Consider the following 288,358-nt stretch of genomic DNA (forward strand, 5'->3'; position numbering starts at 1 on the left):
GCAGCACTCCATGGACCTTCGAAACAGTGTCCAAAAGATTATTGACTGCCTCCCGCCCGCCATATAAGGAAATGACGGGCGCAAGGCGGTTCTCTCGTTCTGGGAGGACGTCATATGACGTCCTTGCACTCTAATGGCGCGCAGCACGGTGAATAGTGATGCGCTGTGTCCCTGGGATACAGCGGATCACCGATCACCGGAAAAAGCCGAAGACGTCGGCTCTGTCATGTGATTAGTGCCGCCTATCAGTGCTGCCAATCAGTGCTGCCTATCAGTGCCCGTCAGTGCTGCCTATCAGTGCTGCCTATCAGTGCCCGTCAGTGCCGCCTATCAGTGCTGCCTAACGGTGCCAGTCAGTGCCACCTAACAGTGCCAGTCAGTGCCGCCTATCAGTGCCAGTCAGTGCCGTCTATCAGTACAATATATATATAAGTGCTGCCTTTCAGTGCCCACCAGTGATGCCTGTCAATGCCCATCAGTGCCATCTATCAGTGCCCATCACTGCAGCCTCATTAGCGCACATCAGTGAAGGAGAAAAATCACTTATTTATAAAATTTTATAACAGAAACTAAGAAAAAACTTTTTTTTTCAAAATTTTCAGTTGTTTTTGGTTTGTTTAGCAAAAAATAAAAACTCAGAGGTGATTAAATACCACTAAAAGAAAGCTCTATCTGTCTCAAAAAAATCATAAAAATTAATTTGAGTAAAATGTTGCATGACTGCACAATTGTCATTCAAAGTGCGACAGCGCAGAAAGCTGAAAATGGCCTGCGCAGGAAGGGGGTATAAGTGCCCTGTAGGCAAGGGGTTAAAGTGATCATATCACAGAGGATTGCGACGTTTTGGGGGCCCTGCAACATCTCACCTTTTAAAGAGTATTACATGAAGGAACAAGATGGACAACTGGCAGATAAGGAAACCTATCAGAAATTAAATAAATATCCTACATTAAAATATAAAAAAAGAGTTGGAGAATCTAATCAAAAAAGGAGTAGATAAAAAAATATTGACCAAAAAGGAATCAAGGTACCTAGTACCAGATACGTGCCGGATACCAGTAATTTACACGGTACCATAAAGACAAAATGAATCCACCAGGACGGCCCATAGTCAATGGGATACAATCAGTTGGAGCAAGGTTGGGACAGTACATCGATTATTTTTTACAACCATTAGTACAGAGAACAACATCATACCTCAGAGATACGAAACACTTGATCCAATTATTGGACAAAGTGGAAATGAGGATTTCTGAGGATATTTTTAGCAAGTGCAGATGTGTCATCCCTATATACCATAATAAGCCATAAAGATGCTATAGAAGCCACTGGTTGGGCCCTGAGAGAATTAGAGAATTTAGAATGGACACAAAGGAAATTCCTATTAGATTGTCTTGAATTTGGATTACATCATAATTATTTTTGGCATAAAGGGGAATTTTACAGTCAAGATAGAGGAGTGGCTATGGGGGCTAGGTTTTCTCCAAGCGTAGCCAACCTGTTTATGGCTTTCTGGGTATAGGAAGCAATATATAGGGATTCCCCAAAAGGACTCAAACTCTATAAAAGATATATTGATGATGTTTTTATTGTATGGGAAGGAGAAAAAATGGACCTTATCAGTTTTTTAAATAAATTGAACTGTAATGATAAAAATATAAAATTTTCGTGGGAACACAATAAAACCACCATAAACTTTTTAGATCTTAATATTTCATTGGAAAAGGGAAAAATTGTCACTAAAACCTATTTTAAAGATGTGGATAGAAATGGGTATATCCCAGCAGACAGTTGCCACTATCCCCTGTGGTTACTTAATATACCTAAGGGACAGTTTGTGCACCTAAGGAGGAATTGTACCCATAGGCAAGATTTCCTAGACCAAGTTGAATTAATAGGGAACCGGTTTATAGATAAAGGGTATCCCCAAAAGAAAATTGAAGGCATAACAAATGAAGTAGCTAATATGGAACGGAGTTTACTGATTAAAGATATAACAAAAAAAGAAGATTATAGGGATCAACTACCGATTATCCTTGATTATAATGTCCATTATAAGAAGGTTGAAAATATTTTATAGAAGACATTGGGCCTTATTAAAAGTGGATAGAACATTACAGATTACCAGAAAATCCTAGATTTGTATATAGAAGGGCTCCATCTCTTAAACATAAGTTAGCAAAAAATGTTTTGGAACCTCCAAAGAGGAATAAACAAATTACCTTCCTGGACAGTAAAGGTTTTTCCCATGTAAGAGGTGTCATACGTGTAAAGTAACAAAAGGTCTATATAAGAAAAAATGAATGTTTGCTTCTAGTAGTAATAGTAGTAATGGAACTACATTCACAATCAAGGACTTTATAACATGTAGGACAGAGGGGGTTGTATATGGCCTCCAATGTAGCTGCGGGTTACAATACATAGGAAGAACAAAGAGACCTCTATGGAAGAGACTTCGGGAACACGTCCAAAACATAAAGAAAGGATATCCAAAACACAGTGTTATACGACATTTTTTGTCACATCATAATAAAGATCCATGAACATTATTATTCTGAGGGATTGAAAAGTATAAGACACATTGGAGAGGGAGTAACACAATTATATCCCCGAGTCAGGCTGAATCTAGATGGATTTTTGACATGCAAACACAAGTTCCCAAAGGTTTAAATGTAGAACTTGACATTAACTGTTTTGGTAGTGACTGTTGAAGATCTGTATGTAAAGAGAAGGGAAAATAATATATATATATATATATATATATATATATATATATATATATATATATATATAAAATGTAAAAAAGAAAGGTACAGTTTCAATGAATATTTTTGGAATGGGAGGGATATATGTAAGAAGGAAAGGTTTTCCACGGAATAATGTTATTGATGGTTGTTCAAAAATAACTGTTTGTAAACTGTTTATACTTCCATGGATGTTGTGGAGGTTGGCCGCCTATTTATATATTTTTTATATATTTTTTTGTGATTTTTATAGATAGGAACGGCCCGTTTTTGGGCCAGGATTTTTTCGCTTGCGTGTTTTCCAACCAGATAGCAGTCAGGAAAAAGGGAAAGACTTATAATGTAGAAGGCAAATGGAAGTATGCCTAGATTTATATTGAATACATATCAAATAAGGTGGGATAATATTAAGACCTTGGATCACCCAGGTTTTAGGTCTATAGTTTTTATTAATTTATATATGCCAATTACCGTCTAGTTTGGTTTGGAAGTAAGGCGTTTGCAAGGGTGGGGTTATTACATTTTAACATACATTATGGATTCAATATTAATACATTTTTTAGAAAGGATTGTTATATCTTATTTTAAAAGATTAATGTAGTTTTAAATAAAATATGAAAAGGCGGCGGCTTGATTTTGCACCCCCAGGGAGATGTGGGACTTAGCAGAATATTTTAAAAGTCCCCTAGTAGTATTAAAATATGGATTGGATGAATATATATATATTTTTTTTTTCTTTTTTATCAAGGGGGTATATATATAAATATATATATATTTTTAATAATGAATTATTAATAGATTTAGTCATGTGGTATTGAGGGTTTTATAATATTATTATTATGGAGTTTTAGAGTGCATATAAGGAGGGGTTAGTGCACAGCCCATTGATAATGTGGCTTTTTAACAATAAGAGAGTTTTCTTAAAAAGAAATAATACGAGTATTTAATAGTGCTGATTAAATACCCCCTTAAGTTAAAAGGAGCTCTGGGAATGATCATGGATGGCTGGTTAGCAAGGTAATTCTGAGCAAATCCTTGCATCCTGATCGATCCTGGACATTTTGGGGACTATGGTCTCTTTAAAAATGGCCACGGGTCTCCAGGAAAATGGCTGCCAGCACAGTAATAGGGAGGACTCTTGAAAAAAATGGCCGCTGGTCTTTGGGAAAATGGCCGATGGCAGGGATTTTTCCATTAGATTAATATGAGGACAGTATAAATAGCACGGTTTGTCACCACGGCCGTTATTCCTGATGAAGTCATGCGATTAGTGACACAACTAGTCGGACGAGAGATGGAGACGTGGTGACATCACTTTCGGCGGAAGGGCCATCTTGATACACCCATTGGAGTACACCCAGGAGTTCCTATGAGGATCTCTGAGCATTTTTTTCTCATAACATGTGAGTGAGCATTTATAGTATTCTTTTATATCAATAAATGAAACAATATCACACGATGGAAGAATTATTCTTCTTGTTTTATAAACATCGATGAGGAAGCTGAGGTACAATTAGATCGTTAGCCTGGGGTAAGTGAGCCCTGCTCTATGACTGACCTGTCCCCATCTTCCTCCCCTCCCTGTTCTAGAAGGTTTCACAAACTTTCAGAGTTGATTTCATGTCCAGGGACATCTGAAGTACTATTGAGGATGGCTGATCAACTACTAGTTTAATAAACTGATAGATTTTTAACTCACAGGTTTGTCATGATTCTTTTTAACACATTCCTGCCCAGAATCCCTTTAAGAGCTCCTTCACACTAGCTTTGATCTCTGAAGAGAAATCTGTGTTCAGATCACTCTTCACAGAGCATTTGGCAGGCAGCAAGGAGGTGTTGTATCGCCTCCTCACCGCCTGCTTTAACCACTTGCCCTCCTGAGGATTTACCCCACTTCCTGATCAGACTATTTTTTTGAGTTACGGCACTGCGTTTCTGTAACTGACAATTGACCGATCATGTAACGCTGCACCCAAATAAAATTTAGGTCTTTTTCCCACGAATAGAGATTTCTTTCGGTGGTATTTGATCGTCTGTGCATTTTTTAATTGTGCTATAAAGAAAAACAGACCGACAGTTTTGAGAGAAAAAAACAATATTTTTGACTTTTTGCTATTAAACATGTCCAATAAAAAAATTTAAAAAATCAAATTTCGTCATAAATTTAGGCCAAAATGTATTCTGCAACATGTCTTTGCTAAAAAAATTTTTTACTAGTAATGGCGGCGATCAGTGACTTTTAGCGGGACTGTGGCAGGCATTCTGACACTGGGGGGAAACTGACTAACTGCCACTGACATCCCCAGTGACACCAATACAGTGATTAGTGCTAATAAACAGCACTGACACTGTACTAATGGCACTGGGTAGGAAGGGGTTAACAGGTGGGGCGATCAAAGGGTTAACTGTGTGCTGTTTTACTATGTGTGCTGTGTATGTGTTTCACTATAAGCACACTGCTATGCAGAGCCATACAAAGCAGTGTGCAGGAGCTGACCGGGAGAGATCTGTATTGTTTACTTACAGTTCTCTCCCTTTGTTGGTAATTCTTCTTGATCACCGGGTGTCAGCGAGTAATCGCCGTTCAGGACCTAGTGATTGACAGCTGAGGCCGCGAACAGCGGTGCGGGTAGGTTGCATGAGCCCCCTACCTGGAAATGCAAAATCACGTATATATATACGTGATTTTGCGCACCCGTGCTGTCCTGTAGGAGTATCACTGCTATAGGAAGGACAGGAAGCGGTTAACCCCTGGAACGTCACATTAGCACACTGCAACCGTATACATTGCATGCAGTTGTGAGGTGCTTGCAGAGCAGCCCCATTCACTTGACTAGAATACGGTTATCAGGCACTATGCCCACATAAAGCAACAGAGGGGATCATTTTTGTCATGGCCACAAAACAAACAGAGAATCACAATGGCTGTGTGTTGTCAACCGTCTGTAAATTTACAGATGGTTTGTAAAAAAACAGGCACTTTTCTCCTGTCCATAAATGCCGACAGGAGAAAGGAGCCCTAAAAAAACCCCTTGTCATCAGCTCTGACCTGCACATGCTCAGTTATGGAGCCATCCTATTAGAGGATTGCCGGGCTTGGCTTCAGATCAGGCAGCAGGGCAGGTCCGGGCGTGGGCGGGTCCGGGTGTGCCCCTGTACAGTGACATCATGGCACTTATAAGGTATGTCTTATATTCACTCACTCCACCGCATGAGTATCGACCGAACCTGGCAGTTCACTAATTGGCTGGCTCTGGTGCTGTGCATTCGCTGGTAAGATCCAGCAACAAGGGGATTTTTTTGAAAGCCTTTTCATGCCAGCCACCTGTCAGTGGTGAAAGGGGCACTCTGTTGGCCTCTGATATAAGGAGCGGTACTCTGCTGTAAGGTGGGACTCTGTGTACTCTGATGTAAGGGGCGGTACTCTGCTGTAAGGTGGAACTCTGTGTACTCTGATGTAAGGGGCGGTACTCTGCTGTAAGGTGGGACTCTGTGGGCTCTGCTGTAAGGGGCGGTACTCTGCTGTAAGGTGGGACTCTGTGGGCTCTGCTGTAAGGGGCGGTACTCTGCTGTAAGGTGGGACTCTGTGGGCTCTTATGTAAGGAGTGGTACTCTTCTGTAAGGTGGAACTCTGTGTACTCTGATGTAAGGTGGGACTCTGTGGACTCTAATGTAAGGAGCGGTACTCTGCTGTAAGGTGGGACTCTGTGTACTCTGATGTAAGGGGCGGTACTCTGCTGTAAGGTGGGACTCTGTGGACTCTGATATAAGGAGCGGTACTCTGCTGTAAGGTGGGACTCTGTGGACTCTGCTGTAAGGGGCGGTACTCTGCTGTAAGGTGGGACTCTGTGGGCTCTGCTGTAAGGGGCAGTACTCTGCTGTAAGGTGGGACTCTGTGGGCTCTGCTGTAAGGGGCGGTACTCTGCTGTAAGGTGGGACTCTGTGGGCTCTTATGTAAGGAGTGGTACTCTTCTGTAAGGTGGAACTCTGTGTACTCTGATGTAAGGTGGGACTCTGTGGACTCTAATGTAAGGAGCGGTACTCTGCTGAAAGGTGGAACTCTGCGGACTCTGATGTAAGGGGCTGTACTCTGCTGTAAGGTGGGACTCTGCTGGGCTCTGATATAAGGGGCTGTACTCTGCTGTAAGGTGGGACTCTGCTGGACTCTGATATAAGGGGCTGTACTCTGCTGTAAGGTGGGACTTTGCGGACTGTGATATAAGGGGCAATACTCTGCTGTAAGGTGGAACTCTGTGGACTCTGATGTAAGGGGCGGTACTCTGCTGTAAGGTGGGATTCTGCGGACTCTGATGTATGGTGAAGCTTTGAAGACACAGATTTAAGGGGGACTCTAATGTGTAGGGGGAATACTGTTGATTATGATATAAGGGAGAACTCTGATGTGAATATGGCACTCATCCTGACTGCTACATTCTATATATTTTTCTTTTTTTACTTACTCCTGACCCATGTACTCTATACAGTACACTGTACATAGACCTGACCAAGGTGTTCATTGTCTCAACTGTTGGTTTTAAGTTCTTTAAGGTGTAAATTCGCCTTGATAGAAAATCTGTAAGATCACCTAACATTGGACCCCTATCCAGGGGCGGACTGACAACTCATAGGGCCCCCGGGCAATAGGGGATCATGGGGCCCGTTTCCTTGCCCAAACTCAAGAAAGCCTATGAAAAAGGTACCAGGGGCATCTCATGGGGCCCCCTACTACCCCGGGCCCTCAGGCAGTGCCCGAGTTTCCAAATGGTCAGTCCGCCCCTGCCCCTATCCATGCCCCCCCAGTCCCACTGTACTTACCTCCCACAATCCTGCGCTGTAAGGCTTCTGCATGCGGCTCCACTAATCGGGATGTGAAATTCCCGTGGTTTTCTCTCCTCTCCTTGCAGTGCTGACAGGAAGTGCCATTCATGTGACCGTGCTGACCAATTAGAATCCGTCTGGTCCGTATTGGCTGCACAGTACAGAGAGGAGATTAAGCCACATGGCATGTGGGAAGCGGACAGCGCAGGATCATGCCAGGTAAGTACAGCGGCGCTGGGAAGGATGCAGTATTATGTCACCTTGCAGATTTTTTATAAAGGTGAACTTACACTTTAAAATAGGCTCAGTAGGGCAGCCCATACATCAGTCATTTTTTTTGTTCAACCAGCGGGTTGAACAAAAAAATAATTCAATTCCCACATCGATACATTTGACACTGCCCTGCTAACCAACTGTACTCTGCTCTACTGATTTCTGTTTCTGTACACTGTCCTGCTGACCTCCCATCCCCTGTCCCCCTGACCTTTTTTACTGCACCCCCACATCAGACCAGCTACATCTGACCCTGGTCCATAGGCAGCCAAGCGCCAGAATTGCCAATGCAGCAGGAAGGGGAATGAGTCCCATGCTTCCTATATCTGGGAGTACAACGTATCTGTTTGCTCTTGGTGGCCGTACAGTGCGGCAAAACACAGATTCAATGCAAGTGCATGCCCTGGCAAAACAAATCCTGTACATCTCTGCAATACATGAACCTTTACCCATGTCTTGTCTCCTAACTTCCCATTGTGAGCTGATAATGCTGCCTGTGCAGTGCTGAATCTCATATACTGGACTACAAAAACCACCCCCTATATCAGGGATATTGAATTACAATTCATAGAGGTCCAGTTAGTTCTTCCAGCAGAGGTTCGAATGGCATGTTTGTGCGATGACACAGATCCTTCACATCACAGCCCTCCTCTCATCTTAGGCTGGGTTCACATCTCTGTGGTTGGGGAACATGCACAACATCGCATGCGTTCTGACCCACAGAGAAATGCACTGCACTTTACCAGATGTGTCGGGGGGGCATTCAGTCTTAATTAATGGCATTACAATCCTCAGACCCCCCCCCATTACTGTCCTCAGACCCCCCCCCCATTACTGTCCTCAGACCCCCATTACAGTTCTCAGACTCTTCACCCAAATTACTGTCCAGCACCCCCCCCCCCCCAACTACTGTCTCCAGCACCCCCCAATTACTGTCCCCAGCACCACCATTACTTTCTTCAGCCCCCCCCCCCAATTACTGTCTCCAGCACCCCCCATTATTATCCCCAAAATCCCCCATTACTGTCCTCAGGACCACCCCCATTACTGTTCTCAGCACCCCCTCCTTTGCTGTCCTCAGCATCCCATTAATGTTCTCAGTTCAGGAAAGTGGGAGGCACAGCTGTTCCGGACAGAGGGCTGGAGCTGCAAGCTGGTGATTGGTTGCTAGCAACCAATCAGCTGCTTGTTAACTCGGGTAGCCTTCGCCCTCCATCCAGAGTTGTCATGCCTCCTACTGTCAGCTCTGAGAGAATGACAACGGCAGCGGTGATAGCTGCTGGGCAGAACAGCTCCTAAATGGTGGGACAGCGGCGATCCAGATGGGACATTGATGTGGTCCATATTTGGACTGCGGTCCTCCATTTAGTGATGCCTGCCCTATATTATAGCAATAAGGAGAGGGGGAGGTGTGCATAAGCCCTGAAATGTATCTTTTTAAATGCAAACAGTATAAGTACCTGAATGAGACCGCATATCAGCCCTTTGTAATCCCTGTACAACAGAGGTCAGACTGGGAGAGAAAAGAAAAAAGCGGTATAAGGAGCCTGTGCTGAATGCAAGAAACTGCTGATAGGAGGAGAGAGCAGAGTGACAAACAGATGACCTCCTTCTCCTTTTGTGCCTATTTCACGTCAACATTCCTCATTTTCTCCTCCGTTTTGATGTTGCCACTTTAAAAGAGAAGTATGGGGGGGGGGGTTTCCACCATTATGTTTACCTAGGTAGATGCAGAATCTGTCCCCCGTTGGCTCTAAGTGTAAGGACACAGAGATCACATGAGCGATCACCGAGTTCTCACAGCCACTCTGAGCAGAGTGGGACTGTCACTCACCGCTGTCTGCTCTGGAAACCCACGCAAAAATATGCGTTTCTGCTATGCTCAAAAAATGCAAAAAACACACATTTTGGTGTCATTCCTTCTCTTAAAAGTTGGGTTATTTTGCGTGAAAAATGCTCAAAAACACGCCAAGATCAGCTTTAGGCCCTGTTCACACCTGTGCATAGCTGAAATGCAACAAAATGTGGAACGTGCGTTTGGGTGCCATTAACCACTTCCCGTAGGCCCTATAGATATACAGATATATTGCTACAGGGCGGCATGGGTGCGCAAAACCACGTATATATACGTGATTTTGCATTTCCGGGTAGGGGGCGCACGCGCCCTATCCGCACAATTAGTGGCTGTGGATGTTAATCACTGAGTCTCGGCCAGTGATTACTCGCCAGCGCCCAGTGATTGCCAAGGATCTCTGAAGGGGGGGGGGAAGAACTGTATGTATACAATACTGTTCTCCTTCCTGTCAGCTCCTGCACACAAAGCAGTGTGATTACAGTAAAGAACATACCCCCCACCCCTAGTAAAACACACCCAGCACACAGTTAGCCCTTTGATCTCCCCAGTTAACCCCTTCCTGCGCAGTGCCATTAGTACGGTGTCAGTGCTTTTTATTAGCACTAATCACTGTATTGGTGTCACTGGGGATGTCAGTGGCAGTCAGTTCCCTTCAGTGTCAGAATGCCCGCCGCAGTCACACTATAAGTCGCTGATCGCCGCCATTACTAGTAAAAATTTAAACAAAATTAAAAATCCCAGTATATATACCGCCATTTGTAAACGTATAACTTTCACGTAAACCAATTAATTTGAACGTATTGGGATATTTTTAGCAAAAACATGGAGCAGAATACATTTTGGCTTAAATTTATGATGCAAATTTGAATTTTTTTCTGAACATGTTTAATAGCAAAAAGTCAACAATATTGTTTTTTTTTTCAAAATTGTCGGTCTTTTTTTAATAGTGCAAAAAAAAATGCACAGGCAATCAAACACCACCAAAAGAAAGCTTTATTTGTGGGGGGAAAAAAGACGTAAATTTCATTTGGGTGCAGCGTTGCATGACCGCGCAATTGTCAGTTAAAATAATGCAGCGCCATAATGCAAAAAATGGTCTGTTCAAGAAGGGGGGTAAATCCTCTGGAGAGCAAGTGGTTAATTTTTAATGCCACACCAAACGCGCTTAAAAAAGGCATTTTATCATGTGACAACTCGCCATCATCTTCAGGCACTCTTCACCCCTGAGTGTAGCAGAAACACATCTCTGCTACACTCAAAAAAAAGTGACAAAACGTGTAACACGCAGTTTGGTGTCATTCGTTCTTAATGGCACCCCAAACCTGCTAAAAACATAATTGGGCCAAAGTCAGAGTTAGCCCCCCCCCCCCCCCCAAGTGTAGCAGAAACGCGCAATTCTGCTACGCTCAAAAAAAGTGAAAAAACGTGGAACACATTTTTGGGTGCCATTCGCCCCAAATATGCTACAATACAGGGCTGTTCAAAATGCACCAAAGTCAGCTTCAGGTCTGAGTGCTGGGAAATCGCGCGTTTCTCCTAAGCTCAAAATGGCACCCCAGATGCGCTAAAATAATGACCATTTTGTCATGCAAAAAAGGTGCAGAAACCTGCCGTTCTAAAGAAGGGGCCAAAGCCGGCTCCAAAAAGGGTTACAGGAGCTACCTAGGTGCGTTTTTCACTCATAGGGCAGCTCACTGATAAAAAAGCGCAGAAAAAAACGCGAAGGGAAACGCGAAGTATAAATGCCGCCTTATATGTATATCATCTGTGGAATTCACATTCTGCCTGCGTTCAGCTGGAAGGTCACATAAGACCCCATATGGGGCTCATTCACTCGGCTAACACACAGATTGAAGGAAAAAATCCGTTATTTTGATGAGTTATTTTTAGCTCATTCAATCCTTCAGCCAAAGCTGTGATATACATCTATAATCTCCAGGCTATTTTATATTGATTAGTGTGATTAATCCTAGATCAATATCTATTAATTAGGAGACAGAAATATGGAAATGAAGATAAATATATACGACGTTATTTCCTGTGATAATAAAAGCCGTGTGCCATTCCTTATACTGTATAATGAGATGTGTGTGCGGTCATGCAGCCTCTTTCTGGGAGCATTTTTAAACCAGCCAATCAGGCTGCAGCACACAGCTGGTGGGCGGAGCTTACAGGAGCAGGGGGAGTGGGCGGAGCTTATAGGAGCAGGCTGAGGGAAAGTGGGTGGGGCTTATGACATCACAGTGTGCAGTGGGCGGGGCTTGTGATCACAGTGTGCACTGGGCGGAGCTTACTCTAGCTGCCCCCAGAACATCTGTAGGCGTGAGAGGGTGAAGGTGTTCAGTGGCTTTGCTCCACATTCAAGATGACTTGCTACGTGAAAATTACGATTTTCTTTTTAGCTACGTTGATATTTCTCCAGCCTTCCTACGGGAGACCAAGTAAGTTTTTTTTACAATTAGAATTTTATTAGTAAATTGTATTTCCAACATTATAATTACGTTTATCAATCTTCATAATGCCCTTCTACGGCACATAATGTCATATAGATTTTATGGAGATGTTACGGTTTCTATAAAATTGATATGAAACGCCACAGAAAAGCATCATGAAGCATTATTACACAGAATTATAATGTTGGTATAAGATTTCTTTAGTCGGGTTAGATTGGTAGAATCGGGAATATAAATTCAGATCTCAGAGCTAAAATCCCATGATAAAGATCTTTAAATTAAAAAAAAAAAGAATGAGCCCCAACCAACCTTATGGCAGCAATGAAGTCCAATCCATTTCCTGCCAATCCACCTCCTTCAAGGGAAAGCTGGGGCTCTGACAGGGTCACCAACCCCCCCCCCCCCCCCCATTGCCAATGGACCCCCAGAGCTCTCCTTTGACATACGCTCCTCTCCTGCTTGACCTTTCAATATGTTACCAACTGCCAACTGTTTACTCCTCTCTGCCCACTCCTGTTGCTAGTTTCCCAACTGCCAGCTGCTATGGCTGCCTGTGAACCTGTGTTGGTGAATGGCAGGCGTTGCTTACATTCCCATGCAAGTCTATAGGAAAGCAAAACCCCCCTTTACCACCTCATTACCCGCCTTTTACACCCCCTGTCCTGTCAGAGACATTTTCCAGGGCCGTGATAGGTTGACTGACAATGATTCTGTCATGCAGCACTGTACACAAAATAATTGATTTGAGACCAACAGAGCTTTCTTCTGGTGGTATTTGCTATATTCTGGGTTTTTTCATTTTCAAGGAAAAATGGCCAAATGTAGAAAGATTGCATTAATTTCTGTCATAATACCAGAACAGTACAGTGTCGTCGTCCCCCAAAAAAATGACCCTTTTTTGGAAAGAGGACACCCCTGGGTGATCTTGTTTTTAAACTCTGATTCAAAGGGTAAAAATTAAACATAAAAAACATAACAAACATGTCATACTTGCCCGGTCCGTGGAATAATTTTGCATAGGGGGCAGCCCCCATCCTCCTTGAGTCCCCTGCTACCACTCCTGGCCTCTCCAGAGTCATTCCCTGCGTTTATATCCATTTAGAATTGTCAGATTTGACAGTGGCAGAGTGAATGAGGCCTAAGTCACCCACTGAAGCCAAGTGCAATTCTTCCATTGATAGCAGAGAATAACAGGTCCTGGATGCAAACCGTTTGCGTACCAAGCCGCTCATGTGTCCCTAGCTGCATGTAATTGCTTCTTCAGCATGCCATTGATTTGTATTGGTTGATCTGCCACAGCTTAACATAAATGCATGGCTGTACCCACTGTAGGAATACGCTGATCTGGATGGTGTAGGGTCATAAACAGTCAAGTGAATGAGCCCTTAAAATTTTAATGAATGAAAAAGTAAGAATTGAATGCATGGTAGCAAAATGTACTGTAGGAATTTGTTGCTAACAATATTTTTTTTTTCTATTTAGTTCTTGGTGTACCAATGGAAGACCTGAATTATGATGACTTTGGAAAATCCGAGGAAGTCTATGGCTTGGGTGTTACATCCCAAGAAAAGCCAAGACCAACTCCGGAAGACCTCTATACTTCTTGGGGTGTTACACCCCAAGAAGTGCTACAACCGACTGACAAAGCAGATGTCTTCTACATAGATGGTAAGAATGTTGTTTCTCTTTCTTCTATTTTCCATTTCTTTAAAGTTCTCCTCAAAACTCAAGAAGCCATGCCTATAAAGCTGGCCAGAGACAGATCCAAATTCATCCGGTTCAGCAGGAACCCTGGGTCAGGGTGGTTGTACCAAAGTTGATCGATTTTCGTTCCATTACTGTTGATGGCTATAGCTGTGCTCATTGTATCCTGACAGCTGGGAAACCTCCCGATGTCAGAATATAAAAGCACCATGGGAGGGATTCCCCCGTCTACACTATGTAGATGGGGGAATTGAATGATTTTCTTTCCCGCAACCCATGGTTGCAGGGAAGAAAAACGCTTAATGCAGAAGTCCCCAACCCCCAGGCCATGGACTGGTGCAGTCCATGACCTGTTGGGGGGTGGACTACGTGGCGGGTAAGTGAGCCAGGCTTGATTTGTATTTGCAGCACACTATCCCCACCTTCTCCATGCACTGCCTCAGACTGATGCCCTTTGCTAACCGTGAAACGGTACTGCAGACCGCAGAACTGACATTTAAACATACTGTGTTTCCCATTGGACTGTTTGTACTGCAGCACCCAGTGTGTTCTGTATGAAGGGGGAAGAACACAGCAATAGAAATTATGTCCAACTATGTAAGTACATGTCATCTTGGCCTGTTTGCTTCTGCAGCTGGGGGGGGGGGGGTAGTACTACATACTGATGCTCTGCACTGTTGGGGTTACATATATGGCATTCCCTGTATGACAGGGTACATAGCTGAATAAACTCCTCCGGGAAGATTACCATGCTTTGGCAGTATACAGGGTTGAGCAGGCTCCTCCAGGAGGACGACCTATGGTAAAGCTGTCCAGGGTAGAATTTCAAATGAAAAATTCTTAGGAAAAGAAAGTTCTAAGAAAGTTAGTCGGGTCAAATCGATGTTCGTTTTCAACTGCAGTGATGAGAAATTTCAAAGGAGCAGGATGGCAAATTTTTCTTGGATTTCTAAGTGTATGTGGATTTCATTCCATAAAGTCCATTCGTTCCAAAATCAAATGTTAAAGCAAATGACATTGAAATGTTGTGACAATTTTTGTACAAATTTTCCTAAGACTTTTCCCAAGATTTTATTTAAAATTCTATCTGTCTATGGCCAGCTTTAGGAAGAAAGTGTGAACTGTCTGGTGTATAGGGGGTCAATGCAATGTCTTCATCCCTTTCCTCTCCTAATACCATCACTTAGGGCAGGCAGCTCAGTGCTGAAATAGGCCACTTTCACTGAGGCCGGATCTGTTTTGCTCAGTAGGGGATCTATCCATTGATCCCCTGCTGAGCTGAGCAGAGCGGGCAGATGACAGGCCTGTGTCTGCTACACAGACACAGCCCACTCTGCTCTATGAGCAGTCAGATGTAAACGGACATAAACTGTCTGTTTATGTCCGTCTGCCTTCTGATCCCATTAGGCCAAAGGGGGACGGATCCCCTTCTGTTTGTTTTTGCAGGATCGGATCAAAGGTAGGCGAGTGTCAATGGACACTAGTCTGTTTACGTCCACCACTCCATAGAGGAGAATGGAAGGTCTGATCAGGTCCACCCAAAAAATGGACAGGCAGACCTGACTGGACTGCTCATATGAAAGGGGCCATAAAGACACACTGGGGGCTATTTACTAACACTGCATGGTGCAAAATCTGGTGCAGCTCTGCATAGAACCCAATCAGCTTCCAGGTTTTATTGCCAAAGCTTAACTGAGCAAGCTGAAGTTAGAAGCTGATTGGCTGCCATGCACAGCTGCACCAGATTCTGCGTGCTCCAGTTTTAGTAAATCTCCCTCTGGCTCACAGTTAATAATGAATGCTGACAATTCAAATGTAATTCATTTACATGATCTAGAGTCTAATCTTGTTTTCTTTTCTTTTATAGAACCAACAACACCTGACGTTCTGAGACCTGATGACCGGAAGGCACGTTCAAAAAGTAAGTTTAAAATTCTAAATTTAATTCAAAATGCCTTTGATTGAATATTTCATTGCATATCTGGTTGTTGATGCCACAAAAGAGATATCTTAAGCCAGCCATAGATGGTTCGAATCTCAACCAGTTCAGCAGGGACCATCCGAAATTCAATCTATGTATGGGCAGGCTGATTTTACCCAAGTCAATCCATCGATCGACTTTAGTACAACCAGCATATCATTTTTGGGGGGGTGATTATTGCTAGTGGCAATAATCACTAGCAATAATCACCGTGCCCCCCCCCCCTCCCCGCTGGGAGCACACAATGGCTCCACAGGAGGGATTCCCCCATCAACACTGACTGCATTGAAGGGGGAATCGAGTGATTTTCTTTCCTGCAACCCGTGGATGGATTCCACATTCAATCATGCCTTCAAAATTAGGGGGCGGAGTTGAGTCAGTATCCCTTTTTTTAGCTTTTTGAGAGTATTCTATAATTTGTGGAAGGGCTCCTCCGCCTATGTCTAGGGGACAGGAAAAGCAGTTTTACTTACCCATTTCTCCGCTACCCTGGTAGGCAGCGCTCTACTATGCTCTGGCAGTCGACTATCCCTCGCCATCTTCACGTCCAGTGCAGGGCTATGGGCCGTGCTTCGGTCTTGATGATGTCCGAGGGCATCTGAATGCTGGAATATAGGGAAGAAGCTGCTGTGGGGACCGGTCTTGCAGTGCGGGAGCTGAGGATCGGGTAAGTAAAAGTGCTTTTGTTCCCCTAGACCTCAAAAAGCATTCAACACTTGCAGAGCTGAGGCAGACCCACTGAAAGTGGTCTTTTTTTTGTACTTTTGCTCACATGCTCACATTGCTGTGTGATTTAAGTGCAGTGCTTTCTCAGCCCGTTCATTTGCAAAAGTAATGCATGCACTAATTTAAAAAACGCTCTGCAACTGGATTACATGGCACCTCTGTACTGTGCAATCCGGAGCAGGTAAATGCACAGTGTTTGGGGTGTCGTAAGCACTGCTTTGAAACCCGCTGCAGATCATAAAGACAGTGCATTTTAAATGTAGTGCGGGAAACACACAATGTAGTACCTTGCAATCTGGTTGCAGTGCACCTTTTAAATTCGATCATGCACTACTTTTGGTGCGGTGTAGTGCAATTTCAGCCCATTCAAATGAACGGGTTGAAAACACACTGCACTCTAACCACACAGCAATCACACAAACGCGAGTGCATTCCTGTGCGATTCCTGGTGTGAAGCGGCCTGAAAGCAGGAAATAGGGTGACGTCAAATTCACATTAAACTGAATTTTGCCCTCTTACAAAGCAGTTTTCTAACTTTTTTTTTTCTTTTACAGAAGCAAGATTTATCTCCAAAATCAAGAAGTTCTTTTCTGAGGACTTTGAAGAAACAGAAGAAACAGAACCCATTAGGCCGTCATTTTCAAATATAGCGCCTGGTAAGAATCATACAATTGGATAAATATAAATGTATTTGTATTTACTATGTACATCTGTTCGTACATATTGTATCTCATGGAAAGATTGTATTCATTGTATTTATTTCATTGTTCCACAGTGCGACCAAAACAGAAGCCCTCACTAACAGATGCGCTCAAGAGTGATATTGGTTCGAAGGAAGAAAACGTTGCCAAAAACATCAGATCCTACCTTAATAATGCACTTCTGCTATCAGGATCGCTTTACGTGATCTTCAATGTCTTTCTACTGTTTACCCTCTTATACTTCGTAAGTATTAATTTCTACCATCATGTTGTCTGTTTCTAAAAACATTTGGGGGCTATTATTTCAAGCATTTGCCCAACCATCAAGAATTGTGACCATATTTTGCCTACTATGCTGATTTTCATAGTCTCATCTAGTGGTAATGCAGTATTTTCCAGATTTAAGGTATTTGAAAAATAAAAGCATTATAGCCACTAAATGAAGCTGATGATCAAAGGACATCAAAATGTGGTCAGAATGCTTGACGGCTGGGTGAATGCTTGTGACGTTCAACCAATTTTTTTTTGTGTGCAGAAATAGACCTTTATATGTGAACTACTTATTTCTTTAAAAAAACAGATTTTAATTTTGTGTCTATTTTTTCATTTTATCAGAGACAACGGCTGAAACGTATGAAATCAGAGCCTGACCTGGAAAGTGGAGAATGGAGTGATCCAGAAGAACAAGAAGGGACTTATCCAGAACAGTCTAATGTGGAATATGAAGAAGAGGGCTATTCGGGAGAACCTGGCAGGACATGTCCGGAACAGCCTGGTGTGGAACATGCAGTAGGGAACTGTTTGGAAGAACCTGGCTGGACTTGTCCGGAACAGCCTGGTGTGGAACATGCAGTAGGGAACTGTTTGGAAGAACCTGGCTGGACTTGTCCGGAACAGCCTGGTGTGGAACATGCAGTAGGGAACTGTTTGGAAGAACCTGGCTGGACTTGTCCGGAACAGCCTGGTGTGGAACATGCAGTAGGGAACCGTTTGGGAGGAGCAGAAATGACCCATCCAAAAAAGCCTGCTGCAAATTACCACAATGCAAGCCAGTCCGAGAAAAGCCAGTCCATGGTTGCTGGTCAAGGAGCACCCGCTGGTGTTCTTAACCAGTGAATAGCTGATTGGTAAAGTGGAACTTAAGTTAAAAAAAAAAATGCGCAGACAGGCAGGATTTTTAATGCAGAGGCATTAAAGCTACCTACGTGCCTGTCCACCTCCGTAAAGTGAGCCGCAGCTCACTGTACCAATTCGGCAGTGCCGAATTAGACGGAACTCCAAAGCATGTGCGGGAGTGACATCATCCCCGCCCAGCCAATGACTCGGCCGCTAGCCGCCCAAAGATGTCAGCGGCCAAGCAGGGAGTTCTGGGACAGCACATTGCATGATCGGAGCTGAGTATGGTTCCACTTTAAGAACATGGCCGGATCTAGGGGGGTGTTGGGGTGGGCTGAGCCCCCCAGATATCTGTTGTGCCCCCCCTGGCTGACGGCCGAGTACCTTCCCCCACTCGGGGCCAGCCCGGGATGTGATTGCACAGCCTAGTGCAGCGATCTGTGTTCAGGAGAGGGGCTGTGCTGTGCCCTCTCTCTACACACATCACACACAGGATCGCTAGCTAGGACTGCATATAGTTTAATTACCTGCACACATTTCCTTCTTCCAGGACTTGGAGGAGGCAGGGTGCAGGTAACGTGTGTGTGTGTGTGTGTGTGTAAATAATTTGAGATTAGGAGGATGTAGTTCATGAGGGACTACATTGCTGGAAGATGTAGTTGACGAGCATCTACATTACTGTAGATATAATTGACGAGGATCTACATTGCTAAAAGATGTAGGTGATGAGGGTCTACATTGCTGGAAGATATAATTGACGAGGATCTACATTACTGGAAGATATAATTGACGAGCGTCTACATTGCTGGAAGATATAATTGACGAGGGTCTACATTGCTGGAAGATATAATTGATGAGGATCTACATTGCTGGAAGATGTAGTTGACGAGCGTCTACATTACTGGAAGATATAATTGATGAGGATCTACATCGCTGGACGATGTGATTGCCAATATGTTTGGCTGTACAGCAGCGCAATGTGCTGTGCTTCTGTACAATGCACTGCAATCACATTTGCAGCACCACTCTGGGCTGCGTTGCAGTGTGAATGGGACACAATTGTTTTCTGTGTGCCCTTGTGGCGACAGGTGTTTTAGAATGCAGTAAAACATCTATTGGGGCAGCACAGTTGGTAAATGATTAGCACTTCCACCTGACAGTATTAGGGTCATAGGTAACCACAAGAAAAATGGCAAAACACCTTGTCCCTCCGGGTGGACGCCATATGGCGTACTTCCAGGCATGCGCAGTTTGCACACCTGCAGAGCCGCGCAGAAGCGCGATCTGTCACCAGCCGTGTAATTCGGACATGGCCGATGACAGATCTGTGTATCGGTCCCGTTGCCAGTACCATGTGACCTACTGTGACCAATTACAGCAGGTCACATGACAGTTGTATACAATGGATAGGTTCCTTTCATGCCATCCATTGTATACAAGAGTGTCTAGCTGTGAATGGTCACAGTGATCACATGCACAAGCTGGGCCAATCACAGCCCAGCCGTGTCATGTGATTAGCTGTGGTCAAATCACAGCTAATCACAAAAAAAAAAACAAACCTGAATGAATCGATGTCATTCAGATAAATGCTTGCTTATAGCAAAGTAACATCAGAAATGGAAAAAGCGGAGAACAAGAGATCATGATGAGTCCAGGAAGGAAGATACAGATAACATGGGCATTTGACAAAATGAAAGAAAACAAAGAGGTGAAAAAGGAAGAAATGAAAGAGGAAAGAGAGGAGAGGGCAAGAGAAGACATGGAGCAAGAAAAGCAGACAAAAGAAGACAGGGAGAGGGAGAGAGAAAGGAGGGCAAGAGCAGAGGAGAAGGCGAGGGAGGGGAGGGTGAGAGCAAAGAGGGCAAGAGAAGAGCAAAGATTACTGCAACCAAATGTATATAAGATCCATGAATATGGAATATGGAAGAGAGTAGAAAAGTAGACTATAGGAAAATATAGTTTTTCAGTCAGGGTTTTGCAGCTGTGTGCTAGGAGGGAGGATGTGGAGGGGATTGAGATGGGGGTTGTGTTAGAAGGGGAATTTGGAGATTCGTGCAGGGAGGGGATTTGGGGGAGAGAATTTACAACTAGACATGTGCATGCCCTGCGTCCTTAACAACCGAGGACTCATTAGCTGTCAGTGGAGAAACCACTGAATGTAAAAAAAAAAAAAAAAAAAATTGCCGGAGTACCCTTCCGGTCTGGCATGGATTTTAAAGAGAGGAGAGAGTTTAGAGAGTAGTGTAGAGTGTTTTGTAGAGTGCAGCGTGTGTTTTGTAGAGTGCAGAGTGTGTTTTGTAGAGTGCAGAGTGTGTTTTGTAGAGTGTGTTTTGTAGAGTGCAGAGTGTGTTTTGTAGAGTGCAGAGTGTGTTTTGTAGAGTGTTTTGTAGAGTGCAGAGTGTGTTTTGTAGAGTGTTTTGTAGAGTGCAGAGTGTGTTTTGTAGAGTGCAAAGTGTGTTTTGTAGAGTGCAAAGTGTGTTTTGTAGAGTGCAGAGTGTGTTTTGTAGAGTGTTTTGTAGAGTGCAGAGTGTGTTTTGTAGAGTGCAGAGTGTGTTTTGTAGAGTGCAGAGTGTGTTTTGTAGAGTGTTTTGTAGAGTGCAGAGTGTGTTTTGTAGAGTGCAGAGTGTGTTTTGTAGAGTGCAGAGTGTGTTTTGTAGAGTGTTTTGTAGAGTGCAGAGTGTGTTTTGTAGAGTGTTTTGTAGAGTGCAGAGTGTGTTTTGTAGAGTGTTTTGTAGAGTGCAGAGTGTGTTTTGTAGAGTGCAGAGTGTGTTTTGTAGAGTGCAGAGTGTGTTTTGTAGAGTGCAGAGTGTGTTTTGTAGAGTGCAGAGTGTGTTTTGTAGAGTGTTTTGTAGAGTGCAGAGTGTGTTTTGTAGAGTGTTTTGTAGAGTGCAGAGTGTGTTTTGTAGGGTGTTTTGTAGAGTGCAGAGTGTGTTTTGTAGGGTGTTTTGTAGAGTGCAGAGTGTGTTTTGTAGAGTGCAGAGTGTGTTTTGTAGAGTGCAGCGTGTGTTTTGTAGAGTGCAGAGTGTGTTTTGTAGAGTGCAAAGTGTGTTTTGCAGAGTGCAGTGTGTGTTTTGTAGAGTGCAGAGTGTGTTTTGTAGAGTGCAGAGTGTGTTTTGTAGAGTGCAGAGTGTGTTTTGTAGAGTGTTTTGTAGAGTGCAGAGTGTGTTTTGTAGAGTGTTTTGTAGAGTGCAGAGTGTGTTTTGTAGAGTGCAAAGTGTGTTTTGTAGAGTGCAAAGTGTGTTTTGTAGAGTGCAGAGTGTGTTTTGTAGAGTGTTTTGTAGAGTGCAGAGTGTGTTTTGTAGAGTGCAGAGTGTGTTTTGTAGAGTGCAGAGTGTGTTTTGTAGAGTGTTTTGTAGAGTGCAGAGTGTGTTTTGTAGAGTGCAGAGTGTGTTTTGTAGAGTGCAGAGTGTGTTTTGTAGAGTGTTTTGTAGAGTGCAGAGTGTGTTTTGTAGAGTGTTTTGTAGAGTGCAGAGTGTGTTTTGTAGAGTGTTTTGTAGAGTGCAGAGTGTGTTTTGTAGAGTGCAGAGTGTGTTTTGTAGAGTGCAGAGTGTGTTTTGTAGAGTGCAGAGTGTGTTTTGTAGAGTGCAGAGTGTGTTTTGTAGAGTGTTTTGTAGAGTGCAGAGTGTGTTTTGTAGAGTGTTTTGTAGAGTGCAGAGTGTGTTTTGTAGGGTGTTTTGTAGAGTGCAGAGTGTGTTTTGTAGGGTGTTTTGTAGAGTGCAGAGTGTGTTTTGTAGAGTGCAGAGTGTGTTTTGTAGAGTGTTTTGTAGAGTGCAGAGTGTGTTTTGGAGAGTGTTTTGTAGAGTGCAGAGTGTGTTTTGTAGAGTGCAGAGTGTGTTTTGGAGAGTGTTTTGTAGAGTGCAGAGTGTGTTTTGTAGAGTGTAGAGTGTTTTGTAGAGTGTTTTGTAGAGTGCAGCGTGTGTTTTGTAGAGTGCAGCGTGTGTTTTGTAGAGTGCAGCGTGTGTTTTGTAGAGTGCAGAGTGTGTTTTGTAGAGTGTGTTTTGTAGAGTGCAGAGTGTGTTTTGTAGAGTGTTTTGTAGAGTGCAGAGTGTGTTTTGTAGAGTGCAGAGTGTGTTTTGTAGAGTGTTTTGTAGAGTGAAGAGTGTGTTTTGTAGAGTGCAGAGTGTGTTTTGTAGAGTGTTTTGTAGAGTGCAGAGTGTGTTTTGTAGAGTGCAAAGTGTGTTTTGTAGAGTGCAGAGTGTGTTTTGTAGAGTGCAGAGTGTGTTTTGTAGAGTGTTTTGTAGAGTGCAGAGTGTGTTTTGGAGAGTGTTTTGTAGAGTGCAGAGTGTGTTTTGTAGAGTGCAGAGTGTGTTTTGGAGAGTGTTTTGTAGAGTGCAGAGTGTGTTTTGTAGAGTGCAGAGTGTGTTTTGTAGAGTGCAGAGTGTGTTTTGTAGAGTGTTTTGTAGAGTGCAGAGTGTGTTTTGGAGAGTGTTTTGTAGAGTGCAGAGTGTGTTTTGTAGAGTGCAGAGTGTGTTTTGGAGAGTGTTTTGTAGAGTGCAGAGTGTGTTTTGTAGAGTGCAGCGTGTGTTTTGTAGAGTGCAGCGTGTGTTTTGTAGAGTGCAGCGTGTGTTTTGTAGAGTGCAGAGTGTGTTTTGTAGAGTGTGTTTTGTAGAGTGCAGAGTGTGTTTTGTAGAGTGTTTTGTAGAGTGCAGAGTGTGTTTTGTAGAGTGCAGAGTGTGTTTTGTAGAGTGTTTTGTAGAGTGAAGAGTGTGTTTTGTAGAGTGCAGAGTGTGTTTTGTAGAGTGTTTTGTAGAGTGCAGAGTGTGTTTTGTAGAGTGCAAAGTGTGTTTTGTAGAGTGCAGAGTGTGTTTTTTAGAGTGTTTTGTAGAGTGCAGAGTGTGTTTTGTAGAGTGCAGAGTGTGTTTTGTAGAGTGTTTTGTAGAGTGCAGAGTGTGTTTTGTAGAGTGCAGAGTGTGTTTTGTAGAGTGCAGAGTGTGTTTTGTAGAGTGCAGAGTGTGTTTTGTAGAGTGTTTTGTAGAATGCAGAGTGTGTTTTGTAGAGTGCAGAGTGTGTTTTGTAGAGTGCAGAGTGTGTTTTGTAGAGTGCAGAGTGTGTTTTGTAGAGTGCAGAGTGTGTTTTGTAGAGTGTTTTGTAGAGTGCAGAGTGTGTTTTGTAGAGTGTTTTGTAGAGTGCAGAGTGTGTTTTGTAGAGTGCAGAGTGTGTTTTGTAGAGTGCAGAGTGTGTTTTGTAGAGTGCAGAGTGTGTTTTGTAGAGTGTTTTGTAGAGTGCAGAGTGTGTTTTGTAGAGTGTTTTGTAGAGTGCAGAGTGTGTTTTGTAGAGTGCAGAGTGTGTTTTGTAGAGTGCAGAGTGTGTTTTGTAGAGTGCAGAGTGTGTTTTGTAGAGTGTTTTGTAGAGTGCAGAGTGTGTTTTGTAGAGTGTTTTGTAGAGTGCAGAGTGTGTTTTGTAGAGTGCAGAGTGTGTTTTGTAGAGTGTTTTGTAGAGTGCAGAGTGTGTTTTGTAGGGTGTTTTGTAGAGTGCAGAGTGTGTTTTGTAGAGTGCAGAGTGTGTTTTGTAGAGTGCAGAGTGTGTTTTGTAGAGTGTTTTGTAGAGTGCAGAGTGTGTTTTGTAGAGTGCAGAGTGTGTTTTGTAGAGTGTTTTGTAGAGTGCAGAGTGTGTTTTGTAGAGTGTTTTGTAGAGTGCAGAGTGTGTTTTGTAGGGTGTTTTGTAGAGTGCAGAGTGTGTTTTGTAGGGTGTTTTGTAGAGTGCAGAGTGTGTTTTGTAGGGTGTTTTGTAGAGTGCAGAGTGTGTTTTGTAGGGTGTTTTGTAGAGTGCAGAGTGTGTTTTGTAGAGTGCAGTGTGTGTTTTGTAGAGTGTTTTGTAGAGTGCAGAGTGTGTTTTGTAGAGTGCAGAGTGTGTTTTGCAGAGTGTGTTTTGTAGAGTGCAGAGCGTGTTTTGTAGAGTGCAGAGTGTGTTTTGTAGAGTGTTTTGTAGAGTGCAGAGTGTGTTTTGTAGAGTGCAGAGTGTGTTTTGTAGTGTGTTTTGTAGAGTGCAGTGTGTGTTTTGGAGAGTGTTTTGTAGAGTGCAGAGTGTGTTTTGTAGAGTGCAGAGTGTTTTGGAGAGTGTTTTGTAGAGTGCAGAGTGTGTTTTGGAGAGTGTGTTTTAGAGAGTGTAGAGTGTAGAGCAGCACAGTGGCTAAATGGTTAGTACTTCCACCTGGCAGTACTGGGGTTGTTGGTTCAAATCCTGACCACATCACCACCTGCCTGGAGTTTGCATGTTCTCCCTGTGCCTGCGTGGGTTTCCTCCGGGTACTCCGGTTTCCTCCCACAATCCAAAGACATGCTGGTACGTTAATTGGATTAGGGCTGATGTCCATGTACAATATATATGTAAAGCGCTGTGTAAATTGATGGCGCTATATAAGTACCTGAAATAAATAAATAAGCAAATTGCGTAAAAAAAAAAAATACTGATCACTTCCCCAAAGTAGTACAATGTTACTATGGTAACATTATACTACTTTGGTCATAGTGGAATATGAAAAAAAAATCTTAAAAAAAAGAAAAAATGTAATAAAAAAATTATCAATTTTTTTTTCGTACTGTCACCAGTCAGTGTCCCTGATCACCACCATGCCAGTTATATGATGACGCTGTACTGCACTGGTGACAGTGTAAAAAAAAAAATAGTGAAAATATTTTTTTTTTTATTACTTCATTTCCAAAAATTTATGACAAAAAAATGACAACTTCAAAAAACTTGCCATTCCTCTTATGAAGTACGTCGCAAAAAGTGGTCATTTGGGGGATCTCTGTACTGTTCTGACATTCTTGGACCTCAAGAAATTAGATTGGCCGTCAGTACTTCAGGATTGATCAATAATCAGATCTATACCATAGTTTGTGATCTCTATAACTTTCCTACAGACTAAATAATCCTAATTTGGGTTATTTTCACCAAAGACATGTAGCAGAATACATCTCGGCCTAAATTTATGAAGAACAATTATTTATTTGCAAACTTTTATAACAGAAACAAAGAAACATTTTGGTCTTTTTTTGTTAATTTAGCAAAAAATAAAAACCCCAGCGGTGATTAAATACCACCAAAAGAAAGCTCTAGTTGTGTGAAGGAAATATTAACATTTTAGTTTGGGTACAATGTTGTATGACCGCGCAATTGTCATTCAAAATGTGAGAGCGCTGAAACCTGAAAATTGGCCTGGCCTGGAAGGGGGTAAAATTGCCCGGTAATGAAGTGGTTAATGTATGTATACTGAACATAAAATAAAATTAAACCTCCAAAATCATCAATTTATCATGACACTGGTGATGTAACAATAATGGTGATATAATACACCCTTCCAATGTGTATATATAATGAAAAATTCTAATGTTTTTCCTATGTATAAACAGCATTGTATATATTGTAAAACAACAGAAACTGGTGGAATGTTGCCATCACAGGGATGTGCAATTCCTATCACCTGGGACATGTAGTTTTTTTCTACCTTTTATCCCTACTGTGGGCAAGCAGCAGGGCTCATCTGTCAGGTGGAAGCATTTGGCCGACAGCCCTGCCGCCTGATTGCTTCCACACAGCCCACAGTGCCAGCCTCTCCTCCGCCCCGCCTTATGTCCTGGGCTCCACTTGCCCATCTGTGGGCCCGGGACTGGTTCAGTTGGTGCCGCGGGGATGCGGTGGAGGGGAGGGAGGAGAGCGGACACATCTGCTCCTTGGTCTTGTCCTGACCCGGAAGTGATGTGACGTCACTTCCCGCGTCCCCGTGTGACAGATTCCAGGTCATTGAGGCCGGGAAAGAATGTAATGTGGTGCAATGTGCACCGCATTACATTCAGTGGAGCATAGAGAACCTGTCACCAAAAAATCATCACATAGGGGACTCTTTGTTCCCTATGTCATAAAAAAAAAAAAAAGTTAAACTTTTTTTTTTAAAATGGAAGTTACACCCAAGCATATAACACCCCCAAAATTTTTCATTCAAGGCCCCCCCACCCCCATATATGTACGCATGCAGAGACATAAAAGCACGCGCTGGGGTGCCTTCACATGAAAACGTCAATTGCGATACACATGTTACATATTGCCACACAGGCCAGAATGAGAGCAATAATTCTAGTACCAGACCTCCTCCGGAACACTGAAATGATGAACCTATAAGGGGCTTTAAAAGTGCCACCTGTAGAAAATATAGGGTACTAAAGTTTGTTGCCCAAATTTAAGGTCTGACATGTTGGATATCTATTTACTCGATGCAACCTCGTCTTTTATAGTCTACTATATTTTACATATTTTTATAATTGGATAATTTATTGTTTCTTGTGCCCTAAAATTAAGTGTATTTTTTACAGAAACTTTGGGTTTCCTAGACCTTTGTGATAATATTGTGTGAAATAAAAAATTGGAACTACCGCTATTTTATTCTCTAGGATCTCTGATTTCAGAAAATATATAATGTTGGGGGGGGGGGGGGGTTGTGTCATCTTCAGGCCTTAAATTATTTTTTAAACGTGTGCAAAAAAAAAAAAACAAAAACAGCTCTGGCAGCAAAATGAGTAAAGGATAAGCCCGACACTCCCCTTTCCTGAGGAGCACCCAATCAGTGTTCATTACACTGCAAGGTGTCTCTCCTCCTTGCTGGAGATAGGCAGGGAGGGGAGGAGGAGATAATGGTGAAATATTAAACGTTTAAGTCGCCATAAAGCCGCTTTTGTTTTTAAAAGCCCCAAACATGACTTAAAGCAGATTTAAATACAGTTTTGGTTAAAATTTATATATGACACCCCAAAAATTTTCAAGGCCCCCCCACCCCCATATATGTACGCATGCAGAGACATAAAAGCACGCGCTGGGGTGCCTTCACATGAAAACGTCAATTGCGATACACATGTTACATATTGCCGCACAGACCAGAATGAAAGAAATAATTCTAGTACCAGACCTCCTCCGGAACACTGAAATGATGAACCTATAAGGGGCTTTAAAAGTGCCACCTGTAGAAAATATAGGGTACTAAAGTTTGTTGCCCAAATTTAAGGTCTGACATGTTGGATATCTATTTACTCGATGCAACCTCGTCTTTTATAGTTTACTATATTTTACGTATTTTTAGAATTGGATAATTTATTGATTTTTGTGCCCTAACCTTTGTAATAATATCGTGTGAAATAAAAAATTGGAACTACCGCTATTTTATTCTCTAGGATCTCTGATTTCAGAAAATATATAATGTTGAGGGGGGGGGGGGTTTGTGTCATCTTCAGGCCTTAAATTATTTTTTAAACGTGTGCAAAAAAAACACAAAAACAGCTCTGGCAGCAAAATGAGTAAAGGAAAAGCCCGACACTCCCCTTTCCTGAGGAGCACCCAATCAGTGCTCATTACACTGCAAGGTGTCTCCCCTCCTTGCTAGTCCCCGGGAGCGGTGCCAGACACAGGCAGGGAGGGGAGGAGGAGATAAACGGCACAATGGTGAAATATTAAACGTTTAAGTTGCCATAAAGCCGCTTTTGTTTTTAAAAGCCCCAAACATGACTTAAAGCAGATTTAAATACAGTTTTGGTTAAAATTTATATTTTTTTATCAGGACAAGTAGATGGTCATGAGGGACAAGTAGAATGGGACACCGCTTTAGTCCCTGGACAAGTAGTTTTTTAAAAAATTTCCACACCCTTGCATCACTAATATGCACTCACCGGCCTCTTTATTAGGTCCACCTGTTCAATTGTTTGGTAACACCTATTGCTAATTAGCCAATCACAGGGCAGCAACTCAATGCATTTAGGCTGGCCATACACTATACAATTTTCTGTCCAATTTCTGCCCAATTTCCTTTAGATTTACCTTCAACTATGTAGTGCAAGGGCCTGCCTAATTGGATACAATTGAAAATATATTAGTTTTGACCTCCTATTATATGGTTTTTGGTAAATCAAAACCAAACATTTCAAGAAAATTGTATAATGTATGGCCAGCCTTAGGCATGTACACATGGTGAAGACGGCTTGCTGAAGTTCAAAATTGGCATCAGAATGGGGAAGAAAGATTGAAGTGACTTTGAACGTGGCATGGCTGTTGGTGCCAAATGGGATGTTCTGAGTATTTCAAACACTGCTGATCTCCTGGGATGTTCACGCACAACCAGCTCTAGGGTTTACAGAGAACGGTCCAAAAAAGAGAAAATGTCCAGTGAGCGGCAGTTGTGTGGATGAAAATGCCTTGCTGATGTCGGAGGTCAGAGAATGGACAGACTGGTTCAAGATGATAGGCGACAGTAACATGTCAATATGGACCAAAATCTCTTAGGAATGTTTCCAACACCTTGTTGAATCTATGCCACTAAGAATGAAGGCAGTTCTGAAGGCAAAAGGGGATCCAACCCGGGACTAGCAAGGTGGGCCTAATAAAGTGGCCGGTGAGTGTACTGCTGTTATTTGGTAGTCAGTTTTTGTTTTTTGTTTTTTTTCTTAACCCCTCGCCTACCGGGCACTTATACCCCCTTCCTGCCCAGGCCAATTTCCAGCTTTCAGCGCTGTCACACTTTAAATGACAATTGCGTGGTCATGCAACACTGTACCCATATGAAATTTTTATCATTTTTTTGTGACAGACAGAGCTTTATTTTGGTGGTATTTAATCACCTCGGGGTTTTTTATTTTTTTCTTAAACAAACCAAAAACCACTGAAAATTTTGAAAACAAAAAAAAACGTTTTTTCTTAGTTTTTGTTATAAAATTTGTAAAGTGATTTTTCTCCTTCACTGATGTGCGCTAATGAGGGTGCACTGATAGGCTGCACTGATGGACACTGATAGGTGGCACTGATGAAGAGGCACTGGTAGGTGGCACTGATGGGCATTGACAGGCTTCACTGATGGGCACTGAAAGGCAGCACTCATATATGGCACTGATGCACACTGACAGGCGGCAATGACTGGCACTGATAGGTGGCACTGAGTGGTAGCACTGATAGATGGCACTGAGTGGTAGCATTGATAGGTGGCACTGACTGGCACTGATGGGTGACACTAAATGGCAGCTCAGATGGGCACTGATATGTGGCATTGATGTGGCACTGAAATGTGGCATGGATGAGCACTGAGAGCTGGCACTGATGGACACTGATAGGTGGCAATGCTGGGGCTACACAGATCATCAGGGCACACTGATCATCAGTGCTCTGATGATCTGTGTAGATGTCTCCTCTGAGGAATGCCGATTACCGGCTCTCCTCTCCTCTGTCAGCGTGACCGCTCGTGGGGAGAGAAATGCAGATAACCGGCATTTCCCTGTTTACATGTGATCAGCTGTGATTGGACACAGCTGATCACATGACTGAGCCGACATCTTCAGCTCTTTCCGTGGATCGGTGATCCGCTGTGTCCAAGGGACACAGCGCACCACCGATCGCACCGCTGAGCGCTCCGGGAGCCGCGCATGTGCGGTTAGAATGGGAGGACGTCATATGACGTCGTCCAGAATGAGAGAACCACCTTGCGTCCCTCATATTACTATATGGCAGGCGGGAGGGGGTTACTATATACATCGGAAGGGTGTATTACATTTGTCCCCTGAGGGGGTATCACCATTATTGTTACATCACACGTGTCTACTGTGTCCCCACATAATGTGCCCTATTTTCCCCCTGCATGTGGATAATGTGATTGACGTGGTTTATATCATGGGACATTTTGGGTTTTTTTGTGAATGAGTAGGGGCACTATGTACCCCTCAATAATTATGGTAAGGGGAGGGGGCTCTGGCAGGCCCCTTAATTTTAAATGGAGGCTTCCAGATACCAATAAGCCCCCCCCATTCACAGACCCCCACAACAACTTGGCCAGAGTGGGGAGAAGAGGCCCTTTACATCATCAGCCTAGTGACAAGGTGCTGTGCTGGGGGGGACCCCCTGGAAAGGCCTTTTCCCATTTTGAGAGCGTGTTGCCTGGTATGGATCAGAAGGCAGGGATGGAATGAGGGGGTGCTGCATGCTCCTCTCCCCTTTTCCTGGCTAACCAGGTTGCATACACGAATAAGGGTCTGGCGTGGATTTTTGGGGGGGACCAAACACTTTTTTCTAGTTTTTTTTTGTGTTTGGGTTCCCTCATTAAATCCATACTAAATCTGAAGGGTTGCTTATTTTTGTCATTTTGCACATCAGTCACCATCCCCACCCCTTTGTTTACCTTTTGTTGGCAGACGGAAAATCTCTGGCAGCTGAATTGGCTGGGCCGGAATATGCCAAAGGTGGCTAGGAAGCTGGTAGTCGCTGGCTCTCTTACAAGCAGGATAAGCTCCTAGGAGGCTGCTGCTGCTAAATGTTTCACTTCCTGGTTCTGGTGGAGATTTGGCTGTCGAACAACCCATTACGTTTGTTTGGCCTAAAACATTAACATTGGACCAAACATGGCTCCATTCCATCGTCGAGGGAGAATGTCACCAGAATGCTGGTGACATTCTCCTTTGCTGATTCTGTTCAGTTCCAGCCGACTGTCGCTGCAGCACCAATTTATACACAATTTAATTTTTAACGCAGGAACGTGTGCGTTTGGATTGTACACTTGCGTGTAATAGTCGTGTAATAGTCGAAGCTCATCCCTAATCAGAACATTTACATCGTCCGGAGATTACTCATTGCTTAGTTTCCTTTTCACTGAATACATAGTGTTCTGTGAACAGATTAGGGGACAGGAGAGGTGGGTGAATGATGGGATCTTTCTGGGTGTACACCAACTGCCACAGTTGTAGTCGGGAAGTCAGTCGGTTGAATGAAAAAAAAACTTGATCCAATTCCCCCATCCTCGCATTTGAGGTGGATAGGGGAAATTTTCTGCTGTGTCATTGTATTCTGACAGCAGGGAGGATTCCCTGCACCAGAATACACTGATCAGAGCTGCAGGCTGTAGCCTGCAGCACTGATTGAGAGGAGATTTTCCAGCAGGACGGTTGTATAGAAGTTGATTGGTTGACAATATCAGTGCCTGTGATAGACCCAAATGGGACAGAGTCTTTTGGAGGAGACTGCAGGCTAGCGTCTTGCCTACTGACTATGAGCCCTGGCATTTGAGGGGGATCTACTCTTTGGGAGGTGTGTGATAATGTCATCTAGTCTTGGGTGCGATGCCCAGCTACAATACTTTGTTCCTGTGTCCCAGCAGTGAGAAAGCAGTTCTCTGGCAGAATGACCCAATTGGGGCGACAGGCGGTCCCTCACAGTGCTCATACATGGATCGAATTCAGCTGGTCTCTGGCAAACCAGATGAATTTCGATCCATCTTTAGTAGCCAGATGTTTAGTCTAAACACAACTGGAATATAGTTCGAAAAGACAAACGTTTACATGTAAAGCATATCTAAAAAAAAAAACCCCAAAAAACTTTAAAAACATAAAATATTGATTTGATCTTGTTTAAGTCTGCATTATTTCTACAAATCAAAGACAAACAGAACTTTAATGTGTGACTGCAACAGATATTGGCTTTATGCACCTTTCCTCATTCCATCAAATCTGAAAAAAGGTTAGAACTAAAGTCTATTATAGGTTTGTATGGATGCAAACAAGCTTTCCTCCCAGCCTCTTAGGCCCCTTTCATATGGGCAGACTCTGCAAGTGGATCCACCTGCTCATCGGGGGATCTGTCCGCTGAGCAGGCGGGTGACCGGTCCGTGTCTGCTCCGCTTATGCAGAGTGGACACAGACACAGCCTGCTTTCCTCTATAGGCGGTCGTATGTAAACGGATGCAGGCGGGTACAAACGGACACGTCTCCATAGAGGGCACTCGTTGGTCAGATCAGGTCTGCCTGAAAAACAGACAGGCGGACCCAATGGGGTTTATGAGACCCAAGGAACTCAAGTTAAAAATATTGTTTGCAAGAGGACTTTAGATACATACGGGTCCTTTCAGACTGGTGGACCCATTGAGGTTTATTTACTAAAGCTGGAGAGTCCAAAATCAGACTCCCTTCTGCATAGAAACCAATCAGCTTCTAACCTCAGCTTGTTCAATGAAGCTTTGGCAATGAAACCTGGAAGCTGATTGGTTTCTATGCAGAAGGGAGTCTGATTTTGGACTCTCCAGCTTTAGTAAACAAACCCCAATGGGTCCACCAGTCTGAAAGGACCCGTATGTATCTAAAGTCCTCTTGCAAACAATATTTTTAACTTGAGTTCCTTGGGTCTCTTACCTATTAGATCATTATGGTGCAGTCTAGCCCTAGTGAAAGTGGATATCCAGCCAAAACACTTTTTTTTGTTATGCATCAATTGGGGAAGTATTAGAACCTCTGCGGGGTTTTTACTGCTATTCAGGACTCCATTACAGAGATCTCCCCTCAGTTTCTATTCTGGTAATAACTGTTTCTTCATAGAGGAAGTGTAGGAAGATCTGAAAAGGCTTTTTTTTTTATAATAGTGAAAAGTCTAGAATCCTTAACAGCATTTTATTGCTATTTGAGTTTTTGTCTCAGACGTTCCCTCAATACCTGTGTGAAACTGTTGTCACTGGGACAATGAGTGAGGGGAAAATTCTTTCAGGAGGTCAATAAAGCAGAAAAGGTTCTACTCCTTAGTACCTCCATCTGAAAGCAAAAGGTTTGCTGATAAGATCTGGACCCCTTCAAAGAATTATCCACTGTACTGTGTACACCAAAAGTAGAAAGACCAGTTTTACGTTGGTTTGCCTGTTAACCTTCTGACATGTAAATGGAACTGGCGTTAAGTAAATTCATCTTTATTAAACTGCTTCTTGACACAAAGTTTTTGGTCTCTCACACACGGGTACCAGAGCATGCTAAACGTAAATCTCAGTGTCTCTCCTCCATCCAGAAAGCCCAGGTACAGTATACAGCCTCTAGTAGACATAAATGGAGCTCACTATATGCCGGTGCTATCATAAACATGACTATATCCTATGTGTCCTAAAATGTTATTTTTTTTGCATACACCTGTATGCTATACCCAAATACAGCCATGCATCCATTTCTATGGGAGGCTGTACGCAAAACCTGGGCTTTCTGGGCAGGAAAAATACACAGAAATGTATGTTGAACAGACTCGGGCACCTATGAGCCCTTAAGCCACAAATTACAGTACAAAAAACAGTTACATCCAGAAAGCCAACACAACCCAAAATAGATTGTTTTCTACGGCTATATAAATACGTAACAATAGGAAGGTTATAAAATCCTCAAGAAACCCTAAGAAATGTGGAGTTCACACTGCCAAATCATCTGAGCGGGCTTTGCTGCTAGTGCGGCTTGTCTTGCTCAAACGCCGACCGCTCTGGCAGTAACCGTTAGGCAGGTGGTGTGGCGCGGAGTGGTTGGTCACCGGAGCGTTTTGTGAATAGTTGATGTGGATGAACTGTCCTTGTCCGATGTCATCTTCAGTTTGGACCCTCTCGGTGGCAAAGTTGACCGTGTTTTGTTGAGATGCAAGTGTGTTGTTGAAGGGGGTGCCAAACTTGCCTTTGCCGGTGCTTAGACATTGGTTAAAATCTGGCGGAGGTGTACAGCTCTGGGAGCGGTGCTCCGGCTCTATGGTGGCCACCCTTAAGGCATTTTGGCCACTTGGTGGTGGCCTAGTTATTTTCTGTTTAAGAGCCTTCCATGACAAATAGTAGAGTTCAACTAGGCTCAGCAGAAGTGAGAGTATGGCCACTGCTAACATGAAAACGATAAATACGTTCTTCTCAGTTGGCCTGGATACGTAGCAGTTCACAGGATGGGGACAGGGTTTCCTCTTACAAATATAGAGAGTCTCCAAAAAGATTCCATACAGCATGTATTGTCCAACGATAAAAGCTACCTCCATCACAGTGCGGATGAGAATGCTACACACGTACGTGTTTAACAAGCTTCCCTGAAGCCTGATTTTTCCGCTGATCTCATCCTTATAGGGAAGTTCTATTTTTTCAGTTGGGTACACTTGCTGGTGGTAGCTTGAGTCTCTGTTCATGTCCTGTTTGGATTTCATTTCCTCTTCCCTGAATTTTTTCTTTTCCTCCATCCTGATTGTGTGCATGGCATGCCCCATATAGAGTAAGGATGGAGTGGACACAAAAATGATCTGGAGGACCCAAAATCTGATGTGGGAGATGGGGAATGCTTTGTCGTAGCAAACGTTTTCACAACCGGGTTGGGTGGTGTCACACATGAAGTCCGATTTTTCGTCTCCCCAGGAAGATTCCGCAGCAGTGCCAAGGACCAACATTCTGAAGATGAACAGTATGGTCAGCCATACTTTCCCCACCACTGTGGAATGTTTCTGTACTTCCTCTAAGAATTCCCCGAGGAAGGTCCAGTCACCCATGGCTCCTTGTCTTGGTTAGGCACTCTGTGAAAGTAAGAAACATCTTGAATATAACATTACTTTACTAAAGCCAAACTCCGGGAAATATAAAAATGATCCCTTACAGTGGGGCTGCACCCACAAGGGTTAATTGTTTAGGTTTAGGGGACATAGAAAAGAAGATCTACATACACAGTCCTCCACTCCTCTAAGCTGCTAGACTGGTCCTAGCAGCATCTCCTCCCTTATGTTCCAGAGGCCTAAAGTCCTGATGTCATGAAGACCAATGCAGGGTCTACACCCAGCAATGGACGTGATGACAACAAGGGACAGTCACCTGCAAGAACATGGGGGAGCACCATATGCCACAGAAATGGAGGATCAGGAAAGTTCTTCTCCTCTCCCCTGGACTAAATGAACAGTTATTACACTGCGCCAGCACTGCAAGAGATCTTTTTAAGTTTCCTGGAGCTGGGTTTTAATGAAACATTATATAATTCAAAAGAAAAATCCTTTAATTTCTAGTAGATATCAAGGTCATGATATAGCTAGTAATAATTAGTTATATTAAACTGAACCTCTTCTGTAATGTCACATGTTCAATTTAAGAAAACATTTAGGATGAATGGTGAATCTTCAACTTTACTGAACAAGCAAGCTGAACTAACGTACTTGCATACTAATTCTGTTACATGCTAACTCCCTGGCTGCCAGAGGTGCTGCAAACATCCAATGTATTCCATATAGCTGGATTACCTGTGGTTAGGGACAGATTATCTCCTCCAGGGGCAAACATCTGCGCCTAACTCCAGGTAATTAGTTCATGTGCAATTACATGTGGACACTGGAGGACAGCTGAAGGCACCGTCAGCCTATCATTGCTTTTTGCAAGCAGAGCCAATTCAACTATTCCCATCTACCTGTGAATCCAGCTACAGCCATACACTGGATTCTTGCAGCACTTCACACATAAATCCCATGTGAATGAGGCCTTAAATACATTGCTGAATATTAAATAACAAAGACAGAGTCTCATTAAATGATACGTTCATCCTTGTAACATGATACACCTGTATATAGGGTGAAACATGTAACATGTTACAGTACAGCACCTATCTGCACTCCCCGATCACCTGCCCCCCACGACCTCCCCCACCCAACACCCCCGACAAGACAGTAGCGAAGGATCCTCTCCCTGCACCCGCTTTCACAATTTGAAAACAGCCCACACAGCTGCGTGAATGACTAAACTACAAGTACCATCAGCCGCCTCAGCCGATGCCTTATGTAGTACTTAATGAACTACGAGGACACTGATAAGCACTCTGGTAGTTCATTGATTCTTGCTGCAATTCAGTAACTGTCTGCCCATACGGGAGGTATGGGAAGACAGCTGACTGAGAGTCTTCAGGAGCCTGGCATTGCACCCATAATCTGCTGATCGCAGGTGCAATGCTTTACAGGCTATAGTTTAAAAGAAATTAAAAATGCATGTTTTTTATCTCCAAAAAGATGTGCATTTATTTATTTATATAAAAAGGTGAACTTATCCTTTAAACCGTCCCTCTCTAGAACACTCTTTTTTTTTCATTTTTTGCACACAAAAAGTGATACTGAGGGGTTTTTTTGGTTGTAAAGCTTCAGGTTTTTTTTTTAAAATTAAAATAACAAATATGTCATAGTTACCTGCTCTGTGTAATGGTTTTGTACAGAGCAGCCCCGATCCTCCTCTTCTCAGGTCCCACGCCAGCGCTCCTGGCTCCTCCCCAATGCCAAGTGCCCCCCTTGGGGGGGTGCTCGTGTGAACTTGCTCCCAAGCCAGCCCTGTATGTCCATATGTCATATAGAGCACAGCTCAGCCCCGCCCCCTCCTCTCTGGCTGTGACTGACAGCAGCAGGAGCCAATGGCCCTTGCCTCTGTGTCTCAGCCAGTGAAAAGGAAGAGATCTGGAAGAGCCAAGGCTCTCAGGCATAGCACTGGATCGTGATCACACTCAGATAAGTATTACGGGCTGATGGGAAGGCTGCACACTGAAGGTTTTTTACCTTCATGCATAGAATGCATAAAGTTAAAAAACCTTCAGTCTTTAGAACCACTTTAAAAAAAAAAAAAAAGATATTATACTTACCTACTCAAAGTTGTTTATCTCCTCTTCTGGCAGTTCTCCACCGGCGCTGTTTACTGTTTCTTCCTCCAAAGTGCCTCCTTAAAAAGCTGAGCGCTATGGAGGCACCCGTGCATGTACGCTCCTGAGCCATGCTGTGTGTGTTCATAGACCCACACAAAGTCTGTGAGCATTGCCCCTTCTCCCTCTTAACAGGCACTTGAGTGACTGCAGCCTATGGCTCCTGCTGCTCTCAGTGTCTCCTGTGAGACCAGGAAGTGAAGGGAGTGGTGATGCAGCCGAAACAGCATTGGAGCGGTAACATGGCTGCTCACAAGCACCGACCCCCCTCCCATCCTGCCAACTTGAGACAAAGGAATGTTTTTCTTTCTATAGATAAGACCTGGAAGAAGATCACACCTATACCATGATGGAGATTGTTTTCGTGTGGAAATGACCAATCAAAGACTAGTATAATGCTTATGCTGTTCTCACATGACTCTTGCATCATTTTGCATATATAAGCTCACTTTCTCATTATAATAGAACTAGAAGTGTTCATAGACTGAACATGTGTGTCAGCGTGAGTCTCTTCCAGTGTGCGCACATTCCAAAGCTAGAATGATTAATTTGGACAGGAGCAGATAAGCACTGGACAATTTAGTCCTCAACTAAATCACTAACAAGCCCCCTATGTAACAGCCTCGGGCAGGAGACAGGTCATCCTTATGGGGTCATCAGGGGTATATTAGACACCCATGTCTCCTTTGTCCTCTATTGCAGCTAATCAAGCACATATTGCATTTTGTTGGCCGTTTCCCTGTCCACAGCAGCCAGGGAATGACAGCTCTGCAACCGGAGCTCAGAGAGGATTGCTTCCAGCTTCATAGACAGCAGTGGAGATTGGGAAATGGATATTCCCCAACCTCCTCCCTTTCACCATCCAGAGCATATTAGGTGTGGCTTTGGGCTCCTAGATGAGCAGGAGAGCCTGGGAACCATGGAGTTGGGGTGGGCAGAGGGGTAAGATGCCACACCACAAGCACTGTGAAGTAATTTTGTACCCATACAGAATCAATTTTACATTACAACTGGCTAAAGGAAAAAAATACAATCTCTTTGCTGCTACTGCCATGAGCTTCTTGTAAACCCCTCTCACTCTGAATGTGCATAATATGTCCAATGAGGCAAGGTGGTTATGTAAAACTCAAGTTCAAGAATGGGCTGCAAAGGCAGTCGCAGTGTCATTCACAGGACGCGCTGACAGATGTAAATGTAAATAATGCAGATGAAATCTTTTACCAAACATAATTTAAATTTCAAAGCGTTGCACTGAATAAACTTGCTCACTGCCCACCACCTTCTTCAGCTTACATTCCCGGCCCACCACCTTTAGACTGCTACCTACCCAGCCCTCCCTTCACACTAGTGAGATGGATGACAAGACCATGCTTGGGCAGCTTCCCTCTGTCATATGTGCAAAGGCTCGCTCTAGTTAGCTCCACTAGCACAAGGGCCATGCTGAGTATTGTACCTGCCCACTACTTGTTACTCACTGCCTGGAGCCTCAGCTGCTATTATTGTGCCTGCCGTCACTTCACTCTCAGTTGAGGCCAGGGGCGGACTGACAACTCATGGGGCCCCCCGGGCAATAGAGGATCATGGGGCCCCTGTGTCCTTTCCCAAACTCAAAAAAGCCTATGAAAAAGGTACTAGGGGCATCTCATGGGGCCCCCTACTGACCCCGGGCCCTCGGGCAGTGCCCGAGTTTCCAAATGGTCAGTCCGCCCCTGGTTGAGGCCATGCCTCCTGTCTGCCCACCACCACCTAGAGTCTTCTCCCTGCAGACCAACCTTCGTCAAGCAGAGGAGACATTTAGCAGGCCGCAGGGAAGGTGATGCATGTTTGACATGCCTTTATAAAAGAAGGCAGATGGCAGTTGTCAGAATGATGATCCCATGCAAGAACTGGTGTGCCAAGTGCAACTGCAATAGGGGGGCATTTATTAAAAAATTCAGTTATTCGTCCTGTGAAACTGCATGTACATTTCTTCTGTGTGACTGGCGGCAAACTTGAATTAAGCTACTTTCTCACTAGGTTAAATGTTATTTATTGACAAAAAGAGTTGTTTGAAAAAATACTGCACTATGGCCACCAGATGGAACTGACAATCAGAGTAAATAAGTATTTATTTCCTATAATCAGATCCATCTAGTGGTGATAATACAGTCGCTTCCCAAGTTATTCTATTCTGTATAAATAGCTTTTGTCTAACTGAAAAAAAAAGCCTAATACCATTCGGTTTTGCCCCCATTTGCACAGAACAAATGTACATGCAGCTTCACAGGATGAAATCTTTTATAAATACACCGCTTTGTTTCACTGACTAATAAAATATTCCTTTCCCTAAATCATATGATTACTAATATTTACCACTTGTGGCCAGTAACTGGCAAACTTTAAACAAGAAATTCGTTCTGTAGGCAGATTTACAGCTGTGTTAATAGTTCTGTGCCGGACGAGGGTGCGTATCCCTACGCACCATCAGGCCAATGGATGAATCTAAAATATAACCTTTATTCAGATATATACAAAATGTATGCTCAGCTGTAATGAATGCCTATTGGAATGGAATGTACTGGGCACAACAAAATGACTGAATACCATTGCAATTATTTACCTTACATCCAAATGGTTAATAACACCAGACCAAATCAAATACTATACCGTTTTAGATGAAGGGACGGCATAAGAGGAGACACTGTAGTTTGATCATAAACCTATCAACTTGAATATATAATCTCTAATAAGGAAATGGAGTTACCCCCATGGACAAAACTAATTAGATAGTATATTCGGTCTAGCTACAGATATGTAATACGGGTACACTCATCCATGGGCCTAAATGTCACCCTCTCATGGACAAGCCTCATACATCACCATATCCAATCAAAAATACCTCACTGTCTTGAGGAATGCAAATGATGCAGTGTAAAGCGCAGTACAGACCTCTCCAAAAAAAAAGGGGGGGGGCAGTAAATATTATGTGCATTCAAAAAATGCTCCCAAAGAAAGCCCCAGAAGAAAAAAGAGAAACTCTACATGTTTCGCTCCAAAAAACAGAGCTTCGTCAGGAGTATAAAGCATTAAAAAAGGTCATATAGTGGCTGGAAGTTGTGCTTAGCTTCACATGGTGGCAAAATGGCACCTATCGTTTGTTTCACCGCTATACATAGAGATGGTAGCCATCAAAATGGCCCCTGCACATGCTCAGTTCCTCATCTTGTGGACAAAACCTGCACATGCTCAGTTCCTCAACAGACCCTATCTTGTGGACAAAACCTGCACATGATCAGTACCTCAACAGACGCCATCTTGTGGACAAAAAAACAACACCACAGCAGCACATCAATCGACAACACAATAGACACTGCTGGTGCTCTCAAACACTGGTAATGCCCCACTAGTTAAGGACCAAAATTCATACCATTATATAGCATTTATGGAGCAAAATCAAACAAAAAACACAGAATTCCTAATCACACACAAAAGGAAGGAAGGTAAATCCTTCATTTAAACCATAAGGTGCCCTTGAGCCTAAACGGAAAATCCATTTTGCTTCAAGTTTCAAAAGACATTTATCTAGGTCTCCTTTTCTAGGACCCAGGATATATATGTCTCAATCTAAAAGTTTAAGAGGTCAGCCTTACCATCACGTTTTTGTATCGCATGTCTTGCTACTGGTCTATCCTTGTTTCAAGCAAGGCTGTTAGTACATAGTCACCTAGAAAAAAACCTCTATGAAACACACTTGGCTACATAAGAAACCAAAAGGTAGTTTCAGGTGTGGTCACTGTACTAATATATGTAGGAAAAACAATTTGCCCCTTTAGGAGACGAGTTCTTGAACATGTGAATGATATTACTCGAAACAAGGATAGACCAGTAGCAAGACGTATGATACAAAAACATGATGGTAAGGCTGACCTCTTAAACTTTTGGATTATTGACAAATATAATATGGGTCCTATAAAAGGAGACCTAGATAAATGTCTTTTGAAACTTGAAGCAAAGTGGATTTTCAGTTTAGGCTCAAGGGCACCTTATGGTTCAAATGAAGGATTTACCTTCCTTCCTTTTGTGTGTGATTAGGGATTCTGTGTTTTTTGTTTGATTTTGCTCCATAAATGCTATATACCATCTCTATATATAGAGGTGAAACAAACGATAGGTGCCATTTTGCCACCATGTGAAGCTAAGCACAACTTCCAACCACTATGTGACCCTTTTTAATTCTTTATACTCCTGACGAAGCTCTGTTTTTTAGAGCGAAACATGTAGAGCTTTTTCGTTTTTTCTTCAGGTCTTTCTTTGGGAGCACTTTTTGAATGCACATGGTATTCACTCCCCCCCCCCTTTTTTTTTTGAGAGGTCTGTACTGTGCTTTACAGTAGATCATTTGCATTCCTCAAGACAGTGAGGTATTTTTGATTGAATATGGTGATGTATGGGGCTTGTCCATGAGAGGCTCTCAACCAATTTTACAAACAGTTGGATGCTGCTCCCTGAGGGAAGGGCGGGGTATAGTTATTCCTTGGTTTGAATGTGGAAAAAGGTCCCCGTATTTCAGCATCCCCACTGTTCTCAGCTTGTAATGATTCCAATATACTTATGGCTTCCATAGATGTCAAACCCATCGGAGTATTAGATGGTTTGTCCTTATATTCCTTCTGCAAAGCCAGTTTCCTGGCAAACAAATTTATATCTCTAACCCATTCAAATAGGTTAAAATCCTATGTAGGTACAAAGGACAATCCTCTCCTCAATACTGTTAGATGGTCAATTGTTAATGACATCTTAGATAGATTGAATACTTGCAAATCACTTTCTTGGGTCGTGTTCGCGTTAGCCGGGCCTGTTATTTCTTCCCTCTCTTGATATCTGTGTATGCCCACTCCTAATTTCTCAATTGCTGGGTGGGATAACCTAAAAAAGCCCCACGGTTTCCTCTAGGTGGTCTTGAAAAACCTCTTCTACCTCGTCCCCTCTTAGGGGTATAGCTGTATTCAGTTCTACTGTCACTTGAGTCAGCTGCGTCTCTCACTCACGGCACTAACAGGAAGGCAGACAGGCCGCATGGGTGTATCCACATGCAGGCAGTCCCATACATGTCAATTGGGATGCAGCAGCTGCACAGACACCATTTGACAACCGTGCGAGTGCACTGCTGTGACGGTGTATATTTTTTCTGGGCCTGGTAGCCACATAGCTGACAAATTTTGAGCAGCAGCTGCAAACAGGCATGAATAGGCTGCCTGCATGCGGATGCACAGAACACCTGTGCATCCCCATGTGGGCAAACACGGCCATCACACGGGTGTACGTTATAGTATGCCAGTGTGAACAAGGCCAAATTTAGACAAAAAACAGTTCACTATTAATTTTAAACCTATAAAATAATTGGAGAACTGGAGTAATTTAACATAGCAGCTCGAATGCATTTGTTCCTAATAAAACTTGTGGGAAAATGTGATTTTCTTTCCCATTATATACATTAAATCATTTTCATAAATCTAACTTTAGCAGCACAAAGATCCCATTTTTGTATCCGGTTGGTGACTTTCCCTCTGGGCTGTCTGCTCAGATTATATTTTATACATCGGACAGCAGCTTGTTACATTTAAAGCAAGATATTATAAGAATGATTGCGTTTCCTCCACGCTTGTCTCGTGATCTCGTCAGCTGATTACGATGACGCTTACCACAAATTAATCATTGTTCTCCTCTACGCTCATGTCTCCGGGCCCTGAACCTTGCATGGATTTCCTTCGGGAGCAACGGCCTTGCCTGATGAGGAGAAAAGAAAGAAAATTGGTCAGATCTTTTTTTAAACAATGAAAACTGACTTGCTGCTCAATATAAAGAAAAAAATAAATAAAATTGTCAACTAGCTCTTTATATGCTCTACAGATGGAGTGCAGGCAGTGACTAGGGATACGCGGGAGGATTTTGCAGACTTCGTTAAAAAAGAAACTTAATTTTACTCGCTGAGCTGCTTGCGGCTGTATTCACACTGCTGCAACCCCACTGTCGTGAGATTTCCAGTGCAATTTGATTGCGACTTGAGGAGTCTATGACACTCAAGTTGTATCAAAGTAGTGCAAGAACCTTTTTAAAAGTCGCTGTGACTTGAGTACCCACTGAAAGGGTTAAATGCTCATTTATTCTAGGGGTGCAAGGATTAAAGGTGTATTCCTCAAAGTGGTTGCAAACCCTTCCATATACCCAGCGAAGTGACTGCTCTCAGGTGATACACAGAGATGAAACCAATCCTCATACATAAGTTGTACCTTTTTATCTGCAGTTTTCTCCTCTCTACATCCATTGAAAGTTCTGAATTTATAAAGCAGAGGGCAGAGAGCTGAAGTTAAGCTTAGTAAGAAGAGCCCCCTCCTTCACTTAGTGTCAGGAAAACTTGTCAGAAGTAACTCATGAAGATAACAGAGGAACAAGGCAACAGACAGTGGCAGCACAGTGGCTAAATGGCTAGCACTGGCAGTACTAGAGTCGTTGGTTCGAATCCCAACCACGGCACCACCTGTCTGGAGTTTGCATGTTCTCCATGTGCCTTCGTGGGTTTCCTCCGGGGCACTCCAAAGACATGCTGGTAGGTTAATTGGCTCCGGTCTAAATTGCCCCTAGTATGTGTATGTATGAATGTGAGTTAGGGACCTTAGATTGTACACCCCTTGAGGGTTAGGGACTGATGTGAATGTATAACATATATGTAAAGCGCTGCGTAAAATTGACGACGCTATACAAGTACCTGAAATAAATAATAATAAGTAAACAGATAGAAATGACACTTTGTGCTGAACTGAAGTACACACCATAGAGGGAAATGCTTTATTCATATTTCATCTCTGAGGCTTACAACAGATTTAACTTCCTCCAGCCATGCAACTGGTCCAGCGCTGTTACCTCAGCCATGGTTGCATACTTGCCTCCTCCGTGGACAATGCAGGGTTTATAGTCCTGCATTGTACCTGATGACAAAGCCCAGGGCTTCAGGTAAAAGAGAACAGCGCTGGTGCTCACTGGCCTGAGAGATAGGGATAAGTAATACACCTTCAAGGTTTCATGGTTGTTTAGTTTCTTTTACTAGGTGTGCTTTATACATGTGACTCCAATGTGTTTCACTAATAATGGCAACATTTTACAGGATTTTTCTTTAATTTTGCTAAAATTTTGAGAGAAATGAGAACCTCTTATATCCACTTTAGTATGGACAGAATGTATTGTTGTTCTGGGAGTCTCTGCACAGTCAATCTGAGTGTCAGACAAACATTTCACATATATAAGCCCTTTACACTCACAGGCCACTTTAAGTACACCCGTTCAATTGCTTGGTAACACAAATTGCTAATCAGCCAATCACATGGTAGCAACTCAATACATTTAGGCATCTAGACGTGGTGAAGATGACTTGCTAAAGTTCAAACCGAGCGTCAGATTGGGGAGGAAAGGGGATTTAAGTCACTTTGAATGTGGCATGGTTGTTGGTGCCAGACGGGCTAGTCTGAGTATTTCAAAAACTGTTGATCTACTGGGATCGTCATGCACAACCATGCACGACCAGCTCTACAGAGAATGGTCCGAAAAAGAGAAAATATTGAGGGGCGTGGCCAGCGCGCTGCGGATGGACGCCTAACACAGGAGCTCCGGTGCAGAAGGAGAAATTTTGGCGACTTGGGAACTGATTTAGCGACTTCTACCCACCGATCACCTGGGCTTTACATTCTCCCTCACCCGGAGATGTTGCAGAAGCGCAAGGAGGAGCGGAAGCCACAAAAACTTACAGAATTCTTCCTCCGGCCTTCTAGCGGCAGCGGTAAAGATAGCACCAGATCCCCGGCCCCTGCCTCCACTCCCAGCTACAGCGGTCACTACACTGACCTTCCAGATGCAACAACACAGGCCAATGGTGAACATGGGGACTCATCACCCCACTCTCTATCTCCTACTGCAAGCCCTCCATGTGCAAGCCCTGCCAAAACCAGGATGAGGTTGGATGCTGGAACACCAGATACAGTGGTGAGTCTTGGGGAATCCCCATAAAGTACAAATACTACTACACATGTGTCTATTGCCTCCTTCCATACCTCCAATCAACCTGTAATAGACACCCTGTTGAAGGACATGCTTATCCCCTCCAACAAAGTAGGAAGTAGCTAATCTGGGAGACAGAGTCCATGCGGTTGAAAATGCTATAACTGATATTACTACCACGGTTAACGATCTGGTAGACACTAATGAGGCCAGAAAAGATGAGAGAAATTGGTTAAAAGCAAAAATAGCGGACCTTGAAGATCGCTCAAGGCGTAATCATTTAGAATTAGGAAGGGTACCTGAAACAGTTCAATCTCCCCAGCTCTAAGAATATGACAAAGATATGTTTCTTACCCTGCTCCCAGATCTCTCACCTATGGATCTCACCACAGACCTCATACATCGAATACCAAAACCATTGTTCCTTCCCGACTCGGTCACAGAGATATTCTCATGCAAATTAATTTTTTCTCAACGAAAGAACAAATAGTGAAAAAATCAAGATCCCTGGGCAAACTCCCAGAACCCTATGATAACATTCAAATTTTCACAGATCTTTCAAAACTCACTATGGATCTAACGAGGCAACTCAATGCCATAGCAAAAACTCTTCGTAACATCAGTTACAAATGGGGCCACCCTACTAAACTCTCCATAGAACGTAATGGAAACACATACATCACCACATCTCTAGAGGCTGGATTGTCCCTACTCACAGATTGGGACATAATCCCAGATCAATCTCCTCCAAGCGGCTCGCACAAACCACATGGGAAGATATCTCCTATCTGGTATAAAGCCAATCTGAAGACCAGACCCAGGAATCGTTGATCCCCATCTATAGAATATTCTATGGTAACCAGCTACATTCCCTTCTCTCACTGCGGATGCAGCAATTGTGCCATTGAACTCTTTCCCCCACTCCAGGAGATGCAGCATCACATTTACTTATGTGGCTGCCTGTTACTCTATGTTTCTTTAACAGATTTATTATACCTTTTTTTTCTTTGCTCTTCTCGCACCGCAACGTATGTCTCATATTGGAACATCATTACTCTGCCTTCTAAGGGGCCCTGGAACCCACGGGGAGAACCTCCCTTCCTGACCGCTTTGTCTACAAACTATGGAATCGCAAAAATTAATCTGACCGTAAGTGCTACTAACAGTCAGCACTGCACCACGTCACCATGGCTATCAAAATTCTATCATTGAATGCCGAAGGATTGAATCACCCAGCGAAACGCACTTCACTATGAATATCCGCTCAAAAATCAAAGTACGACATCTTATGTATTCAAGAGAATCTGCCACATCCACTTGTAAACATAAAGACTTTCCATATATACAAATGGCAAGAGGCCCAGAAAAAAAAAAGGGAATGTTAGTGGCGATCCGGCACAATATATAATTTCAACTACATGAAAAGTTTGCTGACCCCAATGGTGATTTCATCATTCTGATCTGCACCCTAAATGGTTTCAAATGTACCCAAGCCTGTATATATGCTCCAAACACTCGACAAATCCACTTCCTTAACAAGCTTATGAGGAAAATCCATTAGCTACAGAAGGGGTCATTGATTCTCTACGGCGTCTTCTATGTTGCCCCGGTTCACAACATGGACACATCCGACTCTACAACTAAACACACTACTTCAATGCAAAAGTTCCTAGTGGCCAAGGATCTTTACGATGTGTGGAGATGCCACCATCCAAGCGAAAGAGAGTACACCTTTTTCTCCTCATCACACAACTCATATTCTAGAATTTACTATTTTTTGGTCGACAAGTGGCTTTTACAACAAATATCTGCTTCTTCCATAGAGCCTATTATGTGGTCCGACCACGCACCAACTACCATCACCATCGCCACATCTAAACCCACTAACTCCACCAAATTATGGCAAGCCAACACCTTTATTTTGCAATCTTCCCCCTACGCAGAATTAATCCAACAGCTTTCGGAATTCTTTCCATATAATACTGGATCAGTGGGCAATCCCGCTACTTTATGGACAGTCCATAAGGCATTCATCCGAGGGGTTTTGATAAGTATAAGCTCTCTTGATAAAAAGAGGAGGACGCAGTGCTTAGATAAGATCATTAGCACAATTAAAAACACAGAGTCACACAACAAAACTGTCCCCAGCCATGATCTTAAAATAAAATTGTTAGCTCTGAGACAAGAGCTTAGAACCTTACCTCGACTCCTTTGAGAAAACTCACCGTAATCTTAAAGCTACTTCCTATTCCACTAGCAGCAAAGCAGGGAAAGCTATGGCTCAACGCCTCAGAGGGCAACGAGTGAAAGCTAAATTTCCATATATCCTACATCCCTTTACCAAAGAAAAAAATCATGAACCCCCAAGATATGGCTAATGCCTTTAGTTCATATTGTGAATCCCTATATAATCTTCAAATTGATCATTCCACAATCCAACCCACTCAAGACCATATTCAATAGTTCCTAGCTAACATTCAACTCCCCTCCCGTACAACAGACCAACTTCAAAGCCTCGAATTACCCTTTACCACTCAAGAAATTATCCAAATTATAGAAATTCTGCCATCTCACAAAGTCCCAGGTCCTGATGGACTCCCAGGGGAATATTACCATCAATTTAAATCTTTACTAGCTCCCAATCTATGTGACCTCTTCAACGCAGCTGCCTCCTCCTCTTCCTTTCCTAAGGAAATGTTGTCTGCTTTAGTGGTTGCCCTTCTTAAACTAACTAAACCGGGGAAAGAACCCAACACTCCACAAAACTTTAGGCCCATCTCGCTCCTCAACATGGACATAAAAATGTACGCTAAATTGTGGGTAAACAGATTAACCCACATAATGCCTTCCTTGATCAACAAAGACCAAACATGCTTTATTACAGGACGCCAATCCTCAGATGCCACTAGGAGATTAATAAATGTAATCCATGGGGCAGGGGGTTCTGGAACACCTTCTCTGCTCCTATCTTTGGATGCGGAGAAGGCGTTTGACAGCTTTCACTGGGCCTACTTGAGAGCAGTACTTACTAAATATGGGTTCAACCTTAAATTACTTTCTGCCATTGTGGCATTATATTCCGACCCATCAGCTCAAGTATATGTGGCTGAAATTATCTCGACTCCATTTCAGATAACAAACAGAACACGCCAGGGCTGCCCTTTGTCACCCCTCATTAACCTAGCTATAGAACCCTTAGCTGAGCACATTAGGTTATCTTTACTAGATACAGGATTCTGCATAGCCGTAACCTCCGCAACCTTAACCCTGCCCCCCTCCACTCTGCAGCTGATCAACTCCACGACCGCATCCTCCCCCTGTCCTGCCCCGACTTGGCTATGACTGCCTACAACAAAGCGTTGTCAACAGCCCTTGACTCACTAGCACCTTTAACCACACGCAACATCAGACTCCGACCGCTCCAGCCCTGGCAGACTGATCACACCAAAACCCTCGAACGACGCAGTCGTGCCCTGGAGCGACTATGGCGCAAAACAAAATCCCAACAAGCTTTCACCTGCTACAAATCTGCCTTCCGCACCTACACCTCCTCCCTCCACGCAGCCAAACAAGCCTACTTCCTGACCCTCATCAAGGCCCTCTCCTCCAATCCTCGCCGACTCTTCTCCACCTTCAACTCTCTACTCTCTCCACCCCCACCTCCACCCAGCACCTCACTCACCGCCCTTGAGATTGCCAATCACTTCAAAAACAAGATTGACACAATTCGCAAGGACATTGCCGCAACTCACACGCCCTCTCAACCCGTCCCCTCTCGCACAGCTACCCCATCATCCCCCCTCCCCCTCGACATTACCCGCAGGGACTTCGACGCTGCTCAAACTCCCTCCAACCCCCTTCCCCCTCACTTAGCTACCCCCTCTTCACCCCTCTCCCACGGCCTCACCACTGCTCTGACCTCCTCTCCCACCCCACCCTACATTCCTCATACTGAAGCTCCCCCAACACTCCGCACCTTTGACCTTACTACCATCGAGGAAGTCTCCAAGATCCTCTCTGATGCCCGCCTCACCACCTGCCCCCTCGACCCTATCCCCTCACAATTCCTACGACCTCCCTCCCCCTCCATCCTACGCTCCCTCACCCACATCTTTAATCTCTCCCTCTCCTCCGGCACTTTCCCCTCCCCACTGAAGCATGCACACATCACCCCCATACTTAAAAAGCCCTCCCTGGACCCCAATGACCCGAACAACCTCAGACCCATCTCCCTGCTCCCACTTACATCTAAACTCCTCGAGCGCCTCGTCTACACCCGCCTATGCTCTCACCTCAACGACAACAACCTCCTCGATCCCCTACAGTCTGGCTTCCGCCCCCTACACTCCACCGAAACCGCCTTACTCAAACTCTCCAACGACCTTCTAACCGCCAAAGCTAATGGCCACTATTCAGTGCTCCTACTCCTTGACCTCTCTGCGGCCTTCGACACAGTTGACCACCCCCTCCTCCTCAAAATACTACACTCCCTCGGCCTCAGAGATTCTCCTCTCTCCTGGCTCTCATCCTACCTGTCACAACGCTCTTTCAGCGTTACCTATAATGCTACCACCTCCCCCTCACTCCCCCTCTCTGTTGGGGTCCCTCAAGGCTCTGTCCTTGGGCCCCTTCTCTTCTCCATCTACACCTCCTCCCTTGGCCAACTCATACACTCTCACGGCTTCAACTACCACCTCTATGCCGACGACACACAAATCTATCTCTCAACCCCCCACCTCACCCCCTCGGTCTCTGCCCAAATCACACACCTACTGAGCGACATATCAGATTGGATGTCGCTCCACTTCCTTAAACTGAATCTCTCCAAAACCGAGCTCCTTGTCTTCCCCCCAGCCCGAACCCCACCCCCCATTGACTTCTACATCACATCCAACAACGCCAATATCAAACCCGCTCTGCAGGCCAGAGTACTTGGTGTCATTCTGGACTCCAACCTATCCTTCCAGCCCCAAGTCCAATCTTTAACAAACTCGTGCAGACTCCACTTCCGCAACATCGCCAAAATCCGCACGTTCCTAACCCCAGAAACCACTAAACAGCTCATCCACTCCCTCATCATATCACGACTCGACTACTGCAACTCCCTCCTCACTGGCCTGCCTCGCCGCTGGCTATCCCCGCTTCAGTCGATCCTGAATACGGCTGCCAGACTCATTCACCTTTCCAACCGCTCCGTCTCCGCCACCCCCCTCTGCCAATCCCTCCACTGGCTTCCGATTGCGCAACGGATCAAATTTAAAATCCTAACACTGACGTACAAAGCTGTCCACCATACTGCCCCGAACTACATCACTGACCTAATATCCAAGTACCGCCCAGCACGCACACTCCGCTCCTCACAAGACCTCCTTCTCTCTAGTTCCCTGGTCTCCTCCTCCCATGCCCGCCTCCAGGACTTCTCCAGGGTGTCACCCATCCTCTGGAACTCCCTGCCCCAACCCATCAGATTATCACCTACTCTCCTCTCCTTTAGGCGCACCCTGAAAACCCATCTCTTCAGGGAAGCCTACCTCACCCCCTGCTAACTTGCTGACCTCCTCCACTCTTCCTACCACTCCATCCCCCACAGCTATCTCCTCCTGTACCACTATCCCATCCCTTCTAGATTGTAAGCTCGAAAGAGCAGGGCCCTCGATCCCCTCATGTTTTGCATTGTATTGGTATTGTTCTGTCACATGTTCTGTCCCCCTTTGTAATGTACAGCGCTGAGTGAACTATTGGCGCTTTATAAATACTGTATAATAATAATAATACTGAACACAATTTTAATGCTCACAAACCCTCATTCATCTCTGGCAGCAGTACAATCTATTTTACAGAGATTAAGTGAAGTTTCATATTACAAAGTAAACGCTACTAAATCCCAAATTCTTGATTTAGGAATTGATGGCACCACGCGAAACCTTTTATCCATGCAATTTCCATTTCAGTGGGCTGACTCAGGCATTCCTTACTTGGGTATCAACTTAACGAGATCCACCAAAAGCTTATTAAAAGAAAATTATTACCCTTACAAACAAAAATGTATTCAATCCCTGTGCCAATTATCCTCACATGAATTCTCATGGGCTGGTAGATTAGCTGCTTTCAAAACGACAACCCTTCCCCAACTGATGTACATCTTTCGTACTCTACCCATACCCGTCCCTATTTACTACCTTAAATCTCTTCAAGCGGAACTCAGCAAATACATATGGGCTGGTAATGGCATTGGCTCTATAGCCTTAACGCCATTATTAAGATCCCTAAACATCTCTCTCCCACAAGAATCACAGCAGCGGAAACCTGCCATAAATTTTTAGCTTCCTCATGGCATGAAACTCCAGTAACTAACATCAGGCTCGCACTCTATCCTGTCTCTACTAATTCCAAACTTAAACATTCAGGCATGCCTCAAATTCAGTGATCTACTCATAGAAGATTTATTTTCACAAAACTAACTCAAACCTTTCCCACAACTAAGATCAGATCTGGGAATATCATCTGAATTGTATTATCAATATATTCAAATCGCACATTGTCTTAAACATGATCCCCAGCTACGTACATCTATTCCTAAAGTCATTACCTCATTCTACTCGCCTAATTCAAAGGGCACAAAAGGTGTCAATCTTTTATAGTTACGTTTTACAAGAAAACAAATGCCTTTCACCTCTCCATCTCTTTTCAACATTGGGAACGCGACCTGGGTCATCAATTTACCGAACTTCAATGGAAAGTCGCTCTTAGGTCTATATACAAGGCCACTAAATGCACTTCATATGGGAATTAACTCAAAACTTAGATTGTAAGCTCCCAGGATCAGGGCCTCCTAACCCTCTTGTATTGAACTGTATTGTTGCTGTATGGTCTCCCTTTATATCGTAAAGCGCTGAGCAAACTGTTGGCGCTATATAAATCCTGTATAATAATAATAATAATAAAAAATCTGATTTTTTTATTTTTATCAAATTTATTTTAATAAAATGCTTTTGAGTAAAAATCTATCTGAAGATAGTTTTCTATTTAAGATACATTAATAATTTACTTTATTCAGCATGAAATGGAGCTTAGCTATGCAGCATAAGGCTGTACATTCTGCAATATTTACATTTTTGGTAAACTCATTCAATGAATCCAAGCTCTACAAGCTGAGATAACTCATCACTGCATTGATACATTCACACAATTTCACAGTAACCATGAGATAAAACATGAAATAAAAGAATTTGAGTTGTTCTCCAACTATGTGTGATTAACTTATTAACCTAAAATCGGTTCTGATATCGCTGTTTTACTAACCTGACAGCTTATTATTCTAAAAAGGAAACCTTCATTTGGTTTGCAAATATTAAAGACTCTAAATACCAGCAAGAATGAGTTGGATTCCTTACATTTAAAGAGCACCTGTCATTTTTGATCCATCATGGCAGCGCTTGTTAGCAGGCATCCACTCACCTGCTGCCACCACGTTCCTCACCTTGTTGTGTCCCTGCCACATCACCAGTTGTCCCATTAAAGTGAATGGGACTGTCGTGAGTCAACAGAGGGTCAGAGGAGGAGACGCTGGCTGCGGGACAGAGATGACAGTTGCTCTTTAACCGCTTCCTGACCACGCTATTTATTTATTTCAGGTACTTATATAGTGCTGTCAATTTACGCAGTGCTTTACATATATATTGAACATTCACATCAGTCCCTAACCCTCAAGGGGGGTACAATCTAAGGTCCCTAACTCACATTCATACATACACATACTAGGGCCCATTTAGACAGGATCCAATTAACCTACCAGCATGTCTTTGGAGTGTAGGAGGAAACCCACGCAAGCACAGGGAGAACATGCAAACTCCATGCAGGAGGCGCTGTGGTCGGGAATCGAACCCATGACCCATTTACTGCAAGGCAGACGTGCTAACCACTAAGCCACTGTGCCGCCCCAGAAATACTGCTATAGGGCTGCACATGTGCGCACACAGTTAACCCTTTAATCGCACCAGATGTTAACCCAGCAATGGGCAAACTACGGCCCGCGGGCCGTATACGGCCCGGCGGACCTTTTAATCCGACCCACGGAGCTAGGCTCCCGCTAGGCTCCCGCTAGGCTCCTCTCACAGTCCGCCCTGAAGACCGGTGTAGCATGAAAATCTGTCTCCTATGAGGATCTGTCCCCCTCGACGTATCTGCGCATGTGCCGGAGATCGCCGATCGGCTGCTAATGCCTGAAACTGGCACATGCGCAGATACGTCGAGGGGGACAGATCCTCATAGGAGACAGATTTTCATGCTACACCGGAACGGCGCGGGAACACGGCGAGAGGAACGCGCAGAGCAAAGGTAAGTGAATTGACACAGGGGGGACTTGGGGACTTAATATGGGGGATGAATTACTATGGGGAATGAATTACTATATGGGGGATGAATTACTATGGGGGATGAATTACTATATGGGGGATGAATTACTATATGGGGGATGAATTACTATGGGGGATGAATTACTATGGGGGATGAATTACTATATGGGGGATGAATTACTATGCTTACTATGGGGGAATATTACTATACTTACTATGGATGACACATACACATCATTCATCTACTCTTGGTCCGGCCCCCGGGTCCAATATATGAACCCATTGCGGCCCTCAAGTCAAAAAGTTTGCCCACCGCTGTGTTAACCCCTTCCTGCCCATTGCCATTAGTATAGTGTCAGTGCTTCTTTTTAGCTCTGAGCACTGTATTGATTCACTGGGGATGTCAGTGACACCACATAAGCTCCTCCCAGTGTCAGAATGCCCACCGCAGTCCCACTGTAAGTTGCTGATCGCCGCCATTACTAGTAAATATAAAAGAAAAAAAAAATCCCACTATATATACCGCCATTTGTAAACGCTATAACTTTCACATAAACCAGAATACATTTTTGCCTAAATTTATGCCGAAATTTGATTCTTTTAATTTTTTTTTACTGGATATGTGTAATAGCAAAAAGTCAAAAATATTGGGTTTTTTTATAGCGCAATAAAAAAAAAAACACAGAGGCGATCAAATATCACCAAAAGAAAGCTCAATTTGTGGGGAAAAAAATGACATAAATTTCATTTGGGTGCAACGTTGAATGACCGCACAATTGTCAGTTAAAGTAACACAGCGCCGTAATGAAAAAAATGGCCTGGTCAGGAAGGGGGGTAAATCCTCAGGAGGGCAAGTAGGAAAATAATGATTTAAATCACTAGTAAAAAGATTTAAATCATAATTTTTAAGTCATGATTTAAATCAAATCCACCCTGTAACAGAAACGAAGAAAAACTTTTTTCCCCAAAAATTTCAGACTTTTTTCGTTTGTTAAGCAAAAAACTAAAAAACCCAGGGGTGATTAAATACCACCAAAAGAAAGCTCTATCTGTCTCAAAAATAAAGTTTGATCTGGGTGTGCATGACCGTGCAATTGACATTCCAAGTGCGACAGCGCTGAAAGCGAAAAAATTGGGCAGGAAGGGGGTGAGAGTGCCCAGTATTGAAATAGTTAAAAAAAAAAAAAAAACCAGACCGGACCCGCAATGGATCAGTGTGAAGCGTTTCATAGGAATACATGGTCACACGTTTTTCTTCTGCTTTTTTCAACACAAAAACGGAAGAGAAACAGATCAGTGTGAAAGCAGCTGAAGGCCTCTTTCACACGAGCGGCTGTTCTCCCGCTTGTAAATGCAGGTTTTTGTTTTGTTTTTTTTATTCCAACACTCCTGGCACAGAGATCACCTGCGTTTGTACATTGCGTTTATCTGCATTTACGTGCGGCTGCGTTTAGCTGCGGTAGTAAATTCTTGTCATTTCAAATGCAACTGTTTACTTATTTTTTCTTTGTACTTTGATGAACTGCATCTATGTACAGATAACTGCGGTACAATGCTCCTGGACGCAGTCGACTTTATTTTTCCTAAACACATAAAAACGTATGTTATGAAAACATTGCTAAACGCAGTGTGTGAATGGAGCCATAGGGATACATTGTCTGCATTTAGCTGCTGTAAGTTCCTCTATCCGCAGCTAAAAGCTGAAATCTAACCGCCCATGTGAAAGGGGCTGAAAGTCGTTGGAATCCCCCTTTCCAAAATTCTTCATGTGCCCCTATTCTACAATCTTCAGTCCTAGAAGTCTGCAGGAAATGTTAAAGCTCTACTCCGACCAGCTCTATCACTAAAAGAAAGAAGATAAATCTCCTTTATGGGGATACAGACTGCCTTTAAAACTCAATATAACCTTCAATCCTTCCCTCCTCTCTATCTAAGAGCTGAAGGAAAGTTCTATACTAAATTGTGCCAAGTATAAGACTGTCGGTTGTGTATAGGATAGGTACCCCAAAAAAAGTATACTAAAGAGGGAGTAGAGAAGAAGGGTGGGACTCTGTACCTACCAAACAATACCATTAAGATAAAAAAGTACACATTTTTTATTAACCACTTGCCATCCACCCAATAGCAGAAGTACTGCTACAGGGCAGCATGGCTGTGCAAAATCATGTATATATAGGCTATTGGCAGCTGGGGATGTCAATCACCGGGTCCTGACCAGGTCCTGGCTGGAGATTCCCAGCCGGCACTCGGTGATCGTCAGCAAAGATGACAGGGGAGAGATCTGTGTGTAAACAAGATGGGTCTCTCTCCTATCAGCATGGACATGCTGCTTTGTATCTCTCTGCACAGCATGTCTCTTAAATAAAAACACACCCAGCACTCAGTTAACCCTTTGATTGCCCCAGAAGTTAACCCCTTCCTGCCCAGTGCCATTAGTACAGTGCCAGTGCTTTTTATTAGCACTGATCACTGTATTAGTGTCACTGAGGATGTCAGCGACAGTTAGTTAGTTCCCGCCCAGTGTCAGAATGCCCACCGCAGTCCCACTATAAGTCGCTGATTGCCGCCATTACTAGTATAAAAGAAAATTTAAATAAAAATTCCAGTATATATACAGCTATTTGTAGACGCTATGACTTTCACGTAAACCAAATAATATACAGTTATCAGGATTTTTTTTTTAGCAAAGACATGGAGCTGAACACATTTTGACCTAACTTTATGAAGAAATTAAATTTTTTAAATATATTTATTGGATATGTTTTATAGCAAAAAGTCAAAAATATATATATTTTTTTCAAACTTGTTGCTCTTTTTTGTTTATAGTGCAAAAAATAAAAAACAAAAAAATGACATACATTTCATTTATGTACAGTGCTGCATGACCACGCAACTGTCAGTTAAAGTAACACCGCCGTATTGCAAAAAATGGTCTGGTCAGGAAGGGGGGTAAATCCTCTGGAGTGCAAGTGGTTACACAATGTTTTTAAAAATTATAAAAAAAATAATTTTTTTTTTGTTTTTAGTAAATTTTTTTTACTTTTTTATCTTAATGGTGTTGTGGCTTGGTACCTACAGAGTCCCACCCTTCTTCTCTACTCCCTCTTTGGTGAGGGAAAGTTCTGGCTGGGTTTGGGAGTACAAGTCAGTCAATGCTCAGACAAGGAAACTAGTATTGTCTTTTAGAATTCCCAATAGTGAAGCTAAATACAATAGCCACTGATGAAAGCCGTATCAAACCCCAAACCAAAAATGTAATATATTGTATCTTACCAATCAATAGATGTGGTGGCTGCATTCGTTTTCTTTTTTAAGGCTTTTCCCCTCTGTTTTCACCTGGTGATCTGGCCAGTAACACTCCCCCTGTAATAGTGAGACACAACTTTGGATGAAAGAACACAGCAGGCACAGCAGCGATGTCATTCTGAGGGGAGGGGAGTGTTAAATACTAGCAAATTTAACTACACTAACAAATTGAAGCCAAACTCTAGCCAACACTTTATAAGCAGTTACAGCAGTTTTTTTTATATTGGTTATAAACGTTTTACATTATTTATTTATTTCAGGTACTTATATAGCGCCGTCAATTTACACAGCACTTTACATATATATTGTACATTCACATCAGTCCCTAACCCTCAAGGGGTGTACAATCTAAGGTCCCTAACTCACATTCATACATACACATACTAGGGACAATTTAGACAGGATCCAATTCACCTACCAGCATGTCTTTGGAGTGTGGGAGGAAACCGGAGTACCCGGAGGAAACCCACGCAGGCACAGGGAGAACATGCAAACTCCAGGCAGGTGGTGCAGTGGCTGGGATTCAAACCAACGACCCGAGTACTGTCAGGCGGAAGTGCTAACCATTTTTCTAGATAAGTCTTCTTTGAATGAATATTTTGCAGTACTTTAAATCTAAACTCCAGACAAACAGCTAAATACACAGACAGACTACATATATGACAGCCGTATTAACTGCCGAGGGATTTGTATTTCTCTCCATCCAGTTCTGAGATTTACACAGCTGCCCATAAAAGCTGATCACTGTAAGCACCCCTGCCAGTGGTAAATGGTTTGTCTCATCCTAACCTCTCTAGGAAAGCTAGTTTTGTAGAAAAACAAACTTACTGGCCAAAATATAGAAAAGAAAGCCTTAAAAGGAAAACTAATGCAGCCATCACATCTAAGAATTGGTAAACTGCAATATAATAAATGTTTGCTTCTGGGTTTAATAATGCTTTAAAGGTGGAAAAAGGAGAAGATATAATGCAGACAGAAACCTGATATATCACCCTTTCTAATGTAATCTGATCCTATATGAACTCCCATTCGGAGAATTCCTGCTTGCTGTGTGACAGATTGTTATTATTATTATTCAGGATTTATATAGCGCCAACAGTTTGTGCAACGCTTTACACAATGATCATCCTGGGTTTGTTATACTTTTAGAGCACTCAGTGACAGGAAACACACCATCCACAACTTCATGTCAAAACACACTGTTCCTACCGAATCATCTGTCCGTCCGTCCGTCCGTCCATCAGAATGAAAAACCAAACTAAATATAAAAGTGGTTGTAAACCCTTACATATACCCCGTGAAGTGGCTGACCTCACAGATGAAACAAATCCCCCTACATACGTTGTACCTGTTTATCTGCAGCTCTCTCTCCTCTACAGCATTCAAAGTCCAGAATTTATACAGTTTGTCTGAGCTGTCAGAAAAAGGGGACGGAGAGCTGAAATTATACACTGCAGAGCTCAGTGAGGAGAGCTCTGAGAGCGGATTGGAGGGAAGGAACACATCCCTTCCACACAGCTCACAAGAACAGAGGCTGTCAATCTGCTGGAGGTCCCTCCCGTCACCATTTTTCTCTTGGTGTCTGGAAAACTTGTCAGAAGGGATAGCAGAAGAATGAGGCAGCAGACAGAAATGACACTTAGTGCTCTTAATTGAGACAAGTACACACTATAGAGGGTTATGCTTTGTTCAGATTTCATATCTGAGGTTTACAAGTACTTTAAATTGCTCTGTGTATTACAAAGAATTGACATCTTCAATCTATGGTTCAATAAATTACAGTTTTTCAGGTTTTTTTAATCCCTTGTTACATCTCAGTGCTGCTGATCTCCTGCATCCGCTTTGCAGGCACTTCCCGTTTACAGGAACTCCAGCAATGGCTACATGGCATTTCTTAGGACAGATATCCTAATGATGAAAACAGTGGGTTGTGCCTGTATAATGTGTGTTAAAGCGATACTAAAAGGTTCAGTTTTTTTTCTTTTTCAAATAACAAACATGTTATACTTACCTGCTCTGTGTGGTGGTTTGCCCCGATCCTCCTCTTCTCGGGTCCCCAGCTGGCGGTCTCCTCATTCCTGTCAGGTGCCCCCATAGCAAGCAGCACACGGAGCCGCGGCTCATTCCCCGCCAACCCCCCCATCTCCTCATTGGCTCACTGGCTGTGATTGATGCTCTGTTCCCGCCTCCCATTTGTCCCCCTACGTTGTCACCCTTTCACATAGGATTCCATGGAGACCTCAAGTGGCTGTTTTAAAGTGGTTGTAAAGGCTCAAGGTTTTTTCTATGCATGGAAGTAAAAATCCTTCTGTGTGCAGCAACCCCCCTCAATACTTAGCTGAGCCCCATCACGATCCAGCAATGTGCATGAGAATCTCGGCAGCGACTGGATACACTGCGGTCTCAGCCAATGAGGAGGAAGAGGCTCAGGACAGCCAAGGATCTCGTGCACATCGCTGGATCACCATGGGGCTCAGGTAAGCATTACAGGGGGCGGGGGTGGGCACTACTGCACACAGAAGGTTTTTTTACCTTCATGCATAGAATGCATAAAGGTAAACAACCTTGAGCCTTTACAGCCATTTGAAGTCTCCATTGGAATCCTGTGTGAAAGGGTGACAACGCAGGGGCACAAATGGGAGGCAGGGACAGAGCGTTGTCACCCTATAACAGGAAGTGCCTAAACAATAACCTTGACAGAAGGATCACCATGTATTATTTTAATGTAAGCTGCAGAATTAAAAGTATTTAAAAATGACTGTTGTTTTCTGAGTCTTGTAAATAACAAAGTTACAAAACAAAAAAAGACCTTTGAAATGACATATAACCGTGTTAAAGCATATACTGTATGAGATACAGTGATTTTAATGATAGTGACTTAAATCTACTTTATAATAAATGTGCACATTGCAAACCGCAAGAACGCCTAGGAGCCGATCAGTAGCCATCTTTGTTGCTCTAAACCAGGGGTCTCCAAACTTTTCAAACAAAGGGCCAGTTTACTGTCCCTCAGCCTTTAGGAGGGCCAACTTGAGGGCAGTAGGAGTAGAAAATGTCCCGGGCCCAGCATGAGGGAAAATAAACATGGCCTCAGGATTGGTGGTCAGTAGGAGGAGGAGTAGTGCCCTACCATTGGTATTATTGGGAGGAAGAGTGCCCCATCTTTGGTATTAGTGGAAGGAATAGTGCTTCATGTCATTGAGAGAAATAGAGATTTCTCTTCACTTCCTGTCTCATAGCCAAACAGGGAGTGATAGGAAATTCCTGCAAATTAACCGCTTCCCGTCCGCCCTATACCAGAAATACTACAGGGCGGCACGGGTGTGCAAAATCACGTATATATACGTAATCTTGCAGTGCCGGGTAGGCGGTGCACGCGCCCTACCTGCGCCGGGTGGGGGGTGCGAGAGAGGCGCAGGCCGCCGTACACGGCCTCGGCTGTCAATCACCGGGTTCCAGCCGAGGATTAGTCGTCGGCACCTGGTGATCACCGAGTATTACCAATAAGGGGAGAGACCTATATGTAAACAATACAGTTCTCTCCCTTTTCAGCCATACAAAGCAGTGTGCTTACAGTGGAAAGCACACACACAACATACTGTGAAACAGCACACAGTTAACCCTTTGATTGTCCCAGATGTTAGCCCCTTCCTGCCCAGTGCCATTAGTACAGTATCAGTGCTTTTTATTAGCACTGATCACTGACACCAAGTCAGTTCCCCCAGTGTAAGAATGCCCGCCGCAGTCCCGCTATAAGTCACTGATCGCCGCCATTACTAGTAAAAAAAAAAACAAAATTCCAGTATCTATACCACCATTTGTAAACGCTATAAATTTCACATAAACTCATTAATTTACACGTATTGGGATTGTTTTTTAGCAAAGACATGGAGCAGAATACATTTTGGCCGAAATTTATGATGAAACGTGATTTTTAAATTTTTTTTATTGGACATGTTTAACCACTTACCTACTGGGTACTTATTTTGAATGACAATTGCACGGTTATGCAACATTGTACCCATATGAAATTTTCATCATTTTTTTCACACAAATAGAGCTTTCTTTTGGTGATATTTAATCACCGCTGGGGGTTTTATTTTTTGTGCTATAAACAAAAAAGTGCAAAATAATTTGAAAAAAAAAAGTTTTTCTATTATAAAATTTTACAAACAGGTAATTTTTCTCCTTCACTGATGTGCGTTGATGGGGCAACAGTAATGGGCACTAATAGGTGACACTGATGAGGTGGCACGGATAGGCAGCACTGATGGGCACTAATAGGCGGCACTGATATGCAACAATGATGGGCACTGATAGGTGGCACTGATGGGCAGCAATGATGGCACTGCTTGGCACAAGTGGGTGGCACTACTAGGCACTGCTGGGCACAGGTGGGGGGCACTGCTGGGCACAGGTGGGGGGCACTGGTGGGTGGCACTGGTGGGCACTGATCATCAGTGCCCTGATGATCGGTGCCGATCTGTCCTTTGACAATTGCCGGTTATCGGCAGTACTTTCCTCACGCTGAAAGTGCAGCCAATAACTGACAACTGCATTTACCGGTGATCTGCTGTGTCATTGGACACGGCGGATCACGTGGTAAAAGTCCGCTGTGATTGGCCTTTTACCACATCACGTGATCAGCTGTGTCCATTCGACACAGTGATCACGGAGATCTCCAGGGGCGTGCGGGAGGGCGCGTTCTGGGAGGATGTCATATGACGCCCTCCCAGAACTGGACAATCGTGCTGTAGCAGTCATTCAGCTGTAGCGCGGTTGGCAAGTGGTTAATAGCAAAAAGTCCAAAAATAGTTTTTTTTTTTCTCAAAATTGTCGGTCTATTTTTGTTTATAGCACAAAAACTAAAAACCGCTCAGGCCATCAAATTACTCTATCACTTTTCTGAGGAACAACCCAAAATTTGGGATTTTCTTTTACAGTGTCTTGAAAAAGTATTTATATCCCTTGAAAGTTTCCACATGTTGTCATGTTACAACCAAAAACGTAAAAACGTATTTTATTGGGATTTGATGTGACAGACCAACACAAAGTGGCACATAATTGTGAACTGGAAGCAGAATGATAAATGGTTTTCACAGATTCATTTGTAAAAGATTTTGAAAAGTGTGGCGGCATTTGTATTCAGCCACCCGGAGTCAGTACTTTGTAGATGGATGAAGGAGCAAGGGTGGTACCTTTTGGACACCAGCATTGTTAGCCTGGGGGGAGAGGAGTGTTAGATGGACTAGCAGATACATTAGATACACTGACAAATGGAAGCCAAACTAATGCAACCATCATATCTAAGAATTGGTAAGCTGCAATATAAGAAATGCTTGCTTCTGGGTCTAGGGTTCCATTCACAGTTGTGTGACTTCAAAATGGAGCAGCTTTCATTGCGACTTTGATACGACTTTGGCTTTGCCCAAGGATAATTGCTTCTACTGTACAAAGTCGCACACAAGTCGCATGTACAAAATTCAGGTGAAACTTTGGAGGGTTTACATTGAAGTCTATGGCCCTTCAATGAAAGTCGGACCAAAGCAGTGCAGCAACTACTTTGAAGTCGATGCAACTTGAAGTCGCACAGATATGAATGGTACATATTGGGAAACATGGGGGGGACTTGTCATGCGACTTTGGACCCCAAAGTGTGAATGGAGCCTAATACCGCTTTAACCACTTGCAATAAAATGCGGGTAGGCGACTCATACAGGCACAATCACCTACCTGTACGTCTGCAGTGGCTTCTGGGTGCGCACACTCCCCCCTCCCCCCCGGGCCAACTCTTGCTGTGACTGGACACAGCAGAGTTTTGTCAGAAGGTCTTCATGGCTTAGACCTACTAATCAACTGTGTCCAATCACAGCCCAGAGCGCTGTGTGGGCAAACAACACAGTTCTGTACAGAGGGAATGGTCTCTTTGTTTCTTCTCCCTGCAGGGAGAAGGAACAAACAGATAGTAAGAAGCAGCACACATTACACATTTTAAGGCGCAGTTAACCCTTTGATCACTCCTAGATGTTAACCCCTTCCCAGCCAGTGTCAGTACAGTCACAGTGTATAGTATTATACCTGACCACTGTATTAGTGTCATTATTGATGGCAGTGTCAGATAGTCAATTAGTGTACCTCCCAGCCAGTGTCAGCTAGCAACCAGATTGCCTGCCACACTATCACAGTCCCACTATAAGTCGTTCATCACCGCCATTACCAGTATAGTCTATAGCTGTGTAAATTCTAGTCCACACATTACACCTTGTTAAAAACACAGTTAACCCTTTGATCGCTCCTAGATGTTAACCCCTTCCCATCCCAGTGTCATTAGTACAGTGTATAGCATTATCACTGATCACTGTATTAGTGTCACTTTGTACTACCTATTGGTCACAGCATCCACATAAAACACAGCGCGGATATAATTTCTTATTTTAATTAGTGTCACTGGTGATGTCAGTGGAAGTTAGTGCACCTCCCAGCCAGTGTTAGTTAGCGTCAGATTGCCCTTCGCATTATCACAGTCCCACTATAAGTCTCTGATCACCGCCATTACAAGTATAAAACAAACAAATAAATAAAAATTCAAGTGTATATGCCAGGGGTGGACAACTGTGGCCCTCTAGCTGTTGGTGAACTACAAGTCCTATCATGCCTCTGCCTTTGGGAGTCATGCTTGTAACTGTCAGTTTTGCAATGCCTCATGGGACTTGTAGTTCTACAACAGCTGGATGGCCACAGAGACCCACCCCTGATATATGCCATTGTTTTTCAATACTTATTGGCCTAAATTTATGAAGAAATTTGTTTTTTTAATGGATACGTTTTATAGCAGTAAGTAAACATAATTCAATTATCTGTCTTTTTTCGTTTCTATAATAAAAAATGAAAAAAAACTCAGTGGTGAACAAACACCACCAAAAGAAAGCTCTGTGTAAAAATAATTATATAAATTTAATTTGGGTACAGTGTTGCATGACTAAGCAATTACCAGCTAAAGTGGCGCAGTGCCAAATAGCAGAAAATGGCCTGGTTATGAAGGGGGAAAAAGAGCTCAAGTGGTTAATGTAATATGAACAGCTGTTTTTAGTCTTCTAAAATCTGCAGCTTTCATTAAAAGAGTACCTGTCATGAAGGTCCTTATTCAGGTACTTCCTGTCTAGGGTGATAACTGTCTCCCAAATGTGCTCCTGCGTTGTCACCCTGTCACATGCGCTCCTAGTGGAGACTAAAACAAAGGCAATTGTTTATGATATGTTGTGATTTGGCAAACTGAATGTGCTCTAGTAAGGGTTTATGTCTTCTGTAAGTCATGCACTATTTCGAGGGGTAATTTTTCCATCCGCTCCTCCATTGCTTGCTGAAAACATTTTTGTTTCCCTTCAACAGGACGTGTTGGCATTCGTGATCTTTTATCTCACCATTGCTCTTCACAGCTGCCTCATTAAATAATCTTCCTTGTGTATACAGGTGCCTCGTGATGTTTTCTCTCCATAGAGAGCCCATTCCCTGCTCCGAATAATCAACACTGCCAGCCAGCGGGAGATCACTGTGACAAATAAGTGCTCGGCGTGGCCGCTGACAGTAGATGTATCATGAATAGACAAAGCTTGGAACTGTAACGGAGTTTCAAGTACTGAAGTGTTCTTGGAAATGGGCTGCAGAGCTATGAAGAGGATCTGGAAATGCATGAGGGAAGCATGAAACCGAACGCAAAAACGCAGATTTATGAAATTTGGAGCATTCAGAATCTGGAGCAGCTGTGCATAGTAGCCAATCAGCTTCTAACTTCAGCTTGTTCAATTAAGCTTTGACAAAATGTTGAAGGTGACTGGTTTCTATGCAGAGCTGCACCAGAATTTTCAGTCATTTTTTAGTTTATTAAAAGTCAGCAGTTACAAAAACTGTATCTGCTGACTTTTAATAAACACACACTCACCTGTCCCGGTGTCCAGCAACGTGCTCACCCACACCGTCCCTTCTCTCCTTCTCTCCCTGGCGCCGGCATCACAACTGTGGGCACCAGGCTGTGACAGCTTTTGGCTCCAGAGCTGGGTGCCCACTGCGCATCTCAATTGGTCCGGAAGTCTTCTGGGACCTGTGAAGGGGAAGGAGAGGGCCGAACTTCCGACTCACTTCGCCACGGTGAACTGAGCCAGAAGTGGAAGCAGGTACCAGGCATCCGTCCCCCCCTCCCCCCCGAAAAAGTGCCAAATATGGCAGTGGGGGGGGGGGGGGCAAACAAGAGGAGCTTCCACTTTTGGGTGGAACTCTGCTTTAAAGTTTCTTTTTTATTTATATATATATATATATATATATATTATATGTGTGTGTGTATGTACAGTATCTCCCAGAAGTGAGTCCACCCCTCACATTTTTGTAAATATTGTATTCTATCTTTTCATGTGACAACACTGGAGAAATGACACTTTGCTACAATGTGACGTAGTCAGTGTACAGCTTGTATAACATGTAAATTTGCTGTCCCTTTAAAATAACTCAACACACAGCCATTAATGTCTAAACTGCTGGCAAGAAAAGTGAGTACACCCCTAAGTGACAAGGTCCAAATTGGGCCCAATTAGCCATTTTCCCTCCCCGGTGTCATGTGACTCATTAGTGTTACAAGGTCTCAGGTGTGAATGAGGAGCAGGTGTGTTAAATTTGGTGTTATCCCTCTCACTCTCTCATACTGGTCACTGGAAGTACAACATGGCACCTCATGGCAAAGAACTCTCTGAGGATCTGAGAAAAGAATTGTTGCTCTACATAAAGATGGCCTAGGCTATAAGAAGATTGCCAAAACCCTGAAACTGAGCTGCAGCATGGTGGCCAAGACCATACAGTGGTTTACCAAGACAGGTCCACTCAGAACAGGCCTCGTCATGGTCGACCAAAGAAGTTGAGTGCACGTGCTCAGTGTCATATCCAGAGGTTGTCTTTGGGAAATAGACGTATGAGTGCTGCCAGCATTGCTGCAGAGGTTGAAGGGGTTGGGAGGGTCAGCCTGTCAGTGCTCAGACCATACGCCGCACACTGCATCAAATTGGTCTGCATGGCTGTCATCCCAGAAGGAGCCTCTTCTAAAGATGATGCACAAGAAAGCCCGCAAACAGTTTGCTGAAGACAAGCAGACTAAGGACATGGATTACTGGAACCAAGTCCTGTGGTCTGATGACACCAAGATCAACTGATTTGGTTCAGATGGTGTCAAGTGTGTGTGGTGGCAACCAGGTGAGGAGTACAAAGACAAGTGTGTCTTGCCTACAGTCAAGCATGGTGGTGGGATTGTCATGGTCTGGGGCTGCATGAGTGCTGCCGGCACTGGGGAGCTACAGTTCATTGAGGGAACCATGAATGCCAAAATGTACTGTGACATACTGAAGCAGAGCATGATCCCCTCCCTTCGGAGACTGGGCCACAGGGCAGTATTCCAACATAACGACCCCAAACACACCAAGACGACCACCGCCTTGCTAAAGAAGCTGAGGGTAAAGGTGATGGACTGGCCAAGCATGTCTCCAGACCTAAACCCTATTGAGTATCTGTGGGGCATCCTCAAAATGGAAGGTGGAGGAACACAAGGTCTCTAACATCCACCAGCTCCATGATGACGTCATGGAGGAGTAGAAGAGGACTCCAGTGGCAACCTGTGAAGCTCTGGTGAACTCCATGCCCAAGAGGGTTAAAGCAGTGCTGGAAAATAATGGTGGCCACACAAAATATTGACACTTTGGGCCCAATTTGGACCTTGTCACTTAGGGGTGGACTCACTTTTGTTGCCAGCGGTTTAGACATTAATGGCTGCGTGTTGAGTTATTTCTTCAGTGTTATCACATGAAAGCTATAATAAAGTTTACAAAAATGTGAGGGATGGACTCACTTCTGTGAGATACTGTGTGTGTATGTATATATATATATTGTAACGGGATTAGCTCGGCAGTGGGTGTGCGTGACCCCCTGGATGGGTGCACAACACAAAAAGACAGGCACAGCACAACAACAGTGGAGGTGAAAAAACAAAAAGGTGCAGTTTATTTACAAAATGTACAGAAAATGTCAAACCAAAAAGAAACATCAAATTAAATCCTGGCCAACTTGGCTACTTACTGTACCAACAGCTTTCCCTAGCTACCCACTAGGTACAGCCTGATGCTATACCTAGTTGCTAGTAGTTGGAGGCTAGCCACACAGGCTTTTGTCTCCCTGCACACAGAGAAGATGTTTGCTCCCCAGCCAGTTCAGGCACAGATCTGGTTCCAGGTTGGAGCAACTCCCTAAGCAAGCTTCGAAATTTTATACCAGCCTTAATGAGCCCACTACCTTCAGCTGGGCTCATTACCTCAGTGCTCAAGGACTCAGCACTTCCCTCTAGTGGAACAAATCCCCATAAAGTCTGAACCTCGGACTAATGTATCGTCCATCCAGGACGCAACCAGGTGATTTCACCTGCCTACTGTCACAATATATATATATATATATATATATATATATATATATATATATATATACACACACACACACACATACATACACACAGTATTTATATATATTTCCCCTTTAGGTTCTAAATAGACTGGAGAGGGATTAGCACACCCATTAGGTTTTTTATTGCTGTCTGTGACCCCACTGGGCAGATTCACCTCTCTATCTGTCCTGGTGACCGTTATCACCGAGAGTGAAAGAAAAATCCCAAATTTTGGGTTCTCACCAGATCAGGAATAATTCTTCTAACGGGGCCACTAGTTCTGGTGAACTCTGGAATCATCCTCAACAGGATCCAAATGTAAATAAAAAAATCTGGGGTTATAACCCTCACTATTCAAAATGAAAAAAAACTAGTTTTGCTTTTACAGAAAGCACCCCGCTGTAAAAAATAAAAGTAAAAAAACAATGAAACGAGAAGAAGAAGGAAATACTTGCCTGACACCTCGGCTTGTGGCCCCCTTGCCTAGGCACAGGTGATGTCACTCATCTTTACCTCTGGCTCCTGGGATATGCTATAGCCTTCCTTTTGAATAAGATCCTGCCTGGTTTGCTGAATCAGGGACAGGGATGGGTATATGTGAGGTGCAGCTGAGATCTGACGTCTGATCAGTGACTGAAGAAAGTTTACAGACCGGTGCTGAGTAAGAGGTGCCAGTCTTGGAATGTGCCGTCACTGTCACTGACCACAACTATGCCAAACACAGCCGCGGCGTATCACTTCCCATACCACTTACTCACTGGCAGAGCCCTCTGAGCGGCCGGCGAAGGAAATAAAATATAAACAACACTTACGGTTTTATGATGATGAAGTCTAAAAACATGAGAGCCGGTAACAATTTATTCAGATTCCGTCATTTACGTACATCAGCCTGCCGAGCACCATATGTGGGAACGTACATTAGTTCTAAAGTTCACTTGGCATGCCTAGGCATTTCTGATGAATTTCTCTGATCAGAAGGGGACGAGCTGTGATTAGCTCATTGAAGGCACACTTCTTTGGGCTGGAACCAGGGAATGCTTGGCATCTTCACTGGCTCAGATTTAGAGGATACCTAATAATGCGCTGTCGTAGGGTGACAACGCTCGCTCAGGGCACACGGTGCATGCATTACTCCAACATACTAAGCAGTGGGTTCCTGAGAAATTACAGAAAACCTATAGTATGAAGATAGGAAGAGGGGGAGGTGTTCTGTAGTCTAAACACACTTCGTGGCCCAAGGTAGCAATACTGCTCCTCCATAGATACAGTACGCTAAGCACCCATGTACATTTGTGCATCGAATTAACCACTTCCCGTCCGGCCGTTGTATATAAACGGCCAGACGGTGGCAGTGCAGGGTCGGGTGGCCTCCCCGCCCAGTTTGTGACCGCTCCCTGGGAGCGTGCAGCACCGCGATCCGGTGCCCGCTGTGTCCTCCGGACACAGTGGAACACCGATCGTCGTACGGGACCTCTGTGCGCGGTCCCGGCCATGTGATCACTGATTGGCCATGTGACAAGCAGTGACCAATCACAGCTCTCACAGTAGTTCTCAATGGCTGCAAGAATGCAGCCAGAGAGAAGGAGAAATGATTGCTTTTACAGCCTTTAAGGGTGTAAAAGCAATCCGTGTAAAAAAAAAAAAAATCTTCATCACCCCCCACAAGTAGTACAGTGTCCCCATGGTGACAATATGTTAAAAAAACAAAAAACAAACATAAATAAGAATATAAAAACTTAAAAAAATTTTTTTAAAAACTATACTTTTTGGTTAAACTAATTTGGGATTTTTTGTCTCTGGTCATCCCCTGTACTGTGTCCGCAGTCTCTGGTCATCCCCTGTACTGTGTCCGCAGTCTCTGTTCATCCCCTGTACTGTGTCCGCAGTCTCTGGTCATCCCCTGTACTGTGTCCGCAGTCTCTGGTCATCCCCTGTACTGTGTCCGCAGTCTCTGGTCATCTCCTGTACTGTGTCCGCAGTCTCTGGTCATCTCCTGTACTGTGTCCGCAGTCTCTGGTCATCCCCTGTACTGTGTCCGCAGTCTCTGGTCATCCCCTGTACTGTGTCCGCAGTCTCTGGTCATCTCCTGTACTGTGTCCGCAGTCTCTGGTCATCTCCTATAGTATGTCCGCAGTCTCTGGTCATCTCCTGTACTGTGTCCGCAGTCTCTAGTCATCTCCTGTACTGTGTCCGCAGTCTCTAGTCATCTCCTGTACTGTGTTCGCAGTCTCTGGGCATCTCCTGTACTGTGTCCGCAGTCTCTGGGCATCTCCTGTACTGTGTCCGCAGTCTCTGGGCATCTCCTGTACTGTGTCCGCAGTCTCTGGGCATCTCCTGTACTGTGTCCGCAGTCTCTGGGCATCTCCTGTACTGTGTCCGCAGTCTCTGGGCATCTCCTGTACTGTGTCCGCAGTCTCTGGGCATCTCCTGTACTGTGTCCGCAGTCTCTGGGCATCTCCTGTACTGTGTCCGCAGTCTCTGGGCATCTCCTGTACTGTGTCCGCAGTCTCTGGGCATCTCCTGTACTATGTAGGCAGTCACTGGTCATCTCCTGTACTGTGTCTGCAGTCTCTGGTCATCTCCTGTACTGTGTCCGCAGTCTCTGGTCATCTCCTGTATTATGTCTGCAGTCTCTGGTCATCTCCTGTACTATGTCTGCAGTCTCTGGTCATCTCCTGTACTATGTCTGCAGTCTCTGGTCATCTCCTGTAGTACATCCGCAGTCATTGGTCATTTCCTGTACTATGTGTGCAGTCCATTGGATCAAAATATTTTTTTCTTGTTTTCCTCCTCTAAAACCTAGGTGCGTCTTATGGAGCAAAATATATGGTAATTTGAGCACAATTTTGTGTAGTTTCCTTTTTATCCTAATATTTGTACAATTCATAAACAGGTAAAAGAAAACACATTCCACTGTATATTTATCAAACCATCTACCAGGGTTTACATATACGTTAAAGTATATACCCCTCCAGTGCTCGCTATAGCGCAGAGCTGGGGAAGGGACGGGTGCAGCTGCCTTCAGCTCTCAGCCATGTGCTGATATTTGGAGTCATCTGTCAATCAGGCAGCTGGGTGGATCCCGACAATATGGTCAGGATCCTCCCAAAACTTGGAGTGGCTCTGCCATGTCAGCTGACAGCAGGCAACAGCCCACTGTCAGTTCCTTCTGGGACATAGGAGAGCAGAAGTAAGTGACCCACAAGAGAAGTGTGGTCAGACAGGCTTTGGCCATAATTCTCTTTTAATATACCAGTTAAAGCACAACTAAATAGACTATCACTATAATCTTAGGACTAGTAACCTGTAATATATTCTTGTTAGTTGAGCATTAACTGGTTAGATGTGGTGGTTGATTCATTTTTTTTCCTGCCAGTAACGCATTTTCTGTCCTAGGGTGACAAGGCTGTATTACTCTACTATAGCTATGGAGGATATAAGTGATTGTAATTTTTTTGTAATAACAAACATGTTATACTTACCTGTGTTGTGTAATGGTTTGCACAGAGGAACCCTAATCCTCCTCTCCTTAAGTCCCCCGCCAAGGCTCTGGGCTTCTCCTCTTTTCCATATGTCACCACAGGAAGCTGCTTCCTATGGTGGCACAGGCACAGACTCAATGCCAAGCCCTGCTATGTATGTCCATTGACACACACAGTGTGGCTTGACCCCACCGCCTGGTCACTGGATTTGTTTACCAGCAGAAGGAGCAAATGGCTCCCACTGCTCTCACGGAGTCCAGTGAGGTAAGAGAGAGAGAAAACAGTGCCACTGCTCTGGGATCAGGGTCAGGTAAGTATTTGGAGGCTGGGGGGGAGTTGACAATAGAAGGTTTTCGACCTTAATGCAGAGAATGCATTAAGAAAAAAAACATTCGGCCTTTGCAAGCATTTTAATGTTACCACCCTAAGACATGAAGTATTGAAAAACTATAGAACACTTCCCCCTTGCTCACCTCCCTACAATGAAAGAGTGTAGTTTCAAGAGATAGCTGGGAACACTAACTGATAACAATGCAGCATATCCCTCTCCCCCCCCCCCCCCCCAACAATCACTGATATACTGCAGGACATAGTTGCACCAACAATCGCTGATTTACTGGAGGCGCTAACGATTATTGCACAGGGAAAAGCTCCACCTTGTAAGAAAAGCTCCCTGTGAGAGGTCCCCATCCTTCACTTCTATTCGCCGACCATGGCGGAGAATTGTAATCACTCTCAGAGCTTAATTATGTCCAGCTATGGCCAGTCTATGACTACATCTACAAATCCATAACTGCCTTATGGCCAATACAGTGTCATTAGGACAGACATCTTACCCATGGATAAGCGGACATTACACATACTGTACATGTTTTTGCACTCGTCCACCAAAAAGGGAAAATGTGCGGTTTTGGAGAACGTACTTGTTCTTGGATGTGGACCTCTATCTGGGGACCCCTAAAAAATATGAGCGGATTGGTTCTGTCAAAACACAGGCACCCGCTATGATCTCTTACAGAGAAGGAACATATGAAGTTTGGGCATTGGTTGTCATGGGGAGCGTGACCCAGGCTGACATGAATCAAGCATTGTAAACTCTCCTCAGCTGGATGAAGTCTTCTGTGTTATTCTGTGAGGACCACAGAGGGTGAAGCTCATCACATTCTTTGGTTGTATAAACACCATCCAAGGCTTTATATTTTGAATAGGCCTAGCACTACTTTATCTCCTAATGGGCTGAAATTTACAGACGTCATGATGTGGTCAGCACTGCCCAGGAGCACCTGGGTTTACTGGACTCCCGACACCAAATCTGCACATTGTACCCATAATCTCCTACTTTTCTTATGTAGAATCTTCTTAAAAATGACCCCCTGACAAACAGCTAAATACACAGAAGAAATACATATAAAGGGAGCTGCATTACCTGACAAAGGATTTTATTCCTGTCCATTCAGCTCTGAAATTTGCACAGCTCTGTCACACAACACTACTGATGGTTTTATTGCTGCAGTAAAATAACTCTTACAAGCACTGGCTGACCTACCACCATAGTGGCTCACACAGTGGCTATGGGGCCTGAGTGCAACCCCTAAACCTATGAGTGATGGACTGAAAGATGTTCCCCTTGCAGTGTCCTAGCATCCAGGACACTCTGCAGAGTGGCAGTGGGTGCCCAATGCTGGAATAATGCTTCACAATGCCCTCTGCCAGCCACAACAACCCCATCCTCCCACCTTGCCTCTTCACAGAGCCCCTCAGCCCCCCAAAGTCCCTCGCAGCCTTCTGCATTGGGTGCATTTCTTCTTCCTATTGATGACCAATGCTGGTACATTTTTACCCTTTACAGACCGCTGATGTGGGGGCATGTTTTCCAACTACTGATCACATGCGTCAAGGTATTTCTTCTTCTTACTGACCACCGACTACAGGGCATTTGTTCCTCCTACTGACGTATGACAAAACATTTTATTTTCCTACTGACCACCATGAGGAATTTTTACCTACAACTAGGGAATTTTTCCTACCACTGACAAGTAACACCAGGGAATTTTTCTTTCCTTTAAACCAGGGGTCTCTAAACTTTCTAAACAAAGGGGTGGTTTGCTGTGCTTCAGGCTTTGGGGGGGGGGTTCGGGGGGTCTTAACTGGGGCCAATGGGAGTAAAAAAATTGTCCTGGCATCAGTGGGAATAAACAATGTTCCATCTTAGGTATTAGGAGAAATATTAGTGCCCCATTGTTGGTGTCAGCGGAAGGAATGGTGGCCCATTGTTGGTGTTACTGGGAGGAATAGTCCCCATCATTGGTGTCAGTGGGAGGAATAGTGCCCCCCTTTTGGTATCAATGCAGGAATTATTGCCTCATAGTTGGTGTCAGTGGGAGGAATAGTGCTCCATCGTTGGTGTCAGTGGGAGGAATAGTTCCCCATCATTGGTATTAGTGGGAGGAATAGTTCCCCATCGTTGGTATCAGTGTGAGGAATAGTGCTCCATCGTTGGTATCAGTGTGAGGAATAGTGCCCCATCATTGGTGTCAGTGGGAGGAATAGCGCCCCATCATTGGTGTCAGTGGGAGGAATAGCACCCCATCATTGGTATCACTGGGAGGAATAGTGCCCCGTTGTTGGTATCAGTGCGAGAATTATTGCCGCATTGTTTATGTCAGTAGGAGGAATAAAGCCCCAAGGGCCCGATAAAGGCATGGAAAGGGACACATTCGTCCCCTGGGCTGTAGTCTGGAGACCACTGCTTTAAACACTGACACCAAGGCGTTTTTTTCCTACCACCGACTACTGACACAAGGGCAATTATTTCCTCTTACAAATCACCAAATGTGGGGGCGTTTCTTTTTTCTGACAGACAGCCCTTTTTCTTTCCTACTTACTAGTGGCACAGGGTATGTGTTCCCCCTACTGACCACTGACACTGAAACATCTGTTCTACCTACTGACCATTACTTTTTGCCTTACCTCTTGGTTTAAGAATATGAACTATGACAGCTGGTTTCTGCACCATGAACACCGGCTGTTGGGTGGCCCATTACAAATGTTGCTAGGGGGTCCTGTGATTTCTACTTGTTCCTCCCCCAGCCTGTGATGGGACAGTGAAGGAAGAGACAGCAAACTGATCAGCTCATCTCTCTGTCACTCGGCAATTAGCATGCCCCTTGCACTGCCACACAACCGATTGGCTCCTTGCACTGTGTTCTCCCTCCCCTGCTCTGAGTACTTACACTTATTGTTTTATAAAATGAAACATATATATATATACACACACACACACATACATATATATACACACACACATACATATATATACATACATACACACACACACATATATTTATATATATATACACACACACACACACACACACACATACATATATACACACACACACACACACACACATACATATATACACACACACATACATACACATACATATATACACACACACATACATACATTATATATATATATATATATATATATATATATATATATATATATATATATATATATATATATATACACACACACACACACATATATATATATATATAGCAATTGTGTATAAACCTTTTCAATGCTAAAACTATTATTTTTTCCCGTTTTCTTACACATGCGATGAATTATGCACTTAAAACCCCAATACATTATATATTGTCTGAAAGCAGAGGATTTTTTATTTTATTATATTTTTTAATTTAACATTATTACTATTACAAGGGGGGGCTGACAAGAGCTAAAAGGTTTTGATATGAGATATACAGTAAGAGGGGTCTGTGCAGGTTTTACACCAGGTCCTGTGACTTTTTAATTTGCCTCTTTCACTATCTTACATCAGAGTTGTATAATGATAAAAATAGTAATAAACAGAAAAGGTTTGCAGCCATAGTGTGCTCATTGAGACTTCTGTGTATTGTGCATAAGACAAATCTAGCATCGGTCCAAGTCATTCTGTAGTCTGACGCAGTCAGGGGCAGACTGACCATTTGGAAACTCGGGCACTGCCCGGGGGCCCGGAGTCAATAGGGGGCCCGGAGTCAACAGGGGGCCCCATGAGATGCCCTGGTACCTTTCTCATAGGCTTTTTTGAGTTTGGGCAAAGACACAGGGGCCCCATGATCCCCTATTGCCCGAGGGCCCCATGAGTTGTCAGTCCACCCCTGTTCTGTAGTCTGACGCAGTCAGGGGTGGACTGACCATTTGGAAACTCGAGCAGTAGGGGGCCCCATGAGATGCCCCTGGTACCTTTTTCATAGGCTTTTTTGAGTTTGGGAAGGACACAGGGGCCCCATGATCCCCTATTGCCCAGGGGCCCCATGAGTTGTCAGTCCGCCCCTGGACGCAGTCAATACTAAAGCATCTCTGAGTCACCTGACATTGACCGAGGTGGAACTCCACTTGTAGGAGTCATGGATCGCCAGATATTCTGCAGCTGCGGAAAGGTTTACAGGGTAGTCTGGATGTGCCAGACAAGAGCAGAGAACCATGTCATAGCTCCCATATAGTCTTAGGAAATCTGTGAAATGACGGATAAAAGGAAACCTGCACCGAGTTCATATAGAAGTCACTACTGCCAACCTTTCCTTCCATAAATGCTAGGTGCCTGGCTGTCATGCTGATCTAGTGCCTTCGGTGCCCTGTGGGCACCGACCTACAGCATGACTGTTGAACAGGATTCTGAGCTCATTCTAACCTGCACAGATGCTGCAAATTGGTATTATAGCCAGAGAAAAAGCATTTTCAGAAGGACCTCGGCGGTGATAGCTCTTTGTAATTTTCTTAGTACAACAGACCTAGAATATATTATTCTTGTGAAATTAATGCATGCTAGAACATGTTGTACTCGTTTTAGGGTGTAACATGTTCCAGCACCCCCTCGGGCAGGCGGCTCATATAGACACAGCAACATACCTGTACATTGCTCCCTTCTTCTGTGTTCAGGGAGCAAGCACACCCCCATTACCACTGATCATAGCCCAGAGCTCTGTGCTGACAAACACACAGGGCTCTGTACAGAGGGAACGATCTGTGTCTGTTTCTTCTCCCTGCAAAGCAGTGTGAAGAAACAAACATATTTTTAGTAAAAAAACAGCACACATTCACACTTATAAGGCACACACTTAACCCCTTGATGTTAACCCCTTCCCAGCCAGTGTCATTAGTACAGTGACAGTGTATAGTATTAGCACTGGATATAGTGTCACTGGTGATGTCAGTGTCGGTTAGTCACTTTGCCAACCTACCATCCGGGCTCAGTTAGTGTCAGATTGCCCAAAGCACTATCACAGTCCCAATATAAGTCACTGATCACCGGCTCACCACCATTACTAGAAAAAGTATGATTAATTAAAAATTCCAATATATATACACCATAGTTTGTAGACACTATAACTATCACACAAACTAATCCATATACACTTATTAAGATTTTGTTTTACCAAATACATGTAGCAAAATACATATTGGCCTAAATTCATGCAGAAATTACATTTGAAAAAAAAATTTGTTGGATACGTTTTGAAGCAGAAAGTAAAAAATGTTTCCAAAATGTTGGGTCTTTTATTGTTTACATAATAAAAAATAAAAAACCTAGTGATGATCAAATACCACTAAATGAAAGCTGTATTTGTGTGAAAAAAGATATAAATTACATTTGGATACATTGTAGCATGACCGTGCAATTACCAGTTAAAGTAGCGCAGTGACGAATAGCAAATAAAATGCCCTGGTCATGAAAGGGGTAATATCTTTCGGAGCTCAAGTATGTGGCTTTGTGGGGCTGCCAACTTTTAAAAAAATCAGGTGTTTATCAGTGCCTAAGGTGCAGTGCTGTCCTCCCACAACTGGTTCTTCCTACCCTATCTTGGATACCGGAGCGGACTGTGGCTTCCTGAGGAACCACAGCTGGCTCCCCATTGTGCATGTCAGCCACCACCTGGTGGTATCTCTAGCTACCCACAGCGCGAGGTTCCAGTCTGCTTGTTCACCAGGGCCCCTGATGGTGGGGATGGACTTGGAGCAGACTGAGACCAGGTCGCGACCCCTGAGTACATCCGGCCATGGTAGAGGGTACCATCAGAGGTGTGCGGGGAATAGTCTGATGTGAAGAGGCTGACAGGCCTGGCAGCAGGGACTGATCCGTGTGGGATGGATGGATGGTCAGTGTAAGGTAAGGCGTAGTCAGGCGTGCCGGGTCGGCAACGTGCGGGCAGCGAGGTACCAGAGGAGCAGACAGAGAATGGTCAGGTCACGAGCCGGGTTCAGCAACTAACGGGCAGGTAGGAACAGGAGGAGCAGGCAGAAGAGTGGTCAGGTCAAGCCAGGGGTCAAGCAGGAGACAATCAGCAGGGTCAGGATCAAGCATAGGTCGGCAACAGGAAGCTTCACGAACAGATCACAGGAACAGATAATAAGACCAAATAGCAATGCACAAACCTTCTGGCTTGTTTAAATAGCACGCCCTGCGCTGTCATTGGTGCCAGGCGCGTGTCCGCGATCACGAGTGCACATGCGCGGCCGTCGCTGTTGCCGCGATCGCCCAGGTCCCGCCGCTCGCCGGTTAGAGCGTGTCGGTGTTCTGCGCATGCGCCGCCCGGCGTATCGCTGCAGAACACTGGATCCCTGACAGTGCATGTGCAAGCTTGTGCAGAGCTTTGTTGATGGTCCTGCAGCCTCCAGGGACATATCCTAGGATGCTGCAAGAGGGGGTAGGGCAAGGGACATCATTGCTGAAGTAGGAGCTGGTAGTGATAAAAATTCTCCCTTCCTGGGGTTAGGGAGTGAACCAGCCTGAATTCACTTTTTGGGTGAAGTTGTACTTTAAGTAAAGTTCCAACACCAAAGCCCTGTCAGTCTGGAGAAGAGTTTGGAGGAAGTACAGTGGTGAAAATAATTATTTGATCCCCTACAGATTTTGTAGGTTTTCCCACTTACAAAGAAATGAAGGGTGTATAATTTTCATCATATTTGGATTTTAAATTATAGAAACAGAATATCAACCAAAAATCATGAAAAAACACATGATACAAATTGAGTTGCAGTTCAGTGAGTAAAATAAGTATTTGATCCCCTACCAACCAACAATAATTCTGGCTCCCACAGACTGGATATGTGCTCATGTGGTACACAGATTAGTCCTGTCAATTTAAGAAGGTGCTGCTAACGACAACAACTCGTTATGTGTATAAAAGACACCTGTCCACAGAATCTCTTTCTTCTATTCAAACCTCACCACCATGGGTAAGACCAAAGAGCTGCCAAAGGACATCAGGGACAAGATTGTAGACCTGCACAAGGCTGGAATGGGCTACAAGACCATCAGCAAGAAGCTTGATGAGAAGGAGACAACTGTTGGAGTGATTATTCGCAAATGGAAGAAATACAAAATAACCATCAATCACCCCCGGTCTGGAACTCCAGGCAAGATTTCGCCTCATGGGGTAAGGGTGATCATGAGGAAAGTGAGGGATCAGCCCAGAACTACACAGGAGGAGCTTGTGAATGATCTCAATGCAGTTGGGACCACAGTCACCAAACAAACCATTGGTATCACAAGACGCTGCCATGGACTGAAATCCTACAGCACCCGCAAGGTCCCCCTCCTCAAGAAGGCACATGTACAGGCCCATCTGAAGTTTGCCAATCAACATCTAAATTCAGAGAAGGATTGGGAGAAAGTGCTGTGGGCAGATGAGACCAAAATTGAGCTCTTTGGCATTACCTCGACTCGCCATGTTTGGAGGAAGAAAAATGCTGACTATCACCCTAAGAACACCATCCCTACAGTCAAGCACGGAGGTGGAAACATTATGCTTTAGGGTTGTTTCCCTGCTAAAAAGGTATAGGCCAACTTTGTGGCATTGAGGGACCAATGGACGGGGCCATGTATTGGAAAATGTTTGATGAGAACCTTCTTCCTTCAGTCAGAACACTGAAGATGGGTCACTGATGGGTCTTCCAGCATGACAATGACCCAAAACATACCACCAAGGCAACAAAGGAGTGGTTCAAGAAGAAGCACATTAAGGTCATGGAGTGGCCTAGCCAGTCTCCAGACCTTAATCCTACAGAAAATGAAGGAGGAAGCTGAAACTTCGTGTTGCCAAGGGACAGCCAAGAAACCTAAAGGATTTAGAGAAGATCTGTAATGAAGAGTGGACCAAATCCCTCCTCAGATGTGTACAAACCTGGCAACCAACTACAAGAAGCATCTTACCTCTGTGCTTGCCAACAAGGGTTTCTCCACCATGTACGAACTCATTTTGCTTGGGGATCAGATATTTATTTTACTCACTGAACTGCAATTCATTTTCTAACACTTGCATCATTTTAATTTAAAATACTCCTATGATAAAAACAATAGACCCTTCATTTCTTTGTGAGTGGGCAAACTTACAAAATCTGCAGGGAATCAAATAATTATTTTCCCCACTGTACTTAGGCAGGCACACACCATTCAGACGTGTTAAGAGGTAGAGTTGTAAAAAAAAAAAAAAAAAAAAATTAGAGGCACAGAAAATGTGGTCTCAACCTTCAAGAAAGTATAAATCTTGGGAGAAACTAAAGAAATCACTATCCAAAAACAAAAACAAAAAGCCTAATCTAAAAAATACAACGGAGGAGCATTAGTCTGGCTTGGCAATAGATTTTGTTTTTTCGCTGAGCTGCTGAGCTTCATGGGTCATTTCTTCTATGCTCTATTTTATTTTCCTTGAGTCAGAATATACTTTGCTATATGTAGTGAAAAGAAACAAACTAAATATTATTAAATGAAATATTGACATTGGGAGATGTTCAGTTTATACACTGGTTACACTGTATAACATTCGTTTTGCGTCAGAAATCAGGATTTATGGCGGCGTGCTCGATTCGCTGTAATCTCATGTCATGTAAGCAGCTTCTAATATAAAGTAGAGGACGGGGAACTATGTGTGCGCTAGACTGGTACAGCCCGGGATAACAGAAAACAGACACAGACCGTGGGCAAACCCGGACTGTACCCAGACCAAAGTATTATCACCAATTTAGCAATTTCCAAAAATAAGGGAATTATTTCTGGTGTTAGAGTGGCGGATGCAGCCATGCAAATAATTATTTTATGATAATCTTTTTTTATTGAAGTTTTGCCTCAGAAAGAAAATACAGACAAGAAGTTCATGGCAGTGAAAGAAAAAAACCGTTACACTCATGTATTACATCTTCCAAATCATATCAATGTGACACCATCATCAAAACAATATACACTCACCGGCCACTATTGAGTCCACCTTGGTAGTGCCAAGAAACTCTCCCCCACACCATTATACCACCACCAGCCTGAACCATTGATACCAGGCAGGATGGATCCATGCTTTCATGTTGTTTACGCCAAATGCTGACCCTACCATCTGAATGTCGCAGCAACCAGTCTGCCCATTCTCCTCTGACATCAACAACGCATTTTCATCCACACAACTGCCACTCACTGGATATTTCTCTTTTTCGGACCATTCTCTGTAAACCCTAGAGATGGTTGTGCGTGAAAATGCCAGCAGATCAGCAGTTTTTGAAATACTCAGACCAGCCCGTCTGGCCCCAACAACCATGCCACGTTCAAAGTCACTTAAATCCCCTTTCTTCCCCATTCTGATGCTCGGTCAGCAAGTCATCTTCACCATATTTAGATACCTAAATGTATTGAGTTCCTGCATTGTGATTGGCTGATTAGCAATTTGTCTTACCAAGCAGTTGAACAGGTGTACCTAATAAAGTGGCCGGTGAGTGTATATCGGAAAGAAAAACGTCAGGAAAAAAATATCAATGACAAGGCTCCCTCAATATACATATCATTAAAGCTCCCATAATAAACAATGCCAAAACGCATTTAAACCACTATGGAGAATATGAGGCATACAAATAGGCAAGAAGGAGAAAAGATAATAAAGATAGCGGGGATAGAACCTGTGCTGCGGTTTCCTTAAAATTTCACCTGAGGTATGAGAGGGATATCAGGGAGAAGGAACAAAGAGTCGAAGCCGAGGTTTAGTGTTCATGGCTCCTGCCAGGCCTAACTCAATTGCCCATCTGAGCCTTATAATATATGTGAGGTGCTGTGTAAATTGGCAGCACTATATAATATATATATAATAATAATAAAAATAATAAAAATTCCAAATAGAGAGAGAGAGAGAGAGAGAAACCAAAGCATTCAGCTGTATTGTAATCTTAGCTATAGGTACAAGTCACCAAGGACACTTTACAAGCTCTTTAACCACTTCCAGACCGGACACTTTCACCCCCTTCATGTCCAGGGCAATTCTCAGCTTTCAGCGCTATCACACTTTGAATGACAATTGCGCGGTCATGCAACACTGTACCCATATGAATTTTTTAACATTTTTTTGAGACAGATAAAACTTTATTTTGGTGGTATTTATTCACCGCTGGGATTTAAAATTTTTTTGCTATGTAAATGAAAAGTCCAAACATTTTGAAAAAAAAAAGTGTTTTTCTTATAAAATTTTGCAAATAAATAATCTATCATAAATCTTGGCCGAAATATATTCAGTTATCTTTTTAGTAAAAAAAAAAAAAATAAGCCAAATTAGTTTATAACCAAAAATTATAATTTTTAAACATTTTTTTTTACATTTTTATTTTAGATTTTATATTATTATTTATGGGTTTTTTTTTTACATACTGTCACCCTAGCAGTACAGTGTCACCATGGTGACACTGTACTACCTGTTGACGGTGATGAAGATTTTTTTTTTTTTTTTTGTGATTGCTTTTACACCCATATAGGATGTAAAAGCAATAATTTCTCTTTCTCTCTGTCTGCATTCTTGCAGCCATTGAGAAATACTGAGTGAGCTGTGATTGGTCACAGCTTGTCACATGGTACAAGGCTGTTGTGAATAGCCTTGTACCATGTGACCTCTGTGATCATTCACAGATTTCGCACGTAGTAAGCAATGATGTCACAAGTAACATCTTGCTTACTACTTTGCATGTGATCACTGATTGGCCTATCAGTGATCACATGATCGGGACCTCGTACAGAGGTCCCGTCCGACTATCAGTGTTTCACTGTGTCCGGAGGACACAGAGGGCACCGGATCGCGGTGCTGCGCGCTCCCAGGGAGCGCGCACAGCTAGAAATGGCCCCTGGAGTGCCACCATCTTGCCGTTTATAAACAGCAGGTAGACGGCAAGTGGTTAACACCCCGGTCACATTGCAAATCGCATGGCAAGTCGCACCCTATTGTCTGCAATTACAGCGGTCATATCAGTGTGATTCTGCTTTAGTTGGAGCCGCACCGATTTCTAAAGTAGCGCATACACTACTTTAGGTGCGACTTGCATAGACATCTGTGTTCTGCAAGTCGCACTGCAAGACGGAATACCATCCGCCTTTGAAATTGTGCGACTTCACTGGAAGTCGCACGATTTCAAAGTCAGATCGGTGTGACCGGGGTGAATGGGCTGGTTTACACCGCAATCTCTGCGTTCCAAATGCATTTCTGCATGCATGTTTTTGATGCGTTTAACTCATTTCAGGACATGTTCGTTCCAGTGTGCTTTTGATGTGTTTTGCCTAGTGGTGCACTGGAATGAAAATTCTGGTGCCGAAACCATAACTGAAAATTCAGAATGCACTTGGTCGAAAACCAAAACTGAAAAGGACAGTTTTTAACCAATAGCTGCCCGGCCAATAGCCGTTTGGCGGCCGGCAAAATGCTGTAGATTTCCGGGGTGGACGCCATAAGGCGTACTCCCGGGCAAGCGCAGTTTTCGCGCTAGCAGCGCGATCTGTCACCGGCCGTGTACCTCAGACACACCCGATGACAGATCTGAGTACCGGCCCCCGTTGCCGGTACCATGTGACCTGCTGTGACCAATCACAGAAGGTCACATGACAGTTGTATACAATGGATGGCTTCATTCATGCCATCCATTGTATACTAGTGTCTAGCTGTGAATGGTCACAGCAGGTCACATGCACATGTCATGTGATTAGCTGTGGCCAAATCACAGCTAAGCACAAAAAAAAAAAACAAAAACGTGAATGAATCGATGTCATTCAGGTAAATGCTTGCTTATAGCAAAGTAATTCTTTGCTATAAGCAAATTGTGTAAAAAAAAAAAATACTGATCACTTCCCCAAAGTAGTACAATGTTACTATACTATGGTAACATTGTACTACTTTGGACATAGTGAAGTATGAAAAAACAAATCTTAAAAAAAAGGGAAAAAATGTAATAACAAATTAAAAATAAAAAAATAAAACAAAATTAAAAAAAAAGTATATATATATATATTTTCATACGGTCACCAGTCAGTGTCCCTGATCACCGCCATGCCAGTTATGTGATGACGCTGTACTGCACTGGTGACAGCATGTAAAAAAAAAAAAAGTGAAAATAATTTTTTTAATTTTTCAATTTTCCAAAAAATTATGTAAAAAAAAAAATACAACTTCAAAAAACTCGCCATGCCTCTTATGAAGTACGTCGGACTGTCTACTCTGCAAAAAGGGGTCATTTGGGGGATATCTGTACTGTTCTGACATTCTTGGACCTCAAGAAATTAGATTGGCCGTCAGTACTTCAGGATTGATCAATATTCAGATCTATACCATAGTTTGTGAACTCTATAACTTTCCTACAAACTAAATAATACATCCTAATTTGGGTTATTTTCACCAAAGACATGTAGCAGAATACATCTCGGCCTAAATTTATGAAGAACAATTATTTATTTGCAAACATTTATAACACAAACAAAGAAAAACGTGTTTTTTTTTTCAAAATTCAAAAGTCTTTTGTTAATTTAGCAAAAAATAAAAACCCCGGTGGTGATTAAATACCACCAAAAGAAAGCTCTAGTTGTGTGAAGAAAATGATAAAATTTTAGTTTGGGTACAATGTTGTATGACCGCGCAATTGTCATTCAAAGCGTGAGAGCGCTGAAACCTGAAAACTGGCCTGGGAGGAAAGGGGGTAAAAGTGCCCGGTATGGAAATGGTTAAAATGAAAACAAAAATAATTCAATAATGTAGCTAGCATTTGTGCATTGAAGTTAATAGAGTGTGTTTTTGCATTGAAGTCTATGGGACACGATTCTGCATTGAAGTCTGTGGGACACAATTTTGCACTGAAGTCTATGGGACACAATTTTGCATTGAAGTCACTAGTTGGCGTTTTTGCATTGGGACAATGGGACATGATTTTACACTGAAGTCTATAGGGTGCGATTTTGCATTGAAGCCTATGGGACACGAATTTGCATTGAAGTCTATGGGATACGATTTTACATTGAAGCCTATGGGACATGATTTTGAATTGAAGTCTATGGGGCACAATTTTGCACTGCAGTCACTAGGGAGCGTTTTTGCATTGAAGACAATGGGACACAATTTTACATTGAAGTCTATGGGGCACAATTTTGCACTTAGGTCTATGGGAATGTAGCATGCCATTATTGGCATCTTTTTTTTTTTCTATCTGCAAAATGCTGTTAACCCCTGTTCCTGACGCCAACATGGCAGCATACATGTGATATAGCTCCGCTCCTATATCCACCCACAGGACCTGTGTATATCTATAAAGGTCTGAGAGCAACCTCCCCCATTCTCCTTTTTGTCCTGAAGATCTACACCTGCAAGACTTTGATGTTGCATTAAGTCCCTACCTGCCAACTGAGTTGGAGTCTGTCTGGGTTCAGCTTCTGCCAGGCGCAGTCCTGCATCTTAGGTTGCTAAATGCACCAACAAGGTGGGGAGCCCCTTCTGGTGGTCTTTTGGGACTGAGTAGTTCTCTAACCAGAGACATTGGAACCTCATGTGCTGCACCTGAGATGGTGTTTGTTTGCTGCAGTCCATGCTGCATGTGGTTCTCTGCACACCTGATCAGGATCATGGGGCTGGAGTTAGTGCTGCCTCTTTTTTTCTTTTCTCCCACAGGTCAGTGCTATTCCTTTTTGTCTTCATGAGAGTCATTTGAGGGGTTTTCTTTTGTCAGCAGTTTTCCTTTCACCTGTGACCAGCTTGTGCACACGATTCGGTTCGGGGTTTGTGGCTGTTACCGGTCTCTATGGGATCCAGACATACACTGTGGAGAGGGCCTCTTATGGCGACCATGTTTGTTAAGCATTTCCATACCGGGCACTTTTACACCTTCCTGCCCAGGCCAGTTTTCAGGTTTCAGCGCTGTCACACTTTGAATGACAATTGCGCAGTCATACAACATTGTACCCAAACTAAAATTTTATCATTTTCTTCACACAACTAGAGCTTTCTTTTGGTGGTATTTAATCACCGCTGGAGTTTTTATTTTTTGCTAAATTAACAAAAAAAGAACAAATTTTGAAAAAAAAAACACGTTTTTCTTTGTTTCTGTTATAAAAGTTTACAAATAAATAATTGTTCTTCATAAATTTAGGCCGAGATGTATTCTGCTACATGTCTTTGGTGAAAATAACCCAAATTAGGATGTATTATTTAGTCTGTAGGAAAGTTATAGAGTTCACAAACTATGGTATAGATCTGATTATTGATCAATCCTGAAGTACTGACAGCCAATCTAATTTCTTGAGGTTCAAGAATGTCAGAATAGTACAGATATCCCCAAATGACCCCTTTTTTCAGAGTAGACAGTCCGACGTACTTCATAAGAGGCATGGCGAGTTTTTTGAAGTTGTATTTTTTTGTCATTTTTTGGAAAATGAAAAATATTTTCACTATTTTTTTTTTTTTTTACATACTGTCACCAGTGCAGTACAGCGTCATCATATAACTGGCATGGCGGTGATCAGGGACACTGACTGGTGACAGTATGAAAAAAAAATATATTTTTTATTATTATTTTTACTTTTTTATTACATTTTTTTTATTTTTTTAAGATTTTTTTTTCATATTTTACTATGACCAAAGTAGTACAATGTTACCATAGTAACACTGTACTACTTTGGGGAAGTGATCAGTATTTTTTTTTTTTTTTTTTTTTACACAATTTGTTTAAAGCAAAGAATGACTTTGCTATAAGCAATCATTTACCTGAATGACATCGATTCATTCAGGTTTTTTTTTTTTTTGTGCTTAGCTGTGATTTGGCCACAGCTAATCACATGACATGTGCATGTGACCTGCTGTGACCATTCACAGCTAGGCACTAGTATACAATGGATGGCATGAATGAAGCCATCCATTGTATACAACTGTCATGTGACCTGCTGTGATTGATCACAGCAGGTCACATGGTACCGGCAACGGGGGCCGGTACTCAGATCTGTCATCGGCCGTGTCCGAGGTACACGGCCAGTGACAGATCGCGCCGCTCTGCAACCGCGCATGTGCGGGAGGACGCCAAATGGCGTACACCCCGGAAAGCTAAAGTATTTTTGCAGCCGCCAAACGGCTATAGGCCGGGCGGCTAATGGTTAAGGCATGTCCAGGCCCACGTAGCTGCAAGGTGGGTTTGCACTGGAAACATCTTCTGTTTTCCCTTGCTTATGCTACAGATTATAAGGGGGAGGGAGGTGATCAGCCACATGTTTATGATCTGTTTGCTTCTTTCTCTGAGTCTTTCAATTTACTTTCTGTGCAGTGCTGACATCCTTGCTCCAACGTGAGCCTTCTGCCATATAACCAAGAACTCCATGTGCTCAGGTAGGGACCATCAGTGTGGGAAGTTCCAGGGGGGACTGTTTTCTGAGAGTCTCACTGTGATAAACACGCATGCCCGATTAACCTGCAGGTTTGGGTTTTGCCATAGCCATGGAAGTGGAGTCTGGACCAAGCACTTCAGCTACCAGTGTTTCCACAACACCTGGCCTAGGATGGATTGGAAATTGAGAGGGAAGGATTGAAGGATTAGAACCATCCTCTTTCAGTGGTAAATCCTGCAGGGTTTCAGGAAGGATGCCAACAAATGCCATTTACTGTAAGTCTGGAATAAGTTCACAGTCTATGCAGCTGAGCAGGATTTTGATCCTAGCAACCCGGTGGTCGCCCAGTTGCTATAATTTTCTCACATAGATCTGGATTTGGGACTCAGCCTAGTTCTGCAAGGGCTCAAATTTCACCCATTTCAGCTTCATCGTGGAATCTGAGCGTGAGCTGCCAGGGAAGCATTAGGAGGTTGGTCCTGACACTTTGCGCTGCGGAGGAAAAACCTTTCCCCTGTGGGATTTTATTCCGGCACTGGATTTCCTTACCAGGTCTCTGTTTGCAACAATAGAAAGGAGTCTTCCGTAGGACGTCACCCAAGAAGCAGTGTCCCTCGATAACTTCAGGGGGCAGAGTTTTGGACCTGCAAGCGCTTCAAGCTGCAGAGTCCTACATCTTCTTTCTTCTGAACAAGTTGGGGCCTATGCCCCTCGAGGACCTTTGTCCCCAGGTGGCTTCAGTTTTCATCTTACAAACTGGTGATTCCATCCTTTCTGGCACAGATGGTACCTAACCTACACAAGCTGGATGTACCAGGTATCTAAGATGCTTCCTAGTTTAAATCCTCTGGGAGGCTGTTCGTGTTTCCATCAGGCAAATTCAGAGGAGGAAGATGCAGTAAACCTTGTCATCTTGGAGTGTCAAGGTCATCCTGAAAACATAGTGCAGCCAGGCAAGAGCCTCCAGAAGTGGTAAAGGCTCATTCAGCCAGGTCCATCTGTACATTCGTGGCAGCTCATACAAAATGTCTATGAAGAGTTTTGCATAGCAGCAGGCTAGTTACCACAGTGCACCTACCTCAGGCGCTACAGGGAAGATCCAGGGGCTTATACGTCAATAGACTTCAACAGAATGGTAGTCTAGGCTTCCATGTCCATTGTAATGCAGTTTGATTATATACAGTCAGGTCCATAAATATTGGGACATGGACACAATTCTAACATTTTTGGCTCTATACACCACCACAATGGATTTGAAATGAAACAAACAAGATGTGCTTTAACTGCAGACTGCCATCTTTAATTTGAGGGTATTTACATCCAAATCAGGTGAACGGTGTAGGAATTACAACAGTTTGCATTTGTGCCTCCCACTTGTTAAGGGACCAAAAGTAATGGGAGAATTGGCTTCTCAGCTGTTCCATGGCCAGGTGTGTGTTATTCCCTCATTATCCCAATTACAATGAGCAGATAAAAGGTCCAGAGTTCATTTCAAGTGTGCTATTTGCATTTGGAATCTGTTGCTGTCAACTCTCAAGATGAGATCCAAAGAGCTGTCACTATCAGTGAAGCAAGCCATCATTAGGCTGAAAAAACAAAACAAACCCATCAGAGAGATAACAAAAACATTAGGCGTGGCCAAAACAACTGTTTGGAACATTCTTAAAAAGAAGGAACGCACCGGTGAGCTCAGCAACACCAAAAGACCCGGAAGACCACGGAAAACAACTGTGGTGGATGAGCGAAGAATTCTTTCCCTGAAGAAAACACCCTTCACAACAGTCGGCCAGATCAAGAACACTCTCCAGGAGGTAGGTGTATGTGTATCAAAGTCAACAATCAAGAGAAGACTTCACCAGAGTGAATACAGAGGGTTCACCACATAGATGGAAACCATTGGTGAGCCTCAAAAACAGGAAGGCCAGATTAGAGTTTGCCAAACGACATCTAAAAAAGTCTTCACAGTTCTGGAACAACATTCTATGGACAGATGAGACCAAGATCAACTTGTACCAGAGTGATGGGAAGAGAAGAGTATGGAGAAGGAAAGGAACTGCTCATGATCCTAAGCATACCACCTCATCAGTGAAGCATGGTGGTGGTAGTGTCATGGCGTGGGCATGTATGGCTGCCAATGGAACTGGTTCTCTTGTATTTATTGATGATGTGACTGCCGACAAAAGCAGCTGGATGAATTCTGAAGTGTTTCGGGCAATATTATCTGCTCATATTCAGCCAAATGCTTCACAACTCATTGGACGCTGCTTCACAGTGCAGATGGACAATGACCCAAAGCATACTGCAAAAGCAACCAAAGAGTTTTTTAAGGGAAAGAAGTGGAATGTTCTGCAATGGCCAAGTCAATCACCTGACCTGAATCCGATTGAGCATGCATTTCACTTGCTGAAGACAAAACTGAAGGGAAAATGCCCCAAGAACAAGCAGGAACTGAAGACAGTTGCAGTAGAAACCCAGCGTCTGGTGATGTCTATGCGTTCCACACTTCAGGCTGTAATTGACTGCAAAGGATTTGCAATCAAGTATTAAAAAGTGAAAGTTTGATTTATGATTATTATTCTGTCCCATTACTTTTGGTCCCTTAACAAGTGGAAGGCACATATGCAAACTGTTGTAATTCCTACACCGTTCACCTGATTTGGATGTAAATACCCTCAATTTAAAGCTGACAGTCTGCAGTTAAAGCACATCTTGTTTGTTTCATTTAAAATCCATTGTGGTGGTGTATAGAGCCAAAAATGTTAGAATTGTGTCCATGTCCCAATATTTATGGACCTGACTGTAGCTTAGCCATCCCTGTTTAGCTATGTATGCTGCCATGTTGGCGTCAGGAAAACAGAAAATTGTATCATACTTACCGTAATTTTCCTTTCCTGATGCCAATCCATGGCAGCATACGAACCTTCCCTTTTTTTATTTTGATTGTATGACGAATGGGGGAGGTTGCTCTCCGTTAGACTTTTATAGATATACACCGGTCCTGTGGGTGGATATAGGGGCGGAGCTATATCACATGTATGCTGCCATGGATTGGCATCAGGGAAGGAAAATTACGGTAAGTATGATACAATTTTCCGTTTTTTGGCCTGCAACTTTCAACGGCCGTCATATCAGTGCTTCCCTAGTTTTGCCACATTCTGGATGTGCTCCATGCAAAAAAAAAAATGCAACCTGTTCTACTTTTGTTGACTGCACTGGTAAACACTGTGAATGTATTTTTGATGCAGATAAAAACACACTGGACTGCATCTGGTGTGAACCGGCCCTGTAACAAAACAAAAAAGCAGCTCTCCCTGCAACATTCACATGTATTTCAGTGCTGTTCCATGAAGTCCTGTTTGTCCATCACAAGATGTCTCAGCTCTTCTGGGTTGGATGAAAGCTGCTGTCCTTCCATCTGGAAAACTGAGGATGTCCTGTGAGTCCACAGTGTCATAGGCCCACCTCTCCCACCACCACTTTATGCATCACCCAGGACTGCCCAGAGCTGGAAGATAACAACCCAGTGGAGGAGATTTACTAAAACTGGAGCACACAGAATCTGGAGCAACTGTGCAAGGTAGCCAATCAGCTTCTAACTTCAGCTCGTTCAATTAAGCTTTGGCAATAAAGCATGGAAGCGGAGTATAAAAAAATACTTGGGGGTGGAGAAGGAAGAACTGGCAGTGGCTCAGCCCAGAGTTGGACTTTACTTGCCACCTAGGCCAATTCTGGCATTTCTCTCCTACATGTAAAAATCATAGTTTTTTTGCTAGAAAATTACTTAGAACCCCCATATAATATATATATTTTTTTAGCCGATAAAATGGGGCTAGTTGCCATTTTGTTACGTCGCACAGTATTTGTGCAGTAGTTTTTCAAATGCAATTTTTAAGGAAAAAATACACTTTAATAAATTTTAATGCAAAAAAATACAATATATAATCTAATTCTTTGGTAAAATATAAAAGGTGATGTTACTCCGTGTAAATAGATACCTGACATATCACACTTTAAAATTGCGCACACTCCTGGAATGGCGTGAAACTATGGTACTTAAAAATCCCATAGGCGACGCTTTCAAAACTTTTGCAGGTTACCAATTTAGAGTTACAGAGGAGGTCTATTATATGTTCTTAGGCTATAATCTCTGCAATTCAATTGTGAGTGTGGAAAATACCACATTATGGCCAACAGATGGTGCTGACTGACACAGGAAACAAGAATGCTCCTCCACTACATCTATTGGCCATAATGTGGAATTTCACCATTCACACTGCTTTTTTTTTTTTTATCTCCAATGACTAACATGCGATCTGTAGAGAACATAGCCACATTTGCAGTTTCAATGGATAAACAGCTGGCATTTTTTTTAAATATGCGCCTTACTGTTGACTGAATGAGGGAAATTTACTAAAACTGGAGCACGCAGAACCTGGTGCAGCTGTGCATGGTAGCCAATCGGCTTCTAACTTCATCTCAATTAAGCTTTGGCAACGACCACCGGTTCACATTTATGCAACCGTGTTGGCTGCGTTTTGCACGGACACGAGAGCCCATTCATTTGAATGGATTCCCATGCCCGTGACACGCAGGGAAGGAGTCCCTGCACTTCTTCGGAAAACGCAGCCCACACAGGACCCTCGGTTCCCAGTACGGTTACGTTTTCCAGTGCAAGCGGCGTGTCATTAGCCCACGGGTCCGCGTTTTTCTGTGCGGGTGGTGCAGCTGCACGGATTTTTGTGCAGATCCACAATGGCACCACGCACACAGATGTGAACCTAGGGTGAAGCCTGGAAGCTGACTGGTTACCATGCACAGTTGCACCAGATTTTGCACACTCCCAGTTTTAGTAAATCAACTCCAGTGTGTCCCAAACATCAACTACTCTTTCAGTAAAATAATACAGTCTAAGGCTAGGTTCACACCTTTACATTTTGCGTTTGATCTGTTTCTGCAGTGCTTATTTGCGTTTTTGACGCAGTGTTCAGTTTTTTTTGCCAACTGTTTCTGAGCAGATTAAACCGAAAATTCGCATCAAAAACTCACAACATGCATATCTGCAGCATCTCCATTGAAGTCTATAGAACCCAAAATTGCAACGTTTTGCGTTTAACCACCTCCCGTCCGGCCGTTGTATAAAAATGGCCGGACGGTGGCAGTGCAGGGTTGGGTGGCCGCTTATAAACGGCCTCCCCACACCCTGCTTGTGCGCGCTCCCTGGGAGCACACAGCCCCACGATCCAGTGCCCACTGTGTCCTCCGGACACAGTGGAACACCGATCGTCGGATGGGACCTTTTGTGTGAGGTCCCGATCATGTGATCACTGATTGGCCAATCAAGTTTTCAAATGCAGAGTAGTAAGCAAGATGTCACTTCTGACATCATTGCTTACTATGTGTGAAATCTGTGAATGATCACAGAGGTCACATGGTACAAGGCTATTCACAACAGCCTTGTACCATGTGACAAGCTGTGACCAATCACAGCTCACTCAGTAGTTCTCAATGGCTGCAAGAAGAGAGGAGAAATGATTGCTTTTACAGCCTTTATGGGTATAAAAAAAAAAAAAAAATCTTCATCACCCCCCACAAGTAGTAGTGTCACCATGGTGACCGTATGTAAAATAAAAAAAAAATAAAAAAATTATAATTTTGGGTTATAAACTAATTTGGGTTATTTTTTTCAACTAAAAAGATAACGGAATAAATTTTTTGCCAAGATTTATGATGAAATATTTATTTGCAAAATTTTATAAGAAAAACACTTTTTTTCAACATTTTTGGACATTTTCATTTACATAGCAAAAAAAAATAAAAATCCCAGTGGTGAATAAATACCACCAAAATAAAGCTTTATCGGTCTCAAAAAAATGCTAAAAAAATCATATTGGTACAGTGTTGCATGACCACGCAATTGTCATTCAAAGTGTGATAGTGATGAAAGCTGAAAATTGGCCTTGACCGGAAGGAGGTGAAAGTTTCCGGACTGGAAGTGGTAAAAAAAAGTCCCTGACCCTTTCCAAAAAATGAACCGTGTGAAAACGTGGAAATGTGAATGTGTCCCATAGGAAACCATGTTAAACGGACTGTACTGCATTTCTGCAAAGTGCAAAACGCACCGCAAAACACTTCGATGTGAACCTAGACTAAGGCTGAGTTTTGATCTTTCCTTCTGTTGGTGTGAAGTCATGTCCCCGTGTTCTTGATCTTTGCTTCATATGGAAAACATTGATCTCCTGAACTTTATTCACACCCGTCATGCATTTCATTTTGGTCATATCCCCACTTTCCCTTCTTTCCTCAGGACTGTACATATTAGGCTCCTGAAAAATTTGACTCTTTCAGCATTTTTCTTGTCTTCTATAGGCAGATGCCTACTGTGCCTAGTGGCTAAGTCCGGCCCAGACTGAACCTTAAGAACGATCTCCGTTTTACAGAGATGCAATCCAGAACAGTTCGATCTCAGGAGACGATTTCTCTTTAACATTTCCTTTTAATATCTTCAGCCATCAAAAGTGTCATAAATCTCAGCTTTTATTTATTTCATAGCGCAGGTTCCCTGTCATTTCAGGAGTTTAGGATCTTGGCAGGCCTCCCCATCAGACTTAAGGCAGCTTGCAGAACAACCTAAAAAGGCCAGCTTTACCAGACAAAGAGAATCTCTGCAGGCGCCAACCCAAATCTGCTGTTCACCAAGTGATTATATCAGACGAGGATGTCTTCCCCTACACTCCGGTATGTGTCAGAGCTCCATCCTTCATCTCCAGAATAAGGCGCTAAGTCACCATGTCCTACAGGCTGTGCAGGCCGGGCACACACTGCCAATGTCCGTGAATCTGGGACCACTGCAGGACTTACAGATCAGCCTCTGATCATTGGTAGGAATGAGCTGAAATTAGTTATTTCCCCAAAATGTTGCCCAAAAACGGGTCAATAGGGAAGGAAAAATTAAGGTGGTGCTTTAAATTACTTAACCCCTTCCCGCTGGCGCCTCCCGGCCCTTTAAGAGTTTCAGAAGGCGGGACGGGGTTTAGGGATCATGTGACCGCTGTGACGCGTCGTCACGGCGGTCACATGATCGGGAAAGGTCCCAATCGAAAGAGCAGACCTTTCCGTGAGTATCGGACATGTGTGCTGGGAGCGCGCAGGGCACGCGCTCTCAGCACGTTTTTTCTTACCTGAACACCAATGTGCGGCCGCTCGGCGTCTGGGCCCAGACTCCAGGAGGCTGGACATTTGTGTGCTGCCGGCGTAAAGGGGTTAATCATCTTTTAACCACTTGCCACCCGCCCACCCACACTATACTGTGGGCGAGCGGCAGCTGTAGGCAAAGCGGCATACTGGTATGTCACCGCCTGTTTCCAAGTTTAGGGTGCATGTGCCCCCCTCGGCACCAGCTGTCATTGCACATAGCGGGAGCCTGTCAGCAAGTCCTGGCCAATGATTCATGGTCGGGACCTGCTAAGTGGCTGTGTCCAATCACAGCCCAGAGTTCTTGTGTTGGTAAACAACACAGAACTCTGAACCAAGGGAGCAATCTGTCAGAGATCAGCTAGATAAAGCAGCACTCTTTACACACATCACACATTGTTAGGCACATATTTAACCCCCCTGATTGCCCTAGATGTTAACCCCTTCCCAGCCAGTGTCCTTATGCCCCATACAAACGATGAGAATATCGGACGAACGATCGGCCGTTCTTTTTTCACCTGCTAGTCTCACATCGAAAGTGAAAAGGTTACTAAAGATACTAAAGTTCTCCTATGAAAGAAAAGAATTTTGAAAGTGATGTCATCCTAGATTGTAAGCTCGAAAGAGCAGGGTCCTTGAACCCCTCGTGTATCACATTGTTACTGTACTGTCGCATGTTCTGTCCCCCATTGTAATGTACAGCGCTGAGCGAACTCTTGGCGCTTTATAAATACTGTATAATAATAATAAATTGCCTTGTATTTACATTGTATTTTCAGACGACTACTGTACTGATTAAACGAAAATCGTACAATCTAGTATCGTATGAGAAACATTTTTGCGCGTGTCCCTTCGGATATTGTCGTGATCGGCTCTCAAAAGCTGTGTAATAACGATCCGATTATCGGACGATCGGTCCTCGTACGAACATTTTCGTACGATTTTCTTATAGTGTGTACGAGGCATTAGTGATTAGTACAGTGACAGTGTATAGTAGTATCACTGATCACTGTATTAGTGTCACTGGTGATGTCAGTTCCCCCCCCAGTGTTAGGGTGAGATTGCCCGGCACACTATCGCAGTCCCATTATAAGTTGCTGATTGTCGCCATTAGCAAAAATTCCAGGATATATACCATAGTCTATAGCAGTGGTTCTTAATCTTCTTGGAGGTACTGAACCCCACCAGTTTCATATGCGCATTCACCGAACCCTTCTTAATTGGAAAAATAAAATATGATTTTTAAAATTCAAAACATAGGTATATATTTATACATAGGTGCACAAAATTAACAAAACCGTTAAGAACAAAGAACAAAACCATTAAAACATGATTTTCACACAAAAACAAAAACGTAATAATGAATATTTACTGCACGAATCATATGAGTCGGGTGTGGGTCTTCACCTCTGCCGAACCCGCGAGACTGACTCACTGAACCCCTGGGGTTCGATCGAACCCAGGTTAAGAACCACTGTTTTATAGTAATTCATCCCCCATAGTAATTCATCCCCCATAGTAATTCATCCCCCATATAGTAATTCATCCCCCATAGTAATTCATCCCCCATAGTAATTCATCCCCCATATATTAATTCATCCCCCATATTAATTCATCCCCCATATATTAATTCATCCCCCATATTAATTCATCCCTTATATAGTAGTAGTAAGTAGCAAGTAGTAAGCCAAGTCCCCCCTGTGTCAATTCACTTACCTTTGCTCCGCGCGTTCCTCTCTCCGTATTCCCGCGCCGTTCCGGTCTTCAGGGCAGACTGTGAGAGGAGCCTAGCTCCTCTCACGTTCGTCACGCTGCCCCGCCTACACACATCCTGACAACCAATCACTGGCTATCAGGATGTGAGTGGCAGCGAGACTGGCCAATCATTGCATTTGAGCGCGCTGCCCTGGCTGGTTTTTTTTTTTGGATCACGCTGCAGAGTCCCTGCCGCCCGAGAGGAGGGAGGGGAGCGGGCGCCCGGCACACAAGAGCCGCATTAAAGCGTGTAAAGAGCCGCATGTGGCTCGCGAGCCGCGGCTTGCCGACCACTGGGCTAAGCGATGTTGCGTGACCACCTGCAGCCAATGATGGACAAGCGGGGCATGTCATCACGAATCATATGAGTCGGGTGTGGGTCTTCACCTCTGCCGAACCCGCGAGACTGACTCACCGAACCCCTGGGGTTCGATCGAACCCAGGTTAAGAACCACTGGTCTATAGGCTCTTTAACTGTCACGCAAACCAATCAATATACACGTATTGGGATTTTTTTTTTTTTATCAAAAACATGTAGCAGAATACATTTTGGACAAAATTTGATAAATTTTTATTTTTTTGTTTTATAGTAAAAAATGTTATTTTTATTTTTTTTTTTGCAAATTTTTGTTTTTTTCTTTTATAGCACAAAAGATAAAAAAAAAACTCACTGGTGATCAAATAACACAAAAAAAAAAGCTCTATTTGTGTGGAAAAAATTACAAATTTAGTTTGGGTAGAGCTCTGCATGACCACACAATTGCCAAAGTAGCGCAGTGCCAAATATTGAAAAAATTGCCTGGTCACGAAGGGGGTAAAAGGTTTCTGGAGCTCAAGTGGTTAATTATCCTGGACCTGTCCTAGTGCCAAAAATGACTCCAAGTTAACCTTACTATTTACATTTTTTTCACAAAGAAAAAGTATAAGGAAATGAAATTGACCATACACAAATACCAATCAATTATTCAAAAATGGGGAAAAAAATACCTGAAGAACACTTAGTCCCTACCTTCTGAGAGTATGCACATATCAGAGCCAGATCTAGCCTGCCTAATGTGGGGGTGCAGTAAAAAACTTCAGGGGGACAAAGGATGGGAGGTCAGCAGGGCGGTGTACAGGGGACAACAGGAAAGAGTACAGGGGGTCAGGAGGGCGGTGTACAGGGGGTCAGCAAGGCGATGTACAAGGGATCAGCAAGGCGGTGTACAGGGGATCAGCAGGGCAGTAGTGTACACGGGTCAGCAGGGCAGTAGTGTACAGGGGATCAGCAGGGCAGTAGTGTACAGGGGATCAGCAGGGCAGTAGTGTACAGGGGATCAGCAGGGCAGTAGTGTACAGGAATCAGCAGGGCAGTAGTGTACAGGAATCAGCAGGGCAGTAGTGTACAGGGGTCAGCAGGGCAGTAGTGTACAGGGGGTCAGCAGGGCAGTAGTGTACAGGGGGTCAGCAGGGCAGTAGTGTACAGGGGGTCAGCAGGGCAGTAGTGTACAGGGGGTCAGCAGGGCAGTAGTGTACAGGAGATCGGCAGTAGTGTACAGGGGTCAGCAGGGCAGTAGTGTACAGGGGGTCAGCAGGGCAGTAGTGTACAGGGGGTCAGCAGGGCAGTAGTGTACAGGGGGTCAGCAGGGCAGTAGTGTACAGGGGGTCAGCAGGGCAGTAGTGTACAGGGGGTCAGCAGGGCAGTAGTGTACAGGGGGTCAGCAGGGCAGTAGTGTACAGGGGATCAGCAGGGCAGTAGTGTACAGGGGATCAGCAGGGCAGTAGTGTACAGGGATCAGCAGGGCAGTAGTGTACAGGGATCAGCAGGGCAGTAGTGTACAGGGGGTCAGCAGGGCAGTAGTGTACAGGGGGTCAGCAGGGCAGTAGTGTACAGGGATCAGCAGGGCAGTAGTGTACAGGGGATCGGCAGTAGTGTACAGGGGTCAGCAGGGCAGTAGTGTACAGGGGTCAGCAGGGCAGTAGTGTACAGGGGTCAGCAGGGCAGTAGTGTACAGGGGGTCAGCAGGGCAGTAGTGTACAGGGGGTCAGCAGGGCAGTAGTGTACAGGGGGTCAGCAGGGCAGTAGTGTACAGGGGGCACTGTACAGGTTTTGTTTTGGTGCCACTATCCTTTGGGTACAACTCTGCCGCTATTGTTCCATGACCGGATTGTACGACAAACCGCACCTTTCAAAATTGTGTGAAGCTTGTCGCTCCGAAAAAGGAACAGGAGATTCTTTTTGGGCAACAAATGCACATAGGGCGGCCCGTTCAAGTGAACAGATTTGACTGACGATTGCCCAGGGATAGATGCAGGAACTCCTCTTTTCTGAATCAACCCTTGTCTCCGCCCACTTCCTACCTGCAAGCACCTCCCAGGACCACCCCCATTTAGAGAAAACTGAAACACATCATTTTGTGGTAATTTGTTCATGATAACAAGAAAAGCAGTAAAATAGATGCCCCTGAGCAACAATAGATCCTCCAATAACAATAGACTCCCCTAGTAAAAATAAATCCCCCAAAAACAATATATCTCCCACACAACAATAGATCCGCTACAGCAACAAGAGATCCACCGCACAGCAATATACTCCTCAGCAACAAGAGATCCCCATACACAACATCAGATTCCACAGCAACAATAGATCCCCCACAAAACAATAGAATCCCCCAGTAAGAAACTACTCCCCCAGTAAGCATGGATCACCCCAGCAACAAATCCCCCACACAACAGCTGATCCCCCTAGTAACAGAAGATTCCCCCAGTAACAAGTCATTCCCCACACAATAGACTCTTCCACAAAACAATAGACCCCCCCCCTCCTGCAACAAAATACCACCCCAGCAACAGCAGATCCACCACAGCAACAGGAGACCATCAACAGAAAAAATAGATCCTCCAGCAGCCAGTTTCTATAGACCTCTCCCTCAATAGTAGATCCCCCACAGCAACAACTGCCCCCCCCCCATAGCAACAGTAGATTCCTCACCAGCAACAGACCCCCCATGCATAAATAAACTCCCTCAGCAACACTACCCCCCAGTGACAATAGATCCCCACCAGCAACAATAGATCACCTATCAAAAATAGATCCCCTCCAGTGACAATAGATCCCTCAGCAGCCAGCATCAATATACCTTCCAGCCCACCCCGGCACCCCTTGTCATTACACACATTCAGTATTGGATGTGCAGGCACTGCGTTCACCCGTGTTCCCATTGAACAAAAGCCCTGCCATTGGCTGTCACAATTGTGTAGTGGGAATACTCGTGCTACAAGTGACTGCGGCCTGAGTCGCTGTGATGACACATCTAGGTTTACTAACTAGGGACGCACCCATATACCAGCGCCCAAAATGTACTGACCGAGAATGGGGTAATCAGCATTTTGTCCATAGGAAAAAAGGAGCCGATAATGGCCAACAAAAACGCGTAATTTTTCCTGTGATTTGCCGCAATTTTACCACATTTAGGGTGCATTTTTCATAGGTCATGTGACTCAAAAATGCAACAGATGTACGGTTTTTTTGGGTTTTCAATGCGTTTCAGGCCTGGTTCACACCAATGCAGTTTGCGTTTTGTGTGGTTTGTGTTTTTCACGCATTTTTTGATGCATTTTGCATTTCTTTAAGCTTTTTTGGTGGCCAACTTGTTGCTGGGCAGTTAAAAAAACAAAAAACAAAAAACCGCAAAGCACATTTGTTTCTGCGTTTTCAATGCATTTCAGGCCTGTTTCCACACCAATTTGCGTTTTGTCCATTCTGCAGTGCGCTTTGCGGTTTTTGCACGCACATTTGTGACACTTTTTTTGATGTGATTTGTGGTGTTTTTTTTGGCCAACTTGTTGGTGGGCAGATTAAAAACGCAAAATTCATCAAAAACGCAACACATGCATTTCAGGCCTGGTTCACACCAGTTGCATTTTGTCCGTTTTTCAGTACACTTTGTATTTTTGCATTTATTTTTTTTTGGGCTAACTTGTTGCTGGGCAGATTAAAAACCGAAAATGTATAAAAATCGCAACACAAAACCGAAAATGTATAAAAATCGCAACACATGTGTCTTCTTGATGCGTTTTCAATGCATTTCAGGCCTAGTTCACATCAATGCAATTTGCGTTTTGTCTGTTTTGCAGAGCTTTTTGCAATGCGTTTGGATGCATTTTTTTTATGCGTTTTGAGTTTAAAAAAAAAATAAAATAAAATTAGCCAACTTGTTGCTGGGCAGATTAAAAATTTAAAACGCATAAAAAATGCACAGTTTTCAATGCATTTCAGGCCTGGATTACACAAATGCAGTTTGCGTTTTGCCTGTTTTGCAGTGCATTTCGCAGTTTTTGCACGCACATTTTTTACATTTTTATGTAATTTGTGTGTGTTGGGGGGGGGGGGGGGGGTTTGACCAACTTGTTGGTGGGCAGATTGAAAACGCAAAATTCATCAAAAACGCAACACATGCATTTCAGGCCTGGTTCACACCAGTTGCATTTTGTCCGTTTTGCAGTGCATTTTGTATTTTTGCACTCAAGTTTTTGATGCGTTTTTTTTTTCTGGCTAACTTGTTGCTGGGCAGATTAAAAACACAAAATGCATTAAAAATGCAACACGTGTGCATTCGTGATGTGTTTTCAATGCATTTCAGGCCTAGTTCACAGATATGCAATCTGCGTTTTGTCTGTTTTGCAGTGTGTTTGGACCCATTTTTTTAATGTGTTTTGAGTTTTAAAAAAAAAATTTTGGCCAACTTGTTGCTGGGCAGATTAAAAATTTTAAACACATCAAAAATGCAACGTGCGTTTTTGATGGGTTTTCAATGCATTTCAGGCCTGGATTACACCAATGCAATTTGCGTTTTGTCTGTTTTGCAGTGCGTTTGGACGCATTTTGAGGTTTTTTTTTTTTTAATTTGGCAACTTGTTGCTGGGCAGATTAAAAATGTAAAACACATAAAAAATGCAGCATGTGCGTTTTTGATGGGTTTTTAATGCATTTCAAGCCTGGTTTACACCAATGCAGTTTGCGTTTTGCACGCATGTTTTTGATGCTTATTTCTGGGGGTCCTATGATGGGGTACGATGTGGGGAGCCAAGTCCCTATGTGTGACGGAGAGATGTGATGTCCTATACACACCAATCACAGGGCAATGAGAAGACCCAGTGTACAGGAGTCGGGGCCACAACCGCAGCAAGGGCCAAGGACACCAATGTCAGGTCAGCAATAACCGCCAGGAGGGGTCACAATATTTCAGGTACTCTGGCTTTGGCCGGTTCGGCTGAACACTTACCTGGTGGTAGGTGGTCGGTGTGGTGGGCTCTCCATGTCTCGGTGATCTTCCAAGGGGGCGGTACCATCAGTCGGCTCCTCAGGAGAGGGCTCATCACCAGTCTTAAGGTTGGCCGTCCACAGTGGGTGTGGTCCGTGTGGTGAGTTCTCCATGTCTCTGTGTGGGTGGTGTTCTCCCCCATGCGCAATACAATTGACTCCTCGGGGTAGGGCTTATCACCAGTCTGGAGGCTGGCCGTCCATGGTGGGTGTGGTCAGTTCTCCATGTCTGTGTATGGTGTTTTCCCATATGCATGGTACAATTAGTTGGCTCCTCGAGGGAGGGCTCATCACCAGTTTGGAGGTTGGCTGTCCACAGTGGATGTGGTCAGTTAAATACAATTGGTTCCTTTCCTCAGGGGAGGGCTCATCACCAAACTGGAGATTGTCTGTCCATGATGGGTGTGGTCAGTTCAATACAATTAATTGGTTCCTCAGGGGAGGGCTCATCACCAGTCTGAAGGTTGGCCGTCCATGGTGGGTGTAGTCACTTCAATACAATTAATTGGTTCCTCAGGGGAGGGCTCATCACCAACCAGCAGGCTGGCTGTCCACGGTAGGTGTGGTCAATCCGCCCCTGACAACTCATAGGGCCCCCGGGCAATAGGGGATCATGGGGCCCCTGTGTCCTTGCCCACACTCAAAAAAGCTTATGAAAAAGGTACCAGGGGCATCTCATGGGGCCCCCTACTGACCCCGGGCCCTCGGGCAGTGCCTGAGTTTCCAAATGGTCAGTTCGCCCCTGTGTGTGCTCAGTCCTCCATGTCTGCGTTTCCCCCATGCATGGTACAATTAGTTGGCTCCTCGGGGGAGGGTTCTTCACCACTCTGGAGGTGCAAGGTCCGGGAAGGTGTGGCTGGTGGCCCCTGAGGAGCTCTCCTTGGATGGTCGTAGGACCCCGAAAATCTCCTGTCCCGGTCAGTCATGGAGGAAGAGGCCGCTGATCACTGTCCGGGCTGGAGCGGAAGAAGGCCGCAGCTCCGCTAAATAACCGACAAATACCGGAAGAGCCCAGGCCCCGCCCCCAACATGAGGGGAGGAGGCGGAGTACTCCCCGGGACAAACTGACATCCCGACTCTCCCCGGTGTACGGTAACATCTCAGTCCCGGAAATCATCCTCCCCGTCCGGGTGTATAATGACGACGAAATCACCTCAGACAACGTCTGCTATGGCGGGTGGGGCCGGGGGTGTGGTCACCAACAAACTCCTCCCCATCACACAGGTCACCGCCTATTCTTCCGCTGGCGGGTCACCTGAAGAGGGCGCCACACCCAGGAGGAGAGGAGACCAACATTGCCAGACTATATAAGGGGGGGGGGGGAGATATTACTGACCACCGCACTACTACATACCGCCCACCACACTACATACCGCCCACCACACTACTACATACCGCCCCCCACACTACATACCGCCCACCACACTACTACATACCGCCCCCCACACTACATACCGCCCACCACACTACTACATACCGCCCCCTACACTACTACATACCGCCCCCTACACTACTACATACCGCCCACCACACTACTACATACCGCCCCCTACACTACTACATACCGCCCCCTACACTACTACATACCGCCCACCACACTACATACCGCCCACTACACTACTACATACCGCCCACCACACTACATACCGCCCACTACACTACTACATACCGCCCACCACACTACATACCGCCCACCACACTACTACATACCGCCCACCACACTACATACCGCCCACCACACTACTACATACCGCTCACCACACTACTACATACCGCCCCCTACACTACTACATACCGCCCACCACACTACTACATACCGCCCCCTACACTACTACATACCGCCCACCACACTACTACATACCGCCCCCTACACTACTACATACCGCCCACCACACTACTACATACCGCCCCCTACACTACTACATACCGCCCACCACACTACATACCGCCCACCACACTACATACCGCCCACCACACTACTACATACCGCCCACCACACTACTACATACCGCCCCCTACACTACTACATACCGCCCACCACACTACTACATACCGCTACCTACACTACTACATACCGCCCACCACACTACTACATACCGCGCACTACACTACTACATACCGCGCACTACACTACTACATACCGCCCCCTACACTACTACATACCGCCCACCACACTACTACATACCGCGCACCACACTACTACATACCGCGCACTACACTACTACATACCGCCCACCACACTACTACATACCGCCCACCACACTACTACATACCGCCCACCACACTACTACATACCGCCCACCACACTACTACATACCGCGCACTACACTACTACATACCGCGCACTACACTACTACATACCGCCCGCTACACTACTACATACCGCCCGCTACACTACTACATACCGCCCGCTACACTACTACATACCGCCCACCACACTACTACATACCGCCCACCACACTACTACATACCGGGCACTACACTACTACACTACTACATACCGCGCACTACACTACTACATTACCGCCCGCCACACTACTACATACCGCGCGCTACACTACTACATACCGCCCGCTACACTACTACATACCGCCCGCTACACTACTACATACCGATCGCTACACTACTACATACCGCCCGCTACACTACTACATACCGCCCGCTACACTACTACATACCGCCCGCTACACTACTACATACCGCCCGCTACACTACATACCGCCCGCTACACTACATACCGCCCACCGCACTACTACATACCGCCCACTACACTACATACCTCCCACCACACTACTACATACCGCCCACTACACTACTACATACCGCCCACCACACTACTACATACCGCGCACTACACTACATACCGCCCACTACACTACATACCGCCCACTATACTACTACATACCGCCCACTATACTACATACCTCCCACCACACTACTACATACCGCCCACCACACTACTACATACCACTCACTATACTACTACATACCGCCCACTACACTACTACATACCGCCCACTATACTACATACCTTCCACCATACTACTACATACCGCCCACTATACTACATGTGATGTAAAAAAATGAGACAAAGATAAATCATTTCACAACTTTTTCACCTTTAACGTGATCTATAAACTGTACAACTCAATTGAACAACAAACAAATCTTTTAGGTGGAGGGAAGTAAAAATAATATGGTTGCATGAGTGTGCATACCCTTAACCGCTTACCTGCTGCCGTATAGCAGACACACAGCATCACGGGTGCGCAAAATCACATATATATACACATGATTTCGCTTTTCCAGGTAGGGTGCGCGCACAAGCCCTACCCACGCTGCCATTCGTGGCCGCGGATGTCAGTCACCGGGTCTTGGCCAGTGATTACCGACAATCACCAACAGGAAGGAAGACAGTTTTTTGTTTACAGTCTTCCTCCCTGTCAGCTTGGGCACACTGCTTGGGATGGCTGTGCATTGGAGCAACTGCACTTGCAAAGTGCACAGTCTATTTGCCTTTAGTAAACCAACCCTTGAAACGTTTACACCATTTATATGGCTTACTGCAGTTGAGCGTGTCATCACCATATTGTGCTTGAAGTCTTCTGTAGCTATCCAGAGGTTTTACACCTTCGTTCACAAGAAACTCCATCACCACACGCTGTTCCATACACACACTAACACTGTCGTCTGCCATCTTGATTAGTGGTCTCTGGACTGGCCCGCGATATGTGCGTTGCCTATCAGTAATAGGACGCGCTTGCCACTTACTACTGATTGTAGTACCACCACGCTAGCAGCATAAAATGAAAAGTCCCAGCGTGACTTGAACGCCCCTCGTATATTATTTCTGACTAATAAAGTGTAACTAAAGGGAAAATTTTTTTTTAGTATTGGATAGAGTGGAAGGGGTTTAGAGCCCCTGTCAAGTTTTGTCTGTGCCCCCATTAGGGAGATTCCCCCTCTATTTATCCTGTTTACTATTATCATCAAAAGTGGAAGTAAAAGAAAACCCCACGTTTGGGTTGCTCCCCAGAAAAGTAATAGAGGGGGAATCTTCCAATGGGGACACTAGTTATGGTTACCTGGGGGTCCTCAAGGAAACCCTTTAACAGCTTCCGAGCCGCCCTATAGCAGAAATACTGCTACAGGGTGACACGGGTGCGCAAAATTACATATATATATGTATGTGTATAAATATATATATATGTATGTATGTGTATATATATATGTATGTATGTATATATATATATATATATATATATATATATATACAGTATGTGTGTGTGTGTGTATATATATATATATATATATATATGGCGATCTCTGAGGGTTTCCGACGGGGGAGAGACCTGTATGTAAACAATAGAGATCTCTCCCCTGGCAGCTCCAGCACATTGCTTTGCAGAGCCATACAAAGCAGTGTGCTTACAGTGTAAAGCGGCACACAGTTAACCCTTTGATCGCCCCACATGTTAACCCCTTCCTGCCCACTGCCATTAGTACAGTGTCAGTGCTGTTTTTTTAGCACTGATCACTGTATTGGTACCAAGTCAGTTCCCCCCCAGTGTCAGAATGTCCGTCGCAGTCCCGCTATAAGTCGCTGATTGCCACCATTACTAGTAAAAAAAAAAAAAAATCCAGTATCTATACCGCCATTTCTAAATGCTATATCTTTCACGTAAACCAATTAATTTACATATATTGGGATTTTTTTTAGCAAAGACGTAACAGAATAAATTTTGTCCTAAATTTAAAACAAAGTTTGATTTTTAAAATTTTTTTACTGGACATGTTTAGTAGTAAAAAGTCAAAAAATTAGGGTTTTTTTTCAAAATTGTTGGTCGTTTTTTTTTTATTAGTGCAAAAAATAAAAAACGCACAGGCAATCACTGAAAGAAAGCTCTATTTGTGTGAAAAATGGACATACATTTCATTTGGGTGCAGCGTTGCTTGACCGCGCAATTGTCAGTTAAAGTAACGCAGCGCCGTATCACAAAAAATGGCCTGGTCAGGAAGAGGGTAATTCCTTTGGAGGGCAAATGGTTGATTTGCAGGGATTTCCTCTCACTTCCTGTTTTGGCTATTGGACAGGAAGGGAAATCTCTGCAATGGGACACAGGTGGCTTAAAAAAAATCTGACTGGGGGTATATCCCTCCCATACTATATCCAAAATGAAAAAAAAATATAGCTTATTGTTCTACTTTAGGGAAAACATTTCATATATTTCAGAGTTCAGCTTTAAATATACTATTAAAAGGGCAGCACAGTGGCTTAATGGTTAGCACTTCTGCCTAGCAGTACTAGGATTGTTGGTTCAAATCCCAATCAGGGGCGGACTGACCATTTGGAAGCTCGGGCACTGCCCGAGGGCCCAGGGTCAGTAGAGGGCCCCATGAGATGCCGTTAGTACCTTTCACTGGGTGTGGTTTAAGTGTGGACGAAGACACGGGCATCATGATCCCCTATTGCCCGGGGGCCCCATGAGTTGTCAGTCCGCCCCTGATCCCAACCACAGCCCCAACTGCCTGGAGTTTGCATGTTCTCCCTGTGCCTGCATGGGTTTCCTGCAGATACTCCAGTTTCCTCCCACACTCCAAAGACATGCTTGGATCCAGTCTATACTGGCCCTAGTATGTGTATGTATGAATGTAAGTTAGGGACCTTAGTTTGTACGCCCCTTGAGGGCAATTACTGATGTGAATGTACAATATATATATGTAAAGTGCTGCGTAAATTGCCAGCACCATATATACATAAAATAAAGTGTCATCTGTTCAATAAGTCCAAAAAATACATGTTGGTCCTGCCATAAATCTTGCTAGTTGATAACCTTCCTGTGCTGACTGCTATCTGTTAAACCTCTTTCACATTTGTGGTGCCCTCTGAAGAGCGATCCATGGACAGATCGCTTTTCAGAAGGCATCTGACAGGCAGTGAGGAGGTGTTACAGTATATCACCTACTAACTGACTTATTTAACCCTTTAATGCAGCACTACCACATTGCAATCATGTGCATTGCATGTGGTTGCGGTGCGGCCTCATTAAACTCAGTGGGCAAGTTTGACATGTGGTTCCGCTTGTCAGCTTCTGCAACCCGGGATAAAAATGTCACAGTTGTGGCAACCCTGGCTATTGCAAGGTTCAGGTAGGCAGCTGGGAGGGTAGGAGGCTCAGCCACCTGTTTTTACTGCCCTGTGGTCACCCATCTGAAGGAGCCCTTAGTTTTGTTCCCAGCTCTGTATGTGGACTACAGAACATCTCTCTATATTTTGGAGACAACAAGAAGGGAAGGTTTCTGTAGTTCTAAAACTAGGTGATAATAAAAGAAATAAAAATAAAAAAAAATAAAAGAAATGCAACCCCCACATCTAAGGGCTGGTAAGCTGCAATATGTTACATTTTGGGTTTAGATATGTTGTAATATTTTTCTAAAAGTTATTTATCATTTAACCTCCCTGGCAGTCTGATTATTTCCGATTTTTGGTGCTGAAAGCGGTACATTTTTTTGCATGGAAATATGTAGTTTTTTTTATTGTAGGCTGTAATTTTTAGGAATAACTCACTGAAATCTGTCCGAACAAGAGTCTAGTAAACATCCCGGGTAGGATAAAATTTGAAACACGAAATCATAAATTTTAATTTAATAAATAATCATAAAAAATAATAATATAATAATAATACATTTAATTCAATAATATAATCAAACCAAAAACACTGAAATTTGAAATATAGCGCCAAGTTCGCACATCGCTGAGCAAAGTCGCAGAATCGTTTTCAGTGTCGATGAATTTCCCCCACGAATCATTATCACTCAATTCTGCAAGTGGTTCTGATTTACTATCGCTGTTCTCTAGCCGGTCTAAAACCTCTTTTGACCTAAAGGGACACTTTTTGGACGCCATGGACGTTTCTCAGTTTCCAGGCAGAAAGAACATTCAAAATGCAGGCAGGGGACAGGACAAAGCACTCGGGACAAAATGTATGTGAAATGGGTTGAAACAGCAATGTTTTACTATGAAAAATCGTTTTGAAAAAAATGACATTTTTAAAAAATTTTCAAATTTCCCGCCGGCGCCCGTACGTCCCGACGTCACAGGGACCGGAACACAGAAGCCGTATGCCGGCATCGGCCGGAGGAGATGGCCGGGGACGCTGCAGGGGACACATCGCGGGAGCGAAGGACAAGGCAAGTGCTGCAGGGACTTCCTATGCAGCGCCGCATGGTAAGCCCGAGTGTAGCTCGGGGTTACCGCTTTTGGTACTGACATTTTACCCCGAGCTACACTCGGGAATACCGCCAGGGAGGTTAAAGCAGTATTAAACCCGAAAGTAAACATGTATGATATTGCAACTTGCCAATTCTTATAGGTGGTGTCTGCATTAGTTCTCTTGTTTAAGCTTTCTTTGTTTTATTTTCACCTGGTGATCCAGTCAGCAAGTCTGTTTTTCAAAAGAACAAGCTCTCTTGCAGAATGTATCAGTTTACAGGGATGAGAAAAACCACTTACCACTGCCAGGGGTGCTTACAATGATTAGCTTTTATTTACGTAAAACTTTTATGAGCTGGAGTTTGGCTTCAATTTGTTAGTGTATTTAAATCTGCTAATACATTTAACACTTCCCTCCCCCCAGGCTGACAATGCTGCTGTGCCCCCTGTGCTCCTTCATGAAGAGTGGGGGCGCTCTAATACAGGAGATGTGTTACTGGCCAGATCACCAGGTGAAATCAGAAGGAAAAAAGCTTAAAGAAAAAAAAAAAACCTACTGCAGCCACCATATCTAGTGATTAATTCTCCTCTGACTGTCCTATTAGGCTGCATGACCCCTGACCCTCTGTCCGGACAGCGCTGATTGGTTCTGTTCCGATCACATGCATCCCCCCCAAAAAAAAACCCTCTCCAGAAATACACACCAAACTGAGCATGTGCAGAGTGACTCCTCTATGCTTCTATGTTATCAGCAGATAGATTGGGGACAGCACCTACCCCCGCCGCCATTCGCAGCCTTGGTTGTCAATCACCGGGTCCTGGTCGGTGATTACTCGCTGGCACCCGGTGATCGCCAAGTATCTCCGATGGGGGAGAGACCTGTTTATAAACAACACAGATCTCTCCCCTGTCAGCTCCTTCACACTGCTTTGTATGGCTCTGCATAGCAATGTGCATACAGTGAAGCACACACACAGCACACATAGCGAAACAGCACACAGTTAACCATTTGATTGCCCCACATGTTAACCCCTTCCTGCCCAGTGCCATTAGTACAGTGTCAGTGCTTTTTCTTAGCACTAATCATTGTATTGGTGTCACTGTGGATGTCAGTGACACCAAGTCAGTTTCCCCCCCAGTGTCAGAAAGCCCGCCACAGTCCCGCTATAAGTCGCTGATCGTTTCCATTACTAGTAAGGGAAATAAAAAACCAATATATATACCGCCATTTGTAAACGCTATAACTTTCACGTAAACCAATTCATTTACATGTATTGGGATTTTTTTTTTTTAACAAAGACATGGAGCAGAATACATTTTGGCCTAAATTTATGAAGAAATTTGATTTTTTACATTTTTTTTACTGGACATGTTTAACCTCCCTAGCGGTCTGATTATGTCCATATTTCTGTGCTCAAAGCGGTACATTTTTGTGCATGGAAATATGTTGTTTTTTAATTGGAATATTTAGGAATAACTCACTGAAATCTGTCCGAACAAGAGTCTAGTAAACATCCCGGGTATGATAAACCGTGAAACACAAAATCATAAATTATAATTTAATAAATAATCACAAAAAATAATAATATAATAATAATAAATTTAATTCAATAATATAATTAAACCAAAAACACTGAAATTTGAAATATAGCGCCAAGTTCGCACATCACTGAGCAACGTTGCAAAATCGTTTTCAGTGTCTGATGATGAATTTCCCCCACGAATCATTATCACTCAATTCTGCAAGTGGTTCTGATTTACTATCGCTGTTCTCTAGCCGGTCTAAAACCGCTTTTGACCTAAAGGGACGCTTTTTGGACGCCATGAACATTTCTCAGTTTCCAGGCAGAAAGAACAGTAAAAATGCAGGCAGGGCGCCGGACAAAGCACTCGGGAAAAAATGTATGTGAAATGGTTTGATACAGTAATGTGATTTTAGTTTATTAGAAAATTACATTTTTTTTTAATTTTTAAATTTGCCGCTGGTTCCTTCCCCCGTACGTCCCGACGCTCGCAGGGACCGGAACACGGAAGCCGGATGCCGGCATCGACCGTAGGAGATGGCTGGGGACACTGCATGGGACGCATCGCAGGAGCGCAGGACAAGGTAAGCGCTGCAGGGAATCCCAGAGCAGCGCCGCATGGTAAGCCCGAGTGTAGCTCGGGGTTACCGCTTGTGGTACTGAAACTTTACCCCGAGCTACACACGGGAATACCGCCAGGGAGGTTAATAGCAAAAAGTCAACAACATTTTTTTTACTCAAAAATGTCGGTCTTTTTTTGTTTATAGTGCAAAAAATTAAAAACGACAAAAAATTAAAAACGCACAGGCGATCAAATACCACCGAACGAAAGCTCCGTTTGTGTGGAAAAAAGGATGTAAATTTCAATTATGTACAGCGTTGCATGACCGCGCAATTGTCAGTTAAAGTAACTCATTGACGTATCGCAAAAAATGGCCTGGTCAGTATGGGGGGGGGGGGGGGGTAAATCCTCTGGAGGGCAAGTGGTTAATATCGCTTTAATGTTATTAATCATTTAAAAATAAATTCCCTTCAAAATAACGACTTGAAGTTCTATCTAAGAAAACGTCTTTACTTTGGGATCAGAACATTATGTGAGCCGTCTTCAGTTCTGAGAAGCTCCTGATCCATGGCCGCCTAGGACTATAAATATTAATAATTGCTCTTTTATATAAACCAAGACGTGATTTAGGTTAGTGGCCCTCCAACATCCTGAAATCACATTTTCCAGGCACTCGATGAGAGAGAATCTGGGACAGTCTGAAGGATAACGACGTTTCCTTATCGCAGGTCTAGCTATCTCACCGCCATGCCTGCTTCTCTTAGAGGACACGATAGAAAGGTGTCACAGGAACGGTCCTTCTCCGTCCTGAATGACAGCTGAAGACAGACCTTCCAAGCCGTCACCTAACACATGCTTAAAGGACGACTACTGCAAAAAAAATGTTGTGTTCTGGAAGCTGCAAATGAATACCTGTAGTCAGTATAGGAATTAATCTACAGAACTCGATTTAAAGGATAACTCCACTTTTGTGGGGGGAAAAAATAGCAAATAAAAAAAAAATAATAAAGCACATACTATTTCTATACGTCATATTGTAATTGAATGTTATTAACCATTTGCCACCCGCCCTATGGCCGAATGGCGGCCGGCAAATGTCATCAGCGTTCCGGGTCGACGCCATATGGCATCCTCCCGCACATGCGCAGATTGCGCTTCTGCAGAGCCGCGCAGCGGCGCGATCTCTCACCGGCCGTGTACCTCGGACACGGCCGATGACAGAGCTGAGTATCGGCCCCCGTTGCCGGTACCATGTGACCTGCTGTGACCAATCACAGCAGGTCACATGACAGTTGTATACAATGGATGGCTTCATTCATGCCATCCATTGTATACTAGTTTCTAGCTGTGAATGGTCACAGCTAATCACATGCACATATCATGTGATTAGCTGTGGCCAAATCACAGATAAGCACAAAAAGAAAAAAAAAAACCCTGAATGAATCGATGTCATTCAGGTAAATGCTTGCTTATAGCAAAGTAATTCTTTGCTATAAGCAAATTGTGTAAAAAAAAAAAAATACTGATCACTTCCCCAAAGTAGTACAATGTTACTATGGTAACATTGTACTACTTTGGTCATAGTGAAATATGAAAAAAAAATCTTAAAAAAAAGAAAAACAATTTAATAAAAAAAAAAATATATATATATATATATATATATATATATTTATTTTCATACTGTCACCAGTCAGTGTCCCTGATCACCGCCATGCCAGTTATATGATGACGCTGTACTGCACTGGTGACAATATGTGAAACTAATTTCTTTACTTTTTTCATTTTCCGAAAAAAAATTGTCTAAATTGTTATAGTTTCATCCCTGGCCATGCGGGATCTCCTGCATGGTAGGGGTTGGGGAAAACCTGGCAACCTACCCTGTAAAGATTATTGCCAAGAGAATTCATGGAAAAAGTCGCTTACGAGTGATGGTCCATGCAATCGCCAAGGGTTGGATACGACTGAATGGATAGATAGATAAAAATGGTGATGATAAATCTACGGCGCTCATAGTGGTCAGTATATTCTACTCATGATATCTTCCAATATATACATATAAACTCCCATAGAGACAGCACATACATAGTGCACACAAATACAAAATATATAATCCTTAACCTCCCTGGCGGTATGATTATGTCAGGAATTTTGTACCAAAAGCGGTACCATTTTTTTTGCATGGAAATTTGGTGTTATGTATTGTAGGCCTGCAATTCTTAGTAATTACTTACTTAAACATCCCGGGTATGATAAAACTTTAAACACGAAATCATAAATTATAATTTAATAAATAATCATAAAAAATAATAATATAATAATAATAAATTTAATTCAATAATATAATCAAACCAAAAACACTGAAATTTGAAATACAGAGGCAAATTCGCACATCGCTGAGCAAAGTCGCAAAATCGTTTTCAGTGTCTGATGACGAATTTCCCCACAAACCATTATCACTCAATTCTGCAAGTGGTTCTGATTTACTATCGCTGTTCTAAAACCGCTTTTGACGTAAAGGGGCGCTTTTTGGCCACCATGGACTTTTCTAAGTTTCCAGGCAGAAAGAACAGTCAAAATGCAGGCAGGGCGCCGGACAAAGCACTCGGGACAAAATATATGTGAAATGCAGTGAAAAAGCAATGACAGCAAAAATGTTATTTTTTAAAAATTTCAAATTTCCCGCCGGTTCCGCCGCCCGAACGTTCCGACGTCACAGGGACCGGTACACGGAAGCCAGATGCCGGCATCCGCCGGAGGAGATGGACGGGGACGCTGCAGGGGACCCATCGTGGGAGCGAAGGACAAGGTAAGTGCTGCAGGGACCCCAGAGAACGCTGCATGGTAAGCCCGAGTGTAGCTCGGGGTTACCGTTCTTGGTATAGAAATTCTACCCCGAACTACACTTGGGAATACCGCCAAGGAGGTTAATAGTGATCTGTCCCTCTAAATCCTTAATCACATCACGTGGATATGTGTGGTACAATTCCTGTACTAGTATTCAATATACTCCTGTACTCCTGATGAAGTCACATGATGTGACGTAATGCGTAGGGTACGCCAATGACGTCATGCCGTTAACTGGAAGTCTACGTGTCGCCATTTTGAAAGAGGAATTTCCACATACATTTGGCAGAAAACACTTTATAGTGCATTTTTAACCCTGTAGTGTCCCAGGAGGACACATTTTAATGTGAGTTGAACATATATTGTTTTAATAAAGGTTGATTTTAGCAGAAATACTACACTATATTGAGCTTTTTTTTTTACATGGATATGGAGCGATCTGGATTTGCTTAAAAGTGCTGGCAAACAGTGGTGAAGATCTGTGTACCATTACACCCTACCGGGTTAAAGGGAAAAGCGCAGTTTGACCTGTTGTTATGGGTCAAACTTGGAGGTGAGCGCAATAGTGTGTTGGAGGTGGAAGAGCATGATACAGTTCAATACAAGAGGGTTAGGAGGGCTCTGCTCCTTGGAGTTTACAATCTAAGAGGGAGAGGCTAGTGGTACAAAAGTCTTCCCTGAAGAGAGGTTTCCAGAGATCGCCTAAAAGTGGGCATAGTAGGCGATAGTCGGATAGATTGGGGTAGAGAGTTCTAGAGGATGGGGGAGGCTCTGGAGACGTCCTGGAGACAAACATGGAAGGAGGAAACAAGGGAGCTAGAGAACAGGAGGTCGTGGGAGGAGCAGAGAGGACGGTTTGGATGATATCTGGAGGCAAGATTGGAGATGTAATTTGGGGCAGAGTTATAAATGGCTTTATATGTTATTGTTAATGTTTTGAATTTTATCCGTTGGGCAATGGGAAGCCAGTGGAGGGATTGGCAGAGAGGGGTGGAGAACACTGAGTGGAGGCCAGTGGAGGGATTGGCAGAGAGGGGTGGAGGACACTGAGTGGAGGCCAGTGGAGGGATTGGCAGAGAGGGGTGGAGGACACTGAGTGGAGGCCAGTGGAGGGATTGGCAGAGAGGGGTGGAGGACACTGAGTGGAGGCCAGTGGAGGGATTGGCAGAGAGGGATGGCAGATACAGAACGGTTAGTAAGGTGGATGAGTCTGGCAGCAGCATTCATGATAGACTGAAGAGGGGATAGCCTGCGATGAGGTCGGCCAATGAGGAGGGAGTTACAATAGTCAAGGCGAGATATAACAAGGGAGTGAATAAGTTGCTTAGTGGTTTCAGAGGTTAAGAACGGACGTATCTTGGAGATGTTGTGGAGGTGAAGTCTACAAGGTTTGGACAGTGATAGGATTTGGGGGTGAAAGGACAGATGGGAGTCTAGGATTACACCTAGTACCCTGGCATGAGGGGAGGAACTGATGATTGTGTTATTGATCTTGATGGAGAAGTCGGGGGGGGGGGGCACAGGCTGGGGGGAATACTAAGAGCTCAGTTTTGGAAAGATTGAGTTTGAGGAAGTGGAGTGACATCCATGCCGATATGTCACATAGTAGGTTAGTAATGCGAGAGGAGACTGAAGGGGTGAAGTGAGGAGTAGAAAGATGGATTTGTGTCATCAGCATAGAGATGGGAGTTTATCAAGTGACCAAGGGAGGAGGTGTAGATGGAGAAGAGAAGGGGTCCAAGGACAGAACCTTGAGGGACCCCTACAGAAAGAGGGAGTGGAGAGGAGGAGCCAGAGTTATAGGTAACACTGAAGGAGCGCTGCGATGGGTAGGAGGAGAACCAGGAGAGAGCAGAGTCTCGGAGGCCAAGAGAGTGGAGTTTTTTGAGGATGAGGGGATATGGACACAGAGAAACAAACAGCAATTTTTTTTATAATATTAGAACGTCGGAATCTGCAGCAAAGTTTGTTAAAATTCTTGCACTGTACATAGATCACCCAGAGGGGAATGTTTCGGGGGGGGGGGGGGTTCTCGACAAAAATGGATTTACTCTTTAAAAATTACCTTTCCTTTTCAATCTGCAGCGCTGTAATTTTCTGCACAATGCAATATGGTACATTGGAGGTGTTCTGTACACAGATGGTATACAGTATGCCCCCCCAAAATGTAATTTCCTGTTGTGTGATTGGCTCATTGATTTTCCCAAAAGTCTGCACTAAGATACAAATCAAATTTTGGGCATCCTCTGCAACAAAAATGTCATTTTTGGTGAGATTCTCTCAAAGAGAAATCCCGTCTAAAGGGATGCAGACCCTGCCACTTTCCTTATTAGAGCCCTGCAGCTACAGCAGCTGATTGATAGTTATAAAATCACTCCCATTCACTTTCACCCAGCACTTGGACACAGACAAACAGCTTTTTCTTCAGATTTTGCAGCAAAGTTTGTTAAAATCCTTGCTATGTACATAGATCACCCAGAGGGGAAGGGGCTTTTTCCACAACAAAAGTGGAGTTACTCTTTAAACCTCTCTCCACTTGCAGACCAAGCAGTCCATCAGAAGATTGGAAGGGGTGTGCCCTTTGCCACGATGCTTTGTGCTAATTATATTGTAAAGTGCTGAGCAAACTGTTGGCGCTATATAAATCCTGTATAATAATAATAATATAAATCCTGTATAATAATAATAATATAAATCCTGTATAATAATATAAATCCTGTATAATAATAATAATATAAATCCTGTATAATAATATAAATCCTGTATAATAATAATAATATAAATCCTGTATAATAATAATAATATAAATCCTGTATAACAATAATAATAATAATAATAATAATAATAGGTGTCCCTCTTTTCATCCCAGAAAGCTGGAAGGTATGTAGAGAAGATTAGCTACTGTACTGACTTTACCCAACTGTTTAAAGCAGTGGTCTCCAAACTGCAACCCGTGGGGCCAGATGTGGCCCTTTGCTTGCCTTTACCTGGCCCTTGGGGCACTATTTCACCAATTGACACCAATGATGGGTCACAATTCCCCCTCCTGAGAACATCAATGGGGCACTATTCTTCCCACTCATACCAACAACATGGCACTATTTCTCCCATTAAAACAAATGATGGGGCATTTTCTACTCCCACTGACAAAAGTCTGGCCCCCCTGAAGCCTGAAGGACAGTCAACTGGCCCTTTGCTTAGAAAGTTTGGAGACTCCCGATTAAAAGGATAAAATAATAATTATTACTATTATTATTATACAGTATTTATAAAGCGCCAATAGTTCGCTCAGCGCTGTACATTACAAAGGGGGACAGAACATGTGACAGAACAATACCAATACAATGCAAAACATGAGGGGATCGAGGGCCCTGCTCTTTCGAGCTTACAATCTAGGAGGGAGGGGATGGTGGCACAGGAGGAGATAGCTGTGGGGGATGGGGTGGTAGGAAGAGTGGAGGAGGTCGGCAAGTTAGCAGGGGGTGAGGTAGGCTTCCCTGAAGAGGTGGGTTTTCAGGGCACGCCTAAAGGAGAGGAGAGTAGGTGATAATCTGATGGGTTGGGGCAGGGAGTTCCAGAGGATGGGTGACACCCTGGAGAAGTCCTGGAGGCGGGCATGGGAGGAGGAGACCAGGGAACTAGAGAGAAGGAGGTCTTGTGAGGAGCGGAGTGTGTGTTGGGCGGTACTTGGATATTAGGTCGGTGATGTAGTTATCCTGTTATGCCCCTCCCCCTTACCTTGCAGATGTGCCGTGTTTGCACCAAGAGGCCGCCATCTTGGTTGTACTGTAAACCTGGCCATACAATAATAGATTTTTTTCATAAAGCCTGCAAATTCTAACAGAAAGTGGAGAGACACTTTAAGGGCTGGTTCACACCATTCACATGCGATCTGGGTGCAGTGTAATTTCAGCCTATTCATTTGAAATCGCTCTGGACCACACCAAATGTTGCACATGCATTACTTTACAAAACGCACAGCGACCTGTAGTACCATGTGACCCAGGGCAGGCAAATGCGCTGTGTTTGCAACTTGCGTTTAAGGTGTCGTTAACAGTAACACCCACTGCAGATTGCGAGTGTAGTGCATTTTGAACACGGTGAGGTTTCCCGCACCTCGTTCTCGTGTGAGCTAGTCCTCAGTGTGCGTTTTGAATGAGGGGCTAGATTATAGTGGTTCTAAAAGGCAGAAGGTTTTTTACCTTAATGTATTCTATGTATTAAGGTAAAAAACATTCTGTGTGCAGCCCCCTCTTATACTTACCTGAGGCCAATCTCAAATCAGTGATGTACATGAGAGCCGTGGCTCTCCTTGGTCTCTCTCCTCATTGGCTCACACAGTAAGGGGAGCCATTGGCCACAACTGCTGTCAATCACAGCCAGTGAGCCAATAAGGAAAGAGTGGGGGGTGGGGAGCCTTGCTTGCTGTGTGAATGGGCAATGTCCATTCACTGGAGCGTGGCTCAGGAGTGATCCCATAGCAAGAGACTTGCTATTGGAGGCACTCAGCAGAGAGGAGGAGCCAGGTATGATGGCGGAGGACCCAAATAGAAGAGGATCAGGGCTGCTCTGTGCAAAACCATTACACAGAGCAGGTAAGTATAACCTGTGTGTGTTTATGTATGTATGTGTGTGTGTAAGTATATGTATGTATATGTATGTGTGTGTGTGTAAGTATATGTATGTATATGTATGTGTGTGTGTGTATGTATATATATTTATGTATATGTGTATATATATATATATGTATATGTGTATATATATATATATATGTATATGTGTGTGTATATATGTATATGTGTGTATACATATATATATATATATATATATATATATATATATATATATATATGTATATGTGTATATATATATATATATATATATATGTATATATGTGTGTATATATGTATATGTGTGTATATATGTATATGTGTGTATATATATATATATATGTATATATGTGTGTATATATGTATATGTGTATATAAAATTTTAAAAATACAACTTTTAGAATCACTTTAGAGTGTTACTAAACCCAGGAACCTGCATTCACTATATCTGGTATATAAACTGTTAAATACTTTTTCTCATCAGCAGTATATAGCAGTCTTGTGACTTCTATCACTGTCCAGCCCAGCACTTGTTAAAGCTTGTAGGAGGAGTTTTTTCTTTCTGCTCTAGGAGAATGCAGAATCCCTGACCCTCCGTCTGGACAGTGCTGATTGGCCCTGCGCTGATCACATGCACTCTCCCAAGAATAAAAACCTCCAGCAATAAACACCAAACTGAGCATGTGCAGAGTGACTCCTGAGGCGCTGTACTATGGGCAGATGCATTGGGGACAGTAGAAGAATGGGAGGATCAGAGAAGACAGGATCAAACAGCCTTTTTACACAATGCAGAGGATTACCCCCTTAGGTTCTACAGTGAGTATAACAAGCATGCTTTACTGCATATACAGACTGATTTTACTGTTGTGGGTTTAGTAACGCTTTAACATAAAAGCAGGGGGTGGGTGCAAACAGGATAAGTGCACCGTCTCTTCTCAGCCATAAGGGGTGCCATAGAGTAGAACCTGTCCAGCCTCACAGTCCCATAAGTGCCAGCATTCTCTGCCATCATCTAATAACTTGGGAAGGGCCAGAAATAAATACAATGTTATCAGCCAGTTCATATCATCTTCCTTTCTTTGCTCATCCGGGAGAAGCGGTGAACAATGTAATATAAGGTCATCCTACCTCTACTGTAGGAATTTTTTAGGAATCGAGAGCGATGTTCTTCTTTACCGGACAGGATTTGGCACATTTACTGACATTGGTCTTGGCCTCTGAGCTGGGAAAATTTCAGTGCCCAAAAATAACGGCGTGTGATGAGAGGAACTCGGCCAAAGGCCATCCATCAGCTGCTTGTTACAGCCAAGTGTCATCTTTTTGGCCAGAAAGAAGACATTTTATGCTATCTTTGGTCATTCCTGACACCGAAGATCACAACTGTTTGGTAGATCAAAGAGGACCTCTCACCCGACAGCATGCACAGCTTTAGTAGCCCATAATCAGGATTCCAATTGATGCAGTCGAATCACCGAAAGGGGATATTAACCCTTTCGCTGCCAGGTCCATAGGTCGTACGGAGGGGGGGGGAGGAGGTTTATACACAATCCGGTGGCTGTGCTGCCGCCCGATTGCTTCCACAGTAATGGTGCCCCCCACGTGTGCGCTCCCACCATGTATCTGGACCCTGCATGCCCATCTGCAAGCCCAGGGAGCGCCATGGCGAGTGCCGGTGGGTGGAGGGGAGAGGGCTTTCTTTCCTCCTTTCGGTGACCCAGAAGGCGGCGTGTATGATGTTCCTTTCGGGTCTCCGCTGTCACTTTCCCTGGCTAAATAGCCGGGCAAAGATGTATTGCAATGCAATCTGCATTGCAATACATTGAATGCAGGCCAGAGGAGACCTTAGTGGTCTTTTAGACCCCAGATGTCTGATTAAAGAGAACCTGTCACCTAAAAATTATTATTATTATACAGGATTTATATTATTAATATTATTATACAAGATTTATATTATTATTATTATTATTATACAGGATTTATATTATTAATATTATTATACAGGATTTATATTATTATTATACAGGATTTATATTATTATTATACAGGATTTATATTATTATTATTATTATACAGGATTTATATTATTATTATACAGGATTTATATTATTAACCATTTGCCGCCCGGCCAATAGCCGTTTGGCGGCTTGAAAGTTGCTTCTCCACTCCGGGTGCACGCCATTTGGCGTGCTCCCGCACATGCGCCGTTTGCGCTAATGCAGAGCAGCGCAGCGGCTCGATCTGTCACCGGGCGTATACCTCGGACACGGCCGATGACAGATCTGAGTACCGGCTCCGTTGCAGGTACCATGTGACCTGCTGTGACCAATCACAGTTGTATACAATGGATGGCTTCATTCATGATGCCATCCATTGTATACTAGTGCCTAGCTGTGAATGGTCACAGCTAATCACATGCACATGTCGTGTGATTAGCTGTGACCAAATCACAGCTAAACACAAAAAAAAAAAAAGCTGAATGAATCCATTTCATTCAGGTAAATGCTTGCTTATAGCAAAGTATTTCTTTGCTATAAGCAAATTGTGTAAAAAAAAAAATAAAAAATACTGATCACTTCCCCAAAGTAGTACAATGTTACTATGGTAACATTGTACTACTTTGGTCATAGTAAAATATGAAAAAAAATGTTAAAAAAAAAAAAAAGTAATAAAAAATTAAAAATAATAAAAAAAAATTAAAAAAAAAAAATATATATATTTTTTTCATACTGTCACCAGTCAGTGTCCCTGTTCACCACCATGCCAGTTATATGATGACGCTGTACTGCACTGGTGACAGTGTGTAAAAAAAAAATAGTGAAAATTATTTTTTTAATTTTTTAATTTTCCGAAAAATTATGACAAAAAAAATACAACTTCAAAAAACTCGCCATGCCTCTTATGAAGTACGTCGGACTGTCTACTCTGCAAAAAGGGGTCATTTGGGGGATATCTGTACTATTCTGACATTCTTAGACCTCAAGAAATTAGATTGGCCGTCAGTACTTCAGGATTGATCAATAATCAGATCTATACCATAGTTTGTGAACTCTATAACTTTCCTACAAACTAAATAATACATCCTAATTTGGGTTATTTTCACCAAAGACATGTAGCAGAATACATCTCGGCCTAAATTTATGAAGAACGATTATTTATTTGTAAATTTTTATAACGGAAACAAAGAAAAACGTGTATTTTTTTCAACATTTTTGGCTTTTTTTTGTTAATTTAGCAAAAAATAAAAACCCCAGCGGTGATTAAATACCACCAAAAGAAAGCTCTAGTTGTGTGAAGAAAATGATAAAATTTTAGTTTGGGTACAGTGTTGTATGACTGCGCAATTGTCATTCAAAGTGTGAGAGCGCTGAAACGTGAAAAATGGCCTGGGCAGGAAGGTGTAAAATTGCACGGTATTGAAATGGTTAATATTATTATACAGGATTTATATTATTATATATATTACTATACAGGATTTATATAGCACCAACAGTTTGCTCAGCACTTTACAATATAACGGGAGACAATACAGCAACAATGCAGTTCAATACAAGAGGGATAGGAAGGCCCTGATCCTTGGAGCTTACAATCTAGGAGGGAGGCGCTCGTGGTACAAAAGGTAGTAACTGTGGGGGATGGACTGGTAGGAAGAGTAGAAGATTCCAGTATTAGCTGAGGGCAGGATAGGCTTCCCTGAAGAGATAGGTTTTCAGAGATCGACTAAAAGTGAGCAGAGTAGGCGATAGCCTGATAAATGTGTGTCCCCTATGTGATGAAAAAAAAAGTTAAGTAAAACTTTTTTTTTTTTAAATGCATAAACTTAAAGTTACACCCAAGGACATAACATCCCCTCCCAAAAAAATCTGAGGTCCCCCCACCCCCAAATATACACATGTATGAAGGTAAATGCACAGGTCAGGGCGCCTACGTGTGAAAACGTTGATTGCAATACACATGGTACATATTGCCACTCATGCTAGAATGAGAGCAGTAATTATACCACAAGACCCCCTTAACATTGAACTGTTGACCTGTAGGGGCTTTTAAAGTGCCGCCTATAGAAAATATAGGGTACTGAAGTTTGTCACCATTTCATAGGCGCACACAGATTTAAGGTTTGGCATGTTGAGTATCTATTTACTCGGTGCAACCTCATCTTTTATATTTTACCACATATTTTGGTAATTTATTGCATTTATTTGCCCTAAATATCACTTTGTTGTGTTTTTTACTGACATTTTGCGTTTCCTAGACCATCGTGGTAATATCATGTGACATAAAACTTGGAACTACCACTATTTTATTCTCTAGGGTGTCTGCTTTGAGGAAATATTTAATGTTTGGGGGTTTTGTGCAATCATCAGGCATAAAATAATTTTTTAATAATTGTGTGCAAAAAATGCAAAAACGGCTCTGGCAGAGAAAGTGCTACACCAAAGTAACATTCATGGATAGCATCACTTACTATTATTTTATGATGTGCAAAATTAGAGCAAAATTAATGCAAATAGACAGGAGCAATGAACTGTGCATGCATCAAGGTTAAAGCACAATGCCAGAAGAGGAAAGATTCTTGGGCTGCACCTGTACTACGAGGGTTAAATGCTCATTTTGGTTAAATGGATGGGAAAAGCAGTTTTATTCACTTGGTCCTCTGCTTTCCCAGCAGCTGGTACTTTCCTCTACCTTACCTCGGCGTCCTCACATACAATAAAAGGCAATGGCCATGCATTGTACCTGATGACATCAGAGGACCTACAACCACTGGAGCATAGGAGATACAAATCTGCAAGGACCAGTCTAATAGCCTGGGGGGGAGCCTGTGGTAGCAGAGGATCAGATAAGTAAAACTGCTCTTTTCGATCGCCTACACAAGGGGTCTCCAAACTTTCCAAAGTTTCTGTTCTTCAGACTTCGGGGGAGGGGGGATGGGAGGACTGTGGCCAGTGTAAGTAGATAAAATAATCTGGGAGTGATGCCCCGTCATTGGTATTAGTGGGAGGAATAGTGCCCCATTGTTGGTATCAGGGTAAGGAATAGTGCCCATCTATGGCATTAGTGGGAGGAATAGTACCCCATCTCTGGTGTCAGTGGCAGGAATAGTTCCTCAAGGGCCAGAAAAAGGCAAGTGAAGGGTGTCATTACGACACCAGGGCTGCAGTTTGGAGACCACTGCCCTAAAATAAGGATTTTTGGTTTCTGCAGAGTTCCGCCTTAAAGAGAATGTTTATTCCCCACCCCGTGCTTTTTTTTTTTTCTACCCCTGTTGAATTTTTTGCTGGGTTATCCACAAAAAAACATACTCGCATGCCCGGCAAATCTAGCGGTTTTCTGTAGGGTTCCGCCACTGCCCATCCCCTGCCATCTTCTTCTCTGAGATGATCAGGAAGTCAGCTTTTTCTTTCAGCCGCATATGTGCCGCTGTAGGTTCTCAGGGGGGCCAGCTCCAAGAACCAAGAAAAGACACACCACACACCACTACACCAAGCATACGCTGTGTAGTACCCCAAAGCCTCCTGAGATACTTATGTCACACATCCCAGGAGGCTCGGGGGTACTCCACAACGCATGTGGGCAGATGCTTCATCATTCTCACCTAGGCTTGAATCCAGGAAGTGCAAGGATGTGTTCCCGGAAAAAAATGAAAAAAAGAATACGAAATGTCCATGTGCGAGAGAAGAGTGGGGTAGGAGTGGAATGCCAATGGTCAACTTTGATGGTGCTTAAAAGGCCTGTTATGTGTAGGCAGGTAAAGCCACAGCTAGGAGGGACAGGTGTGGTTTGGGTGAAGTAAGAGGGAAGTAGAGAGTGGGCCTCGTTTGTGGCCATGTGGAGGCCACTTATGAAGGCCACTCTGAGGCTTCCCCTTTGGGGGCAGCCAGAACCTGTTCTCTGAAATGGGGCCCACCAGAATAGCTGGATACAGCTTCGAGGGGAGAGACTTGGCATATACAACCCCTGTAGTGGGCGATGGATATGGACTGGGCCAACCATAAAAGATGGAGTAGGGTTTGGAAATGTTAATAGTAAACATTGAACTATTATGTACAACCTTTGATTGACTAGTAAAAAAGTTCTTATTTTTATAGAAACTGTGGTAAGCATTAATTTGGGGAATGAGACTTTTAGACCAGTTCTGGTTGATAAATGGGTGGTGGCCTTGTAGGAGGACCAGCCTGACAAGAAGGTCACCTTGTAGTGAAATACGCCTGGCAACTTGGAACCCCTACATTGCGTGGGCCCAGGTGTTTGGCCAGATATGGCTTGAAACTACCTTAAGAGCTGAGGTACCCTTCTTTTTGGAAAGTGAAAGATTGTTTCCCAACAGGGCCTAAATGCTGGGGAGTAGTGAGCTGGAGTGGTGGTTTCATTACAGGGTCTCGGACCCTCCATCACATAAAATGGACTGTAGGCAGTGTAGCAGGAACTGGCTAAATAAGGGGGTACTACATGCAGTTTACAGGCACATTGGGGTTGATTTACTAAAGGCAAATAGACTGGGCACATAGTAGGTGCTGTTGCACTCTGCAAGGACATTAGCCCCAGAGCTTAGTAAATGAGGGGAAGCTCTGCTGACTTCCATCATCCAATCGTGTTCAAGCAAAAATGCTGTTTTTTTCCTGCTCTTTGCCTGTGATTGAGTATTGTTTGCAAAGTGAATCTTCACCTCATTTACTAAGCTCTGGAGTAAATGCCATTAGAGTGCACAGTCTAGCTACCTTTAGTAAATCAGCCCCACTTGATGATGGTCTAACAATATTGACAGCAGTTACTATAGGGCCTGGGGTAGGAAGGGGGCCCCAATAGGGAGGCTATTAGGGAAAGCTAAACTGTCATGTTTCCAGTATATTTTTATTTATTCCAGGCACTTATATAGCGCCGTCAATTTACATATATATTGTACATTCACATCAGTCCCTAACCTTCAAGGGGCATTCATACATACACATACTAGGGACAATTTTAGACAGGATCCAATTAACCTACCAGCATACCTTTGGAGTGTGGGAGGAAACCAGAGTGCCCGGAAGAAACCCACGCAAGCACAGGGAGAACATGCAAACTCCAGGCAGGTGACCCTAGTACTGCCAGGCGACAGTGCTAACCACTAAGCCACTGTGCCACGGCTCAGGATCAGAGCAAAGCATTGCACATGTGGCATGTGTACAGCCCTGAGCGGCTGCATGTCCTTTGTAGGTGGGCAGTCGGGGTGGTACAACCGTGGATCAACTGTCTGCTTTTACAACCCCTGGCCACACATCTGAACAAGTACTAATAGTACTGGTGACCATTGTCACTGAGACAGGAAGCAATGAGAGGTCCAAAATTGTACAATTGTCACCAGAACAAGAGGTAAAGTTAAAGCTGAACTCCGGCCTTCCCTCCGGTCTTGCACAGTTGTACCGCCTCCTCTCCTGGACTTTGCTTTCACTGCACACTGTGAGCTCCTCACAGTGTGCATTAGAAGCTGCAGCAAGTCAGATAGAGCTCCGCTTCATTTCCTGGCTGGTAGACATCCAGCATCATCTAGCTCGTTACTCCCCAGACTGGCCCACCACTTTCACATATTGGATTTCAGTTCTTTCAATGATGAAGGCAAAGCATCTCATGTGGGTGTTTTTTCCTAAGGTGGTCTGCTTGCAAACATAGTCTGCCTAGGAGCACCCTCTCCTCTGGACTGGCATCTGCCCATTGAGGCATTTTAATATTTTCACAACTCCTCCAAAGAGCCAAGCCACTGCTTGTATCAGGACTAATGGCTCTTGATGTTTTCAGGAAGCTGTGTATAGCACCCTTCCAACCCCTCCCACCAGCCATGCCTGCAATGCATAGAGAAGCACAGAGACCCAGTGATGACACCACTGGGTCTAAAATAAGGTATGTAAAGACAGTGCAAATGTTTTATTTAAAAATGTCATTAACATATGGATGAGGGGAGAGCCAGGGCAGGGATAGAATAGAACCAGATTAAACTTCAGCTTTAGGTCTTTCAGTGGGAACATTTGTTCTAGAACTTCCCCTTACTTTGTAGAGATTTTCTCTCATTTGCTGTTGACTGTACCATTCAAACAATAATGTACTCATACCTGCAACACATGGTCTAAGTGTGTACCCAGGATTAAGACTCAGATACCCCTGACTAGACCTTGGGCATCCTTTCAACTTTCTCTATCCATGCACACTACTTTAGGCTATTAGCATTTTTGAGCTCAGGTGTCAGAAAAAAAATGTTTTGTAGAGTTTTTTGGAGCGTTTTTGAAGTGAAAAAAAAAACGCTAAATGCTCCTAAACACTGCTAAAATGCTCCTAACAGCTTTTTTTAGCTTTTTTTTTTTTTTCCTCTACATGTACTATAAAAAATGCTAAATAAATGCTAATGCTCTTAAACGCTCCTAAATGCTTCTGAACACTACTAAAACGCTGCTAAAAACCGCTAATGCCGGTATTTTTTACCAGCGGTTTTTGAGCCTAAAAAACATTAGTGTGCATGGAGCCTTATTAGCATTTTCTTTCTGCTCCTAGAAGCTAAATAGTATTACCGTATGGGGGGGGTTAATTACTAAAGTCGGAGAGTGCAATATTAGGCTCACTTCTACATTGAAACCAATCAGCTTCCGGGTTTTATTACCACTGCTTAAAGCGGAGCTCCACCCAAAAGGGGAAGTTCCACTTTAAGGAATGCTCCCCCACTCCCTATTAAGGATTGGCACCTTTTGGGGGCGGGGAGGGGGGGGAGCAGGATGGATAAAAAATCTGTATAATCATCCCTCCAAAGCAGGGAAGATTAAAGTGATACTAAACCCAGGACCCTGCATTAAAGCGGAGCTCCACCCAAAAGGGGAAGTTCCACTTTAAGGACTTTGACAGGTACCCGCTCCCACTTCCGGTCCGATTGTCTAGGCGATCGGAAGCGGAAGGTGTCCTCCCTCCCTTCCTCCCTCCCTGTAGTCTTCTGGGACACGTGACAGATCCCAGAAGACTACAGGACCATTCATGAAGCACAGCGCTACTCGCGCATGCGTAGTGGGTACCCGACTGTGAAGCCGCAAGCTATTTAACCTCCTTAGCAGTATTCCCGAGTGTAGCTCGGGGTAAAATTTGAGTACCAAGAGCGGTAACCCCGAGCTACACTCGGGCTTACCATGCGGCGTTGCTCAGTGAGTCCCTGCAGCACTTACCTTGTCCTTCGCTCCCGCGATGCGTCCCCTGCAACGTCCCCGGCCATCTCCTCCGGCCGATTCTGGCATCCGGCTTCCGTGTTCCGGTCCCTGTGACTTCGGGACGCACGGGCGCCGGAACTGGCGGCAAATTTGAAATTTTAAAAAAATTAAATTTTTTTAAAAATGATTACATAGTAAAACATTGCTGTTTCAACCCATTTCACATACATTTTGTCCCGAGTGCTTTGTCCGGCGCCCTGCCTGCATTTTGACTGTTCTTTCTGCCTGGAAACTTAGAAAAGTCCATGGCGTCCAAAAAGCAACCCTTTACATCAAAAGCGGTTTTGGACCGGCTAGAGAACAGCGATAGTAAATTAGAACCACTTGCAGAATTGAGGGATAATGATTCGTGGGAGAAATTCCTCATCAGACACTGAAAACGATTTTGCGACTTTGCTCAGCGATGTGCAAATTTGCCTCTGTATTTCAAATTTCAGTGTTTTTGGTTTGATTATATTATTGAATTAAATTTATTATTATATTATTATTTTTTATGATTATTTATTAAATTATAATTTATGATTTCGTGTTTCAAATTTTATCCAACCCGGGATGTTTAATAGACTCTTGTTCGGACAGTTTTCAGTGAGTTATTCCTAAAAATTACAGCCGACAATAAAAAACTACATATTTCCATGCAAAAAAATGGTACCGCTTTCAGCACAAAAAATCGGAAATAATCATACCGCCGAGGAGGTTAATATTGTTCAGCAGCATGTAGGAGTGTTTTTATCGGGTTTTTTTTTTCTGCTGGAAAAACGCTCCAAAAAAAATTATTTTTTTCTGCTCCTAGATGCTCAAGCTCAAAAAATGCTAATAGCCCAGAGCAGTATGCATGGACACATAGGATAACAAAATTTCACTTCTAGCAGAAAAAAAATTCTAATAACAGCTTTCTCTTCTAGGAGCCTTACCATTTTTTGAGCTTCAGTGTCTAAGAGCATAAAAAAAAGTTTTTGAAGAGTTTTTTTTTTGGAGCGTTTCCCAGCAGAAAAAAAATGCTAAATGCTCCTAAACGCCTCCTAACTGCTTATTTTATTTTTTTTATTTATTTTTTTTGTGCTGTACATGTACTGTAAAAACATACTGTGAAATCTCTAATAAAATACTTCTGAACGCTACTGAAACACTACTAAACAAACGCTATTACTAGCCCCCAACCCCCCCCTTTTGTTTTTTTTCTCCCTTGGGTTGTTTTGAACCATTGTTGTTTTATGTATAATCTGTTGAGCTTTGACACTGCCCCTGCTTGGGCGTCTGTATGTTTTTATATTTTTAAAATAAAAAAATATAAAAAAAAACAAAAAACGCTATTACCAGCGTTTTTTATCCAGCGTTTATTCCAGTGTTTTTTTTTAGCTTAGAAAAACCGCTAGTGTGCTTGCAGCCTAAGTAAATGTCCTTGGCTAAATATGGGTACATGTCCATCTAATGGTGCTGATGTTACCCCCCCCGCACCCCTCGGCCCACAGCTGTTTGAAATAAAAAAGGAGCATAAGTTGGATGTTCGGATACAGATGAGTTCAAAGACACTCAAGATCCTCTCTAATCCTAACCTACAGCCAGGGGCGGACTGACCATTCGAGCACTCGGGCACTGCCCAAGGGCCCGGGGTCAGTAGGGGGCCCCCATGAAATGCCCCTGGTACCTTTTTTATAGGCTTTTTTGGGTGTGCTTTGAGTGTGGGCAAGGATACAGGGGCCACATGATCCCCTATTGCCCGGGGGCCCCATGAGTTGTCAGTCCGCCCCTGTATACAGCACCGCCATTCATTAGACATGTGCACGCCGGAAGTTTTCATTTCAGGTGCATTCATTCATTCATTTAAGAATTTCCTTTCATCCAGTTTGTTATTTTGACCCATTTCTTTTTTTGGAAATTGTTTCGTATCTTCGGCGTTCTTTTTGTATATTTATTGGTTTGGGTGTATACGAAACAACTTGAAGTTTTCCAGAAGATTGCTTTATATTAGATATATTATCAAATTGGATCGGAAGGATTTTCGTCCAACCCACCAAGTGAAAAGGCATGAGCTGACAATATCGACTGGCGTCATGTGAACCAAATCCGAATTATCGAACAAACGTGAAAATTGAATTCATTTCCCCATGGGCGCAAACTATTAGCGCATTATGTGACTTCATCCCAATGAAACAAATGCCTTCGTTCATTTCATTATAACTTTTTTCAGATTTGTTGACATTTGTTACTATGTTCATTCAGAGATTCGTATGCAGCCGAATCTCCGATCATTACATTTTTGTCCGAAAAATTAATCCTAACGAAATGCACGTGTCTTCATTTCATCCAGAAAGACACTTATCTCGTTTTTTTGCTGTTCTAAGGCATTTTTCTCATTGCCCGCACCTTGACCCGGCCCATTGATTATCTCTGTTGAAATTTCCTCTTAATAAAATGTGCTCTAACTACACTCATTACATAAACCGTGATCATTTTTTTTTTCTCTGTCATTCTCAATTTCTGATGAAAAGAAGAAAGAACATATTCTACGAAATGAACGCCGCGGGGTTGTTTTCAATGGCAACACAAACAGGGTCTTGGTAAAATATTTGCAGTGTGTTACACGCTGTCCTCATTATTAATAAGTTACACCCTGCTCAGAGGTAGGCAGGAAATCGTATATTTATCTTGATGTAGTGAGGACAGTTGATCATTGTTCCTGTTCAGATATTCTCGATAGCGAATACTAAGCCAGAGCAAGGAAAGCCTTATTCTGCAGGGAGTCTTGTGATTCACCCTTCTAAGATCCTCATTTTACATTTCTTTTCAGGATGGCTCTGTTACAACCCATCAGTGAGAGTTTTCAGTGAAAAAATGGATTAAGCTGAATACTGATCAGCTAATAAAACTGTAATTAAGACCTATTCACATTAATTTAAGATATTAATATAGTGCCATCAATTTACGCAGCACTTTATATATACAGTCAGGTCCATAAATATTGGGACATCGACACAATTCTAACATTTTTGGCTCTATACACCACCACAATGGATTTGAAATTAAACGAACGAGATGTGCTTTAACTGCAGACTGTCAGCTTTAATTTGAGGATATTTACATCCAAATCAGGTGAACGGTGTAGGAATTAGAACAGTTTGCATATGTGCCTTCCACTTATTAAGGAACCAAAAGTAATGGGACAGAATAATAATCATAAATCAAACTTTCACTTTTTAATACTTGGTTGCAAATCCTTTGCAGTCAATTACAGCCTGAAGTCTGGAACGCATAGACATCACCAGACGCTGGGTTTCATCCCTGGTGATGCTCTGCCAGGCCTCTACTGCAACTGTCTTCAGTTCCTGTTTGTTCTTGGGGCATTTTCCCTTCAGTTTTGTCTTCAGCAAGTGAAATGCATGCTCAATCGGATTCAGGTCAGGTGATTGACTTGGCCATTGCATAACATTCCACTTTTTTCCCTTAAAAAACTCTTTGGCTGCTTTTGCAGTATGCTTTGGGTCATTGTCCATCTGCACTGTGAAGCGTCCAATGAGTTGTGAAGCATTTGGCTGAATATGAGCAGATAATATTCCCGAAACACTTCAGAATTCATCCTGCTGCTTTTGTCAGCAGTCACATCATCAATATATACAAGAGAACCAGTTCCATTGGCAGCCATACATGCCCACGCCATGACACTACCACCACCATGCTTCACTGATGAGATGGTATGCTTAGGATCATGAGCAGTTCCTTTCCTTCTCCATACTCTCTCTTTCCATCACTCTGGTACAAGTTGATCTTGGTCTCATCTGTCCATAGGATGTTGTTCCAGAACTGTGAAGGTTTTTTTAGATGTCGTTTGGCAAACTCTAATCTGGCCTTCCTGTTTTTGAGGCTCACCAATGGTTTACATCTTGTGGTGAACCCTCTGTATTCACTCTGGTGAAGTCTTCTCTTGATTGGTGACTTTGACACACATACACCTACCTCCTGGAGAGTGTTCTTGATCTGGCCAACTGTTGTGAAGGGTGTTTTCTTCACCAGGGAAAGAATTCTTCGGTCATCCACCACAGTTGTTTTCTGTGGTCTTCCAGGTCTTTTGGTGTTGCTGAGCTCACTGGTGCGTTCCTTCTTTTTAAGAATGTTCCAAACAGTTGTTTTGGCCATGCTTAATGTTTTTGCTATCTCTCTGAGGGGTTTGTTTTGTTTTTTCACCCTAATGATGGCTTGCTTCACTGATAGTGACAGCTCTTTGGATCTCATCTTGAGAGTTGACAGCAACAGATTCCAAATGCAAATAGCACACTTGAAATGAACTCTGGACCTTTTATCTGCTCATTGTAATTGGGATAATGAGGAAATAACACACACCTGGCCATGGAACAGCTGAGAAGCCAATTGTCCCATTACTTTTGGTCCCCTAATAAGTGGGAGGCACATATGCAAACTGTTGTAATTCCTACACCGTTCACCTGATTTGAATGTAAATACCCTCAAATTAAAGCTGACAGTCTGCAGTTATAGCACATCTTGTTTGTTTCATTTCAAATCCATTGTGGTGGTGTATAGAGCCAAAAATGTTAGAATTGTGTCGATGTCCCAATATTTATGGACCTGACTGTATATTGTACATTCACATCAGTCCCTAACCCTCAAGGGGTGTACAATCTAAGGTCCCTAACTTACATTCATACACATACTAGCACCAATTTAGACAGGAGCCAATTAACCTACCAGCATGTCTTTGGAGTGTGGGAGGAAACCGGAGTACCCAGAGGAAACCCACTCAGGCACAGGGAGAACATGCAAATTCCAGGCATATACCATGCCTACAGCACAGGTGTTGAACTAAATGCTGCATCAGAACTAAACATCATGTTACTTAATGGTTGAAACCTCCTGCGCTTCTACCTCTAATAAATACAAATAACAGAGAGAAGCTGCTAACATCCAATCATATACCAAATGATCATGAAATGAGATAAGAAAGAAATCATGTAGCGCTACTGAAAAGCACAGGGCAGCACAGTGGCTAAATGGTTAGCACTTCCGCCTGGCAGTACCAGGGTCACTGGTTCAAATCCCAACCACGGCACCACCTGTCTGGAGTTTTCATGTTCTCCCTGTGACTGTGTGGGTTTTCTCCGGGTACTGCGGTTTCCTCCCACACACACCAAAGACATGCTGGTAGGTGAATTGGTTCCTGTCTAAATTGTCCCTAGTATGTGTATGTATGAATGTGAGTTAGGGACCTTAGATTGTACGCCCCTTGAGGGTTAGGGACTGATGTGAATGTACAATATATATGTAAAGTGCTGTGTAAATTGATGGCGCTATATAAGTACCTGAAATACATAAAAATAAATATTATGAACTAATAAATGCATAATATAAATAAATGTGAGAAACATTATATAAAGTGACACAACGTGCAACTAACATAAATGTGACCTGATCCACATGGGATCTTCAAATGTCTGACCGTGGCCTGACTGGGGGCGGACTGACCATTTGGAAACTCGGGCACTGCCCGAGGGCCCGGGATCAGTAGGGTGCCCCTGGTACCTTTTTCATAGGCTTTTTTGAGTTTGGGCAAGGACACAGGGGCCCCATGATCCCCTTTTGCCCGGGGGCCCCATGAGCAGGGGCGGACTGACCATTTGAGCACTCGGGCGCTGCCCGAGGGCCTGTGGGCAGTAGGGGGCCCCATGAGATGCCCCTGGTACCTTTCTTTGTCTTTTTCATAGGATTTTTTGGGTGTGTGCAAGGACACAGGGGCCCCATGATCCCCTATTGCCCGAGGGCCCCATGAGTTGTCAGTCCGCCCCTTAATGGACCCAGAAGTGGACAAAGTGAATAGTAAACCACCACATTGATGGTAATAACAGAAATATGTGAACCATGACTTACAACAAGTATGGTACAGAAGTGGACAGATCCTAAGTGGGATCTGGGGTGATGGTGGATAGTAAAATAAAAAAATAAACTAGTCCAAACTGGGACTAATAAGTGGTATGTCCAAAAATTGGACTCAAATCAAGGAAAATGCATAAACATGCAAGTGAATATCTCTGCAATACCAAATATGCATAAACACTACATAAAAAATAAATTATTAATTAACCCCAAACACTAAACAGTGTTTCCATACAGAAGGTATATAAATCAGATATATATCAAATGAACAAAAAAAAAATATATGCAATAGTGGAAATATTCATGTGACTTTTATGACAATGAACATGCAACATAAACACATGACACAAAACAAAAAATATGTGAAAAAAGTCCAAAATGGTGCTGTTTGCCAGGATGACTGTGCTCCTGCACATTCATAACGTCATCCTTTTCTATATGTTAAAAATCTGTATGCATGTGAGTTAGGGACCTTAGATTATACACCCCTTGAGGGTTAGGGACTGATGTGAATGTACAATATATATGTAAAGCGCTGCGTAAAATTGATGGTGCTACAGTGGGGATCGAAAGTTTGGGCACCCCAGCTAAAAATTTGTATTAATGTGTATAAAGAAGCCAAGGAAAGATGGAAAAATCTCCAAAAGGCATCAAATTACAGATTAGACATTCTTATAATATGTCAACAAAAGTTAGATTTTATTTCCATCATTTACACTTTCAAAATAACAGAAAACAAAAAAATGGCGTCTGCAAAAGTTTGGGCACCCTGCAGAATTTATAGCATGCACTGCCCCTTTGCAAAGCTGAGACCTGCCAGTGTCATGGATTGTTTTCAATCATCGTCTGGGAAGACCAGATGATGTCAATCTCAAAGGTTTTAAATGCCCCGACTCATCTGACCTTGCCCCAACAATCAGCACCATGGGTTCTTCTAAGCAGTTGTCTAAAAAACTGAAACTGAAAATAGTTGACGCTCACAAAGCTGGAGAAGGCTATAAGAAGATAGCAAAGCGTTTTCAGATGTCAATATCCTCTGTTCGGAATGTAATTAAGAAATGGCAGTCATCAGGAACATTGGAAGTTAAAGCAAGATCTGGAAGACCAAGAAAAATATCAGACAGAAAAGCTCGCAGGATTGTGAGAAAAACAATTCAAAACCCACGTTTGACTGCACGATCCCTCCAGAAAGATCTGGCAGACACTGGAGTTGTGGTCACTATTCCACTATAAAGAGATACTTGTACAAATATGGTCTTCATGGAAGAGTCATCAGAAGAAAACCTCTTCTACGTCCTCACCACAAAAATCATCGTTTGAACTTTGCAAATGAACATATAGACAAGCCTGATGCATTTTGGAAACAAGTTCTGTGGACCGATGAGGTTAAAATTGAACTTTTTAGCCGGAATGAGCAAAGGTACGTTTGGAGAAGAAGGGGCACAGAATTTAATGAAAAGAACCTCTGTCCAACTGTTAAGCATGGGGTTGGATCAATCATGCTTTGGGGTTGTGTTGCAGCCAGTGGCACAGGGAACATCTCACGAGTAGAAGGAAAAATGGATTCAATACAATTTCAGCAAATTTTGGATGGTAACTTGATGCCATCTGTGAAAAAGCTGAAGTTAAAGAGAGGATGGCTTTTACAAATGGATAATGATCCTAAACACACCGTGAAATCCACGGGGGATTACATCAAGAGGCGTAAACTGAAGGTTTTGCCATGGCCTTCACAATCTCCTGACCTCAACATAATTGAAAATCTATGGATAGACCTTAAAAGAGCCGTGCGTGACAGACAGCTCAGAAATCTCAAAGAACTGGAAGACTTTTGTAAGGAAGAATGGGCAAAGATACCTCAAACAAGAATTGAAGGACTCTTGGCTGGCTACAAAAAGCGTTTACAAGCTGTGATACTTGCCAAAGGGGGCAGTACAAGATATTAACTCTGCAGGGGGCCCAAACTTTTGCAGACGCCATTTTTTTGTTTTCTGTTATTTTGAAAGTGTAAATGATGGAAATAAAATCTAACTTTTGTTGACATATTATAAGAATGTCTAATCTGTAATTTGATGCCTTTTGGAGATTTTTCCATCTTTCCTTGGCTTCTTTATGCACAATAATACACATTTTTAGCTGGGGTGCCCAAACTTTCGATCCCCACTGTATATAAGTACCTGAAATAAATAATAAATATGCATTCTTTCCAAGCTGGACTGTTATTTATTCACATTTTTGCAATTTGTAGTGGAGCACGACACCATTTCTGATTTTATTTTATTCTTTATGACACAGAATATAACTGGATATAACATTTATAGGTAAAGTTGATCCAGGGAATATCCGATTGCCTCTTGGGGGAACAGGAAGGAATTTTATTCCCTGCAGGAGCAAATTGGATCATGCTTTGCTGGGTTTTTGTTTTTCCTTCCTCTGGATCAACTGTGGATTATAACTTTTTTTTGTTTTTTGTTTTTTTTAATGGTTGAACTGGATGGACTTTTGTCTTTTTTCAGCCAGACTAACTATGTAACTATGTATGTGTAGAGTGTAAGCGAACCACTAATTTTCACAGTTTCTTTATACACAATTTTTATTTTAATTTTATTTTCACTATTGTATTGATTTTACCACAATTTTATTATTGATAATATTGAAATATTTATTAGCACTTGGCATACACCATAGTAGCTCACAAGACCCCACACTTTAGAGGAGTTTTTTAGCTGTAAAAACACTCTAATGCTGAAAAACACGGTAAATCGGTGTTTTTGACCTTTTTGACCAAGAAAAAAAGTTTTTTTTTTGGTAAAAAAAAACCTGCAAATAAACACGGGAAACGTGGGGAACCGCAGCCAAACGCCACCAAAAGCTAATGCATAAACCTAGATTGTAAGCTCCAAGGAGCAGGGCCCTCTAACCCCTCATGTATTGCATTGTATTGTTATTGTACTGTCTCGTGTATTGTCTCCCATTATAATGTACAGCGCTGAGCGAACTGTTGGCGCTATATACCGTATTTTTCGCTGCATAAGACGCACTTTTTTCCCCCAAAAAAAGGGGGGAAAATGTCAGTGCGTCTTATGGAGCGAATATGGAGCGGCCGGTCCGGTATTTCCACCGCGGCTGTGTCAGAATACCGGGCCGGCCAGTCAGCTCTGCAGCGGGACCTTATGGAGATGACTGCTGACCTTTGGGGAGGGGGGGAGCGGGTACCTGAATTTGACAGGTACCCGCTCTTACTTCCGCGGAGTTGTTCTTTGATCTTACCTGTTCCTCTATCCAGCCGCGCGCTGTCTTCCCGGCTTCTGTAGTGTCGGCGCTGGGCTTGACAGCCGGTTGCCAAGTGCGCATGCGCAAGAAGCGGTGCTTTTTGTGAATGGTAAGGCGGTACCTGGGACACATGACAGATCCCAGAAGCTGCCGGACCAATCACAAAGCGCAAGTGCTTCTCGCTCATGCGCACTGGGCACCCAGCTGTCATGCCGAGCGCTGACACTACAGAAGCCGGGAAGACAGCACGCCGCTGGATAGAGGAACAGGTAAGATCAAAGAACAACTCCGCGGAAGTAAGAGCGGGTACCTGTCAAATTCAGGTACCCGCTCCCCCCCCCTCCCCAAAGGTCAGCAGTCATCTCCTGTACTGTCCGCAGTCTCTGGTCATCTCCTGTGCTGTCCGCAGTCACTGGTCATCCCTGTGCTGTCCGCAGTCACTGGTCATCCCTGTGCTGTCCGCAGTCACTGGTCATCCCTGTGCTGTCCGCAGTCACTGGTCATCTCCTGTGCTGTCCGCAGTCACTGGTCATCCCTGTGCTGTCCGCAGTCACTGGTCATCCCTGTGCTGTCCGCAGTCACTGGTCATCCCTGTGCTGTCCGCAGTCTCTGGTCATCTCCTGTGCTGTCCGCAGTCACTGGTCATCCCTGTGCTGTCCGCAGTCACTGGTCATCCCTGTGCTGTCCGCAGTCACTGGTCATCCCTGTGCTGTCCGCAGTCACTGGTCATCCCTGTGCTGTCCGCAGTCTCTGGTCATCCCTGTGCTGTCCGCAGTCTCTGGTCATCTCCTGTACTGTGTCCGCAGTCTCTGGTCATCTCCTGTACTGTGTCCGCAGTCTCTGGTCATCTCCTGTACTGTGTCCGCAGTCTCTGGTCATCTCCTGTACTGTGTCCGCAGTCTCTGGTCATTCCCTGTACTGTGTCCGCAGTCTCTGGTCATCTCCTGCACTATGTCCGCAGTCTCTGGTCATCCCCTGCACTATGTCCGCAGTCTCTGGTCATCTCCTGCACTATGTCCGCAGTCTCTGGTCATCCCCTGTACTATGTCTGCAGTCTCTGGTCATCTCCTGTACTATGTCTGCAGTCTCTGGTCATCTCCTGTACTATGTCTGCAGTCTCTGGTCATCTCCTGTATTATGTCTGCAGTCTCTGGTCATCTCCTGTACTGTGTCCGCAGTCTCTGGTCATCTCCTGTACTGTGTCTGCAGTCTCTGGTCATCTCCTGTACTGTGTCCGCAGTCTCTGGTCATCTCCTGTACTATGTCCGCAGTCTCTGGTCATCTCCTGTGCTGTCCGCAGTCTCTGGTCATCTCCTGTACTGTGTCCGCAGTCACTGGTCATCTCCTGTACTATGTCTGCAGTCTCTGGTCATCCCCTGTACTATGTCTGCAGTCTCTGGTCATCTCCTGTACTATGTCTGCAGTCTCTGGTCATCTCCTGTACTATGTCTGCAGTCTCTGGTCATCTCCTGTATTATGTCTGCAGTCTCTGGTCATCTCCTGTACTGTGTCTGCAGTCTCTGGTCATCTCCTGTACTGTGTCCGCAGTCTCTGGTCATCTCCTGTACTGTGTCCGCAGTCTCTGGTCATCCCATGTACTGTGTCTGCAGTCTCTGGTCATCCCCTGTACTGTGTCCGCAGTCTCTGGTCATCTCCTGTACTGTGTCCGCAGTCTCTGGTCATCTCCTGTACTATGTCCGCAGTCTCTGGTCATCTCCTGTGCTGTCCGCAGTCTCTGGTCATCTCCTGTACTGTGTCCGCAGTCACTGGTCATCTCCTGTACTATGTCTGCAGTCTCTGGTCATCTCCTGTACTATGTCTGCAGTCTCTGGTCATCCCCTGTACTATGTCTGCAGTCTCTGGTCATCTCCTGTAATATGTCTGCAGTCCATTAGTTCAGAATTTTTTTTTTCCTGTTTTCTGCCCTTAAAACCTAGGTACGTCTTATGGAGCAAAAAATACGGTAAATACTGTATAATAATAATAATAATAATAAACGCTAAAAAAAGCTGAAAAACTCTAATGTTACCAGCATTATCAAAACGCCCCGTGTGCATGAAGCCTATGGCTGGCCAAATATTATACAATTTTCCTGAGATTTTTGCTTTAGATTTACCAAAAATCATATAATAGGAGGTCAAACCTAAACAGCACTTTCTCTTGTATCTAATTAGGCAGGCTCTTGCACTACATAGGTAAATCTAAAGGAAATTGGGCAGAAAACTGTAAGAAAATTGTACAGTGTATGGCCAGCCTTATTAATATTGCTGTGGAGGTTCTTCCTACCACTGGGTGATAACTGACAAAAAGCCCCATTGTCTTTATTTATTTCAGGTACTTATATAGCGCCATCAATTTACGCAGCGCTTTACATATATATTGTACATTCACATCAGTCCCTAACCCTCAAGGGGCGTACAATCTAAGGTCCCTAACTCACATTCATACATACACATACTAGGGACAATTTAGACAGGAGCCAATTAACCTACCAGCATGTCTTTGGGGTGTGGGAGGAAACTGGAGTACCTGGAGGAAACCCACGCAGTCACAGGGAGAACATGCAAACTCCAGGCAGATGGTGCCATGGTTGGGATTTGAACCAACAACCCTAGTACTCCCAGGCAGAAGTGCTAACCATTTAGCCACTGTGCTGCCCTGTCTTTGCTTTAATTTGGATATTCTGTCCCTTTTGCATTCAAAAACACTGGCCACAAAAAAAAAATAAAAAATCAGTAGCGATTTATGAAAACATTCACCTTCGTCTTTTTTCTCCAGTACTTTTTCGGTTCAGTTTTCAGCTGGAAGAAATGTGTTTATTAGGTTGTTCAGGTTTATTGCCTCCTAATGCGTGTGTATTATTGTGCGATGGTCAGGGGCGGACTGACCATTTGGAAACTCGGGCACTGCCCGAGGGCCTGGGGTTAGTAGGGGGCCCCATGAGATGCCCCTGGTACCTTTTTCATAGGCTTTTTTGAATTTGGGCAAGGACACAGGGGCCCCACGATCCCCTATTGCCCGGGGGCCCCATGAGTTGTCAGTCCGCCCCTGGTAATGGTCATCGTATTGGGGTGTTTATGCTGCTGGGTCTACATAGATGTAAATAGGCAGAGCCGGTAATATGTCTGGGGATACTTCTGCTCTTAGCCCGATTAGACGAGAGCGTAAACCTCCCGGGCTGTTCAGGAAGCCTGCCGGAACTCCACGCTACAATAGATTATACAGATTGTATTTATGTATCTGGTTATAAACAAAGGGGGAGACAGCAGAAGCTGCAAACGATTTAGGTCTTGAGGGGGGATTAACGCATGTTTATTGCTTCGCGGGTTCCTCGGCACAATGTTAAAGACCGATGTACTGTGTAAGGCTTCGGCTCCTTGCGCACGGTGCATTTTAACCACTTTAAGTCCGGACACTTTCACCCCCTTCCTGTCCAGGACAATTTTCAGCTTTCAGCGCTGCCACACTTTGAATGACAATTGCGCGGTCATGCAACACTGTACCCATATGAACTTTTTAGCATTTTTTTGAGACAGATAAAACTTTCTTTTGGTGGTATTTATTCACCACTGGGATTTTTTATTTTTTTTGCTATATAAATGAAAAAGTCCAAAAATTTTGAAAAAAAGTGTTTTTCTTATAACATTTTGCAAATAATCTTTCCTCATAAATTTTGGCCAAAATGTATTCAGCTGTCTTTTTAGTAAAAAAAAATAACCCAAATTAGTTTATAACCAAAAACTATAATTTTTCAAAAATGTTTTTTTTTACATTTTTATTTTATTTTATATTCTTATTTGTTTTTTTTTTTAATATACTGTCACCCTGGCAGTACAGTGTCACCATAGGGACACTGTACTACTTGTGGGGGGTGATGAAGATTTTTTTTGTTTTTTTTATTACACTGATTGCTTTTACACCCATAAAGCCTGTAAAAGCAATCATTTCTCCTTCTCTCTGGCTGCATTCTTGCAGCCATTGAGAAATACCGTGTGAGCTGTGATTGGTCACAGCTTGTCACATGGTACAAGGGTGTTGTGAATAGCCTTGTACCATGTGACCTCTGTGATCATTCACAGATTTCACACGTAGTAAGCAATGATGTCAGAAGTGACATCTTGCTTACTACTATTCATGTAATCACTGATTGGCCAATCAGTGATCACATGATCTGGACCTCATACAGAGGTCCTGGACAGCGTACAGCGATCTGGACACATCGGGTAACGGGTGGCGGTGCTGCGCGGTGCCGCTCGCTCCCAGGGAGCACGCACAGGCTAAAATGGCTAGCGCCGTTTATGAACGGCAACCCAACCCCTCACTGCTCCCGTCCGGCCGTTTTATATACATGGGCCGGACGGGAAGTGGTTAATAACACTGGTAATGTTAGCTGTGTAAAGTCAAATTAAAAACATGATTTTTTTTTCCGTGTCCTTTTTAGCGTTTTTGCATTAGCATTTAGCTGTGTTTTTGTTTTGTTTTTGTTTTTTTACCAAAAAAAAAATAATTTGGGGGTAAAAAAAAGTAAAAAAACGCCAGTTTTCCGCATTTTGCCATGTTTTTCAGCATTAGAGCGTTTTTACAGCTTAAAAAACTCCTCTAGAAACCCGCTAGTCCTGTTTTTTTTTCCAGCCAAAAAACGTAGATTACAGTCTGTGTGTATGGACACCTAGGATAACATGCTGAGGGATTTACTGGCTGTAGGAAAAAAGGTCAAAAGCCAAAAACGGCCGCTGTAAAAACGTCCCGTGTGCATGAGGACCAGGGGCGGACTGACAATTCATGGGGCCCCCGGGCAATAGGGGATCATGGGGCCCCTGTGTCCTTGCCCAAACTCAAAAAAGCCTATGAAAAAGGTACCAGGGGCATCTCATGGGGCAGTGCCCGAGTTTCCAAATGGTCAGTCCGCCCCTTATGAGGACTTATAATGGGATGTCTGGGATGGGATTTCAGCCTACCACATTCGTCCCACTTCTAGTATCCAATGTAATATCAACAACGCTGTGACATTATAAACAAGCTATTTACTCCCGTGCATTCGGGTATTCATGGTAAAAAAGTTAACTGTAGTGTTTCTAAAGATTTTTTGTTTGTTTTATAAACGCATATAAATCTATTTATCTAGATCTAAAAAAAATGGCTGCAATCCAACTCTGAGCAAGAAAAAAAGATTAAAAAAAATGTCCTTCCCACGCTGCAAGGATTACATGCTCGTTAGTTCTAGGATGAGATAAAGAGGATGTAATACTTACCTTATATTCTGTTCTGGCGCTCTCTTCTGCTCCATTCGCCGCTGCTGCTGTCAATTAAATCCAGTGATGATCAGGACCGAGCACGCATAAGTACCTCCCAGGGGCTGACCACTCAGTCACTCGGGCACTGCCCGAGGGCCCCGGGTCAGTAGGGGGCCCCATAAAATGCCCCTGGTACCTTTTTTTATAGGATTTTTTGAGTGTGGGCAAGGACACAGGGGCCCCATGATCCCCTATTGCCCGGGGGCCCCATGAGTTGTCAGTCCGCTCCTGGTACCTAATTTAGTAGCAAGTGGGCAGGAGGGTCCAAGTGTACCTGCAGAGGCCCCAGAAAAGGAGGATCAGGGCTGCTCTGTGCAAAACCACTCCCCACACTGCAAGGGTTAAATGCTCGTTAGGTCTAGGTTGAGGTACGACTTGCCATATATCCTGCTCTGGCGCTCTCCTCTTTTCCATGTGGCTCTGGAGGAGGCAGGTGGGTGGCAGGAGGCAAGTGTGACCATGGCCAGCAGCAACTTTGAAAAGAGACTTTGCAGGAGTGTATGCACAGAGGCACTGCAAGGGTATGTTTTATTTTGTACCATAAGTTGGGCTTTAATGTGATGTGGACATTCAAGTACATACTGTTAACATTCAGTAAATGAGCTTCAAACCAAGCCCTCATTGACCTCTGTAGCTGCATGCACTGTGGAGCAATTAAGCTTCAAATTTCTCAGTAGAAGCCCTCAAAGCTTTACAAGGTTCTTTTCTCAACTGTTTAGATCTTCCTGCTTCTGCCTTCTAGCAGTGACCTAGTAGCTCAGGTTCTACTTCTCCCATCTCCCAGCAGGTCCCTGCAAAGGAATAAAGCTGCCAATACATGGATCGAAATTTGTCTGGTTCATGAGGGAAAGACTGAATTTCGATCCATGTATTGGTACTCTGGTTGTACAGAAGTCGATCTCCCAATTGACTTCCGTACAAACACCATGCTGGAAAATTTCCTCTTGATCAAGGCTGTAGGTTTTAGCCTGCTACTCTGATCAGTGCTTTCTGATGACGGGGAAGTCTCCCCGCTGTCAGAATACAAAGACACAGTAGGGAGGATTCCCCCATCCATCTTGATTGTATGGATGGGGGAGTGGGTCGTTTTTTTCAGCTGCCCATACATGGATCGAAATTCGTCCAGTTCATCAGGAAAAGACTGAGTTTCGATCTATGTATTGGTACTCTGATTGTACAGAAGTCGATCTCACAATTGACTTCTGTACAACCACCATGCTGGAAAATTTCCTCTTGATCAAGGCTGCAGGTGATAGCCTGCCACTCTGATCAGTGTTTTCTGATGACGGGGCAGTCTCCCCGCTGTCAGAATACAAAGACACAGTAGGGAGGATTCCTCCATCCATCTTGAATGTGTGTGGATGGGGTAGTGGGTCAGTTTTTTTTAGTTTTTGCTGGTTGAACAAAAAAAAAAAAACTGACTCATCTATGGGTTACCTAACATTAACCCCCTTGGTGGTATTCCCGAGTGTAGCTCGGGGTAAAATTTGAGTACCAAAAGCGGTAACCCCGAGCTACACTCGGGCTTACCATGCGGCGTTGCTCAGGGAGTCCCTGCAGAGCTTACCTTGTCCTTCGCTCCCGCGATGTGTCCCCTGCAGCATCCCCGGCCATCTCCTCCGGCCGATGCCGGCATCCGGCTCCTGTGTTCCGGTCCCTGAGACGTCGGGACGTACGGGCGCCGCCGGCGGCGGGAAATTTGAAAATTTAAAAAAAATTTCATTTTTTTCAAAACGATTTTACATAGTAAAACATTGCTGTTTCAACCCATTTCACATACATTTTGTCCCGAGTGCTTTGTCCTGTCCCCTGTCTGCATTTTGACTGTTCTTTCTGCCTGGAAACTGAGAAGTGTCCCTTTAGGTCAAAAGCGGTTTTAGACCGGCTAGAGAACAGCGATAGTAAATCAGAACCACTTGCAGAATTGAGTGATAATGATTCGTGGGGGAATCATCATCATCAGACACTGAAAACAATTTTGCGACTTTGCTCAGCGATGTGCGAACTTGGCGCTCTATTTCAAATTTCAGTGTTTTTGGTTTGATTATATTATTGAATTAAATGTATTATTATTATATTATTATTTTTTGTGATTATTTATTAAATTATAATTTATGATTTTGTGTTTAAAATTTTATCATACCCGGGATGTTTACTAGACTCTTGTTCGGACAGATTTCAGTGAGTTATTCCTAAATATTACAGCCTACAATAAAAAAACTACATATTTCCATGCAAAAAAATGGTACCGCTTTCAGCACCAAAAATCTGAAATAATCAGACTGCCAGGGAGGTTAAACAAAGAAAAAGAGAGATCACTAACTGTCACTAAACAGAAGGGGAAGACAGAGGGAGATACCAAATCACATAAATAAACAAAATCACCATTAGATGTCCGCATCAATTACAGCAATAGTAACCTAATAGTCCATTACAGCAACAGAAAAAAACCCCCATAGGTGAGACAGAACAGAGGTTAGATATAAAATATTATATACAGGGGTGCGATGACCCCGAACTCCTTTCATAAGACACTGGTGGACACAATACTGGTGAACACAAAAATCTGAACAGTACAAAAACTCTCAAAACAATGTGTACAGTATATGTTTCATTAAAAATGCTAATAATAAAACACAAGACATAACCACTTCAATGATTCAGTGACAAAAGTTCATAAATTCAATATTTCCTGATACAATATTCATATACATAAAGTGATCATGTGTAGTCCATCTGTGACACCTTCACCACCCCCTTTGGGTACTTTCTCACCTTTGGGGAGGGCCCTCATTTCATAGGTCTCAGTCATGCATCCCTTTAAATACTAGGATCTGGCTTAAGGCGGTATTATTCCCAAGACCAAAACTGTAATATATTGCAGCTTACCAATCATTAGATGTGGTGGCTGCATTAGTTTTCTTTTTTTAGGCTTGTTTTCACCTTGTGCTCTCACCAGTAACACACCTCCTGTATTAGAGTACACTGGTTGAAGGAGCACAGGGTACCAGGGACAGACTGACCATTTGGAAACTTGGGCACTGCCCGAGGGCCCAGGGTCAATAGTGGGCCCCATGAGATGTCCCTGGTACCTTTTTCATAGGCTTTTTTGAGTTTGGGCAAGGACACAGGGGCCCCTTGATCTCCTATTGCCCGGGGGCCCCATGAGTTGCCAGTCCGCCCCTGCAGGGGACACAGCAGAAAGCAGCATTATCAGTCTGGGGGTGGGATTAATGTTAAATGTACTAGCAGATTTAAATATACTAACATTGAATCCAGCTAACACTTTATTGTCAGTTACAGCCAGGGGCGAACTGACCATTTGGGAACTCGGGCACTGCCCGAGGGCCCGGGGTCAGTAGGAAGCCCCATGAGATGCCCCGGTACCTTTTTCATAGGCTTTTTTGAGTTTGGGCAAGGACAAAGGGGCCCCATGATCCCCTATTGCCCGGGGGCCCCATGAGTTGTCAGTCCGCACCTGCTTACTACGTATGAAATCTGTGAATGATCACAGAGGTCACACGGTATAAGGCTATTCACAACAGCCTTGTACCATGTGACAAGCTGTGACCAATCACAGCTCACAGTGAAACACCAATCGTCGGACGGGACCTCTGTACAAGGTCCCGATCATGTGATCACTGATTGGCCAATCCGTGATCACATGCAAAGTAGTAAGCAAGATGTCACTTGTGACATCATTGCTTACTACGTGTGAAATCTGTGAATGATCACAGAGGTCACATGGTACAGGGCTATTCACAACAGCCTTGTACCATGTGACAAGCTGTGACCAATCACAGCTCACACAGTAGTTCTCAATGGCTGCAAGAATGCAGCCAGAGAGAAGGAGAAATGATTGCTTTTACAGCCTTTATGGGTGTAAACGCAATCAGTGTAAAAAAAAAAAATCTTCATCACCCCCCACAAGTAGTACAGTGTCACCATGGTGACACTGTACTGCTAGGGTGACAGTATGTAAAAAAAAACAAACAATAATATAAAAAAAAAAGTTTAAAAATTATCATTTTTGGTTTTAAACTAATTTGGGTTATTTTTTTATTTTACTAAAAAGATAACGGAATACATTTTGGCCAAGATTTATGATGAAATACTATTTATTTGCAAAATGTTACAAGAAAAACACTTTTTTTCAAAATTTTTGGACATTTTCATTTATATAGCAAAAAAAACAAAAATCCCAGCAGTGAATAAATACCACCAAAATAAAGCTTTATCTGTCTCAAAAAGATTCATATGGGTACAGTGTTGCATGACCGCGCAATTGTCATTCAAAGTGTGACAGTGCTGAAAATTGCCCTGGTCAGGATGGGGGTAAAAGTGTCCGGACTGGAAGTGGTTAAAAGTAAATGTAATAAAAGATATAATGGGAAAAAAAGGAAGGCGTTTTACACCATTTTGTCGCATTTTTCAGCATTAGAGTGTATTTACAGGTGAAAAACTCCTCTAGAAACCTAGTCCTGGGTTTTTTTCCCAGCCAAAAAACCTCCCTGTCAAAAAACATTTGATTACAGTGTGCATGGACACATAGGATAACATGCCGGGGATGGACACATAGGATAACATGCCGGGGATGGACACATAGGATAACATGCCGGGGATGGACACATAGGATAACATGCCGGGGATGGACACACAGGAGAACATGCCGGGGATGGACACATAGGATAACATGCCGGGGATGGACACATAGGATAACATGCCGGGGATGGACACATAGGATAACATGCCGGGGATGGACACATAGGATAACATGCCGGGGATGGACACACAGGATAACATGCCGGGGATGGACACATAGGATAACATGCCGGGGATGGACACACAGGAGAACATGCCGGGGATGGACACATAGGATAACATGCCGGGGATGGACACATAGGAGAACATGCCGGGGATGGACACATAGGAGAACATGCCGGGGATGGACACATAGGATAACATGCCGGGGGGTTTACTGGCTGTAGAAAAAAATGTTAAAAGCCAAAAACAGCCGCTGTAAAAACGTCCCGTGTGCATGAGGACTAAAAAGCCCCTGATGATGTCAGCATTGACCAAACATATTGGGTGGAGTCTAGTGATCGCTATTAGAGGACGGTACCCTGTGTTGTGTGGGCTGGAAGAGATCTGGAAATAAACTGGCAGCTTTGCAGAGTGAGACATGGGCAGTGCTGCTTCTTCCCTTATGGGCGGTATTACCTTATCCTCATTTATTTATTTCAGGTACTTATATAGCGCCATCAATTTACGCAGCGCTTTACATATATATTGTACATTCACATCAGTCCCTAACCCTCAAGGGGGGTACAATCTAAGGTCCCTAACTCACATTCATACATACACATACTAGGGACAGTTAAAACAAGAGCCAATTAACCTACCAGCATGTTTTTGGAGTGTGGGAGGAAACTGGAGTACCTGGAGAAAACCCACAAAGTCACAGGGAAAACATGCAAACTCCAGGCAGGTGGTGCCAGGGTTGGGATTCAAACCAACGACCCTAGTACTGCCAGGTGGAAGTGCTAACCATTTAGCCACTGTGCTGTCCTCATGAGTGTATTGCCTCTGTTTCTGTGATATAATAAATGTTTTCTACAGAGAGCACTATGTGTTCCCTTTTGTCTCTCTCAGCCTATTCCTATTTGCCTGTTTTTTGCCGGATTGATTGGATCCAGAAAGGAATGCTTGATCCTAGGATTTAAAGGGAAACCGCAATGAAACCTGTGAGGGTCTAACCCCAATGGTGAGAGCGTGCCCAAAGGGTATAGTGAAGGTTTCAAGGAAGGACTGCACTTTATGCATACAAATATCTGGACTCCTTTTTTTTCTTTTTTTTTTGATTTATCATGAAACATGGCATTTATGACTGTCACTTTGTCATGGTTTGGTACTGAATCACTGGAGTGGTTGTGTTTTGTATTCTATTATTATCATACGTCAGCCTGGGTTTGCACATATGCGGTGCGGTAAATCCCATGTGATTCGCAGAGGAACTGCATCACATTCCTGTACAAATCACATGCGATTTGTGTGCGGTACTATTGGAGGCATACATTTTGTATGGCTGTATTCGCACCACACCCGCACCAAAAACATGTAGGACCCTTTTTTGGTCCACACTAGAATCGTATCGCACGGGTATTCACACCTATGAGATCCGATTCTGCACATCGCACCGCGTTTTACGGACCGATGTCGGGGTGTTGTTAACATACACACCCGCATCGGTTCGCACGAACGGGGTGCGATTGTGATGCGGTGCGGAATTTGCACTGAAAGCGCTGCAAATTCCGCATCAGTATGAACCAGGGCGGAGAGTGCAAACTCTGGTGCAGCTGTGCATGGTGGCCAATCAGCTTCTAACTTCAGCTGGTTCAATTATGCTTTGTTAAACGTGGAAGCTGATTGGTTTCTAGGCAGAGCTGCTCCAGTTTTAGTAAATCAACACCATTGTTTTGAGAGTTTTTCCACAATTCAGATTTTGTTTTGGGAACGCAGCACTTTTTATAAAGCATTACTGAAATGAATACTGAATACTAACAACAATTTACAAAGCCATCCACAACTCTGCCCTCAGCTACATCACCAACCTGGTCTCAACCAACCTACTCTCTCGTCGATCCTCCCAAGACCTTCTGCTTTCTAGTTCCTGTATCACCTTCTCTCATGCTCACCTCCAGGACTTCTCACGAGCTTCTCCCATCCTATGGAACTCTCTACCCCAACCTCTCCAGCTGTCTCCTAATCTATCCACCTTTAGACGATCCCTGAAAACCTTTCTCTTTAACCACTTGCCATCCGCCTGCTGTTTATAAACAGTAGGACAGTGGCACTCCAGGGGCGGGTTGCCGTTTATAAACGGCACCCGCCATTTCTAGATGTGCACGCTCCCTGGGAGCGCACAGCACCGCAATCCGTTGCCCGCTGTGTCCTCCGGACACAATGAAACACCGATTGTCGGATGGGACCTCTGCACATGGTCCCGATCATGTGATCACTGATTGGCCAATCAATGATCACATGCAAAGTAGTAAGCAAGATGTCACTTGTGACATCATTGCTTACTACGTGTGAAATCTGTGAATGATCACAGAGATCACATGGTACAAGGCTATTCACAACAGCCTTGTACCATGTGACAAGCTGTGACCAATCACAGCTCACTCAGTAGTTCTCAATGGCTGCAAGAATGCAGACAGAGAGAAAGAAAAATTATTGCTTTTACATCCTATATGGGTGTAAAAGCAATCAGTGTAAAAAAAAAAAATCTTCATCACCCCCCACAAGTAGTACAGTGTCACCATGGTGATACTGTACTGCTAGGGTGACAGTATGTAAAAAAGAAAACATAAATAATAATATAAAAATGTAAAATAAATGTTTAAAAACTGTAATTTTTGGTTATAAACTAATTTGGCTTATTTTTTTTTACTAAAAAGATAACGGAATACATTTTGGCCAAGATTTACGATGAAAGAATATTTATTTGCAAAATTTTATAAGAAAAACAATTTTTTTCAACATTTTTGGACTTTTTCATTTACATAGCAAAAAAATAAAATTCCCAGCGGTGAATAAATACCACCAAAATAAAGCTTTATCTGTCTCAAAAAAATGGTAAAAAATTCATATGGGCACAGTGTTGCATGACCGCGCAATTGTCATTCATTGTGATAGCACTGAAAGCTGAAAATTGCCCTGGACAGGAAGGGGGTAAAAGTGTCCGGACAGGAAGTGGTTAAAGAAGTCTATCCTGCTTCTACCTAGTAAGCTGCCATTGATTTCCTCCATCAGCTCCTCCCCCCACAGCTATTACCTTTTGTATCACTCAACCCTTTCTTCTAGATTGTAAGCTCCCAGGATCAGGGCCCTCTGTTTCCTCTTGTACCAAATTGTATTGTAACTGTACTGTCTGCCTTCATTTTGTAAAGCGCTGCGCAAACTGTTGGCGCTATATAAATCCTGTATAATAATAATAATAATGTTTTGTGTCAGCTTGGTGATTTAACCTAATCTTTGCACATGATTAATTTGTTTAACAATACTGCAGAATGCTGACCAGACAATCAAAGGAAAAATCAACTATGTGAAATAGGGATTGACTTATGCCATATGCCCAGTGAAGGGCATTCATTGGAAATGGGGCAAAAAATGAATGTAAGTAGGCTATACCCTGTGCAATTTGAATATAAATCATTGCTTTTTTAGTGGGAAAATACCAGATTTGGCCACTAGATGGCTCAAAGAATTATACAAATCCTACAATACTTAGCTCCATCTAGTGGCCAAACACATTTTTTCCATTTTAAATCAATGATTTGCATTCAAACTGCTCATGCTTTTTTTTTGCCTAATTTGCACCAAAACAAATGCATATTCATGTTCACTGTTCAAATGGCTATGAATTGTCTGTAAACTGACCCTTAAGTGTCAAGACATTGTTGGCAAAAAAAAAAAAAATAATACAGATATAGTACATGTTCTTCCTTTTACTTACATTTGAATTTTTAGTTGCATTTTCATTGATTCTTTGAAAATGTTCGGTATACGACTAACCAAACACTAGCAGCATCCTGCAATGGCAGCAAGCCTATGAAATCCATATCTGTATTGTAGACTCACATCTCCGGCTGGCTGTGTATAAGCCATTCTTCACATGACATAGGGATGCGGCTTGGCATTGTGACGGCTGTGGCAGAAGTTCTGCGTGTCTTTATTTAACACTTTCCTGGGGGCCGGGCTGGTGCGGGAGCACTGACATCTCTAGAGCGGCACACATTCCACAGCTAATCCACTTACACTTGTCAGCACCTGTCGCTGGCTTCGTCTATCCTCACTGTGACTCCAGCAGCTCAGCCTCTGTATAACGCACAGAACACAGATCCTGCGTTTTATAGCATGGGATGAGCAAAATGTAGATTTTTCATAGGGGCTCATTACCATGAGTGGCCAAAGTTTGGTAAAAGAAGGCAATGAGACACAGCTTTACTGCCCCCCCCCCCCCACCTTTCCCTGATCGTCCACCTAAAAAGGGAAGACAGGGATTACATGTAGCTACATTAGTATGGCTGAAAAAAGACAAAAGTCCATCCAGTTCAACCATAGAAAAAAAAAGTTATAATCCTACACCCACAGTTGACCCAGAGGAAGGCAAAAAAAAAACCCAGCAAAGCACGATCCAATTTACTCCTGCAGGGAAAACAATTCCCTCCTGATCCCCCGAGAGGCAATTGGATATTCCCTGGATCAACTTTACCTATAAATGTTATATCCAGTTATATTCTGTGTATCCAAGAAATAATCCAGGACTTTATTAAAGCAATCCACTGAGCTGGCCAGAACCAACTCTTGAGGGAGTCTATTCCACATTCTCACAGCTCTCACTGTGAAGAAACCTTTCTATGTTTGATTAAATTTCTTTTCCTCCAGTCATAAAGCATGCCCCCTTGTCCTCTGTGATGATCTTTGATTAAGAGTTGTACAGATTTATTTATTTTATTTATTTATTTATCTAGTTTATATAGCGCCAAAGGGTTTGCTCAGCGCTGTACAATAGAGGGGGGGACAATACCTGAAACAGTACAGTAACAACAAACAGCACACAAGGGGTTAGAGGGCCCTACTCTTTCGAGCTTACAATCTAGGAGGGACGGGGTAGTGGTACAGGAGGAAATGGCTGTGGGGGATGGAGTGGTAGGAGGAGGGAAGGGCAGCGGCTGTTAGGTGAGGGTGGGGTAGGCTTCCCTGAAGAGGTGGGTTTTCAGGGAGCGCCTGAAGGTGAGGAGGGAAGGTGACAGTCTGGTGGATTGGGGTAGTGAGTTCCAGAGGATGGGGGAGGACCTGGAGAAGTCTTGCAGTCGTGCGTGGGAGGAGGAGACCAGGGAGCAAGATAGAAGGAGGTCCTGTGAAGAGCGAAGGGTACGGGTAGGGTGGTACCTGGGAATCAGGTCGGTGAGGTAGTTAGGGGCAGTCTTGTGAATGGCCTTATAGGTCAGGGTGAGCCATTTGAATTTAATGCGTTGGGCAATGGGGAGCCAGTGGAGGGAGAGGCAGAGGGGGGTGGCAGAGGTGGAGCGGCTGGTGAGGTGGATGAGTCTGGCAGCTGAGTTCAGGATGGTCTGAAGCGGGGAGAGTTTGCACTGGGGTAGGCCGGTGAGGAGGGAGTTGCAGTAGTCAAGGCATGAGATAATCAGGGAGTGTACGAGTAGTTTAGTGGTGTCTGGGGTAAGGAAGGAGCGTATCTTGGCGATGTTCCGGAGGTGGAGCCTGCATGTGTTTGTGAGAGATTTGATATGAGGTTGAAAGGAAAGGTTTGAGTCCAGAATGACGCCAAGGACCTTGGCTTGCTGGGCGGGATTGATGGTGGTGGTGTTGGTAGTGATGGAAAGGATGGGGGGGGGGGCGCGGGCTGGGGGGAAGACGAGAAGCTCGGTTTTGGAGAGGTTGAGCTTCAGGAAATGGAGCGACATCCAGTCAGAGATGTCGTTTAGGAGGTGAGTGATGCGGGCGGAGAATGTGGGGGTGAGGTGAGGGGTGGATAGGTAGATTTGAGTATCATCAGCGTAGAGGTGGTAATTGAAGCCGTGGGAGTGTATGAGTTTGCCAAGGGAGGAGGTGTAGATGGAGAAGAGAAGGGGTCCAAGGACAGAGCCCTGGGGGACCCCAACAGAGAGGGGGAGGGAAGAGGAGGTGGCATCGTTGTAGGAAACGCTGAAGGAGCGTTGGGATAGATAGGACGTGAACCAAGAGAGAGCGGTGTCTCTGATGCCAAGGGAGAGTAGCTGATTAAGGAGGAGGGGGTGGTCGACTGTGTCAAAGGCCGCGGAGAGGTCTAGGAGAAGGAGGACAGAGTAGTCGCCTTTGGCTTTGGCGGTTAGTAGATCGTTGGTGATTTTGAGGAGGGCAGTTTCGGTGGAGTGTAGGGGACGGAAGCCGGACTGTAGTGGGTCAAGGAGGTTGCTGTCAGTTAGGTGGGCGCTTAGGCGATCGAAGACCAAGCGCTCAAGGAGCTTGGAAGTGAGTGGCAGCAGGGAAATTGGTCTGAGGTTGTTGAGGTCAGTGGGGTCCAGGGAGGGCTTTTTGAGTATGGGGGTGATGTGCGCATGTTTTAGGGGGGAGGGGAAGACGCCAGTAGAGAGGGAGAGATTGAAGATGTGGGTAAGGGAGCGGATGAGGGAAGAGGGGGGTGACCGGAGGAGTTGAGAGGGGATAGGGTCCAGGGGGCAGGTAGTGAGGCGGGCTTCTGAGAAGACTCTGGTGACTTCCTCAGTGGTAGTAGGGCTGAAGGAGTGCAGTGATGGGGGGGTTACGGTAGGCAGGGCCTTGGGTGTGGTGGGGGGCAGTGCCGTTGCGAGGTCAGAGGAGGGGAGAGATGAGGGGGTGATGGAAGGGGGGAGACTAGATGGGGAGGTAGATTGCAAGTTGACTATGTCCTTGCGGATTGCGTCAATTTTGTTGTGGAGATGAGTGGCAATCTCGTGGGCGGTAAGTGAGGTACTGAGTGGAGGAGGGGGGGGAGAGAGCAGGGAGTTGAAGGTGGAGAAGAGTCGGCGAGGGCAGGTAGAGAGGGTGTTGATCAGGTCAACAAAGTAGGCCTGCTTGGCGGCATGGAGGGAGGAGGTGTAGGTGAGGAAGGAAGATTTGTAGAGGGAGAATGCATGAGGGGACCTGGTTTTGCGCCATAGTCTCTGCAGCGCACGAAGACTGCGACGTTTGAGGCATTTAGTATGGTCGTTCTGCCAGGGTTGGAGCGGTCTGGGTTTGATGTTGCGTGTGGTTAGGGGTGCCAGAGAGTCTAGGGTAGCTGATAGTGAGTCGTTGTACGCGGTGGTGGCTAGGTCAGGACATGACAGTGGAAGGATGCTGTTGTGTAAGCGGTCGGCAGCCGAGTGGAGGGGGGCCGGGTGCAGGTTGCGGAGGTTGCGGCTGGTGATGGTTTGGCGCACTGGGGGGGGGAGTTAGGGGAAGGAGAGATGGAGAACGTGAGGAGGTGGTGGTCGGCGAGAGGGAAGGGGGTGTTAGAGAACTGGTTGAGGGTACAGAGGTGGGAGAAGACGAGGTCCAGGGTGTTCCCATTGATGTGGGTGGAGGATTGAGTGTATTGTGTGAGTGCGAAGGAGGAGGTTAGGTGGAGGAGTTGGGAGGTAGCTGGGGTGTTGTCGTTGATGGGGATGTTGAAGTCCCCGAGGATGATGGTCGGTAGCTCAGAGGAGAGGAAGAAGGGAAGCCAGGCGGCGAAGTCATCCAGGAAGCGGGCTATGGATCCGGGGGGCCTGTAGATCACTGCGATCCTTAGGGGGGTGGGTGAGAAGAGCCGGATGCAGTGAGCTTCGAAGGAGGAGAAGGTTAGGGAGGGGGGGTTAGGGAGGACCTGGAAGGTGCTCAGCGGTGATAGGAGCAGGCCGACACCACCACCTTTGTGACCGCTCAGTCTTGGTGAATGGGACCAGACGAGACCTCCATGGGAGAGTGCCGCAGGGGAGGTAGTGTCAGTGGCCTGTACCCAGGTTTCGGTGATGGCTAGGAGGTTGAGGGAGCGGGAGATAAAGAGGTCATGGATGGCAGTTAGTTTGTTGCAAACCGAACGGGCGTTCAGAAGTGCAACCGAGAGAGGGGGGATGGATGCGGGGAGGAGGTGCACAGGTATGAGGTTGAGGGGGTTGCGGTGGCTGGCGGGGGCAGGGGGGTCCCTGGAGGGGGGGTTCCTGGAGGGGGGGAGAGGTGGTGAGGGACCAGGGTTCGGGGAGATGTCCCCAGCGGATAGGAGAAGGAGAAGGGTGAGGAGGGTGGCATGAGAATGGGAGGTGTAGGAGCGTGTGGGTCTGGTAGTGGTGGCACGTGGGTCGACCGGGGAGTGGAATACCAGGAGGAGGTGGTGAGTGCCGTAGTGGGGAGAGGGCAGAAGTGAAGGGGCAATGTAGAGCTGTTTTGGGGGGGTGGGCGGGTTAGAGGGAGGCGATTTTTGGGATGGAGGAGAGGAAAACGAGGAGGAGAAGTGCAGGTGGCATGCTGGGGTGAGTGCAGTGCTGTTCGGGTCAGGGGAGGTGAAGGGATACGGGTCAGGGCGAGGTGATGTGGAGAGTCTGTATCACCGTGGAGGAGTCCACTAGAGTCCTTCTGTAGCTGCAATCTGTGGGTGCAGATGCCATGACATGTGCCGTACCACCGCCGAACACAACTCATTTAAAGCAGGACTAAAGGAAATGATACTCGCCTTTCCTCCCACACTCCTGTCCTCCACCAGCATCTATTGCTATGTGCCGGTTTTCAGCCTTCTTCATTGGCTGATGAGGGATGACGTCACCCTTGCGCATGCACAGGAGCTAGTCATCCCTGCACAGAGGGATCGGGCCGCCACTGTAGGCTGAGCTGCGCATGCACAGCTCAGTTTACTTTTCTGGGATTGCTGTAAGCAGGCAGGTCAGTGTATTTTACTGCAGAAGAGACATTGCATATCTCCCCTGCAATAAAACGCCTGCCTGCTCACAGTATATAACATCAGAACTTTAATTCCATTTTAAAGTGTTTGTAAAGGCTGATGGTTTTTTAGAATGCATGAAGATAAAAAAAAAACCTTCTGTGTGCTGCTCCCCCCACAGCCCCCCTAATACTCACCTAAGCCCCCTCTCGATCCAGCGATGTGCACAGGATCCTTGGCTATGCCCTGTAGGAAAGGGGGTGTTCTGTAGTCCTGTCCTGTCTTCCATAGATACTTTGCAGTGAGTGAGCGTTGTCACCTTAGGACATAAGAGTGCCTACCGGCCTTAGGAGGGTACATATCCCTGACCAGAAAGAAAGAAATATGTTCAAAATGTAAATATTTTAGTGATAAACTATTTGCTGAGCTGGCCTATCATGTCATCACTAAGGGTGAGCAAAATGTAGGGCTTCCATTTTCCCAAAGTTTTGCTTAAATTGGGAGATATCATTAAAAATTTGCAGTTTTGGCAAAATGCATTGGAGTGATTTAGGAAGGGGAAATTAAGCAGATGTTGCCTAAGCAGCCCAGTGAGCGAAATTAAATTATCTCCTTTGGTGAAACTTCACCAACTGTGAAATTGGTAATTTTGCATCAAAATCTACAGTGCTTAGTCAAAATCGCTCTGCTCATCCCTATTTGTTAGATATGTTCCAGGTTCCCACGTATTTTCATCTGCTATATACCCCTAAATCCAAAAAGTGATAAAATAAACCTCTAAATCCTAGACATGATAAAATGTACACTTCAATCAAACAATCGACATAGCATAACCCTAAATCCTTCCAATCTAACAAGTGATAAAATGTACCCCTGAATCCAGCAAATAGTAAAATGTACCCCTGAATCCAACAAATAGCAAAATGTACCCCTGAATCCAACAAATGGTAAAATATATCTCTGAATCAAAAAAGTGATATAATATATACTTAATCTAGCAAATGACAAAATATGACCCTAAATCCGACAAGTGAACTTATAGATCCAACAAGTGTAAAATATACCTCTAAATCCAGCAAATGATGAAATTTACCCATAAATCCAACAGGTGACAAAATATACCCTTAAATCAAACAGGTGATAACATTTACACCTATATCCAACAAGTTATAAAATGTGCTCCTAAATCCAATGAGTGACAAAATATACACCAAAATCCAACAAATGATAACATACAATCCTAAAGTCAACAAGTGATAAAAAGTACCTCTAAATCTAACGTGATAAAATATACTTATAGATAAAAAAAGCGATAAAATACAACCCTAAATCCAACAAATGATAAAATGTACCCCTAAAGCCAACAAGTGATAACATTTACACCAAAATTCAACAAGTTATAAAATGCACACCTAAATCCAACGAGTGACAAAATATACACCAAAATGCAACAAATGATAACATGCAATCCTAAAGTCAACAAGTGATAAAATGTATCCCTAAATCTAACAAGTGATAAAATATAGATCCAACAAGCTATAAAATATAACCCTAAATCCAACAAATGGAAAATATACTCTAAATCGAACAAATGAAAAATACACCCTAAATCCAACAAATGGAAAATATACCCTAAATCCAACAAATGATAAAATGTACCCCTAAATCCAACAAGTGACAAAATATACCCTTAAATCCAACAAGTAATCAAATATACGTCTAAATCCAACAAGTGACAAAATATACCCCTAAATCAAACAAGTGATAAAAATTTTACACCTAAATCCAACAAGTTTTAAAATTTCCCCCCAAATCCAACGAGTGACAAAATATACATCAAAATCCACCAAATGATAATCTAACAACTGAAAATTGGTCAAATGGTAAAATATATCCCTGAATCCAACAGGTGGTAAAATATACTTCTGAATCCAAAAAGTGATAAAATAGACACCTAAATCCAACAAATGACAAAATATGACCCTAAATCCAACAAGTGATAACGTGTACTACTATATACAACAAGTGTTAAATATAAGTCTCAATCTAACAAGTGTAAAATATACCCATAGATCAAACATGTTATAAAAAAATGTACAGCTCAATTCAACAAGTGATAAGATGTACCCCTAAATCCAACAACTGGCAAAATATAAACCTAATTTCAGTGACAAAAGAAACCCCTAAATCCAACAAAGGACAAAATATACCCCTAAATCAAACAAGTGATAACATTTACATCTAAATCCAACAAATGATAAAATGTACCCCCCAATCTAACAAGTGATAAAACATGCCCCTAAAATCAAACAAATGGTAAAATATATCCCTGAATTCAAACAGTAGTAAAATATACATCTGAATCCAAAAAAGTGATAAAATATACACCTACATCCAACAAGTGACAAAATATGACCCTACATTCAACAAGTGATAACACGTACCCTCAATCCAACAAGTGTAAAATATACCTCTGAATCCAACAACTGAGAAAATATACACAACCCAACGATGGACAAATTATACCAGTAAATCTAACAAACGATAAAATATATCCCTGAATCCAACAAGTAATAAAATATAAACCTAAATCCAACAAGTTACAAAATATACCTCTAAATCCAACAAGTTTTTGTGGAAAAAAGTCCAACAAGTGATAAAATGTACACCTAAATCCATCCAGTGATAAAATATAACTTTAAATCCAACAAGTGATAAAGAAAAAAGAAAAAAAAAATCAGTAAAAATAAGCCTCACTTTTTCCTCAACAAAAAGATACATTTATTCCTAACTTGATCCAGTTAAACAAATTAGGAAAGCTGAATACATCCACATGTCATCTAATAAAACCCTCTTACATTGCCGCACTCCATCCTCGCACAATGTTTACCTGCACTCCTGTGGACTCAGATCAGAAGATCTTAGGAAGCATAGGTCCTGATCCTCAGCACTCACTCCATGCTTCTCCCCAAACAGGAGATCTCTGCACCATCAGACTGAGATATCAGATGGGAAGGCTCTGGGGTGTCCTTTCATAGGGTGGGTGGGATGAAATAATGGGTGTATCTTACCAGAGGACACAATCCAACCAGCCCCCCTTGAAACTGGCATTAGGTGAACTTTAATATCAGTACATTTTCCAGGCAATAAAGAAGTACATGAAAAATAAAGCAATACTCATATAATCAAATATAAAGGATGAAGGGAATGTGATATCAAAGGGCCCATCATTCATCAAGATACTATGGCATTTAAAGTATTTCTAATGCCCAGACTTTTTTTTGGTATGGTGTTTAAATAGAATACATAACAAACATATATATCTTTGGAGTCAAATTTGACATAAAAAATGGAATATACTTTAACATTCCATAGAAGACAAAAGCTAGGTAGGATTTTTTATAGATTTATGAGCTAATAAATAGGAGCAGCGATTTGTAAATATATTTTTAAAAGTTGTACTTTATGAATGGGAACATGTAACAAATCTCAATAGGGCTGCCAATGTGGAAATACACAACATAGAACACTTTGGGGTCTATGTATAAAATGTCTGTGACAAACACACACATTTAGGACAAATAATCGCCGTATTTTTTCTAATATATGTAGTTCCTATAACATAAGTGCCACCCAGTGGCCATAATGCTTTTTTCCCTGACTGGGGTATTTTCTACATAAAACTATATTCAGAGGAGGGCTTGGTATCCCCAATATTTCTTATTATTGTAAAGTCACTCAGATAGAACCCTGGTCCATGTGCACTCAAGCCACTGTGCACCTATGGGAACTTTGATCGGTGTGCTCAGTATTGACCCTGACTTTTTCTTCTCATCAGGATTCCCTCACTCTACTCCAAACCCTTTAAGCCCATACTGGCTCACACGCTTATTATCTTCGACTCCATTAAATATTCAGCAGGTCTGATATCTCCCCACCTCCCACTCTTACAAATTTTTAACTGCCCCCTTTCCCCACTGGATTGGAAAACCCTCAAAGTTACCAATGGTGGTACATGTGAGCCTTCACTTAGATACATTCTCTACTACACGTGCAATTCACACATTTCATCAACTCAAAGATTCCCACGACATTCCCAATGCTGAACTATTCCACTATCTTCAGATCTGCCATCTAGTAGAGTCATTAGCTAAAAACCATGATTGGTCTACGATCATGATGGCGTTTGAATCTAGATGCAATTCTTGCCCAACGACTCATGGCCTAGTTTCTTTATTATATTTCTCTATCTTGGGCAACCCCTTTATTAAAGCTCCACTATATTTCTCGTGGAGGGATCTGGACTTTAACACCACTTTCCCCCTTAAAGACTGGTACAAAATATGGATGGCCGTATTCAAGTGCTGGCTTTTGGAAAATTCTTACAAAGTACTACAACCCCTACCAGAATCACTAAATGCTTACCTTTCTATACCCCCTGCTCATGCTTTTGGGGGTGTTCGGACCTAGAGGATATAAAGCATTGGTGGACGTGTCCCAAAGTCAAACACCTGTGAATTTAGGTATATACCATGGTCAATACAGCCTCCGAGTCAATCTCCGTATAGACCTTTGGGAAGCTCTCCTACACAAATCCACTGACAATATTCTATGCCGGGAATTTTAATGAGAGAAACTAACAGCTATCCTTAATGACACACATGATAAGTTTCTAAAAATTTGGCAACCATGGATTGATTATGACTCATCTGCTGAGCCAGCCATGCTTTTCTTGTGGTAGCATAGTCACCACAATTGCCCACTCTAAGGCGGCAGGCTCTGGGGTACCCTTTTTTTTTCCTTTACCTTTTTCACTACCTACTTTTCCCTTGCCCTTATCTTTCTTTCTTTTTCTCCTTTCCTCTTCCTTCCTTCCTTCCGTCCGTCCGTCCGTCCGTCCTTCCTTCCTTCCTTCTTTCCTTCCTTCCTTCCTTCCTTCCTTCCTTCCTTCCTTCCTTCCTTCTTTCCTTCCTTCCTATACCCTCTCTAGGGTACATGTGGAAGGGGGTTTGACTGTTCTCTGCCTGCTCCTTTCTCAAAAGTTTTTCTATTAAGGCTTTATCTCCATTGTAGACACCATTGATTTAGATTTATGACATTCAATGGCTATGACCCTACGCCCGACGCAGTCAATTTTGATAAAGAACCCCGCAAAAATCCATGGACAGCCTTCTTTAAGTGTTGGTTGTGGAAAATTATTACAAAGTACTGTCACGATGGTACTACACCCCCACCAGAATTGTTAAATGCTTTCCTTGCTATCCCTTCACATGCTTTGAGATGCTCAAACCTGGAGGTAATGAAGCATATTTGGTAGACATGTCCCAAAGTTTAACGCCTGTGAATTCTAGACTGTCACTACATGATTTTGTTGTTGATTGTCATAATCTATTTTATGTCATGTGTCTATTCTTAAATGTATCCAGTTTGCTTTGCTTCCTATTACGCGTTAATGTTTGGATGATAATTCATTCTACCTCGTCAACATGTTGTCCTTTATCTTCTTAAAGCCGACCTTCATCCTCACCTCTGCTTACCGAGTTGTGGGTTCTTTCCAGTTCAGATACTCACCCACCCAGTGGATCCAGTGTTGACCTTCTGAGATCCTCTTCTGTTCTGCCACCGATCGGGTCCTGTGTTCTGCCATGTTCTTGTGTGATGTCATCAGGAGGCTGCCGGTTCCTCCAGTCCAAGCTGGTGGGCCTTCCGATGACACTCCACTAGGCTCGTCCCCCTCCTCCTTTGTGAATAAAAGACTATGGGGCAGGGGTGGACTGACAACTCATGGGGCCCCCGGGCAATAGGGGATCATGGGGCCCCTGTGTCCTTGCCCAAACTCAAAAAAGCCAATGAAAAAGGTACCAGGGACATCTCATGGGGCCCCCTACTGACCCCGGACCTTCGGGCAGTGCCCAAGTTTCCAAATGGTCAGTCCGCCCCTGCTATGGGGGTTATTTACTAATACTAGAGAGTACAATATCTGGTGCAGGTCTGCAAAGAAACCAATCAGCTTCCAGGTTTTATTGTCAAAGCTTAATTGAACAAGCTGATTGGCTACTATGCACAACTGCACCAGATTCTGAGTGCACCCGTTTTAGTAAATCTCCTCCTATGCCTCCTGGGATATGTGATGTGCATATCCCAGGAGGCACAGGGAGCACAGTGCACATAATTAGCAGGGGCAAGTGGCGTAAAAAAATATATATATATTTGTGTGGTGGAAGAGAGGAGGGTTGGAGAAGAGAGCAGTTTGTTTTCAGGGTGAGGATCCACTTTATTAAAAACCAAAGTTTTTTAATTTTTTTTTGCCAACCGAACCCTCGGCTCTGTTGCATCACCAAATGACGTGTAGGCATGCTCCCAAATAGCCAGGCAACTGGATCTTTCCTATAAGTACCCAGGTGATCAGACTTTCTACACAACTATTCTGACCATCTCGGGCCATTTTCTGCAGTACCCAAGGTGGCATAAGTAGTAAGTCCTCCCTTGCTTCAAAAGATTGGAAGTGTCATCTTAGCTTGGGTAATGCCTTACATACTGCATATTATGATACCCTAGATTGTAAGCTCCAAGCATCAGGGCCCTCCTATCCCTCTTGTATTGAACTGTATTGTTGCTGTATTGTCTCCTGTTATATTGTAAAGTTCTGAGCAAACTGTTGGCGCTATATAAATCCTGTATAATAATAATAAGTGAAAGAAAAGTGAAGAGTGCTTAGTGCTAATTTCTGGATCATGAAACTGAAATGAAAATAGCTCTACGCCACCAGCCTATAGTCTAGGACAGTGGTTCTCAACCTTCCTAATGCCGTGACCCTTTAATACAGTTCCTCATGTTGTGGTGACCCCCCAACCATAAAATTATTTACCCAGTAATTATAATTCATGAGTGTCATTTTACCTCCAATACTGCTGCTTTCAACACAGTAGCTGCTTTCAACACAGTAGCTGCTTTTAACACAGTAGCTGCTTTCAACACAGTAGCTGCTTTCTACACAGTAGCTGCTCTTTACACATCGGAAATATGTGTTTTCTGATGGTCTTAGGGGACCCCTGTGAAAGGGTTGTTCGACCCCCAAAGGGGTCGCGACCCACAGGTTGAGAACCACTGGTCTAGGACTTGTATGTATACCACTGGTGCTCTGTACAGATAGCGAGGTTGTCCTGACTCTTAATCTCCCAGAATCCTCTATGCCCCCATCACTCAGGCAGTGGCTGGGCCGTGCTTGGATTCTGTACCTCACACAGAAGAGACATGATAATCGTTCCTCTGGGAAGGATAAGTGTGACAGTATAAATAAGAGGCCATAGCGTCTGTTCTGAGCCATCGCAGCACAAATATTTTCCACTGGCTGGCATTCCTGCTGGCAGCGAAGCAGTTATTGTTTGTATTCCCTAGTCTCCCGGCAGAGACTGACAGTGCATTGATTACTGGGAGCTTCCATATCGTAAGTACAGGTACTTGAGAAAAAGTGACTCTAGTTTGTTTTATGGCCCCTCTGCATTGACAGATCCTGTAATATACAAATGGCCTTTGCACATTAAAGAGGACCTGTAACTGCCATGGCTCACATCCAGAAGGCTGTCACTACATGACTTCTAGGCGCTAGTTCCAGGGCAGACTTCTACAGCATCAGACACAGTGCCAAGCCAGCTCCAGAGTCAGCACCGCTACCAGGCAATGCCATTCTCCAGTGCTGAATGGGAGCCTTGGGGGGGGGGACATAAGCGACAACTTGATAAATTCCCTATCTTTGGCTCAATCAGGGAAACATAGGGTGGGGAAGATAGAAGGCAGCTTGGGGTACTTGTTACCTATTGCTACGGCTTCACAGCTCTACTTTTGTTACCCCAGAAACCTCTGAACCTGAGGCACTTGCAGTATGTTAGCATGCTGTTTATACAGACATAGGTGCAACAACCATTCTCACAAGACTACAAGGAGGGAGGACACCTTCCACTTCCTATCGCCTAGGCCATCGGACCGGAAGTGGGAGCGGGTACCTGTACAAATTCGGGTACACGCTCCCCCCTGCCCCTCAAAGGTGCCAATCCTTAATGGCGAGTGGGGGAACAGTGCTTAAAGCCTTTTGGGTGGAGCTCCACTTTAAAGTGGAACTAAACCCTCATATCCAATACAGTCAAGGATGCCACCATCCTGGCCTCTGTTTGATCTGCAGTGATAACACCAGCCATTTGATTGCTTGACAGTTTGCTTGAGAGCAGAAGCTTCAGTTACCTGTTACGGCATGACTTAAAATGGAACTAAAGATATTAATAATATCTTAATTATCCACTTCCTGACCGGCCATTGTATATAAACGGCCGGACGGTGGCACTGCAGGGTCGGGTGGCCGTTTATAGATGGCCTACCCGCACCCTGCTTGTGCACGCTCCCTGGGACCTGGGAGCGCGCAGCACCATGATCCAGTGCCCGCTGTGTCCTCCGGACACAGTGAAACACCGATCATCGGACGGGACCTCTGTACGAGGTCCCGATCATGTGATCACTGATTGGCCAATCAGTGATCACATGCAAAGTAGTAAGCAAGAGGTCACTTCTGACTCACCAACCTGGTCTCAAAATATCAACCAAACCGCTCTCTTCGATCCTGCCAAGACCTTCTGCTCTCTAGTTCCTGTGTCACCTTCTCTCATGCTCGCCTCCAGGACTTCTCACGAGCTTCTCCCATACTTTGGAACTCTCTACCCCAACCTCTCCAGCTGTCTCCTAATCTATCCACCTTTAGACGATCCCTGAAAACCTTTCTCTTTAACCACTTGCCGTCCGCCTGCTGTTTATCAATGGCAGGACGGTGGCACTCCAGGGGTGGGTTGCCGTTCTTAAACGGCACCCGCCATTTCTAGCTGTGCACGCTCCCTGGGAGCGCGCAGCACCGCGATTCGGTGCCCGCTGTGTCCTCCGGACACAGTGAAACACCGATTGTCGGACGGGACCTCTGTACGAGGTCCCGATCATGTGATCACTGATTGGCCAATCAGTGATCACATGCAAAGTAGTAAGCAAGAGGTCACTTCTGACATTATTATTATTATTATTATACAGTATTTATAAAGCGCCAATGGTTCGCTCAGCGCTGTACATTACAAAGGGGGACAGAACATGTGACCGAACAATAACAATGCAATGCAAAACATGAGGGGATCGAGGGCCCTGCTCTTTCGAGCTTACAATCTAGGAGGGAGGGGATGGTGGCACAGGAGGAAATAGCTGTGGGGGATGGGGTGGTAGGAAGAGTGGAGGAGGTCGGCAAATTAGCAGGGGGTGGGGTAGGCTTCCCTGAAGAGATGGGTTTTCAGGGTGCGCCTAAAGGAGAGGAGAGTAGGTGATAATCTGATGGGTTGGGGCAGGGAGTTCCAGAGGATGGGTGACACCCTGGAGAAGTCCTGGAGGCGGGCATGGGAGGAGGAGACCAGGGAACTAGAGAGAAGGAGGTCTTGTGAGGAGCGGAGTGTGCGTGCTGGGCGGTACTTGGATATTAGGTCAGTGATGTAGTTCGGGGCAGTATGGTGGACGGCTTTGTACGTCAGTGTTAGGATTTTGAATTTGATCCGTTGCGCAATCGGAAGCCAGTGGAGGGATTGGCAGAGGGGGGTGGCGGAAACGGAGCGGTTGGAAAGGTGAATGAGTCTGGCAGCCGTATTCAGGATCGACTGCAGCGGGGATAGCCAGCGGCGAGGCAGGCCAGTGAGGAGGGAGTTGCAGTAGTCGAGTCGTGATATGATGAGGGAGTGGATGAGCTGTTTAGTGGTTTCTGGGGTTAGGAACGTGCGGATTTTGGCGATGTTGCGGAAGTGGAGTCTGCACGACTTTGTTAAAGATTGGACTTGGGGTTGAAAGGATAGGTTAGAGTCCAGAATGACACCAAGTACTGGGGCCTGCAGGGCGGGTTTGATGGTGGCGTTGTTGGATGTGACGGAGAAGTCAATGGGGGGTGGTGTCCGTGCTGCTTATTACATCATTGCTTATTACGTGTGAAATCTGTGAATGATCACAGAGGTCACATATTACAAGGCTATTCACAACAGCCTTGTACCATGTGACAAGCTGTGACCAATCACAGCTCACTCAGTAGTTCTCAATGGCTGCAAGAATGCAGACAGAGAGAAAGAGAAATGATTGCTTTTACATCCTATATGGGTGTAAAAGCAATCAGTGTAAAAAAAAAAAAATCTTCATCACCCCCAAAAGTAGTACAGTGTCACCATGGTGACACTGTACTGCTAGGGTGACAGTATGTAAATAAAAAAAAAAAATAATAATAATAATATAAAAAAAAAATAAAAATGTAAAAGAAAATGTTTAAAAATTATAATTTTTGGTTATAAACTAATTTGGCTTATTTTTTTTTTCTACTAAAAAGATAACGGAATAAATTTTGGTCAAGATTTATAATGTAATATTATTTATTTGCAAACTTTTATAAGAAAAACACTTTTTTTCAAAATTTTTGGACATTTTCATTTACATAGCAAAAAAAATAAAAATCACAGCTGTGAATAAATACCACCAAAATAAAGTTTTATCTGTCTCAAAAAAATCGTAAAAAATTCATATGGGTACAGTGTTGCATGACCGCGAAATTGTCATTCAAAGTGTGATAGCGCTGAAAGCTGAAAATTGCCCTGATCAGGAAGGGGGTGAAAGTGTCTGGACTGGAAGTGGTTAGATAAGTATATTAATTACCTGCCCAATGGTCCCTCGCCAGCACCAGCATCTTCTTGTGAGTGTCGGTCTTTGGGCCTGTTCATTGGCAGCGTAGGATGAAGTCACTCATGGGCATGCATAGGAGCCAGTCATTCATGGCACAAAAAGCCTGCCTGCTCGCTGTATATTACAGCGGAACTTTAGATCCGCTTTAAAGGCATAGTTGAGCCTTACCGAAAAAACTGTCTAGATAAGGAGTCTGTAGATAAAAAAACAAATTGTGCAGCTTTGACCAAAGCTGAATAATGTTTTTACTATAGGTGTAGGCCAAGGGCGGACTGACAACTCATGGGGCCCCCGGGCAATAGGGGATCATGGGGCCCCTGTGTCCTTGCCCAAACTCAAAAAAGCCTATGAAAATGGTACCAGGGGCATCTCATGGGGCCCCCTACTGACCCCGGGCCCTCGGGCAGTGCCCGAGTTTCCAAATGGTCAGTCCACCCCTGGTGTAGGCCATTTATGTACCACATGAAAATTGACTGCAAAAACTCCCAGGACGTTGCTAAGAGAGGCCCAGCTATTACTGCTCACCTTCACCATCACAGGAGTGAGCTCTTTCTCTGTTTTTCCTCTCCCATTTGAGTGTTTGAGAGCTCACTCCTGTGAGGGTGGAGGTGAGCAGTAACACTAGGTCTCTCTTAGCAACGTCCTTAGCAATGTCCGGGGAGTATTCTAGGCAGGTTTCATAAGATACGTAAATGGCCTACACCTATAACGTCATCGACAGGCATGCTGAGTCGATGACGTCACAAGGGGGCGTGATCACACATGTGATGTCACAGGGTGGCCACTCCCCTTACATATTTTTTAAAAAATAAGCGGAGCCTTTTTTTTTTTTTTCTTTTTCAGGTTGGCAGCGGCGGCGGGCATACTCATTCACATGGGGGGAATCTGCCCCCCCCCTTGCTAAAGGGAGATTCCAGATTCTGATAAGCCTCCCCACCCACAGACCCCCACAACCACCGGCCAGAGTTGTGGGGAAGAGGCCCTTGTCACCATCAACGTGGGGGCAAGGCCAACCCCCTTACATCACAGTGCACCCCCCTTGCCTTGTGCTATTGCTGGGAAGAAGCTGGGGACAGAGCTGGGAAGCAGAAAGTGCAGGGTCTGGAGGAGGACCAGAGGAGGGCTGGAGTCAGTTATCGGTGACTGCTGAATGCTGAGACCATGGGAGGCAGAGATGAGGGGTGCAGCAGCTGCACAGAGAGGTGCAGGATCTGTAGGAGGAGTTCTGTCCTCTTCTCTGCTTCCAACTGCAGAGACTGTGGGGTTTGGGGGCAGAGACGAGCCCCACATAGAAAAGCAGGATATGGCGAAGGGTTTCTGTCCTCCTCTCCACTGCCAACTGCTGAGATGGAGGTGGGGGGGAGACAAGCCTCCTCATGGCTGCACGGAGAAATGCAGGATGTGGTGGAGAACCTTTGTCCTCCTCTGCCTCCAACTACTGGGACAAAGTGGGGTCAGAGACAAGGAGGAGGAAGGGAGAGCCAAGACTACAGGAGGCGAGGGCAACATGAAATGGCCTGGTGGTAACCTGCAATGGTATATTTTGCTCTGTGCTTGTTTATTGAATATCAGTGAGTGCTTTCATTATATATCTCTTTTTTGATCTTGTCTCGCCTGCATTGCGAGATTTTACCTTAAAGTGGAGCTCCACCCAAAAGGGGAAGTTCCGCTTTTATGCATTGTTCCCCGCTCCCCATTAAGGATTGGCACCTTTGGGGTGTGCGCGTACTTGAATTTGACAGGTACCCGCTCCCACTTCCACTGCGATCGCCTAAGACGATCGGAAGCAGAAGTTGTCCTCCCCTCCTCCCTCCCCGTAGTCTTCAGAAGACTACGGGACCCTTAACAAACAGCAGCGCTACTCACGCATACGCAGTGGGCACCCGGCTATGCAGCTGCAAGCTGTCACAGCCGAGTGCCCACACTGAAGATGTTGGCGCCGAGGAGAGAAGACATCTGGTGAAACCAGGCGTGGTGAGGACATCGTTGGACCGAGGGAGAGGTAAGTATCTGTAGTTTAAAAGTCAGCAGCTACAGTTTTTGTAGCTGCTGACTTTTATTTTTTTTTTAACCGTTTCAATACCGGGCAATTTTACACCTTCCTGCCCAGGCCAGTTTTCACATTTCAGCGCTCTCACACTTTGAATGACAATTGCGCGGTCATACAACATTGTACCCAAACTAAAATTTTACCATTTTCTTCGCACAACTAGAGCTTTCTTTTGGTGGTATTTAATCACCACTGGGGTTTTTATTCTTTGCTAAATTAACAAAAAAAGACCAAAAATTTTGAAAAAAAAACACGTTTTTCTTTGTTTCTGTTATAAAAGTTTACAAATAAATAATTGTTCTTCATAAATTTAGGCCGAGATGTATTCTGCTACATGTCTTTGGTGAAAATAACCCAAATTAGGATGTATTTTTTAGTTTGTAGGAAAGTTATAGAGTTCACAAACTATGGGATAGATCTGAATATTGATCAATCCTGAAGTACTGACAGCCAATCTAATTTCTTGAGGTCAAAGAATGTCAGGACAGTACAGATATCCCCCAAATGTCAGGACGGTACAGATATCCCCCAAATGTCAGGACGGTACAGATATCCCCCAAATGTCAGAACAGTACAGATATCCCCCAAATGTCAGAACAGTACAGATATCCCCCAAATGTCAGGACAGTACAGATATCCCCCAAATGTCAGAACAGTACAGATATCCTCCAAATGACCCCTTTTTGCAGAGTAGACAGTCCGGCGTACTTCATAAGAGGAATGGCGAGTTTTTTGAAGTTGTATTTTTTTTGTCATACGTTTTCGGAAAATGAAAGAATTAAAAAAATTATTTTCACTATTTTTTTTTTTACATACTGTCACCAGTGCAGAACAGCATCATCATATAACTGGCATGGCGCTGAACAGGGACACTGACTGGTGACAGTACGAAAAAAAAAAAAAATTATTATTTTTAATTTTTTATTACATTTTTTTTATTTTTTTTAAGATTCTTTTTTCATATTTTACTATGACCAAAGTCATTACTATGACAAAAGTCATTTTTTTTTTTTTTTTGTGCTTAGCTTTGATTTGGCCACAGCTAATCACATGACATGTGCATGTGACCTGCTGTGACCATTCACAGCTAGGCACTAGTATACAATGGATGGCATGAATGAAGCCATTCATTGTATACAACTGTCATGTGACCTGCTGTGATTGGTCACAGCAGGTCACATGGTACCGGCAACGGGGCCCGGTACTCAGATCTGTCATCGGCCGTGTCCGAGCTACACGGCCGGGGACAGATCACGCCGCTGCGTGGCTCTGCAACCGTGCGAACTGCGCATGTGCGGGAGAACGCCAAATGGCGTACACCCCTGGAAAGCTACAGCATTTTTGCGGCCGCCAAACGGCTATAGGCCGGGTGGCTATTGGTTAAATTAGCTGGAATTCCGCTTTAATTAGCCCTCATAGGCTTTTGTCATACTCCTCTTTATTGTTTTAAAGTTTGAATAAAAACATTGAAACAGAAATGGCCAGGCAGGCCGTATTCAGCTCGCAGGCCTAGTGTTTGACATGTGGTCTAGAGGTATGGGAAGGGACTAGGGGAAACAATTACCTTGATGCCAGAGTTCTACTTTAAAACCAAATACTGGGCCCTGTTGTCCATTCTGTGTCATCATAAGACAACTTGGCTCACCATCATCAGTTATCAAATTTAAATCTGTTGATCATCATATTTTTAAATACATGTCAGTCACATTGTGTTGATATTTATTGCCCTAAGAAGATAAAGAAGCACAAATAAATATTTTGTGGATGCTCAGTGGACTGTTCTAGCTATGCATTTGGCTGCAGAAAAATACCGCCTTTTTATTGCAGTTGCCAATGGAGGTTTGTTTTCTCTTGGTGACTACAAACACGCATACAGAGGGTAAGGCTTGTGATGTGGATGGACAATTCACTCCTTGTGTCCTGATAAAGTTACCAAGTTTGTCTCGCTTTCGTGTGACCGGGCCATTGCTTCCTGTCTCTAATCCAAGACTCAGCACAAAACGGCTTCACTTCATTCTACTCAAGAACTCTTCTTACTCTTCCAGTCTTCTCCTGCCATGAGAGTTCACCTCCTAGGGGACATCTCTTCCAAGCTACTTCACAACGCCCATCTTCCTAGATGACTACAGGTCTACCTTGCCCTCACGTCTCATTCATGACTATTTCTTCTCCAAACCACCACCATAGACATGCACACAGGTCCTTGAGATGGTACCTGGAATAGCTTGAGGTTTCTGCACAGTAACTGCTGGGTGTCCAACCTCAAACCTGAAGCAGGCCTACCATCAGATGTATCTAGTGCATGCATGCTAAGTAATGTGTAAGTGTAGTACATACAGCCATTTATTACCTTTGCTTTCTCCTGTTTGCAGAAGCCTAATGACTTCTTCTCAGCCTAGGCAGTCACTGGATCTTCAGTTATAAAAGGTGGGACTTTTTTGAAAAATACTGTTGCTGTATATTGTAAAATGTCAGGAATGTATTCATTTGGTCTTCTAAAGTTACTTAAAATGGAATTAAAAGCACTACACAAGGCCCAGACAGGGACATAAAAATAGACCCGGGCATTTTAGACTGAGCAGCTCTGAGCCTGGGGGCCTTTCCCTTGGAGCCCAGTGGTGGAATGCCAGGGCCCTGGTAGTTCCACCACTGCTGTCAGTGTTTTTGTTTTATTTTTATGGGTTTTTACATTTTTTTTTAACATTTTATCTTACTTTTTCTTTCATTTTTTACATTTTTTTAGGAGCCCTGCTGGGGGGCATTGGTGAGATATCAGGGCTCTAAACAGACCTCACTTTTGAGACAGAGAAAGGAGATTGAGGACACAGCTTTCAATCTCCATTTCTGCAGCCTCAGCAGCACAGAATGAGTGGACAGGAATAGCTCTGTACAGAGCTTCCCGTTCATTGATAAACTAAAGAATAGTAAATACAGTTTACTATACCTCAGATATGAATGGAGAAAGTCAGTGATTAGTACTGATCACTGACTGTTCATTCAGACAAGGAAGTGGCCAGTAAATTACATATTTACTGCGTCCTTCCCCTCTCTCCATCCTGACAGATGCCCCACAGCAGCCGGTGGTAGGAGGGAGGGCAGAATACAGCAGCGCTGTAGGGATGAAAGGGAGGGGGGAGCACAGAGGGACCAGGAAAGAGTGGCCAGGGGGATGGATAGGAGGGGTAGCAGGGCGGCATATAGAGGAACAGATCTGTCCATTTCTTTCCTGCAGTCACTGAATGCCTGCAGGAGGGAAAGGAGGAAGGCGAGCATTCAGCGGTGGCAGGAGGAGAAAAGGACGGATCAATTCCTCTATATGCTGTCCCTGCCTTCTAGCCAGCCAGCTTTTGTTAGGCCTGCTGGGCAAATGCCGGGTGTGCCCTATGGCCATTCCGGGCCTGCACTATACTTTCCCTAGTTCCAGACGCACGTGAGATCCTTCTCCACCGCTGGAATTTTCTTTATGTGTTCTTCCAGGTGCTGGTCGTCTCATTCCACCGAAGATTGTGAATAGGCAGGTATGTGTACTTTATTGCAGAAGAGATATTGCATGCCTCTTCTGCAGTGAAAAGCCTGCCTGTTCACAATTTTTTATATTTAGTTCCATTATAAGGGCCAGTTCACTCCACAAAAACAAAATCTGGATGTGTTCCTGATGCCTTTTTGTTACAGTTCACACCACAAAAACTCACTCCTGACCCGCTTCTGCATGCTTGTTTTTTATGCATTTTCAATGCATTCCAGTGTGGTTTTTTTTTCTATTCTTGTTTTTTTCTTTTTTTCTAAGGTTTCCTGTTTTTTTTTTTTTTCATTTGATGCATTCCGGTGCCCTCTGCAATGCTCCAGTACAGTTCTGTGCAGAAAAAATGCTGCATGTTCTACTTTTTTTCTGCACTGGAACTGCCTGCACTCGTGTGAACTATGCCATTGGAACCAGGTAATCTACTGTTCATGTGTTTTTGATGTATAAAAAAATGCACTGGACTGCATCTGGTGTGAACTGGCCTTAAATAAGGACATGTGTGTTGTGTTTTTTTATGCGTTTTTCCATGTTCCAGTACAGTTCAGTTCAGAAATAAATGCAACATGTTCTACTTTTTTTTCTGGAACTGGAACACACTGGAACTGACCGCACTGGTGTGCACTATGCCATTGGAAACTATATAATCCACTATCCATGCATTTTTGATGCAGAAAAAAATGCACTGGACTGTGTGTGTCATGTACCTGATAGGAGACTGAAATGACGAGGTTGACCTCACTTGTGTCAATAGCCCTGACCCCACTGGAGGTTTAAAAGAGGGTGTCTAGGGACCAGGGGGACAAGAGCGCCAGTAGATGTTGTTTGCAGCTCTTGCGGTTGGTGACCTTGAAGACTGATGAACCTCCGATTCAGGCACAGTAGTGATATGCAGAGCTGGTATGGTAGATCGCCAGGTGTGCACCAAGGCAGGAAGCTGGGATGGGAGACAGGAGCAGTGTCATAGGAATAGCCAGGGTCATCAATGGGCGGACAGCGAGGTACCAAATCAGAAGCAAGCCAAAGTCAGGAGCAGAGCCGAAATCAGGAACCAGTATCAAACAGGAGAGTAATCAGAGTCCGGTCAGGAACAAGCCGGGTCAGCAACAAGGAAACCACACAGGAAACAATAGGAAACGGGGAACAGCTGAAGACCAGTCAGCACTCAGCACAGGCAGAGCCACCTTTTAAATAGTCCGTCTGCCGCCAATCTTCGCCACACGTGTGTGCGATCGCGCATTTCTGTGCGCATGCGCATGTCTATTCGCCAGCCGTCTCACTGGAATTCCCTTACAGTGTGTGGTGGGAAATGGCCCTAAGGTCAACTTTAAATGTAGCATCATCAGCCACAGTCCATTTATTCAGCAACAAAGAAGATGCAAGAAGATGTCTGTCCTTGCAGTTTGCCTTAGTAATGTTCTTCTCTTTTAAGTGGATCTTGCAAAATTCCAAGGGGAGCCCCAGCCACTGATAAGGATCTCCCAGGTCCCACCAATATCCAGGTGGTCTACATGCTAGTCGGAGAACTATATACTACTCAGGATAGGCTCAGTCTCTGTGATTCCTTTTTTATAACGGTAAAGTTGGGTAGCACATCAAGCAGCATTTGTTAATCCTGTGCATCTCTATGAAATCTCCAATGTTGTCTTGTGTCACATATGACCAGGGGCGGACTGACCATTTGGAAACTCAGGCACTGCCCGAGGGCCTGGGGTCAGTAGGGGGCCCCATGAGATGCCCCTGGTACCTTTTTCATAGGCTTTTTTGAGTTTGGGCAAGGACACAGGGGCCCCATGATCCCCTATTACCCGGGGGCCCCATGAGTTGTCAGTCCGCCCCTGCATATAACACTTTAAATTAAAACTTGACAGTTGATGTACAAGATGTCATCAGAATGCACCCGACTCACACACAGGGAAAATGTAACCTATAATGATTTAATATCAAAATTCAAAGAAGTGCAGCGCTTCAAATAAGTTCCATCGATAAATATATATAAGTTCAACGAGTAGCAATAAAATAATTCCTTATGAGGCAGGTATCTCAGTACTTCTAATGCTGGTATAAACAGCCGACCAAAATTAGCAGAAGTGCGCACTCACCAGAAGCGCATATAAACAGCGCATGTAGTAATATATGATAGGTGGTTGGCTGCCTCTCAGATCATCAAGCCATGGAGAATAGTGACATACTGCCTGGTCCAGAGGTCCCCCTTAGGATGGACAGGCGCTCTGCTTTGGAAAGGGCTCCCTTCTCTGGATACTGGATATCACAGGGATTTTCTGCAGATGCAATAGCTCACATAGGAGCTGTACGCAGACAGTACATAGAAGCAGCCATGACCTCTCCTCCTCATAAGGAATTATTTTATTGCTACCCGTTGAACTTTTATATATTTATCGATGGAACTTATTTTAAGCGCTGCACTTCTTTGAATTTTGATGTTATTATGGAGGTACTGTGGTCACCTTTAGTGCAATAGCTGCTACACATTCTGAGCTCTCAATATATAGCTTGTCATTTATTTATAATGATTTAATGTCTTCTGTATTAGTTTCTGTAACTGTCAGATGCCTGTTTTGATGTTAATTAGGTTTGATGACCCTTGTCTGTGTGGATAATATAGGGATGTCATGCTACATAAACTGGGGGAGATTTACTAAACATAATGCTCACAGAATCTGGTGCAGCTGCGCATAGTAGCCAATCAGCTTCTAACTTCAGCTTGTACAATTAAATCCGAAAGCTGATTGGTTTCCATGCAGGACTGCACCAGGTTTTGCACTCTCCGGTTTTAGTAAATATCCCCCAATGTCACCCTCATTTTTCCAAAATTCACAAGTCAGTGACAAAACTGTTAGATTTATATCTTATATCTGGGGTGGGCAGCCAGAGAGACTTCATATAATCCCCCATTAGACTGCAGTTCAGCTTTAGGGCTCATGTACACTGCAGCTGATAAACTCACGTTCAGGAGCTGTTCAGCATTTTTTTCAGCAGCCCCTGAACTCACCCTAATGTTTTCCTATGTGTCCATGTACACATCTTCGTTTACAGGCAGTTGAGTTTGCAGTCGTTTTTTTTTAGCACAACAAACTTGCATTCAGACGCCGATTTTATCAGCATTTCAAACGCAAAATGCTTGTAAACGCGGCTAAACACGGCAAATCACGTTTATAAGCATTTGCGTTTGAAAATTTGTTTTAACTCTTCCACTTCCACGATGCTGTCTAGAGTCTTTTTTTCATCATGAAAAATGCATGCAAAGAGTTTTCAAGATACTCAAATGGACAAAACACTGAACACAGGATGTTCCTACCAAGCTTGTCACACATTGTAATGACCAATTCACACTTCAGACCTCTCCCACCCTTGGAAACAAAAGATATGTTAATGACCATTCACACCTCAAATTCCTCATGAAGACCTCCTGCCAGGTGATCTTAATGACTCACTCCACCAGACACCTTTCCCACCCTTGGAAGCAAAAGAAATGTTAATGAGCAACTCACACCTAACTAATGTCAACACATACTACTGTGTCTGCTTCTACTCGCTGTATTTCTCTGAAACAGTCTGAAATAGTTAATAATTTCCCACTTTTCAGTGCATTCTGGGCATTTGGGAGGTGCTACTGTGCTTATCTTGAAAAAACACTTCTGAGCGCAAACACTTATAAACGCGGCTAAACGTGCTATGCAAACGTGGCAAAACTGATGGTTTTTAACCTGCGTTTTCCTGCTGTCAATTTCCAGCGTTCAGTAGTGTTCTCCAAACGTCCCATGTGCATGAGCCCTTAGATAGTTTGACAAAAAGAAGACAAGCTGGCAACTTTAATAAGCCACAGAGCAGATTAAAGCTTAATAAAGTTTCATTTAATTTCCATATTTCCTGCTATGATGAAGTTATATTCTTAAAACGTTATGTATGAGAACATTGCAATTAGTCAGACTCCACACATACCTACAATATAATGTTCAGAAGGCAAATTAGATCTCCTAAGCAATATATGCATCCAATTTATATCATATTTGTTTCATATCAAATCCTAACTTCATTATGTTCAATAATCTGTTGGTAGTCTGACCTGATCATCTAAAAATATAGATATAGTTACAAAAGTTGGCATTAAGAGTGTGTCTGCTGAGCCTCATCATAAAATACTTCAACACACCCTTCAGTCATTTTAATTGGTTATGTTCATTTATGGATCAGAAAAGATGGCTGCAATTGGCAGCTCCCGCTTACTATTGAGATTATAAAGCAATGGTAAGGCCAGGGGCGGACTGACAACTCATGGGGCCCTCGGGCAATAGGGGATCATGAGGCCCCTGTGTCCTTGCCCAAACTCAAAAAAGCCTATGAAAAAGGTACCAGGGGCATCTCATGGGGCCCCCTACTGACCCCGGGCCCTCGGACAGTGCCCGAGTTTCCAAATGGTCATTCTGCCCCTGGGTAAGGCTCATTTATGTGAACCAGTGACTCTGATATATCTACTCTACAAGCAAATTGGACTCTGCATGAATCCAAAGACCACTGCTTTTTTATTGAAACAATATTTAAAAATTGTTAAGCTGAATCTCTAAATGATCTAAGGCCGCCTCCTCCACGCTGCAGCCAGGGGAGTTGATAAATGTATGTTGAGCCACGGTTTCACTGCCGTCCTACCAACCACCTAAAAGCCACCACAGAGCCTGAGCAGGATGTACACTTGCCAAAGCCGCAATGCTTTGTCTGTGAAAACTCACCCAATGAAGTCAATGGCGCACGCCGCAACTTTGAGCCAATTGCTCGGCTTGCATTTGTAGTGCATTAGGCATTTAGGAATTGGCAGGTTAGCCTCCCAAACACCTAAAAACGTCTGCTTAGCCGCCTTCTGAAAAGCGATCTACTGCAGATTGTAAGTGTGAAATTGCTTAAACCAGAAATTAAAGTGGTTGTAAACCCTTACATATACCCAGTTGAGTGACTGGCCTCAGGTGATACACAGAGATGAAGCAAATCCGGCTACATAAGTTGTTCCTGTTTATCTGCCGTCTCCTCTCCTTTACAGCTTTGCAAAGTACAGTATTTTTAAAGCTTGTCTGAGCTGTCAGAAAAAAAGGGGTCGAAGAGGTGAAATTAAGCACTGCAGAGCTCAGTTAGGAGAACACTGAGAGTTGATTGGATGGGAGGGGGAGGGTCACCTCCCCCTTCACACAGCACACAGGAACAGAGATGAGGTTGTCTATCTCATGGAGCTCCCTGCCCTGTCACCTTTTTTTCTCTTGATGTCAGGAATACTTGTCATAAATGACTCATGCAGATAGCAGAGAAACAGAGCAGCAAAGAGAAATGACACTTATATATAGAGGATAAATGTGAGCGCAATGTAATAATGACCAAAGAAAGCAGCTAGCATATAAAGGTTAAAACCTCAACACCTCAAAATAACAAATGACACTTAGTACTCTGGATTGAGAGAAGTTACACTGTTGATAGAAATGCTTTGTTCATATTTTATGTCTGACGTTTACAACCATTTTAAGGAATCTCTGTGTCTGTGAGGGCCACTGCATTTTTAAACTCTGTTACAATCCTATTTGGATGTGGCAGCAACTGTGGCAGACATTTCTTCAAAGGTCAAATGCTGGTAATGGTGCATGTTTATGAGAAAATGTGCGGTGGCTGCTACTGTTTGGTTGTATGAATGTTTAACTGTGGCGTTAACCTGCCCAAGTGATGTCCACTTCCAACCTGCTATTGCTTGTATTGTTGTCCAGCAAGCTACAAAATCTCAGCAAATGGGTTGAAAGTGCAATACATCACACCTGGTTCTCCCTGAAATAACCAACAGGTATAAAGAATGAGACCCATTCTGGAAGGGCTAATCAGAAAGTAGGCATCTGTGTGCAAATGACCTACGATGATCCACATGGTGGAACTGTAGGCAAAATAAAAAATGACATATACGATGCAGTGCAAGTAACATCAACACAGCAGCACGTATACATTGTACATTGTGGCTTTTTCATGTAATGTACATGTAAGGGTGTGACGCATGGATAAATACTGACATCTGATGTTAAACTATATTGTGCCTGTAATATGCTCTTTGGTCAGTAGATGGCAGCAAAGTACAAGAATCGATTTTGTAGTGACTTTTGCTAAGACAAGATAAATGCTTATTTACCCTATAAAGTTTAATGAATTCTAATTTAGGGGCCGAGTAAGACCCTCAGAAGGGTCATAGTGAACTGTAAATGCAGGTTTGAGGCTGCAATTAAGAAACCACTTACTGCATCACAAAGTCTATGGGAAGGGGAGGAGTTCCTGTGCTGAGGAGGAAGTGAAGTCTGGATCTGGCTGTTGGATGCTGAGGACGTCTGGAGAATCTGTGTGGGGCCTGGAAGAGGATTTACGGCTCACAGTGGAATCTGGCGACGGCACCTAGGGAAGATTCACAACGAGACCAGGAAACAAGTGTTTGTAAGTTCCGGTTCCAGAGTGGGTCAGGAGAAAGCACCAAGAGCCTGCCAGGGAACCGTAAGTGCGGCTTTGCCACAGCACATTGCACCACACGTGGTCAGTGACATTTTGGATATACCAGAAAGTTACAAGAGACACACTCCACTTTCCTTTGGATTACAAATAGTATTGCACAAAACTTAGGGTGCACCCCAACGTTATATCTTGCTCAGGAACATTCAGGCGCAGCCAGGCTGCTTTCTGGACATTGGGGAAAAGTCCGCAAGTACGGGGTTAGTGTTACAGTATTATTCTTACTGTGTGGTTATGCGCTGTTATCATTCTGTTTATGTATGCTCAGCTACATGATCACTATAACTGTTCAGTAAACGGAATTGTTTTAAAAGAACCGCTGTCTGTGTCTGTGTGGCATCGTGTACCCTCTGAATCTGTGGGCCCAGCCCTCGGTCTTCCTTCATACATACTGTCAATTTGTACATAATATACATTTTGTGGTTTTATCACATTATATTTTGTGGTTCTTTAAACAGTTGTATGATTAATTTAACCACACAAAATTAAACAGTTTACAAAATTTAATGAGCTTTTGAGTTCAGCGGTTGAAGAGGAATCAAATTTATGACTATGTATTAATATGCGCCTTGTTGCACAAAATACTGGGCTGGATTGTCCATTCTGCATATGTGATGCTAATGTCCTGAATTGTTCATATCATCATAAGACAACATATCAAACTAAATCTGTTTATTATCTAACTTTGTAAATAAATGTCACATTTTGCTGTGATATGTTGCCCTAAGATGGTCAGATAAGAAAGTACAATTAAATCTTTTATGGATGCTCAGTGGATTGTTCTAGGACCTGACCACAGTTATGCATTTTGCTGCAGAAAAATTCTGCTTTTTACAGCAGGCTCTTAAGAGGACCCCGGATGACTGCAAACACATATACAGAGGGTAAGGCTTGTGATGTGTGTGGACAATTCACTCCTTGTGTCCTGATGAAGTTACCAACTTTGCCTCCCTTTCATGTGACTGGGTCATTAATCTCCAACGTCTCAAATCCAGGACTCTACACAGAGGGCTTCACCCTCCTCTGCCGAGGGACTCTTCTACCCTTAGGTGAGTGTCTTTCCAGTCTGCCCCTGCCATAGCAGCTCAACCGATGTACCTACTTTACATTTAGTAGCCAGCTGACTTTCACCTTCCAGACAACTACAGGTCTAACTCTTTAACCACTTGAGCTCCAGAGGATTTACCCCCCTTAATGACCAGGCCTCTTTTTGCTACTCGGCGCTGCACTAATTCAACTGATAATTGCGCAGTCATGCAATGCTGCACCCAAACAAAATGTACGTCCTTTTTTTCACACAAATAGAGTTTTCTTTCGGTGGTATTTAATCATCTTTTTATTTTTCACGCTATAGACAAAAAAAGGCCAAAAATTTTGAAGAAAAACAATATTTTTTACTTTCAGCTATAAAAAATATATAGTAAACTCAAAGTTGGTTATACATTTAGGCCAAAATGTATTCTGCTCCATGTTTTTGGTAAAAAAAATCCCAATGAGTGTATATTGATTGCTTTGTGTGAAAGTTATAGCGTCTACAAACTATGGTATACATACTGCAATTTACGCCATTTTTCTGCTATACAGCGCTGCGCTAGTTTAACGGACAATTGCACGGTCATGCAATGCGGTACATAAATGAAATTTACATCCTTTTTTTCCCACAAATTGAGCTTTCTTTCGGTGGTATTTGATCGCCTGTGCGGTTTTTATTTTTTGCGCTATAAAAAAAAAAGGCTGACAATTTTGAGGAAAAAAAAACAATATTTTGGACTTTTTGCTATAAAACATGTCCAGTAAAAAAAAAATGCAAAAATCAAATTTAGTCATAAATTTCTGCCAAAATGCATTCTGCGACATGTCTTTGCTAAAAAAAAAAAACAATACGTGTAAATTAATTGGTTTAGGTCAGTGGTCGGCAAGCCGCGGCTCGCGAGCCACATGCGGCTCTTTACACGCTTTAATGCGGCTCTTGTGTGCCGGGCGCCCGCTCCCCTCCCTCCTCTTCAGCGGCAGGGACTCTGCAGCGTGATCCAAAAAAAAAACAGCCAGGGCAGCGCGCTCAAATGCAATGATTGGCCAGTCTCGCTGCCACTCACATCCTGATAGCCAGTGAACAGTACAGATATCCCCCCAGCTACGCTCCTCTCACAGTCCGCCCTGAAGACCGGAACGGCGCGGGAACACGGCGAGAGGAACGCGCGGAGCAAAGGTAAGTGAATTGACACAGGGGGGACTTGGCTTACTACTTGCTACTTACTTACTACTACTATATGAGGGATGAATTTATATGGGGGATGAATTACTATAGGGGGGGGTGAATTACTATGGGGGATGAATTACTATAGGGGGATGAATTACTATATGGGGGATGAATTACTATATGGGGGATGAATTACTATATGGGGGATGAATTACTATGGGGGATGAATTACTATGGGGGATGAATTACTATATGGGGGATGAATTACTATATGGGGGATTAATTACTATATGGGGGGATGAATTACTATGGGGGATGAATTACTATATGGGGGATGAATTACTATATGGGGGATGAATTACTATGGGGGATGAATTACTATGGGGGATGAATTACTATGGGGGATGAATTACTATATGGGGGATGAATTACTATATGGGGGATGAATTACTATGGGGGATGAATTACTATGGGGGATGAATTACTATATGGGGGATGAATTACTATATGGGGGATGAATTACTATGGGGGATGAATTACTATATGGGGGATGAATTACTATATGGGGGATGAATTACTATGGGGGATGAATTACTATATGGGAGATGAATTACTATATGGGGGATGAATTACTATGGGGGATGAATTACTATATGGGGGATGAATTACTATGGGGGATGAATTACTATATGGGGGATGAATTACTATGGGGGATGAATTACTATAAAAACTTATTGAAACTAAAAACAGTGTACCATCCCTATGTATTTTCAGTTTTAAAAATTTGGCTCTCAAAATAAATTTCAATTGTGGTTTTGGCGAGATTTGGCTCAGTTGAAAAAAAAAGTTGCCCACCACTGGTTTAGGTGAAAGTTATAGCGTTTACAAATGGCGGGAAAGATACTGGGATTTTTAGTTTTTTTTTTATACTAATAATGGCGGCGATCAGTGAATTATGGCGGCGATCAGTGACTTATGGCAGCGACTTATGGCGGGACTGCGGGACTGCGGCGGACATTCTGACATTGGGGGGTACTGACTTGGGGTCACTGACATCCCCAAAAACACTAATACAGTGATCAGTGCAAAAAGAAAAACACTGACACTGTACTAATGGCAATGGGGAGGAAGGGGTTAACTTTATTTTGCAGGGAAGGGTTATCTGAGTGAGGGGAGTGTTTTACTATGGGGCAGGGGTGTGTACTGCACAGGACACCGCTGATCGAGAAAGAGAAACTCTTCTGTCTCGATCAGCTCGTCCTCGAGCTGACAAGGAAGTGACAGACAGCACAGCTACTGCAGCTGTGCTCTCTGTCACTGTTTACCGCCGATCGCCGGCAAACAGCCACTAAGGACCGGCTGTGACCCGGCGACTGACATCCGCGGCGGTGATCAGCGGGACAGATAGGGCGGCGGCGCGCCTTGCGCGTGCCCCCTATTTGTTTACAAAACACACGTTTTAAAATGTGGTTTTGCCTGCCAGTGCCACCCGGCCACCGTATTTCTACAGTGGCTGGGCGGCAAGTGGTTAAGAAATCAATCAGTCTTCTCCACATTCAAATATTCCCATAGTGTCGGATGAGCTTTGGGCAGAAGATGGTAGCTCCAGAGTGGGTGAAAGGGTAAGTAACAATACCTGTTTCTATGCTCCCCCAGTTGTACCCTTGTAGTACGGTAGGGGCGCCATGTCAAGGGTAGATTTTTTTTCCTAATCCCTATTGGGCTTTATATGGTAGGACCCATTTACACTGCAGCTCGGTGGTAATGCGCTATATTGCGTGATGCTTTGCTTTGCTGTTGGGCATCCTCAATTTCGGAAGATGCCCAAGCTCATCTCTAGTGAAAATTACAAGCAGTCCTGCTGACACATTGCACAGGCAGGGGCAGACTGACAACTCATGGGGCCCCCAGGCAATAGGGGATCATGGGGCCCCTGTGTCCTTGCCCAAACTCAAAAAAGCCTATGAAAAAGGTACCAGGGGCATCTCATGGGGCCCTATACTGACCCCGGGCCCTCGGGCAGTGCCCGAGTTTCAAAATTGTCAGTCTGCCCCTGTGCACAGGCATGGCCCGTCTTTTCCATAATCCAGAGCAATGATGTACAGTTGATACTAGAGTGCACATAGAGAGGAAGTGGCTGAAAAAAGCTGCATGAGATCAGAATTAAAAAAGAAAAAAATGGTACTAACAAACAAGATAAATATTTAACTCAATACATATTAGGTGTAGTAAATAAATCACTTCCTTAAAAAAGAACAAAGAAAATAATGACTAATTGCAGTGACAGTGTAAATTATAATAACTGGTGAAAATGATGTTCACATAAAAAGAAACAACCCCCTATCACAGGATATATCTGACATATTGGACCAATAACATACAGTGGATAAATTAATACAGGCGTACCTCAGTTTACGAATTTAATTAATTCTGCGGGACTTTTTGTATTGCGAAAAATTTGTAAACCGAAACGCGATTTCCCATTGGAATGCATTGAAAACCAATTAATCTTTTCCGGAGGTCAGAAAAAAGTAAAAAAAAAAAACTGTTTTATTATTATTATTATTATTATTATACAGGATTTATATGGCGCCAACAGTTTGCGCAGCGCTTTACAATATAAGGGAGACAGTACAGCAACAATACAGTTCAATACAGAAGGAATGAGGGTCCTGCTCATGCAGCTTACAATCTAAAGGATCTGTTCAAAACTCTTTATAAAGTGCACTTTAAAGGCATAAATACTGTACAGGGACATGATTAAAAATTAATTCGTAAATGCATTGAAAACCAATTAAGCCGTTCCGAAGGACAGAAAAAAGTAAAAAAAAAGTTTTATCTGTTCAAAACTCTTTATAAAGTGCACTTTAAAGGCATAGTACTGTAAAGGGACAAGATTAAAAAAAAAATTTGTAAATGCATTAAAAACCAATTAATCCATTCCAGAGGTCAGAAAAAAGTAAAAAAAAAGTCTTACCCAGGGGCGGACTGACAACTCATGGGGCCCCTGGGCAAAAGGGGATCATGGGGCCCCTGTGTCCTTGCCCAAACTCAAAAAAGCCTATGAAAAAGGTACCAGGGGCATCTCATGGGGCCCCCTACTGACTCCGGGCCCTCGGGCAGTGCCCAAGTCTCCACTACCTGTTCAAAACTCTTTATAAAATGCACTTTAACCATTTGCCGCCCGCCCTATGGCCAAATGGCAGCCAGCAAATGTCATCAGCGTTCTGGGTGGACGCCATATGGCGTCCTCCCGCACATGCGCAGATCGCGCTCCTGCAGAGCCGCGCAGTGGCGCGATCTGTCACCGGCCGTGTACCTCGGACACGGCCAATGACAGATCTGAGTATCGGCCCCCGTTGCTGGTGCCATGTGACCTGCTGTGACCAATCACAGCAGGTCACATGACAGTTGTATACAATGGATGGCTTCATTCATGCCATCCATTGTATACTAGTGTCTAGCTGTGAATGGTCACAGCTAATCACATGCACATGTCATGTGATTAGCTGTGGCCAAATCACAGCTAAGCACAAAAAAAAAAAAAAAAAAAAACCTGAATGAATCGATGTCATTCAGGTAAATGCTTGCTTATAGCAAACTAATTCTTTGCTATAAGCAAATTGTGTAAAAAAAAAAAAAATACTGATCACTTCCCCAAAGTAGTACAATGTTACTATGGTAACATTGTACTACTTTGGTCATAGTGAAATATGAAAAAAAAATCATAAAAAAAGAAAGAAAAATTAATAAAAAATAATAAAAAGAATAAAAAAAAATATATTTTTTTTTTCATACTGTCACCAGTCAGTGTCCCTGATCACCGCCATGCCAGTTATATGATGACGCTGTACTGCACTGGTGACAGTATGTAAAAAAAAAATAGTGAAACTAATTTTTTTAATTTTTTAATTTTCCGAAAAATTATGACAAAAAAATACAACTTCAAAAAACTCGCCATTCCTCTTATGAAGTACGTCGGACTGTCTACTCTGCAAAAAGTGGTCATTTGGGGGATATCTGTCCTGTCCTGACATTCTTGGACCTCAAGAAATTAGATTGGCTGTCAGTACTTCAGGATTGATCAATATTCAGATCTATACCATAGTTTGTAAACGCTATAACTTTCCTACAAACTAAATAATACATCCTAATTTGGGTTATTTTCACCAAAGACATGTAGCAGAATACATCTCGGCCTAATTTATGAAGAACAATTATTTATTTGCAAACTTTTATAACAGAAACAAAGAAAAACGTGTGTTTTTTAAAAAAAATTTTGGTCTTTTTTTGTTAATTTAGCAAAAAATAAAAACCCCAGTGGCGATTAAATACCACCAAAAGAAAGCTCTAGTTGTGTGAAGAAAATGATAAAATTTTAGTTTGGGTACAATGTTGTATGACCGCGCAATTGTCATTCAAAGTGTGAGAGCGCTGAAACCTGAAAACTGGCCTGGGCAGGAAGGTGTAAAATTTTCCGGTATTGAAATGGTTAAAGGCATAGTACTGTACAGAGACATGATTTAAAAAAATAATAAATGCATTGAAAACCAATTAATCCGTTAGTATTGAGAAAAAAAATTGTAAACCGAGGCATTATTTTCAATGGATTTTCATTCGTAAACCGAAAATTAATTTTACTGAGGCATTTGTAAACCGAGGTATACCTGTATAGTGAAATTTATTAGCATGAATAAAATACAATGTAACAGTCCATATAAGGTGAATAGCAAAAAACTGATTTTTCTCCTTTAACCACTTCCAGTCCGGACACTTTCACCCCCTTCCTGTCCAGGGCAACTTTCAGCTTTCAGCGCTATCACAATGAATGACAATTGCACAGTCATGCAACACTGTACCCATATGAATTTTTTACCATTTTTGTGAGACAGATAAAGCTTTATTTTGGTGGTATTTATTTACCACTGGGATTTTTATTTTTTTTGCTATGTAAATTAAAAAGTCCAAAAATTTTGAAAAGAAGTGTTTTTCTTATAAAATTTTGCAAATAAATAATCTTTCATCATAAATATTGGCCAAAACTTGTTCTGTTATCTTTTTAGTAAAAAACAAAAATGCCAAATTAGTTTATAACCAAAAATTATAATTTTTAAACTTTTTTTTACATTTTTATATTATTATTTATGTTTTCTTTTTTACATACTGTCACCCTAGCAGTACAGTGTCACCATGGTGACACTGTACTACTTGTGGGGGGTGATGAAGATTTTCTTTTTTTTTTTTTTTTACACCCATAAAGGCTGTAAAAGCAATCATTCCTCCTTCTCTCTGGCTGCATTCTTGCAGCCATTGAGAACTACTGAGTGAGCTGTGATTGGTCACAGCTTGTCACATGGTACAAGGCTGTTGTGAATAGCCTTGTACCATGTGACCTCTGTGATCATTCACAGATTTCACACGTAGTAAGCAATGATGTCAAAAGTGACATCTTGCTTACTACTTTGCATGTGATCACTGATTGGCCAATCGGTGATCACATGATCGGGACCTTGTACAGAGGTCCCGTCCGACGATCGGCGTTTCACTGTGCCTGGAGGACACAGCGGGCACCGGATCGTGGTGCTGCGCGCTCCCAAGGAGAGTGCACACCTAGAAATGGCGGGTGCCGTTTATGAACGGCAACCCGCCCCTGGAGTGCCAACGTCCTGCCGTTTATAAGCAGCAGGCGGACGGCAAGAGGTTAATGTGCACGTGTGATATCCACCACCATCAGGCAGACACGATCACCTCACCAATTGACCCACATCACATAGGTCAAAACAGCAATACTCCAAGAAACTCCTTTTCCTCAATGTATCTGGTTACTGGGAGCTCCACATCACCGGAATCAGTACAGCAGGTATCATATAGGTAAACAAGGGGCTCCTCATAGTGTAGTAAAGTTATTTTTATTAAAAAACATAAGAAACATAAAGAAATGCACTCACATCGGATGGAAGCGTGGTGACGTCATTTTCGGTTATGGCTACGATCGCCTCCATCTTTGTTTTCAATAAAACGATGCTGTTTGAGGGCGTTTGTAGCCCTTTTCCCTTGTGAGTGCATTTCTTTTTGTTTCTTATGTTTTTTTAATAAAAATAACTTTACTGCACTATGAGGAGCCCCTCTTTCTTGTTTACCTATATGATACCTGCTGTACTGATTCTGGTGATGTGGAGCTGCCAGCAGGGGCGGACTGACAACTCATGGGGCCCCCGGGCAATAGGGGATCATGGGGCCCCTGTGTCCTTGCCCAAACTCAAAAAAGCCTATGAAAAAGGAACCAGGGGTATCTCATGGGGCCCCCTACTGACCCCCAGCCCTCGGGCAGTGCCTGAATTTCCAAATGGTCAGTCCGCCCCTGGCTCCCAGTGACCTGGATACATTGAGGAAAAGGAGTTACTTGGAGTATTGCTGTTTTGACCTATGTGATGTGGGTCAATTGGTGAGGTGATCGTGCCTGCCTGATGGTGGTGGATATCACACGTGCACATTAACCGCTTCCCAAATGAAATTTCTGTCCTTTATTTCCCGCAAATTGAGCTTTCTTTTGGTGGTGTTTGATCACCTGTGCGTTTTTTAATTTTTTTGTGCTATGAAAAAAAAAAAGACTGATATTTTTGAGAAAATTTTTTTTTACTTTTTGTTATTAAACATGTCCAGTAAAAAAATGTAAAAAAATTGAATTTTGTCATAAATTGAAATGTATTCTGTTACATGTCTTTGCTAAAAAAAATCCCAATACGTGTAAGTTAATTGGTTTACGTGAAAGTTACAGCGTTTACAAATGGCGGTATATATACTGGGATTATTTTTTTATTTTTACAAGTAATGGCGGCGATCAGCGGCTTATAGCGGGACTACGGGACTCTGACACTGGGGGGAATTGACCTGGTGTCACTGACATGCCCAGTGACACCAATACAGTGATTAGTGCTTAAAAAAAGCACTGACACTGTACTAATGGCACTGGGCAGGAAGGGCATGGACATGAGGGGCGATCAAAGGGTTAACTGTGTGCTGTTTTACTTGTGTCTGTGTCCGTGTGCTTCACTGTAAGCACACTTTCAGTGACTGTAGAAGGTCGCACTGTAAGAAGGTCACCAGTCCAGGCATAATCTTCCAGCATTAAACTGTAGCATCCCAGACAGGCCAATATTTAATATTTAGGTAGAATAACCAATATCAGATATTTATAGGGATCACCTATTTGCTGGGTAATTTTTAAATTTTTTTGTACACATTAAAACCTTTTTTTTTTTTTTTTTAATTTACAAAATTACTATAAATCCCCCCAAAAGTATATATTTACTGAAGGCAGAGACCCTGGAGAACAAAATGGTGGTAGTTGTAATTGTATTTATTTTGCACAATATTTGCACAGTTATCAAACACATATTTTCGGGAAAAATACACTAAAGTGAATTTTAGTGCAAACAAACACAAACTTATACCCAATTTTCTGGTAAAATATAAAAGATTGGGTTTCGTTGAGTAAATAGATCCCACACATGTCATGCCTTAAAATTGCACATGCCTATGAAATCGCAAAAAAAAAAAAAAAAATGGTAACCAAAGTTCTCCATAGGTGATAACATAAAAGCCTTTACAGGTTTCTGGTTTGGCCCTAAGGTTACTGCTCTCCAATGATCACGACAATACCCATGCTTGTCTTTTTATATGGGATGTGTACGGGGGTGACACAGATGTTTAAATTTTTGTTAAATATATTTTTTTACTCTTTTTTTTCCTTTTTTTTTTTACTTTATTGCTATCACAAGTGGGCAAGGGACATGTCCTCTTTATGGAGATGTTGGGGATCCAATGTCTTCTCTGCCCTCCAATTCAGCTATTTAAACATAGATCTTGGATAGCTACATCCCCAGTACAATATCTGAGGAATGAGAGCTGTGACCCCAGAAGTGACATAATACATGTCGATTCTGGGTTCATTAGTTGCAGGAAGGATCAGGGAATAGATGTCCCCTTTTATAGATATATTGGGGGTCCATTGTCTTTGCCTCCTCTGCTCTCCAATGCAGCTATTCAAACACAGATTATGCTTGAATAGCTACATCGAGGGCTGGTGCTTCCACTAGGAAAACTAGACAGCCACCTAGGGCGCACTGCCACCTAGGGGTGCCTGAGCGCAGTGCAGGCCAACACTCTCTCTGTGTGGGATGCAGCCATGTCATGAATGATCCTTCAGCTGAGGGGAGGGGTGGCAGAGGGAAGGAAGAAAGGACAAAGGAAGATGCAGGGTGTCTGGAGTCAGTGTAGCAGCTGAGCTGCCGCACCTTTCAGTGTTCCTCTCAGATTCAGTCACGTACTGCAAGCTGGCTGGTGGCTGCTGATCACTGTGGAGTTCCAGCCCTTTTCTTCCCATTTATCAGTGGAGGCGGAGCTGCGCCTGCAGAGGAAGATAATGTCTGACTCTGTAACACATGTTGCTTCTGGGGTCATTAGCCACAGGAGGGATCAGGGAATGAATGTCCCTCTTTATGGAGATATGGGGGGGATCAATGTCTCCTCTGCCTTCCAATGCAGCTTATCAAACACAAATCATGCCTGAATAGCTGCAACCTCTCTACATTAGCTGAGCAATTACATCTGTGACCCTGGAAGTGATATAACACACTTTGTTTCAGGGGTCACTCGTCACAGGAGGGACTGGGGAACGGATGTCCTCAAGTTCCTCCTGCTCTCACTATTCAAGCAGTTTCCCACAGTCCCTGGGAGAGCCCGGGAACCACTGCAGGTGCTGCCAGTGAAGGGAAGGGGTGCACTTTGAGAGCTCCATAAAAATGATCGGTTGGCTCTATAGCCACTAGGATCACTTTTATCAGAAATTCCTTTGACACCTGTTAGGCTGCAGCAGCAGTCATGAGCTTGATTTAACCACTTGTCTACATGCCGTTTATAAACGTACCTTGGTAGACAAGCGATTAAACTGAGCAGAGACGAATTTTCAGAAACCATTGCTGTGTTTGGATATGGCTTGGCACCTTGAGCAGTAATCAGTGGTCTGAGGGGAATGTGATTCCGTTCCGCTGGAGGTGCGTGCCTCTTCATTGCTGGCGACTTGACTTATTGCGGCAGGTCTGTCTGTGTATATTACCCTGACTTCTGTGTACACAAGGGAAATTGAATATCACACCTAGATTGTTTGGAAAAATTTCCAATCCTGTGCATCTGCCTGTAAACATTCAGAAGACTAATGCCAAGCTGGAGTTGTATGCAATGCCTTTGCTGCAATCCATGGCGGAGCACAGATCCCTCTGGCTGTAACAGTCCAGGCTTTATACAGGATTTCTATGTATGTCACCATACATGCTACAATCTGACCATACAATCTTTGTACAATCACCTTTAAATTTACCAAAATGATGTAATATGAGGGCCAGTCTAATCTGTCCAGTCACATTGTATCCAATCAGGTAGGCCCTTGCACTACACAGTTGTTGGTTGATCTAAAGGAGATTGTACAATCAGATTGTAACATTTGTGGTGAGCTTTACACTGATGGCCAATGAAACCGCTACAAGGAGCGAAGTGCTATGTGTTCAGAACCCATGGCAGCCAATCAGAATCCATCTTTTACGTGTTTCCACTTCATGCATATTAGAGTTATACATGTTACATTTACTAAGGGGGCTATTTTATAAAAATCATTTTGTTGGATGAATTTGACAAGCATTTGCCCATCCTTGACAAATTTTGGTTGTTTAATAGTGATTTCCTATGATTGTCGGCTCCATCTAGTGAACATAATGAGGAATTTTTGCTGAAATATCTCAATACTACACTATAGCCATTTATCTATCTATCATACTATCTACCATACATATCCGCTCCCCTATCAATTTATCTATCTATCCATTTATATGTTTCTATCTAATCATCTACCTATCTATTATCTAACTAAACCTAATCTAACTAAATGTGTCTTCCTTCCTTCTCTAGAATCTAGCCATTATCTAACAAATGTGTCCCTTTTCTTTCTTTCTTTCTTTCTTTCTTTCTTTCTTTCTTTCTTTCTTTCTTTCTTTCTTTCTTTCTTTCTTTCTTTCTTTCTTTCTTTCTTTCTTTTTCTTTCTCTCCCCCTCTCTCTCTTTCTTTCATTCTTTCTTTTTCTTTCTCTCCCCCTCTCTCTCTTTCTTTCTTTCTCTCCCCCTCTCTCTCTCTTTCTTTCTTTCTCCCCCCCCCTCTCTCTTTCTTTCTCTCCCCCTCTCTCTCTTTCTTTCTCTCCCCCTCTCTCTCTTTCTTTCTTTCTCTCCCCCTCTCTCTCTTTCTTTCTTTCTCTCCCCCCCTCTCTCTCTTTCTTTCTTTCTTCCCCCCCCTCTCTCTTTCTTTCTTTCTCTCCCCCCTCTCTTTCTTTCTTTCTTTCTTTCTCTCCCCCTCTCTTTCTTTCTCTCCCCCCTCTCTCTCTCTCGTTCTTTCTCTCCCCATCTCTCTCTTTCTTTCACCCCCTCTCTCTCTCTTTCTTTCTTTCTTCCCCCCCCTCTCTCTTTCTTTCTTTCTTTCTTTCTCTCCCCCTCTTTCTCTTCCCCTTTCTCTCCCCCTTTCTCTCCTTCTTTCTCTCCCCTCTCTCTACTTCTTTCTCTCCTTCTTTCTCTCCCCTCTCTCTACTTCTTTCTCTCCCCCCTCTCTCCTTCTCTCTCTCTCTCCTTCTCTATCTCCCTCTCTCTCCTTCTCTATCTCCCTCTCGCTTGTCCTCCCTCTCGCTTTCTCTCCCTCTCTCTCTCTCCCTCCCCCCTCTCCCCCCTCTCTCTCTCCCTCTCTTTCCCCCCTCTCCCCCTTTCTCTCTCCCTTTCCTTTTGTATCTCTCTCCCTCCCTCTCTCTTTGTCTTTCTCTCCCTCTCTTTCTCTTTCCCTCTCTCTTTCTCTTTCCCCCTCTCTCTCTTTCCCTCTCTCTTTCTCCCTCTCCCTTTCTCTCTCCCCCCTTCTCTCTCCCTCTCCCCCTCCCTCCCCCTCCTCCTCTCACCTGCCCCCGCTCTCTCTCTCTCTCCCCTCTCCTCCCCCCTCTCTCTCCCTTTCCCTTTGTCTCTCTCCCCCTCTCTCTTTCCCTTTGTCTCTCTCTCCCCCTCTCTCTCCCTTTCCCTTTGTCTCTCTCCCCCTCCCTCTCTCTTTGTCTCTTTCTCTCTCCCTCTCTTTCTCTTTCCCTCTTTTTTTTCCCGCTCTCCAAGCAGTCAGAAGCACTTCTTATATAAGGAGACCTGTAAGTCCCGTCCTCATCTGAACTCTGTGAGTATCTATTGAAATCCGGAGACATATCCAGGGACAAAATCAGAACTTCAGCACTGACAGTGTCGGCTCTGTACTGTCATGGCTATGGTTCTGTTTGCCAACTTTGACGTCACCGTGGTTTATACTTCTCATACGCTCCTCTTTGGCTTCAATGACGCAGGCAGTGACATAAATGCATTTACATGTATTTACCAAAGTCCTGTAAATTCATATAAAGATTCCTAATGGTATAGGTCTCATTCACAGCACAACGTGCAGGAACATGCACTGAGAATGTGCTGATGTGTGTTTTTGAACTGTGTTTTATGTGTTTCCTGTACAAGCTGCAAGGGTCAAAATTCAAACTTTTTTGTATTAGGATAGTATGTTGAATTGACAGGTGTAGCATAAAAATGCATATATGTTGTATTTTTATGCAACACAATGCACCTGTATAGTGTGAACAGGACACATAGAAAACAATTTTTTCATATCTGTCCTTGTGTCGAGCCTGCGTCAATCAATGCAGGCTAACAGACATGGTGTGAACAAGCCCTAAGGGCAGCAGGGGCCCCCAATCCTCTGAAAAGTGATCCATGCTTGGATCACTTTTCAGAGGTGTCTGAAAGGTGGTGAAGAAGTGATACAATGCGTCGCCTCATTATAATCTGCTTTAACCCCTTGGATCCCACACTAGAATGCCACAACCGTGTGTGTTATCCCCTGAAACCAACAGGGGGTATAATTCCTGCTACAGAAGTAAAACAAAGCATCATGGCTGCAGCATGTGTGCACCCCTGGGGTACTGCCAGGGATGGCAGGTGGGGCTGGGGGGGGGGGGTGGAGGTGGTAAAACCATGGCTCAACAATGGGGTTTTACCACCTCCAACCTCAACTAGCCCTAAAGCTTCATGCACATAGCCGCAAATGGCCATGTACTGTATCATGTATGCTTTGTGCTGATGTGCATTCAGTTTAGCTAAGTGGCAAGCGTGTTCTATTACTGATAGGCGGCGCACATGTCGCAGACCAGTCCAGAGACCGTTAATCAAGATGGCAGACACCAGTAATAGTGCATGCAGGGGACAGCGTGTGGTGATGGCGTCTTTTGTGATCGAAGGCGTAAAACCGGCGGATATCTACAGAAGACTTCAATTACAGTACGGTGATGAGACGCTCAGCTGCAGTAAGACATATGAATGGTGTAAACGTTTCAAGGATGGCCGTATATCCGTTAGTGATCATCCCGGCTGTGGTGGTTCCCAGCCCACAGCAGTCATTCCTGTGAACATTCAGAGCATGGAACGTCTGATCTTGGATAATCGACCTGTAACCTGACGTGATATTGCACAAGAGATGACTCTTTCTGTGGGAACGGTGAACACATCGATGACGAAGTGAAGCCGTCTGTCCTAGGATGGTTCAGGCGCAGGGGTGGACTGACCATTCGAACACACGGGCACTGCCCGAGGGCCCGGGGTCAGTAGGGGGCCCCATGAGATGCCCCTGGTACCTTTTTCATAGGCATTTTTGAGTTTGGGCAAGGACACAGGGGCCCCATGACCCCCTATTGCCCGGGGGCCCCATGAGTTGTCAGTCCGCCCCTGTTCAGGCGTACTGACAAATCTTTCTATGCCGAAGCTTTCCAGGCATTAGTTAAACACTGGGATAAATGTGTATAAATGTAGCAGGGGAGTATGTTGAAAAGTAAATGCAGATTAAATGCAGTAAATGCAAATTCCACTCCTTGAAATCTGTTCTTTTATTATATAAACTCAAAAGTCCCGGTTTGACTTGAATGTTTAAAACACACACACAAACTCTCGGCTCTCAAAATGGTACATGAGCTACTTTGGCATATTTGTCACTCGAAAATCAATCGGCTGCTTTATGCATGTATCGCAAAAACACGCACAAACATGCAAAAAACTTGGCACGATTTTTTGGAGAAAACCCAAAATGCCACACGTATGAAAACCAACAACCCTAGTAGTTTATTTCCCTTCACATGCTGTGCTTCTCACCGTAATGTCTGTCCCCCTTTGTAATGTACAGCACTGAGCGAACTGTTGGCGCTTTATAAATACTGTATAATAATAATAATAAATTAATTTGAAAAAATGTGGCAGGATTTTTTTGAGAAAACGCAAAATGCCACATTTTTATCCTTAAACACAGGAAAACGTAGTTTATATTATTTATTTATTTCAGGTACTTCTATAGCGCCGCAGCACTTTACATATATGTTGTACCAGGGACGGACTGACAACTCATGGGGCCCCCGGGCAATAGGGGATCATGGGGCCCCTGTGTCCTTGCCCAAACTCAAAAAAGCCTATGAAAAAGGTACCAGGGGCATCTCATGGGGCCCCCTACTGACCCTGGGCCCTCAGGCAGTGCCCGAATTTCCAAATGGTCAGTCCGTCCCTGTGTTGTACATTCACATCAGTCCCTAACCCTCAAATAGCATACAATCTAAGGTCCCTAACCAGAGTACCCGTTGGAAACCCACGCAGGCACAGGAAGAACATGCAAACTCCAGGCAGGTGGTGCCATGGTTGGTATTTGAACCAACAACCCTAGTGCTGCCAGGCGCAAGTGATAACCATTTAGCCACTGTGATAGATATATATATATATACATATACATATATATATATATAGTACATTCACATCAGTCCCTAACCTTCAAGTAGCATGCAATCTAAGGTCCCTAACTCACATTCATACATATCAATACTAGGGACAATTTAGACAGGAACCGATTAACTTATCAGCATGTCTTTGGAGTGTGGGAAGAAACCGGAGTTCCCGGACGAAACCCATGCAGGCACAGGGAGAACATGCAAACTCCAGGCAGGTGGTGCCATGGTTGTGATTCTAACCAACAACCCTAGTATTTTTTTTCCCTTCACGTAGTGTTCTCACCGTAATGACTGTAAATTAATAAAAAAAAGTGGCACGATTTTTTTGAGAAAACCAAAAATGCCACATTTGCATCCTTAAACACAGGAAAACGTAGTCTATATTATTTCTTTATTACAGGTACTTATATAGCGCCGTCAATTTCTGCAGCACTTTACATATATATTCACATCAGTCCCTAACCCTCAAATAGCATGCAGTCTAAAGTCCCTAACTCACATTCATACATACACATACTAGGGACAATTTAGACAGGAACCGATTAACCTACCAGCATGTCTTTGAAGTGTGGGAGGAAACCGGAGTTCCTGGAGGAAACCCACGCAGGCACAGGGAGAACATGCAAACTCCAGTCAGGTGGTGCCATGGTTGGGATTCAAACCAACCACCTTAGTAATTTATTTCCCTTCACATGGTGTGCTTCTGTTGTATAAATTAATTGAAAAAAATTTGGCACAATTTTTTTGAGAAAACCCAAAATGCCACATTTGCATCCTTAAACACAGGAAAACGTAGTCTATATTATTTATTTATTTCAGGTACTTATATAGCGCAGTCAATTTCTGCAGCACTTTACATATATATTGTACATTCATATCAGTCCCTAACCCTCAAATAGCATGCAATCTATCACATGGTGTGCTTCTCACCGTAATGACTGTAAATGAATAAAAAAAAGTGGCAAAGTTTTTGAGAAAACCCAAAATGCCACATTTGCATCTTTAAACACAGGAAAACTAGATCTAGTATGAATAAAGTTTGTTTAAACTTTGCAGGTAACTCCTGCGATTAAATACACCAGACGCAGGAGGTTAAAGTGAATGTAGGATTACTTTAAAAAAAAAAAAGCAATTTACTTGCTGCTCGTATATTTTATAGATAACCTAAAAATCAAGGAACGTGCTGAACTGACTACTATAGACAGTAAAAAAAAAACTGACTACTATAGACAGCCAAAAAAAAAATTTGACTACTATAGACAGCCAAAAAAAACCCGACTACTATAGACAGCCAAAAAAACCCCGACTACTATAGACAGCCAAAAAAACCCCGACTACTATAGACAGCCAAAAAAAACGACTACTATAGACAGCCAAAAAAAAACGACTACTATAGACAGGCAAAAAAAACTGACTACTATAGACAGGCAAAAAAAACTGACTACTATAGACAGGCAAAAAAAATGACTACTATAGACAGGCAAAAAAAACCCAACTACTACAGACAGCCAAAAAAAACCCGACTACTATAGACAGCCAAAAAAAACCCAACTACTATAGACAGCCAAAAAAAACCCGACTACTATAGACAGCCAAAAAAAACTGACTACTATAGACAGCCAAAAAAAACCCGACTACTATAGACAGCCAAAAAAAATCGACTACTATAGACAGCCAAAAAAACCCGACTACTATAGACAGCCAAAAAAAACTGACTACTATAGACAGCCAAAAAAAAACGACTACTACAGACAGCCAAAAAAAAACTGACTACTATAGACAGCCAAAAGAAAACCGACTACTATAGACAGCCAAAAAAAACTGACTACTATAGACAGCCAAAAAAAAACGACTACTATAGACAGCCAAAAAAACCCGAATACTATAGACAGCCAAAAAAACCGACTACTATAGACAGCCAAAAAAAAACGACTACTATAGACAGCCAAAAAAACCCGAATACTAATGACAGCCAAAGAAACCGAATACTATAGACAGCCAAAAAAAACCCGACTACTATAGACAGCCAAAAAAAACCAACTACTATAGACAGCCAAAAAAAACCCGACTACTATAGACAGCCAAAAAAAAACCGACTACTATAGACAGCCAAAAAAAACCCGACTACTATAGACAGCCAAAAAAACCGACTACTATAGACAGCCAAAAAAATCCCGACTACTATAGACAGCCAATAAAAACCCGACTAATATAGACAGCCAATAAAAACCCGACTACTATAGACAGCCAAAAAAACCCCAACTACTATAGACAGCCAAAAAAAACCGACTACTATAGACAGCCAAAAAAACCCATCTGTACAAGTTCGCCTCTGACCGTCCCATCTTCATTTCTTGCAGATAATTTGATACAGGCAGAATGGAGCTTTCCAGGCAAAGTTTAGAACATTTTAAATGTGTTCCTCCTGATCTCAGTGCCATGGATAATCTCATTACAGAATATTTTTGAGGAATTAAAAAGAAAAAGGATTTACCTTATCTGAGATCACTGTGGTCCTTGAACAACATGAAGGAAGAGCGAATCGCTTAGTGACGGGTCAACAGCGATTGATGGCCTGACCACTTGTGGCATGCTGAGATGTTTCCTCTCCCTCCTTATAGCCGGGTCTTCTCAGGAGACACTGCTGGGGCGAGAAATGGTGCGATCAGCTGGCAGTTGTAGGGCATGGGGAATCACAGAGGGTCCTGGACATCTCTCTGAAACTTTCTTGTGACTAAGCTGGATTGTGGGACTGCCGGCTCAGACACAGAAGCAGCTGACTCGCCTGCTCTCCCTTCAAAGGACTGCTCAGGATATCAATGTGATGCTGAGCAGACGAAGGGGGAACAGTGTCTCTTGGCCTGGGTTCAGGACTTCCTCTGACTTTAGGCCACTCTATATTTAATAAAGGCATCTCAATCTATCGGAAAGGAAGTTTGATTGTCTTAGGGAAACAATAGCGTGGCGAGTATATGGCAACATGGCCTTAGTGGCCTTCTATTTAAGTAGATAGATTTTTGTGCCTTTTATTTTTTGTATCATTTTTTTTTATATTTTCCTTGAACTATATATAGTCTATATTATTTATTTATTACAGGTACTTATATAATGTTGTCAGGTTACGCAGCACTTTACATGTATGTATATATACACATATATATTGTATATTCACATCAGTCCCTAACCTTCAAGTAGTGTGCAATCTAAGGTCCCTAACTCACATTCACACATATCCAAACTTGGGACAATTTGTACAAAAACCAATTACTTATATAGCACCATCAATTTCTGCAGCACTTTACACGTATATATTATTTATTATTTCAGGTACTTATATAGCGCTGTCAATTTATGCAGCACTTCACATATATATTGTACATTCACATCAGTCCCTAACCCTCAAGGGGTGTACAATCTAAGGTCCCTAACCCTCAAGGGGTGTACAATCTAAGTTCCCTAACTTACATTCATACATACACATACTAGGGCCAATTTAGATAGGATCCAATTCACCTACCAGCATGCCTTTGGAGTGTAGGAGGAAACCGAAGTACCCGGAGGAAACCCATGTAGGCACAGGGAGAACATGCAAACTCCAGGCAGGTGGTGCCGGGGTTGGGATTCGAACCAGCGACCCGAGTACTGCCAGGCGGAAGTGCTAACCATTTACTCTCCCCCCCCCCCTCTCTCTCTCTCTCTCTCTCTCTCTCTCTCTCTCTCTCTCTCTCTCTCTCTCTCTCTCTCTCTCTCTCTCTCTCTCTCTCTCTCTCTCTCTCTCTCTCTCTCTCTCTCTCTCTCATCAGACCCTAACCTTCAAGTAGCGTGCAATCTAAAGTCCCTAACTCACATTCATACATACACATACTAGGATACTAGGGCCAAGTTAGACAGGCACCGATTAACCAAAGAGCGTGTCTTTGGAGTGTGGGAGTAAACCAGAGTTCCCGGAGGAAACCCACACAGGCACAGGGAGAGCAGGTGGGCCCATGGTTGGGAATCAAACCAACAACCCTAGTAATTTATTTCCCTTCACATGGTGTGCTTCTCACCGTAATGACTGTAAATGAATTTAAAAAAATGTGGCACGATTTTTTTGAGAAAACCAAAAATGCAACATTTGCATCCTTAAACACAGGAAAACGTAGTCTATATTATTTATTTATTACAGGTACTTATATAGCGCAGTCAATTTCTGCAGCACTTTACATGTGTGTGTATATATATATGTGTGTGTATATATATATATATATATATATATATATAAATAAACATATATATAAATAAACATATATATTGTACATTCACATCAGTCCTTAACCCTCAAATAGCGTACAATCTAAAGTCCCTAACTTACATTCATACATATCCATACTAGGGCCAATTTAGACCGATTAACCTACCAGCAAGTCTTTGAAGTGTGGGAGGAAACTGGAGTACCCGCAGGAAACCCACGCAGACACAAGGAGAACATGCAAACTCCAGGCAGGTTGTGCCATGGTTGGGATTCAAACCAGCAACCCTAGTAATTTATTTCCCTTCACATGGTGTGCTTCTCACCGTAATGACTGTATATTAATAAAATATAAACAATCACATGCTCCATACTCCTGACAATGCTGATTGGTGGTGAAACATGTTGGCCGGGGCCTAGCCGGTGACATATAGTTACATTGTTAGTCTGGTTGAAAAAAGACAAAAGTCCATCCAGTTCAATCATTATAAAAAGTTATAATCCTATACCCACCGTTGATCCAGAGGAAGGCGGAAAAAAAACAGCAAAGCACGATCCAATTGGCTCCTGCAGGGAAAAAAAATTCCTTCCTGATTGGATATTCCCTGGATCAACTTACCTATAAATGTTAGTAACCAGTTAACATGCATACCGACAGATTTCAGCGTCTGATTGATATGCAATCTGATGTCTTCCATTTTTGTGTGTATATGTCTATTTTTTATAATAAAATATTTGTTATTACATATATATATATATATATATATAACACCATTGCGGCTCCTTTAGCCTTCTCTTGTGAAGAATACACTGTACAGTTACATCTGTACAGTTGGAAGGATTTCTTCTTTTATCTGTGACTGCATGAAGAGGAGGTGATGAGAGCTTGATAATAGCTGGATTAGTGCCGAATGAGAGCACATAAGCGTGTATTGATCTCTTGATATCGAGACCGGGGCGGACTGACAACTTATGGGGCCCCCGGGCAATAGGGGATCATGGGGCCCCTGTGTCCTTGCCCATACTCAAAAGGGCCTATGAAAAAGGTACCAGGGGCATCTCATGGGGCCCCCTACTGACCCCAGGCCCTCAGGCAGTGCCCGAGTTTCCAAATGGTCAGTCCGCCCCTGATCGAGACCTATGTTTTTGTTAGAGGCCGATTGATTATTTGGTGGAGGAATCGAGATCAATTACTTTTATGATTTCTTTTACTGTTGGTATGTGTGTTGGACTGAGTGCCCTATTTCTGCAGTCAGTGTGTTGGACTGCACTAATTAAACACACAGTATTTTGGACTTTATAATATAAATAAGACACTTGATTTTTGCATAACTGTTTATATTTTATTAATTTATGGTCATTAAGGTGAGAAGCTCACCATGTGTAGGGAGATATTTTTGCAAGTTTACCCTCAAGCACTCATATAGTTTTATGTTTTATTAACATACAAATATTTGAACTTTTAAAAATGTTTAAATTTAATTTTTAGTTAGTTGTATTTTTTTAATTACTTGTACACTTTTAATATAATTTGTCAATGTTTTTTTAAAGGTTTATATAAATTTCTGATTTTTAAAAGAATATTTTGACTCTTTTTAAGCCTTGATGGAAAGTTTTTAACCCCTGCAACGTGTTGGATTTCTTTGTTACGTTTGTTTCTTTATTACATTATAATTATTAACATTTATTCATACAAATATTTGTAGTCTTTTTTCTGGTTTATTCATTTTTATTCAGTTAAGAGGAATAACAATAAAAGCGTCAGGGGCTTGAATTAACAGTAAAGATGAGTACAAAACCAAATATGGTTCCAAAAGAATGAATAGCAACAACAGTGTTTTAACCTAGAAGATGTAAACAAATGAGTCATATCACTATAATGGAGTACAGGGGAGGGGGATATACATTACTGTATACACGTCATATCACTATAATGGAGTACAGGGGAGGGGGATATACATTACTGTATACATGTCATATCACTATAATGGAGTACAGGGGAGGGGGGATATACATTACTGTATACACGTCATATCACTATAATGGAGTACAGGGGAGGGGGGATGTACATTACTGTATACATGTCATATCACTATAATGGAGTACAGGGGAGGGGGATATACATTACTGTATACATGTCATATCACTATAATGGAGTACAGGGGAGGGGGATATACATTACTGTATACATGTCATATCACTATAATGGAGTACAGGGGAGGGGGGATATACATTACTGTATACACGTCATATCACTATAATGGAGTACAGGGGAGGGGGGATATACATTACTGTATACACGTCATATCACTATAATGGAGTACAGGGGAGGGGGGATATACATTACTGTATACATGTCATATCACTATAATGGAGTACAGGGGAGGGGGATATACATTACTGTATACACGTCATATCACTATAAAAGAGTACAGGGGAGGGGGGATATACATTACTGTGTACATGTCATATCCCTATAATGGAGTACAGGGGAGGGGGATATACATTACTGTATGCACGTCATATCACTATAATGGAGTACAGGGGAGGGGGGATATACATTACTGTATACATGTCATATCCCTATAATGGAGTAAAGGGGAGGGGGGATATACATTACTGTATACACGTCATATCACTATAATGGAGTACAGGGGAGGGGGGATATACATTACTGTGTACATGTCATATCACTATAATGGAGTACAGGGGAGGGGGGATATACATTACTGTATACACATCATATCACTATAATGGAGTACAGGGGAGGGGGATATACATTACTGTATACATGTCATATCACTATAATGGAGTACAGGGAAGGGGGGATATACATTACTGTATACATGTCATATCACTATAATGGAGTACAGGGGAGGGGGATATACATTACTGTATACACGTCATATCACTATAATGGAGTACAGGGGAGGGGGATATACATTACTGTATACACGTCATATCACTATAATGGAATATAGGGGAGGGGGGATATACATTACTGTATACATGTCATATCACTATAATGGAGTACAGGGGAGGGGGATATACATTACTGTATACATGTCATATCACTATAATGGAGTACAGGGGAGGGGGGATATACATTACTGTATACATGTCATATCACTATAATGGAGTACAGGGGAGGGGGATATACATTACTGTATACATGTCATATCACTATAATGGAGTACAGGGGAGGGGGGATATACATTACTGTATACATGTCATATCACTATAATGGAATATAGGGGAGGGGGGATATACATTACTGTATACATGTCATATCACTATAATGGGGTACAGGGGAGGGGGGATATACATTACTGTATACATGTCATATCACTATAATGGAGTACAGGGGAGGGGGATATACATTACTGTATACATGTCATATCACTATAATGGAGTACAGGGGAGGGGGGATATACATTACTTTATACACGTCATATCACTATAATGGAGTACAGGGGAGGGGGATATACATTACTGTATACACGTCATATCACTATAATGGAATATAGAGGAGGGGGGATATACATTACTGTGTACATGTCATATCACTATAATGGAGTACAGGGGAGGGGGATATACATTACTGTATACATGTCACATCACTATAATGGAGTACAGGGGAGGGGGGATATACATTACTGTATACACGTCATATCACTATAATGGAGTACAGGGGAGGGGGGATATACATTACTTTATACACGTCATATCACTATAATGGAGTACAGGGGAGGGGGATATACATTACTGTATACACGTCATATCACTATAATGGAATATAGAGGAGGGGGGATATACATTACTTTATACACGTCATATCACTATAATGGAGTACAGGGGAGGGGGATATACATTACTGTATACACGTCATATCACTATAATGGAATATAGAGGAGGGGGGATATACATTACTGTGTACATGTCATATCACTATAATGGAGTACAGGGGAGGGGGATATACATTACTGTATACATGTCACATCACTATAATGGAGTACAGGGGAGGGGGGATATACATTACTGTATACACGTCATATCACTATAATGGAGTACAGGGGAGGGGGATATACATTACTGTATACACGTCATATCACTATAATGGAATATAGGGGAGGGGGGATATACATTACTGTATACACGTCATATCACTATAATGGAATATAGGGGAGGGGGGATATACATTACTGTATACATGTCATATCACTATAATGGAGTACAGGGGAGGGGGATATACATTACTGTATACACGTCATATCACTATAATGGAATATAGGGGAGGGGGGATATACATTACTGTATACATGTCATATCACTATAATGGAGTACAGGGGAGGGGGATATACATTACTGTATACATGTCATATCACTATAATGGAGTACAGGGGAGGGGGGATATACATTACTTTATACACGTCATATCACTATAATGGAGTACAGGGGAGGGGGATATACATTACTGTATACACGTCATATCGCTATAATGGAATATAGAGGAGGGGGGATATACATTACTGTGTACATGTCATATCACTATAATGGAGTACAGGGGAGGGGGATATACATTACTGTATACATGTCACATCACTATAATGGAGTACAGGGGAGGGGGGATATACATTACTGTATACACGTCATATCACTATAATGGAGTACAGGGGAGGGGGGATATACATTACTTTATACACGTCATATCACTATAATGGAGTACAGGGGAGGGGGATATACATTACTGTATACATGTCATATCACTATAATGGAATATAGGGGAGGGGGATATACATTACTGTATACACGTCATATCACTATAATGGAGTACAGGGGAGGGGGATATACATTACTGTATACACGTCATATCGCTATAATGGAATATAGGGGAGGGGGGATATACATTACTGTATACACGTCATATCGCTATAATGGAGTACAGGGGAGGGGGATATACATTACTGTATACATGTCATATCACTATAATGGAATATAGGGGAGGGGGGATATACATTACTGTATACATGTCATATCACTATAATGGAGTACAGGGGAGGGGGATATACATTACTGTATACACGTCATATCGCTATAATGGAATATAGGGGAGGGGGGATATACATTACTGTATACACGTCATATCGCTATAATGGAGTACAGGGGAGGGGGATATACATTACTGTATACATGTCATATCACTATAATGGAATATAGGGGAGGGGGGATATACATTACTGTATACATGTCATATCACTATAATGGAGTACAGGGGAGGGGGATATACATTACTGTATACATGTCATATCACTATAATGGAGTACAGGGGAGGGGGATATACATTACTGTATACATGTCATATCGCTATAATGGAGTACAGGGGAGGGGGATATACATTACTTTATACACGTCATATCACTATAATGGAGTACAGGGGAGGGGGATATACATTACTGTATACACGTCATATCGCTATAATGGAATATAGGGGAGGGGGGATATACATTACTGTATACACATCATATCGCTATAATGGAGTACAGGGGAGGGGGATATACATTACTGTATACATGTCATATCACTATAATGGAATATAGGGGAGGGGGGATATACATTACTGTATACATGTCATATCACTATAATGGAGTACAGGGGAGGGGGGATATACATTACTTTATACACGTCATATCACTATAATGGAGTACAGGGGAGGGGGATATACATTACTGTATACACGTCATATCACTATAGAGGAATATAGGGGAGGGGGGATATACATTACTGTATACATGTCATATCACTATAATGGAGTACAGGGGAGGGGGGATATACATTACTGTATACACGTCATATCACTATAATGGAGTACAGGGGAGGGGGGATATACATTACTGTATACACGTCATATCACTATAATGGAATATAGGGGAGGAGGGATATACATTACTGTATACACGTCATATCACTATAATGGAGTACAGGGGAGGGGGGATATACATTACTGTATACATGTCATATCACTATAATGGAGTACAGGGGAGCTGGGATATACATTACTGTGTACACGTCATATCACTATAATGGAGTACAGGGGAGGGGGATATACATTACTGTATACATGTCATATCACTATAATGGAGTACAGGGGAGGGGGGATATACATTACTTTATACACGTCATATCACTATAACGGAGTACAGGGGAGCTGGGATATACATTACTGTATACACGTCATATCACTATAATGAAGTACAGGGGAGGGGGGATATACATTACTGTGTACAGGTCACATCACTATAATGGAGTACAGGGGAGGGGGATATACATTACTGTATACATGTCATATCACTATAATGGAGTACAGGGGAGGGGGGATATACATTACTTTATACACGTCATATCACTATAACGGAGTACAGGGGAGCTGGGATATACATTACTGTATACACGTCATATCACTATAATGGAGTACAGGGGAGGGGGATATACATTACTGTATACACGTCATATCACTATAATGGAGTACAGGGGAGGGGGGATATACATTACTGTATACACGTCACATCACTATAATGGAGTACAGGGGAGGGGGGATATACATTACTGTATACATGTCATATCACTATAATGGAGTACAGGGGAGGGGGATATACATTACTGTATACATGTCATATCACTATAATGGAGTACAGGGGAGGGGGGATATACATTACTGTATACATGTCATATCACTATAATGGAGTACAGGGGAGGGGGATATACATTACTGTATACATGTCATATCACTATAATGGAGTACAGGGGAGGGGGGATATACATTACTGTATACACGTCATATCACTATAATGGAGTACAGGGGAGGGGGATATACATTACTGTATACAAGTCATATCACTATAATGGAGTACAGGGGAGGGGGATATACATTACTGTATACACGTCGTATCACTATAATGGAGTACAGGGGAGGGGGGATATACATTACTGAGTAATGTATATCCAAGCTCTCCTGTATTCCATTATAGTGATAGGACATGTTGTATACAGTACTTACTGTCCCCCGAGTCCCCTGCGGTGGTGGAGAGGGTGTCTCCTCTCAGCGGAGGAGAGCAGGCCTCTCCTGCACTTGTCCCCTCGGCCGTAGAAGCCGGAAACCGGAAGTTGTAAACCGGAACTCGGCTTCACAATGAGGCCCGGAGCGCAGGTGCAGTCGCTCCATGCTTCATCTGTGCTCACCGCTCGCAGCCGCTCGCCACAGAGGAATTTCTCCTTGCATTTGGCGAGCGGCTTTTTCAAGCCCTGTATAAATATATATATATATCTATCTACATTGCCAAAAGTATAGTTCTGCCTGCCTTTACACGCACATGAACTTTAATGGCATCCCAGTCTTGGTCCGTAGGGTTCAATATTGAGTTGGCCCCGCCCTTTGCAGCTATAATAGCTTCAACTCTTCTGGGAAGGCCATCCACAAGGTTTAGGAGGGTGTCTATGGGAAGGTTCTTCCAGAAGCACATTTGTGAGGTCAGGCACTGATGTCGGACAAGAAGGCCAAAGGTGTTCTATCGGGTTGAGGTCAGGACTCTGTGCAGGCCAGTCAAGTTCCTCCACCCCAAACTTGCTCATCCATGTCTTTATGGACCTTGCTTTGTGCACTGGTGCGCAGTCATGTTGGGACAGGAAGGAGCCATCCCCAAACTGTTCCCATAAAAGTTGGGAGCATGAAATTGTCAATAAAATGTCTTGGTATGCTGACGCCTTAAGAGTTCCCTTCACTGGAGCTAAGGGACCAAGCCCAACCCCTGAAAAACAACTCCACACCATAATTCCCCCTCCACCAAACTTTACACTTGGCACAATGCAGTCAGGCAAGTACCGTTCTCCTGGCAATTTCCAAACCCAGACACATCCATCGGATTGCCAGACAGAGAAGCGTGATTGGTCACTCCAGAGAACACGTCTCCACTGCTCTAGAGTCCAGTGGCAGCTCGCTTTACACCACTGCATCCAACGGTTTGCATTGCACTTGGTGATGTAAGGCTTGGATGCAGCTGCTGGGCCATGGAAACCCATTCCATGAAGCTCTCTACGCACTGTTGTTGTGCTAATCTCAAGGCCACACCAAGTTTGGAGGTCTTTAGCTATTGACTCTGCAGACAGTTGGTGACTTCTGCGCACTGTGCGCTTCAGCATGCACTGACCTCGCTGTGTCATGTGACGTGGCCTACCACTTCGCCCACAAAATTGTTGCAATTACAAATGATTTTGCATTCTCATGTTTATTTATTTTGTTTGTATTGGTATGGCACTAAGTGGAGAAACAAAAAGCCAAATCTGACACATTATTAATATTATTATTATAATTTTTATACAGGATTTATATTCCACGCAAAACCCAAAAATGGACTGGATAAAATTACTGGCACCTTCCCAAAATTGTAAGAAATAATTGCATTCCAAGTTTGTGCTGCTGCTGTAATTTGTAATTAAACTCACCTGTATCAATTAACAGGTGCTGATAATATAGAAATCACACAGCAACCAGTTAAAATGGTGAAAATTTGACCTTTCTATTATGTGTCTCTGTGTGCCACATGGAGAAGGGAAAGAGCAGCAAAGAATTGTCTGAGGATTCGAGACCAAAAATTGTGATAAAGCACGGACAATCTCAAGGTTACAAGTCAATCTCCAGAGATCTTAATGTTCCTGTGTCCTCTGTGCGCAACATTGTAAAGACGTTTACAACTCATGGCACTGTACTTAATCTCCCTGGATGTGGACGAAAGAGAAAAATTGATCAAAGATTGCAACAAAGAATTGTTCGAATGGTGGCTAAAGAACCTCAATAAACTTCCAGACAAATTCAAGCTAAACTTCAGGCACAGGCAGGGGCGGACTGATCATTTGGAAACTCGGGCACTGCCCGAGGGCCCGGGGTCTGTAGGGGGCCCCATGAGATGCCCCTGGTACCTTTTTCATAGGATTTTTTGAGTTTGGGCAAGGACACAGGGGCCCCATGATCCCCTATTGCCCGGGGGCCCCATGAGTTGTCAGTCCCCCCTTGGGCACAGGGTACAGTTGTGTCAACTCGCACTATACGTCGCCATCTGAATGAAAAGGGACATTATGGTAGGAGAGCCAGGAGGACCCCTTTGCTGACCAGAAACAAAAAAAAGCCAGATTGGAGTTTTCCAAAAGTTACCTGAGGAAGCAAAAATCCTTACGTGAGAATGTGGTGTGGACAGACCAAACATTACTGCTTTTTGGTAAAGCCCATCATTCTACTGTTTGCAGAAAAAGCAGTACGCTGGAGAGGACTGAACTGGCCAGCAATTAGTCCAGATCTCAATCCCATAGAGCACCTATGAAGAGATCTCATAATATGTACAAAGCTGTCCACAAACTACATCACTGACCTAATATCCAAATACCACCCAAAACGCACTCTTCGCTCCTCACAAGACCTCCTTCTCTCTAGCTCCCTGGTCTCCTCCTCTCATGCCCGACTCCAGGACTTCTCCAGGGCATCACCCATCCTCTGGAACTCCCTACCCCAATCCATAAGACTATCACCTACTCTCCTCTCCTTTAGGCGCACCCTGAAAACCCACCTCTTCAGGAAAGCCTACCCCACCCCCTGCTAACTGCCAATCTCCTCCTCTCTTCCCACCACTCCATCCCCCCACAGCTTTTCCTCCTGTACCACTATTCCCTCCCTCCTAGATTGTAAGCTCCAAGGAGCAGGACCCTCTAACCCCTCGTGTACCACAATGTATTGTCATTGTACTGTCTCATGTACTGTCTCCTTTTATAATGTACAGCGCTGAGTGAACTATTGGCGCTTTATAAATACTGTATTATAATAATAATAATAATAACAGCAGTTGGGAAAAGGAACCCTTCCAATCTGAGAGACCTGGAGCAGTTGGCGAAAAAAGAGTGCTCCAAAATTCCAGTAGAGAGGTGGAAGAAACTCATTGATGTGGTCTGGCACATTTTGCTGGATGAAAGCTAAAGAGTGGGAAATTTTAGTGGAGAGTGAAAAACAGTTTTACTTTTGTCTGCTGGTGATTGCTGGTGCTTGTAGTTGTTTTATTTTCTTCTTTGGGGTCTTGCTAGCAGCTTTAACTTTTTGAAATCCTTTTTCTGTCACTTTTTAAATAGCATTTTATTTTTCCTTTCCTTCCTTCAGTCTGCTGAGTAAGAGGAAGGGTTAATTGGTCACAGGTGTTCCAGGCTCCATAACTTTCTGTTCATTGGGCAGAAACACCAACCTTGAAAGGGGTCTTCTGCTCTCTGAGCAGGTAGCTAATGGGATTAGGGTGGAGGGGCTAGTCAGTATTATCAGGTACTGTAACGAGAGGGAGTCCTCTTTCCAAAGAAATGTGCTTCCACCGAAAATAGTGCTCAAACAATATATACCGCACTCACCAGATATTGGTGAAAAAACGCCAATGTTATTCTGTTACATTATACTGAGTATTTCTGGAGAGTGGAGTCTGGTGGTCCTGGAGATTGGAGGTTGGCTTTCCTTTGGTAGAGTGGAGATCTGGAGGCATGTTAATTGGGTCTAGGATCCCACAAATACCTAAAAGGTGTTTTTTCACCAATATCTGGTGAGTGCGGTATATATTGTTTGAGCACTATTTTCGGTGGAAGCACATTTTTTTGGAAAGAGGACTTTCTGAATTTTTTAAAGATTTTTTCACCTATTTTGGAGTGGGACTTTCGTTCTATTAATATTAATTTTATTAATATTATTTATATCTTTTTCATATATATCATGACCGAATTTGTTTGGGGTGAAACACATTATATAATTTTTTTTGCGCTGTTTGTGTTGTTTAGATAAAAATCAAACCTATCTGGCTTACGACCAAAGCTAAACAAGCTATAAACAATAAGAAAAGAGCTTTTATTGCGTTACCTATAACGCTGCCCCCTCCTCTTCACTCCCTCTTTCCGTAGGGTTCCCTCAAGGTTCTGTCCTTGGACCCCTTCTCCTCTCCATCTACACCTCCTCCCTTGGTCACTTGATAAACTCCCATGGCTTTACGTACCATCTCTATGCTGATGACACACAAATCCATCTTTCTACTCCTCACCTCACCCCTTCAGTTTCCTCTCGCATTACTAACCTACTAAGTGACATATCGGCATGGATGTCACTCCACTTCCTCAAACTCAATCTTTCCAAAACTGAGCTCTTAGTATTCCCCCCAGCCCGTGCCCCCTCCCCTGACTTCACCATCAAGATCAATAACACAATCATCAGTTCCTCCCCTCATGCCAGGGTACTAGGTGTAATCCTAGACTCCCATCTGTCCTTTCAGCCCCAAATCCAATCACTGTCCAAATCTTGTAGACTTCACCTCCACAACATCTCCAAGATACATCCGTTCCTAAACTCGGAAACCACTAAGCAACTTATTCACTCCCTTGTTATCTCTCGCCTTGACTATTGTAACTCATTGGCCTACCTAATCGCAGGCTATCCCCTCTTCAGTCTATCATGAATGCTGCTGCCAGACTCATCCACCTTACTAACTGTTCTATATCAGCCACCCCTCTCTGCCAATCCTTCCACTGGCCCAACGGATAAAATTCAAAACATTAACAATAACTTATAAAGCCATTTATAACTCTGCCCCAAATTACATCACCGATCTTGTCTCTAAATATCACCCAAACCGTACTCTCCGCTCCTCGCAAGACCTCCTACTTTCTAGCTCCCTTGTCTCCTCCTTCCATGCTCGTCTCCAGGACTTCACCAGAGCTTCCCCCATCCTCTGGAACTTTCTACCACAATTTATCAGACTATCGCCTACTCTGCTCACTTTTAAGCGATCTCTGAAACCCTATCTCTTCAGGGAAGCCTACCCTGTCCTCAGCTAATAATGGAATCTTCTACTCTTCCTACCAGTCCATCCTCCACAGTTACTACCTTTTGTACCACTAGCCATTCCCTCTTAGATTGTAAGCTCCAAGGATCAGGCCCTCCTATCCCTCTTGTATATAACTGCATTGTTGCTGTATTATCTCCCGTTATATTGTAAAGCACTGAGCAAACTGTTGGCGCTATATAAATCCTGTATAATAATAATAATAATTTTATTAAATATAAGAATGAAGGAACACTCTCATCATTTAAAGATTACAAAGAATATAACAGAATATATAAAAAGGAAATGAAGGCTGCAAAAATTGAAAATGAAAGATAGATTGCAAAAGATAGCAGGCAAACCCCCAAAAATTCTTCAAATATATTAATAGTAAAAAGGTCCAGTCCGACATGTAGGCCCTTTACAAAATAATCTAGAGGGGGTGACTGGGGACAAAGAGAATTTATTAAATACCTTTTTCAGCTCTGTGTATACAAAGGAGCATGCAGGAGCTCTGGTCCATAATGGGCATGGTCTTGACACAGCCCCAGATGATCCACATTGGCTCACAACTGATACGACCTAGAAATATTTAGACAGTATAAAGGTGAATAAAGCACCTGGACTGGATGGCATACACCCACGGGTCCTTAAAGAATTGAGCTCTGTCATTTCCAACCCATTGTTTCTCTTTTTTAGGGATTCTTTAATGACTGGCACAGTACCACTGGATTGGTGTAAGGCCGATGTGGTGCAAATATTTAAAAAGGGTCAAAATCTTTACCAAGTAATTATAGACCTGTTAGTTTAACTTCTATAGTTGGGAAGATACTGGAGAGTTTAATAAAAGACCACATAGATGAGTTCTTGCTGGAAAAAAAAATATTTTAAACAACAGACAGCATGGATTCGTGAAAGACAGAAGTTGTCAAGTAAATTTGATTTTTTTTTATGAGGCGGTGAGCAAAACCTTGGACAGAGGAGTGGTGGTGGACGTGGTATACTTGGACAGAGGGGTGGCTGTGGACGTCGTATACTTGGACAGAGTGGTGGCTGTGGACGTGGTATACTTGGACAGAGGGGTGGCGGTGGACGTGGTATACTTGGATTTTGCAAAAGCATTTGGCACAGTTCCCCACACACAGCTAATGTGTAAGGTAAAGTCTACAGGCTTGGAAAAATCTGTATGTAAATGGATAGAAAACTGGCTAAAAGATTGTATTCAGAGAGTAGTGGTTAATGATTCATACTCTGAATGGTCTGGGGGTGTCAGTGGTGTACCCCAAGGTTCAGAGTTGGGACCCTTACTTTTTAATATATTTATAAATGATATAGAGTCTGGGATTACAAATCCCATTTCAGTCTTTGCAGATGACACCAAGCTGTGCCGTGGAATAACATCCCTACGGGATGACTCCAATTTATAAGCCGACCTCAGTGCTCTGTGTAATTGAGCAACTATGTGGCAAATGAGGTTTAATGTTGATAAATGTAAGGTTCTGCACTTGGGGGCTAAGAATATTCATGCATCATACATACTGGGGGGTACAACTGGGGGAATCAATAGTGGAGAAGGATCTGGGAGTTCTGGTAAGTCCAAAGCTTAATAATGGCATGCAATGCCAAGCTGCGGGTTCTAAAGCGAGCAAATCCTTTCTTGTATTCAAAGAGGTAAAAACTCCAGAGAGAGAGAGAGAGAGAGAGATATCGAGAGATCATTTTACCCCTGTACAAATCATTAGTAAGACCTCCTCTGGAATATGCAGTTCAATTTTGGCCACCAATTCACTAAAAGAACATCGGGGAACTGGAGAAAGTACAGAGAAGGGCAACCAAACTGATAAGAGGCATGTACAATAGACTCCCTCAAGAGTTGGTTCTGGCCAGCTCAGTGGATTGCTTTAAAAAAGATCTTGATTCTGTCCTTGATACACATAATATAACTGGATACTAACATTTACATGTAAACTATGTAACTATGTACAGGAAGCCATTAATATCAGTTATTTTTTCCAAGGGGTGTGCTACCAAATGTTAGATTGTGGGTGCCAATAATTTTGTCCAGTCCATTTTTGGGGTTTTGCATGGAATGTGTCAGATTTGGCTTTTTGTTTCTCCACTTTTTTTGTGTTATACCAATCAGGGGCGGACTGACAACTCATGGGGCCCCCAGGCAATGAGGGATCATGGGGCCCCTGTGTCCTCGCCTACAACCAAAAAAGCCTATGAAAAAGTCAGTGAAAGGTACTAGGGGCATCTCATGGGGCCCCCTACCGACCCCAGGCCCTCAGGCAGTGCCGGGGTGCTCGAATGGTCAGTCCGCCCCATACCAATATAAACATGAGAATGACAAAACATTTGTAATTGCAACAAAGTGGTGCATTATCTGACAAAAAAGAAGGAGTGCCAACATTTTTGGCCATGACTATATATACTGTGTGTGTGTATATATATATATATATATATATATATATATATACACACATTAATGACATGGAGAACGCGCATCAGCTGCGTGGGAAAACGAGGGGCTCCTCCCCAGCAATCCACTCCTTTTTATGACAGCGAATAAAGGAAGCGTGCAATTTTGTAATCAGCCCAGGACTGATGTCAGGACATGTGATGCTCATGTGAAGAATGGACGGCTTTCCCTTCCTTATCCCCTCTTCCCCAACAGCAAATTCACAGCTCCGCCCGGCTGACATTAAAGATGAGCGAGTGAGGATGGAACAAACGCGCCAGTGTTCCCCAATATGCACAGTGTCCAACAGTAACCAGCCAAAGTACATCATTTCATAGGAATTAGGAAGGGGTTATAATGCGGTTATACATTTGAATTGTAGGGGGCCTATTTAGGATGGCAGTAAATCCTTTTTTTTTTCTTTAACTTCAGACAAAACTTTTTTTTAATAGTTTTTTAATAGTCCTTATTGGTGCTTGTGTCCCCGATAGGGGGGATTTCCACTCACTTCCTGTCCCAGTGACACCAGAAAAGAACTGTCAAGGGGTATGTGTCACTGAGATATACAGATCAACAGTGGGTGACATTTCTGACTTGCAAATATAGTTAATTGTACAATTACAGGGCAGCACAGTGGCTAAATGGTTAGCACTTCTGCCTATCAGTACTAGGGTCGTTGGTTTGAATTCCAACCATGGCCCCACCTGCTTGGAGTTTGCATGTTCTCCCTGTGCCTGCGTGGGTTTTCTCCGGGTACTCTGGTTTCCTCCCACACTCCAGACATGCTGGTAGATTAATTGTATCCTGTCTAAATTGGCCCTAGTATGTGTATGAATGTAAGTTAAGGACCTTAGATAGTATGCCCCTTGAGGGTTAGGGACTGATGTGAATGTACAATATGTAAAGTGCCGCATAAATCGATGGTGCTATATAAGTTCCTGTAATAAATAATAATAGGTGTCAGGAATAGACTTGCCAATAGTGGTGGGACTCACCTGCCTTGTGGGCTGCAGTACCAGGGCTGGCCAGCGGGTGCTCTCAACAACCAGAGGTTCACTTCGGCAATTAGCCATCACCTGGGGCTGATTGCAGGTGGTGTATTTAGGGGATGGCCAGACCTGCAGCCTGTGCCTTGGTGCGTGTTTTTCCATGGGCCCCTGTACCTTGTAACCTGCATTCCTGTTCCTGTTTCTGCCTGACTTGTAGCCGACCCTGCCTGATCCTGACCTCTGCTGACTTCTCCTTTTTGATCCCTGGCTTGTGACCCCGACCATTCTCTCCGCCTGCTCCTCCTGTACCTACCTGCCCGATAGTTATCGACCCGGCCTGCCTGACTACATTGTGCTCTATATGTGTAGGTACCTGTGTATCTATATCAGTTTAGGTTTGGGTTTGTTTCACCTTGTTGTATGTATTTGTGTTAGCTTGGGGTTTGGTGCACTGCGTTTATGTTTGTATTGTTAGTCTTAATAAATTGTCTTGTTTATACCATATCTGAAGCCTGTGTTTCCCTGTGTCAGTTCACACATCTCTGGTCACACCCTCATCCCTGACAATAGGTTATCAGTGTGCTGGCAAGTGTTCAAACCTTTCCCTAGTCCAGGGGTGTCAAACTGGCAGGCCTCCAGCTGTTGTGAAACTATATCATGCCTTTGCCTTTGGAAGTCATTCTTGTAACTGTCAATCTTGCAATGCCTCATGGGACTTGTAGTTTGGCAACAGCTGGAGGGCCACCAGTTTGACCCCCGTGCCCTAGTCCTTTTGTTGATGTCTCCTTCCTAGCAGGGGTTCAAACCCTCCCCCAGAGCTTTTGTCAATGTCTTCTTCCTGCCCTTGAACAGGGAGGGCAAACATCCCAAATGGGGACACAAACAACATTAAAATCCTGACGGGGCTCTAAATCCTTCTTGTTCTGTACAAAACTATACAGAATGTTCCGGTCGGAGTTGGGCTTTAAGATTTTTTTACTTCCGCTACCACAACTCTTACCGGGATGGCAGCCCTGACTATAGCAGCCAGGGTTTTGTTTACCCATTCAGTCCTAGCTATGTAGTAGTGAAGGCAGTGCAGTAATTTGGGTGGCTTTACAGATCCCTTTCGATAGCAATACAGTTAAATGAAAAAGGGGAAAAAAAAGGGAAAATAATTACAATTTATTTTAGCACACAGCGGTGTTGTCCAATCAAAATCCATCAAGCCCGTACTGTCATCCCTGCACTGAGAGGAGAGAAAGCCATAGGAATTTCTAGCTTGATAAGAGAGCGCACTTCTGCCCTTAGAGGTCTAGCGCATGCTCCGAAATGCGTCGCTATGCATGCTGGTCTATGTACGTCATCACGCTGACACCGACGTTGTTCCTCAACGTGTGCGTTCCAGACGCCATCTTTAGGAGACTCCACATGCCGGCTGGCTTCTCTCCTATATCCTCGATCCCCAGAGCGCAGACTCAGCTGTCAAAGCAAGGACGCAGCCATTCTCCCATCTTCTTGAGCCTGTTTTACATGAATCATGTGAGTTGTTCTACATTTGTTACCCATTAAAGTTACCTATACTGCACTTAGAGGCGCTTCTTCTCTTCTTCATTTTCCTTCTGTGGCAACATGGGTTCGGAGCAGGGAGGTTTCCCACCCAGGGGTGGATTGACCATTTGGAAACTCGGGCACTGCTCGAGAGCCCGGGGTCAGTAGGGGGCCCCATGAGATGCCCCTGGTACCTTTTTCATAGGCTTTTTTGAGTTTGGGCAAGGACACAGGGGCCCCATGATCCCCTATTGCCCGGGGGAACCAAGAGTTGTCAGTCCGCCCCTATTCCCACCCCACTGCTGATGAAAAGCCTGGGTTCACACAGGAGCAGTGGGGGAAAGGCATGCGATTTGGACAGGAATTGCATTCTTGTTCAAATTGCATGCTATGCGGTGCAATTTGCATCCATATATTTTGTATTGTCGCAAATCACACTGTAAAGTATCGGTTCTCGGTATCAGTGAGTACTTGACCGAAAATATCGGTACTTGTACTCACCGATCATGAGCGGCACAGTGGCTTAGTGGCTAGCACTTCTTCCCTGCAGTAATTGGGTCATGGGTTCAATGCCCAACCATGGCGCCTCCTGCATGGAGTTTGCATATTCTCCCTGTGTTTGCATGGGTTTCCTCTGGGTGCTCTGGTTTCCTCGCACACTCCAAAGACTTGCTGGTAGGTTAATTGGCTTCTGTCTAAATTGCCCTAGTTTCATCCCTGGCCATGTGGGATCTCCTGCATGGTAGGATTTGGGGAAAGACCTGGCAACCTACCCTGTAAAATAATTGCTAAGAGAATTCATGGAAAAAGTTGCTTATGAGCAGGGGTGGACTGACAACTCATGGGGCCCCTGGGCAATAGGGGATCATGGGTCCCCTGTGTCCTTGCCCAAGCTCAAAAAAGAGTATGAAAAAGGTACTGGGGCATCTCATGGGGCCCCCTACTGACACTGGGCCCTTGGGCAGTGCCTGAGTTTCCAAATGGTCAGTCCACCCCTGCTTACAAGTGACAGTCCATGCAATCGCCAAGGGTTGGATACAACTGAATGGATAGACAGATAGAGACTTGCTGATCAAAAAAGGGTATTGGTGCAACCCAAAGGTCACCCAAGGTGGCAGAATGCAAATGGATAGCAGCCCACCTGATGATGTGTACAGATGCCAAAGAGGAAAGAGCATGACTCCTATCCTCTACTCTCCCTGCAAGGGGATTGCAACAGCACCACCTGTGTTGGGAGGTCAACCTGCGCAGGTTAGTGTACATTCTAAAGAAGACTGTGAACAGGCAGGTAAGTTTACTTTTTTGCATGTCTATTCTACAATAAAGAGCCTGCCCACGTTTGTTTTTTCGACTATTGTTCTGCTTTAAAAGCAAGACAGTTATGTAATAACTGGTAACACGGTGGCTAAATGGTTAGCACTTCCGCCTGGCAGTACTAGGGTTGATGGTTCAAATCCCAACCATGGCACCACCTGCCTGGAGTTTGCATGTTCTCCCTGTGCCTGTGTGGGTTTCCTGCCACACTCCAAATACATGCTGGTAGGTTAATTGGCTCCTGTCTAAATTGTCCCTAGTATGTGTATGTATGACTGTGAGTTAGGGACCTTAGATTGTACGCCCCTTGAGGGTTAGGGACTGATGTGAATGTACAATATATATGTAGGGTGCTGCGTAAATTGATGGCGCTATATAAGTACCTGAAATAAATAATAATATGACATCAGATGATACTGCAAGTATCCAAGCCTCCTCTGTCTGTCTAATTTTACAGAATGTAACATTTGTCATGATTGGACAATCAGAAGAGATTTGGATAGTTGCAGCATCTTCCAGTGTCATCATATTACATAATCATCTGTTTTCTAAGAATCCTTGCTGCTACAGTATTGAGATCTGTTTCTTCTTTTGATGACTCCTGAAATGGAAAGTTGTTGCTGAAATGATACTTAGCTTGATAAATATCCAGAGACACCTCTACATGCAAGGATAAATTCCTTTCTGATGACCAAAATATTTGCCAGTGATTAATATTCCTCATGGTGGATTTTTTGATAAGAGTGAGCAGGCCTGGATTATATTTTTTATAAACATTTTGAAAATCACAGCACATCTGCCATGATTATAACAGATGCAGTGTGAAAGGAAGGCCAAATGTTTATTGTGTGTGCCTTCATAGGGGCCAGTCTGCATTTGCTTTCCAGTTAACACAACCTGGTCTTTGAGATGAACATATGTGTTCCAGTTTTAACCATTTCCATACCGGGCACTTTTACCCCCTTCCTGTCCAGGCCAGTTTTCAGGTTTCAGCACTCTCACACTTTGAATGACAATTGCGCGGTCATACGACACTGTACCCAAACTAAAGTTTTATCATTTTCTTCACACAACTAGAACTTTCTTTTGGTATTTTATCACCGCCGGGGTTTTTATTTTTTGCTAAATTAACAAAAAAAGACCGAAAATTTAGAAAAAAAAAACAAATTCTTTGTATCTGTTATTATAAAAGTTTGCAAATAAATAATTGTTCTTCATAAATTTAGGCAGCGATGTATTCTGCTACATGTCTTTGGTGAAAATAACCCAAATTAGGATGTATTTTTTAGTTTGTAGGAAAGTTATAGAGTTCACAAACTATGGTATAGATCTGAAAATTGATCAATCCTGAAGTACTGACGGCCAATCTAATTTCTTGAGGTCCAAGAATGTCAGAATAGTACAGATATCCCCCAAATGACCCCTTTTTGCAGAGTAGACAGTCCAACGTACTTCATAAGAGGCATGGCGAGTTTTTTGAAGTTGTAATTTTTTTGTCATAATTTTTTGGAAAATGAAGAAATTAAAAAAATAATTTTCACAATTTTTTTTTTTTACATACTGTCACCAGTGCAGTACAGCGTCATCATATAACTGGCATGGCGGTGATCAGGGACACTGACTGGTGACAATACGAAAAAAAAAAATTGATAATTTTTTTTTACTATTATTTTTCATTTTTTATTACTTGTATTTTTCTTTTTTTTTTAATATTTCACTATGACCAAAGTAGTACAGTGTTACCATAGTCACATTGTACTACTTTGGGGAAGTGATCAGTATTTTTTTTTTTTTTTTTATGCAATTTGCTTATAGCAAAGAATTTCTTTGCTATAAGCAAGCATTTACCTGAATGAAATCGATTCATTCAGGGTGTTTTTTTTGTGCTTAGCTGTGATTTGGCCACGGCTAATCACATGACACAGCTGGGCTGTGATTGGCCCAGCTTGTGCATGTGATCGCTGTGACCATTCACAGCTAGACACACTTGTATACAATGGATGGCATGAAAGGAATTATATACAACTGTCATGTGACCTGCTGTGATTGGTCTTCTGGTGAAGCCATTCCTTTGATGATTTGGATGGATGCTTTGGGTCGTTGTCATGCTGAAAGATGAAGTTCCTCTTCATGTTCAGCTTTCTTGCAGAAGCCTGAAGGTTTTGTGCCAATATTGACTGGTATTTGGAACTGTTCATAATTCCCTCTACATTGACTAAGGCCCCAGTTCCAGCTGAAGAAAACAGGCCCAAAGCATGATGCTGCCACCACCATGCTTCACTGTGGGTATGGTGTTCTTTTGGTGATGTGCAGTGTAGTTTTTGCGCCAAACATATCTTTTGGAATTATGGCCAAACAGTTCAACCTTGGTTTCATCAGACCATAACACATTTCCCCACATGCTTTTGGGAGACTTCAGATGTGTTTTTGCAAAATTTATCCGGGCTTGGATGTTTTTTCTTTGTAAGAAAAGGCTTCCGTCTTGCCACTCTACCCCATAGCCCAGACATATGAAGAATACAGGAAATTGTTGTCACATGTACCACACAGCCAGTACTTGCCAGATATTCCTACAGCTCCTTTAATGTTGCTGTAGGCCTCTTGGTAGCCTCCCAGACCAGTGTTTTCATCAATTTAGGAGGGACGTCCAGTTCTTGGTGATGTCACTGTTGCACCATATTTTCTCCACTTGATGATGACTGTCTTCACTGTATTCCATGGTATATCTAATTCTTTTGTACCCTTCTCCTGATTGATACCTTTTAATAATGAGATCCCTCTGATGGAAGCTCTCTGCGGACCATGTCTTTTGATGTAGGATGCGACTAAGAAAATGCCAGGAAAGACCTACTAGAACAGCTGAACTTTATTTGGGGTTAATCAGAGGCACTTTAAATCATGACAGGTGTGTAATGACTCCTATTTAACCTGATTTTGAATGTGATTGCTTAATTCTGAACACAGCTACATCCTCAATTATAAGAGGGTGTGCACATTTATGCAACCACATTATTTTAGTTTTTTTATGTTTACTTCCCTCCTCTAAAAGATTTCAGTTTTTCAATTGAGTTGTACAGTTTATAGGTCACATTAAAGGTAGAAAAAGTTCTGAAATGCTTTATCTTTGTCCCCTTTTTTTTCATCACAGAAACCTGACATTTTAACAGGGGGGTATAGACTTTTTATATCCACTGTATATATTGCACATTCACATCAGTCCCTAACCCTCAAGGGGCGTACAATCTAAGGTCCCTAACTCACATTCATACATACACATATTAGGGCCAATTTAGACAGGAGCCAATTAACCTACCAGCATGTCTTTGGAGTGGATTTATAGTAAAATATGGAGAAGTTATGAACTTCTTGCCACACACATAATGCATAAGTGCCGTGGCAAAGGGAGTGGTCTTTATTGTCCACACGCTGCAGGTATGCATCCATGAGCAGCCAGTTTCTGTGCTAAGGCCACGCTTGGTGGAGGCTCCCAGCACTATGGCCAAGCTATCAAAGACAGCTCCCAGTCTACAGCCTCTTGCTGACCGCCAACTTGGTAAATACGTCATGTTTTTTACTTTTAATACTGGGGTTATAGCTGCAGCCAGATGCCATAACCCCGGTACTATTTTTTCCCTTAGGCACCAGTCTTTCTGATAAAAGTGATCCCAGTGGTCACCCTCCTTCCCGTGGTTCCAGGGCTTACCTGGCATAGAGATGAGAGAGGGAAAGATGGCCTCAGCTAACCTCTGTGACCAAGAAGGACCGGAGCATCCTCATGATGTCATTCGGCGCCATGTCAGCAAGGCCATTTTTTAACCTCCCCGGCGGTCTGATTATTTCCGAATTTTTGTGCTGAAAGCGGTACCATTTTTTTGCATGGAGAAATTTAGTTTTTTATTGTAGGCTGTAATTTTTAGGAATAACTCACTGAAATCTGTACGAACAAGAGTCTAGTAAACATCCCGGGTAGGATAAAATTTGAAACACGAAATCATAAATTATAATTTAATAAATAATCATAAAAAATAATAATATAATAATAATAAATTTAATTCAATAATATAATCAAACCAAAAATACTGAAATTTGAAATACAGAGGCAAATTCGCACTTCGCTGAGCAAAGTCGCAAAATCGTTTTTAGTGTCTGATGATGAATTTCCCCATGAATCATTATCACTCAATTCTGCAAGTGGTTCTGATTTACTATCGCTGTTCTCTAGCCGGTCTAAAACCGCTTTTGACCTAAAGGGACGCTTTTTGGACGCCATGGACGTTTCTAAGTTTCCAGGCAGAAAGAACAGTCAAAATGCAGGCAGGGCGCCGGCCAAAGCAGTAGGGACAACATGTATGTGAAATGCATTGAAACAGCAATGTTTTACTATGTAATAGTCATTTTTAAAAAAATGAAATTTTTTAAAAATTTCAAATTTGCCGCTGGTTCCGGCGCCCGTATGTCCCGACGTCACAGGGACCGGAACACGCAAGCCGGATGTCGGCATCGGCCAGAGGAGATGGCCGGGGATGCTGCAGGGGACACATCGTGGGAGCGAAGGACAAGGTAAGTGCTGCAGGGACTCCCTGAGCAACGCCACATGGTAAGCCCGAGTGTAGCTCGGGGTTACCGCTCTTGGTACTGAAATTTTACCCCGAGCTACACTCGGGAATACCGCTAAGGAGGTTAAAGCAAAAGATAAAAAAAAAAATGTTTTAATCATTTTTGCTTTTAAAGGTAGAGGAGAGATTTGGTTCCTTATAGACTCCAGATCTCTCCATAAAGAGGACCTGTCATGCTGTATTTTTATCGCAAGGGATGTTTACATTTCTTGTGATAGCGATAAAAATGATCAAAAAAAATTAAAGGGACAGTGTAATAAAAAAAAATGAATAATAATAAAATTTTTCCTAAAGTACTCCTGTCCCCGCCGTGCTTTCTCGCAGTGGTGAACTCATATGTAGGTCACGCCCACATATGTAAACGGTGTTCGCACCACACATGTGTGGTATCGCAGAGAGCAATAATTCTAGCACTAGACCACCTCTGTAACTCTACACTGGTAACCTGTACAAATTTTTTTTAAACGTCGCCTATGGAGATTTTTATATAGTTTGGTGCCTTTCCATGAGTGTGCACAATTTTAAAGCGTGACATGTTCGGTATTTACTCAGCGTAACATCACCGTTCATATTTTACAAAAAAATTGGGGTATATATCATTTTTAAAATTGTGTTTGAAAAACCACTGCGCAAAAAGCGTGTGACATAGAAAATTGCAATGAGAGCCATTTTATTCTCTAGGACTTTTGCTAAAAAATATATATATAATGTTTGGGGGTTGGAAAGCCATTTACTAATGATCAGATTATCGGACGATAGTTCCGAAAGCGGATTTTTCATCATTGTATGGGGCATTACTTTTGTATTTTTCATTAATATCTTGATTCAGTTATGAGTGTTTGAAGATTATGATAACCAAACTTCTACCTATGCTAATTGGGCAAGGTGCAAAAAACAGCGTATTCCATACCATTGGATAGGCTGAGCAGTGCCAGGACAAGGTCATCTAGCTCCCAGGGTGAAGATGCCAAACTGCCCCCCCATCCCAAGATGTATGAGGAATAGCATATATTCCCCCACCCCCCCAAAAAAAATCAAGAACTAAACTGCACCCTAACCCCCTAAGCAGATATACTCTTTGCAAACCAAAATTCTCCCCAAACAAATATCCCCCTCCTCCCAATGCAAATCTCCCCTCCCAGCATGAATCTTTGCCCCCCCCATCCATCTCCCAGTTTAAATCCTCTCTCTCCCCAAATCACCCCTCCTAGCAAAATCCCCTCTAAATCTCCTCTCCTAGCACAAATCCCATCTAAATCTTATCTCCTAGCACAAATCCCCTCTAAATCTCCTCTCTTAGCACAAATCCCCTCCAAAACTCCTTTCCTAACACAAATCCCCTCTAAATCTCCTCTCCTAGCACAAATCCCCTCTACATCTCCTCTCCTAGCAAAAATTCCTTTCCTCCCCAAATCAGCCATCCTAGCACAAATCTTCTACCACTCAAAGTTCCATTTCGAGCACAAATCTCCCCTCCTGGCACAAATCCCCCAACCTACCAATTTCATCTCCTAGCACAAATCCCCCCAATCATTCCTACTAGCACAAATTGCCCCTCAAATTTCCGCATGTGCACAAATCTCCCTTCCTAGCACATATCCCCTCATTTCCCCTCATAGCACAAATCCCCCCCCAATCCTTCCACCAGCACAAATCCCCTACAAATTTCCTATCCTAGCACAAATTCTCCCCCAAATTTCCCATTCTAGCACAACCCTCCTCCTCCAATCATCTCTACCAGCACAAATCCCCCCTAACACATACCGCCCCTCCAGCACTAATCATCTTCTCCTTTTACCTTTCTAGCACACTCATCCCCAGTACAGATGTTACCTACTCTGTTGCCCCCCCCCCATGTGCCCAATACAGTTCTCCTCTGCCCCAAAAACACAGACCTCATATGCAGCGTGGCTGAGGACTGTGGGATGTCCTTTCTCTGAGGCTCCTCCTCATCATGACATGTCAGTGTTGAGGAGGAGCCTAGGACAAACTGCTGCTGCAGGGGTTTGGGATTGCAGCTCAGGGACACCACTGACTGTCAGATCGGGACTTTACAGAGTTTGCTTACCTGCCCCTTACCCACATTCTTTGCTGGGAGGGGATAAGCAAACCCTGCACAGTTCCAACCTGAAAGTCCCAATTCAGGAGTCATCCAGTGGCAGGAGGAGGAACTGGAGGGGAGAGAGAGCACAGCTGACTACTCCTGGCAGCTTGTAGCGCAGCAACTCTCCATGCGGTGTTCCCAATCTCACATAGTACCAGAGCCCGGGGCAGCCGCCCCTCCTGCCCACCACTTCCATTACCGTCCCTGAGTCTAAGAAAGCAACAACTCAATTTGATCTCTACAAAAATGGAGATCTGCAATCAAATCAAACCAAGCAGATGAGCCACTTTTTCTTTAATGTATTTATTTACATACTCTTAGCCCATATATATCTTTTGTTAAAATCTGTTTTTTTTTCCAACAGGAGGGATAGGGGAAGTGATGTTAAATCCACTACCGAGCTTGATTTAAAACCACTGCATGCTGTTTATAAACATGCCTTGGGAGACAACTGGTTAATACAACTTACCATAGTGTGTTGCTGCGTGTTGTGATCAATTTTGTGGTGTGCCCAATTTTTCATTGTGGGGCGTTGGCAGGGCATTGATTTCAGTGGGCTGCATTTATACAATGCACATTTACCTCCAGGTCAAATGTTTCTTTATACAAAATAGATCAAATCTAGAAAATTTTGCATTATGGTCACTAAATGGAGCTACGGTGTCTTGAAAAAGTATTCATACCCCTTGAAATTTTCCACATTTTGTCATGTTACAACCAAAAACATAAATGTATTATATTGGGATTTTATGTGATAGACCAACACAAAGTGGCACATAATTGTGAAGTGGAAGAAAAATGACAAATAAATATCTGAAAAGTGTGGCGTGCATTTGTATTCAGCCCCCTTTACTCAAAAGACTTGAGACTGGGGTGGAGGTTCACCTTCCAGCAGGACAACGACCCGAAACATCCAGCCAGAGCTACAATGGAATGGTTTAGATCAAAGCATATTCATGTGTTAGAATGGCCCAGTCACAGTCCAGACCTAAATCCAATGGAGAATCTGTGTCAAGACTTGAAAATTGCAGTTCACAGACGTTCCCCATCCAATATGACAGAGCTTGAGCTATTCTGCAAAGAAGAATGGGCAGAAATATCCCTCTCTAGATGTGCAAAGCTGGTAGAGATGTCCCCAAAAAGACTTGCAGCTGTGATTGCAGCGAAAGGGGGTTCTACAAAGTATTGACTCCGGGGGGGCTGAATACAAATGCCGCCACACTTTTCACAGATTTATTTGTCATAAATGTTGAAAACCATTTATCATTTTCCTTCCCCTTCACAATTATGTGCCACTTTGTGTTGGTCTATCACATCAAATCCCAAATAAAATACATTTACGTTTTTGGTTGTAAGATAACAAAATGTGGAAAATGTCAAAGGGTATGAATACTTTTTCAAGGCACTGTAATAATCAGCATTTTTTCCTCTGATCATCAGCTCCATCTTGTGGCCATAATGCAGTATTTTCCTGGTTCAGTTTATTTTGTATGAACGAATTTCATTTGACCTGGAGAGAACATTTTTGCCCTCATACGCACAGAATGCACATGCAGTTTTACAGGGTGAATAGTTCTCCAAATTCTATTTAATAATGCATCCCATGGTGTATTACAGAACATGCAGAACCACTGACATCTTTCTGTGCCTCTTAGGGGGTCTCACAGGTCCATGTTCTCAGTACAGTCACGCAACTCAGTAAAGGCAGAGGCCAAATAACCTACCAGTATGTAAGATTATGGGAGAAGGCTGGAGCATGCAGTGTACAAATGTCATGCAGAAAGGACCTCAGCTCAATCCAACACCAAGTCCACAGTGTCACTAAGACACTTGCTTCGACCTCAACACACATTAAAGCTCTTACTGCTTCAAAATGCTTTTTTGATTTGTTTTTTTTTGCTTCTTTGATGCTTTTTTGAAGCTTTAAAATGGTAGTAAAGCCACTTTATTAATCTCTACCTACAGGTAAGCTTAAAATAAAGCTTGCCTGTATGTAAACTGAATATCTCCTAAACCTGCACCATTTACAAGATATTCAGGGTTTTTTTAGTTGGTACATGCGCTCTGAAGGAACAACATACCCGTACCATTCTTTCAGGGCATTGGCCCGTGACTCCTGTGTGCATATGCAGGATTGACGTCATCGTGGGTCAGCCAGTCAGATGGCCGAAGCTTGCAAACCCAGAAGGGAGACCAGGTGAAGATGGTAGCCTTTGCAGCGGTGGGAGTGCGCTGCTGGAGGGCTTCCTTTTAAGGTAAGTTTCACATAATGTGCTAGAAAACTTTGGCAAATGCCCTGCGTGTGTTTATTTTCTATGCATTTTAAAGTGGAACCCTAGCTCAATAGTACCGCCACTCAGTAGATCCTCAGCTCATTAGTACCCCATTTCAGCAGATCCCTAGTTTATTGGTACCCTTGTTCAGCAGGTCCCCAGATTATTAGTGCCCTCATTCAGCAGATCCCCTGCTCAGTAGTAACCCCCAGCCCTGCTGATCCCATGTTTAGTAGTAACTCCCAGCTCTGCAAATTCCCTGCTCAGTAGTAACCCCCAGCTCTGCTGATCCTGTGTTTAGTAGTAACCCCCAGCTCTGCAAATCCCCTGCTCAGTAGTAACCCCCAGCTCTGCAAATCCCCTGCTCAGTAGTAACCCCCAGCTCTGCTAATCCCATGCTCAGTAGTAACCACCAGCTCTGCAAATCCCCTGCTCAGTAGTAACTCCCAGCTCTGATAATCCCCTGCTCAGTAGTAACCCCAAGCTCTGCTAATCCCCTGCTCAGTAGTAACCCCCAGCTCTGCTGATCCCATGCTCAGTAGTAACCCCCAGCTCTGCAAATTCCCTGCTCAGTAGTAACCCCCAGCTCTTCAAATCCCCTGCTCAGTAGTAACCCCCAGCTCTGCTAATCCCATGCTTAGTAGTAACCCCCAGCTCTGCAAATCCCCTGCTCAGTAGTAACTCCCAGCTCTGATAATCCCGTGCTCAGTAGTAACCCCCAGCTCTGCAAATCCCCTGCTCAGTAGTAACCCCCAGCTCTTCTAATCCCATGCTCAGTAGTAACCCCCAGCTCTGCTGATCTCCCACTCAGTAGTAACCCCCCCTGCTGTGCTGATCCTCTGTTTTGCTGATCCTCCTTACTCTCCAGTCCCCACTCACCTCCCGCTATATTGCTCATATGCTGTGCCCCACATGTGACATTCCTAGTTTCTCCTGTTCTTGTCCCCCATCTCTGCTGATCCCTTTCCGCTCAGTCCTCTCTCTCTCAGTCCTCTCTCTCCAGTCCCGTTCGCTCCAGTCCGGACTTGGATCACCTTCCTACTGCCCCATGCTGCACCCCAGATGTGACATCTGCACCAAATACTTCCAGAATACATACACATGAAGTGAAAGTGACTGCTGATGACATCTTTTTGGTTCGCTTGTTGGTTTCCCAGTGCATCTTGGGTTATCTTATACCTGCAATACCTTCAAAACAGAGCAACGCTAACTCTGAAAAAAAGCTCTTCAAAAGTTGCAGGGGCTGTTAGAGAGTGTTGTCTTCTATGGAGACTGTGGAGATGCTTTAAAGCATCAAGAAAGGGACATGGAGTATAATTTTTGAAGTGAAGCAAAGCAAACATAACGTGTGAACAGGACTTTAAGCTTTCTATTTTATATAACGACATGCGCTTTGATTGACATTCAGAGTACTTTAACAAAAAGCCTGTCCAATGCCACATTTTGAAGCAAGTGTGAACGAGCCCTTACATGGCCGGAAGTGAGTGGAGATCTCCAAAAGTGAAGGAATAACCCCTTTAAGACAGTTGACACCAGAAAAGATTTCCCCATTAGAAGATCTACCTATTCCTGTTCCTATAACAACTCAAAAATGTTGGATTCTCATTACTTTCTATACCGGAGACAATGGTCACAAGGATCCTTTGTGAGGGGACACAGACAGCATTAAAAACTCAACTGAGGTTGAATCCTGTACACTTTTTGACCTTTTGGCTTTGCATACACGTTAACTGGCTACCATTGTGCAAAACTGAGTGTAGCTTGGAATATCTCTTTCATGTGACTTTAAAACGTCCTGTTCAATCAGAATATAAACCTATGCAAAATGACAGTTGTGACTACATAGCATCAAAGTGACAGTTGTGCCTATATAGCATCACATTTTAAGATGTTTTGTTAATAACAAAAATACATTTGTAATAGGATTCTTCCGTACCTTAAGTTGTGGACTGTCTGCTGTTGCTGGGACAGATCACATGATTCTGCGAAGAGTGTGACTTGGCCACTCCGCTCGTCACCAGCACCTCCTTGACTTTTAACACGTCTCTATCTCATCTTTGCTCGCCTCCCAGTAGCTGAGATAAAATGCCTTCCCCGTGTAATCTGCCCACATTACAGGCCACAGAGTGTTGTCAAACATGAGAGGCTTCAGGCGGGGCATGGCAGAGTACAGCAAAGTCACTGCGTTCACTTGTATAGAATTATTTGTGGGAGCAGACCAGGGGCGGACTGACCATTTGTAAACTCAGGCACTGCCCGTGGGCCCGGGGTCAGTAGGGGGCCCCATGAGATGCCGCTGGTACCTTTTTCATAGGCTTTTTTGAGTTTGGGCAAGGACACAGGGGCCCCATGATCCCCTATTGCCCGGGGGCCCCATGAGTTGTCAGTCCGCGCCTGGAGCAGACATATCCGAAATGAGGACTCCAAACCTAGCAAACATTTGCTAAAAGAACACATGAACAATTGCTTACCCTGTTTTTTTTTTTTAATACAGAAGGGCAGGGTTAGGAACTCTTATCAGGTTTTTATTGTTGCATTCCCCATTGCAGAGATTTTCTTTTCTTTCTTGTTCATCAGGCCATGACTGTTAGCTGTTTTTCCCCTGTGATGATCTGTCTTGAGCCTCCACACCTGTAGGATGATACTCAGCACTGTAGTTCAGGGCTCTGCAGCACATATCTGCGTTAATCCCTTGGCGCCGGTGCCTCCCGGCCCTTTAAGGGTTTCAGAAGCTGGGGTTTTAGGGTCACATGATCAGGAAAGGTCCCGATCGAAAGAGGAGATTGGGACCTTTCCGTGAGTACCAGAAGTACGAAGGGCGCGCTCTCTCAGCACATATGTTTTTCTTAATTGCATGCAAATGTGCAGCCACTCAGTGTCAAGGCCCAGACGCCGGGAGGCAGCATATTTGCATGCGGCCGGCGCCAAGAGGTTAATCAAGAAAGCTTAAAGTGATTCTAAAGGTTTATTTAAAAAAAAAAAAAAAAAAACACATATCTATACTTACTTGCTATTTGCAGTGATTTTGCACAAAGTAACCCGGATCCTCCTCTTCTTGGGTCCCCCCCGCTGGTGCTCCTGACCCTCCCTCCTGTCGGGTGCCCCCATAGCAAGGAGCTTGCTATGAGGGCACCCGCTGCTCTGTGTGTCCATTCACACACTGAGCTGTGGCTTGGCCCTGCCCTTTCTCCTCATTGGCTCACTGGCTGTGATTGACAGCAGTGGGAGCCAATGTCTCCCGCTTCTCTCTCAGCCAGTGAGGAGAGGGAGTCCCGGGATAGCCGAGACTCCAGTGCATATCAACGGATCAAGAGGTGGTTTAGATGAATATTAGAGGGGGCTGGGGGGATGCTGCACAAAGAAGGTTTTTTACCTTCATGCATAGAATGCATGAAGGTAGAAAAAAAAAAAACCTTGAGCCTTTACAACCACTTTAAAAAGACTGCTGGACATTCAGCCTGTGCCTGATTAACAGATTACCCTGTATATCCACATATGCCTTGTTTAGAACCCTCCTAGATAGGTGCTAGAGTAGGTAAATTTAGTCTTTAGGTCCACTGTAATCAGTTGACCTGCTTGTGATTATTGTGGACTGTTCTGTGTTTTACTGGTTGCAGGCTTGATTGCTTCCCACTGTATCTGGAGGATTCTGAAAAATAGAGGGCTGGGAGAGTCAAATCAGCAGCTAAATATTTATGCAGTCCTAACCAGTCCCTGGGGGAGTTTTCCCAGATAGTGGCTGGGAGGGCACATAAATAGCCTGGGGCCTAGAACAGAAGGCTCTTGTCCTTGAGGTGGAGATCCCAGACTGAAGGGCTGCTGACCTGGGCAGTCCAGCTGTGCTTCTACTGCTCATTGAGGTCCCAGCTGGCTAGCTGGGGGCCTATTCTGCTGAAGTCCACTGGAGCTGACGGAGGGACTTCTTTTTGGGGATCTGATCTGGAGGATTCACTGGGGAGGTGTCTGGAAAATACTGGAAGGAGGCATCCAATTATCCAAGGACATTATTGAGTACAGACTGGTATGTGAGGGATCCCAGTGACTGTATGCGGCTGCTATCCCTCTGCAGTAGAGTCAGCATTTACTTAATGTGGACTTTGTGCATGGTCTCCAAGTGTACCTCAGCCCATTATTTGCTGTGGCAAGGACTGCGCTCAGTATATTGTGGTGGAAGATAAGTGGCCTCAAGTTACTACTTAACGTTGCTGGAGTATCCCATGGTTGCCCTGCAGCCATCCAAGTTCAAGTCTTGCAATAAAACCTGGCAAAAGAATACCCCTAGACTGATCAATGAGCCGGAAGAGTGACTGCGACAGTGTGCTTGGCTGCTAGTACACCTGCTGGAAAAGAACCTTGGGGCCTAAACAGCGGGCCCTTAAGGGGGGTGAACACTACACTTGGATTATTCCTTCGCATTGGACTGCATCTTTTCTCAGCTTGTCAGTGTTTGTCTTGATCATCAGACTGTTATTCTACTATTGTTAGCTATTGAAGATTGGGCTAGGTTGCACAGAGCATTTCCCCTGTGCCAATACTAATATGGCATGCTAAGCTGGTAACCCTGAGTCAAGATACCATTCAGACATTAATTGGAGCTGGACGCATAGTTAGTGGCTGGCTTGTCTGGCAGAGGGAAGTCTTTTAGCATCAACTTTCTCAGTGGCTCTAAGATGTCATATGACTGAAAGCCAAATGCCAAGGAAGTTGATGCTAGAAAGATGTGAAAGTCCTTTGGAAGCACCAGCCTTTCAACATGCTTATCAACCAATGCAACACCATGGCACACTTTTTTCAGGATACACATTCTTTAGCCAACAAAAATCTACTCCCATGTTATGATACTCTCAGAGCCCTTGCTAGGTCTTCCAGAACTCCTGCTCTCAGAATCCCTGCCAGGACTTTCAATGGTACTTGCAGAATCCCTGTCAGAACTTCCAGAGTTCCCAGTAACAACACTGGGCATGTCCTCTAACCAAGAAGGGTATTTAGACACCAGCTTTTGAAGTGGATGGTGCTGTGTCTTATCACCAGCAACTTTGTGCAAAGAGCTATAATACTTGCCTGTGATAGTTCCTGACTTTTCTTGATGTGGATTGTTTTGACCAATCCCTTGCTTACAGCGTTCTTAGATCTCTGCTCAGACCTGGCTGTGGTCTTGCCTGTCACCTGCCTCAACCCTTTTCAGGACCTGACCGCTTCTTTGTCTGCAGCCCTTTGAACAGTCCTCACATTGTAGCCTTTCCCTTCCAGGTATTCCCTTAGTGGGGCAGTCTTGAGGGCAACAACCTGGTGACAGTTTTCAGCAAAGTAAACTGAAATCACTAGGGTCCCTTGAAAATCTCAACCTTCAGGAGTTGTTGGGAAGACCAACTGTTGTTTAGAGTCCATGCCATGGATGAGCCCATGTCACCTGCCACAGGGCACCATAGCACCTCACCATGAAGAGTCTACCTGGTTGTGTATGCCCCTCAGGAGAAAGATTCCTGATGGCGGAAACCTGGTAACAGTTTTCAATAATATAAACTAGGGGTCACTGGCCCATCTCAGCCTTCAGGAGTCCTGGCAAAGACCAACTTTTGATTAGAGTCCATGCCTTAGGTAAGCCCATGTCCCAGAGCACAGGGCACCATAACATCCCACCATGAAAATTCTACCCAGTTGTGTTTGCCACTCTGGGGAAAAATTCCAAGCTCTACAACAGTCTGAATTCCAGACTTTGTGCTTGGTCTGACCATTACACTACTGATTTTTCCAGTATGTTGATTTTCACTTCATGGTGTCAGTGAGTCCACTGAACTCCATGAAGCTCTGTCAAGATTTCATTTACTACTTCATACACTCACTGGCCACTTTATTAGGTACAACTTGCTAGTACCGGGTTGGACCCCCTTTTTCCTTCAGAACTGCATTAGTTCTTCTTGGCATAGATTCAACAAGGTGTTGGAAATATCCTCAAAGATTTTGGTCCATATTGACATGATGGCATCACGCAGTTGCTGTAGATTTGTCGGTAGATTTGTGCTCTATTGGGTTGAGATCTGGTGACTGTGGAGGCCATAGGAGTACAGTGAACTCATTGCCATGTTCAAGAAACCAGTTTGAGGTGATCTGAGCTCTTTGACACGGTGCATTATCCTGCTGGAAGTAGACATCAGAAGATGGGTACACTGTAGTCATAAAGGGATGGACATGGCCAACAACAACACTCAGGTAGGCAGTGGTATTTAAACAATGCTCAACTGGACCCTACCATCTGAATGTCGCAGCTGAAATCGAGACTCGTCAGACCAGGCAAAGTTTTTCTAATCTTCTATTGTCCAATTTTGGTGAGTCTGTGCGAATTGTACCCTCTGTTTCCTGTTCTTAGGTGACAGGAGTGTGGTCTTCTGCTGCTGTAGCCCATCTGCTTCAAGGTTCAACATGTTGTGCTTCCAGAAATGGTATTCTGCATACCTTGGTTGTAACGAGTAGTTATTTTAGTTACTGTTGCCTTTCTGTCATCTCAAATCAGTCTGCCCATTCTCCTCTGACTTCTGACATCAACATGGCATTTTCCTCCACACAACTGCCACTCGCTGTATATTTTCTGTTTTTTTAACCATTTTCTGTAAACCCTAGAGATGGTTGTGTGTGAAAATCCCAGTAGATCAGCAGTTTTTGAAATACTCAGACCAGCCCGTCTGGAACCAACAACCATGCCACGTTCAAAGTCACTTAAATCTTTCTTCCCCATTCTGATGCTCAGTTTGCACTTCAGCAAGTCATCTTCACCATGTCTACGTGCCTAAATACATTGAGGTGCTGCCATGTGATTGGCTGATTAGCAATTTGTGTTACCAAACAATTGAACAGGTGAACCTAATAAAGTGGCCAGTAAGTGTATATTAGATGTCAGAGCAGAGGCGGACTGACCATTTGGAAACCCGGGCACTGCCCGAGGGCCCGGGGTCAGTAGGGGGCCCCATGAGATGCCCCTGGTACATTTTTCATAGGTTTTTTTGAGTTTGGGCAAGGACACAGGGGCCCCATGATCCCCTATTGCCCGGGGGCCCCATGAGTTGTCAGTCCTCCCCTGTGTCAGAGTGATTCAGATCGCAAGAAAAACCAAGATAGGTTCTAACCATTTCTTACTTTTTCCAAAAGTACACAGTCAAAAAGCTTTGGATATACACTCCATTGTGCCAGTCACATCATGGGACTCTGATTGCTTTAAACCTTCCCTGTGACATCATCCTTCTTTGAGTGTAACAAGTCCAAATTTTGCATACAGTATATTATATTTCAATAACCAATGGGACTGCTGATTCCTCATACATTGGTACAATTGTGTGGTGTGATGGTGATGATGCAGTGTATTGTTCCCTATGCCTGCTACAGATGTAATCTTCCCTTATTGGGATTACGTTTTATATGCCAATTGTGACAAGGTAAACTCAAGACCTGTCTCACCTTCTCCTGCCTCTTCACCACCACTACTATCCAGTGAGGTTGCCTATCGCCTTAAAGCCAAACTCTTATGAAAACATTAATAAAGATATTCTCAGTCTTCCAAGGTGAAGGACATCCAGCGTCACTCAACTTCATTCTTCTGAACCAGGGTTTCTCACCCTTTTGTCATTCATGGCATTCTCTAAAGGTATGCAAAAGAGCGAGTCACCCAGTTCAAAATGTAAAAAAAATGTAAAGGTTAAATGCTAGTTCAGCTTTTGGAATTCCAAACCTGAAGTCAATTTGAACAGTCAAATGGGACACATTTGTATAATCAAAACAAATGTTGATGTAGATACTTGAAAGAAATTATCCAACTTAAGAAAATAGAATTAAAGCATAAATGTTTAGAAAAAGTACCTCTATAAAAATAGTTGTTTTTGAGTTCTAAGAGTTGGAAAAACAGGTTGTTTTTTTCTTGGCAGACCATAAAATGCTGTTTGTTCCAGAAGTAGAAACAAAGCCAAATGTAAAGCATATGTTGGAGAAAAAAGCTTGTATAGTACAAAGCATTCATGTCCTCACCTGCAAAGTGTCCCTCCCTGAGCACAGATAGTACTCAGTATGGATGGTTGTCATGTTGGCTAATGTTATCTACATCAGTGGTTCTCAACAGTCTCCTTTCTCCCAGGCTGCCAACCAGCAGCAGATTCCCTAACCTACCACAGTGCCTCCTAGCTTCCATAGTGCCCCCTAACCTCCTAGAATTGCCTGCAGTGCCCCGCAACTCCCCTTGTGCCCCAATGCCCTCTGAGAATGCCCCAAACCTCCCACAGTGTCCCACAGTGCCTCCTAGCACCTGTAGTGCTCTTGCAAAGCCCCACTGCTCTCTGTAGAGAACTGTATCCCCCTCCAAATCCCCCTACCCCCACCAGTGACACCCAATCTTTTCCAGAGCCTTCCAGCATTTAATACATTTTTTTCACTCCCCTACTATTATTGTGTGAGTATAAACTTATTTTATACTGTTGGGATATGGAAGGTTTTGGAAAACAAATCAGGCTCTAGTCTCAGTGAGATTGAGAACTGTTGGTTATGTGTTAGAGAAGACACTGGTAGCTTGTGATGAGGCAGAATTCTTTTTTACTTGTGTGGCTTAAGTTACAAACATACAGAGCACATTTCAGCAGACAGTGATAGCAGACATCTCGCTTTGAGAGAGAGAGAGGAAGAGAGAGAACCAACAAGTTTTACACATATGCACAACTGGTAACCTTAGTGTACAGTGCCATCTACTGGTCAAGTGATATTAACATACAATACTATATATAGTACATTATAGTACATGCTGTTGCATTCCCAACAAGAACCACTGATCTACATCATTGTCTTTACTCCTGTATGGCATGGAAGGTTTTGAAAAAAAAAAATACCAGGCTCTAGTCTCACAGAGGTTGAGAACCACTGATCTACATAATTGCTCTTACTCCTGTAAAGCAGCCTTTTTCAACCTGGGTGTCACATCTCATGCATCTAGTTCTTGCAACACCCTGACCCCATCCTGGGTAGGGGCAACCAAGAACATTGTATGGGCCAGCCAGCTGCATCCTAACATCTGACTATGTCATTGGTTGCTAGGATGCAGGCAGATGCATAGTGTTCGTTGTTATAGTGCACCATAACAACTATTTGAAGATGTAAAAAAAACAACATTACCCATGTTCCCCATCTGGTGTGTTGACTTTTTTTTTGAACTGATGAACCCCTAATTTCAGTAATCATATGGACTTCGGGTTCACAAACTATCCACCATAAAGAACCACCCTTTAGACTGGCATGAAAAGGAACAAAGGTGATGTTTTAATCTGGGAAGTGTAGCATGTTGTTTTGCAGGGAAAGAATAATGAGCTTAATGATTGTGGTGAGATATAGTCCCCAAGAAAGAGGTAAGGTTTTATGTAGAAACAGAAAAGTAAACAGTACCCAACACAGTGTAGTGGCTGTGGGGATATGTAATAAAGGCCCCCAAGTGCCATGTCCTAATAGGGCTAGTAATAAATATGATCAAGGAAAGGAGGCCAGAAAATTGGACTTTACAGGCACTACAACTGTATTCATAAACATTGTTTCTTTATTTGAATGTACACAATTATGTAGTAATACATAAAAACATCTAGCAGCCATTGAAGATCTTCTCTTGATCTCCATTTACATAAGGCCTACTGTTTCTACATAAATACGACCAGGGAAAGGAGGCCAGAAAATTGGACTTTACAGGCACTGCAACAATATTCATAAAAACCTTTCTTTATTTGACTGTACACAATTATGGAGCAATACATAAAAACATCTGCAAGGAGTATAAGCCCCCCATTTATGTATTTATGTATTTATGTAGAAACAGTAGGCCTTATGTAAATGGAGATCAAGAGAAGATCTTCAATGGCTGCTAGGACTTAATTCCAGAAGGCTGATGTGGGAAGCAAGTTGTCCCAACTGCCTTCCCTTCTTTACTGTTCAGCAACAGATTTGGATTATCATTCGACTGTCACAAGGGTTTGTTGGGTTAGGGAATCTTTGAGGGTCTATGAAAAAGGTGAGGCGGCTACAAAGCAGGAGACATATCTGGTTGTCACTGTTTTTTGAATTTTGCTGATGAGAGTGGATTTCAATAGATTCACAAATAGTCATCTATGTATATCATATACACATTTTTTATTGTTTAGTTATATAGATTGGAAGGTTGTGAGCGCAATACTACATTTTTATTTCACGCTTTGTCACATTGGTAGTTATGTGCTAGAAGTTTGCGATCCAACAATAGGAATTTTATTACTTGGCTCGCAAGATTTTTCAAATAAATTGAGACTCTTTAATACATACCAAACTTGCTAGAGACAGTATGGAAGTATTTACTTATTTGGAAGACAGAAATATAGATATTGAAGCCATTTTTCAGGCTGATGATAAGAATGATGTAAATATTCATAATGTGTTTAGACGAGCAGGACATCTGATGGAGAAAAAGATTAACACATGGTGGGACATTATAACTATGGAAAAATACATCAAGGAAAAATTAATACCTAGGAAATTGAGATGGGATTTACCCATTGCAGATGGGTTAATGGATGAGGAAGATAAAATAGAGTGGTACAATTTCTTCAGCGAGAAAAGTTTGGAGCTATTGGTATTCCTTAAAAAAAGAAAACAAAGGAAAATGAGGAAAATAGAAACTAATATGAAAGAATTGGTAACTAAGATAGATACCTTTAAAGATCACTCTGATTTTGGGAAATATATGAGTGATCTAAATAGGAGTGTTAAAAATAAAGACCAGGAAAATAAAGGTAAAAAGAAAAGGAAATATCAAAGAGTGGTACAAGATTACAACTCAAAACAAGTGTTTAAATGGCAAAGCAAAGACAATACAGGTACATCATCAGTAGAAAGTACACCCACTAAAATTATGACAGGAACAGGATCACCAGTCAAAAAAACCATAGGATTTGTTACACCCAAAAATACTGCTCCTATTCAAAATCACAAAAAAACCCCTACATCGAGGAAAGAGATGGGACCATCTCAATATGCTAATAATTGGAGGCAGTATGACCAACATCCACCCCAGATTAGGGAACCTCAGAGATTCCCCCACCCGGGTTATAGACCATATTACAATCCTGGCTACAGAGGAGGTGGATATAGGAGACCATATGGACACCCACCCAGATACACTCAAGGATACAGACCCAACTATTACAAATCCCCCAATCACAAACCACAGGGATATCCCCCACCATACAATCTAATGTACAATGTTCCAGTTCATAACAGTTACTCACCATTAGAACATCAACAACAGGATAATCTAACCCCTAACCCTTTTTTAGGATGGGATTACAATCCCACACAAAATATAGAAAGACCAGAAAGAGGGGAAAAAGAGGAGGAAGAAAAAGGAAACAAGAAAAGGAGAAGAGACCCATAGGGGAAGGTATATACAATTTAAGTGGCATCCCATTAAATAGTTATGAGATTAAAACATTGGATAGAGGCCTCAAGTTTGCGCCTACTAACAAATTGAATAAATTTGAAACGTATATTAGTGTACAAAAATTCATAAGAAAATTAAATTTAAAAAAATATTTCCTACAGAATCCTATTGATACTTACAATAAGGACATGGGGAATATACAACACAGTACTCTGAAAAATAAATCAGTATTCAATCCTAAAAATCAAGACAATTTACATATAAATAACTTTAAGAAAATGGTGATGGGAGATATAGAGGAACTTAAGATAAAAACGTTCAAAGGCGAAGCCGATATAAAGAAAGGAATTAAATCTTTGCAAGATAGAAACAATATAGTAGTGCGACCAGCGGACAAAGGGGGGGGAATAGTGTTATTATCGAAAGATTCTTATGACAAGTCTATGAGCAATATGTTGGGTGATACTGACACATATCGCAAACTGATTAATAACCCCACTAAATTGTATAAAACAGAATTAAGTAAATTAATATTATATGGTAAACAAAGAGAGATTTTGGATGAGAAGGAAGCAAATTACTTAGTACCCTCAGTTAGCAAGATACCAGTTTTGTACTCTATACCAAAAATACATAAAAGTTTAGAAGATCCTCCCATGAGACCTATAGTTAATGGTATAGATGGGTTATTATCTAGAATTGGACAGTATATCGATCAATTTCTCCAACCCCTAGTAGAGAAAACAAAAGCATATATAAAAGACACCACACATGTGATTAATATTTTGCAGACAGTAGAAAAGAATAATAACTTCATTTTGAGCACAGCAGACGTCTCTTCACTTTATACTATAATAGATCACGCAGGAGCAATGGAGGCAGCAACCTGGGCCCTGAATAAATATTCTACTCTTTCTAAGAAACAAATTAAAATTTTTGATTAAATGTATCAGATTTTGCCTCAGTCATAACTTCTTTTGGTACAAGTGTGAATACTACTTGCAGATAAGGGGAGTTGCCATGGGCGCCCGGTTTGCACCTAGTATTGCCAATCTGTATATGGCTAAGTGGGAGGAAGAAGCAGTTTTCTCCAATGTTAATAGAAATATAGTATTATATGGCAGATTCATTGATGACATTCTAATATTGTGGAAAGGTGATACACCATCACTGATCGATTATTATCAGAATCTGAACACGAACGTTAAAAATATTGTATTGAGTTGGAACATCAATAAAGAGATAATACATTACTTAGATCTCACTTTAATGAACACAGATGAAGGGATAATAACAAAAAATCATTTTAAAAAAACTGATCGTAATTCATATATCCCAGTTAATAGCTGCCATTACAGACCATGGATCAAAAATGTACCAAGGGGACAATTTTATAGGTTACGACGCAACTGCACTAATATTGAAGATTATAGAACACAAAGTCAAATACTTGTCCAAAGGTTTGTAGATAAGGGTTATAAAAAAGAGATGATACTGGATGAAAGAAGTAAAATAGAACTTATAGATAGAACTTCACTGTTAGAGGGAAATAAGAAATTCAGAACCAAAGAACAAGAATTATCTATAATATTACCATATAATAGACAATATAGAGATGTTCAGAAAATTATAAACAAGCATTGGAATATACTCCAACTTGATAAAACCTTGAAGGATGTAGTTAAAAAGCAACCCAGGTTTGTTTATAAAAGAGCACCGAATATCCGTGATCGAATAGTCAAAAATGTGTTAGAACCCCCCCAAACTTTGAAAACTACTCTAAATTTTTTCACTGGAACTGGATTTTATAAATGTGGACGTTGCTACAGCTGCAGGAAAACACATTCAAATCCAAAACATAGAGAGTTCTTTATCAATCCAAGGAATGGTAAACAATATAAAATAGAACAATTTATTTCCTGTGATAGTACAGGAGTGGTGTATGCTTTAAAATGTCCCTGCAATTATTTATATATAGGCCGCACAAAAAGAAGCTTGAAAGAACGTATGCAAGAACACATACATAATATAGAGATAGGATTCAAATACCATCACCTATCAGTACACTTCAAAACGCATCATAATCAGGATGCAGACAAAGTTGAATTTTGGGGTATCACTAAACATTTTTCACACTGGAGAGGGGATAATTTAGTACGTGAAATAAGTAAAAAAGAATCATTCTGGATTTATGAGTTGGGTAGTTTAGCACCAGGAGGATTAAATAAAGATTTTGATTTATCATGTTTTATTAGTGATGTGTAGATTGGGGACTGTGTCCCGGGTCCATTCAGGATGCATGTGCGGGCATGTACCCGCAGGGCGATGTTATGGGGTAAGGCTCACATTGGTCCATCGTCATGAGCGCCTCATTTGCGTCATTTTTTTGCACATGCATGTCACCTGATATCGACCTGGACACATTCTTCAACCTACATATATATTTTAAATATTTTTATATATTTGTGATTAAAGTATTTTTATTTTTTATTTTATATTCTTTATTTTTATTTTTATATTTATTTTTATTATTATTTATTTTATTTGTAATTTCATTTATATTCAATTAATATTTTTGCAATTCGTTATTCTAATTTACTTTGTATAAAATATATGATATGGGTTATTTTATATTCATTGGTTTGATCACCACAGATTAAATTAATGAGTTTTTTAAAATTTATTATTTAAATTTGTCATATAAATTTGTTAACACTTGTATATTTTTTAAATATTCATTTGTGCTATGGGTCATTCCATAAAGTGATGGATTCTTAGTCCTCGAGCTGACTGCGGAGCAGTGACGTTAGGTACCCCTCCGGGATGGGTTTAGTGTTGACAGTAATATTAACAATAAACTACATGTCTATAGGAAAATGGCTGCCCCCATTAGATAGCCAACAAAATGGCGGAGCCGTGCTTTATAAGCCAGCAGCTCACGAGTGATTGACCAATCAAATCCCCCTGATGAAGCCACGTGACTAGTGGCGTAACGCGTAGGGGTGGGACTGTTCACGTCACTCGGAGGGAGTCAGTCCGGCCATCGGACCACGAGCGCACAGCTCCGACAGTCAGCGGAGGTCTGAGACAGCTGTACTACCACTATACGATTTATGTGAGTGCCACCTGTCAGCTACTCATTAAAGCTTTTAAAACGATAAAGCACCATGTCAGGATTTTTCTTATATATGGAGAACCGCATGGATAAAAGAAGACATTGGAGAGGCACCCAGTGAGAGGATATTTTTCCACAGCACATGTCGCATTTCATGGTTATCTTATAAACAGGAGTTCCTATACAAGTAGGTTCCAAAGGAGGTGAACCGCAAGCTTTAATAGCCTAATTGCAGGCTATCTATGAGGTGAGCGCACATCTTCACTTGAGGGAGGAGGCACAAGCAGTCACCTATTTAAAGATATTGAAGATTTTTCAGCACAAAGTCACTAATTTCTCTGTGGGACATTATTATTATACTATATTATATTATGATTATTTAGTAATTTTTCACTGTTTTTTGAATTTTGCTGATGAGAGTGGATTTCAATAGATTCACAAATAGTCATCTATGTATATCATATACACATTTTTTATTGTTTAGTTATATAGATTGGAAGGTTGTGAGCGCAATACTACATTTTTATTTCACGCTTTGTCACATTGGTAGTTATGTGCTAGAAGTTTGCGATCCAACAATAGGAATTTTATTACTTGGCTCGCAAGATTTTTCAAATAAATTGAGATATCTGGTTGTATGTCGATCCCGTGTTGGTGTCAGTTGTTTTACTTAGGACTAAGTCCCTTGAGAAGATAAAAATGGTTAATTCTGAGGCTGTCCTCAAGACAGTGGGGTACAGCTGGGAACAAGAACAAGAGGTATAGCTGGGAACAAGAGTGGATTTCAATTAACCTTTTTGACAAGGAGACATCAAACCCTCTCATAACCAACAGTTGTTATTTATTGGTATGTTTTTTAAAAAGTATTCTAAATATTAAATGTATTATTATTTAATTTAAACAGTTAATTGTTTTGTGATTAATATTATAATACAGGATTTATATAGCGCCAACAGTTTGCACAGCACTTTACAATATAAGGGAGACAGTACAATTAGAATACATTTCAGTACAGAAGGAATATGAGGGCCTTGCTTGTGGAGCTTACAATCTAAAGAGTGATCAGATAAAGGACTGCCTTGGCTGTTTAAAGCGGACCTCCAGGAAAAAAAACTTTTATTTGTCATGTGCTGTGTCAAGCTTAGAAACCTCTAATTCTTGACATGCTACATTGGGAGCAGGGGCGGACTGACCATTTGAAAACTCGGGCACTGCCCGAGGGCCCGGGGTCAGTAGGGGGCCCCATAACATGCCCCTGGTACCTTTTTCAGAGGCTTTTGTGAGTTTGGGCAAGGACACAGGGGTCCCATGATCCCCTATTGCCCGGGGGCCCCATGAGTTGTCAGTCCGCCCCTGATTGGGAGCGTTACTGGGTGCTAAAAATCTTTGTTGTATTAGACCGTATTCTGCTGTTGGCTTTGATCTTCAGGCTTCTGGCTCTGAGTTCCACTATCAGTACAGTGATAATAGGGAAGGTCACTCGCTCTTCAACTTCTCTATTCAGAAAACAACTTGTATTCCTTTCAAAGAAGACAAAGCTTCTTCTGAATGGCTAGGGGAGGGGCAGATGAACATGATAGAACTTGACAAGATATCCACTTTGTCTATTCAGGGAAAGCTTTGTAGTCTGTGAAAAGAATACAAGACATTTTCTGAGTGGAGGAGTTAAAGGGCAAGCGACATGCTAGTATCACTGTATGAGGGCAAAACTGACAGCAGTTGAGCTAGAAAATAAAAGTGGTATTAGGCAAAATACAGCATTCCTTTTTTCAGTCACAGCACCCTTTAAACGTATGCAAAATCTCAAGGCACCCCAGTCTAAAATGTACAAAACATAAAAGTTACTTGCCAATGGGAAACCTGAGCCTGGGACATGTACACAACTGCCTTGATGAAATCAACTTCACATCAGATGTCCCCCTTCACATCAGTGGTTACCCTTCACATCAGAGGTTGCCTTTCACATCATAGGTCCCCAATCATATTAGAGGTTACCCCATCACATCAGAAGCCCCCATATCACATCAGAGCCCCTATGACATTAAAGTCACCCCTACACATGAGCCCCCATCACACTAGAGTTCCCCTGTCCCATTACAGTTCTCCCCAGTCACATAGTCCCTTCTTTACATCAGAGCCCTACTTGTTGGCTCCAGCAGCGTGACAGAAGGTGGGAGGTGGAGAAGGTCATCTGTCTGCTCTTCAATGCTGGATGGAGCCCTACATGTCACCTTCGCTGGATCAGTCTTTCACTGCCATTGTGCAGGCAAGCCAGCTGCCATCACTATAGCAACAAGCGAACATCATTGGTTGTTATGGTGCTGGCAGTTGGCCCTTCCACAACAGCGCAACTCATGACACTAATGGTTATGGGTCAATTTTAAATAATAATTTTTTTTTACAATATATGTCATTTTTGCTTTTCAAAAACATTTAATACATCACAAAGGATCCCTAGAGCACTATGGTTTAGTTAAAGAGACAGCACACCAGAGACAGCAATCCTTGAGGCAGCATTTATCAAGGGCGAACTGGGTACAATGCTCAGTGTTGTGGAACCCCTGGTTGAGAGAGACTGGAATAATACAGCCCTCTGGACATAATATACTAAGAATTAGATGTAGCTAAGCTGGACCCAGTACACAGCTAAAAATATTTTTTCCTGGAGTTCAACTTTAAATCCTTGTTATGCAGGCTGTGTGTTTATTGGGAGTTTCAACAAGAAGATGGAAATGAACGAATCCATCATTCAAGGCCCTGGGCCTACACAACCATCTGCATGATACATGCTCAGCAGAATAGTTGAATGTGATCTTGCTATTTTTGCTGGCTGTTGTCAGAATTTTATTTATACAGAAAAGGCATGGACTGTGTAATCCGCAATCTCATAAACATTTATCATGGAAAGATATTCCTCTTCTTTGTTGTGGCGATAGGGCAGACACGGCTAGGGGTGGTGTTTGGATAAAAACGGTTTCTCTGCATCTCTTCAAATGACAGCCTGAAAATCCATGTTCCTTTATTTATGAAATGATACAAAATCTGTCAAAGCCAGGCTGGAAGTAGATGGGCTTGTGCAGGGGAGGACTGACCATTTGGGAACTCGGGCACTGCCCGAGGGCCTGGGGTCAGTAGGGGGCCCTATGAGATGCCTCGGTACCTTTTTCATAGGCTTTCTTGAGTTTGGGCAAGGACACAGGGGCCCCATGATCCCCTATTGCCCGGGGGCCCCAAGAGTTGTCAGTCCGCCCCTGGGCTTGTGTCTTAAAGGCAAATGAGCAATGAGAGAATTTGACACTTTTTGGTCCATGAAGAACTCAATGGAGGGGGGAAGCTGAACTAAAGTGGCCATAGTACAGTAGGTGTGGTATAACATGAGCGTGAGTCTAGTTTTTATTAATAGTATAATAAATATTTTCTTTTGTCTGAAAAGAAAGCTTATAACTCTTTAGTCTCTCCTTGTGACACCACAAATTTTATTTTCATCTGTCCTATTTATAACAGTACTAAATGTAAGCATCTAGTACAAAGAATGGTGATGTTATTTGCGTTCATGAAATTAAAAATGACTTTTATTACCAAAATTTGTGTACTTTTTGGCATGACATTAAAAAACAAAGAAATCGTGCAAACACAAAAAAATAGAAACAGGGAAAAAAAGAATTTGGCAAAAAAAAGCTAAAGGGAGAAGGAGTTAATACAGTTTTAAATAGGAATAATTGTTATTAAAGCAGAAGTCCACTCAAAATCGTAGTATGTAGCGCACCCCCCTAAGGAACCGCTGATGATACACTGAGTCTTTCCCCAATTCTGGTGCAAGCACAGCCCGGCACACGGTATTTCCTCTCTCTCTCTTGCTCAATAAACAGTCTAGGGAGTGCCCTTTATGCTTTACTTTTAAGGATGGGGTGGGGGAACATGGGATACCCCAAAAGGAAGACTCTGAATTATAAATGGACACTTCTCTTCCTGCTGATCCCTCACTGTATCACAAAGCAGATGAAGTGGATGTGATAGAGCTCCCAAGGAAATCACCCCTGGCTGGGTAATGACTAGTGCTTTTTTGGAGAACAGACAATTGCACACAGTCCTTAAGGTTCTGAATTCCGGTCATTAGTCACAATGCCTCAGGATCATCGGTTGACATCTAATATCCACTGGGTACTCTTCAGTGAGGGAGAAACAAACTCACAATACCACAGGATACCTGGATGCTCTCATGTTTATTCAGTTTGTTTGTGTTGGTACGACAAAAAAAAGTGTAGAAACAAAAAGCCAAACTGACGCGTTCCATGCAAAACCCCAAAAATGGACTGGACAAAATTATTGGCACCCTCAATTTAATATTTGGCAGCACACCTTTTGCAAAAAATAACTGAAATCAATGGCTTCCTGTAACCATCAGTGAGTTTCTTCCACCTCTCTGCTGGAATTCTGGAGCACTCTTCTTCCACCAACTGCTCCAGGTCTCTCAGATTGGAAGGGTTCCTTTTCCCAACTGCTGTTTTGAAATCTCTCCACAGGAGCTCTATGGGATTGAGACCTGGACTCATTGCTGGCCAGTTCAGTACTCTTCTCTTTGTCTGAAACCATTTCTGGGGTTTTTTTGACGTGCGCTTTGGGTCATTTCCCTGCTGTAAGACCCATGACTTCTGATGTAGACCCAACTTTCTAACACTGGGCCCTACATTGCACCCCAGAATTCTTTGGTAGTCTTTAGATTTCATAATGCAATGCACACGGTCAACATCAGTGACCCCCCCACCATGTGTGACTGTAGGGACTGGATTCTTTTCTTTAAAGGCCTCATTGCTTTTTCTGAAAACAGTAGATTGATGGGCTTTACAAAAAAGCTGTAATTTTGTTTCATCTGTCCATAGCACTCTCGAAAAAGGATTTAGGCTTCCTCAGGTAAGTTTTGGAAAACCTCTATCTGGCTTTCTTATGTTTCTGTCAGCAGTGGGGTCCTCCTGGATCTCCTACCATAGCGTCACTTTTCATTCAGATGGCAACTTAAAGTGCGAGCTGACACAGTTGTACCCTGTGCCTGAAGGTCAGTTTGAATTTGTGTGGAAGTTGATTGAGGTTCTTTATCCACCATTTGTACAATCCTTCATTGCAATCTTTGATCAATTTTTCTCTTTCATCCACATCCAGGGAGATTAGCTACAGTGCCATGGGCTGTAAACCTCTTGACAATCTTAGGCACAGTGGACACAGGAACGTTAAGATCTCTGATGATGGACTTGTAACCTTGAGATTGTCCGTGCTTTTCCACAATTTTTCTTCTCAAATCCTCAGACAATTCTTTGCTGCTTTTTCTCTTCTCCATGTGGCACACAAAGACACACAAGAGAGTGAGATTAAGTCTGTTTTTCACTATTTTAATTGGTTTGATTGGTGTGATTTCTATATTGTCAGCACCTATTAATTGATACAGGTGAGTTTAATTACAAATTACAGGAGCATTACAAACTTGGAATGCAATTATTTCTTACAATTTTGAGAAGGTGCCATAAATATTGTCCAGTTCGTTTCTGGAATGTGTTAGATTTGGCTTTTTGTTTCTTCACTTTTTTTGTGCCATACCAATACAAAACAAAAGAAATAAACCTAAGAATGCCGAAACATTTCTAAGTGCAACAATTTTCTGGGAGAAGTGGTGCATTATCTCAGTGTTTCTCAACCTTTTTTCAGTCAAGGCATCCTCTAAATTTATGGACAGTCTCGAGACACCCCATTCTAAAATGTAAAAAACTATTTGAATAATTTTATATAACACCGCAACATCCACACATATAGGACACCCAACATTAGAGGTGATTTATTCTTCCAAAGCAAATACACTTTTGCACACTGGTACTGACTAGTATTCCAATGTTTCTCTTCTGCCTCAGTTTTTCACCATCACTCAGTTATTGTGACCCCAGCACTGACAGAGACAGGCAGGGGAAGGTCAAACAAGGATGCTGTGTAGGCAACCATTATCCTTCTTATCTGCTGATGTTGTCATTTGTTGTTAGGACGCCGGCGGCAATTAGGTTTTAATGGTGCACAATGGAAACCTCTGGTTTTGAGCAACTTAAATGCAGGCTTGTTCCACCCGCTGGCATGTATACAAATTTTGGGCAATTTTTAGACATTTTGCCAAGGCACCCCTGAAGAAACCTCAAGGCACCACAGGTTGAAAAAGGCTGCATTATCTGACAGAAATGTAGGGGTGCCATCATTTTTGGCCATGACTGTGTGAGCTCTCCAGTCACCTTCTGATCACACCTCCCCATGGATTGGCTGGGTCCCCAGATGTATTTAGGCTGCCCTTCTGCCTTTCTTACCACTGTGTTATCAGAACCCTATAGAATACAGGGGTAAGCAGCCTGTGAAACACTAAACAGGCAAGAACAATTAACAGCTGCTCAACTGGCTACAGAGGAGCCAAAATAAATTTGCCTAACATCCTAACCCAAACAAGGAGGGTGACACAAGTACATTATTAACCACTTGCCCTCCAGAGGATTTAACCCCCTTCCTGACTAGGCCATTTTTTTCGATATGGCGCTGGTTTAATTTAACTGACAATTGTGCGATCATGCAACGCTGCACCCAAATTAAATTTGCGTCCTTTTTTCCCACAAATAGAGTTTTCAGTGGTATTTGATCGCCTCTGCGTTTTTTATTTTTTGCGCCTTAAACAAAAAGGACCAACAATTTTGAGAAAAAAACAATATTTTTGACTTTTTTCTATTAAACATGTCCAGTAGGCTGGGAGACACAGAGGACTCGGTGAGAGCAATACGCTGTCCTACACACCCTTCAGGTGAAGGAGAAACATCTTGAGTCTCGGGTGGAAGACGTAGAGAACCATGACCGGCGTAACAACCTCTGGATACTGGGTCTGCCTGAGGGAACTGAGGATTCTGACCCCACAGCCTTTACTGAACGTCTCCTGCGTACCCTGTTTCCCCAGGCGGCCTTCTCGTCCTTCTTTGCGGTGGAGTGGGCGCATAGGATGCCTTTGGCCCGGGGACCCTGCCAAGCACTAAATTTATGTGACCGTGATCTTGTCCTACGAGAGGCCCAGAAGATAGATGCTGTTTGGTATGAAGCTGCATGACTCATGTTTTTCCCGGACTTCTCCATGGATACTCAGAAGCTTCGTAAATCCTTTGACCAAGTGAAGCAGTCTCTCTGGGCCCAAAATGTCATATATAGTATGTTGTTTCCTGCTCGTCTATGAGTGGAAGATGGGGGCGCAGTTCGCTTCTTCACATCACCTGAGGATACCCTGCAATGGATCAATACCCTACCTCGTGGATGACCCTGGTCATTACTGCCTATTGTGACTATGATCTCAATATTGATGCTTCTGTTGCTGAGGCGGGCCTTGGTTTGTGCTTCTGAGCTCTCCCTTAGGACAGTCCTTATGCATTGCTGAGGGCCTGGTAGTCTGTGCTTGTCTACAGGGAGAAGCTATATCCTTGTCCACTGGACTTGTTAATTCCTGTCCTTGAGGGACTTTGTGTGTTGTTTCTTTTTTCATTTTTGTCTCTATTGCGCAGAGGTCAACTCAAGATGGTACCCCCAGCCTTGGCTGGGTGATGGCTCTCTTACATCCCATCCGTTGGCAGCATCTCCTTTATGGACCTGGTATATCCGTGCCTTATCTTAACTACTAATTTATTGTTCATGACCCCAACTGGTTGTTGACCATGTTTGGTTTAGAGATTCAAGCGCACCTGAGTTGGATTGGTTGCATAGGGTTGGGGTGGGAGGAGGTTTGTTCTGTATATGTGGGTTTTAATATTTTTTGGTTGAAGGAATGTGTATTATGTACTTTCTCTAGGATGCACCTTTATGTGATCGCATACTATTGTGGACAGCAATTGCTTAAATACCCTGTTGATGTTGGCCCGGGGGTCTGGCTGTTAGTGTGTAGCAGAGCGACATATTTGGCCCTTTCCCTATATGGCTCTGCTGACCTTACTTTCATGGAATGTTCAAGGCCTGAATTCCAAAATTAAAAGATCTCTAGTCTTTAACTTCTTTAAGGCATACTACTCTGATATCTGTATTTTTAGAGAGACACATCTTACCGGGAGTAGAGTTCTCAGTCTTAAAAAGCCCTGGGTGGGCCATTATTATTATTCTACCTACTCTAACATACTATCTTTCTATACTATCTAGCATACTTATCCGTAAAACTCTTTCATTTGCTCTGCTACACTTATACCTGGACCCCGAGGGCAATTTTGTTATACTTCATGCGGTTGTTGACTCTGTACCCATGGTGGTGGTAGGCTTATACATTCCCCCTCCAGCTTCAGTGGCCTCACTCACTAAGGTGATCCAACTGGTCTCTACCTTTACCTCTCCGAACATCATCCTGGTTGGGGATTTTAATATGACCCTGTCTTAATGGGTGGATAAATTGACTCCAGACTCGGCTATGGACTCTCCGATCTCTCAGTGGGCCTCTGTGTCTGGAGATAGAAATATCCTCAGCTTAGGAATTTTACTTGCCACTCAGCCACTTATACTGTTATGTCATGTATAGATCTCATTTATGTCAGTGACCCTGTTCTTACCAGAGTAAGGGATGTAGCTATCCTCGCTAGGGGTATTCTGGACCATGCCCCCCTATTGCTATGCTTAACCCTTTCTGTGGCTCCTATAGATAGGTTGTGGCACCTCTCGAGAATCTGGATCTCCGATGAGCGGGTCGAACCGCTTATGGAGACCGCCCTTAGAACCTATTGGGAGGGTGATCCTCCATCGCTTAGGTGTGTCGCTGGCTGAGAGGCCTTTAAACTGTACATCCATGGACAATGTCAATCTGCTATAGACTCTATAGACTCTATAGTCTAATGCTAAGGCCAAGCTGGAGCTGGCTGAGGCTCCGGTTGGAGAATTGGAGGCTCAGTACATGGCTTCCAGGGATGATGGGCTCTGCTGTGATCTGCAGGGGCATTGCATGAAGTCACACTTCTTAGAGTTTTGGCAGCTAAGAAACACTTGCTACATCAATCCTCTACTTCTATTTCCAATATCAGAGATGCAAATGGATGACTTGTGTCTGAAATTAATTCTTGTTTTGCTTCCTTTTATGTGGAGCTGTATTCTTCTAGAACTGCTCACTCGGCTACCGATCTCTGGGCCTTTCTGGAGTCTTGTTTCCAGTATTCTCTGAAGAGGCCTCTCGGGGACTTGAAACTCTGCTCACCCTTAAGGAAATTCAGGCTGCTATTGCAACCCTGCAGACTGGTAAAACCCCTGGGGATGATGGCTTCCTGGCCGAGTTTTTCAAAACCCACAGTGATATTCTTGCTGATGGACTGCATGAGGTGCTGAATGCTTCGCTGCTTACCTCCTCCCTACCACCCTCTATGTTGATAGCCATTATAGTTGTTGTGCCCAAACCAGGAAAGGACCCGGAACTCTGTTCCTCTTACAGACTCATTTCACTTTTAAATGTGGATGCCAAGATCCTTACTAAAGCCCTAGCCACCCGTCTTAATAAGATGATCCTCTCCTTGGTACATAGGGATCAGACAGGATTTATGAAGGGTAGGGGTACTGACATTATTTGCGGAGGTTGCTCACTATAATGTCTCACTTGATGTGGAGAAGACTTTCGAGTCGGTGGAGTGGGAGTACTTGTGGTTGGTGATCAGTAAATTTGGTTTTGGGCCTACATTTATATCCTGGCTGCGACTACTATACTCGGCTCCTACAGCTAGAGTTTGCACCGGTGGTATTTTATCCACCTCTTTTCCCCTCCACCAAGGAACTAGACAGGGTTGCCCCCCTCTCTCTGGCCCTTTTTGCCATAGCTATGAAGTCCCTAGCAATGATGCTGAGGAGTTCTCCTGCAGTTCAGGGTCTTTCAATACCTCCATTGATAGAGAAAGTGTCCTTATACGTGGATGACACTCTCATGTACCTAAAAAAACAATGCCCACCAATCTCTGGCAGTTGCCTTGGACATTATAGACCTTTTTGGTTCGTTCTCGGGAATTAAGATACATTGGGACAAGACGGTGTTGTTTCCTTTGACCCGAGGGGCGCCCCCGGTGAATTTACCTGCCCCCCTTACCTGGGTGACTCGGTTTAAATATTTGGGGATATATGTACAGACAGACCTAAAATCATACTTGTAGGGTAATTATACCCAATTTTTCAGCAATTCCTGCAGAGGTGCTCTGCCTGGAAAACACTCCCTTTAACTCTGGTGGGTAGAGTGACTTTTGTTAAAATGACTTTTCGGCCTAAATTTGTATGCTATTAGACACGCCCCTGTCCCTATCCCTAATGCCTTTTTTCTTAAATTGAACCAAGCCATCACTTCCTTCATTTGGGCAGGCTCTGTTCCAAGAGTGGCTAGATCTACTCTGCAGCTCCTTCTGACTGAGGGAGGACTTGCTCTGCCGTGTTTTAAGAAATATTTTTGGGCAGCAGTCTTGGTATCTGTGAGATGGTGGCTTGGCCAACATTACTGGAAAACTGTGGTGAATCTAGAAGCGGCGCTCCTCGGGTCTTATTCAGAATTTAGCAATCTGGTTTACAGAAGCCCACGTTCTAATCCAAATATAACCCTGCCGATGAAAACTACGCTTAGAGTCTGGGCACAGGTTATCACACTTCTTAGTGCATCCAAGACTGTCTCCCCTTATACTCCACTATGGGGCAATTCATCCCTTGCTCACCTACAGATGGTACTAGACCCACAGATTTGGGCCCGGTATGACATACGGACCTTGGAACATGTTATGCCGGAGGGACGTCTTTTCTCCTTTGTGGATCTGAAGCATCGTTTTTGCCTTCCTCTCTGGATGTATTTCAGATATTTACAGCTAAGACAAGTGATGAATGTGCAGTTCCCTGCTCCCATATCCCTAGCTTCCCACTTGGTTGAGAAGTTCCTAATGGTGCCTACTGCAAATATACCTCTATCTTCTATCTAAGGTTGACCTGCAGGGGCACCACTAGCACGTCACGAGCTTATCTTGCCAGGAAGAGAGATGTCCCTAATTTAACTGAGGAGGATTGGACCAAGAGCCTACAGCAATATTTTCCCCTTATGATTTTAGCTAAAGACAGATTTGTACAATTAAAATTTCTTCACAGGGTGTACTATGCACCTCAGAGGCATTTACCACACCGCTGATGATGTCTGCCCTAGATGTCACCTAGAGGTGGGGACTTTTATACATATGGTATGGTTCTGCTCCCTACTCCAGACCTTTTGGCGGGCAGTGGTGGCTGATGTGAATGGGATTAGTGGCCTTCATTTAGAAGTGGACCCCTTGATCTTATTACTGGGTCTACCCGATAACCTGCCTACCACCACCCATACCAAACTGTTTGTTTTTTATGCTGCTTATTATGCAAGGAACATTATATTGTCTGAATGGAAATTACTGGAGCCTCCTACAGTTTCGGCCTGGCGTTCCATGATCAATGCCATTTTGACTATATACAGTTGTGTTCAAAATAATAGCAGTCAGACATCACTAGCCTGATCAATCACTGTATTTGGTAGAAATTATATTTCTACATGGCAAATAATTTACTAGCAGATGTAGTAGAGTAATAGAAATCCAACAGACCCAACAGTCATGACATGCATGCTGCTGATTCTGTGTAATTGATTCACTAATTGAAAGGGGCGTGTTCAAAATAATAGCAGTGTGGAGTTCTATTAGTGAGGTCATTCATTCTTTGAAAAACAGGTGGCAATTATTGCCCTTATTTAAGGAAGGAAGGCAGCAAATGTTGTACATACTGGTTACAGTGCATTTCTCTCTGAAATTCTGAGGAAAATGGGTTGTTCCAGGCATTGTTCAGAAGAACAGCGTACCTTGATTAAAAAGTTGATTGGATTTCCCTTGAACCTCTTTTGAGACAAATTCGCGCTAACCCAGATATTAAGGGGATCAGGATAGCAGACAAAGAATACAAACTTGCTGCTTATGCGGATGATATCCTCCTTTTTTTGGCTGACCCTCGCACCACCCTACCGAGTTTGCTGAAAGACTTTGCTTTTTTCCGCTTTTTGTCGAACCTGAAAATTAATTTTTCAAAGTCATACGCCCTCAACATAACCCTTCCCACTGATCTCGTCTCCTTCTGTGAGTCTCATTTTCCATTTCAGTGGGTGAGGGATGCCCTTCCATATCTTGGTATACAACTTACTCGTAACCTGGACGACCTTTATGCCAAAAATTTCCTACAGGTTTTCAAAGTCATAGAGGAAGACCTAAACAAGTGGCATCGCCCCTGCTTCTCTTGGTTTGGTAGGGCTGCAATTATTAAAATGAATATACTTCCGCGTCTCCTCTATCTCTTCCAAACTTTGCCAATTCAACTTCCAATGACATTCTTTGCTTCTTGTAAGAAACTATGTTCCTTATTTTTATGGAATCATAAGCGTCCGCGGGTCTCGTTCTCTCAGCTAACTCGTCCCAAACCCAGCGGGGGCATTGGGCTCCCTGACCTACACCGCTATTACTGGGCGTGTCATCTTTCCCGCATAGTCGACTGGCACATTCATTCTGCTTCCAAAGACTGGGTCCTTTTGGAGAAGGCCTTTTCGCCCACTCCCCTTCCATCGATCCCTTGGCTATTGCCGAAACACACACCTCAGGTTCTCCTCTCCCATCCTTTGATAGGTCCCACGTTAGAAGTTTTCCGCAAGGCTTGTAAAACGTCGTCCATTTCGGACTCTCCTAGTCCCTTGACGTCGATACGCCTGAATCCAGATTTTCCCCCAGGGTTGCACAAGGATTTTTTATCAAATTATTGGCCACACGATCAGATTCAAGTAAAACATTTTATTCACTCAGGCAAGGTGAAATCATTACAGGAGCTGAAGGTTAGCTTGAATATCCGCGAATTCCCTCTCTGGGCCTTTCTTCAGATTAGACACTTCCTGCTTTTCCATAAATCCCGCCATAATTGGACTCGCCCTGTTACTCCATTTGAATCCTTATGCTCTAAATCCGAACCGCGGACGCATTTGATCTCTGAGATTTATCCTCTCCTAGGGGACAGCAGGACTTGCACTTCTTTCCCCTCTTGCCGTGCGTGGAACAGAGACCTAAAGACGGATTTATCTGAGTCGGATTGGGACCGCATATTTAGGTACTCCCACACCTGCTCGAGTAATGTTTCGACGCAGGAAAATGGCTACAAATTGGCCACTAGATGGTATCGTACTCCCTCCAGACTTCATCGGTTTAACTCATCTGTCCCTGACGTGTGCTGGAGATGTGGGACACCTGATGGCTCTTTCTTACATATTTGGTGGTCCTGTCCACTTATTCATCCATTCTGGCAGGAGGTTCACCGGTTGGTGACTTCAGTGACCACTCTGCCCATAGTTTTCTCTCCTGCTCAGCTATTGCTTCATCATACCCCCATTCCTAGGAGTCAATATTTCAAGTCCCTAGCTATGCATATGATCAACGCAGCCAGACTCTGTCTTCCTGTGCTGTGGGGCTCCACTCACCCCCCAACTATACGCGATTGGCTCAATCGAGTAGGCAGAGTGGCGGAAATGGAGGAACTGATTGCGACTGCACTTGACATGCCAACTAAATACTCACATGTTTGGGCCTGCTGGACCCACTTTGTAACTACCCCTGAATTCAGATCTCTCATGGGTCGGGATACCTGATTGAGCTCAGCCATACCTCTGGTTATGCCCTTGGTTCGTTCATAATCTGCGTGGTTATGACCTCCTTTCCGATAATTTATATTTGCCTGCTTAGCTTTGGTGAGTGTTTAAGTTCTTGACACTCTCATTTATGATTTCCAATAGCTATATTGACACAAACTTCGCAGCCCGGACCTTTCGCTTCCCTTGCTTCGCCCCCCCCCCTTTTTTTTTTTTTTTCTTGCCTCTTATCCCCCCTTCTCCCTCTCCCCCCCCCCTTTCCCCCCTTCCCCCCCCCCCTCTTTTTTTTTTTTTTTTTTTTTTTTTTTCTTTTTCTCTTTCTTCCTCTTTCTCTCCTCTCTCTCTACTATGACTCCCATTCTTTTCCTTTTCTTGTCCTTTTCTTTCTATTCTTTTTTTTCTTTCTTTCTTTCTCGACAAGCTCTCAGTCTTCGATCAGGCTTAGTCTTCGTTTCATTCAGGAATACTTGGTATATGGTTAGCTTATCTCCTCTAGGGTAGTCAATGGTACTCACGACATCTTCTCTTATACTGCGATGCTCAATTAGCCTTATGATAGCGTACTGCTTTTGGTTTAGACTCCGAAGGTTCATTTCCTCCATGCATAGGCCAGTACGCCAATACTCAATTGTTGGAAGTAAGCTGTGATTACCTTCTATATTGTACATTTGTGTAACTTGAGTACTACAGGCCTATCTCTGCCGTACCTTGACATGCTTATGTTTTTCACAGTGTCGCACTCTACCATGTTGTTTCGTCTTGTATTTTGGTTTAAGCTGTGTCTATGGCCTGATTGATGCTGTGTGTGCATTTCTTTATATTTTCCTGTAACATGTTGTCACTTCTAAATAAACTTTTATGGAATAAAAAAAAAAAAGTTGATTGGAGAGGGGAAAACATATGAAGAAGTGCAGCAAATGATAGGCTGCTCAGCTAAAATGATCGCAACTTTGCCAAAGAGCACATTGACTGGCCTAAAGAGAAATGGAGCAACATTTTGTGGACTGATGAAAGTAAGATTGTTCTTTTTGGATATAGTGGCCGGAGACAGTTTGTCAGATGACCCCCAAACACTGAATTCAAGCCACAGTACAGTGTGAAGACAGTGAAGCATGGTGGTGCAAGCATCATGATATGGGGATGTTTCTCATACTATGGTGTTGGGCCTATTTATCGCATACCAGGGATCATGGATCAGTTTGAATACATCAGAATACTTGAAGAGGTCATGCTGCCTTATGCTGAAGAGAAAATGCCCTTGAAATGGGTGTTCCAACAAGACAACGACCCCAAACACACCAGTAAACGTGCAACATCTTGGTTCCAGATCAACAAGATTGACGTTATGGAGTGGCCAGCCCAATCCCCGGATCTTAATCCAATAGAAAACTTGTGGGGTGACATCAAAAATACAGTTTCTGAGGCAAAACCAAGAAATAGAGAAGAACTGTGGAATGTCGTCCAATCATCCTGGGCTGGAATACCTGATCACAGGGGCCAGAAGTTGGGTGACTCCATGCAACACAGATGTACAGCAGTTCTCAGAAACAGTGCGACTACAACCAAATATTCATGAAGTGATTCAAAGGAAAGCAAAATCTTCAAACATTTTTCAGTTTATATAGTGAATGTTTGAGTTTGTAAAGAAGAATACAAACACTGCGATTTTTTTGAACAGTCTAATATTCACTTTTCTTCAATTTGTTTTAGAGGAACAACACAAATTTGATCTATTTTTCTTCATGTTTTGATTTGGAATGGAATGTGTCGTGTTCCCAATGCATTTGTGTGGATGGAAATAAAAGCTATTAGAAGGATTTTGAGCTTTATTCACTTTTTTTCAACACACTGCTATTATTTTGAACACAACTGTACAAGCTGACCTACATGGGATGTAATTGCCCTAAAAAGTTTAGCAAAATTTACGCTGTGACACTTTATTTGTGCGCTATCTTCCCCTTGGGTGCTTAGTCGCCTCCCATTCCTGGTACCCCCGAGTGAGTCTTCTGTATGTGAGTCCCTCCCTTGATATATACTTTCCTCTTGGTCTACCTTATTTCTTTTCATTTGTACCTGCTATTTTCTTCTCTTTCTAGTCCAATATTTTCTTTTACTGCCGAAGTTTCCCCCTTCGTCCTCTCCTGTCTCCCTCCTCCCCCCCCCCCCCCCCCCAGGCTGTATTGTTTTATTATGTAATGTGCTATTTGTCGGTCCTTTCTCACCTGCTGTTGACTGAAGTAAGCAATTGTAGGTTGATGCTTCTGCTGTGACACTCATGTTTCTCTTTTTGTGTAATAATGCAATTGCGATTAACATGTATCCTGGTTTATTATTTCAATAAACATTCCTTCTGTAGAAAAAAAAAAATGTCCAGTAAAAAAATGTAAAAAAATCAAATTTCTTCATAAATTTAGGCCAAAATGTATTCTGCTACATGTCTTTGCTAAAAAAAAAAAAACAATACATGTAAATTAATTGGTTTACATGAAAGTTATAGCGTTTACAAATGGCGGTATATATACTGGAATTTTTTTTTTTTTTTTTACTAGTAATGGCAACTTATAGAGGGATTCTGGACTGTGGCGGGCATTCTGACACTGGGCGGAACTGACTTGGTGTCACTGACATCCCCAGTGACACCAATACAGTGATCAGTGCTAATAAAAAGCACTGACAGTGTACTAATGACACTGGGCAGGAAGGGGTTAACATGTAGGGCAATCAAAGGATTAACTGTGTGTTATTTCATAGTATGCTGTGTGAGTGCTTTCCACTGTAAGCACACTGCTTTGTATGGCTCTGCTAAGCAGTGTGCAGGAGCTGACAGGAGAGAGATTTGTGTTGTTTATACACAGGTCTCTCCCCTGTTGGAGATACTCGGCGACAGGGGCGGACTGACAACTCATGGGGCCCCCGGGCAATAGGGGATCATGGGGCCCCAGTGTCCTTGCCCAATCTCAAAAAAGCCTATGAAAAAGGTACCAGGGGCATCTCATGGGGTCCCCTACTGACCCCAGGCCCTCGGGCAGTGCCAGAGTTTCCAAATGGTCAGTCCGCCCCTGCTCGGCGATCATCGGAAGCCGGCGAGTAATCACCAGCTGGGACCCAGTGACTGACAGCCGTTTTGGTGCTCTGTAGCAGTATTTCTGATATAGGATGGCGCAGAAGCAGTTAAACAATAAAAAAAATTGCTATATTATTCACCTTTAATCCAGAGGTGTTCCTTGCAGTGCGTCCTTTTTGTCATTAGATATCTCCTGGATTGAATGTCAGCCAGCATCATTCAACTCACTTCCTCTGAGCTCAGGCTTTCATGGACCTGTCCTGAACTTGTGACTTGTCAGTTTTCTCAGAATCTTAGTCAAAGTTTTGTTATGGGTCCTGTAGCTTGGAGGCTTTGTAGAGCTTTGGGTGGGATAAAGCCTCCATTTTTAGGTCTACATCTTACATGAGAAATTTAATGTTTAGTATCAGCTATCTACAGACCTTTATATGACTGATACTCAGGGTTTTCTCATTCTCTCTGCCATGGGAGCATGCTGCAGGGTGAAAAGGCTGAGTGCTGACAGAACACTTAAAAGGAACTGCCTGTTTGATTGGGGGAACTCCATTAGGAGGCACATTGTTCCACAGGACTGACCTGAGTTTAGCTAGTAGTGTCCTTTGAGTGGTTTACTGCTGCCAATGCCAATTCAGCCCTCTCCCCCTTCAAATATATAAATGTATATACAGTGGGGCAAAAATGTATTTAGTCAGCCACCAATTGTGCAAGTTCTCCCACTTAAAAAGATGAGAGAGGCCTGTAATTGGCATCATAGGTAGACCTCAACTATGAGAGACCAAATGAGAAAAAAAATCCAGACAATCACATTGGGTGATTTGGAAAGAATTTATTTGCAAATTATGGTGGAAAATAAGTATTTGGTCAATATTAAAAGTTCATTTCAATACTTTGTTATATATCCTTTGTTGGCAATGACAGAGGTCAAACGTTTCCTGTAAGTCTTCACAAGGTTGGCACACACTGTTGCTGGTATGTTGGCCCATCCTCCATGCAGATCTCCTCTAGAGCAGCGATGTTTTGGGGCTGTCACTGGGCAACACGGACTTTCAACTTCCTCCAAAGGTTTTCTATGGGTTTGAGATCTGGAGACTGGCTAGGCCACTCCAGGACCTTGAAATGCTTCTTACGAAGCCACTCCTTTGTTGCCTGGGCGGTATGTTTGGGATCATTGTCATGTTAGAAGACCCAGCCACGTTTCATCTTCAATGCCCTTGCTGATGAAAGGAGGTTTGCACTCAAAATCTCACGATACATGGACCCATTCATTCTGTCCTGTACATGGATCAGTCGTCCTGGTCCCTTTGCGGAGAAACAGCCCCAAAGCATGATGTTGCCACCCCCATGCTTCACAGTAGGTATGGTGTTCTTTGGATGCAACTCAGCATTCTCTCTCCTCCAAACACGAGTTGTGTTTCTACCAAACAGTTCTATTTTGGTTTCATCTGACCATATGACATTCTCCCAATCCTCTTCTGAATCATCCAAATGCTCTCTAGCAAACTTCAGACGGGCCCGGACATGTACTGGCTTAAGCAGGGGGACACGTCTGGCACTGCAGGATCTGAGTCCCTGGCGGCGTATTGTGTTACTGATGGTAGCCTTTGTTACGTTGGTGCCAGCTCTCTGCAGGACATTCACTAGGTCCCCCCCGTGTGGTCCTGGGATTTTTGCTCACCGTTCTTGTGATCATTTTGATCCCACGGGGTGAGATCTTGCGTGGAGCCCCAGATCGAGGGAGATTATCAGTGGTCTTGTATGTCTTTCATTTTCTAATTATTGCTCCCACAGTTGATTTGTTCACACCAAGCTGCTTGCCTATTGCAGATTCAGTCTTCCCAGCCTGGTGCAGGTCTACAATTTTGTTTCTGGTGTCCTTCAACAGCTCTTTGGTCTTCACCATAGTGGAGTTTGGAGTGTTTGAGGTTGTGGACAGGTGTCTTTTATACTGATAACAAGTTCAAACAGGTGCCATTGATACAGGTAATGAGTGCAGGACAGAGGAGCCTCTTAAAGAAGAAGGTACAGGTCTGTGAGAGCCAGAAATCTTGCTTGTTTGTAGGTGACCAAATACTTATTTTCCACCATAATTTGCAAATAAATTCTTTCCAAATCAGCCAATGTGATTGTCTGGATTTGTTTTCTCATTTTGTCTCTCATAGTTGAGGTCTACCTATGATGCCAATTACAGTCCTCTCTCATCTTTTTAAGGGGGAGAACTTGCACAATTGGTGGCTGACTAAATACTTTTTTGCCCCACTGTATATATATATAAAAAAAAACAAACAAAATTGACACAAAACCATTATAGTCTTTTATTATAACATTCTTATCGGCAATATGTCAGCAAGTCAAGGCCCCTTCATTATATCTCTGGCTACAGTATACATTTACTTCTCTCTTATTGTGTCCTTATGTCCCATGTGATTGTTGGTGTCTTGTTAGATGTAAATTGCTGGGAGTTTGATTATTTTAGAATTCCTGTTATTGTTTTGGATCAATCAGAGACCCATCAAATGATTCAAAGACCATTCTCATGGCAGCATGAAAAACATGTTGGAAACTTATCTTAAACAACAGGAGAATAGAACTTCCACAGTAAGGAAGTAGTGCAGAGCGTGTTCATTATTGAGGACAATGTATGCACTTGTTTATCCAAGCTTTTATGGAAAGGTCATCGGCATTCAGTACCAACTTGTTTCCCCATGCATCCCTGTCTGGACTAATAAAACACTGCTTTATTACTTAGTTCCCAGGAAAATGTTAAAGATATTAAAGCTGAAATGAAATCCAGGTATGGCAGTTTTTAGCTTGGACCAATTTAAGTATGCATGTGCCATACCTGTGAGATGCCATTGTAGTGGGCCTAGGAATGGACTTCAAATGTTGAGATTATTCCAGAGATTCCAGGATTGTTGTTAGGCATGCAGATACCCTCCCCCCCCACCACCACCACCACCACCACCATACCTATAGCAAACAATTGAAGTGCAACTCATATGTAGCAATGACCCCCAAAGGAGCTGCTGGAGTTTATGGGTCCTCCTAGCTTTGGTGATTTGTTTTGCACCCAGACAGTCATTGACCCTCCAATGGCAACAATGCTCATCTCATCAATCGTCTTTTTTGTATTTTATATGTTCAGTTGTCCGAAGGAAAGATAACCGGAGTACAGAATACCCAAAAAGCAGCAGAGAAAATCCCTTCAGTAGTGTCATGTAGTCTCCTTACCTTTTGCCACAGCCTAATGAACATTCTGAAGGCCAAGTGGAAACCTATTTTTAGATATCTTCAGCCCCTCAGGCTAGTTGTGGACCGGCAAATGAGTACACAGAACTCTTCTTGAACCCTAGCTTCTTTCCCCAGACATCAGACCTAAAAGCATGAAGTGGACCTTTCTGGAGCTATACCTCCCCCGGACAGCAGAACTGAAAGGCTAGGACCTCTGGACTCGCACCCACCTCCGACAAGCTTGGGGGCATGACTGGACCCTTCACACACAAATCTTCTCCAGGGAAACCTTGAAAAGGAAGGGCACTTCCAGAAGGTTTTCCCAAATATTTATTCCCTCTGAAACAGACCACATCAGCGACATAAACTTCTCAGTCATTGACCAGGGTGAAATAAACAGTCAAAACGTAATAAATTGAATCTTCTATAAGGCAGAAGTAAACAATGTCCTTGGGCTTAGGAAAACCTAAAAAACTGATATAAAGGAAACAAACAGAGCTTAAGGATCCATGCACACGGGGCATTTTAATAACACTGGTAACGTTGGCTGTGTAAAGTCACATTAAAAACGTGAGTTTTTGAGCGTTTTTGCATTCACGTTTAGCAGCATTTTTTTTCAGTTTTTAGTGTTTTTTTTAAACCAAAAAAAATGTTTCTTTTTGGTAAACAAAGTCCAAAAATGCCGGTTTGCGGCGATTTACCGTATTTTACCACGTTTTGACATTTTTCAGTGTTAGAGCATTTTTAGAGCTAAAAAACTTCTCTAGAACCCACTAGTCCTAGGTTTTTTTCAGCCAAAAAAAAACGCCCCTGCCAAAAAACGTTGATTACAGTCTGTGTGTATGGACACATAGGATAACATGCTGGGGGGTTTAGTGGCTGTAGAAAAAAACGTCAAAAGCCAAAAACAGCCGCTGTAAAAACGTCCCGTGTGCATTAGGACTCAAGGAGAAGCAGGACCAAAGCTCTTTTGGCTCTTCTACTGTGGGTCACAAAAGTACATAGTTCTGCACTCTTGTGACCCACTCAGCCGGTTCAGACTCCGGAGGAATCCCAACTTTAATGTTGGGATCCACCCAGATGCCTGGTCTGGCAGTTGGTTCAGCCTCTCAGCACGCTTGAGCCAGTCGCTTTCGCCCGCTGCATAGCCCGGCACTTCAGTGAACACTGGAGGGGTGAAGCAGAGAGCCGGTGTCTGACAGTCACTGGCTCTCTGCTCACTGAAGACCAAAAACTGAGCGATCAACTTCTTAGAAGCGGCAGGGGACAGATACAGCTTCGGATTGACACTACATCCACCTAGGTCAGTGGTCGGCAAGCCGCGGCTCGCGAGCCACATGCGGCTCTTTACAAACTTTAATGCGGCTCTTCTGTGTGCCGGGCGCCCGCTCCCCTCCCTCCTCTCGGGCGGCCGCCCCAAAAGTCAGGACTCTGCAGCTAGCCCAGCAATGGGCAAACTATGGCCCGGCGGACCTTTTAATCCGGCCCGCGGAGCGTGGCAAACATTGGCTGTCAGGATGTAGGCGGGGCAGCCAGGATGTAGGCGGGGCAGCGTGACAAACTCCTCTCCTCCCACAGTCCGCCCTGAAGACCGGAACGGCGCAGGAACACGGCGAGAGGAATGCGCGGAGCAAAGGTAAGTGAATTGACACAATATGGGGAATGAATTACTATAGGGGGGATGAATTACTATAGGGGGGATGAATTACTATATGGGGGATGAATTACTATGGGGGATGAATTACTATATGGAGGATGAATTACTATATGGAGGATTAATTACTATGGGGGATGAATTACTATATGGGGGATGAATTACTATGGGGGATGAATTACTATGGGGGATGAATTACTATATGGGGGATGAATTACTATAGGGGGGATGAATTACTATATGGGGGATTAATTACTATGGGGGATGAATTACTATATGGGGGATTAATTACTATGGGGGATGAATTACTATATGGGGGATTAATTACTATGGGGGGTGAATTACTATATGGGGGATGAATTACTATATGTGGGATGAATTACTATGGGGGATGAATTAATATGGGGGATGAATTAATATGGGGGATGAATTACTATGGGGGATGAATTACTATATGGGGGATGAATTACTATGGGGGATGAATTACTATATGGGGGATGAATTACTATGGGGGATGAATTACTATATGAGGGATGAATTACTATGGGGGATGAATTACTATGGGGAATGAATTACTATATGGGGGATGAATTACTATATGGGGGATGAATTACTATGGGGGATGAATTACTATATGGGGGATGAATTACTATGGGGGATGAATTACTATGGGGGATGAATTACTATATGGGGGATGAATTACTATGGGGGATGAATTACTATATGGGGGATGAATTACTATATGGGGGATGTATTTTCAGTTTTAAAAATGTGGCTCTCAAAATAAATTTCAATCGTGGTTTTGGCGAGATTTGGCTCAGTTGAAAAAAAAGGTTGCCCACCACTGACCTAGGTGATTATAAATGTTTGTTATTTTAAAATCCCACACTGCACATTTTTTAAGCTGGCCGTACATGCATCAAAATGTGACCAGTTCAGCAAAAAACAGATTTTTAAACCATGTAGGACCATTCCCATTCATGAGAAGTCGATCAGTCAATCAGTCATGATCAGTCAATTGATGTCTCACGAACAGGACTGCTGTTAAATTTCAGTTTGATTAGTGCTGCAGCCAGTAGGCTGCAGTGCTGATCCTTGTATTCTGAGACCAGGGAGGTGGGGATGTTGGAATCCTCCCTGTTGTGCTATTGTATTCTGACATCTACACCAAATGTGCGGATGGGGGAATCAGTTTTTTTATGTTTAGCCAGCTGGCTGAACAAAATCAACCATAAACCATGTATGGCCAGCTTTAGGCTGTCTGCTGTCTAGCTGCCAACTTTGAATTTTTACTAGGGACACTCTAGGGTACAGTTGTCAGATTGGACAGGGTACTCACGTATAGCAACACGCCATATGTTAGTGCATGGCATGGCATTTCAATGGCCCCCCAGTGAACTAAGGCAATGCAGCACAATGCATGGTAACTTAAAGCCATGTTTTCTGTTGTGTTGCCTTTGAGAAATAAGTGCAGGCTTCTGAGTATATCATATTAGGAACAGGAACTAGCTTGTCAAAGGATAGAAGGCATTACACATGTAACAACTGTACATTGGGGGAGATTTACTAAAACTGGAGAGTGCAAAATCTGGTGCAGCTGTGCATGGTAGCCAATCAGCTTCCAGGATTTAGCCTCAGTTTTGTTATTTCAGAGCAATTTCAAAGTTGCCAATCAGTGTCACTTCAAATGAAATTGAAATCACACAGACATTAGTGCAGGAACCTTTTTTAAAGTCATGGCAACTCAAGTCGCACCGATCTTCATGGTTACATAACAGCAAATAGGGTGCGACTTCACAGATCAAAGTCGCATCCAGGGGCGGACTGACCATTTGGAAACTCGGGTACTGCCCGAGGGAGGGCCCGGGGACAGTAGGGGGCCCCATGAGATGCCCCTGGTACCTTTTTCATAGGCTTTTTTGAGTTTGGGCAAGGACACAGGGGTCCCATGATCCCCTATTGCCCAGGGGCCCCATGAGTTGTCAGTCTGCCCCTGGTCGCATCTTATTTGTTTCTATGGAACTGTTCAAATCAGTGCGGTTTGAGTCGCAGCGACTTTGGAAATGGTTTCTGCACTATTTTTGTGTGTGAACGGGGGCTTATTGTCATAGCTTAACCCCCGGTTCACATATATGCAGCCGCGCGGGCCGCGTTCTGCACAGGCACGAGAGCCCATTCATTTAAATGGACTCACATGCCTGTGACATGCAGGGAAGAAGTCCCTGCACTTCTTTGGAAAACGCAGACCGCATGGGTACCTCAGTTCCCAGTACGGTTGCATTTTCCAGTGCGGGCGGCGTGCCATTAGAACTAATGGCACCCGGCCGCGGGTCCACGGATTTTTGTGCGGATCCGCAGCAGCAACACCCGCACAGATTTGAACCGGGTGTAACTGAACAAGCTGAAATTAGAAGCTGATTGGCTACCATGCACAGCTGTACCAGATTCTGAGTGTTTTAGTAAATCTCCTCCACAGTGACATCTACAGGACAGAGATGTGAACATTGCAATGCTTATCCAATTTATGGTCCGTTATGGTTCATTTAAATGTTAACGTGCAAAGTATCATACATTGTGCATCATAACAGACCCCCTGGGAGTAAATGAGCCCTAAGGGTAAGTTTAGATGTGTGCAGGGGCGGACTGACCATTTGGAAACTCGGGCACTGCCCGAGGGCCCGGGGTCAGTAGGGGGCCCCATGAGATGCCCCTGGTACCTTTTTCATAGGCTTTTTTGAGTTTGGGCAAGGACACAGGAGCCCCATGATCCCCTATTGCCCGGGGGCCCCATGAGTTGTCAGTCCGCCCCTGGATGTGTGTTTAAATTACCACACCTATAAAAAGCAATCTGCGTTCTGATCACTTTTCAGAGGCGTTTGATACGTGGTATGATGCCTCCTCACTGCCTGTTTTAACCCTGCAAATGCTGTACCAGTGCACTGCATTCCTGTGCATTGTTTGCAGCGCATCCATTTGCTTGAATGGGTCACATTCAGCATCGGTACTGCCTGCTAAATATGACAGGTGGAGTCATTTCTGCTACAGGCTCAAAGAAAACCATCACAACCACAGCGTGTGAACACCCCCATCTGATGGCTTCGCAGCTTAAAGCGGAGCTCCACCGAAAAGGGGAAGTTCCGCTTTAAGGACTGCTCCCCGGCTCCCCATTATGGATAGGCACCTTTGGGGGGCGGGGGGAGCGGGTACCCGAATTTGACAGATACCCGCTCCCACTTCTGGTTCAATTGCCTAGGTGATCGAAAGCAAAAGGTGTCCTCCCTCCCTGTAGTCTTTTGGGACACGTGACAGGTCCCCGAAGACTACAGGGCCATTCATGAAGCGCAGTGGGTACCCGGCTGTGAAGCCACAAGCTATCACAGCCGGGTGCCCACACTGAAGATGCCGGCCTCCTGGAATACAGGACGGCCGGTGAAACGGGCTGCAGGGGGACACACCACAGGACCGAGGGACAGGTAAGTGGATGTTTTTTTAAAAGTCAGCAGCTACAGTTTTTGTAGCTGCTGACTTTTATTTTTTGACAGGGTGAGTGGAACTCCGCTTTACGGCCTGGTTCACACCAATGCAGATCTGATCCATCCTGCAGGGATTGTCGGCTTGCTTTACAACTAACCTTTTCGGGGAGCTGGTCCGGTGTCACCCTGTGCAGTAGGTGTCACCCAGTGCGCCGTGCACACCCCCACACCTGCCTAGGGATGCCCCTGCCTTTGGTTTTACCTCAACATCTTGTCTGTGTGTGATGCTTAAGGGTAAAAGGCTGGGATTAGCTATCAGTCTGTTGGAAGGGTTTGGAGGGCAGGAGGCACTGTTTGGCGGAGGCACCCAGGTGGGGTGCCAGACGGTCAATCACAAAGTGGTTAGCTGCACTAGGGTCGTCGGTTCAAATCCCAACAACGGGACTACCTGCCTGAGATTTGCATGTTCTCCCTGTGTCTCCGTGGGTTTCCTCTGGGTACTCCAGTTTCCTCCTACACTCCAAAGACATGCTGGTAGGTTGATTGTCTCCTGTCTAAATTGGCCCTAGTATGTGTGTGTATGAATGTAAATTAGGGACCTTAGATTATACGCCCCTTGAAGGCAGAGACTGATGTGAATGCACAATATAAATGTAAAGCGCTGCGTATATTGATGGGCGTATTTACTACAAGGCAAATAAGGCATTTGCCTAGGGCGGCATTTTTCAGCACTGCCCCCCTGGAAGAAGTGATGGAAGAAGGGACATATGTGGCTTGGGGACCAGATCAGGAGCGGACTGACAGCTCATGGGGCCCCCGTGCAATAGGGGATCATGGGGCCCCTGTGTCCTTGCCCAAACTCAAAAAAGCCTATGAAAAAGGTACCAGGGGCATCTCATGGGGCCCCCTACTGACCCTGGGCCCTCGGGCACTGCCCGAGTTTCCAAATGGTCAGTCCGCCCCTGGACCAGATGGGATGTGAGAGAGGCTGTGGGCTGCTTGACTCTCGTTCCTGGGGATGTCCAGAGCTGTGAAGGTGAGTGTCTCTCTCTCGCTGGGAGGGGAGTGGCCGGTGTATGGGGACGATGGTAGTGGAAGGCTCTCTCAGGTGTGGGGGGTTCAGGGGTGTTATTGGTCAATGTCAGGCTCTCTCCAGGTGGGTGCGAATTTTGTGTTGCCTAGGGCAGCACAAAACCTAAAGAAACCACTGGGTGCACTATATAAGTACCTGTAATAAATGCTATTTTATTGTCAGCTTCGGACAGGAAATGTTAAGCTGCCCATACTTTATGTCATTTTGTTTCCTTCCACCAGAAGTGGATGGGGGAATCTTCCCCTTTGCACTCTTGTATTCTGACAGTGGTAATACTCCTCCCCCACTGCCAGAATATGCAGATCAGCGCTGCAGCCACTGGCTGCAGCTGTTGATCGAGTGGCTTTTATCCAACTGTAGTCTCCACAAATAGATCAAAATTCGACTGGTTCCTGATGAGCTGGCCGAATTTCGATGCATCTGTAGCCCACTTTAGGCATAGATATCTTTTGAGCACAGTTTTGCTCTTTTTTTACAATAGTTATTCAGTGATTTTCTTAGTACTACTCAGCAGATTTTAGGAGCTGAGCAGGGGCGGACTGACAACTCATGGGGCCCCTGGGCAATAAGGGATCATGGGGCCCCTGTGTCCTTGCCCAAACTCAAAAAAGCCTATGAAAAAGGTACCAGGGGCATCTCATGGGGCCCCCTACTGACCCGGGGCCCTCGGGCAGTGCCCGAGTTTCCAAATGGTCAGTCCGCCCCTGGAGCTGAGGATACAATTGTGACATATGATTAGCACATTTCCCCCATGGTGTAGCTGTATGTGAAAAGGATGCTTGTATTTGTATTTATGTGTACAGAGAGTCCCCAGAGTTCAAAGCAATACATTGTTTTTGCTGAAGGGATAATCAATGGATTTAGCATGATCTCCCATGGGACTGCATGTGATACTCCTTCCACCTTTCATTAAATACATCTAAAGCACACAGAGAGTTTGTAAAACTGGTTTTAAATGTAAAAATCCAACAAAAAGCATCTTAACCACTTCCAGTCCGGACACTTTTACCCCCTTCCTGACCAGCTTTTTTTTCAGCTTTTTCAGCTTTCAACGCTATCACACTTTGAATGACAATTGCGCGGTCATGCAACACTGTACCCAAATTAATTTTTTACCATTTTTTTTAGACAGATAAAGCTTTATTTTGGTGGTATTTATTCACTGCTGGGATTTTTATTTTTTTGCTATGTAAATGAAAACGTCCAAAAATTTTGAAAAAAGTGTTTTTTTATCAAATTTTGCAAATAAATAATATTTCATCATAAATCTTGGCCAAAATTTATTCCGTTATCTTTTTAGTAAAGAAAGAAAAATCCAAATTAGTTCATAACGAAAAATTATGGTGACACTGTACTACTTGTAAGGGCTGATGAAGAGTTTTTTTTTTTTTTTTACACTGATTGCTTTTACACCCATATAGGATGTAAAAGCAATCATTTCTCCTTCTCTCTGTCTGCATTCTTGCACTCATTGAGAAGTACTGAGTGAGCTGTGATTGGTCACAGCTTGTCACATGGTACAAGGCTGTTGTGAATAGCCTTGTACCATGTGATCTCTGTGATCATTCACAGATTTCACACGTAGTAAGCAATGATCTTTCTTACTACTTTGCATGTGATCACTGATTGGCCAATCAGTGATCACATGATCGGGACCTCGTACAGAGGTCCCGTCTGATGATTGGTGTTTCATTATGTCCGGAGGACACAGCGGGCCCCGGATCACGGTGCTGCGCGCTCCTAGGGAGCGTGCACAAGCAGGGTGCAGGGAGGCCGTTTATAAACGGCCACCCGACCCTGCACTGTCACCTCCCGGCTGCTTATATACAACGGCCGGTCGGGAAGTGGTTAAAATAGATCAGAACTGGATGACCTTTAGTTTGCTAAAGCGCTGTGGGGTTGATTTACTAAGGCTACGTTCACACTAGCGCTGTGTGCAGGTGTCAGAGAGGCGTTTGGGAAGCGTTTTTACCGCTTCACAAACGCCTCTGCCAATTCTGCACATTACAGCACATGGTGCTGTTCTAACGGGAGCGTTTGCGTCGCGGCAAAACGGACGCCTCTGGACGAGTCAGGAGGCGTTGAAGCCTCCTACTCTCGTCTATGGTGCCGCTCCGCAAACGCCCGGCCGGCGTTTGCAGTGCGGCTGCGATGCGTTTGCGGAGCGGTAACACCACTCAAATTGCATTATAGGCATTTGTGGGGCGTTATTAACGCTCGGCAAACGCCTAGCAACCGCCGCTAAACCGTGCATGCGGCGTTTGCGGAGCGTTTGCCGAGCATTAAAAAACGCTCCGCAAACACCAGACCAACGCTTGCCAAACGCTATAGGGGCGTTTGGCAAGCGTTGGCAAAACAGCCAAGTGTGAACGAGCCCAAAAACTGGAGAGTGCAAAATCTGGTGCAGCTGTGCATGGTAGCCAATCAGCTTTTAACTTCAGCTTGTTCAATTAACCCCCCTGGCGGTATTCCTGAGTGTAGCTCGGGGTAAAGTTTCAGTACCAGAAGCGCTAACCCCGAGCTACACTCGGGAATACACTGCAGAATTGCTCCGGGATCTCTTCTGCACTTACCTTGTCCTGCGCTCCCGCTATGTCCCTCCTGCAGTGTCCCTGGCAATGTCCTCCGGCCGATGCGGCATCTGTCTTCTGGGTTCCGTCCCCTGCGACGTCGGGACGTACGGGGGATGGAACTGGCAGGAAATTTTAAAATTTTAAAAGTGACATTCACTCAATACACTAAAATCACATAGTATAACATTCCTGTTTCAATGCATTTCACATACATTTTGTCCCGAGTGCTTTGTCCGGCACCCTGACTGCATTTTTACTGTTCTTTCTGCCTGGAAACTGAGAAACGTCCATGGCGTCCAAAAAGTGTCCCTTTAGGTCAGACGCGGTTTTAGACCGGCTAGAGAACAGCGATAGTAAATCAGAACCACTTGCAGAATTGAGTGATAATGATTTGTGGGGGAAATTCCTCATCAGACACTGAAAATGATTTTGCGACTTTGCTCAGTGATGTGCGAACTTGGCGCTATATTTCACATTTCAGTGTTTTTGGTTTGATTATATTATTGAATTACATTTATTATTATATTATTTTTTATGATTATTTATTATATTATAATTTATGATTTCGTGTTTCAAATTGTAACATACCCGGGATGCTTACTAGACTCTTGTTCGGACAGATTTCAGTGAGTTATTCCTAAAAATTACAGCCTACAATAAAAAAAATACATATTTCCATGCAAACAAATGTACCGCTTTGAGCGCAGAAATACTGACATAATCAGACTGCTAGGGAGGTTAAAGGATAAGTTAACTTTTTGACCAAAAATAATAAATACACATTTTTTTTTGTAGGTAATGTGCATTTATTATTTTTGGTAGCAGGAACCTGTAAAGCATGCAGTCTCCTGCAGAGCTGTCAGTATATCTGCTTGCCCATACGCAGGGCTGCTGTCAGAAACCACAGGCCCTGTACAGCCAACGTGACAGGGCCCCCAAAATAAACACAGTTTACTATACTTCAGTTATGAATGAACACAGTTAGCGATCAGTGCCAATCACTCATTGTGTTCATTCAGGAAAGGAAGGGGCTGAAAAATGTGAAATATTTACAGATCCTTCCCCCACTCTTCATCCTAAGGATCCTATAGTGTGTTTGCAGCTGGGAAGGAGAAGCGACAAAGAGTTGGGGGGCACATGGGGGGGGGCTTAGGCAGCATGGGGAAATGTATGCTGCACTGCCAGGTGCTGCAGAGAGGGCCCTACAGGGGATCAGTTCCAGAAATTGCATCCCCCCCCCCCCCCCCCACTGTGCCGACCACCCTCCCTCCCACATCTAATTCACCCAGCTGCCTGCTGGTCTGGGACCTGTACAGGAGGACCAGTGGTACTCCTTTATCCACGGCCCTGCCCGTACGGGATGTACAGGATGTATGAGCAAGCAGATATACTGACCGGAAGATTCAATGAACTACCACGGTGATCCACAGGATCGTGGTAGTTCATTGAGAACTACAAGCCAACAGCCGCTAAGACTGTTGGGACTTGTAGTTCATTCATTCACAGAATACTGTGAATGAATGATGTGTCCATGTCCATGGGCAGCACAGTGGCTAAATGGTTAGCACTTCCGCCTGGCAGTAATAGGGTCATTGTTTTGAATCCCAGCCATGTCACCACCTGCATGTTCTCCATGTGCCTGTGTGGGTTTCCTCCGGATACTCTGGTTTTCTCCCACACTCCAAAGACATGCTGGTAGGTGAATTGGCTCCTGTCTAAATTGGCCCTAGTATGTGTATGTATGAATGTGAGTTAGGGACCTTAGATTGTACACCCCTTGAGGGTTAGGGACTGATGTGAATGTACAATATATATGTAAAGTGCTGCGTAAATTGACGGCGCTATATAAGTACCTGAAATAAATAAATAAATGTGGGCGGAGCCCCACATGGCCGCTCTTGTTTTTAAAAAGTGACAGCTAGTACCGGGAACTTCTCCCCATACTTTTGTCACAGGCAGTGGGGGCGGCGGGCGGCTAGCGGCAACTGCAACATTGGGAACTTGTTACATGTTCCACTCTAAAAACGGATGGAACATGTAACATGTTCCCAAAGGTGAACTTATAATTTAGGGCCGGTTCACGCTATGGAAATGCAGTCCAGATGCATTTCTGCATGCGCGTTTTTGGCGCATTCCAGCACATTTTTGATGAGTTCAAGTTCATTTTTTCCCCCTCTCTTTTTTTTCAATTTAAATAGGGACACGTGGGTTCCAGTGTTTTTTGTGCGTTCCAGTGCTTTTTTCATGCATTTTACTGCATTCCAGAAAAATGCAGCCTGTTCCACTTTTTTTTCTGCAACTGGAACGCACTGGAACAGCAGCACTGATGTGAACTATGACATTGACCACCATATAACCTACTTTCTGTGCATTTTGGATGCAGAAAAAAAGCAACTGAAATGCATGCAGTGTGAACTGTCCCTAAAGCTTTGACAATAAAACCTGGAAGCTGATTGGTTTCTATGCAGAGCTGCATCCGATTTTGTACTCTTCAGTTTTAGTAAATCAAGCCCAGTGTGTCATAAACAATTGTTATTTTTTTCAAATGTGAGTTTTTGGTATAAGGTACACATACAATGGATGGGCAGGGCAGGGTGGGACGGTTAGGATTATTTCAGCTAAAAACTATTGTTATCCTTTAAAACAGAATGCCAACAAAACGATAAGATGCAAATAAATTGCTTATTATAAGAGAATAACCAAAACAGTTTTTGCTGCAATATTCACCTTCAAACTAGCGATGACCCCTGCAGTACTTTTTTTCTGAGAGCAGTACAGTGATATGCTCATCTCTCTGTCACTTTGCTCTCTCCTCCTATCAGCATGCATCTCGTCAGCACACTAACTGGTTGGCTCCTTGCACTGCCTCTTTCTCTCACTCTCCATCCCTGCTGCACAGGGACTGCAGAAGGCTGATATCAGGTCAGCTTTTGCTGTTCACTTTAATCCAAAGCTGTGCCTGCAGTACCCTCTTTCTACTGATATATCTTCTGGATCAGATTATGGATAGTATCATTCAACTCAATTCCTCTGAGCCCAGGCTTTCAATGACCACCACCAGTCTGTGATTGGCCAGTGAAGGAGATGCAGCAAAGTAATGAGATCATTTCTGTCACTCTGTTCTTTCCTTCTGTCAGTATGAAACACAATGCCATCCTCATTATTAAAAAATTCACAAGTCAGTAACAAAAATAGACAGATTAATATCTCATGTCTGTGTGTAAACAGTCATATTTAGGCCAGCATGAGGTGGAAGAAAAGGCTAACTCTATTTTTAAAAATGTTCACTCCACCTACTGTTACCTATCCTGAATATCCTGTATAAAAAGATGTGCTCAGGCATCATCAGCTTCCACTAACCAGGGTCTTCAAATGACTGGTGTGCATGTAGGTAGGTGAAGTTTGTCCTCCATCCAGTAAGTGGCGCTGTGCCACGGTATAGATGGAGTGGAGGCTTAGAAGAACATTGTTCCTATGGTGTCTCTGTAGGATTGGACACTGCAATCCCTGGAGACCTTCATGGACCATCTTAGGTGGGGCAGAAAGAGAAGATGGGAGAGGAAGACCAAGAGAAGACTGCTTTTATAATATCGTTGGGGCTCTACAAGTTTAATCACATGCCATTTGACTTGACAAATGCCCCGAGCACTTTCCGAAGACTAATGGAGCATTGCCTGGTTGATTTCAGCTTCAAAACTGCACTGATCTACCTAGCTGGCATTATTACCTTCTCAAAGATTTTCAAAAATCATATACAAACCTTGATCAAGTGTTTACCCATCTGACACATTATAGCCTAAAACTGAAGCCCAGTAAGTGCCATTTGATGAGGAAGCAGATCCAATATCTGGGCCCTTTGGTTGAGGCTAGAGGAGTGCCACTGGAACTGGGCAAGGATGGACCACCCCTAAGACATTGCTCAAACTTTGCTCTTTTCTATGGTTGGTGGGGTACTGCCAGGGGCGGACTGACCATTTGGAAACTTGGGCACTACAGGGTCAGTAGGGGGCCCCATGAGATGCCCCTGGTACCTTTTTCATAGGCTTTTTTGAGTTTGGGCAAGGACACAGGGGCCCCATGATCCCCTATTGCCCAGCGCCCCCATGAGTTGTCAGTCCACCCCTGGGTACTGCTGATGCTTTATACTGACGTTTGCCAATATTACTTCCCTCACCCAGTTGCTGTGTGGACAACCCACTCAGCAGAAAGGCAAATAATCTCTGTCTATCCAGGCTCACTGGCAGGAACCACAACAGACTGCCTTCAAAATCCTCAGACAGTAGTTAACTATAGCTCCACTGCTGTTGTTTGCAGATTACACAAAACCCTTCCAAGTCTATACTGATGGTGTTCTGCAGGGTCTAGGTGTGGTTTTGGCACAAGAGCAGGATGGAGTTGAATATGTCATCGCCTACAACAGTTGAAGTCCAAGGCCCATGGGGCATAACCCCTACAACTACAGTTTTTTTAAGTTTGAACTGCTGGCCTGTCGGGGAGCAGGTCAACATCTACACCAATAACAACCCTCTGAAAACAGAAGGTGGAAACATTGCACACCAGAACCAGGCCACTATATAGAGAAGTAAAGATACAGCTTCAGCCTGAACTCCTTCTGTCTATGCCCCTCTGATCAGAGTTCAGGCTGAAGCTATATATTTACCTCTTTATATTCTGGTGTGGAACTTTTCCATCTTCTCTCTTCCAATTTGTTTCAGCTAGCAATGTTTGAATGTTGGTACCCGATCTGTGCTCTGGACTGCAGGGAGAACTTTTGAAGTGCTTTGAGCAGAGCTCCAATTGTTTGGGATGTGGGTAACAACCCTCTGGCATACCTTGGCCAAGATGGGTGCACTGGAACAGAGGTGGGTAAAAATGGTTGGTCAACTTTACCTAAAAGACCCGTTACAAGCCAGGATGGTCTGTCTTGCTTCCCCGTAGAGCAGCCGCAGGGAGATCTTGAACAGTGTCAAGAGGACCTGAAGGTGGCCCCTGTGTTAGGTTAGACAGAGCCTGCTAGGAATGTGTTGATAGTCCATGCTACCCAGCTACCCAACAATGCTATGGAAATCTACACTCTGGAAGAATGGGCCAGGGTGTAGATTTCCATATGGGCTTTGCAAAAAAAAAGATCCAGCTATTTTGCAGACGTGGAGGTTCCTTTCCAGACACAAGAAACCTTCTCTAAGAGAACGCCTCCAGTTTTCAGTTGAAGTCCAGCATTTGATCTGGCAGTGGAATCGCATAGAGATCCAGGAGGGGGTATTTTGCCATTGAGCTTAAATCCCCTCTGAACAGTGGGATATATTTAATCTTGTAGTCCCCCAGTTATAGATGTTGAATATTTGTCAACCTATGCATTCTTCTACAACAGGGGTCTCCAAACCTTTTCAACAAAGAGACAGTTTACTTTTTAGGGGGTCCAAACTATGACCATTGCTAGTAGAAAAGGTCCCAATGTCAGTGGGAAAAACCCATGCCCCATCTGTGGTGTCAGTAGGAGGAATTGTGACCTGTCATTGGTGTCTTTGGGAGGAATTGTGTCCCATGATTGGTGTCATTAGACCCAATTGTTGAGGTCATTGGGAGAGATTGTGCCCCTTCATTGTTGTCATTGGGAGGAATTTTGCTCCATCATTGGTGTTATTGTGTCCAATTGTTGGTATAGTTGGAAGAAATTGTGGCCCATCATTGGTGTCGTTGGGAGGCATTTTACCCCCTCATTGGTATCATTGGAAGGAATTATGCCCCATCATTGGTGTGGGTGGGGGAGGGGGTTATGCCCCTTTGTTGATATAAGTGGATAAAATAGTGCCCAAAGGACAGGATAAAAAAAAGCAAGGGGCCACATCTGGCCCCTGGGCTGCAGTTTGGAGACCATTGTTCTACAGGATGCTTTGGTGCAGATCGCATGGAGACTCGTGTTAGACAGTATTTCTATTTCCAAAGACTGATAAGCTGGGCGCAACAAGCTTGCCACAAATGTCTGAGTTTTGCCCTACACAAAGCACCCCTAGAACAGACCACTCCTCTGGTGATCTCCATGTCAGAACCTTTTGAGCTCCTCACCATGGACTTTTCTAACAGTGGCTGAAAGTTCCTCTCTATGCCCTATTGTTTGTAGACCATTTCTCCAAGTTTGCCATAGAAGTTTACACCCGAGACCAAACAGCAGTCACCACGGCCAAGTTGTTCTAGACTCACGTGGTCCAGCCATACAGGTGCCTGAAGTTAATCTTGTCAGATCAAGGCTCTAACTTCGAGACTTGTTTGTGAGAAACATAGAAAAGTAACTGCAAAAGAAAGAGAAAGTGGTCCATTGAGTCTGCCCATTTTTTTTTTTTAAATATTCCTTTTTTTTGTTAGGTTTTTATCTTAGTATAGATATATGTTTATCCCAAGCATGTTTGAATCCACTTACTGTTGACTAACTCACTACCTTTACTATTCCAAGTGTAGCACTACCCCCTTAGGAGTTGCTGAAGATTTGGGTCCCCCTATAGTTCTGCACAACTAGGCAACACGCATTTCCACACTGACTTGCATTTTCAGGAGTCTGTAACCAGTCCTTAAGCAGGTTTTTTGGATTTTAGTATGGGGGATTTCAACTTGGATAGGGTAAGGGGTGTAAGGGCTGCCCAATAGAACTGAGAAACCGAGGACAACTTCCTGAACTATGTACAAGTGGTTACAGCAGCAGTCTCTTCTGGAGAGCTAGCCAACACCTCCTGTAGTACCACCCCAGATACTCCTTATCCAGCTGTTTTGGGTGAGTCCCTGAACAGGAGATCCGGTGTCTGCCACATAAGTAGTGAAACAGTTCTTGGTGGCAGGCTAATCCAGCTTTCCACTAGGTGCCTCCTTCCCCTTTCTGGCCCAGGGGGTGCAGGTCTACTCACTCAGTCCTTCTCCTGTGCTGCTGGTGGGTAGATGGCTGCTACCGGGCCTTCTATTGAGGCCGCTTCTTCCTTGCTACACAGTTGGCCCTCACTCTAGGGGACGGTGAAGGACTGAGATTTCCTCCTTCCAAGCTCCACTGCCTGCAAGTGGGCCCCTCTCCATCTGGGCCCCCTCCCAGGCTCCTCTCTCCAGCCTCACTCCATCTCCAACTTCCACCTCTCTCCTCCTCTGCTCCTCCCCATGCTGAGCAGTCTCAGTTACTCCTAAAGGTTGTCTTGTCCTGCACCGACTGCTTTTAGACCTTTCTCCAAAGTTCTAGAGCATGGGGAAATTCCAGGGGGCTGGTCTGCATGCAGAGCCTCTCAGCTCTGACCACAATTTGAGCCTTGCTAGCTATCACACCCAGGCTGCTACTCAGCCCTCCTTCCTAACAATTGAAGTTTAGCTCCCCCTAGACTAGGAAGGTGCTACACAAGCATTAACTGTGTCGGAGTGGGGTAATAGTCATTACCAGTGTTACCATAAGTGTAATTACAAGTGTTTCCAAAGTGCTATCATCAGTGTTCATAAAACGCATCCCTGTAACTTTCTGCCATACTACTTTTTCAAATAGAAGAACTTATACCTTTCATTGGTCTCTTTGTGAGTGCTTTCCCTCCATTGGGCACCTCAGCTACTGGCCCTGCCCACAAGCACCCTAAGGAATACATGTCTATGAAACTCAGGTATTAACATAGAGCTGAACTTTCATACTTCCAAACCCTCAGCTTTAATTAATGTTCCATTACTCTTCCACCAATGGATTTACCTTCCCAAACTGTCTACACTAATGTAGAAGAGACGACTCAGACACCAAAGTCGTCTATATTACAAGGTCCAGAAGGCTAATGAGACACATTATACCTCCTAAGAGAAAAATACATAAAATCTATATTTGGTATCAGACAAATCTTAATTTAATTCTGCTAAATTGTATGCTGGTATTCGAATTGTGAAACCTGATCATTTAGAAATATAGATATACCCAGTATATCTGACATTAAAGGCTTGTCTGCTGGGCATAATAAAACAATCCAGTACACCTATAACACACCCCTCAGCCCTTTTGATTGGGAGGGGCTGTCCTGGAATGGCTATCCAGGGGATAAGAAAGAGTTGTTGTCCCGGCCACTCCAGATAGTTTTTACCATCAAAAGTACCACTAAAGATGCTGAGAGTCATGTTAAGAGGGACAGTGTCTCTAGAAACATCAGATTGGATTAATTCTGTAAATCTGCACTGAACCAAAGACCAAATGGATGCCAAAATGTCTGTTTTGTAATATTTATTATTATTTATTACAGGCACTTATACAATGGTGTTGAAATTTTTGAAAAAACTTCTTGTCCAGGGACTAAATTTGGGGTTCCAATCTACTTGTCCCTCATGACAATCTACTTGTCCAGATAAAAAAAATAAATTTGAACCAAAACCGTAACCATAACTTTAAGTCATGTTTGGGGCTTTTAAAAACAAAAAAGGGTCTCTATAGCGACTGAAACGTTTAATATTTTTAACATTGTGCTGTTTATCTCCTCCTCCCCTTCCTGCCTGTCTCCAGCACCACAACCGGGGACTAGCAGGGAGGGGAGAGACCTTGCAGTGTAGTGAGCACCGATTGGGTGTTCATCAGGAAACGGGAGCGTCCGGCTTATCCTTTATCCGTTTCGCTGCCAGAGCCGTTTTTGCATTTTTTGCACAAGTTTAAAAAATCATTGTAGGCTTGAAGATTACACAAAACCCCCAAACATTATATAAGCAGAGACCCTAGAGAATAAAATAGTGTTAGTTCCAATTTTTTATGTTGCATGATATTATCGATAGTACCGCAAAATGTCAGTAAAAAATACACTTAAGTTAATTTTAGGGTGCAAAAAAAGCAATAAATTACCCTATTTTTTGTAAAATATAAAAGATGGGGATTGCACCGAGTAAATAGATATCCAACATGTCAAACCTTAAATTTGTACACGCTCGTGAAATGGCGACGAACTTCAGTACCCTATATTTTCTATAGGCGAGACCTTTAAAGCCTCTTATAGGTCATCAGTATAGTGTTATGGAGTAGCTCTATGCTCAAATTATTGCTCTCATTCTGGCGTACGCAGTGATATGTAACGTGTATCGCAATCAACAGTTTCATGCGTAGGCACCCAAGCGTGTGCTTATGTGGAGGGGCGCGTCAATTTTTTTTTTTAAGGGGATGTTTTTTCCATCACATAGGGGACAAAATGTCTCCTATGTGATGATTTTTGGTGACAGGTTTTCTTTATTGAGACATCCGGGGTCTAAAAGACCCCCAATGTCTCCCCTTGTACTACACTAAATGTAATGCAGTGCACATCTCACTGCATTACATTCTTTTCCCGACCTCGATGGTCAGGAAATCTCTCAACGGGGTCCTGGAAGTGACATCATAACGTCACATCCGTGTGAGGACAAGAAGGAGAGGGCAGTGGACGTGTCTGCTCTCCTCCCTCCCCTCTAGACGATGGAGATTAACCGGTCCTGGGCCCGCAGATGGGCAAGCAGAGCCTGGGGGACAGTGGGTAGGGGGAGGTTCACATGGGGGGGGCTTAGTCTGGCACTGTGGGCTGTGTGAAAGCTTTCACCTGACAGGTAAGCCCAGCGTCCGGAACTTCATGTCCTGGGAGTCGGGCGATATAAATTCAACATCCCTGTTATACAGAGCAGTAAATGTACGCAGTGCTTTACATATATATCTCAATATTTAATAACACACATATATATATATATATATATCCTAGATTGTAAGCTCCCAGGATCAGGCCCTCCTATCCCTCTTGTATTGAACAGTATTGTTGCTGTATTGTCTCCTGTTATATTGTAAAGCGCTGAGCAAACTGTTGGTGCTATATAAATCCTGTATAATAATAATATATAAATCCTGTATAATAATAATAATATAAATCCTGTATAATAATAATAATAATAAATATATATATATATATATATATAATACATTCACAATCCCTAACCCTCAAGGTGTGTAAAATCTAAGGTCCTTGACTCACAATATATATACACATAGTAGGGCCTTTTCTGTAAATTTTTCTCAGTTTTTTTATAAGGGTCTGGTATAGTTTTTGAAGGGGGCCTTATGCTCCCCCCCCCTTATTATCCATACTAGATTGGAAGGGTCTGGTATGGATTTCTGTAGGGGATCTCACACATTTTTGTTTTTTTGCGTGGGGTATCCTCTTGAAATCCATACAAGACTCAAAGGGTCTGGTATGCATTCTGGGGAACTCACTTGGGAGACTGCATTTTTTTTTCATTGTTGATGAAAGATGTGCTACAGAAAAAGTTAAGTTTACAAAGAAATAAATAATACCGTTTACATTGCCAACAAATTACATTAGACTGCTGGCTTTAATTAAAAAAAGGAAGAAAAATCAGCAGACACACCCCTCCAAAGGTGTCCCAAAATTGTATGTATTTTGGGACACCTTTGGGGATCTGTGTGCCATTTTTGGGGATCTGTGTTATTAAAAAAAAAATCATTGCTCCTAGTCAAATGGAATAAAAATAATTAAACAAAACACTTTTTTTTTTTTATGGCAGTGCACACCCCAATGCTATTTTTTGAGTGCCTTTTGCCCTTGGCCCTATTTTGTGAAGACTCTTTGCCTATTAGCCCAGAAAATGGACATTTTTGCTTTGACAGGTTCAGCATCTATTGATTTCAATGGGGTTTAGGTTCAGCATCTGAACTCCTTTGAAGTTCACCCAGCTTGAACCGAAGCTAGTGTAGTTTGGCTCATCCTTAACCACTGTGTGGAGAGCACAGGACAAGCTGATGATTAGCTATCATATGACAAATGATTAGTAGACCAGCATGTCTTAACCTTTTTTGACTTTCAGTTGCAGAACTCTTTTAACCTCCTCAGCGGTATGATTCTTTCCGATTTTTGGTGCTGAAAGCGGTTACAATTTTTTTGCATGGAAATATGTAGTTTTTTATTGTAGGCTGTAATTTTTAGGAATAACTCACTGAAATCTGTCCGAACAAGAGTCTAGTAAACATCCCGGGTATGAGAAAACTTGAAACACGAAATCATAAATTATAATTTAATAAATAATCATAAAAAATAATAATATAATAATAAATTTAATTCAATAATATAATCAAACCAAAAACACTGAAATTTGAAATACAGAGGCAAATTCGCACATCGCTGAGCAAAGTCGCAAAAGCGTTTTCAGTGTCTGATGACGAATTTCCCCCACAAATCATTATCACTCAATTCTGCAAGTGGTTCTGATTTACTATCGCTGTTCTAAAACCGCTTTTGACGTAAAGGGACGCTTTTTGGACGCCATGGACTTTTCTAAGTTTCCAGGCAGAAAGAACAGTAAAAATGCAGGCAGGGGGCAGGACAAAGCACTCGGAACAAAATATATGTGAAATGCATTGAAACAGCAATGACAGCAAAAATGACATTTTTTAAAAATTTCAAATTTCCCGCCGTCACAGGGACCGGAACACAGAAGCCGGATGCCGGCATCGGCCGGAGGAGATGGCCGGGTACACTGCAGGGGACACATCGCGGGAGCGAAGGACAAGGTAAGTGCTGCAGGGACCCCCTATGCAGCGACGCATGGTAAGCTCAAGTGTAGCTCGGGGTTACCGCTCTTGGTACTGAAATTTTACCCCGAGCTACACTCGGGAATACCGCCAGGGAGGTTAAAAGTGAGCAAAATCTAGAGGCACCCCAGGCAAAAATGTAAAAAAATTAAATGTTACTTGTCAATGGCAGACCTGAGCCTGGGACAATGCACACAACCGCCTTGATTAAATCAACTTCACATCAGAGTTTCCCCTTCATATAACAGTCCCCCACTTCACATCAGAGTCCCACCCTTCACATCAGAGGTCCCCCCACCAGATCAGAGCCCCATCTTTTACATCAGAATCAGCCCCATAATGTCAGATTCCCCCCTTCATGCTAGAGGCCCCCCTTCGGGTCAGAAGCCCACATCACCTCAGATTCTACTCTATACATCAGAGGTCCCCCTATACAGGAGAGTCCCCATCATATCAGAATACCCCCATCAGGGGCGGACTGACCATTTGGAAACTCGGGTAGTGCTCGGGTAGGGCCCGGGGTCAGTAGGGGGCCCCATGAGATGCCCCTGGTACCTTTTTCATAGGCTTTTTTAAGTTTGGGCAAAGACACAGGGGCCCCATGATCCCCTATTGCCCGGGGGCCCCATGAGTTGTCAGTCCACCCCTGACCCCCATGACAGAGTACCCCATCACACCAGAGTCTGCTTATCACCATAAAGGGTCCCTCCATCACAGAGTCCTCTCATCACACCAGAGTCTTATCATCACAGCGTCCCCCCATCATACAGCCCCCTACCCCATCACAGAGTATCCCATCTCATACTCCTCTCACCACATCAAAGTCCCCTTATCACAGAGTCTTCCCATCACACAACCCCCATGACAGTATCCTCTTATCACATCAGAGTCCCCCCCCATCACAGAGCCCCCCAATTACACATTCTTTTCTTCTCATGACCTTTTGGCTCCGGCAGTAAGGAAGAGGCTGGAAGGTGGAAGAGGTCTGGGAGAGGTGGACTTCTGTCCTCTTCTAAATGCTGGGGGTGGTCCTGCATGCCACCTGCCCTGCATCAGAGTCATGCACTGCCATGGTGTGGAGGGGACAGCCCTAACTCCATAGCAGCGAAGGACACCGTGCATCCCAGCCGTGAGCTTCATTGGTTGCTATGGTGCTGGCGGCTGGAACGCCTGCTCTATGGCAACTCATGATGTTGATCCAGTTCAAACTGAGTCTTGTACTCACGGCATCCTTAGGAAAGCTGAATGGCACCACTGGGTACTGCAACACCCCGGTTGAGAAATAGTAGATATTAAAGCCAAGTATTTTGGTGATTGTAGCATTCAGAGAAAAACAAAATAAGGTACCCATGGTTTTACCGCAGGAATGCAGAACGAAGAAGCACTAACACTGTTATAATATATGTCTTCCCGCTGTAGATTCCACACATGGCAAAGTTACGTGTCATATACAGACATATATCAATGTAGTTTAAACTATACATACATACAGTACTTTATTTCAGAGTGTCTGCTGGCGAGATATATGTGCAGTCATAAGAACACCAGTCATTGCAGAAATATGAAATACCAATGAGACACAAACACTTATATCACACAATGGATGAGGGTATTAGTGTCACATAGTTGCTGTGTGGTCCTTTTGTACAAAATGTTCACACATACAAATATAAAAACGAATATTCGAGAAAGGGGCTGAGACCAGCCGCACCGCATGGTTACCCGTGCCTAAACTAACAGTAGCCAGTGTTTGGCTAGAGACAGAGAGCGATTTAGGACACGGTGCTGCAGTGCTCTCACTCCCAATGGGCTTCAGCTGAATAGGTTAACACTACCATTCCTCCACCCACCAGAGGGAGCTGACAAGAAGCAGAAGCTCAAGGGCAGGGGCGGACTGACCATTCGAGCACTCGGGCAGTGCCCGAGGGCCCGGGGTCAGTAGGGGGCCCCATGAAATGCCCCTGGTACATTTTATTGGCTTTTTTGGGTGTGCTTTGAGTGTGGGCGAGGACACAGGGGCCCCATGATCCCCTATTGCCCGGGGGCCCCATGAGTTGTCAGTCCGCCCCTGCTCAAGGGACTTGATGGTTGGCAGCATTGAATCATGGGAAATGAAGCTTTTCTCTACTCAAGCAGTCTATGGATGATTAGACTACAATTTCTAATGTGAGCCGACTACAAAGAGAGAGAGCTGTATTTTCACAGGCTGCAAACAAGGAATCTCCTCTTTGATGCGAGGAGACCGAGGTGTGCGCATCACTGCTCCTGTGTGTACATCTGCCTGCCACAAGCCTGCAGCCGTGCGCTAAGGACCATTAGCACTCCGGGCTAATCCAGAAGTGAGCTGACTTCTGAACAGTGGGACCACTGTAGTTGTATCACTGGGACTGTTGATTGATCACTGCCGCCATTAACTTGTTGCTGCCAGCGAAGACTGAGCACATAGGGATTGGCCATCTAACTAGCAGCATTATTTATCACATGCAGGCTTTACTGGGACTGTCACACAGAAAAAATGGCAGTTGACTAGTGCAAAGCTGCCTGAAAAGTGGTTAATTAAATTCCATGCTGAATAATGTCCATTAGGGATAAGAACCAGGGGCGGACTGACCATTTGGAAACTAAGGCACTGCCCGAGGGCCCGGGGTCAGTAGGGGGCCCCATGAGATGTCCCTGGTACCTTTTTCATAGGCTTTTTTGAGTTTGGGCAAGGACACAGGGGCCCCAAGATCCCCCATTGCCCAGGGGCCCCATGAGTTGTCAGTCCGCCCCTGATAAGAACATTAGGGAATTTAAATAGAATTACTCAAGATAGTGTTCAAACTGAATTTTAAATACAGTATATTTCCATATTAGGTAATATTGTAGACATATTAAATCCAATAAATTCTTGCTCCTTACTTAGTTCAAAAAAACTTAAAAACTAAGTTCTGTATTTAGGCCTTGTGGCAGTAAAGTGCAGAGAGTATAAATCCAATATTTTTCTTTTTGGAGGAGTACATTATCATAGTCACCTCGCCTTGCAGAAATATTCAACAGAAAAAATCCCTTTACTTTCAGTCCATCAGTTCTCCCCATGTCGACATCCCTAAAATACTGGGCTAGGGGATTCTCTCTCTCCTTTTCACTTCTATTTTTATTCCCAATTTTAATGTCCCTCAGATGCTCACCAATTCGTACTCTCAGTGTCCTTTTAGTCTTTCCTGTATAGATCTTTTTATATGGACATTCAATCATGTAGATCACTTTACTCATATGGTCCAATTCTTGCCCATACAGCCGTTTCTGAAGACGCCGAACGGTTCTTTTATTTTAATTCTTTGATTTTACTATGATTGCAACATGTGCACCATGTTAATGTCAACCTTTCTATGATCCATGTGATCCAATAAATACAACATTGCATTGAGAAATCTTTTGGTAGCGACCATTACTCCGCATGGAATTTAATTAACCACTTTTCAGGCAGCTTTGCACTAGTCAATTGCCATTTTTTCTGTGTCAATATTTAAGGTTTACAGTCCACGCTTATATTCAAGTGAGTCGGAGATATAATTAAGATACAATTATCTTATAAGCTTGGATGGCATTCTGTTTTTGTTGGTTTACTGGGACTGTACTTATCTGTACCACTGTAAAGGCTAGTCCCCAACGCTAGCCGGCTGAAGAGCTAGGGCTAAAGACTGCTCACACAAATAGATGCTTTACAAGAACTTTGCCTATGTTTAATAGTAGGAAGTACCTCTTCAGGGAGTCTTAAATTTCATCACTGCCATTCGTGTAGAGTGCACTCTCAACTGGGTATAGCCTACTGTTTACAGACAAATTAAAACTATTGATTACTATTGCTGTTACTGTTTTCTAATGTCATTACATGTTGATACATTTTGTGGATTACAAGGTTCACTCTAATTTAGCTGCATAGAACTCCATTCTATGCTTCTCTAGCCTAGTGAACATATTATCTAGTGAACTGCGATTTACTTAATCCTTTACTTACTCATTTATGTGCATACTGATATTGTCAGGGATCCAGGTATGACCAGAGATGTGTGGACTGACACAGGGAAACAGCAGGCTTCAGAAATGATTAAATAATAATAATATTTATTATGAGCTGCACAAAATAAACAAACACAGTGCAAAACAAAACAAACCTTAAACTAATAGGTACAGGTGCAGTCAGGGCTGGAGAGGTAGAGTGGTCAGGCAGGCCGGGTCAGGAACAATCAGGCAGAAAGGTACAACTGGAGCAGGCAGAAGAATGGTCAGGAATAGCCGGGGTCAGTGCAGGCGGAGTTCTGTCAGAGTCAGAGTCAAGCAGGAGAGTCGAGCAGGCAGGAGACAGGATACAGGAAACAGGCCACATGGGAAATAAACACCAAGGCACTGACTGCAGGTCTAGCCATTCCTTAAATACACCTCCTGCAATGATTGGCTGATTGCAGGAGTGAGCTTCTGGTTGCTGAGAGCACCCGCTGGCCAGCCCTGGTACTGCAGCCCACAAGGCAGGTGAGTCCCACCACCATTGGCGAGTCCATTCCTGACAGCTATTTACTGCAACCCGTGACAAGTTATTTGGTTCATTTACCACTAACCAGTCTGATGTTTGCTTTTTGATACTGAACCTCAGTGGTGTGCAGGGTATCTCTATTTGTGATCCCACTAGCTGTGCAGTATCCATTTGCTTAGCCTGGTGTGTGTCGGTGGGGCTAAGGCAGAGGAAAAGCTAATCCAATTTACCAAGCGGCTTCTGCGGGGGTAGTGCTACATAACATTAATTCTTAACCCCCCTGGCGGTATGCCCGAGTGTAGCTCGGGGTTAACTTTCAGTACCAGAAGCGGTAACCCTGAGCTACATTCGGGATTCGGGATTACCCCGCAGCGTTACTCTGGGATCCCTCCAGCACTTACCTTGTCCTGCGGTCCCACGATGTCCCCCCTGCAGCGTCCCCGGCCATCTCCTCCAGCCGATGCCGGCATCTGTCTTCCGGGTTTCATTCCCTGTGAGCGTCAGGATGTACGGGGGACGGAACTGGTGGGAATTTCAAAAATGTAAAAATTTGACATTCACTCAATACACTAAAATCACATAGTATAACATTCCTGTATCAAACCATTTCACATACATTTTTTCCCGAGTGCTTTGTCCGGCGCCCTGCCTGCATTTTTACCGTCCTTTCTGCCTGGAAACTGAGAAACGTCCATGGCGTCCAAAAAGCGTCCCTTTAGGTCAAAAGCGGTTTTAGACCGGCTAGAGAACAGCGATAGTAAATCAGAACCACTTGCAGAATTGAGTGATAATGATTTGTGGAGAAATTCGTCATCAGACACTGAAAACGATTTTGCGACTAAGCTTAGTGATGTGCGAACTTGGCGCTCTATTTCAAATTGCAGTGTTTTTGGTTTGATTATATTATTGAATTAAATGTATTATTATATTATTATTTTTTATGATTATTATATTATACTTTATGATTTTGTGTTTCAAATTTTGTCATACCCGGGATGTTTACTAGACAGATTTCAGTGAGTTATTCCTAAGAATTACAGGCCTACAATAAAAAAACAACGTATTTCCATTGAAATGTACCGCTTTGAGCACAGAAATACTGACATAATCAGACCGCTAGGGAGGTTAAAGCGGAACTCCAGGTATATCTCATACCTGAGCACTCACTAGGGAAGCTGATAATTACTGTAGTAGTCAGCACTACTGTACGATGATAGCTGTGTTCTTCTGGGTCCTGTGCTGAGGGGTTTCCCTCCTGAACAGCGACCACAGGGGTGCACTCGCCCAGCACAGCCACCATTCGCAGAATGTCTTTCCACCTGGGAAAAGCTGGTATTTAGCACAAATTAAATTCATGCACGCTGTTCCCTGTTTCACCCATAGATAACCCCCCTTCTGTAGAAGCTCTCCATCAGAGCTCTGTCCCTGAGCAGCACAGTCAGCCTGTCCACCTGGGTGTTGGAAATGCAGCAAACTAAGAAGAAGAGAGTGGGTTCAGGAAGGCTGCGTTCAGAGCAGCGATGAAGTACGAGGGGCGACTGAAAAGTTCTCAGCCTACCCATGAAGCATTTGTCTTAGCCCAATTTTATTTTTGCTACTCATAGTACATATCATTGTAAGGTTCCATACCAAAATTCTCACAAATAGCTTTTTCTTTGTTTCAGTTATTGAAGCCTGAAGCGCAGAAGTTCATCATTGTCTGAAAGATGGAGAAAGTGAGAAAACGTGCTGTTATCCAATACCTGCTGAAAAAGGGAATGAGTGGACAGGACATCCACAAGGATATGATGGAAACATTAGGGGAGGATGCCCCTTCCTATTCCACCATTAAAAAGTGGGTGGCGGAATTCAAGAGGGGGAACCCCTCTGTCCAAGATGCCCCTCGAAGTGGAAGGCCAGCAACTACCAGTATGGAGGAAAACATCACAGCAATTCAGGATCTTGTAACGGCAGACAGGCGTGTGACAGAAAGTTTTATCGCAAAGAACGTGGGCATATCCCGGGAACGTGTTGGACACATTTTAACAGTAGTGCTGGACATGCACAAGGTGTCAAGTCGGTGGGTCCCGAGAATGTTGACTGCTGAAAACAAACACGACAGACAGCAGGTATTGGATAACGGCACGTTTGCTCACTTTCTCCATCGTTCAGACAATGATGACCTCCTGCGCTTCAGTCTTCAATAACTGAAACCAAGAAAAAGCTATTTTTGAGAATTTTGGTATGGAACCTTGCAAAGATATGTACTATGAGTAGCAAAATTAAAAATGGGCTAAGACAAATGCTTCATGGGTAGGCTGAGAACTTTTCAGTCGTTCCTCGTAATGCTACGGCAGAGAAGAGGAGTCAGGGTTCTGTCCTGTACCTTTGCAGCAGAACAATGCAGGGGCAGAAGAATCTCCTGCCCTAGGTATACCCTCCAAGGCAAGTCAGTGATTCTATTGCCTTTGCCTGAATCTAGCATTGACACTCAGCGAGGGACGTGTCCAGGATCTACAGGATGCTGAGATTTTGTTGAAATCCTGGGACTATGCCATGGAATCCAGGACAATTGAGAGGTGTTGGGAAAGGGTTTAATAATCTCACATGAATGAATACCTCGAATACCTGCTGTTGCCTGTGAACTTCTACAGTGGAGCCATTTAGAGAATGCTTTGCATTTTCTTATTGAATGCAAAGCATTCTCTGATCTATTAAGGTGGGGAGTGTGATATCACCATCCCACCTTTCCACCTCATCCAATCAAAAATGTGTTGCATTCATTAAGAATCCAGCGGGAAGCCCCTTCATGCCTAATAAAGTAATTTCCAGTTTCTAGAGGGATCCTAAAGGTGTGGTATATACATAGTTACATTGATCCAAGCTACACCAATGTAACTATGTATAAATATCCATATCTGGAGTTCTTCCTTAAAGCTTATGTTAAGCCAAAATGTATTTTTGGATGCAGTTGAGAAGAATTACAACTCCAAGACTCTGTTAGGGAATTTTCCCCTCACTTTCTTACTGTGTTGCAGTTGATGAGTTCCCTTCCCTCTCTGTTTGGTGAACCACTGTCATCATCAGGACAGGAAGTGAAGGTAAATCTCTCTATTGAAGCCCAGGATAGCAGTAAAAACCTGACAGTGGTTTATCCCTTCCCCATTCTATCCAAAACTAAGAAAAAAGTTCTGGCTGGACATTCTCTTTAGGTTAGGGTAGTGCTTTATTGTGTTCTGGAGAGTCATCCTTCTATGGGTTCAGCATGTGAACTCAACGTATCACTTACCAGGTTTCAAACAGCCGCTTTTATTTTTAATTTGCGGTTTGCTGATCTGGGTACACAGATGTCATTCGTAGACCAGTCCAGACAAACAGAAATGTGATGTAGACTCTAAATAAAGCCTCAGCTAATCCACTTCTAAAATGGATTGACAAGTGGTCTTTGCAATGCTCAGGACATTTGGACAGATGACCGACAATGAAGCGAGAGGAGATTTTGGTGACTTTTATTCAGTGTGTGTGGTGAGAAAATTATCTATGAGTTAGGAAAAACTCTCCATTTTCTAATATAGACACATTCAAGATGGAAAAATCTCCAGTTTCGTGTACTAATATATGATAAAGGAAATTCATGGACCAGTAGTAATTGTATAATTATTCATAGGCCATTTGGCCAGAAAAAATGTTTTTGAGGACTATAGTGGTGAGACGTTGCTATCATCTTTGCTAGTTTTGTTTTCATCAATCATCAAGTTTCTCACCAACCTTTGAGGTGTTCCAGTTTGCGCCACATAAGTGCTATATAATAAATAATAATAATCTCTTCCTATTGCCAGGGTTGGTTTGAGAAAATGTGGGGCATAAGGGGAACGTGGGACCTAAAGTGCACATGTGCGAATGGTGGTTGTGCTGACACATCAGCACCGTTTCCGTGGTGTCCTTAAACATTGACAGATATTTCAGTCTCTAACCACCACTTTCTAATCTTCCTGCAATTACATCCAAGCAGGAAACAAGGGATGTTGATGGTATTTGTAAAAACACGTGGCTCCATTGGGCGCCCTAAGGAGAGCAGAGTGTTCCAGCATTGACGATAGTGGGAGAAATGGTGCCCAAATGTTGAAATCAGTGGGAGAACACACCTTAGTGTTGGGGTCAGTGGGTAAGTGGGCAGAGGATCCCTCCCTCCAACAGTTCTGACATGGAGTTCACCAGAGCTTCATAGGTTGCCACAGGAGTCCTCTTCCACTCCTCCAAGGTCTCTAACATCCACCATCACGGAGCTGGTGGATGTTAGAGACCTTGTGTTCCTCCACCTTCCGTTTGAGGATGTCCCACAGATGCTCAATAGGGTTTAGGTCCAGAGACATGCTTGGCCAGTCCATCACCTTCTTTAGCAAGACAGTGGATGTCTTGGAGGTGTGTTTGGGGTCGTTATCATGTTGGAATACTGCCCTGCGGCCCAGTCTCCGAAGGGAGGGGCTCTGCTTCAGTATGTC

General features: G+C 43.4%; 2 protein-coding genes across 7 annotated transcripts; one reads left to right on the forward strand and one right to left on the reverse strand.

Moving 5' to 3' along the window:
- Positions 1-33,041: 33,041 nt before the first annotated feature.
- Positions 33,042-196,021, reverse strand: GJA5 (gap junction protein alpha 5). Of its 6 annotated transcripts, XM_089691909.1 has the most exons (5): positions 157,096-157,190; positions 75,365-75,498; positions 56,458-56,547; positions 42,484-42,568; positions 33,042-34,661 (listed from the first exon to the last, which is right to left on the reverse strand). In XM_089691909.1, exon 5 carries the CDS (start codon positions 34,635-34,637, stop codon positions 33,540-33,542), a length of 1,098 nt encoding a protein of 365 aa, XP_089548035.1. In that variant the 5' UTR covers positions 34,638-34,661; positions 42,484-42,568; positions 56,458-56,547; positions 75,365-75,498; positions 157,096-157,190; the 3' UTR covers positions 33,042-33,539. The 6 variants fall into 6 exon arrangements, with proteins under 6 accessions (XP_089548035.1, XP_089548034.1, XP_089548033.1 ...); XM_089691908.1 differs by lacking the exons at positions 75,365-75,498; positions 157,096-157,190 and adding an exon at positions 195,614-196,021; XM_089691907.1 differs by lacking the exon at positions 75,365-75,498 and having other exon boundaries at positions 157,096-157,199.
- Positions 196,022-285,583: 89,562 nt separating this feature from the next.
- Positions 285,584-286,063, forward strand: LOC149450457 (protein GVQW3-like). The gene has a single exon (XM_089691955.1). It carries the CDS (start codon positions 285,584-285,586, stop codon positions 286,061-286,063), a length of 480 nt encoding a protein of 159 aa, XP_089548081.1.
- Positions 286,064-288,358: the final 2,295 nt, after the last annotated feature.

Source organism: Staurois parvus, unplaced genomic scaffold (assembly GCF_062004578.1).
Source record: "Staurois parvus isolate SC_StPar_1 unplaced genomic scaffold, SC_StPar_1.0 ptg000574l, whole genome shotgun sequence".
Lineage (NCBI taxonomy): Eukaryota > Metazoa > Chordata > Amphibia > Anura > Ranidae > Staurois > Staurois parvus.

What these genes read in the sequence shown, in the direction of transcription:
- LOC149450457 (XM_089691955.1), top strand. Translation starts at nt 285,584, where the DNA reads ATGGAGAAAGTGAGAAAACGTGCTGTTATCCAATACCTGCTGAAAAAG.
- GJA5 (XM_089691913.1), bottom strand. Translation starts at nt 34,637, where the DNA reads ATGGGTGACTGGACCTTCCTCGGGGAATTCTTAGAGGAAGTACAGAAA.